This window comes from Chiloscyllium plagiosum, unplaced genomic scaffold, assembly GCF_037043375.1.
Source record: "Chiloscyllium plagiosum isolate Xiang-an unplaced genomic scaffold, Cpla_swu_hap1 HiC_scaffold_39, whole genome shotgun sequence".
Lineage (NCBI taxonomy): Eukaryota > Metazoa > Chordata > Chondrichthyes > Orectolobiformes > Hemiscylliidae > Chiloscyllium > Chiloscyllium plagiosum.
The window spans coordinates 21943344-22231701 of record NW_028270177.1 but is presented as its reverse complement, the minus strand read 5'-3'; the positions used below and the strand labels follow the sequence as shown (position 1 = coordinate 22231701).

The 288358-nt window shown below is 39.7% G+C and overlaps 4 protein-coding genes across 13 annotated transcripts in view; 2 read left to right on the top strand and 2 right to left on the bottom strand.

Moving 5' to 3' along the window:
- The window catches only part of adam10a (ADAM metallopeptidase domain 10a), a 165309-nt gene extending 138966 nt beyond the window's left edge, over positions 1-26343 (bottom strand). Inside the window, exon 1 of one of the 2 annotated variants that reach the window (XM_087981441.1) lies at positions 26053-26343. Coding sequence is in view for 1 of the 2 variants with exons in the window: in XM_043677449.2 (XP_043533384.1) it covers positions 26053-26119 (67 nt within the window). In the remaining variant the exon portion in view is untranslated. The remainder of the gene's footprint in view (positions 1-26052) is intronic. The other variant, XM_043677449.2, reaches the window with a different exon arrangement.
- A 16795-nt stretch (positions 26344-43138) lies between these two features.
- Positions 43139-101793, top strand: mindy2 (MINDY lysine 48 deubiquitinase 2). Of its 4 annotated transcripts, none has more exons than XR_006309490.2 (10): positions 43139-43995; positions 44524-44581; positions 48142-48206; positions 52666-52824; positions 56951-57053; positions 62084-62226; positions 67744-67784; positions 87499-87542; positions 88472-88645; positions 95618-95753. XR_006309490.2 is itself a non-coding variant. In XM_043677448.2 (9 exons), exons 1-9 carry the CDS (start codon positions 43261-43263, stop codon positions 97972-97974), a joined length of 1698 nt encoding a protein of 565 aa, XP_043533383.1. In that variant the 5' UTR covers positions 43144-43260; the 3' UTR covers positions 97975-101793. The 4 variants fall into 4 exon arrangements, 2 of the variants coding, with proteins under 2 accessions (XP_043533383.1, XP_043533381.1); XR_006309489.2 differs by having other exon boundaries at positions 43140-43995; positions 95591-95725; XM_043677448.2 differs by lacking the exons at positions 67744-67784; positions 87499-87542 and adding an exon at positions 97864-101793 and having other exon boundaries at positions 43144-43995; positions 95618-95767.
- A 5588-nt stretch (positions 101794-107381) lies between these two features.
- On the bottom strand, positions 107382-168770 carry sltm (SAFB-like, transcription modulator). Of its 4 annotated transcripts, none has more exons than XM_043677439.2 (21): positions 168614-168770; positions 167690-167771; positions 160543-160607; positions 158578-158769; positions 155645-155704; positions 150080-150116; positions 148144-148615; positions 147422-147468; positions 146720-146847; positions 146457-146606; positions 143845-143960; positions 140083-140258; positions 139798-139892; positions 138525-138679; positions 128019-128199; positions 125554-125678; positions 123678-123815; positions 122955-123338; positions 122122-122260; positions 115260-115426; positions 107382-108510 (listed from the first exon to the last, which is right to left on the bottom strand). In XM_043677439.2, the coding sequence occupies exons 1-21, from the start codon at positions 168746-168748 to the stop codon at positions 108372-108374; spliced, it is 3183 nt and encodes a 1060-aa protein (XP_043533374.2). In that variant the 5' UTR covers positions 168749-168770; the 3' UTR covers positions 107382-108371. The 4 variants fall into 4 exon arrangements, with proteins under 4 accessions (XP_043533374.2, XP_087837526.1, XP_043533376.2 ...); XM_087981400.1 differs by having other exon boundaries at positions 148144-148561; XM_043677441.2 differs by having other exon boundaries at positions 108368-108922.
- Positions 168771-168983: 213 nt separating this feature from the next.
- On the top strand, positions 168984-288131 carry rnf111 (ring finger protein 111). 3 transcript variants are annotated; one of them, XM_043677444.2, is made up of 15 exons: positions 168984-169986; positions 195417-195497; positions 208564-209465; positions 246768-246894; positions 252751-252914; positions 258811-258984; positions 261539-261849; positions 263643-263889; positions 268827-269151; positions 271960-272085; positions 273625-273757; positions 285653-285745; positions 285872-285967; positions 286154-286275; positions 286973-288131. In XM_043677444.2, the coding sequence occupies exons 3-15, from the start codon at positions 208646-208648 to the stop codon at positions 287088-287090; spliced, it is 2856 nt and encodes a 951-aa protein (XP_043533379.1). In that variant the 5' UTR covers positions 168984-169986; positions 195417-195497; positions 208564-208645; the 3' UTR covers positions 287091-288131. The 3 variants fall into 3 exon arrangements, with proteins under 3 accessions (XP_043533379.1, XP_043533378.1, XP_043533380.1); XM_043677443.2 differs by lacking the exon at positions 195417-195497 and having other exon boundaries at positions 168985-169986; XM_043677445.2 differs by lacking the exon at positions 195417-195497 and having other exon boundaries at positions 168986-169986; positions 286172-286275.
- Positions 288132-288358: the final 227 nt, after the last annotated feature.

Genomic DNA, 288358 nt, shown 5'->3' with positions numbered 1-288358 from the left:
ACCACAATTCGGTGACTTTTACTTTAGTGATGGAGAGGGATAAGTGTGCACTGCAGGGCAAGAGTTATAGCTGGGGGCAGGGAAATTATGATGCGGTGAGGCACGACTTAGGATGCGTGGCTTGGAAAAGTAGGCTTCAAGGGAAGGGCGCAATTGATATGTGGAGCTTGTTCAAAGAGCAACTATTGAGTGTCCTTAATAAGTATGTACCTGTCAGGCAGGGAGGAAAGGGTCATGTGAGGGAACCGTGGTTTAATAAGGAATTGGAATCCCTTGTTAAATGGAAGAGGGCGGCCTATGTAAAGATGAGGCGCGAAGGTTCAATTGGGGTGATTGAGTGTTATAAGATAGCCAGGAAGGATCTGAAGAGAGAGCTAAGAGCAGCAAGGAGGGGACATGAAAAGTCCTTAATTGGTAGGATTAGGGAAAACCCAAAGGCTTTCTATAGGTATGTCAGGAATAAAAGAATGATTAGGGTAGGAATAGGTCCAGTCAAGGATAGTAGTGGGAAGTTGCGTGTGGAGGCTGAAGAGATTGGGGAGACACTGAATGAATACTTTTCGTCAGTATTCACTCAGGAACAGGACATTGTTGCCGATGTGAATACTGAGTCACAATTAATTAGAATAGACGGCTTTGAGGTATGTAGGGAAGAGGTGTTGGAAATTCTGGAAAGGGTGAAAATAAATAAGTCCCCTGGGCCTGATGGCATTTATCCTAGAATTCTCTGGGAAGCAAGGGAGGAGATTGCAGAGCCATTGGCCTTGATTTTTATGTCCTCTTTGTCTACAGGAATAGTGCCAGAAGACTGGAGGATAGCAAATGTGGTTCCCTTGTTCAAGAAGGGGAATAGGGATAATCCTAGTAACTATAGGTCGGTGAGTCTCACTTCTGTTGTGGGCAAAGTCTTAGAGAGAATTGTAAGGGATAGGATTTATGAACGTCTGGATAGGAATAATGTGATCAAGGATAGTCAGCATGGTTTTGTGAAGGGCAGGTCGTGCCTCACAAACCTTATTGAATTCTTTGAGAAGGTGACTAAGGAGGTAGACGAGGATAAAGCAGTAGATGTGGTGCATATGGATTTTAGTAAGGCGTTTGATAAGGTTCCCCATGGTAGGCTACTGCAAAAAATACGGAGGAATGGCATTGAGGGCGAGCTGGAGGTTTGGATTAGGAATTGGCTGGCTGGAAGACAACAGAGGGTAGTAGTTGATGGTAAAGGTTCATCTTGGAGTGCAGTTACTAGCGGTGTTCCCCAAGGATCCGTTTTGGGACCATTGCTGTTTGTCATTTTTATAAATGACCTGGAGGAGGGGCTAGAAGGTTGGGTGAGCAAGTTTGCGGATGATACGAAAGTCGGTGGAGTTGTTGACAGTGAGGAAGGATGTGGCAGGTTACAGCAGGATATAGATAAGCTGCAGAGCTGGGCAGAAAGGTGGCAAATGGAGTTCAATGTAGGTAAGTGTGAGGTGATTCACTTTGGTAGGAGTAACAAGAAGATGGGGTACTGGGCTAATGGTCAGATACTTGGTAGTGTGGATGAGCAGAGGGATCTTGGTGTCCATGTACACAGATCTCTGAAAGTTGCCACCCAGGTAAATAGTGCGGTGAAGAAGGCATACGGCGTACTGGCTTTTATTGGTAGAGGAATTGAGTTCCGGAGTCCTGAGGTCATGTTGCAGTTGTATAAGACTCTGGTGCGGCCGCATCTGGAGTATTGTGTGCAGTTTTGGTCGCCATACTATAGGAAGGATATGGAGGCACTGGAACGGGTGCAGAGGAGGTTTACCAGGATGTTGCCTGGTATGGTAGGAAGATCGTATGGTGAAAGGCTGAGGCACTTGGGGCTGTTTTCATTGGAGAAAAGAAGGTTTAGGGGTGACTTGATAGAGGTGTACAAGATGATTAGGGGTTTAGATAGGGTTGACCGTGAGAACCTTTTTCCATGTATGGAGTCAGCTATTACGAGGGGGCATAGCTTTAAATTAAGGAGTGGTAGGTATAGGACAGATGTTAGGGGTAGATTCTTTACTCAGCGAGTCGTGAGTTCATGGAATGCCCTGCCAGTAGCAGTGGTGGCCTCTCCCTCTTTATGGGCATTTAAACAGGCATTGGATAGACATATGGAGGATAGTGGGCTAGTGTAGGTTAGGTGGGCTTGGATCGGCGCAACATCGAGGGCCAAAGGGCCTGTACTGCGCTGTATTTTTCTATGTTATATGTTCTAGATGACACAAAAAATAGATCAGAAAAGTATGCAGTGAAGAAAACAAGAGAACACTGACTGATCATAGCTAAGTTGATTAAGGACACAAACAGGTCAGATGGGATAACATGGGAAAAAGTGAAGCTATTTACCTTGGCAGAAAGTACAAGTAAAGCAGACTATTACTTAAATTGAAAATGATTACATGATGTTGATTTGTAAATCATTGTGAATGCTCTTGTATATGAGTAAAAAATGTTAATGTGTAGGTATGGCAACAGATCAAGACAGCTCATGGAATGCTATCATTATGAGAGTGTGTTGTGCTTAAGTTGTACAAGGCACTGCTAAGACCACATTTCAAGTACTTGGTGCATGTTTAGGTTCTTTATTTTGTAATGTAAATGCTCTGGAACTGGTTGATAGATGGTTTACCAGATTAATACCAGCAATAAAGGGGGATGTCCTGCAAGGAAAAGATGGATAGACTGGTCTGTTTCCACTGATGTTTAGAAGAGCGAGAGACAGCTTGCTGTCTGTATACAAGTTCCAGGTAGGAACATGCTGTTTTACAAGGAGTAATTTTGCAACTCTACCTCAAGGCAGGATCATAGAATATACGTAAGGAGGAAGGAGACTGATTCCACTGCTTAACAAAAATCTAAAGATTATTAGGGAGAGATATCAATGTGAATTGCAAAACAAAAAAAAATGAGCCAGCCAACATCTTATTGAATAGTAGAGCAGGTCGGAGGGGCCTACTCCTAATTGCTACATACATAATTAATTTTAAAAATCAACATGCTTCCATTGAACATCTAACTGAAAATACAAGCCAAGGCACATGCACATGTACATGTACAAGGGAGGAAGAGAGAACAGGGTCAAGAACAAGACGGTTTTTATTTCCAGGAAACTTTGCAACACAAGCAGCACAAACCCAGGTTTTGGAAAGGAGTGTCAAGGACAAAAGGTATGGTTTATGCAAGTGAAGTGGCATAACAGATTCTGCAGATTCGTAATATCTCTTTCACTTTGTTACTAAAGATGTACAAAAGTTGTCAAATGTTTGAGCAGATCGTCATAATTAGAAGGATTTAACTAAATTTAAAAAAAGATATTCCCTATGTGACAAAGAAGCCAGGCAAATAGTATTTACAGCACCAGTGATTTATTTTGCATGTTAACAGAGAAAGTTCTCAGATACACATTTTCGCTATTCCATCAATTAAATTTCAGAAACGTACTGGTGAGTGTCAAGCCGATGCGATTAACTTATTAGGATGTCATATTTACTGATCCTAACAATTCATAATACAGCAGGAAATTTTTAATAGAGTTGCATTGAAAATACAAATACTGAACATATGAAATTAAAGACCACAAGGTATAGATTATGTACACACACTGACCAACACAGGGGGAGAGTGAGACACATAGAAACAAAAGTCAACTGTTGAACGCTGAAAGACACATATAGCAAGCAATTTGCCATGACAGCCAAACCTAGATAGAGTGGGGCTGCAAATTTTCTTAGTGCCAGTACACTGCACTAATGTAGCAAGCAAACAATAGTTTACATATATAACCCCAGCGGAGGAGACAATTAGCAATAAAGCAGGATAAGCACACTGCTGACTAGGCTAACCACATAACATCTATTCAAGTCTGCAGGAAATCATATTGTGCGTGTGTGTACATGAATGATAATTCAGTTCCTACTTTTTATTTTAAAGAGTTCAAATATAATGTTTTGCAAATAATTATTTGGGCCCAGATCAATTCTGTTGCTCAGAGCACTGGTGAAAAGGTTGTGGAGATGAAAATTGACTTGATAAAGAATTGAGCGATGAAGATTATCACCCTCATGCTTATATTCAAGAAGGTCTACATCACCAAATAGTTTTTGAAATATTCTAAATAATGAATCAATAATAGGTTTGAACATAGTATCAGCAAAGTCCATTAAAGATTAGACCTATGAATTGCAACTTATCACAATATTGTCCAATTAATTAGCCATATTTAGCAAATCATTACTGATTTAAAAATGAATAATGAACACCATTAGAAACCACGTGTTCTTATTACTCAGTTGCATAGATACGTGAACTGCTCAAGTAGTCCATGTAAACTCATTGCATGAAAATTGGAACGCGAGAGCACCTCCTCAGTTTTACTTCCATGGTTAAATGGTAGATATGCATTTTTTTCATTTTTGTGTACACAACAACCCCGAAGGACTTGGGCAAGGATTATTTTCTTGGGTTAACCAAATTCCGGAAGATCAAATGTCACATAACATAGTTTAGCTCAGCATCAGGATCTTGCAATCTTGCCGGATAATCAAATGCCAGATAATAGAGTTTCCTCTGTACGTACACGTAAAATATTTTCCACTAATTTAGTTCATACGATAAACATGGTACTTCAGTATCTCAGATTTCTGAGAAATAAAATAATTTCTGTTTAGCTTACAGGGACAATGAAGCTGCATTTAAGGGGCATTAAGAGCTCTTGGTCACCACATTACAAGAAGGATGTGACTAAACTGAACGTTGTCAGGAATATTAAACAAGAATGTGGCCAAGAAGGAATATTTTTAGTTACAAGGGAAAGATACGCCGAGAGCTCTCACGAACAGTCAAAGATATAAAACATTCTTGTATTTTGCACTTGATAAATGCTCCATGTTCCCAAAATTCTGTTTTTTTTTTTAATTTTCGATAAGCTGGTGTTTTCTTTGGATGAGGCAAGTTGAAGGAAGATTTAATTGAAGTGTATAAAAATAAGGGATCTAGCGACAATGGATAGGAAGGACCTATCTTCCACAACTGAGGTCAGCAAATATTGAATAGAGATTTAAGCAAATAGCAGAAAAAGATTGGAGATGGGTGGAGTTGAGACTATTTTCTGCTTGAAAACTCTGCTTGAAAAGGCAGTGGTGGGAAAAGCCTTCTTTGCATTTATGAAGTGCTTGGGTGTGCAACGAGGTACTATGAACTAAGAACAGAAAAGCTCTTTTGCCCTGAGATGTACAACAGGCTGATAAGTCTTGCAGTGCCATTAATTTTCAATTTTTCTTTGTATATTAGTTAGGGCATTTCCCCACTAGAGTTTTCTAACGAAGATGAAATCCGATCTGTACCTTTCTTGACATGTGTTGTTGCCCATTTTGTAACCAATGTTGCTGTTCAGACAGAGGACAGCAATTAGTTGAGTGTATATTTGCATAGGCGAAAGTGAGGACTGCAGATGCTGGACATCAGAGTCTAGATTAGAGTAGTGCTGGAAAGGCACAGCAGGTGCATTATCTAACAGGAAGGAAATTTATTGCCTTTGTCACAGACTATACACAGGTATTTGAGAGGGACTATTTCAAAAAGGTAATAGCTGTACTATGATTGAAATTCAAATTTGCTGGTCTTTTAAAAAAGATAAGTGATACGTTTGGGTTAGTTTGTTGATGATTCAACAGAAATATAGCTCACCTGCTTATTTGTACAGAATCCTAAACATTTAAAATTCAGACTTAATCGTGTGTGCACGGTCATAAACTTAAAAACAGCACAAAAGTATTACGGAAAGCTCGAACCTTGCAATGACACTGAAAAGGTTTTTCAAAGTTTTGTGCTCATCTTCAAACCTTCTGAAGACCAATTTCGTATTCATAAAGGTTTATGACTCTACCCAATGGTATGAAGTATGCATTAATACAAAGAGACTAACATCTGCCATGAAAGGTTTTTATTCAAAAGGTTGTCATACATCACTGACTGAAAATCTTAAACACTATTACAGGGGTCAACATTTGCTTTGTTCATACTGCATCAAGTCAAACAGTCAGGGCAGGTAGGAACAAAGCAGAGCACAAGATAGGATTAATAAATTAAACTGCATTTATTTCCAAAGAAAAAGCCTAACAGAAAAGTCAAATAAATTCAGTGCATGGTTGGGAAAATCAGACTGGGATATATATCATAGCAATTAGAGACGTGGCTCAGGGATGGACAGGATTGGCAGCTTAATGTTCAAGGGCATAGATACTTTCGGAAGGGTATAAATGTGTTTGATTGGGAAGGATATTCCTGACAATACACCTGAAAATTTATTTGAATGGAACTGAGAAATAGGAAAGGGATGATCACTGTATTTGGATAGTATTTGGATCCCCCCAGTAGTCATTGGGAAATTGAGAAACAAATTTGTAAGGACATGTCAGTCACCTGTAAGAATAATAGGGTGGTTATAGTAGGGGATTGAGTTTTCAAACAGAGCGGGATTGCCACAGTGTTAGGATGGAGAGGAATTTGTTAGGTGCATACAAGAAAATTTTCTGATTCAGTCTGTGGATGTAACTTCTAGAGAAGGTGCAAGACCAGACCTACTCTTGGGAAATAAGGCAGGGCAAGTGACTGAGGTGTCAGCGGGGGAGGAATTTGGGGCCAGTCACCATAATTCTACTGGCTTCCAAGTTAAAAATCACAACATCAGGTTATAGTCCAACAGGTTTATTGCCAAGTACCAGCTTTCAGAGCGCTGCTCCTTCATCAGCTAACTAGTGGGGCAGGATTATACGACTCAGCATTTACAGCAAAAGATCACAGTATCATGCAATTGAAATGACATATTTATCAAATCTGGTTTGTTAAGCCTTGGACCTTTTAGAATGGGTTGCAGGTTTCAGTTCAAGAAAAGGAAAATCCCAAAAAAGAAGTTCTGGGATTTACGTATTAATGAACTGAAACCTGCAACCCATTCTAAAAGATGAAAGACTTAACAAGCCAGGTTTGTTCAATATATGTCATTTCTATTGCATGATACTGTGATCTTTTGCTATAAAGTCTGTATCTTATGATCCTGCCCCACTAGTTACCTGATGAAGGAACAGCACTCTGAAAGGAAGTACAGAGGAACCTCGAGTACCCAAATGACATGGGCAGAGGGTACTTTGTTTGAACAACTGAATGCTGGATAACAGTTTAGCCAAGCATCGGGACCTTGCAATCTTGTTTGGATAATCCAAAATTCAGATAATCAAATGCCAGATAATCGAGGTTCCTCTGTACTATAATCTGGTATTGTGTAATTGTTAACTTTTGCCCACCCAAGTCCAACATTGGCACCTCCACATATTAGAATCAAAACAGCAATGGAAAAAGTACAGACAAACTTTAGAAGTTGAAGTTCTATACTAAGGAAGGCCAATTTTGATAGTATAAGACAAGAACTTTGTTAAATTGAATGGGGACAGATGCTGGCAAAAGGGGCAGGTCAAAGGGAAAGCCTTCAAACATGAGATAATGAGAATCCAGAGACAGTATATTCCTGTTAGGGTGAAGGGCAAGGCTGGTCAGTGTAGAGAGTGCTAGATGGCTAGAGGCTTTGGTCAAGAAAAAGGAAGAATGTGTCAGGTATAGATAGGACAGATCGAGTGAATCCTTAGAGTTTAAAGGCAGTAGGAGTAGACTTAAGACGGAAATCAGGAGGGGGAAAAAAAGGGGACATGAGATAGCTTTAGCAAGTGGTGTTAAGGAGAATCCAAAAGGGATTCTATAAATACGTTTAGGACAAAAGGCTAACTAGGGAGAGAATAGGGCCCCTCAAAGACCAGAAAGATCACATTTGTGTGGAAACTGCAAGAGATGGGGGGGGGGGGGGGGGGGGGCGGGGGGAGTACAGAGATACTAAACGACTATTTTGCATCAGTGTTTAACGTGGAGAAGGATATAGAAGGAAGGATGTGGGGAAATAAACAGCAGAATCTAGAAAAGTGTCCGTATTACAGTGGTGGTGGAACTGGAGATGGTTAAGTCCCAAGAACTCTGTGGAAGGCTCGGGAAGTGACTGCTGAGAGATTTGTATCATTGATAGCCACAGTTGAGATGCCAGAAGACTGGAAGTTGGTTAACATGGTGCCACTACTTAAGAATGGAAGTATGGAAAAGCCAGGGAACTCTGGGTTGGTGAGCCTGACATCAGTGATGAGCAAGTTGTTCGAAAGAATCCTGAGGGACAGGATTTACATGTATTTGGAAAGGCAAGGACTGATTCAGGATGGTCAACATGGCTTTGTGCATGAGAAATTGTGTCTTACTAACTTGATTCAGTTTTTTTTGGAAGTAGTAACAAAGAGCATTGATCAGGGTAGAGCGGTGGATGTGATCGATTTGGACTTCAGTTCAGCAATCAAAGAACATTTACAGCCCAGAAACAGGCCCTTCGGCCTCCAAGCCTGAGCAGATCCAAATGTACTGTCTAAGTCTGCCCGTCTATTCCTGAGCATCTGTATCCTCCTGTTCCCCACCCACTCATGCATTTGTCCAGCCGGATCGTAAATGAATCTACCATGCCTGCCTCTACCACCTCCGCTGGCAACGCATTCCAAACGCCCACCACCTTCTGTGTGAAGTACTTGCCGCGTGTATCCCCCTTAAAAACTTTCCACTTCTCACCTTGAAAGCATGACCTCTCGTTATTGAATCCTTCACCCTGGGGAAAAAAAGCTTGTCTCTATCCAACCTGTCTATACCCTTCATGATTTTGTAAACCTCAATCAGGTCTCCCCTCAATCTCCTTTTTTCTAATCAAAATAAACCTAACCTACTCAACCTTTCTTCATAGCTAGCACTTTCCATACCAAGCAACATCCTTGTAAACCTTGTCTGCACCCTCTCCAAAGCGCCCACATCCTTTTGGTAATGCGGCAACCAGAACTGCACACAGTATTCTAAATGTGACCAAACCAGTGTCTCGTACAATTTTAACATGACTTGCCAACTCTTATACTCAATACCCCGTCCAATGAAGGAAAGCAGACCATATGCCTTCTTGACCACTCTATCCAACTGTGCAGCAACCTTCAGGGTACAATGGACCTGCACTCCCAGATCTCTGCCCATCAACTTATCCCAACGTTCTTCCGTTCATTGTATAATTCGCTCTAGAATTAGTCTTGCTGAAATGCATCACCTCACATTTGTCTAGATTGAAAACCATCTGCCACTTTTCCGCCCAACTCTCCAGTCTATCTATATCCTCCTGTATTCTCTGACAGTCCCTTCTGCTTTCTGCTACTCCACCAATTTTGGTGTCAACTTCAAACTTCTGATCGTACCAACAGTGCCCTGTTCCAGATCATTTATTTATATTACAAATAACAGTGGCCCCAATACTGACCCCTGCGGAACACCACTTGTCACCTTTCTCCATTTCGAGAAACTCCGTTCAACTACTGCTCTCTGTCTCCTGTTGCTCAACCAGTTCTTTATCTACCTAGCTAAAACACCCTGCACACTATATGACTTCACTTTCCATTCGTTTACCATGAGGAACCTTACCAAACACCTTACTGAAGTCCATGTATATGACATCTACAGCCCTTCCTTCATCTATCAACTTGGTCACTTCCTCAAAGAACTCTATTAAGTTGGTACGGCTCGATCTCCCCCGTACAAAACTATGTTGCCTCTCACTGATAAGCCCATTCTTTTCTAAATATAAATAGATCCTATCCCTAGTACCTTCGCCAGCAACTTTCCCACCAATGACGTCAGGCTCACTGGTCTGTACTTACCCAGAATATCCCTACTACCTTTCTTGTACAGGGGGACAACATTAGCAACCTTCCAGTCCTCCGGCACCTCACCTGTATTTAAGGATGCCACAAAGATATCTGTCAGGACCCCAGCTATTTGCTCTCTCGCCTCCCTCAGCAACCAGGGATAGATCCCATCCGGTCCTGGGGATCTGTCCACCTTAATAACCTCTAGCCTTTCCAACACATCTTCCCTCCTTATGTCAACGTGATCCAGAGTAAACAAATTTCTACCTCTAATCTCAACATTGATCATTTCCCTCTCCTCAGTGAGCACTGATGCAAAGTAATCAGAATCTCACCCATTCTCTCAGGTTCGACACACAGCCTTTCTTCCTTATCCTTTAGTGGACCAATCCTTTCTCTAGTTACCTGCTTGCTTCTTATAGAAGAATAAAATGCTTTGGCATTCTCCTGGATTCTGCTCACTAAAGCTATTTCATGACCCTTTTTAGCCCGCTTGATTCCTCGTTTAAAAACTTGTCCTACTCTTCCAATATTCTTCCAGGGCCAGTTCTGTTCTTAGCTGCCGAGACCTTATGTATGCTTCCCTTTTCCTCTTGGTTCGTCGTACAATTTCTCCTGTCATCCACGGTTCACGAAACTTGCCTTTCCTATCCTTTGCCTTCAATGGGATATGCCTATCCTGCACTATCCTTGAAAGTCTCCCACATCTCAAATGTGGACTTCCCTTCAAATAGCTGTGTCCAATCCACATTTCCACAAGGTTCCGATTGGTAGACTGGTTAGCAACGTTTTATCACATGGAATACAGGGAGAACTAGCCATTTGGATACAGAATTGGCTTGAAAGCAGAAGACAGAGGGTGGCTTTTCAGATTAGAGGCCTGTGACCAGCAGTGTACCACAAGGGTCAGTGCTGGATCTGCTGCTTTTGGTCATTTATACAAATGATTTGGATGTGAGCATAAGAAGTACAGTTAGTAAGTTTGCAGATGACACCAAAATTGGTCATGCAGTGGACAGCAAAGATTACCTCCGAGCAGAACACAACGTTGATCAAATAGGCCAATGGGCTGAAGAGTGGCAGATGGAGTTTAATTTAGCTAAATGTGAGGTACTGCATTTTGGAAAGGCAAGTCAGGGCAGGAATCATACACTGAATGGTAAGGTCATGGTGAGTGTTGAAGAGATCTTGGAGTGCAGGTTCATAGCTCCTTAAAAGGGGAGTCACCAGTAGATAGGACAGCCAAGATGATATTTGTATCCTTGTCTTTATTGGTCAATGCATCAAGTATAGGAGTCATGTTGCAGTTGTACGGAACATTGGTTAGGCCATGATTGGAATGTGCAAGTCTGGTCTCCATGCTTATACAAAAAAAAGTTCAGAAAAGGCTGACAAGGATGTTATCAGGGTTGAAAGGTTGGAGCTATTGGGAGAGGCTGAATAGGCGGAGGCTGTTTCTCCTGGAGCGGAGACTGAGGGGTGACCTTATGGAGGTTTATAAAATCATGAGGGGGACGGATAGGGTGAATGGACAAGGTTTATCCCCCCAGGGTGAGGGAGTTCAAACGAGAGGACACAGGTTTATGATGAATGGGGAAAAGATTTAAAAAGAAACCAAAGGGCAACTTTTTCACACAGCAAACGATACACGTATGCAATGAGCTGCCAGAGGAAGTGGTGGAGGCTGGTACAATTGCAGAATTTAAAAAGGCATCTGGATGGGTATATGAATATGAAGGATTTAGAGGGATATTAGCTAAGTGTAGGCAAATGGAACTAGATTTATTTCAGATATCTGGTCAGCGTGGACAAGTTGGACCCTAGGGTCTGTTTCTGAGCTATATGGCTGAATGCTAGCAGTAGCAACAATCCTAAAATTTAACAAAGAATTGTAGATGCTAGAAATCTGAAAAAAAAACTGAAATTGTTGGAGAAACTCAGGTCTGACAGCATCTGTGGAGACAAACCTTTCAATCTTGAAACTCAGATCACTGAATTCTCTCTGCCAAAGATGCAACAATACTTCGCAAGGGAAAAAAGCGGCACATGAAAGAAAAGCTAAAATTATAAAAGTTACCCAAGTTAAATGAAAAATACGCAAATCACAAAAAGAAACATTCAACTTGAGAGACCAATATGGACTAGAATGCAGCTCCAAAAGGTATCAAAGTCACTGCAAAACCATACCCATTTGACACTGTGAGAAAGCTGTTTGACAACAAGGATGATTCGAACCAAAATCAAATGCTATCCTCATGCCAAGGTCAGTGTATGGATATGAACACATGCTCAAATCCTAATCTGGTCTCTCCAACAACCCAAGGATATTACACATACAATCAAACCTGTCGTCAAGTGAATGAATCATAATCCTCTGGAATCTGTTTAAAGTTATATTTTCAAGCAATTCTGATTTAGCTTTTAAAAAAAAAGGTACTAACCAATATCTGTGTTGACTATCTGTAATGAAACGTGCCACGCTTTCAAATGAAGGTTTAAAGCTAAAATGAGTACAGGTGAATGAAAATAGGTTGTGTCAGACTCCTCTGATGTGGCATTATGAAATTCTCCTTTCATAACATGAACAAAAATGATAGACCCTGACAAAACTCTCCAATCAACATGCCCTGACCTGATAGTATAACTGATGACATCAAGTTGTAAAGAAATTGGTTAAATTTAAGTATCACACCACAATCCCGAAGCAATGTCATAAAATGGAAAACACAAGTTTTCTAGATTTTGAGATTTCCATTTCATGCAACAATGCATCTCATGCAAGCTTAAGGGTGCACTTTACCAGCTCAGTGTGATACCTTCCTTTTTAAACGTGTATATGAAAATGGAGGAATAGGCCATTCAGCACCCAATAACCTGTTTTGCCACTGATTATTACAGCTGATCTGATTTTCACCTCAAATCCACATACAAAGAAATGTCGATTATCCAAATTACTTGGGTGGGGACTTTGTGTCGATAACTGCATGCTCAGATAACAGTTTAGCCAAGCATTGGGACCTTGCAATCTTGCCGGGATCATCCAAAATTTGGATAATCGAATGCCAAACCAATTGAGATTCCTCTGTACTTGCGATTACGAATAAACTTTCATCCTCACCCTTATCAAGAAGCCATCTCCTGTCCCTGAAAAATATCCTAAGTGCTCTGCTTCTGACCTCAGTTCAGGAAGAAAATCAGGAGACGCCCATTTCAACAGCAACCCCTATTTCTAGGTCTCCCCCAAGAGAGAACATTCCTTCTACAACTATCTTATCAAAGCCCATCAGAATTTTGTGCATTTCAATCAAGTCACCATTCATTCACTCTTCTAAACTCCAGCAAATGCAAGTACAACTGATCGTATGAAAATCTAACCACTCTCTGTATTCATCTGTATTCTCTGAACTGGTTACAATGCATCTACTTCCATCCATAAAAGGTGACATTAACTGCGCATGTAGTCTTAGCAGTGCTTTGTGTTACTGAAGCATACCCTGGTTATTTAGGTAATTAATTCCCCTTTCCCCATTCACTTTCCTATTTGTTTCCTTGCACATGTACACTAACCATTTAAAATTTATCCACTGGAAGACAGATCCTTTTGTATCTCAAAGCTCTGAAATTTCTCACCATTTAGATATTTTTTTTGTTATTCCAGACAAGATTAACAATTTAACATTTTCCCCACATAGTATTCTATTTGCTAGATCTTTGCCTCTGGTATTCCATGTTGGAATTGTAATCAGAGACAGCTTCATATTTAACTCAAAATGAAAGTTATAAAAGCTACAAACATAAGCTTGCAACATCACACACTTCATCCAAATGAACAGAGGCACAAAGTGTACCAAAATAACTAGATGGAGAAGATAGTTAGATGTAGGAACACTGACTTCTAAAACCAAGAGTGTGCTGGACAAACCTAGTTTCTTGAATACAGTACATGGAAAATGGGAGAACTGCAGTGGTTGCACTGTCAATGGTCTTTAGGAATGCTTCTAACAAGGTGCTTCTCCAGATATGATTGGAGAACATCAAGGGATATGGAATTATGGCAAAAAAGGATAATAAACATAGACTGAAAGTTAAAAAGGGAGAATGCAGAATAGGATTGAAAGACAGTTTTCGCAGAACGGATCCAAGAGAATAGCCTTCATGTCTCAGTACTTTGGTCACTTGATAGTGTATTTATTTTGTTGAAAATGTGTTGCTGGAAAAGCACAGCAGGTCAGGCAGCATCCAGGGAACAGGAGAATCAACGTTTCGGGCATAAGCCCTTCTTCAGGAATGAGGAAAGTTTGTCCAGCAGGCTAAGATAAAAGGTAGGGAGGAGGGGCTTCGGAAATGCGATAGGTGGAAAGAGGTCAAGGGGAGGGTGATAGGTCAGACTGGGATGGGGGCGGAGAGGTCAGGAAGAAGATTGCAGGTTAGGAAGGCGGTGCTGAATTCGATGGATTTGACTGAGACAAGGTGGGGGGAGGGGAAATGAGGAAACTGGAGAAATCTGAGTTCATCCCTTGTGGTTGGAGGGTTCCTAGGCGGAAGATGAGGCGCTCTTCCTCCAACCGTCGTGTTGTTGTGGTCTGGCGATGGAGGAGTCCAAAGACCTGCATATCCTTGGTGGAGTGAGAGGGGGAGTTGAAGTGTGGAGCCACAGGGTGGTTGGGTTGGTTGGTCCGGGTGTCCCAGAGGTGTTCTCTGAAACGCTCCGCAAGTAGCCGGCCTGTCTCCCCAATATAGAGGAGGCCACATCGGGTGCAGAGGATGCAATAGATGATGTGTGTGGAGGTGCAGGTGAATCTGTGGCGGATATGGAAGTTTCCTTTGGGGCCTTGGAGGGAGGTGAGGGGGGAGGTGTGGGCACAAGTCTTGCACCTCCTGCGGTTGCAGGGGAAGGTGCCATGAGTGGAGGTTGGGTTGGTGGGGGGTGTGGATCTGACGAGGGAGTCATGGAGGGAGTGGTCTTTACGGAATGCTGATAGGGGAGGGGAGGGAAATATATCCTTGGTGGTGGGGTCCGTTTGGAGGTGGCGGAAATGACGGCGGATGATGCGCTGTACATGGAGATTGGTGGGGTGGTAGGTGAGGACCAGTGGGGTTCTGTCCTGGTGGTGGTTGGAGGGGCTGGGCTCAAGGGCGGAGGAGCGGGAAGTGGAAGAGATGCGGTGGAGGGCATCGTCGACCACGTCGGGGGGGGGGGAAATTGCGGTCCTTGAAGAAGGAGGCCATCTGGGTTGTACATTTTTGGAACTGGTCCTCCTGGGAGCAGATGCGGCGGAGTCGAAGGAATTGGGAGAATGGGATGGCGTTTTTACAGGCGGCAGGGTGGGAGGAGGTGTAGTCCAGGTAGCTGTGGGAGTCGGTCGGTTTGTAGTAGATGTCCGTGTTGATTTGGTCGCCTGAGATAGAAATAGAAAGGTCGAGGAAGGGGAGGGAGGAATCTGAGACTGTCCAGGTGAATTTGAGGTCGGGGTGGAAGGTGTTGGTGAAGTGGATGAACTGTTCAACCTCCTCGTGGGAGCACGAGGCGGCGCCGATACAGTCATCGATGTAGCGGAGGAAAAGGTGGGGGGTGGGGCCAGTGTAGTTGCGGAAGATGGACTGTTCCACATATCCTACGAAGAGGCAGGCATAGCTGGGGCCCATGCGGGTGACGATGGCTACTCCTTTCATTTGGAGGAAGTGGGAGGATTGGAAAGAGAAGTTGTTCAGGGTGAGGACCAGTTCAGTCAGTCGAAGGAGGGTGTCAGTGGAAGGGTACCGGTCGGTACGGCGGGAAAGGAAGAAGCGGAGGGCTTTGAGTCCTTCGTGATGGGGGATGGAGGTGTACAGGGACTGGATGTCCATGGTGAAAATAAGGCGTTGGGGACCGGGGAAGCGAAAATCATGGAGCAGGTGGAGGGCATGGGTGGTGTCCCGAACGTAGGTAGGGAGTTCTTGGACTAAGGGGGACAGGACGGTGTCAAGGTATGCGGAGATGAGTTCGGTGGGGCAGGAGCAGACGGAGACAATGGGTCAGCTGGGGCAGTCAGGTTTGTGGATTTTATTTATTTTGTTTACAATCTTAAAAGGTGTGGTGTCCATATTTAAATAGAACATGAAAAGAGAATGTAGTTAACTTTTCAGAAAATGAAAAGGAAACAGTAAAAAGTGAATGAAGTATAAAATGGGGAAATGAAGTATAAAATGCAGATGGAATTCAAAGCTCTTGTACAGTGATGCAATTTTGTGAGAAACACAGTAAATTTATTTTGATTACAGAAATGTGTGGTGAAAAGACTAATGGATTACAGAGTCAAAAATTAAAATTAATTGGACAGGTTGCTGCTGCCGTTAGATTAATAAATAAAATTACCAGCCTTTATTTCAAGAGAAACAAAGTTTGAAGGTAAAACTTGAATAACAGTACACGCACTATCAGATTGTGTAGCATCAAAAATAAAGGGATAGAGTGAATGAAAACAGTATCTAGGACGAAAAAGTATGAAAAATAGTAAGCCATGGATCAAAGTTGAGAGATTTTGACAGATGAGAAAGACAGCTCTCTACGTGGAGAAATGCAAGTCTGTGAGATTAACTCGAAGGATAAATCAATTAGGGACAAAAAAAGCTTAGTCAACATCCAACATTGCATTGGATATGTAGGTAGAACGAATGCAGGAAATGATCAGGAAACTTCATAGATTTGACTACCTAAAAGAATAAATGTGAATATCAATTAGCTAGGCCAAACAGCCTGTGCCTCTTCTTTCATTTTTTGGTACAGTTTGTGCTTAAGTTTAATACAGTCTTCGTACTTCCATATTCTCCTAGCACATTTAATTAAGTCTAATTGAAGAAAGGAGTGTAGATATTCAATCAGTTTTGTCATTCATATACTGTGGATTCAGAGACCATTTTTCACCTTCACCAAGTATTCTATCCAATAAACTGTATGCCCTATGGTTCAGGCTGCAGCATTCTTGCCTCACTCGACTTCTAGTCGAAGAGATGAAAATACCATCAACTGATCCAGGAGTCAAGCTTCAAGAGACAAATAGAAACAATTCCAACTTCTGAGAAACACCTGATAGTTCCCACCTGCGCAATCTCCACATCTTCCATTCACCTCTCTTCCCTTCCAAACACTCAAAATGTTACTGAGGAACACATGGATGGTCTTAGACCACAGCGTTGGGAGAACAAATGCAAAGCAACCAGATTTGAAATTAACAGCAGCATGCACACCACGAACCCAACACAACCCTATTGGCACAGAAACGAACAACTGCTGTGGCAGCATCCTACAGATGGATACGCTTACGTGCACACATTGCAACCCTTCTGATACGTTACATCTGGATCCAAACACCAAAGCAGGTATGAATATCCATGCACCAAATTCTATATAAGCTGTGAGTGAACGAGATGAAGAATAAAAATGAGAACAAAAGTATTTCAGAATTAACAGGTCACTGTTTCGGCATCCATGAGACATGTACTCTTTCACAGAAATTACAATCTAGTTGTCTGTGAATACCGAAGAGATAAGAAAAACAAACTATTTCTTGTCAAACCAGTTCAATAGTAGTATATTTCAAGATGGGAATTTTATTTAAATTAATCCATAGTATTCAGCCATAATGCTCCAATGTCATTCATCTCACACTCCCGTAATTGTCACGTCAGTGCTGTTTCCAATATCTAGGATTTCGACCAGCTAGTCAAATTTGTACAATACACAAGGTTGTATATTCATTTTTTTTTTGTTTTTCTTACACTGCTCATACCAATACTAGAGCTTACTTTAGGGACCAAACAGAACCAAAATGACTATTTGGGCAAATCCAATGTGAGAGACAATCCACCGACATACAAATGAACATTTCCTGAATTTAACTTGAGGCTTTTAGCATTTATTGTGCTTTGCAAACAGAATCTTGAAATATATTTTATAGTGCTGTAATTCACTTAAGATTCGTGATGCAATAAGCTATCTTTAGAACAAGAAGGTTATTTTTTTGATTAAAGAAAAAGGAGAAAAAGCTGCTCTAAGAATTACAGAATCAAGGACAAATTTCAAAAGTAAACAATTGCCAAACTCCATTTCTTGTTTCCTTTTGTACTAATTTGATCTGGTTTCTCTCAAGACTCAGGTTTCGTGGTTCTGCCCTAAAAATCAACAATTTTATTCATGGATCAACTAAATGGCATTTCAAATAGGCACTTCTATGCAACTGGATTTCACAATACTAAGACTCAGCCACAATGCCACACTCTTACGATTAGTTTGGCTGCAATATCCGCTGAAGGTCAAGTGGGAGATTAGGCATTTCCCACCTAGAAAGGAAATAAGACTAAACCAAGCAAGCACATGTACCTTGGTTCTCTTAAGTCTGTCTGAAGCTTTTGAACAAAGAGCATATCAAAGACCCATCACAGAAAATGGCACACTGAATAGACAACCATAAAATGAAAACAAAATCACATGGCAAGTTAGCCAAAAATACAAAATGCAGTCAGATCTCTCTCAATTAGCCTAGTAATGAAAATTTATTCTACGAGGTAGATTCTGTAACATTTCAAATTGATAACTTTAGTGAGCAAAATTGTGACCTCAATTATGGGAGAACAATCTCCAAAATTCAGGACAGGAAGAGAAAACAAGTTTTTTTAAAATATACAGAAAAAAAGTAGTTTCGTGAAAAGCCATATTATTGGCATATCCATAGACACAAAAGAATCAGCATGGCTTTGCTAATACTAGCAACTGGAGACAGAGCAAGCAAAACTATTTTCTAACAAAGCTCAGTGTTTAACTATTGCCACATAACTTCTGGGATTTCTGTTGGTAGGACAGCAAACACTAGCCTGCCTTGAAGAAGTTTTCCTCCTCTCTCTACAAGAATCTCAGGGAGTCTCTCTCTCACTGCAACTCCCAGGTCATTTCCTCAGCCCTGAAGCTCTTCAACCATGTCCTGAAACAAACTCGCTGTACTCTATGCCACTCTCTCCTCACCCCCACCCTCCTCTAGCTTATCTCTCCACGCTTCAGGCTCTCTGCCTTTATTCTTGATGAAGGGCTTTTGCCCGAAACGTCGATTTTGCCTGTCTTCGGATGCTGCCTGAATTGCTGTGCTCTTCCAGCACCACTGATCCAGCAAACACTAGAACCATACCATACCACTGAACTTGAATAGGACTGCTATGGTGACTTCACCTAAAAGGATAGATCGATAAATGTGTGCTACTGCACCTCTTACAAAAAAAAAGGTCTATTTCAGAATGTACAGAATAGACATATACTAACAAGTAACAAAAATACTAAGGGGACAATCCACCATCCCCCACGATATTTCATCCTCATAGTATCAATTTTCAATAAAAAGTATATAATTGTGTTGAGGTAGCAGAGCAGAACACTGGACAGTAAAACATCAAAAAAGCAAAGAATGACCAAACATGTAATACGTGGAGAGTATAGAGCAATTTAGCCAGAGATTTAAAAATATTAAGAAGTCCTAAAATTTTAGAGTTTAAGTGAGGAAGGGTCACTCAACCCGAAACATGAACTGGATTTCTCTCCACAGATGCCACCAGAACTGTGAGCTTTACCAGCACTTTTTGTTTTTATTAACAAAGAGAGAATCAGTTCTATAGAACACAAGACTAATTAATAATGGCAGATAAACTCCATGGGTACTTTACATCAGCCTTCACCATAGAGGATACAATGTGTCAACACCCAGTCAGCTTGCATGGGACCGCAGTGGCTGGAAAGCCACACAATTTGGAGAAAGCCTTTCGTGTGTGTGTGTGTGTGTGTGTGTGTGTGTGTGTGTGTGTGTGTGTGTGTGTGTGTGTGTGTGTGGGGGGGGGGGGGGGGGGGGGGGGGGGGGGGGGCGGCACGACACAGCACAGCACAGGGGAAAAATCACAATCAATCATCAGACAAATGCTGCTGGGCATGGTTAGAGTTGCATCCCGAGAAAGTTCATCTGGGGATTTTGAAATGATCTACTTGATGCATGGTTTCCATTTTCAAAAAGTCCCTTGTTTCAGGGATAGCCCCATTAGATTGGAAAATAATGAATTCAATTCCTTCATTCAAAAAGGCAACAAAACAGAAAGGACAAAAGCTCTAGGCCGGTTCACTTAAAAACTCTGTCATATGGATAATTTCAGAAGCTATTATTAAACAAGTTACAGCAAGGCACTTATGTGAGTTCAAGATGATCAGACACAATCCACATGGTTTTGTGAAAGCAAAATCTTGTTTGACAAATCTATTGAAGTTCTTTGAGGAGGTAACATGCTGTGGATAAAGGGAAATCTGGTGGACGTGCTATACTTCAATTTATAACAGAAATTTGATGGGACACCATTGTGTGCCAAAATTCTTAAGTAAAATAAAAACTTGGGGGCAGGAGGTAGCATATTGGCATAGATTGAAGATTGTCTAGCTAACAAAGCAGAGAATGAGGTCCAAAATGTTGTTTTTCAGGTTGACAGGATGTAAGGTAGTGGTGTGCCACAGGGATTGGTGCTGGAATCTCTCAATTGTTCACAATTTGCATAAGTAATTTGAAGGGGCAGATACAAAGAGAAGCAAGAAAAGTTGTGAAGAGAATATGTGGCTACAAAAAGATTGTATATTAAAAAGTTGAAAAAGTGGCACTGGGAGGCACAGCCAGCCAGTCAGCATCCAAGGAGCAGAAGAATTGAAGTTTCAGGCATAAGCCCTTCATCAGCAACGTGGACACTCCTGATAACGGGCTTATGCCTAAAACGTCGATTCTCCTGCCCCTCAGATGCTGCCTTACCTGATGTGCTTTTCCAGTGCCACACTTTTTGACTCTGATCGACAGAATCTGCAATCCTCATTTTCTCCATTTTTTTTCAATGTTTGGGCAAAGATGTGGCAAATGGAGCATAATGTGGGAACACGTGAAAGTGTCCATTATGGTTGAACAAAGAAAATAGTAATTATCTAATGGTAAAAGATTGCAGTGCTCTGAGATACAAAGGAATCAGAGTGCCTTCCCATATGAATCGCAAAATATACAGGTTCAGCCAGTAATTATGAAATTTAGTAGAATCATTTATTGCAAAGAGAACTGAATACAAAATAGGAATGTTATGCTTCAGTTATACAAGGTACTACTGAGACCACATCAGTACTGTGCATAGTGGTCACTTTATTTAACAAAGGATGCAAATGCATTGAAAACAATTCAAAGAAGGTTTACTTGACTAATACTGGAATGAGCAGGTTGTGATATGACCAAAGGTTCGACAGGCGATACTGGGATCTGGAATGTAGCAGAATAAGAGACGACATGACTGAAGCATATAAAATCCTGAAGGGACTTAACAGTGGATGTGGAGACAATGTTTCCTCTTATGCAAAAGAAAATCTAGATCTAGAGGTCCTTTTAAAAGCCAAGGGTCACCCATTTCAAACAGATTAGACGAAATACTCATTTGAATTCTTCCTGAGAAAGGCTGTGAAAACAGAGTCCTTAAATACTTTTAAGCACAGGAGGTAGATAGATTATTGTTAATCAAGAGTGTGCAGGAATTTTGATGAGGTTACATTCAGATCAGCCATGAGCTTATTGAAGACAGAACTGGCTCAGGCATCAGAATGGCCTTTCCCTACTCCTGAAACAAAATGTCATTTGTTTGTATACTAGATGGCACAAACTTAAAGGAACTGGCAAAAGAATAAGTGGTGACATAAATAACCATTTTAAGCACAAGTAGTTAAGACTCAGAATGCATGCCCTCATAATGGAGTAGAAGCAGATCCAAACAAAGCATTCAAGATAGAATTGGATTATATACAAACAAAAGAACGTGTGTGACCAGCAGACCACGTCTGTAGACTGGCATGAGTTAAACAGCTCTTACCGACAGTCAAAATAGACCCAACAGGTCAAATAGCTTCCACTGTGCTCTAACTATTCTGTGACAGGGAAATCAGGGTTCGCTGCAAATGTTCCACTTCACCCGTATGTCCCCATTGCACCCTCCCCAAAAGACTTTCATTCATAACATGCTTCTCGTGACCAGCAGACTTGTCAAATGCTTTGTACCCACTAACTTCCTTTCTGAAGGCTTCTCATAGTTAAAACTTATAAACTTGGCAGTCAACTTGAGCTTTGTTAACACCTCAGACAAAGTATGATAAAAAAAATTTTGTTTGTCATGTTGATGGAGATAAATATTCTGGTCAGGACAGCAACGACTTCTCTGCTATTGTTCTTCAAAACAGAACCATGGGATCTTTGACATGGCATCCAGCAGCAGGTGGGGGCTTTAATGTCTGATCCAAAACTCTGCACCTCATAAATGGTACACTCACCAACTCTGTGCTCAAGGGTCAGGCTTGATTTTCAGGCACAAAGTCAGTGGAAAAGGCCGTTCTTACTCTCGTATTGCTTTTCCAGTTTTAAACAGAAAGAACAATTACTTGTTATATCCCATAGTCAGAAGCTTACTCTAAAAGTCTAAACTACAAAATCTTACCTATTAATGTAATGGCGCGAAAAACTTAAGCTCAGTTATTATCTTGGCCTGCATAATATGGGAAAGCATTGCAGTGTTTTTAACTAGATATAAAAAGGGAATAAGAGACTTCTTCTGCATTGTTAAGTTCACATTATTCTTGTGGAAAGAATAATGAAGCTCCTCAACAAAAAGTCTCAAATAAAATTAGAATAATTCACTACGCTTAGATACCAACTTATTCTAATTTTGCGGGTAGGACAGCAGCAAAATCAAAGACTGACTGAGAACAGAAACACGCGGATTTCTACCAAACACAGACTTCAACTGAGGGAAACTCCAACTATCTTTACATTAAGACAGTTACTTTCGATATTGAAGAGTAACGTTATGATTCATCTGAAGAATTATTTCCACTGAATGGCATTCATTTTTAACATAGACAGGAAATACATTGTGACAAAGACGCAAGCTGGAAGTCCATTTACCATACAATTGCACTCCACCAAACAGCCTGAAGTTGTCACAAAAAAATTGAAATCAATATCAAAAAGCTCCTGTGCCTCGATAATTTCACGTCAGATGTCAATTTGGTTGAGACTGGGGCACTTACTCTCCTACCATCTTCTCACAAAGGAAAACACAGTCAGTGGTACAAGTCAAAAAGTACAAAATAAAAACTTTCCTTCTTCACAAAAAATTCTACTCTTGAAAAGAATCAGCCCCAAAATAAGTGTTGAAAACTTGAAAATAATTTATAGTTGCAACAATTAATATCACACCATCAACACAAGAAATTTGTCATGTTCTCAAAAGCACACAAAACATCAAATTTTAAAACTAACAAACTTCGCACATCTTAACAGTTTCTGGGAGGATAAACATTCATTGTTAAACAAAGCATTTGGCATTTTTGTACTGGGAAAGGTTTTCCCATGTCGCTGAGCCCTTAAGGAATTAAACTTCCTCTTATTGTCGGAAAAGAGAAAAATGGGTGGAAACTCATAACAGGAAACTTCAGATACAAAAAAAAAGAGAATCTCACTTGGAGGTGGAGTGAGAGCCCCATACTGTATTCTTGCCCATGTTACAATATTAATTCATATGCTAAGCCAAAATAGAGAAATTTCAAACAATTCTAGCTTAACAGTATCCTACTGAAAGTGGATTAATATTTTCATTCAACACGCACTCTGCCTGAAAGCCCGCTAGCTGTTAAAGCTCCATCTTATGCTATTTTACTTGGCAGTTTTCATTGGGATGTTTTGCCATTCTCGGACGGGAGACAGGTCATCAGTCTACCTCTGCTGGAACAGGAATAAAGCCAGAGTTGCTGATATTACATTGAACCATATTAGCTATGTAGCCAACTTAGCTAACAGGACCTTGTACTGAGCACAACAACTAAAAATGTCAAAATTGTGCCACATAAATGCACTATCAGATTAGAAAGACTCAGTACAATACTTTCTTTCTCCACTATGGAGGAAAACAAAAGAGTCATATTATGAATGGCAACTGTTACCCACAGGTCTTCGGTCAGATAACCTACACAGAGCAAGACCTCACGATAACTTTAGCCTGTCAAACTGCTTCTTCATGTTTATTACAAAAAATACAGTGAAGGCGGCATTTGGTATACTTTCCTTTAATGGTCAGAGCATTAAGTAGAGGAATTGCGAGGTCATAATGCGGCTGTACAGGACATGAGTTAGGCTGTCTTTGGAATATTGTGTGCAATTCTAGTCTCCCTCCTATTGAAAGGATGCTGTGAAACTTGAAAGGGTTCATAAATGATTTACAAGGATGCTGCCAGAGTTGAAGGGTTTGAGCTTCAGGGAGAGACTGAATAGGATGGGCTTTTTTTCGTGCAACGACAGAGGCAGAGGGGTGATCTTAAAGGTCTATAATATCATGACGGGGATAGATAAGGTCTTTTCCTTGAAGTGGGGGGGTCTAGAAATAGAGGACATAGGTTCAGGTTAAGAGGGGAAAGACATATAAAGGGACAATTGCTTCACACGGAGGGAGGTGAGTGTCTGAAATGAGCTGCCAGAGGAAGTGGTGGAGGCTGGTACAATTACAGCATTTAAAAAGACATCTGGATGGGTATATGAACAGAAAGGGTTTAAGAGGGATATGGGCCAAGTGCTAGCAAATGGGACTACATTAGGTTGAGATATCTGGTTGGCATAGACGAGTTGAACTGAAGGGTCTGTTTCCATGCTGTACATCTCTATGTATCTATACGGCTTACTGTTTCAGAGCTCCTCATGTCTCCATAACCAAACAAGGCAACAGAAGGGATGCAAAACCGGGTACTGATGTTCAAAACATTTGAAAAGAATTTGCAACTGAAACATGCTACAATTTCGAACCACACATCCAAGACAATAGCTGCAAAATTTAGTTAATATTCCTTAAGTAACTTGATATCACATAGTTGGTACCTTTCATAAGGTATCACGTGAGCAAGACAAATTGATTGGATTAAAGACGACTAAAAAAAACATTTTCCTCAATCAAGTCTAAAAACTTCCCGATTGTTTAAAAAGTGGATATACTCTACATGTGCTGTTAACACATGTTATAGTTCCACGGGTGGCTGCAGCTGCCGCCAGAACCTCATTCAAGCAGTAATCCTTCTCGGGTTTTGACAAAAATTGAAGAAAAACAACAAGTCATTCCACCCTTTGTCCAACATAAACAAAAAGAGGTACGGCGATCCCTGCAGCAATCACTACGTGGAATAAGGAACCATGATTGATCTTTTCAAGAATACTAATACGGTATTCACGGTTACATGGACTGATGTGATTCAATTCACCACTGACTTCGAGAATTGCTGGGTAACTTTATGACTGTGCGTGACAAAGTGTCATGGAACATTGCCAGTCAGATTGATTGGTTTCTGACAGATGAGTAGGCTGCAGAAATTTAGGGCCACTTCAGAGGTTCCTTTGTAAGCCGTACATGTGGGCGACGCATTTTCTCCAGTCATTTGAAAAAACGATCAGTCTGAAAATTGTTGACCACGTTAAAAATCCGCATCAGAATTGCATGTCAGTGACCATCAAGATCTTCAGTGCCCGAGTCACATCCCCATTAAAAAAAAACACTGTTTACGATGCGAGGCGCTCACCTTACTTCCTGACGCGTTCGTGCCTTGCAAAATGCAAACAGCGCGACAAATGCGAGATCAAAAGCAACCACCACCCGCCACTTAACAAGAATGGAAAGCATAATGCACATGAAAATCGGGCTTTTCGGCATTCGCTGTTTCACTGAAACTAAGAGAAAGCAGTGAAGGTTTGATGATGTGATACTGGGTGTCGCCGACTTGCTGGAACATGCATAAACCAGAAGAAGGAGATTGCACAATGAACACAAGGAAATGATAATCGATAAGAGGGAGGGATTTAAAAAAGGAAAAGATAAAGTTAAAATAAAAAGTCTATAACAGACACCAAAACAAATGGAAGAACGACAGATTCTCAGTCTTCCGTGATAGCCGAGAGGACTAAGCCAACTGCAGCATAAGCTGGAAGGAAACTCTCATAAACCAGGGGTTTAAGTTAAATAAAACACGACCGGACGAGGTACAGCAACGGCAGTACGTGTGAAATAAAAATAAATCAAGGCCCATGCCGGAGAGGGATCGGCGGCGAGTGTCGGTTACTCTGGACAATGGGAGCCAGGCCTCACGGTCCGAGTGCACAGCCTCGGACTCTTCTCCAACCCTGGCAGCTCACTGACACCCCGCCCCGGCAAGAAAACGGAGGCCTCTTACCGCGCAAACTCGACGCCCAGGTCAGCAGCAGCCCGACTCCGAGCAGGAGCATCGTCGGCGCCCGCATCCCGGGCCGCAGCCCCAGGGAAAGCGAAGAAATTTAATCTGGAATATTCCGCGGGCGAACCGGTGCCTTCGGCTTCGTCCCCGATCCCACCCCCTTTATTGTCCTCCTCGTCGCCAATTCTTCTCGTTATCCGGACGTTTGTTGACTTAGCTCCTTCCTGAGGAACTGAGGCCGACAGTCCGAGTTGCGGCGGACACCAGCCGCGAGCTGACTAACTGATCGTTCCTGGAAACGCCGCTCCTTGGCCGCCCTCGCGCGCTGCCAAATAAGGAACCCGCCTCACTCTTAAAGGGGCCGCGTCCTCCGCTCCAACTGCACCAAAACACACCCGCCACAGGAAGGTAATTTGAACCAACATTCGTGGTCCAATAATTAAAAATCACACAACACCACTAGCTTTCGGAGCGCTGCTCCTTCATCAGGTGGCGGTGTGGTCTGTTTTAACTTTACTGTCATCCCAGGAATATCTCTTAAGTCTGATTAAATAAATTTTAGAGTCACAGAGCATAGAAACAGGCCCTTTGGTCAACCACCTGATGAAGGAGTGTCGCTCCGAAAGCTAGTGCTTCCAATTAAACCGATGGACTATAACCTGGTGTTGTGTGATTTTTAACTTTGTACACCCCAGTCCAACACCGGCATCTCCAAATCATGGTTCAATAATGACGGTGTGCAGAAGTAGATATTGATAATGGACCTGCTACAACACGCTTCTGGAGTGAGGTGGGACTTGAACCCAGGACTTTTCAGCTGGGGTGGGAATGGGAACCACCATTGAACCGCGAGAGTCCCTTCTTGAGTGCATGATGGTCTACCTCTAAGTCAGACAAGTTACTCATTTGGCTATATGAGCTTAGTGTGTGTAGAAGTACCCTCCTCAATCACAGGAGGATGTGCTGGTTAGCTGAATTGGCTGGACAACAGATTTGCAATGCACAGTGGCACCAACAGATTCAATTCCATTATCAGCTAAGGTCATCATGAAGGACTCTGCTTCTCAACCTCCTTCCCCTGCCTCCCCATTCAAAGTTCAGGAAGCATGGATGACAGCATGGTCTGGTTCTGTGCTGTATGATTCCATGACCTGAAGTATGGTGACCCTCAGGCTAAGATGACAGCAGTGTGGTCTATTTTAACTTTACTGTCATTCCAGGAATATCTCTTAAATCTGATTAAATACATTTTAGAGTCACAGAGCACAGAAACAGGCCCTTTGGTCAAACCAGTCCACACAACCAGGTTTTCCAAACTGAACAAGTACTACTTGCCTACACTTGGCCCTACACCTTTCCTATCCATGTACCTTTCTATATGTCTTATAAATGTTGTAAATGTACCCACCTCTACCACTTTGTTTGGCAGCTCATTCCATATACATACCACCTTCTGTATGAAAAAGTTGACCCTCGGGTTTCTTTTAAATCTTTCCCTCCTCACCTTAAACCTATGCCTTCTAGTTTTGGACTCCCATACCCCGGAGAAAAGACCTTGACTATTCATTTTATCTCTGCCCCTCATGATTTTATAAACAACTATCAGGTCATCTCTCAACCTTCTGCACTCCATGGAAAAAAGCCCCAGCCTATCCAGCTTCTTCTTATAATCAAACCTTTCAATCTCAGGGCATCTTCGTAAATCTTTTCTGTATCATTTCCAGTTGCAGGCCAACCAAAACTGTACACAGTACTCCAAATGTGCCTTTATCAATGCCTTGCACAGCTGTAAAATGATGTCCCAACTCCTGTACTCAATGGTCTGACCAATGAAGGCAAGCGTACCAAACACCACCTTCACCACCCTGTCTACCTGTGACATCAACCTGAATTTGATGAGAAAAGATAACTGTTTCCATTTGGCATCCTTGTGTCTCTTGTAATCTATGCAAAACTAAAAGCTTCAGCAATATTACCTTTCAAAGGTTCTTTTTTAACAACAACCATTGCTTCTGCAAGCTTCCTGGGTGAACTTAAGGCGTAGATCGGTACTTGGAACTACGATGTTGTGGCCATCACGGAAACGTGGATAGAAGAGGGACAGGAATGGTTGTTGGAGGTTCCTGGTTACAGATGTTTCAGTAAGATTGGAGGGGGTGGTAAAAAAGGAGGGGGGGGGTGGCGTTGCTAATTAGAAATGGTATAACGGCTGCAGAAAGGCAGTTCGAGGGGGATCTGCCTTTGGAGGTAGTAAGGGCTGAAGTCAGAAATAGGAAAGGAGCAGATACCTTGTTGGGTGTCTACTATAGGACCCCCAATAGCAGCAGAGATGTGGAGAAACAGATTGGGAAATAGATTTTGGAAAGGTGCAGAAGCCACAGGGTAGTAGTCATGGGCGATTTCAACTTCCCAAATATTGATTGGAAGCTCTTTAGATCAAATAGATTGGACGGGGCGGTGTTTGTGCAGTGTGTCCAGGAAGCTTTTCTAACTCAGTATGTAGATTGTCTGACCAGAGGGGGGGCCATATTGGATTTGGTAGTGGGTAACGAACCGGGACAAGTGATGGGCTGGTTAGTGGGTGAGCATTTTGGTGATGGTGATCACAATTCTGTGACTTTCACCTTGGTTATGGAGAGAGATAGGTGTGTGCAACAGGGCAGGTTTTACAATTGGGGGAAGGCTAAATACGATGCTGCAAGACAGGATCTGAGGAGCATAAATTGGGAGCACAGGCCGTCAGGGAAGGATGTAGTTGAAATGTGGAACTTTTTCAAGGAACAGATATGACGTGTCCTTGATATGTATGTACCTATCAGGCAGGAAAGAGATGGTCGTGTGAGGGAACCTTGGTTGACGAGGGAGGTTGAATGTCTTGTAAGCAGGAAGAAGGAGGCTTACATAAGGTTGAGGAAACAAGGTTCAGACAGAGCGTTGGAGGGATACAGGATAGCCAGGAGGGAGCTGAAAAAAGGGATTAGGAGAACTAAGAGAGGGCATGAAAAATCTTTGGCGGGTAGGATCAAGGATAACCCCAAGGCCTTTTATGCGTATATGAGAAACATGAGAATGACGAGAACGAGGGTAGGTCCGATCAAGAACAGTAGTGGGATACTGTGTATTGAGTTGGAAGAGATAGGAGAGGTTTTGAATGAGAACTTTTCTTCAGTATTTACAAATGAGAGGGACCGTATTGTTGAAGAGGAGAGTATGAAACGGACTGGTAAGCTAGAGGAGATACTTGTTAGGAAGGAAGATGTGTTGGGCATTTTGAAAAACTTGACGATAGACAAGTCCCCCAGGCCTGACGGGATATATCCTAGAATTATGTGGGAAGCAAGGGAGGAAATTGCAGAACCGTTGGCAATGATCTTTTCGTCTTCACTGTCAATGGGGTGGTGCCAGGGGACTGCAGAGTGGCGAATGTTGTGCCCCTGTTCAAAAAAGGGAATAGGGATAATCCCGGGAATTACAGGCCAGTTAGTCTTACTTCGGTGGTAGGCAAAGTAATGGAAAGGGTACTGAGGGATAGGATTTATGAGTATCTGGAAAGATGCTGCTTGATTAGGGACAGCCAGCACGGATTTGTGAGGGATAGGTCTTGCCTTACAAGTCTTATTGAATTCTTTGAGGAGGTGACCAAACATGTGGATGAGGGTAGAGCAGTGGATGTAGTATATTTGGATTTTAGTAAGGCATTTAATAAGGTTCCCCATGGTAGGCCTATGCGGAAAGTCAGGAGGCATGGGATAGTGGGAAGTTTGGCCAGTTGGATAAAGAACTGGCTAACCGGTCAAAGTCAGAGAGTGGCGGTAGATGGTAAATATTCAGCCTGGAGCCCAGTTACAAGTGGAGTTCCGCAGGAATCAGTTCTGGGTCCTCTGCTGTTTGTAATTTTTATTAATGACTTGGAAGAGGGAGTCGGAGGGTGGGTCAGTAAATTTGCAGACGATATGAAGATTTGTGGAGTTGTGGATAGTGAGGAGGGCTGTTGTCGGCTGCAAAGGGACTTAGATATGATGCAGAGCTGGGTTGAGGAGTGGCAGATGGAGTTCAACCCTGTCAAGCGTGAGGTTGTCCATTTTGGAAAGACAAATAAGAATGCGGAATACAGGGTTAACGGTGGGGTTCTTAGTAAGGTGGAGGAGCAGAGGGATCTTGGGATCTATATTCATAGATCTTTGAAAGTTGCCACTCAGGTAGATAGAGCTTGTAAGAAGGCCTATGGTGTATTAGCGTTCATTAGCAGAGGGATTGAATTCAAGAGTGTTGCAGCTGTATAGGACCTTGGTAAGGCCACATTTGGAGTACTGTGTGCAGTTATGGTCGCCTCATTTTAGGAAAGATGTGGAAGCTTTGGAGAGGGTGCAGAGGAGATTTACCAGGATGTTGCCTGGAATAGAGAATAGGTTGTACGAGGATAGGTTGAGAGTGCTAGAGGTTTATAAGATGATCGGGGAATAGACAGAGTATACAGTCAGAGACTTTTTCCCTGGGTACAACAGAGTGTTACAAGGGGACATAAATTTAAGGTGAAGGAATGCGCTGCCTGTGGGAGTGGCAGAGTCAGAATCACTGGTGACTTTTAAGTGGCAATTGGATAGGTACATGGATGGGTGCTTAAGCTAGGACAAATGTTTGGAACAACATCGTGGGCTGAAGGGCCTGTTCTGTGCTGTATTGTTCTATGTTCTATGTTTTATGAAACAAGAATTGTATTTAAAAGCATGCTGAAACTGCACTGGTGGCTTATGAGGTCTGTTTATAATGTGTATTTCTGCAAATAAGTGTTTAAAAAGTGTAAGAAAAACACTCACTTGCTCAATTGTATGCAGTATGATTGTGATACCCTCCAAAACAGTTAATTTATCATTATTTCTAAAGAAGGTGTTTGAAGAAATGCACAGTGACTTAATGAGAAAAGTCCAAAATAAAGCTATAGATTCATGAAAATACATAAAAGGTCTGGCAGTATTTCTGGTTCTCCAATGATAGATGATCCCAAATGTGCTGACTGTCTCTAGATTTGGAGATGCCAGTGTTGGACTGGGGTGGACAAGGTTGACAGGTTTACTTGATGAAGAAGTAGCACTTTGAAAGCTAGTGCTTCCAAATAAACCTGTTGGACTATAACTTGGTGTTGTGTGATTTTTAACTTTGACTATTTCTCAAATTTTCTGGTCTTTGGTAAAGACTCCAATAAAAACTCAGGATTCATTGTTGTTACTTTACTCACCTGTAACTAGGTTATATTAGTCATTTTCTCAAATGTTCTTGGTGCAAGTGACAATGATTATGTTCATAAGTATTTTATGTTGGGAAATTGGATTGAGGTGTTGTGAATGACAATTATGTTGTGTTGCAAAGCTGTTCCCTTTCTATCTATTTATGCATTCTTTTCCATCGAAGTTTTGTGACACAGAGCACCAATGTGGACCAGCATATAAAAGTTTATGTGATTAACACTTACTGAGTCCATAATAATGCAAGCTTGCTGCTATTGCAGTGAGCAAAACTCATTCAGAAATGTTAGTCAGTCCAACGCTTAGATACAAACTAGGCTTTAATGTTGCAGAAGAGCTTTTGTGAGTCTTGTAATGTCAAGCTACACACTGTATTGAAGATCTTAAGTAACTCAAGGTAGCCAGATTGCATGTTGAAATCGTAAATAGTCATTGTTGAAAAAAAGGGCTGTACTCACAAACTTTCCATTCATGACAGAAATTCATTGTTGTTTGTCAGCAGTCTAAACTGCCAGTGAATTGGTTTTATGCCTTACTGAAATCTTCAATTTTATTTGTAAGTTATTGATACATATTTATATACACTGCCTCCAATCTTGAAATTTCAGTATGCTGAGCAATTCCATTGTCAATTTCAATACAGTCATAGTGTTGTGTGATTTTTAACTTTGTGCACCCCAGTCCAACACCGACATCTCCAAGTCATAGAGTTATACAACATGGAAACAGACCCTTCAATCTACTCATCCATGCTGACCAGATATCCTAAACTGATCTCGTCCCATTTGCCAGAATTTGGCCCATAGCCATGTAGGTGATTCCTAATCATCTACCCATCCAAATGCCTTTTAAATGTTGTAATTGTACCCAACTCCACCACTTCCTCTGGCAGCTCATTCCATACATGCACCACCGCCTAAGAGAAAAATTGCCCCTCCAATCCCTTTTAAATTTTTCCTCTCTCACCTTAAATCTATCTCCTCTAGTTTTGGACTCCCCTACCCTGGGAACAAGACCATTGGCTATTCAGCCGATCCATGCCCTCATGATTTTATAAAGGGTCCTCTACAAGGTCAGCCTTTGGTCTCCAATGCTCCAGGTGAAAAAAGCCCCAGCCTATCCAGCCTCTCCTTATAGCTCAAATCCTCCAATCCTGGCAATATCCTTGGAAATCTTTGCCAAACTATTACAAGTTTAACAAAATCTTTCTAGCAGCAAACCAGAACTGAATGTAGTATTCTAAACGTCATGTATAGCCGCAACATGACATCCCAACTCCTATATTCAATGCACTGACCAAAGAAGGCAAACATGACAAATACTTCCATCATCACCCTGTCTACCTGCGATTCCACTTTGAAGGAACTATGCACCTGCACCTGTAGGTCTCTTTGTTAGGAAACTCTCCCCACAGTCCTACCATTATCTGTGCAAATCCTGCCTTTATTTCCTTCCCAGAATGCAACACCTTACATTTATCAAAATTAATATCCATCAGCCACTCCTCAGTCCATTGGCCCATCTGATCAAGGTCCTGCTGTACTATTAAGATAAACTTCTTCACTGTCCACTATACCACCAATTTTGGTGTCATCTGCAAACTTACTAGCTATACTGAAGTAACTCCACAGAGGCTGGTACCCCTGTCACCCATTCACCCTTTATTTATAAGTGCAAAGTCATTGACACTGATCCAATTTTCTCAGAGTCAGCTCTCAGAGTGAAGAGAATCTCTGACACTCCTGTTTATATCTGTCAGCCAGGGCTCCCTGATTGGACCAGATTAATATCCCCAATTAGGGAACTCATATTCTATGAGGTCCACCTGGCTGGCCTCCTTACAATCACTACCTCCCTCCCTCTCTGAGTCTGAGGATGTAGGCCATTTTCTTTCTCGCCCCTCCTGGGTCAGGTTCCTTTAACTCTGCCTCCGATATGGGTGGTGTGTAATGCACCGTAGTTCGCTTCTTGCGCCTGGAATGTCTCAGAAGTAATTAATTCTCTTCTATATGCAGCAAGGACATTGAGGGGGCAACATCCACCATGTCCATCTCAAATTCTGAGGTACCTTCAGCATTTGAAAGACAGGGAGAACCCATGTGTTCTGGAACATTCAAAAAGGTTGTTGAGGAGCCAGGCACATTTTTTTCCTACACAATTTGTGAGTTTGCAGCTTTCATATGGTTCACATATTTGTTCAGGAATGTTGCACCTACCCAAACTTTATACGTCACTGGACCATGCCTCTTAACCATGCAGGGCCATTCCCATGGCTAAACTTTATCCCCTTAAGTAAACTCTCTCTCTTGCTTAGTGGAGACTCATTTCCAGCATTGTGATTCCTGATGCCATTTGACCCTCTCCCACCCAGGTCTGAGAAGATCAGTTTTAACCTGGTGCAGAGTATTCTCCCTGTTAGTAACTCTGCTAGAACTATCCTTGTAGTTGCATGAAGTATGGTCCTATAATCAAACAGGAACTGGGACAGGTTGATAACTAGCAAAGCTATAAGCTGTATCTTTAAGCCTAGTTTCAAAGTTTCAACTGCTTTTTCTGCCAGACCATTGGATGATGGAAGGTATAGAGCTGTCCTGATATGACGAACAGTATTTGACTTTTGGAAATATTCAAATTCCCTGCGAGTAAACAATAATCCATTTTCTGGGATCAAACTTCCAGGAATGTGTGTATTGCATAGGATGAGTGTAGTTTTTCTGTCATTGTCCTTGTGTTTAACAAATGAATCTGTGCATGTCCAGCTACTGAGTTGGCATCTACAATGACTACAAACATTGAGCCCACAAAAGGACCTGCATAATCGATGTATAACCAAGTCCAGGGTTTACCAGATTATTCCCATGAATTTAAGGGAGCTGTCCTTGTTGGCACTCTGAGCACTGCATTACCAACGCAGCTGTGTCTATATCCAATCCTGATCACCAGACATAACTTCTCACCAACATCTTTATTTTGGAAACCCCTAGATGACCCTGGTGGAGTTCAGCCAGTAACTGGCAGCAACCTTTGCTTGGGACTACTCCCCATGATAATATGCCATCCTTTACTGTGATGTGCTCCATTGAGGTCTAAAAAGATTTCAATTCTGGTTGTGATGAGTCTTTGGTTTTCCCCATCACCACTAGCTATTTCAGTTTTGCCAGGATTGGATCTTTCTGCCTCCAAAGTCTAAGTATGTCCAGAAACTTTCAAACCATTATGGACTCTTCCAGTGGCGGTACCAATGGTGGTGTATCTGTCAGCGGGAGGCAGTTCAATACATCCACATTTGCTACCTGGCCCCACAGAAAGTGTTCCAAATTGTAATTATACATACTCAGTATTAAAGAGCATCGCTGAATTCTCCCCAAAGCTATGGGTGACACTGCCTTGTCCTCTTTAAGTAGACCTAGCAGGACTTTGTGGTCCGTTATTATTATAAACTTAGGTCCATAAAGGTGTTGGTGGAACTTGCTGACTCCCAATATGAACAGAGCTGAAAATGTGTTGCTGGAAAAGTGCAGCAGGTCAGGCAGCATCCAAGGAACAGGAGAATCGACGTTTCGGGCATCTGCAGTCCTCACTTTCTCCTCCCAATATGAACACCAAACTTTCCTTCTCTATCAGGATGTATTTATGCGTTACTGCATCAGCCAAAATCCTGGATGCGTACACTACTGGGTGTTCCTCTCCATTGGGCCACCTATGAGCCAATACTATTCCGATGCTGTCCTTGCAGGTATGTAGACAGGCAGGAGGTTGGAAGAACACAGCAAGCCAGGCAGCATCAGGAGGTGGAGAAGTCGACGCTTCGGGTGTTACCCTTTTTCTTGGAGGCATAGCATTTCAATACCAGATGTTGCTTGGGATCTTAGCAACACCTTACATCTTGATAACTGTTTCTTCACTTCCCTGAGGGTTATGGCTTGGCTATGCGACCATTTCCATGGCTGACCCTTTTTTAAGAGTTGATGCAAAGGTGCCAGGATGGAGACCAGGTTGTGAATGAACTTTCCATCATAGTTGACTAGCCCAAAGAAAGACCTAACTCTGGTACAAATGCGATGACCTACACTTTATCTTCCAATAGGTATTGTTGACTCTGTAGCCCAAGTAGTCACTTGAGTTGACTGAAACACACATTTCTCCTTTCTAAGACAGATGCCCATCTGGAAGAAATGTCTAAAGACTATGTTCAAGTTCTCAAAATACTCCTTAATGGTCTTCCCTTTTATCAGAACATTATCCAGACAAGTGGCGATCTGGGGTACATCTTGTAAATGTCCTCCCTTGTCTACTGAAAAATTGCACAGATTGACGATACTTCAGGTAGCAGTCTTGTACATTGGTACAAACACTAATGGGTATTAATTGTAGCATACTTCTGGGAATCCTCATCTAATCCTTCACACTAATCATAGCATACATCACTGAACTCTTATCTAATTTTTTAAAGCCTTCCACTTTACAAACATCCCTTTACCTGCAAGTAGCCTCTCCCAATGAACTTTTGAAAGTTCTTGCCTCAAATCATGAAAATTGCCCTTATTCCAATTCAGAACTTTAATTTTTAGATCAGGTCTATCCTATGTTAAAACTAATAGAACTATGATCACTGGCACCAAAGCGCTCCCCCGCTGAAATTTCAGTCACTTGCCCTGCCTTATTTCCCAAGAGAGGGTTAGGTTTTGCTCCTTCTCTAGAAGGTACATCCATATACTGAATCATGAAATTTTCTTGGACACACTTAACAAATTCCTCTCCATCCAAGCCCATAATACTATGGCAGCTCTGGTCTATGTTTGGAAAGTTAAAATCCTGTACCATCACAACACTATTATTCATAAAATATTTGAGATCTCCTTACTAATTTGCTTCTCAATTTCCCACTGACTATTTTGGAGCTTATAGTATAATCCCAATAAGATGATCATTCCTTTTCTACTTCTCAGTTCCATCCATTTAACTTGACTGGACATTCTCTCAGGAAAACCTCCCTAAGTACAACATTGTGCTATCCTTAACCAAAAATGCCACTTCCCCTCCTCTCTTGCCCTCCTTTCCATCATTCCTGTAGTATCTACACTATGGAACATTGAGCTGCCAGTCCTGCCCCTCCCTGAGCCACATTTCTGTAGTAGCTATGATATTCAAATCCCATGTTCCCAACCATGCCGAGTTCATCTGCGTTACCTGTCAGGACTCTTGCACTGAAATACTGTTTATTTTATCAGTCATACCTCATTCCTTGCTTTAGGCTTGCCTGCCTTGACTCCTCTCTCTACCTTACCAGCCTGAGACTGATCTCCTTTCCCACTATCTCCTGCCACCATCACCACCACCATCACCACTACCATCTGCCCCCACAACCGCGGCCTACTAGTTTAAACGCTCTTATGTAGCACTAGTGAATCTCCCCATCAGAATATTGGTCCACTTCCAATTCACGTGCAACTCATCCTTCTTATACAGGTTATTTCTACCTCAAAAGAGATCCCAATGATTCAAAAATGTGAATCCCTGCCCCTGCACCAGCTTCTCAGCCATGCATTCATCTGCGTTATCCTCCAATTTCTCCTCTCACTAGCACATGGCGCCAGGAATAATCCAGATATTATTACCATTCAAGACTTACTTTTTAACCTCCTGCTTAATTTCCTATATTCTCCCTGCAGAATCTCGTCCCTCTCTCTTCCTATGTCATTGGTACGAACATGTACAATGACCTTCCACTGGTCACTCTCCCCATTGAGTATGTTCTATACCCTCTCCAAGACATCCTTGAGCCTGGCACCTGGGAGGCAACACATTAATAACCCAGACAATTCTTAACTTACGATAATTGGCAGAAGTTATGGTGAAACATGTCATTTTTGAATATTGTTGCCAAAAGACATGTTGTTGAAGCTTTCAGGATATTCACAAGAATAACAAAATAAAGGGGAACAATATTTTGTACTGCATGAGAAGAAAGTGCTGATTGTTTGGCAAGTGAATTATGATTGGTAGCAGTGTTGCCATGAAGAGGAGTACAAAATGAAAAGCTTCAACATAATGTGTCTTCATTTCTGCCATACTCAAGTTTTGTACCACTGCTGAAAATGTGTTGCTGGAAAAGCGCAGCAGGTCAGGCAGCATCCAAGGAACAGGAGAATCAACGTTTCGGGCATAAGCCCTTCTTCAGGATTCCTGAAGAAGGGTTTATGCCCGAAACGTCGATTCTCCTGTTCCTTGGATGCTGCCTGACCTGCTGCGCTTTTCCAGCAACACATTTTCAGCTCTGATCTCCAGCATCTGCAGCCCTCACTTTCTCCTCAAGTTTTGTACCACCAAGTGTTCATAGCTGTAACAAAATTGATTGGTTAGATTTCAAAACCTGTTCAGAAACAGCAACAATAATAGTTCTTACACAAATAAAAATGTGCAACTCTTCAAAAAGATAAAATGGGTCACAGTGTCTGAAATATTATTTTTGTAGACATCAAAACTGCATTAGTAATGATTATTCTGCATTTGTAGAAAAGAATGCAAATCATTTGAGCTAATGCAGTATACTGGTTCAGGGAGTGAATACTCCAATTATATACCTACTCCAATAGATGAGAAATTTTTTTTCTGAAACATGACACAGATTTAGGAATTCTTAGCATTGCGATATTCATGAAGGAAATCATAACTTTCATTGTGTTAGATAACTTTGCAGTTGTATTCAGATATATCAATTTTGAAAGACTGAACTGGTACAGCTTTTGAGGTATTCTGATACAGTACATCTATTACAATATTCAAAGATGAATACTTTTTTAAAATAACATTGATTGCATGTTTATTCTTACATACTTTTAAAACTATATTTGACTCCAGATAAACAATGTTGTACACTCACAAAATCTACATATGTAATAAAACTTCAGTGAGATACTGGAGTTTTTTTAAAACAATATCAAAATTAAATTCTTCAGTACTGCTAACATGACATTTCAAAAATATATAGGCAACTCACTGGTTAAACATTTGCTTGTGACAAAACCTTAGGTCCACTGGAAAGTTGCAAAAACCTGCTATGTTCTGTACTATTATTGTTTCTGAAGCTTAGGAGACAATTTGTGTTTCTCATCATTCAGAAATCAGATACTGTAAGTCAGACTAATGTTTTTGATATGGTTTTATATTTGGAGTCATCGCAACATGGCACCAATGTTCCTCCGAACTTTGGATAAATTAGATTTGTATCTATTCTACTGTACAAAACCAACTGAATCAAAAAAAGAAAAGAAAATGTAGCACAGTGGCTCAGTGGTTCACCCTACCACACAGCACTAGACACCTAGGTTCAATTCCACCTCAGGCAACTGGCTGTGTGGAATTTGCACGTTCTCACTGTGTCTGAGAGAACGGTTTTTGCCAGGTGGTCTGGCTTCTTTCCACAATCCAAAGATGTGAAGGTTAGGTGGACTGGCCATGCTAAATTACTTTGTAGTATTTAGGGATGTGCGAACTAGGTGGATTAGCCATGACAAATGGGGGTTAAAGGGGTGAGGTGTGATGTGGTTTGGACGGTTGGTGCAGACTCGATGGGTCACTGCATCTACACTGCAGGGATTCTGTGAAAATCACACAGATGTTAGAAATCTAAAATAAAATCAGAAACGATGTATATATTGAACAGGTCTGAGAATATCTATGAAGTGTTACCTAGAAAAACAGATTACTTTTACCATTTCTTAATTTATCTAAAATGACTTATTCATCAAAATTACATCCGTAAGTTAAGGTTTATTATAGCCATGAAAGCATACAACCAATTCACTGCCTCAAATTTGTGTCAAATATTTATAATAGATGGTTTTACAATCCTGCTCCAATAATAAAGGAAGGAATTCCATAACAATTTATCGAATATACAGCTACTGTATGCATGGCATAATTCCACAGATTACTGAAATCAATAAATATTTTTACTATAACTTACCAATCTGTATTTCAACTTTTCCATCAACTATTGTGAATTAAATCTTCACTGGTTTCTACAGATGACTTCATGCGTAAATGCCCATTTGGTGTGTGGCTGAATCATCTTGATCAAAGCATCTCAGTTCCAAAGATCTTTTACTTATCTGTGTTGTTCGTTGATTGCAGACAAGTTAGGGTACCTGGATGGCCTCCATATTCCAAGGGAAGATGCCGGGGAATGAAACATAAAAAACAAAAAAAAAAGCGGAACAGGAATAAGCCTTTGGCCCTTCAAACCTGCCCCATCATTCAACAAAATCACAACTAATATACCCAGGCATCAACTCCTTTTTGTGCCAGCTCATAATTGCCTTTAAATACCTGGCAGTTTCAAATTCTAATCACTTCTTCTTTCAATACTTTGTGATCTGGCCTTCTCAAATCCCTGGGGTAGTGAATACCAGATATTGACTACTTTCTGGAAGACCGCCTTTGCATCTCAGTTTTAAAGTATTGTCCCCTAAATCTTTAACTCTGTCGCTGAGTTTGATATTCACCCATTAGTGAAAATGTCTTCTCAATGTCTACCCTGTTAAGACCACTCAGGATCTGTATGATTTAACAAGATCAGTAAGGAAAGACAATGAAGCTCATCATTGCCAAGCATACTTGAAACAATTTAATACTTATAAGATTTTTCTTCAATTTTTTAATAAAAATCTCCACTAAATGTTACAAGGTCAGCAATGAGCCCTTTGGAAAGCTAGTTAAAATGTGCCTTTCTCATAATCTTAAGATCTTTAGGTAGATGAAAATCAAAACAGAGAAATCATTACACAAAATGATAACAAACTTCTGACTCGAAAAGCAGTACTGATGGGAACAAGCAAGAGGTAAGAATACTTAGGCCAGATGAATTTCAACAATGTAGACAAAACAAATTACCAAGTATAACAATCTTTTTTCATTAATGTAATATTCCACCAACATTATTCAAAGTGTTTGCTGCAATGTTTTATTACTTTTTGTTACTTTTCTCAGTTAGTTTCAAAGTGTTTTTCACTAAGTTATTGTAAACATTGTTGAATTTAGTTATTCGGATTTTAAAATGTTAAACATTATACTATATAAAGAAACATTGCAAAATGTGTGATATAATTAGTTTCAAAATGAGTTTTCTGAAATTACTTTTCATGCCATGCACCATTCCCTAGGCAGGAAGCTGTAAAGTGATCTGTTATCAGGTCATTGTCAATGCCATTCTTGAATCAAACACTAGGAGATGCATGACTGCAGTTTGGGATAACGTTCTTGATGTTTGCATTTCCTTGTTGGGAAGCATCAATCCTTTTATCAGCTCTCCAGATGGCATTGCTGAAAATGGAAAATTCATCATTTGGGACAGTGTGTACAAATTCTCATCCAAGTGCTCCATCACATATCCAAGCAGGTAATATGAGTAAGTTTTTTGATGTGCAGTGAAGGCATAAATCAAATTGCATTGTTATTAACATCCATCGATTTTAGTTTTTAGATAAACAAGAACTGTTTATTGAAAAGGATGAAAAACGTTTTGAAGCTGCTTGTTTTTCACCTAAGCTGTACAGAAATTAAATTTCAACATTAATTGCTGTGATATTAGCAAAAAAGGAGAAATATTTCTATCCATGTTCAAAATTATTTTGAAGATGTTAAATACAATAATTTTTGTTCACAAAGATAGAAGACAATGTTAACAGTGAAATTGCTGTTTCACTCACTACAAGAAATATAATGATAAGAGTTTTTCACATAACAGTGAATGAATGGTGCAATTTTTCCACCCCATATCATTATAAAAAACAAAATGGTTAATAATCATTGGCCAATGAAACAGGAAAGCTCAATTTGCTTGACCAAAGAGCAGATTTTAACCATATTCTTAGAAAAACAGACCTGACTGCACTGGTTAAAGTTGCATTCACCATCCATCTTAGTCTGAATAAAAATGCAGTTTGGTGCTAACCCTTACAGGAATGGTTTATAATTGATTTTGTTGAAGGTTTATACAGACAACTGCAAGAAGATAATTTTAATCCCCTTGATCTGGGCTGAATTTAAATCTGTGACAGCAAGAGAGATGAAAGAAAAACTTCCACTTCCACTTACTTAGGGGACATTTAAGAGACTACTGGACATGCATATGGTCACAGAACTTTGAGAGTGCATACATGAGGATCAGTGGTTGGCACAACATCGTGGGCTGAAGGGCCTGTTCTGTGCTGTACTGTCCTATGTTCTCTATGTTCTCTATGTTCTACTTTAATGGCATTCCAAAGTGCTTTACAACCCCTTACAAACTTTTGAAGTGCAGTTACTTTTCTCAAAGAAAGATTTGCATTTTTGTAGCATTTTTCATGATCACTGCATGTTCTAAAGTGCTTCACAGCTAGTGAAGTAATTTTGATGTTTAGACTTTGGCAATCTAGGCACTTTTAGAGTGGTGCTGGAAAAGCACAGCAGGTCAGGCAACATCCAAGGAACAGGAAAATCGATAAAAGCAAAGCTTTGACAAAGGGTCAGTTAGACTCAAAACGTCAGCTCTTTTCTCTCATTACAGATGCTGCCAGACCTGCTGAGATTTTCCAGCATTTTCTCTTTTGGCAGGAAAATTGATGTTTTGAGCACATTTTGCCTGAAATGTCGATTTTCCTGCTCTCCGGATGCTGCCCGACCTGCTGCGCTTTTCCAACACCACTCTAATCTTGACTCTAATCTCCAGCATCTGTAGTCCTCACTTTCGCCTAGTCTCGGCACTTTGCCCACTGCAAGCTCCCAAAACAGCAAAGACCAGGTGACCTCTTTTCTCAACGTTCACTGAGGTTTAATTGTTGGCCAGGAGAGCAGACATAGTTCTCCAGCTCTTCTGTGCAATAGTGTTATTTGATCTCTTACATCCAGTTGAGAGAGTATATGGTGCGTCAGCTTAACTTCTCATCGAAAAGTCAGCATCCCTGACAGTATAGTGCTTACCCTGGACTGAACTCATGTACCAGTATTACGTTATTTATATAATTCCAGAGAAAGGCAAAAACAACACTTCCAAAATGTAGAAAATGTCATCATTAGTTTGAAGACGGCAAAGCTTTCACAAACACCAACGTGATTAAGCACCAGAATTTGGTTGAATGATTCATTTGGGCTAGGATTGCACAGAAAAATCAGCTCAGATCGTGGTCTCAGTTCTCTGGAGTGAATCTTGAACCCACAACCGTTAACCTCAAAGGAACCATTGTTTTAGCTGAACCGTGACTTCAACCTAAATCTTTTAAAAAATGATTGTTACAATAGTTTTAACACATGGATGTTATCAAAAGCAACGAAACTCATCCTCACATCTTTTTGAAGATGGACAAAGTAATTTATTGTCAATGTGCCTTTAAGAAAGCAACAGCGGTAGGAGGGCGCATGCCTACAATCACCAATCATAATTTCCTGCCAGATAATGGTCCTTTGTTTTCATTGATACATTAAGCAGGTACACTCTTGTCCGATGCAACACTGGGAAGAATAATTCAAAGCATTCTCAAGAAAAACATATAATTTTGTCCAAACCGAATTGATTGGAAGAAAACATAGTGTCTCTGCTGTTTATTCCTGTAGTTTGCAGCAACTTCTTCTGGAAGTTACTGAACCCCAGTTCGAATGGAACCTTTTCCGGCATGATATTCGTTTGAATGCACGTTTTTAAAAAATTTTCCAGCTAACACATTGTGTTTTGTTTTGGTTGCAGCAAATGGGTATTACGTTCTGGAGACCTGGGAGGGCGAGGCTGCGGATGCGCAGGCGCGGGTGCCGGCGCTAACGTCACGGGGAGGCTGGCGGTGTCATGGCGGCTGCCGGTCAGCGACTCGGAGCCTTTTCCATGTAAACAGCTCGACGGCTCGTCCTCTCCCTCCCTCCCCCCTTCCCCCTCCCCACCCCTCCCCCTCCCTATCCCCCTGCCCCCACCCCTCGGCCGCGCGCACCCCGCCTCATGGAATGTCATGACGGTGCCGAGCGGGGCGGCGCGGCCGTGGAGTTCGCCGGGGCCACGCCGAGCACCCAGGGCGATGGCCATGGCGGCGGGCGGCTGAAAGGCTCCTGCCGGCCTGGGGAGGCCGCCACCCTCGGCCCCACCCCCGCTCCGAGTTCCGGGACACACCTGGGTGGAGAGGAGGAGAGCGAGAGGGTGCAGGACGCCGCCGTTACTGAGAAAGTGAGGGAAGAGGGAGACCAGCGAAACTTGGTAAACAAGATGGGCGAGCTGTGCGCCGAGGTTGAGAGTGGCTTAGCGAAAGGAGCCCTGCCTGGCCTGCCACAGCAACCGCCCCCGCCGCAGACTGACGCTCAGATCCAGGACGAAGGCAGTCCGACTAAAACCCCTGAGGGTGACAAGAATCATAGTGCCAGTGACCAAAGCTTGCCCGGAGAATCGCAAAGCATCGACTCCCTGGAGTCATTTTCCAATCTGAACTCCTGCCCGAGCTCTGACTTGAACAGTGAAGGGGCTGAAGACCGGGCTCTGGCTCTTGCTTTGCAGACTGAAGAGTATAATGGCAAGGATGGTATTGCCAAACCATCTAGTTCGAAGGAGAGGTTCCCGGGACAGTCAGTCTATCACATTAAATGGATCAAGTGGAAAACCGAAAACACGCCCATTATTACACAGAATGAAAATGGCCCTTGTCCATTGCTCGCAATTATGAACGTTCTTCTTTTAGAATGGAAGGTATATTTAGAAATATTAATAGCACCTAGATGTAAAGATTGTATTTTAGTACACAGTGATACCTATTCACTTGTAGCTTGCAGCATACATTACTATGCTTAGTAGCATGCGTTGATTCTGGTCCACCTGCACTTGGATTTAAAGGAAAATAAATTTTACATTGACATCTCTGGACCTTGCCTTTTACTGTCTCTGTAAACACTATGCTACAATGCTTCCAGGGAAAGTATTCCTGAAGCTTGGAACCCAGACAAATGAAGGCAATGATGGGTGAACAATATGGGTGATGACAAGTAATCAGAGTTGGAGGAACTCTGTTCCTGAACCCAGCTAGCTCTCCTCCTGTAACATAATCCTTAACATTCATGTTTGTCACACTTCCTAACATTTTCTTTGGCTCAGAATCAAGGTTTGCCTGATTGTACCTCTGAATTAGTGAGATTTACATTGTTGAAAAGGTGATCAATCTGTTTTCATTGCATTATTCTTTCATAAAATCTGATGTTTAAATACACATTTTTATTATAGATTAAACTTCCACCTATGATGGAAATTATAACAGCAGAACAGTTAATGGAATACTTAGGTAAGATTGCTTTTTTTTTGTGGTAAGGGGATGTTTTCATTTGAAATGAAATCTTCATTTAAATTTTGTTTAGGTAATTAGTATGATACAACCTGTGACAGTCATTTGTATCCTTGTTGGTTTTCCTGTCTGTCATTTGAAAGATTGCAACCTGCTTGGCTTTATTGAATGCTAAATGGTACTTTTCTTTCTGACTTGCTTGCCAGCATTTTGTCATCTTGTGTGCCAAGAAATCCAGAACTGTTAACTGTAGGATCTTCGAGCAGAACAGAATACTGAACCAACTAAATAATGAAGTATGGTAGATTAATCCCCCCCGCACAAGGAAAATATAGAGATGTTGAACTGAATATTGAGGACAGGGTTGATATGGTTGTCAACAAGTATCATTTTTAAGTGTTCCTCTGTAACTGAATCATAGCTGTTGAGTTGATGGCTCTTTCAGATAAGCCTATTTACATTCTATCGATGGGATCAACTCCAGAGGATTTTGATCGAAAGTTTTAAGTTTCTAGAATATCTGTAGTATTTCTCTGTAGCAAGGGGCAGATTTCATTGGGTGTTCTGGAATGCTACAGATTCCTTGGTTCCAGCCATGAGTGCCATTTATTAGTTGATGAACTGTCATTTGATTTTGCTCTACCAGCTTTGGTAACATGATTAGATTACCTACAATGTGGAAACAGGCCCTTCGGCACAACAACTCCACACTGACCCTCTGAAGAGCAACTCACCCAGACCCATTCCCCTACATATACCCCTGACTAATGCACCTAACACCACGGGCAATTTAGCATGGCCAATTCACCTAATCTGCTCAACTTTGGACTTTGTGAGGAAACCGGAGGAAACCCACGCAGACACGGAGAATGTGCAAACTCCACACACAGTTGCCTGAGACGGGAATTGAACCCGGATCCCTGGCGTTGTGAGGCAGCAGTGCTAACCACTGAGCCACCGTGCTGTCCTGTAAAATCTACAATTCAGTTCCATCATGTGCTGTGGCAGGATTCGAACCCAGGTCTCTAGAACATTATCTGGGTTAACAATCCAGTGATAATACCACTAGGCCATGGCCTCCCTTATATTACATGATTGGACATTTCACATCTTTTGTTCCTCATTGTATTATTTCATCTTATGGCACTGATCTAGCAGTAGTTACGGAACCCCAAAATAGAAAATGTTTTGTTTCTTATCCCTAATATCATGTGCTTTGAACTTGAAAACCTCAGTTTTTAGTCAGTGGTGAAGCAATGTTGCATGTCTCTGACCTTCTGCGAAAGCTGTCCACAAAGCTCTACTTATCTTAGGAACACTACTCTGAAGTCCGAGGCAAACACCATTGCTTTCCCAGTTATCCAGTGGTCTTTGTGGTATGAATTTCTCCATTTAAAACATCGACTTGAAAATTTGGAACCAAGTCAACAGAACCTGGCAGAGCAAAATCAAACCAGCAGATTCTGTCAAAAATTCACTCAGATTGTAACTAATAAATCTGTAGCACTCCAAGGCACCAAATGTAATCTGTCTCTTGCCAATGAGAAATACTACAAACACAAATAGAAATACAGTTCTAATAATTAAAATCTTTTTGAAGTTGTCTGGTGTTTGTCCCATTGTTAGAGGTGTATAGACTAGTCTGAAAGAGGCAACTACTGTTGCGATTCAGTTATTGAAATTATCTTAGATGATTACCTGGAAAGTACAATGTGCTGATTATTGTTCACCTCTTAATACAGTTTTACAGGGTGAAATGAATAATTGGGAATGCACAGAGGATAAAGATAGAAACTGAAACATCATAAATGTGCCTTTTCAAAAACAAATGGCAACATTTTTTATCATTATGGAGAAATTTTACATTGCACAACTGAATGATTACCTTTTCTGGGCTAGAGAGGTGGTTTCAAATTATTCTGAATTTGAAATGCTGGTAAAAGCCCAGTTACACCACACTTGATGAAGTATAATTGTTTCAAGTCTTTTACAGTGAAACTGATAGCTCAGAAGAACAATTCTAATTGATTTCTAATTGCATTCTGTGGAATCTTCCATAGCATGTCCTTTGGAAAAGTGCCAAATTATTGGCTTCAATGGAATAATGGTGATAGTTCTGCCTCATTGCTATTGCAAAATCCTTGCATTAATTTAGTAAGCTTCATGTTCATTGTGCATTTTGAGACTGTGTTGTGATCTTTAATTGTGTTGATAGATATTAACAATCATTCACTATCAAAATAGTGGATAATGCAATATTCATTATTGCTTTTGAGAAATTTGTGATAAGATAAATCGCAAAAAATTATTAAAAAGCCAATATGATATAGCATGTAATATTCAATTGAATGAAACAATCAAGATCTATTAGTTTTGAAGAAGATATGGAAAACTAATGTATAAAATTTTAGCATTTCAAAGAAAACAACAAACTAAATTGGGTTGTTTTTACTTTGGTTCTGTGTGGTTAACATAACATGTTCTTTTCAAAGATCAGAGAAAAACCTATCAATAATGATCAGTCTGCTTAGATTGTGTAGAATCTTTGAAGGATTTTTCATTGTCCTCAGACACCATAATTTGTGATGGAGTTGAAAACCTTTCCATTGGTGGACTAGTAGTTTTTCATGTTTATAAATGTGCATAATTTAACAGATAAAATTTTGAAACAATCCGCATTAGTGAATAGCATTGTGAGCTTTGTGCTAAGTTTTTGAGAACTGTGTATTTTATGTTAATTAGTGCTGCTGTTTATTGAAAAGGTCAGAAGCATTATTGAAGCTATATAATGGATGGCTTGTCACTGTAGGTGTGGCAGAGGTGGTGTTTTCTAGATGATAAATTAAAACGTTCTTGATATAATGATGGAAAGCATTAGTCACTTGTAATTATTTGCAATCATTGTAGTACAGAATGCAGCCTGTTCTGGAACTTCAGTTTGCAATTCCAGGTATAGGGTTTTTTAAAGCATGTTAGAGTGCATGTACAGGTCTTAAGAAACTCAAATGTACAGTAATCTGAGTCAGATGAAAGCTGCAAGTGTAGTGGAGTCTGAAGCCTATTAACAGTAGAGAAAGTCGCTGAAAATCGCAAGGGTGAATTTATTATATTTTTAGAGTCTTTTTGTGCAGCTTTTCTTGCTTTGGACTGGGTGCAGAACAAAGTTGCTCAAAAAACTTAAAATAAATCTGAAGCGATCTGATTTGTCATTGTGCTGGTTGATATTTTGTGAATGGGAAGCACCTTTGGTAAACTGTTTATTTACAGCAGATCATTTTTTTGTGGACAGGATGTTTTATGCATCATGTGACATTGGGGGGTGATGTGTATCTTGTGTTAGCTTCTTGTCTGTCTCCTGCCTTTCATGTTTCACAATATTTGGGGGTCTACAACTAATTTGCTACAAATGTTGAAGAAAGTAACATATAAAGAGCAAAGGTGGAAGTGGTTAATTGAGCACCTATCTAATGCACATTGATAACTTTTTTAAATGGGAATTGAAGTTATTGTTGAAAAAGCAATATTTTAATACTGTTTGTAATTTTACTTTGCATTCATAGGTGACTATATTCTCGATGCAAAGCCAAAAGAAATCAATGATGTTCAGAGATTAAACTATGAGCAGGTACAATTTTACTAATTTGTTGGTTGTATATCTGAGGTCAATGAGGTCTTCGTGAAAGGAGAGACACAATCGGAAATCCACATAGAACTGATGCTGTGAATATTATTGATGTATGTTGGTAATAAACTGATGAAGCATTTGGAGTCGTGAAGCTTATGCTTAAAGAACTCTTGGATCAAGAGAAACTTTGGATTTTGCTCTTTTGCAGTGAAGTGCTGAACAAGTTTTGATAAGGACATTGCACTTGAATATTTTACCGAGAGGTACATTTGTGGAACACTCAAATTTAGGAAGGTTATGAGGTTATTTGAACACATTTTACTCTCAGGGCCCAAGAATTTGAAGTTCCTGATTTCTGAAATCCGCTTTTATTTCCTATTCTACCCTTAGATCAATATAGAAATATCCATCCTGTCACTTTGATGGGTATCTTTCATGTGTGGCTAGTCTATTTTCTAGTTTAAAATAGCAATGCTTAGTTAAACTGCAATGAAAGTAAGATGAACCTGCAGTATACTACTGAGCTGAATACTCTGGAAGATTGTCTTTTGGTGAGACTTAAATTTTAATGCAAAATGCTTTACTGTCAGAATAGATTGAATTGTGCATTTGGTCAGACAAAATATTTATTTGAGCACTTTGTGATTTATCTATAAATTACAAAGAAAACAGTTTTTCATGTTCTTTTTCTGACATACTCTATTCCAGTTGTTTCCAAAAAATTTCAACTAGATCATTAGGCGCATGGGACTGTTTGTTTCGCATGGAGCTGCTGCAGCTGTTCATGTGGGAACCAAACTGGATTGACTGTTGAAACTACACACAATTTGTGAAAGCCACAATGAAGTTTTGGAGAAATGTATGCATCATATTTTTAAGTTGAAAACATGATTAATTTCACATATTCAGTGTTACTGGCACAGAACAAAAGGTTGCAGGGCTCCAGAAGGCATAAACTGGAAAGAAAACTGACTCCATTCCAATGATTACTTCTCTAAAATGCATCTATATAGGTAGGTGACAGGCTAGCTTGGCTTTGGCTGCGATGATGTCCATAAAGATGAAGAATCAAAACTCTAGTTGATTGATATACTTCAGGGCCCAGGAAACTGGAACCAATTTATGCAAACGTTGCTACTACAGCCTTGTAAAACAGTCTTCAAGCTTTTAGGTCAAATAGCCTGCCGTTACACTCTGTCCAGTTACCTGTCATAGTTGTGAAGAAATGTTACTTAGATGCATTGAGCTGACACAGTTAAAATTGAAAAAAGTAACTTATTTCTAGATACAAAGGATTAGTAAGTTAGCAAAAATGTAATTCTGCTCATAATGAAACTCTGGTTCCCATTGAAATTTTCCAGAAAGTTCAGGGAATCATACAGTACAGAAAAGGCCCATCTGCCCAATGGAGTCTGGACTGCCGAAATATCCTACTACTACACTAGTCCTGCTTCCCCACCCTAGGCCCATAGCCTTGAATGTTAGGACAATTCAAAAGCTCATCCAAATAATTTTCAAAAGTTCGGATTTCCCGCCTCAACTACCCAGTCAGGCAATGTATTCCAGTATGCAAAAGTGAGGACTGCAGATGCTGGAAACCAGAGTTTAGATCAGAGTGGTGCTGGAAATGCACAGCAGGTCAGGCAGCATCCGAGCAGCAGGAAAATCGACTTTTCGGGCAAAAGCCGTTCATCAGGAACGACAGTCATTCCTGATGAAGGGCTTTTGCCTGAAACGTCGATTTTCCTGCTACTCGGATGCTGCCTGACCTGTGTGCTGTTCCAGCATCACTCTGATCTAAACAATGTATTCCAGTTCCCACCACCGTCTGGGTGAAACAAGGTTTTCCTCCGACCCCCTCTGAATCTCCTGCCTTTCACCTTAAAATTATGTCCCTGTGTAATTGACCATTCAACTAAGGGGAATAGCTGCTTTTTATCTCCCCTGTCCATGACCCTCGTCATCTTATCCACCTCAGTCAGGTCCCCCATCAACTTGCTGTGCTTCAAAGAAACCATCCCAAACTTAGCCACCCTCTTTTTACAGCTGAAGTGCTCCATTCCAGGCAACTTCCTGGTGAATCTCCTTTGCACTCCTTCCAGTGTTGGATTCTTACAATAAGACTAACAGAAAGGTATTGCACATTTCCTGTCTCCCACAGTCAAGTTCATTCATCTGGACAGTCTTCAACTCAATTCATCATGCTTTGTTTGGACTCAGTTGACCATTCAACTGCTGATCCTGGAATGCTTGCTCAGAAATATTGTTTGTAGACTTCAAATTCAGATAATGTTTCACTCTTAAAAACCACATCACCTGCCTACTCCACAAAAAGTCCATTTTTACTTAAACATAAGAAATTGAAGCAAGAGTGAGCCATTAGGCCCTTCAAACCTGCTCCCACAATTCAACAAGACTGATCTTCCCCAGCTTCAACTCCTTTTTTATGTCAGCTTATAATATCCCCGAAGTCCTCAATATTCCACAAATAAATAATCTACCACCTTTTTAAATGCTTGTCGTGATTTAGCCTCTTCAACTCTTTGGGATAAGAATTCCAGACATTGACTATACTTTCGAAGAAGAAATGTCTTCAAATCTCATACACGTTCCGTAATTTCCAGTTCAAGATGATGGCGTAGGCTTCCTGTGCTCAGGCCCATCCCCTCTGGCAGCTTTTTTTTTGTTTCTTTTTCTTCTTGTCTCTTTTCTGTTTCTCACTTACTTCATCTTGGGTTCAAATGGCATTGGCAGGGCGAGAGCCCGGCATGTGGATCTTGAGGGCCCTGTGCCTGCAGGCCTCGGGTGGGCCTACCGCAGGCATTGAACAGGTCCTGCCTGCATTAATTTCCATTCCTCTATTAATTTCATCCTTCTGACCTGCTACTGTTATTTGAAAGCATATATAATTAAAAGTAGGTTTCTTTATCAATTCATTTGGTATAGCTGGCCAGGCCAGTATTTGTCTATCCATAGTTACCCTGGAGGAGATGATGGTGAGCCACCTTTTTGACTCTCTGAAGTCTTTCTGAAGTGCACCTATAATGCTGTTAGGACTATAATTCCAGTATTTTGACCCACCAACAATGAAGGAATGCAACATAGTTCCAAGTCAGTAGTGTGTGACTTAGTGGTCCCATGGCAGCTGCAGCCTTTGTCCCTTTTTCAATTGTTGAGGTCATTTAGAAGGTGCAGTGGTGTAGTCTTTGCTATATTCTGTGGCTTCAATTGTTTCGTGATACACCTTGAGTGAATTGAATTGGCTGAAGCCTGGCATCTGTGATGGTTAACAACTGTTCAGCATCTCATTCCATCTCTACCCCTGCACTTTCCTCCAGTTTGTTACATTGCACACCCTTAAGTCGTTTGAAACTGACCTGTCATACATGCTCTCTTTATTTTGTTGTTGCTTTGAAGAAACCTCTAAACATTTACACCTTGAGTTCTTTTTCTAGTTGTTGCTCTATAAGACTTAACAGCCTGTGATTTTCATCCGGCTTTGAGTCACATCTCCTAGTCTTTCCCCATTGGCTTCACTCTACATCAAATTGAAATGAAATCTTTGGAGACTGGACAAGTTGCATTTCAAACACAAGATGAGTTAGTATGTAGAGTTTGGTTTACCATAAATTTCTGTTAGTGTTTTGAGTTGATAGATATTGATTTCATTTATTTTTCATTCACCTTCATAAATTTTGGTAACAAAATTGACAACAGTTTTACATCAATTAGAACTGATAATGTTTTAGATCACTGGGAGAAACAAATTGGTTTTTATTAATTAAAGGAAGAGAAGAAAGAACAGTAACTTTGTGAAAATCTGGTATGCTATCTTGTCATAGGTACTTCACACTTTGCCTTTTCAGGCAGGATATGACAGACTTTCACATCGGTCTCATGTAAAATCTCATTGTTTCAGGTCAACTTGTTACTGTAAATGTATGTAGTGTGCAGATTTGCATTTGTGAAGTAATCGTGTTAGTCTTGGGAGAAGGAGTGGCTTCAGTGAAATTTGATGTTTATGATATGATTAACGGAGAAAATATGCAGTGTTCCATATGGTATCTACCTCCTCGCATTTGGTGTTGCTGCAAGACAAGGGGCTGTAAAAGAGCAAGTAAAATGAAAGGAATTCCAAGGTGTGGATAATTGTTGGAGCAAGCTGTGGTACATGCTTCCATTTAAGTCTGGTGGCGGAATACCTAGAATTTTTGTCCTTCCTATTTGGAAATGAATACCTCAGTGTATCTATATTCACAATTTGTTGATGTTTGAGTGTCAGATTTGATTTGGTTGTAATATCTGAAACTGTGACACTGTCCAAAATTATATGTACTAATTTGCACATCACTGCATTGATCAAGGTTTCAATTGGCTTGTTTTATTCCTTTTTATTTCAGTCTTGAACTTTTTGATATGCTTTTCAATCTTGTATTTTCCTTTTTGGTTTCTGAAACAGAACATGAGTGACGCAATGGCCATTCTACACAAGCTGCAGACAGGACTCGATGTAAATGTGAAGTTTACTGGTGTAAGAGTGTTCGAATATACACCCGAGTGCATAGTGTTTGATCTTCTTGATATTGCACTTTACCATGGATGGTTGGTTGATCCACAGGTAAGTTGAAATGTGCGTTGACTGTAATCTTAAACTAGGTCTCTACTCATTTGTTGCACATATTGCCCACTTATGTCTTGTCAGACTCTACTTTGTTTACCCAGTTAAGTGACAATGCAAGGAGTGGTGCCGTTTTCCAGTCTATCTTCAGTACCTGGAGTTAGATACCAGAAAATGATGTGGCATGAGCTAAACATTTTACCTCATGCCCCTTTTGAATTCAGACCGACTAGCATCCTCACGAATAAAGGAGCCAACCTTTATGGTAGCTTGGGTAAAACATTGAGCTGGGACAGTGACATTTAAGTGTCAGGTTATGTTTGATTCTGACTCCCTGCAACTTCGTGATTGGCAGTCAATTTGGTTATTCTTAATCATTTCTACAGCCTTCCTGGCAATTGTTTTTCAATATTATTGCACGTTGGGAAATGTGTATTGTTGCATTTAATCAAGAGCTTTTTGTTTTTGGCATTGGCTTTTTGCTGAAGCCTTGTGGCGCCAGCTCAATAGTGTTTGAAGAAGTCAAATTACATTTCAAAGCTGTTGCTAGTTGAATCCCATTAAATAACAATTACATTATGTTTCTTTAAGAAAAATTGCTGATGTCTTGATGTGTTAAGTCTGTTGACTGGTCGGTTTAATTCCGACTGAAAGCAGAAAATTTAGCAGTAGCACTTCAAGATGAGCTGGATGGGAATTGAAGATGAAAAATTTTGCGTTCATACAAAATATGATTCTGTTGTTGATGGCATAGCAAAGTTGATAATAAGCATGAGCATCTTAATCATTGTATCACAGCAAAAGTATTCAGCCTATCTCACCTGCCCCATAGTTTTGTCAGACCTGATCATGGCCTCCACTTTCCTGCTTGAACCTCTGAACCATGACTCCCTTTTCAATCAGTGAAAGTGAAGTCGCAGGTAGATAGGATAGTGAAGAAGGTATTTGGTATGCTTTCCTTTATTGGTCAGAGTATTGAGTATTGGAGTTGGGCAGTCATGTTGTGCTGTACAGGACTTTGATCAGGCCAATTTTGAAATATTGTGTGCAATTCTGATCTCCTTCCTATCGGAAGAATGTTGTGAAACTTGAAGGGGTTCAGAAAAGATTTACAAGGATGTTGCCAGGGTTGGAGGATTTGAGCTATTAGGAGAGGCTGAATAGGCTGGGGCCATTTTCCTGGAGCATCGGAGGCTGAGGGGTGACCTTATAGAGGTTTGTAAAATCATGAGGGGTATGGATAGGATAAATAAACAAGGTCTTTTCCCTTGGGTGGGAGAGTCCAGAACCAGCGGGCATGGATTTAGGGTGAGAGGTGAAAGATGTAAAAGGGACCTAAGGGGCAACTTTCTCACGCAACGGGTGGTGCATGTATGCAGTGAGCTGTCAGAGGAACTGTTGGAGGCTGGCACAATTGCAGAATTTAAAAAGCATCTGGATGGGTATATGAATAGGAAGGGTTTAGAGGGATATGGGCCAAGTGCTGGCAAATGGGATTAGGTCAGGATATCTGGTCAGCATGGATCAGTTGTACCATAGGCGGTGTTTCTGTGCTGTACATCTGACTCTAAATCTGTTGATTCAGTTTTGAATATATTCAATGACTGAGCCACCAGTACTCTCAAAAGAGAATTTTGAAGACAAAACAACACTCTTAGAAAGCAAAATCCTCCTCATCTCTGACTGAAAGGTGCAACCCTTTTATATATTTGTCCTGATTCTAGATTTCCCCCAGAAATTGAAACTTATGCAATGTCAAGCCCCCACAAAATTTTAAGATAATCTATCATTCTTCTAAATTCCAGTGACTACAACTACAGCCTGGTCAGCCTTTGATCATAAGAAAATGCGTTATTCCCAGGAATCAGCTTAGTGAATCATTGGGTGCATTCAGTATCTTAAGAAATTTTGAAAGATTATAACCAATGCATCGACTATCCCTACGCAGCCATTTCTTTTAAGACCCGAGAATGCATGGGGTCAGTCAAAGGGGCATGTCAGTTTGTGGAACTCGATCCATTAGTTCTTCTCATACTTCAGTAATGATCGTGATCTTTCCAGCCTGCCTTTTGCCTCCGGGTTTTCTTGTTTCTCATGTATCTTTATTCACAACAACAAACAACATACTTGTTCAAAGTCTCTGCCACTTCGATATTTTCATTCTTAATTTGCACGTCTCACTAAACGCGAATGCTTACTTTAGCTACTCTGTACTTTTTTGATATATTTGTGGATATTTAATAACTTCTCATTCTTGTTAGTCTTGTCTTGCACTTCAATTTCTCCCTCATTTTTAGGTTTGTAAAACTTTCTGACCTCTCTGACATCATTAATCATTACATTGTGTTTTTTTAATTTTGATTCATCCTTAACATTCTTTGTGAACCATGACTGGTACACCCTTCTCAGAGTCTTTCTTTGTATACCACTTAAAGATATCTACCATGAACAATGTCTGGAATTGCTTCTCTATCATATTAGCCTATAACCTACTTTTTTGTTCTGCTTTAACCAGCTCTTCATACTTTTGTAATTGCCTTTATTTAAGTTCAAGACCCAAGTTTCAGCCTCACATTTCTCACCCTCAAATCAGGTGTCAAATTCAATTATAGTCTTTTCCATGCGGTCGGGGAGTCCAGAACTAGAGGGCATAGGTTTAGTGTGAGAGGGGAAAGATATAAAAGAGACCTAAGGGACAACTTGCTCACACAGAGGGTGGTACGTGTATGGAATGAGCTGCCAGAGGAAGTGGTGGAGGCTGGTACAATTGCAACATTTAAAAGGCATTTGGATGGGTATATGAATAGGAAGGGTTTGGAGGGATATGGGCCGGGTGCTATCAGATGGGACTAAATTGGGTTGGGATATCTGGTCGGCATGGACAAGTTGGACCGAAGGGCCTGTTTCCATGCTGTACGTCTCTATGACTCTGTGTAACTTCGGTATCCTTGATCAGAAGTGTCCAAAGCTTGGAATTCAACTTAACCACGTGGAGCTGAAGCTTCTTGAGCTGTAGACACTGTACATGTTGTTACTGTGGATGATGCGGGTTGTTCACAAATCCCCAACCTGTGTAGCTACAACACATCAGCCCTGCCATCTTAATTTTGTCTAATTAGTTAGGTCTCAAATTTTAAAAAATGCTCTGTGTTTATCTATAGTTACGTTATCAAGTGTAACATGTACCATAAAATTGATATATAATGAAAGGAAACCAAAGTGCAAAAGTTGCACTTTCCTCTGATGTTGCAGTTAGGTTTTTTTCTCTCTGCAAGTGTGAGCACACTCCTCTCCGTTGCTATTTTCGCCAATCAGGCTTATGTTTTCTCTTCTCCCGTACTCCGTATACTGTGAAGTTATAAATGCTTATGATGAAAGTGTCATTTAGGAGGTTTGCTAATCGATAGCGGCATGGCTCAGTGGGTTAGCATTGCTACCTCACTGCACCAGGTTCAATTCCAGACTTGAGTGACTGTGTGGAGTTTTCACATTCTCCCCATGTCTGTGTGGGTTTCTTCCCAAAGTCCAAAGATGTGTAGGTTAAGTGAGTTGGCCATGCTAAATTGTCCATTGTGTCCAGGGATATGCAGGTTAGGTGGGTTAACTGGGAAAAGTAGGGTTACACAGATGGGGGTAGAGGACTGAATGGGTTGCTCTCCAGAGGTTTGGTGTGGACTTGATGGGCAAAATGGTCTGCTTCCACATGATTCTAATCAATAAAGTTTGCCTTGTGCATACATGTTAAATTACAAAGAAAAGATCATATCAGTAGACTTCTTTTGTTGGTGGTTATGGGGAAGTTGTTTTTTTGTGATGAACTTCAGGAAGTGAAAGTACACTTCTGATATTAGATGGATATATGTAATTATGTCTCGGCATTAGAATAGCCCATCTTTCCGCCCATTTGTTTGTTCCCTGTAAATTGAATAGTTTGCCATTTGACATAAGCTTTTGTAAAAATGCAAGAAGTATATGTCTTTGCAGTATGTACAGTAGTCTCCGCATCCTCAACAGTTTATTCTTCATGATACTGCAGATCTTTGCCTGTAATATAAAATGGGGTGTGGAGGCTAGAAATCGTGTTGCAAGTCTTAAATTTAATTTTCTGCTAACCATCCTGTTCCAGACGGCTGATGTAGCGAAGGCAGTGGGAATGTGCAGCTATAACCAGCTGGTTGAGAAGATTATCTTCTGTAAACAATCAGAGAACAGTGAACTTGTCAGTGAAGGTAAGGAAGAATGACATGTTTTGTTTATCTGCAGTTGTAATAGATACTAAGAAATGGCAAATTTTGTAAATTAATGCTTGAGATGTGGGTATTGCTGTTGCAGGCCAGCATTTATCGATTTTTTATAATTGCCCAGACGGCAGTTAATAGTCAACCACACTGCTGTACACCTGGAGTCACATGTCGACCATATTTCCTTCTCTGAAGACCATGTCCTTTTCTGACTATTAGCAGTATTGGTTACAGTTAGTTGAGCTTTTCATTCCAGATTTATTCAGAATTCCAAATTTCTACCAATGGTGAGAATTGAACCAGCGCCCCAGAGCAGAAGCTGAGGTTATAAATTATTTGTCTCGAGACATTGCCATTTGGCCACCATCTCCCTTTAGCTTCTGGTACCACAGGAATCATTATTATGCAATTTTATTCATGGTCTTGAGTTCAAAATGTTCTAAATGCCATTGTTGACTTTTTGTTAGGGTGACTTAAAATATAGTATTGTTATGATCCCCAAATCTGTAAGACTGACAGTAACTACTCGTTGGCTTCGTGCTGTTGACTCATTCTGAAAGAATAGCAAATAGGTTGTATAGGATGTATTTTTAGGAACTCCCTCTCTGCCTCATTTGTAACTGAGAGTATGAATGAGAAGCTGGTTGTCAACACCATTAATTATGTTGAAGTTTATGATTCAAATTCCATACCAAGCAAGTAGTCCAGCATTTCAAAAATGATGAGGAAATGCATAATCATAAACCACTGGGTGAGTTGTATGCACTCTCTGACTGCAGTCCTTGTATCAGGCCACTTCAGGTCTGAATAAGCAGATTCAGGGCGAAGTGACCAGTCATTTTAAATGTTTCTTTCCATTAAAAGTGGACTTTGCTTTAAGCATTGAGGTTTAATCAACCCCAGTGAAGCCAAGTGTGCAAATTGGCAGTTTTAAAAAATGTACATTTACAAGGCGTTCCTTTTGTGTTGCCGATTCATGGGCTAACTGATTTAAAGCAGTATTATCTAATGTTGTTCATGTGATTTCTTTCAAGTTGATGATATGATTTGGGTCATATGGACTAAGTGCTGAGGTTAACTGCTTTCCAACTGGAATGGAGCATTTCTGTTGCAGGCAGTGTATTTTGTATTTGTTATGCAATTGTGTACTTTTAGAAATGGAAGTGCTCAAGCTCTGAGAAGGGTTGTACATAACAGAATATAAATTTCACGAGTCTTAGGCAGGAAAAGCAGAATGTTTTGGGTTGTGATTCGGCAGATTAATTTGTTAACTTATTAATTTCTTCCCCTAAATTTGGGATTTTGCTGTTGGTTATCTGAAATAAAAGTTACTTCATGCATTTTCAAAATCAATGTGATTTTGAGCTGCTTTGAAGTTATGCTTAATACTTTGGTAAAGAGCACCATACCAATAACAGAAATTTGATTTGTTTTTTGTCTGTTTTATGCTTCTGCTTGAGGCTTCCTTGATTGTAAGCATTTGTTGTGTTGGAGTGTAGAAACAAGTTTTTTTGTTATAAATTAAATGACTTGTGCTTGCCACAGACTGTTGCAGAAAAATGTGTTAACTTGTTACTCAATTGTGTAGCATAAATTTTGAGCTTTTAATGTGTTTGGTATGGGAAGATGATGGAGCCAGTATTTTATGTTAATGTCTGTGTAGGAATTTTTACTTCATCTACATGTATTTTGACAAGGCCCACTCAGTTATTTTAAGCTAAACCTTTTTCCTTGTTTTGGAACCTTCTGAGCTAAAAGAGTACTTTTTGACGAGAAGAATCCATTATATTGTTGTGGTTCTGTTCGCCGAGCTGGGAATTTGTGTTGCAGCTGTTTCGTCCCCTGTCTAGGTGACATCCTCAGTGCTTGGGAGCCTCCTGTGAAGCGCTTCTGTGATGTTTCCTCCTGCATTTATAGTGGTTTGTCTCTGCCGCTTCCGGTTGTCAGTTCCAGCTGTCCGCTGCAGTGGCCGGTATATTGGGTCCAGGTCGATGTGTTTGTTGATAGAATCTGTGGATGAGTGCCATGCCTCTAGGAATTCCCTGGCTGTTCTCTGTTTGGCTTGTCCTATAATAGTAGTGTTGTCCCAGTCGAATTCATGTTGCTTGTCATCTGCGTGTGTGGCTACTAAGGATAGCTGGTCGTGTCGTTTCGTGGCTAGTTGGTGTTCATGGATGTGGATCGTTAGCTGTCTTCCTGTTTGTCCTATGTAGTGTTTTGTGCAGAGGGAAAAAAGGACAACCAGCTCCCATTCCTAGATGTGATGGTACAGCGAACACCGAACAGAGAATTCACCACAAAGGCATACAGGAAAACCACAGACAGACCAAGTCCTGAACTACGAAAGCAACCACCCCAACACACAAAAGAAGTTGCATCAAGACACTGTTCAAAAGGGCCACAACACACTGCAGCACACTAGAACTGCAAAAAGAGGAAGAAGAACACCTGTACAATGTATTCGCCAAAAACGGATACCCCCACAATTTCGTCAACAGATGCCTAAGGGAAAGACGACGGAATGAGGACATGCCACAACCCAAAGGACTAGCCACATTACCATACATGAAGAACATTTCCGAACTGACGACCAGACTACTGCGACCACTAGGACTCATAACAGCACACAAACCAACAGCCACTCTCAGACAACAACTTACCAGGACAACGGACCCGATACCCAGCATGAGCAAAACCAACATAGTTTACAAAATCCCGTGCAAGGACTGCACAAAACACTACATAGCACAAACAGGAAGACGGCTAATGATCCGTATCCATGAACACCAACTAGCCACGAAACGACACGACCAGCTCTTAGTAGCCACACACGCGGATGACAAGCAACATGAGTTCGACCGGGACAATACTACTATTATAGGACAAGCCAAACAGAGAACAGCCAGGGAATTCCTAGAGGAATGGCACTCATCCACAGATTCTATCAACAAACACATGGACCTGTACCCAATATACCGGCCACTGCAGCGGACAGCTGGAACTGACAACGGAAGCGGCAGAGACAAACCACTATAAATACCGGAGGAAACATCACAGAAGCGCTTCACAGGATGCTCCCAAGCACTGAGGATGTCACCTAGACAGGGGATGAAACATCTGCAACACAAATTCCTAACTCAGCGAACAGAACCACAACAACGAGCACCCGAGCTACAAATCTTCTCACAAACTTTGAATCCATTATATAGATGATTCATTCAAAATTGTGCTAATTCTTGTGATACTGAGCATTGAGGGTTCAGCGTGCTGTATTTCCCAGTCTCTGCACTGAATTGGCTAGGAGGTCAGAAGCTGAATTGGCTAATTTTTTGAAATTTAATTTTGCATACAGTTGCAGAGTTGTGACAACATTTTTTATTGCTGAAGAAGCTTTTTGGTTTTGCCAATAATTATTTTTGTCATCAAGGTCTATAAGTATTGTAATCTCTATGTGAATGATTTAATCTAAACATTAATGATAGTATAGTTGCATGTTTTTTAGGGTTTTAATCTTGGAAATCTCAGAGTATCAACCAAAATTTGTTGTTTGCATCTGAGCATGTTAATTAAATACATACTTTACATCAATGTTTTGGCATGCAGTATTTCTACACAAGTAATGCTTCCAAATCCTGTAAAAGCACAAAAACCCCAAATTGTTTCTTTTTTAAAGAAAAAAACTTTTCACTTGAAATCTGATATTGATTGAGTGGTGTTGAAACGTGAATTAAGCCATAGTCCTGTCACTTTGGAAAAACTTGCATTGCTTCAGTGGAAATAATTTTGAGACTTCAAAATTTGTGTTTTGGGTTTTGAAACCCTTGTAAATAACTTACTTCAGGTTAATGTCTGGAGAGGGTTTAGTTGATTTGCCATTGTTATCCCAATCTGATATATTCTTAGTATGAGTTAGTAGAAAGTCAATTTGGACTTAAAATAATGAATAATGGTAATCCCAATTTCATATGTGCACTGCTGGATAATTTGATCTTTGACACCCCTCACTGAAAACATTCTCAGGAAAGTGATTAGGTTACAACATAGTTCATGAACTTTGGTTTTTGTTTGGAAGAGCCACAACGACTAGCACTTTATTTGCTGTTTAATTGAAATGGGATTATTTAATGGATAAGGCCAGAGATATTTTCCTTTATTCATCAGTGTGTGACTTTATTTTCCACAAGTGGTCTCCATTATTGTAGTCGAGGAAAGCCATTCTTCACATATGAGCCTTGATTATAGATGCAGGTAGATAATTTAATTGAGAAAGCATTGCAACTGCACCAGATCCTGTTCAAACCTCAGTTTCCAGAGCAAGTCATTGAATAAAGACCAGAAGTAGATTTGTTCTCCCTCTCAAAACATGAGGCCAATTTTGAATCTAGTACTGATTTGATATCAACAAACTGAGAATTGAACCCTGGATTTTGTGCTTTGTATGGGCTTCAGCAGATGAACCACTGAGGAACATGTGATTTTTTTTTTAAAATCAATCTGTTTCTTCTGTTGTTTGAAGAGAAGAAGTTAGAGAAATAAGAATTTGGTAGTTTGGATAGGTGTAAGAATTTTTCAAAGATGGAAATGTGTTGCTGGAAAAGCGCAGCAGGTCAGGCAGCATCTAGGGAACAGGAGAATCGACGTTTCGGGCATTAGCCCTTCTTCAATGCCCGAAACGTCGATTCTCCTGTTCCCTAGATGCTGCCTTACCTGCTGCGCTTTTCCAGCAACACATTTCCATCTCTGATCTCCAGCATCTGCAGACCTCACTTTCTCCTTAAGAATTTTTCAACCATTGTAAAGCTTTCAATAATCCAGTAGGAATTAAAATGTTTAATAAAAGGTGTGGATAGAGCAAAAATTGGGGATAAATCTGTTCATTGACTTGGAAAAAAAAGACAAGGAGAAGTGCGGACATTTGGTCTCACTGACGCGTCAATTTCTTGCTTGTATCGTCTTTGAGTTCACAATAATGGTTTTTATTCAGCCGGAATAATCTGAATTTTTTACTATGTCCTTAGGGTTTGTTGCAGAACAATTTTTAAACAGCAGTGCAACCCAACTGACATTCCATGGGTTATGTGAACTGATTTCTACCGTTGAAGAAGGAGAGATGTGTGTGTTCTTCAGAAATAACCATTTTAGTACAATGACAAAACACAAGGTATTTCTTCAGATTTTAAAGACTTATTTTAAGACTGTGTGCACTGTATTCCTAAATGTTGCATATTGAAAACTTGTACCCATGTAGCTTGCCTTACAATTACAGTAAGCTCAGGATAAAGTGAACTACTTGTTAACACCAGTTGGAAAATATGTTATTTATGAAACAAAATAAAGGATGTCATATTTCCTTGGCCAAAGTGCTAAATTCCTCAGTGAATTCAATTATATTTTGTTCAAATGGTCTTTGAAATTGAACCAGAACTTAATAAGACCATATTGAACAAAGTAAAATTTAATTAAGTATGCATTGTTGTTCATGTTAGTGAGCTAGCCTCCACTATCACTGTAAAATTACTCAAAAATCTTTGCAGATGGGTCATATTCTCAATTTATGACTAAGTTGATGTGTAGCCCACCACTAAGAACAATATGACATGCCATGATCAACAAAGGACAGCCATGATCGAATGGCCAGATTTCTGCTCCTCTGTCTTATGGTCTGAAGGGTAAAAAAGCACCATGAGCACGTTAACTTCAATCTCCAGTCTAAAACAGATTATTTTTCGTTTTGATAGTAATGCGTAAACATGTAACTGTCAGGAGCAACAAATTCCTGACAAGGCATCATGCTTGTTCTTGGAATTCTGACATACTTAATGGCACTGATTCTGTAGGGTTCACAGAAAGGATATGAGTTAAGGTCGAGCAATCTTTATTTTATCTCAGAACATCCACCAGATACAGATAATGGAGCAGGTAGCCAGCCATTCCTGCTCCCAGGTTTTGACTTATACAAGTGAAATCAGCATTTGGAAGCGCCCCGGAATTAGTTTTGGAGAATCGAAGCAAAATACTGGGGCTGCTGAAAGTCTGAAACTAAAAAAGGAAATGCTGGAGAAACGTGACAGAGATGGCAGCACCTATGGGGCGACAGTTAACTTTTGAGTCTACTGTGACTATGAAATCTGAAAAAGAATCACAGTGGAGTCAAAATGTTAACTGTGTTTCTGTCTGTACAGATGGTTGTCAGAGCTTCCAATTCTTCAGAATTTTCTTTTTATTACAGTTTCGGTGAGATTATTAATTCGACTGAGTGAAGCTGTCAACCTCACCTCCTTCTTCCCAACTTTAGGCATTCAGTTATTGTTTAAAATTGTTCCATTTAATACTGTTACCTTTCAGACTGGTAAGTCAATAACACCTGTAATCTCGGTGAGTTTTGAGTGATTGGTTTCAGCTTCATTTACCACATGATGTGCAGCATTTTGGAACAGCCTTTCTTGCTCTGTAACTCTGCAACTTGAGCCTGTTCAATGTCCAGCCTTCCACTGTGTGGTCTTTCCTTGTGCTTGACCCTTTGACTTGCAGTCCTGCTGCCAAGGGTACAAAGGAACCTTTAAACACCAGGCTCCAAATCACTTGCTATCGCCACCACTTGTACTGGGCCACAGCCATAGCTGCTGTCTGATGGCATCTTTTTGATAGGCAGCAGAAGAAATTGTCCTTGGCTGGCTACAGGACCTGTTGAAAATGATCATGTTGCTCATCTGACAGGTTGCAGAACCCTAGGCTGCCTTCCTTCCTCCTGGCAAATGGATGAGTACTGCTACTTGCTTGACAATGTATATTGCCAATAGAATGAAATTAGTTCAGTTTATCCCAGCTGTTAGTATCCAAAGGAAGTTTACATTTAACTAAAATAGATGGGTAAGGGGCAGTAGGTTAACAGCATTCACATTTAAACAGATTTACAGAAGTAGGAGTAGCACTTAAATGAACACAAAACTGATCGACCTTGACTCCATCTTTCCATACTATCCCTAATTCTCTTAGAATCCAAAAACTTCTGAACTCTCTTGAATATACTGAATGACTGTGTATTTAGAAATTCTAAGATTGGGAATCTTTTGGGAAGAATTCTTATCTTTGTTCTAATATTCCAAGGTTGTGATTCCCCATTTGAGACTCCTCAGCTTCTATCTGTTGAGACCAACTTTGTTCTTCTAAAGGCTAAGGACCAAATCGCTATTCCGAGACAATCCCCACAACCCAGGGATTAGTCTGGTGAACCTTAATTCCAGAGTAGTACAACAATCCTGTTTGAACTTGTGATTTGTGTGTATGGACATAAAAATCCCTTTAGATAGCAAGACTTGTCTGTCTTTCAACATTGTCAAAATAAAATCTATTTTTTGAAAATTTCCTTCAAAAGTGAATTGTTTCACATTTCCCGGTATTGTATTCTGTCTCCCACTCCTTTGTGTACTTGCGTAATGTACCTCTGACCCTTTGCAACCTTTATGGGTTCTCCTTAAAGTTTACTTTTTCGCCTGATTTTATGTTGTAAACAAAGTTGGCTAGATTGCGCTGAGTCCACTCATCCAAGTCAATGGATCAAATTTTGCAGCTATGTTAATGGCAAATCTCAGTGTTAGCCATTATTACCCTGGAAAACTGATGACATAGAGTCAGTTACATAGCGTGGAAATAGATCCTTCGGTCCAACATGTCTAAGCTGATCGGATGACCTGAACTGATCTCGTTCCATTTGCCAGCATTTATCAATATCCCCCTAAACCCTCCTTCATGCACCTATCCAGATGCCTTTTAAATGATTGTAATTAACCAACCTCTACCAATTCCTCTGGCAGCTCATGCCATACATGCATCATTCTCTGCCTGAAAAAGTTGCCCCTCCGTTCCCTTTTAAATGTTTCTCCTCTCACCAAGCATATGCTGTCTAGTTTTGGATTTGCCTACCCTGGGAAAAAGATACTGGCTATTCACCCTATCCCATGCCTCTCATGATTTTATAAACCTCTAAGGTCATCCCTCAGCTTTCCATGCTCCAGGAACAAAAGCCCCAGCCTTTCCCTATAGTTCAAGTCCTGTAATCCCGGCCATGTCCTGGGAAATTTTTCTCAACCCTTTTCAAGTTTCCCAATATTTTTCCAACAGCAGGGAGATCAGAAGTGAATGCAGTATTCCAAAAGTGGCCGAATCAATGTCCTATACAGCTACAACGTGACAACCCAAATCTTATTTTCTGTGTTGTGACCAATGAAGGCAAGTTTGCTGAATGCTTTCTTCACCACACTGTCTACCTATGACTCAGTTTTGAAGGAACTGTGCACCTGCACACCTAGGTCTTTGTTTGGCAACACTCCCCAGGGCCCTACCATTAACTGTATAAATCCTGCAACACCTCAGTTCTCTAAATTAAACACCATGTTCCACTCCTCAGCCCATTGGCCCATCTGATGGAGGTCCCATTGTTCTCTGAGAGAACCTCCTTCACTGTCTACTACACCACCAATTTTAGTGTGTCATCTGCAAATCTACTCACCATTCCTTCTCTATTCATGTCCAAGTCATTTATATAAATGACACAAAGCAGTGAATCCAGCACAGATTCTTGCGGCAATCCACTGGCCACAGGTCGCATGTCTGGAAAAACAACCCTCGAGCACCACCCTCTATCTCTGCCCTTCAACCAACTTCGTATCCAGTTGGCTCGCTCTCCCTGTATTCCATGTGACCTAACCTTGTTCACCAGTCGATCATGCAGAACCTTGTCTTAAGCTTTGCTGAAGTCCACATAGACAAAGTCGACCACTCTGCTTTCTTCAATCTTGTTTGGCACTGCAAAAATCTCCCAAGTTAGTGAGACATGATTTCCCACACGTCAAGTCATGTTGACTGTCTGTACTCAGTCCTTGCCTTTCCAAATGCAAGTAAATTCTGTCCCTCAGAATTACCTCCAACAACTTAGCCACCACTGACATCAAGCTCACCAGTCTATAGTTCCCTGGCTTTTCATTACCACCTTTCTTAAATAATGGCACCACATTAACCAACCTCCAATTTTCCAGCAGCTCACCTGTGGCTATTAATGATACAAGTGTCTCAGCAAGAGGCCCAGTAATCTCTTCCCCAGCTTCCCACAGAGTTCTGAAATACATCTGGTCAGGTCCTGGGGGTTTATCCATCTTCATGCTTTTTAAGACCTTCAGCACCACCTCTTCTGTAATATGGACACTTTTCAAGATATCACTATTTCCCCAAGTTCTCTGGCTTCCACATCCTTCTCCACAATATATGCTAATGTGAAGTATTTGTTTAGTTTCTCACCCATCTCCTGTTGTTCCACGTAGATGGCATTGTTGATCTTGAAGAGGCCCTATTCTCTCCTTAGTTATCCTTTGTCCTTAATGTATTTATAAAATCCCTTTGGATTCTCCTTTAACCCTATTTGCCAAAGTTATCTCATGTCTTCTTTTTGCCCTCCTTACTTCCCACTTAAATATACTCCTACTGCCTTTATCCTTTTCTAAGCATTCACTCGATCTATCCTGTCTATACTTGATATGTTTCCATCTTTTTCTTTACCCAAACCTCAATTTCTTGAGCCATCCAGCATTCCCTGCATTTACCACCCTTGCTCTTTGCACTAACAGGAACATACTGCCTCTGAACTGTTGTTATCTCATATTTGAAGGCCTCCCATTTTGCAAATATCCCTTTACCTATGAATATGCTCTCCCAAATGACTTTTGTAAGTTCTTGCCTATACCTTCAAAATTAGCTTTACTCAAATTTAGAAATTTAACTTGTAGATCAGATCTATCCTTTTCCATACTTATTCTAAATCTAATAGAATTATGGTCACTGGTTCGAAAGTGCTTCCCCACTGACACTTTGGTCACCTGCCCTGCCTTATTTCCTAAGAGTAGGTCAAGTCTTGCACCTTCTCTAGTAGGTACTTCCACATACTGAATCAGAGAGTTTTCTTTTATACTCTTAACAAATTCCTCTCCATCCAAGTTCTTAACACTATGACAGTTGCAGTCTGTGTTTGGAAAGTTAAAATCCCCTACCATAACCACCCTATTATTCTTACAGATAACTGAGATCTCCTTACAAATTTGTTTTTCAATTTCTGGCTGATTATTGGGGGGCCTAAAGTACAATCCCAATAAGGTGATCATCTCTTTATTTCTCAGTTCCACCCATATAATTTCATTGGACCAGGAATATCCTCCCTAAATACAGGCATAATGTTATCATTAACCAAAAACACTTACTCCCTTCCTCTCTTCTTCCCGCCCCCCCGCTATCTGTCCTTTCCATAGCATCTATACCCAGAACAATAAGCTGCCAGTCCTGCCCTTTGCTGAGCCATGTTTCTGTAATACTTTGATATCCCATGCCCTGAGTTCATCTGCTTTACCTGCGTTGAAATAAATGAGGTTAAATTTATCAATCTTACCTTGTCTTCTGCCCTACTCGTGCCTACCTTGACTATTTACATTGCTTCTTTTCTCTACTGTACCAGCCTCAGACATATCTCTTCCCTTAGGACCGCTTGGCTCCCCAGCCCCTGTTTGCATCTGATTTTCCGCTCCTCCATAACAGACTGTTACTGTTAGAAAATGTTTTGATAGAGTGGTGAGATTGCTTCATATCAAAATATGGTATTGCATGCATGAACTTTGTTCTGTTGTAACATTTCCAGCACTGGGTCAGAACATGGTGTGTTCAAGACCCATTGAAAATGTAAGTAGAAAATTCCACTTGACTCCTTGGTGTGGTCTTGAAAGGGTGTTGCATTACTGAATATGCATTTATCAATATGGCATTATAGCTGTTTATATCCAGGTGAACTTAAAAGATCCCATGATACTATTTAAAGATAATTCAGTTGCTTGACATTGTCTCCTCAATTAAACTATCATGGGCAGGTGCTCTGAATTTAATTTAATTTCCAATTTGTGCAACCTGTGTTTTAACCACTTGAACAAACCTGCACTTAGCGATAGTTTCATCCAAATGCAAATATGATGTTTCAGTCCTTTGATCAGTACTCAGTTTAGTAGATCGAACAGTTTTAGGAATTTCACTGATGATATTTGCATGTGTTCTTTTGTTCTTAGCTATTTCTTGATCAGATTCCACAAGGTATTTTTTATCAGTGCTTGACAAATAGTTTGCATACAAAGAATCCTTTTCCACTTCAAATCATAAACCTATTCAACACAGGGTGTTGCCTCGTTTGGGGAAATCCAGAGCTTAAGTCTGCTGTCTTAGCCCTTCCTCTTTGTCCCTGTATCTTTCTGTGCTTCAAAAGATGATCAATTCTTGCCTTAAAAATGCAATGTTCTGTCACAAATGCTCAAGATGATGAAAAGAGGCCTCTTATTTCAGCAACTTTGTACTTGAAAAGTATTCTCTGAATCTCTCTCACTTGTTGATAATTTGAAATTGCTATAGTCTCAAAAGTGATTCCCCAACCAGAATCAATTGTGCTTTCTTTCATTCTATCAAAATCTTTCAGAACTATAAAAACAATGAAACATTAATTTAACTTTCTTTTCTTCATTGTGAATAGCTGAAATCTTTTGAGTTTCTCCTCATAATGCAGGTTGAACAGCATCCATGGAGAGTAAGACAGATTAACCTTTGCATCCTGCTTCAAAGCTGAGAGGTGAAGAAGCATCTTACTGAAACTAGAAAGACAGAAGAGAAGAAAGCTAAGATATGCACAAATACAGGGGAAAATTCCCTGTAGTTTTGCATTAACATTTAATCTTAGATTGTAGTATTTGCATTTGCTTCTGTTTTTAAATCCATTTTTGCCCTCACCTTTTTGAATTCCGTTAAAATGCTTCTTTCTCCCTTCTTCAGTTTGGAAGGAGATGTTGTTCAAAGCATTAATCTACATTTTTCTTTCTGACATTGACACTAATCAACCTTGCTTTTGCTTTGTTTGCATATTTTTTCCTTGTTTTTACAAATCAGTAGAAGCTAACAATAAACTTGAAATTAACCAGAATGCAGTACATCATAGGAAAGCCAAAATACAGCTCTTCTCATTTTATATTCTGTAAAATGTTTTGACTAGTTACTTTTACAGTTGGCTATGTACCTGAGCATTCAAAATTTTGAATTTGTTGAGACAATCAAATGATATTAATCTTGTCCAGACATGAAATGATAATGGCAGGATTCTTTTTCTTTTGGTTTATGTCGAATAAATTGAGAAATAATGTTCATGTCCTTGTTTTTAATTTCTTTAATTGGCTGCTATTTTATCAGTCTGATAATCATAAATAACATTCACTTCCATAATTTAATTGCTGCTGCTTATTTTGCTTAGACTGTGTCATAGAGCAATGCAATGCGCATTATAAAAGCAAATTTTAGTTGCCATTTTCTGCAGATTTGGCTCAAGTACAAAATTACCTCTATTGACTTGTATTAGCATTAAATAAACACAGCCTGTTCTACTTCTATTTTGTGGAAAGACACTCGGCAGAGCTGAGAGCAATAAATTACTCTCATCACTAACTTGAATATTAAGAAAGATGTGAGGGTATTGTCATCTGCATCATTGAGCAGGAGTTTCTCATTTAGCTGAAAATTCCAGGAAACAGATGGGCTTCATTCACTGGGGCTTGGAGGCCCAGCTGTGACCTATATTACAAGCTTCACCTGCATGGTAATCGGCGAAGAAGGTGAAAAATTGTGCATTTAATTTTGGATTTATTTTATGCTTTGTTTTCCAGTCGAAATTTCATATAGAAACATTGATGAAAGAAACAGCTTTTCAATCCAGAAGTTATTTTACAGAGTACCTAGAACATTACAGTGCAGTACAGACCTTTCGGCCCTCAATGTTGCACCGACCTGTGGAACCAGTCTGAAGCCTGTCTATCCTACACTATTCCATTTTCATCCGTATGTCTATCCAATGACCATTTCATGCCCTAAAAGTTGGCGAGTCTGTTAGTGTTGTAGACAGTCTGTTCCATGCCACTACTACTCAGAGTAAAGAAACTACCTCTGACATCTGTCTTATATCTATCACCCCTCAAATTAAAGCTCTGTCCTCTCATGCTAGCCATCACCATCTGAGGAAGAAGGCTCTCACTGTCAACTGTATCTCACCCTCTGATTATCAGGTTAGATTTTTTACAGTATGGAAACAGGCCATTTGGCCCAACAAGTCCCAATCCTCGAAACAGTAACCCACCCAGACCCATTAGCAATTTAGCATGACCAATTCAACAGGCCTGCACATCTTTGAATTTGGGAGGAAGCCAGAGCACCCGGACGAAACGCACACAGACACAGGGAGAATGTGTAAACTCCACACAGACAGTTGCCCGAGGTGGAAATTGAACCTGGGTTCCTGGCACTGAGAGGCAGCAGTGCTAACCACTGGGCCACCGTGCCGCCCAAGTTGGGAGACATCCTGTGTGTCTCATTTAAGTCACCTCAAAATTCTGTCTGACAAAAACAGCCTCAAGTCCCTCAGCCTTTCCTGATAAGACCTTCTCTCCATACCAGACAACGTTCTAGTAAATCTCCTCTGAACCCTTTCCAAAACTTCCACATCTTTCCTATAATGTGGTTCCGGAACTGTACACAATACTCCAAGTGTGGCTGCACCAGAGTTTTGTACAGCTGCGGCATGACTTCGTGACTCTGAAACGCAATCCCTCCATCAATAAAAACTAACACATTCTCCCTTCTTAACAACCCTATCTACCTGGCTGGCAACATTCAGGGATCTATGTACAGAGACATCAAGACCTCTCTGCTCATCTACACTCGCAAGAATCTTACCATTAGCCCAGTACTCTGCATTCCTGTTACTCCTTCCAAAGTGAATCACCTCACTTTTCCACATTAAACTCCATTTGCCACCTCTCAGCCCAGCTCTGCAACTTAACTATGTCCCTCTGTAACCAATATCCTTCAGCACTATCCACAACTCCATAGACCCCTCTGTTATCTACAAATTTACTAACCCATCCTTCTATGCCCTCATCCAGGTCATTTATAAAAATGGCAAACAACAGTGACCCCAAAACAATTCCTTGCAGTAAACCACTAGTGACAGAACTACAGGATGAGCATTTCCCATCAACCACCACCCTGTGTCTTTTTTCAGCTCGCCAACTGCTGATCCAGACTTCCAAATCACCCTCAGTCCCATGCCTTCATATTTTGTGCAATAGCCTCCTGTGGGGAACCTTATCAAACGCTTTACTGAAATCCATATACACCACATCAATGGTTTTACCCTCATCCAGCTGTTTGGTCACCATCCCAAAGAACCCAATAAGGTTTGTGAGGCATGAACTACCCTTCACAAAACCGTGTTGACTACCCCGAAAATGCTTATTCCTTTCGAGATGATTATAAATCCTATCTCTTATAACCTTTTCCACCATGTTACCCACAATTGAAGTAAGGCTCACTGGTCTATAATTACCAGGGTTGTCTCTACTCCCCTTTTTGAACAAGGGGACACCTTTTGCTATTCCCCAGTTTTCTGGCACTACTCCAGTCAACAATGATCACATAAAGATCAAAGCCAAAGGCTCTGCAATCTTCTTCCTGGCTTCCCAGTGGATCCAAGGGTAAATCCCATCTGACCCGGGGGACTTAGCTATTTTCACACTTCCCAGAACTGCTAACACCTCCTTGCTAACGTGCATCCCATCTGGTCTAGTAGCCTGTATCTCAGTATTCTCCTCAACAACATTGTCTTTTTCCAGTGTGAATATTGATGAACAATATTCATTTCGTGCTTCCCCTATCTCGTCAGGCTTCACGCTCAACTTCCCCCTACTATCCTTGATTGGCACAAATCCTACCTTAGTCATTCTTTTATTCATGATACACCTATAGAAAGCTTGAGGATTTTCCTTGATTCTACCTGCCAATGACTTCTTGTGTCCCCTCCTGGTTCTTAACGCTCTCTTCAGGTCTTTCCTAACTAACTTGTAACTCTTAAACACCCTAACTGAGCCTTCACTCTCATCCTAACGTTAAGCCTCTTTCTTCCTCTTGACCAGAGATTCAGCTTCTTTTGTAAACGACTGCTCCCTTGCTCGACCACTTTCTCCCTGTCTGACAGTTACTTTCTTATCAAGGACGCATAGTACAATTCTTTGTTGTTAGCACTTATTCCTGGCTTTCCAGGAGCAGTGTAGTTTTATCAGCACTTAAAATGAGAACTAAAGTGTATTTTGCTTTCAGGCAAGTTTGTCTTTAATTTCTGTGGTATATTCTTAATGCTTTGTTTATGAAATTGGCCTGAGTATCAATGGAATAGCTTATTGAGGAGGATTTTGTGAAAGCAACCTTTGAGGGATTGATGTGTAATCAAGCTTTGGCTGTTGATTACCTTGAGTATTGCTGTATTACACACATATAAACATCCAAAATAAATCGTGTAGTTTTTTGTTTGTTTAATATTTTTGGAAAAGTACTAACTGAAAGATTGAGAGTCAAAGAATCAGCATGGCAACAGACTCTTGGGTCAAACTCGTCTGTGCCAACTAGGTATCCTAAACTGAATCAGTCCCATTTGCCTGCGTTTGGTCCATATCCCCCTATTCATGTACCTGTCCAACGTATTTTAATGTTGTAATGGTACCTACCTCTACCACTTCCTTTGGTAGCTCATTCCATACATGCACCACCCTCTGAGTGAAAAATGTACCCTTCAGGTCCCTTTTTAATTTTTACTCGTTCTCAATTTAAACCTATTCTCATGAGATCTGCACTCCCCCACCCCAGGAAAAGACTTGTCAATTTACCCTATCTATGCCTCTCATGATTTTATAAACCTCTAAATTCACCCCTCAGCCTCCGATGTTCTAGGGATAATAGCCCCAGCCTATTCAGCCTCTCATTATAACTAAAACCCTTCTGTCCTGGCAAACATCTGGTTAATTTTTTAAGTACCCTTTCTAGTTTAACAACGTACTAATAGCAGGGTGACCTGAATTGTATGGTGTTCTAAAACTGGCCTCATCAATGTATTGTATAGCAGCAGCATCTCATTTCAACTCCTACATTGAATGCACTGACCAATGAAGACTAGTGTGCTAAATGTTTCCTTCACCACCCTGTCTATCTGCAATGCCACTTTGAATGAACTACGAAGCTGCACCCTCGGTCCCTCTGTCCGACAGCACTCCCCAGGGCCCGACCATTAACTGTGCAAGTCCAACGCTGGTTTGCCTTCCCAAAATGGAACACCTTGCACTTAACTAAATTAAATTCCATCTGCTATTCCTTGGCCCATAGGCCCATCTGATCAAGATCTTAAACTCTTAGATGACCTTCTTCCAGTCCATGATGATACCACTTTTGGTGTCATCCACAAGCTTACTAACCATACCTCCTATATTCTCATAGAAATCATTGTTCGAAGTGATGAATGACAGTGGATCCAGAGCAAGTCTTTGCAAGACACTGTTAGTCACAGGCCTCCAATCTGAATAACAACCCTCCAGCATCACACTCTGTCTTCGATCATTAAGCCAATTTTGAATCCAGTTGGCTATCTCTCCCTGGATCCTGTGTGATCTATGCTTACTAACCAGTCTACCATGCGGTACCTGGTCAAAGGCCTTGCTAAAATACATGTAGACAGTGTCAACCACTCTGGCTTTATTTAGCATCTTGGTAAGTTCTTCAAAAAAAAATTCCATCAAATCTGAAAGGTACGATTTCCCACGCTCCAATCCATGCTGACTATGCTGAATTAGTCCTTGCTTTTCCAAATGCATGTAAATCCTAATTCTCAGAATCCCCTGCAGCCCCTTAGCTACAGCTAAAGTCAGACTCACTGGTCTACAGTTGCCTCGCTTTTCTTTGCAGCCTTTCTTAAGCAATTAGCTAATAGGTTCAAACTGCTAATAGTTGGGGTTCATTTTTCTGGGTATTACAGAATAATGAAAGTACTGTGAAATATAATGTCATTTGGACAAGATGTGTAGGTACAGTTTTAATTGCAGTAAATAGAATTAGTGCTGGAAAATTTCAGTCAGTGTGTGGACAGTGAAACAGTGTTAGATGTTGAAGAGTTTATTGGCAATGGGCATTCGATGCTCAGCTTCTATTCATTTAGGTTCAGTTTGGATCTTGTAAAGTCATGGCCAGGCAACTATTAAAATGTATGCTTGAGTGTGCAGACTTGAAACTTTGAAAGGTCATGTGATTGAATCCTTGGTTCTACCAGTTCGTATATTGCAATTTGAGCATTTCAATAGGCAGGAATTTATAGATTACTGCAAGTTTACTGTGGGACCTATTATTTATTAATCAAACTATGTTCATGTGCTATGTTATGTGCTATTTGAATATATTTATGTAGAAAATACTGCTCTGAACCCAAAAGACACGAGGAATAAGTTTGTGAATTAACCAGTTATGCGATCAAAGAATCATTAGAGATTGTGTAGATTAGGCCTATGTTTCTTAAATTAGAATAAGTCATCCAGTTGAAACATAAAAAATTATTTAGTGCTTTCTTGACAAAGTAGATGCAGGCAGGATTTCTCCTTTGTCTTGAAGTTGCGATTTCTGCTAAAGGTTCTACCATTTACGAATGAGACGAAAAATTTCTTCATTCAAATTGTTGTTAATCTTTTGAATTCTATATTCCAGACGACTAGAGGTGCTCTGTTTTTGCATATATTCAAGAACTCAGATTTTGGGTATGAACCTAATCAAGTAAATGGAGATAGTTCAGGAGAGCAGTTTGAAGTAAACCATGAGTCATGATGTGTCAAGATTGAATGGTTCCATTTTTTTTTTTGATCTTGTACATATTGCTAAAATACTAAACTGTAACCAGGAGCATCATAAATCTTGTAAAACTGAGTAAAATCACATGAATTAAAAATAAGTGTGCAATAGTGGTTCAGTCATTTGGATTTTAGTGTCATACATTGAAGTGTTAAATTGTTTGAATTCTAAGTGTTGTTAACAAGTATAGTTTGCTTCTTAACCTGATGATTAAAAGCATCTTGCTTTAAAAGATTACATGTGCAAAGTTTGACTCTTGAGTCGGTAATTTTGCAGTATCTTTGGAGAGAGAGATTGTAGCTAATACTGGATGCAGTCAGTTCTAGAACATGGAACAATACAGCGAAGAACAGGCCCTTCAGCCCTCGATGTTGCGCCGACCTGTGGACTTTTCTCAGTTCGTCCCCCTACACTATCCCAAAATCATCCATGACCTTATCTAAGGATTGTTTAAATCTCCCTAATGTGGCTGAGTTGACTACCTTAGCAGGTAGGGCATTCCACGCCCTTACCAATGTCTGTGTAACGAACTTGTCTCTGACATCTGTCTTAAATCTATCACCCCTCAATTTGTAGTTATGCCCTCTCGTACAAGCTGATGTCATCATCCTAGGCAAAAGTCTTTCTCTGTCTACCCTACCTAATCCTCTGATCATCTTGTATGTCTCTATCAAATCCCCTCTTAGCCGCCTTCTTTCCAATGAGAACAGACCTAAATCTCTCAGCCTTTCCTCGGAAGACCTTCCCTCCAGACCAGGCAATATCCTGGTAAATCTCCTGCACCTTTTCCAATGCTTCCACATGCTTTTTGTAATGGGGCGACCAGAACTGTACACAATATTCCAAGTGTGGCCGCACCAGCGTTTTGTATAGTTGCAGCATGATATTGTGGTTCCAGAACTCAATCCTTCTACGAATGAAACCTAACGCACTGTATGCCTTCTTAACAGCACTATCCACCTGGGTGGCAACTTTCAGGGATCTGTGCACATGGACTCCAAGATCCCTCTGAACATCCACACTACCAACAATCTTTCCATTCACTAAGTACTCTGTCATCCTGTTATTCTTCCCAAAGTGCATCACCTCACATTTAGCTGCATTGAACTCCATTTGCCACCTCTCAGCCCAATTCTGCAGTTTATCCAAATCCCCCTGCAACCTGTAACATTCTTCCAAACTGTCCACTACTCCACTGACTTTAGTGTCTTCTGCAAATTTACTAATCCATCCGCCTATGCCTGCCTCTAAGTCATTTATAAAAATGACAAACAGCAGTGGTCACAAAACAAATCCTTGTGGAACACCACGAGTAACTGCACTCCAGACTGAATATTTTCCATCAACCACCACTCATGGGTCATGGTGCATTAAATCTGCTTTCCCTTCAGCTCTGTGTTGAAGGCGTTCTCTTCGGAGATGCTACCAGACCTGAGTTTTTCCAGCAATTTGGTTTTCAGCATCTGCTGTTCTTTTGAGTTTTGGAGATTATGCAATTTTTTTTAATTTTGAAAAATTGATGCAAACAAGTTTTGCTGTCAGCTTAGTTTCATTGAAATTCTCCTATGTACTGTAGTTGCCTGATTTTATTATCTTACTGGGTCTAATTTTCTTTTCTGGAAATGAAATCCTTTGAAGCAGTTTTTTTGACCTTCTGCATGCTTTGGTTTAGAAGGCTGCAGAAATGCACTATTTTTGAATCTGAGGAAATGAAAGCACATTTGAAACATGAGTAAGATTAAGAAGTGTTGTGTGTCAAAACAGCTATCAGGATTGGAAAAAATTCAGACAAATTTAGGATAGTCAGAGAAGGGGCTTCTCTAACCTAGTAGAAATCTGATGATCCGCTGCTTTCAATTTGCATTGATAACTATCTAAATAAGCACTTTGGGTCTGTAACTCTTGTTTGCAATGTTAATTATATTCCATTTTTTGAAAACTTGAAAATAACTGGTGTTGAGCTTCCAATAATATCTGTTGTAGTAGTGACGGTAAAGCAGGGTTCCCAAAGTGGGGCTGCAAGCTGAAATTTGTCATCACCTCATAGTGGTTGCTTTGCGGCTGTCTACCGCCTGATCTGTGTTTCTTTTCCTTGCTCTGTCCGCCTCTCATAGTTATCCATGAGGAGTTGTGGCAGTATTAAGGCCTCAGCGAAAGTCTAGTATGAAAAATGTTGGGAAGCACTGTTATGTAATGAAAGTCAACTAATTTAAGGTAAAATACTGTGGAAATCTGAAACAAGCAGAGAGAACGCTGGAGAAGAAGAGTCATGACAGACAAGAAATATGAACTGTGTTTTTACATCCACAATGCTGACAAACTGACTGAGTTTCTCTAGCATTCTTTGTTCTGTTGAGTTTAAGGTTGTCCTTCTAAGCATAGCTTCAGTTAAGTAAGAAAGCATGAAATGTTTTGTTTTCACATTTGGTTTTTCTTCATATTTCATTGCTCTATTCATGAGATGATTCCTGAGCTGTGCAGCAGTGAACTCATTTTTACTGTATCTGGATATTATTTTTTAGCCAGTTGAAAATGTGAGAAGAATTCCACAAATTAATTCTCCCTGTTCCTCCTCATTTCTCCCTGTTCCTCTTTCTTTCTCATCCCTTCTCATATATTTAGCGTCAGGCTCCAAATTCAGGGTGTGGAGTTGGGATGGTTAAGGGTATTAAAGAAACAGTTAAGAAACACAAGAAGATTGTGAAATCCATTCCAATCAGGATAGCCTGACCAAATAAGTAGGAAGTTCCCATTCTCCGAGACCTATAACTACTACCTTCTCTAGTTTTAATTGTTGCTCTTGATGACCGAATGTGCTACTTGAGTATGTATGGAAGTCTATCTGTTCTTCCCAAGTTCTGTATTAACGTGACAACTCATTCAAAGCTGACTTTAGCAGAAGAACATAAGAGATAGCAGCAGGAACAGGCAATTCCTGAGTCTGCTTTGCCATTGATACAGTCATGGCTGATCTCATCTCAACCTCAACATCACTTTCCTGCCCACACTCCATAACTCTTCCACCCGTTACTAATTAAAAACCTGTCTCCTCCTTAAAGTTACTGCAGCCCAGCATGCACCACATTCCAGGGTTGTGAATTTTAACAGATTCAAGACCCTTTAGGAGAAGTAATTTCTTCTCATCTGTGCTTAAATCTGCAACTCCTTAATCACAATCTATTATATTTTATTCCAGATTGCCCAACATGAGGAAACCTGCTTGGTCAATCCCCTTCAGCATCATGTGCCCTTCAATTAGATCTCCTCTCATTTTCCAAACTCCAGAGAGTATATGCCAAAACCGCTCAATCTCTCTTAATAAGACAAACCCCTCATTTCTGGAAGAATGCGTGAACATAGTGAGTTTTAGTAAACTTCCTTTGAAGTGCCTCCGATACAGCTACATCCCTCCTTAAGGGACCAAAACTCTGTACACAACTTCAGGTGTGGTCTGCTTAATGCCTTGTTTAGCTGCAGCAGCACTTTCCTATTTTCATTTTGGTCTTCCTTCAGCAATAAATGCCAAAATTCTATTTGCTTTCCTTATTACCTGCATGTACTTGTTTACATGGTGTCACTATAAAATTGTCACCTTCTTCTTTTTGCTCCAATTAATGGACCTTTATGACAATACTTATCATCAGGTGGAAGTTGAAAACAGCTTGCATTCTGTATAGCACTTAGAACTTTGTAAAATTACCCCGGTGAGATCTGTAGATCAATTCAGGCAATGTTGCTCCTTACAATGTAGCAGACGTCCTTTGAATCTGGCAGCAAGTCAATTTAGCAGTTATACGTGAGGTCAGTATTTCACGAATCTTCTCACACCAGTGCAAGTACGTTTTCCTGCTATTTGAGTTGTGATTATTAGAGTTGCAATTTTCATGGAAGACTGGCAACATCGTTCTGCTCTGGTTTACAGTGATGAAAGCCAGGAGTTCAGACACTTATCGGTGAATAAATTCTTTTCAGAAAATTCAGTGCTGTTACACTGCTGTGTGTTAAATTTTAAGCAGTGCATTGAATGTTGGATCCACTTGTGTGCTGAACTAGTGTATCGATGGTGCAATATTCTAGGATGGAGAAAATAAGACAGTTTGAAACAAGGATAAACATACAGCTGAAATGCTTGATGTTTAAAATAGCACACATGCATTATGTGACTACATGTCAATTCAAGACATGGATTACTTAAAGAGGGGTAACAAGTTAGGTGAGTCGTGTGCCAATTTTCTTCCTTCCCCTCTTCAAGGCATTCCTTGTGAAACAGATCCATGGCCAGCCATCATTCTCTGGTTTTGTTTTCGAAGCAGTCTGTTCAGATATTGTATTACATGCCAGTGAAATGGATGGAACTTCAATCTTGGCCTGCTGGCACAGAAATAGGGATACTACCACTGAACCACAAGAGCCCATAGACTCTCTGGTTTGATTTCCAAAGAGCCAGTATTTGAACAGTTATTGAGTCATTCCATGTAAATGGGCTGGCTGTAAAGGTCAGAGCTACAACTAATAATGGTTGGATTTGACATCCAGGTATACATACTTAGAGTCATAGAGATGTACAGCACAGAAACAGACCCTTCGGTTCAACTCGTCCATGCCAATCAGGTATCCCAACCCTAACTAGTCGCACCTACCAGCACCCAGCCTCTATCCCTCCACACCCTTCCTATTCATATACCCGTCCAAATGCATTTTAAATGTTGCACTTATACTGGCCAGCACCACTTCCTCTGGCATCTCATTCCATACACATACCACCCTCTGCATGAAAAAGTTGCCCCTTAGGTCTCTTTTATATCTTGCCCCTCCCACCCTAAACCTATGCCGTCTAGTTCTGGACTCCACCAACCCAGGGAAAAGACTTGCCTATTTATCCTGTCCTTGCACCTCATGATTTTATAAACCTCTAAAAGGTCACTGCTCAGCCTCTGACGCTCCAGGGAAAACAGCCCCAGCCTATTCAGCTTTTCCCTATAGCTCCCTGGCAACATCCTTGTAAAACTTTTCTGAACCCTTACAAGTTTCACAACATCCTTCCGATAGGAAGGAGACCAGAATTGTGCGCAATATTCCAAAAGTGGCCTAACCAATCTCCTGTACTCAACACTCTGACCAATAAAAGAAAGCACACGAAGCACTGCCTTCACTATCCTATCTACGTGTCACTCCACTTTCAAGGAGCTATGAACCTGCACTCCAAGGTCTCTTTGTTAAGCAACACTCCTGAGGAGCTTACCATTAAGTGTACAAGTCCTGCTAAGATTTGCTTTCCCAAAATGCACCACCTCGCATTTATGTGAACTAAACTCCATCTACTCCTCAGCCCATTGGCCCATCTGATCAAGATCCTGTTGTAATCTGAGGTTACCTTCTTCGCTGTCCACTACACCTCCAATTTTGGTGTCATTCTGCAAACTTACTTACTATACTTCTTATGCTCGCATCCAAATCATTTATGTAAATGACAAAAAGTAGAGGACCCAGCACTGATCCTTGTGGCACTCCACTGGTCATAGGCCTCCAGTCTGAAAAACAATCCTCCACCACCACCCTCTGTCTTCTACCTTTGAGCTAGTACTGAATCCAATTGGCTAATTCTCCCTGAGATCTAACCTTCCTCACCAGTCTCCCATGGGGAACCTTGTCGATCGCCTTACTGAAGTCCATATAGATCACATCTACCGCTCTGTCCTCATCAATCCTCTTTGTTACCTCTTCAAAAAACTCAATCAAGTTTGTGAGACATGATTTCCCACGCATAAAGCCATGTTGACTATCCCTAATCAGTCCTTGCCTTTCTAAATACATGTACATCCTGTCCCTCAGGATTCCCTCCAACAACTTGCCCCACCGATACCAGGCTCACTGGTCTATAGTTCCCTGGCTTGTCTTAACCTCCTTAAACAGTGGCACCACATTAGCCAACCTCCAGTCTTCCGGCACCTCACCTGTGACTATTGATGATACAAATATCTCAGCAAGAGGCCCAGCAATCACTTCCTTAGCTTCCCACAGAGTTCTAGGGTACACCTGATCAGGTCTTGGCATTTATCCACATTCCCATATTTCAAGACATCCAGCACTTCCTCCTGTGTAATGTGGACATTTTTCAAGGTGTCACCACCTATTTCCCTACATTCTATATCTTTGAATCCTTTTCCACAGTAAACACTGATACAAAATACCCATTTAGTATCTCCCCATCTACTGCGACTCCACACAAAGGCTGCCTTGTTGATCTTTGAGCGACCATATTCTCTCCCTAGTTACCCTTTTGTCCTTAATGTATTTGTAAAAACCTTTGGATTCTCCTTCAAACTATTTACCAAAGCTATCTCATGTCCCCTTTTTGCGCTCCTGATTTCCCTCTTAAGTATTCTCCTACTGCCTTTATACTCTTCTAAGGATTTATTTGAACTATCTTGTCTATATGCTTGCTTCTTTTTCTTAACCAAACCCTCAATTTCTTTAGTCATCCAGCATTCCCTATACCTACCAGCCTTTCCTTTCACCCTGACAGAAATATACTTTCTCTGGATTCTCGTTATTTCATTTTTGAAGGCTTCCCATTTTCCAGCTGTCCCTTTACCTGCAAACAATCAGCTTTTGAAATTCTTGCCTAATACCTTCTAAGTTGGCCTTCTTCCAATTTAGAACTTCAACTTTTAGATCTGGTCTATCCTTTTCCATCACTATTTTAAATCTAATAGAATTATGGTCGCTGGCCCCAAAGTGCCCCCCCACTGACATTTCACTCACCTGCCCTGCCTTATTTCCCCATCTGCCTTCCCTTTTGGGTCTCTTGCATTGAAGTAAATGCAGTATAATTTATCAGTCCTACCTTGTCCTCTGCATTGTCCCTGCCTGCCCTGACTGACTCGTTTCTGTTATCAACTGTGCCAGTCTCCGATTGATGTCTTTCCTCCCTATCTCCCTGGGACCCACCAAACCATCTCTCCCTTCCCCCACCTTACTAGTTTACACCCTCCTGAGCAGCTCCAGCAAATCTCCCTGTCAGTATATTAGCCCCCTTCCAATTTAGGTGCAATCTGTCCTTGTACAGGTCATTTCTATCCCCTGAAGAGATTCCAATGATGCAAAAATGTAAATCCTTCTCCCATTCATCAGCTCCTCAACCATGCATTCATTTGCTCTATCCTCCTATTCCTACCCTCGCTCGCTTGCAGCACCAGGAGTAATCCAGATATTACTACTCTTAAGGATCTCCTTTTTAAATTCCTACCTAACTTTCTGTATTCTCCCTTCAGAATATCATCCTTTTCCCTTCCGATGTCGCCAGTTCCAATGTGGACAATGACCTCTTGCTGGTCCCTCTTCCCCCATGAGAGCATTCTGCACCCTCTCTGAAACATCCTTGATCTTGGCATCAGGGAGGCATCATATCATTCTGATTTTTCACTGTTGGTAACAGAAGCATCTGTCTGTGCTTCGAACTAGCGAGTCCCCTTACACAATTGATCTCTCGGACCCTGATGTACCTCTCATTACATTAGAGCCAGTCTCGATACAAGAAACTTGGCTGTTTGTGCTACATTCCCCTGAGAATCCATCACGCCATACATTTTCCAAAACAGCATACTTGTTTGAAATGGGGATAGCCATAGAAGACTCCTGCACTACCTGCTTACCTCTCTTACCTTTCCTGGCATTAACCCATCTATGTGACACGCCTGCTTTCCATTGGCCAGTGCATTGAGTATAGGCGTTGGGACATTACCTTGTGGCTGTACAGGACATTGGTGAGGTCACTTTTGGAATGTTGCATTCAATTCTGGTCTCCTTGTTCTCGGAAAGATGTGAAACTTGAAAGAGTTCAGAAAAGACCTAAAAGGATTTGTTGGTGTTGGAGGGTTTGAGCTGTAGGGAGAGGCTGAATAGGCTGGGGTTATTTTCCCTGGAGTGTTGGATGTGGAACATGGCCTTAGATGTTGAGGGACATAAATAGGTTGAATAGCCAAGGTCTTTTTCCCAGGGTAAGGGAGTCCAAAACTAGAGGGCATTGGTTGAAGGTGAGGGGGAAAGATTTGAAAGGACTCTGGGAGCAACCTTTTCACGTTGAGGGTGATGCATGTATGAAACAAGCTTCCAGAGGTGGTGGTGGAGGTAACCACAATTGCAACATTAAAAAGGCATCTGGATGGTACCTGAATAGGAACGGTTTAGAGTGATATAGGCCAAATGCTGGCAAATGGGACTAGATCAGTTTCAGATATCTGGTCGGCATGGACGAGTTGGACTAAAGGGTCTGTTTCTTTGTTGTATGACTCTATGGCTAAAATCTTTGGATTTCCAGTTACTAACTTAAATTTTTATGATGTCAACTTTGTATATAGCAAATGGTCATCTTCAGAAATGTACAAATCTATCTTGTCATAATTGGGCAGAACATCTATTATCTGTAGGTCTGGCAACTTGCAGATCTACTATGTGACAGGGTGCCCTTTCCTCCACGGGTGACCTCTTTGAATGAGCTAGCTGTAAGCCCTGATCAGAAAAAGCAACTTAATGTGTAAACAAACATTTCCTGAAGAAGTATCAGACATACTTAATGTTGCCGTTTCTGTAACTACAAAATACTATGTGGCATTGTGAAAACAGGAAGAGGCAAGAAAGCAATAAAATGCACAGAATATTGGGGATATAGGAAGGTCAGTTTATGACTAGAGCTACCAGAATGTTAGATATACATTCTGCTAAAAGTTACATGAGACCGATGAAGAATGTCAGAGCAGTGAGAGGCTTTACAGAAGGAAACTGGGAGAGCACAGGGTCAACATGTTCCAGTACAGACAAAGGGTGACCCAAAAATCCAGTGATCCCTGGACATCAAGGGATATACAGGCTTGGATGAAGACAAAAAGGGAGGCTACGGTAGATAGCAAGAACTCAAACAACAGAAGTGCTATTGTACAGTGTGCAAGGAGAAATTCAAAAAGGATATGTTAAAGGCTCAAAGAGGACATGAAAAATAATGGCCGGTTGGACCATTTAAGGACCACAGTGGTAAATTGTGTATGGAGCCAGAGGATGTAGGTAGGGTTCTTAAAAAATTATTATTAGTTTTCACTAGCGCGAGGCATGATATGGTTACAGAAATCAGGATCAAAAAATTGATGCACTTGAAATTAGCATAGACAGAGAGGAGGTACTGAGTGGCCTGGAAGGCTTACAAGTAGACAAACATGCAGGGCCAGATGAGATGGATCCCAGGCTTTTGAGTGAGACAAGGGAGAAAATAGCAAGGCCACTGGCAATAATTTTCAATTCCTATCTGGCCACGGGAGAGGTGCCAGAGTACTGGAGGTCATGTAGTGTTATACTGTTGTTAATGGGAGCAAGGGATAAACCAGGAAACTGCAGGCTGGACAGTCTAACCTCGGTGGTGGGGAAACTATTGGAAGCAATTCTGGGGATGAAGAGGTACAGGGATTAAATCAAGAATATTCATGTCTGACCAACTTGATTTAACCAGGTGTGTGGATGAGTGCAATGCACTCAACGGAGTTTCTTTGGACTTGACGAAGTGTTTTGAGAAAGTCCCACGTGGGAAGCTGATAGTGAAGGCAGTAGCCCTTGTGATCAAAGGAAATTTACCTAATTGGATCCAAAATTGGCTGAGTCGCATGAAGCAGAGGGTGATGGTCAAGGAGTGTTGTTGCAAAAGGCTTGTATTCATTGGGGCTCCACAGTGGTCAGTGTTGGCAATCCTGCCTATTTGTGGTGTACATCTAAATTCAAGCCGAAATCATTTTTGAGTGATGATCAGAAAATCTGAATGATATGAAAATTGGTGAGATGGTAAATATTGAGAAGGATAGCCTTTTAGCATAGGAGGATATAGACAGCTGATCAGTGGCAAATGGGATTCAATTGGATAAGTTTGAGGTGATGTGCTCACGTGGGATAAACAAAGAGAATACATGGAGGTTGGATTGTGGGAAACAGAAGATCAAAGGACCCTGATGTACATGTCCATCAGTCTCTTTGGTCCAACTTGTTCTGCTGACCAGATATCCTAAATAAATCTAGTCCCATTATGCCAACATTTGGCCCGTATCCCTCTAAGCTTTTTCTATTTGTGGACTCATCCAGATGCCTCTTAAATGTTGCAATTGTACCAGCCTCCACCACTTCCTCGGGCAGCTCCTTCTCTGCACACACTACCCTCTGCATGTAAAAGTTGCCCCATGGTCCCTTTTAAATCTTTCCCCTCACCTTACACCTATGCCTCCCCCGCCCCCCCCAAAAATACCTTTGCCTCCACCGCACTGGACTCCCCGACCCCAAGGAAAAGTCCTTGGCTATTCATCCTATCCATGTTCCTCATGATTTTAGAAACCTCAAGAAGATCACTCCTCAGCCTCCGTCCCTGGGAAAACAGCCCCAGCCTTTTCAGCCTCTTGCTATAGCTCAACCCCTACAACCCTGGCAACATTGCTGTAAATCTTTTGTGAACCCTTTCAAGTTTCACAACATTCTTCCAATAGGAAGGAGACTAGAATTGCATGCAGTATTCCAATGGTGGTCTAACCAATGTCCTGTACAGCTGCAACGTGACCTCTCAACTCCTATATTCAATGCACTGACTAATAAAGGCCAGCATGCCAAACGCCTTCACTATCCTATCTACCTGCGACTCCACTTTCAATGAACTATGAATCTGCACTCCAAGGTCTCTTTGTTCAGCACTGTTTCTCTTTAGGAATTGTGCACATTTATCAATATTGTACATGAAGCAATTTTGTTTTAATATCCAAATGCAATCTTAGATATAACAAAAAATGAAATTTCACTTTGAGCATAAAGCTCTAATACTTCTGCATCACCATCTAGAGGAATTTAATTGTATTGCAGCAGCTTCCTGTTTCAAGAAGCATACAATATGCATTGCTCAATCCAGCTGTCAACTACTGACCTTATTCCGAGAACGGTTTTTTAACTGGCATCTTGGCCAATATTCCTTCATCATACAAAAGAATGAAAACATATCACTGCGAGTAGCGTCACTTAAGACATGTCAGTCTCTGACGTTTTTAAATCCCACCAAAAACAGTGTTGATTTTTATGACTAATACAATAGTTATAATATCTGGTAGGTTAATTTGCCGTTTATGGTATGCTGTGTGCAAGTTGACTACTGTATTTAACCGATGTATCGGTGACTGCTCTAATGTAACTAATTGGCTGGAAATCATTTTGGGACATTTTGAAATGCTTTCCGTTTGTTTATTCGTGGGACGAGAGTGTTACGGACTAGGCCAGTGTTTATTGCCCATCCTTAATTGCCCAGAGGGCTATTAAGAGTCAACTGTGTTGCTGTGGGTTTGGAGTTACATGTAGGCCAGAATGGTCAGGATGGCAGTTTCCTTCCCTAAAGAAAAGTAATGAACCAGGATTGTTGTTCTGACAATTGTCAATGGATTTGTGGTCATCATTGGATGCTTATTTCCAGATTTTTATTAAATTCAAATTCCGTCATCTGCTGCGCTAGGATTCGAACACAGATCCCCAGAATATTATCTGGATATTTGGATTAATAGTTGAGAGATAATGCCACTAACTCTTACTACATGCAATTTTAACAAACAGCTTTTTCTCTTGTCATTGCTGCTTTTTTGTTTTCTTTTAGAAAGAGAATTGTACTCGTATATCGTTTCAGCGTTGTCTTCACCTTCTGTCCCTGGCTGGGAAAAAAAATGGAAGTCTCTTGCATGGATTTTCTTAGAACTTTATTTTTGTCCAAAACGTGGATTTGATTCCATGTATGTAATGCCATAAACATTGCATGAAAATGAAAATCTATGTTTATTCTGGTATATACTCAACCAGTAGAATACCGAACCAAACTAGGAACAATATTCTTACAGAACAAAGCTATGTTAATTATACACTCATTATTTCAGGCTTTGCAATGGCTGTGAAGCATCTTGTTAAGATTAATCTATCTTTCCCATAAATGAAATGTTAGTTCCCAAAATGAATTATTATTAAGCTGGAGAGGGTTCCGAACAGATTTACTGGGATGTTGCTGGATATGGAAGGTTTGAGTTTGAGTTAGAAAGAGAGGCTGGGAGTTCTTTGGAGTAAAGGAGGTTGAAAACTGACCTGGTAGGAGTTGATAAAAGAATGAGAGTTATGGGTAGAGTTAATGGTTGTTGCCTTTTCCCTGGAATGTGGGATTTCAAGACTGGGGTTTTTAAGGTGAGAGGAGAGAAGTTTAAACAAGACATCAGACAAATTTGTTACACAGTGGTTCGTCTGTGGAATTGATGTCCTGAGGAAGTGGTGGATGTAAGTAGAATTAGTGTTTAAAAGGCATTTTGATAAGTACATAAATAGAAAAGATTTGCAAGGATATGGGACAGAGCACGAAGGTGACACTGGTTTAATTTGGGATTATGTTCAGCATGGTCTGTTTGGACTGAAGGGTCTATTTTGATGCTGTATGACTTTGACCTGGTACATCTCCACTCCTACTAAGAAATGTTGCTCTTGTTTCTCTTCAAACTCAAATCTTCAGACTACTACACAAAAGGAGCAAACGGTGTTGAGGAGATTAGTGTGTGTGTGTGTGTGTATAAATACTCTCTCATTGACAAGATTATTAACATTACCTGTTCCCTTCATGCAGAATATTTTTTAAAGGAATGGAAATGAAAAGTCTACTGAAAACAGGTGAAAAGTTAACTCATTTGAAAACTGCAAATAATATGGATTTATTTTTAAATACTCCTCCTCTATGCCTGAGAGCTGACCTGAGAACTAGCTTTTAGTTGTCCAAACATATGGCCACAGAACTTCAGCAATGAGTCACTTTGTTTTATTTTGAGTTCGAGAATAATCATTGACTACTTAGCACACATGATTTATTTTTATTCATTCATGGGATGTGGGTGTCATTGGCTAGGCTAACATTTATTGCCGAACCCTATGTCCCCTGGAAAAACTGCTGATAAGTTGTTATCTTGAAATGAAGTCCATGTGGTGTAGGTACACCCATAATGCTGTTAAGGAGATTCATGATTTGACCTAATGGCACTGAAGGAATGGCAGTATAATTCCGAGTAAGGATGGTACTGTCTTTGGGGAGATCTTGCATTGGAACGCCAACTGCATCTGCTGCCCTTGTTCTTCTGGCTGGTCGAGATTGAGAGTTTGGAAAATAGGGTCAAATGCCTGTACTGTACTGTGTTCTGCTCCAACCTTGAAAGAATGCTTGGTGCACCAGTGCATTCTCTTGTAACCCAGCCTCATTGTAAACTTTAGAATTCTCTGAATTTTGTGGATCTCATCTACAAAATGCCTGGGGTTGTTAGGATTCTACTGATCCAATTGACTATAGTGAAGAGAGGTACTATATGGGCTGGATTAATTTTCCCGGATGAAACGATGGTGTTGACGAACTGCGTTGTACAATTTCACATACTCAAACTTTATAAAGAAGGTGAAATTAATCTTATTAATTAATCTTATTAATTAACGGCTATTATTAATCAATGCCGTTAATTTGCTCAACAAAAATTTCACCTTTTTTATCAATTTGTTCAGAAAGAAATCTGACTGAAATGAAGTTGAATTCATGTTTCATCTTTTTAATGTATTAGGGCCAGCTGTATCTACTGGTGACAGACCAGGGCTTTCTGACAGAAGAGAAGGTGGTCTGGGAGAGTTTACACAATGTGGACGGAGATGGCAATTTCTGTGACTCTGAATTTCACCTGAGACCTCCATCTGACCCAGAAACTGTGTACAAAGGACAGCAGGATCAAATAGATCAGGTAAACTAAAGAACAGCAATGTCTATTACTAGCTAATTTGACTACGCATGGTTAATGATGCAGCATTTTGACCTTCGTACTTAACATTGAGGAAAAGCAAAGGAAATGGTCACGAAGTCGAAGGAAAATCTCTCTCACTGGGGAGCCGAAGATGTGTTTGATAAAAATTGTCTTGAAATGAAACAAAGGTAGCAGGATAACAGGGATGAGGCAAAGGTTCCAAACTACCAGAGTATTCTAGCTGACTGGCCAGTGGTGCAGTTGAAGTAAAGGTGAAACTTATTGGAAAAGGCATGTACAAGATTTGAAGCTGAAGGAGATAACTGAACATAGTGTTTTACTGGTATTACTGAAACTTTAGCTTCTATCGTAGAGGTGTACAGCACAAAAACAGACCCTTCAGTCCAAATCGTTCATATCGACCAGATATCCTAAAGTAATTTGGTCCCATTTGCCAACACTTGGCCCAAACCCCTCTAAACCCTTCCTATTCATATACGCATCCAGATATCTTTTAAATGTTGTAATTGTACCAACCTCCACAACTTCCTTTGGCAGCTCATTCCATACACGCACCACCCTCTGTGTGTTCCTTTTTAAATATTTCCCTTCTCACCTTTAACTTATGCCCTCTAGTTTTGGGCTTGCCCACCCCAGGGTACCGTATCCATGCTGCTCGTAATTTCATAAACCTCTATAAGGTCACCCCGCAGCCTCCAACGCTCCAGGGCAAACAACTCCAGCCTACTTGGCCTCTCCCTATAGCTCAAACCTTCCAACTCTGGCAACATCCTTGTAAATCTTTTTTGAACTCTTTAATGTTTCACAACATCCTTCCAATAAGAGGGAGACCAGAATTGCACACAACATTTCAAGAGTGGTCTCACCACTACCCTGTACAGCCTCAGCATGACCTTCCAACTCCTATACTCAATGCTCTGACCAATAAAGAAAAGCATACCAAATGCCACCTTCACTATTCTACCCACCTTCAACTCCACTTTCAATGAACTATGAATCTGCACTCCAAGATCTTTTTGTTCAGCAACACTCCCCAAGACCTTACCATTAAATGTATTAGTGATTTGCATTAGTCACTGGGGACTCCATAGTTAGGAAGACAGATCGGAGGTTCTGTGGGAACAAGAGAGTCTCACAGTTGGTGTGCTGCCTCCTAGGTGCCAGGGTTCGTGATGTCTCTGATAGTGTTTTCGGGATCCTTTCGGGGGAGGGGGGAATAGCCTCAAGTCGTGGTCCACGTAGGCACCAATAACATAGGTAGGAAAAGGGGTTTGGATTTAAGGCAGAAATTCAGGGAGCTAGGGCAGGAGCTTACTGCTAGAACAAACAGAGATGTTATCTCTGGATTGTTGCCCGTTACACTTGCTAGTGAGGAGAAGAATAGGGAGACAGGGAAGTTGAACGCGTGGCTATAGGGGTGGTGCAGGAGGGAGGGTTTTGGATTCCTGTATAATTGGGGCCCTTTCTGAAGTAGGTGGGACCTCTACAAACAGGATGGTCATCTCCTGAACCAGAGAGGTACCAATATCCTGGAGGTGAAATTTGATCATGCTCTTCGGGTGGGTTTAAACTAATTTAGCGGGGGGTGGGAACCTAAATTATTGTCCGAGTATAGAGGAGGTTGAGAGTAGGGAGATCTGAAATAAGGTTTCAGGGTCGCAAGAGGGCACAGCAAGCAAAAGTATTAGTGATTTGCATTAGTCACTGGTTTGAGGTATGTTTATTTCAACGCCAGAACATCCGGAATAAGGTGGGTGAACTTGTAGCATGGGTTGGTACCTGGAATTTTGATGCTGTGGCCATTTCAGAGACATGGGTAGAGCAGGGACAGGAATGGTTGTTGCAGGGTCTGGGATTTAGATGTTTCACTAAGAATAAGATTGTAAAAGCGTTAGGGGTGTGGCATTTGGCAGTCAAGGACAGTGTTATGGCTGCAAAAAGGACATTTGAGGACTCGTTTACTGAGGTAGTATGGGCTGAGATTGGAAACTGGAAAGGAGAGGTCACCCTGTTGGGAATTTTCTATAGGCCTCCAAATAGTTCCAGAGATGTAGAGGAAAGCATAACAAAGATGATTCTCGATAGGAGCGGAAGTGACAGGGTAATTGTTATGGGGGATTTCAACTTTCCAAATATTGACTGGGAATACTATAGCTCAAGTACTTTAGACGGGTCAGTTTTTGTCCAATGTGTGCAGGAGGGTTTCCTGACATAGTATGTAGACAGGCCAACAAGGGACGAGGCCACATTAGATTTAATGCTGGGTAATGGACCTGGCCAGATGTTAGATTTGGAGGTCGGTGAGCAATTGGTGATAGTGACCACAATTCAGTTATGTTTACTTTAGCGATGGAAGGGGATAGGCATACACTGGAGGGCAAGAGCTACAGCTGGGGGAAAGGTAATTATGATATGATTAGACAAGATTTAGGATGTATAGGATGGGCAGGGAAACTGCGGGGATGGGCACAATAGAAATGTGGAGCTTATTCAAGGAACAGCTATTATGTGTCCTTGATAAGTATGTAACTGTCAGCCAAGGAGGAAGTTGTCGAGCGCAGGAGCTGTGGTTTACTAAGGAAGTTGAATCTCTTGTCAAGAGGAAGAAGAAGGCTCACGTTAGAATGAGATGTGAAGACTCAGTTCGGGTGCTTGAGAGTTAGAGTTACCAGGAAAGACTTAAAGAGAGAGCTAAGCTGAGCGAGGAGGAGACATGAGAAGTCGTTGAGGGAAACCCTCAAGCTTTCTATAAGGGATAAAAGAATGACAAGTAAGATTAAAGCCAATCAAGGACAGTAGTGAGAAGTTGTGCATGGATTCAGAGAAGATAGGAGAGGTGCTAAATGAATATTTTTCATCAGTATTCACATTGGAAAAAGACAATGTTGTCGAGGAAAATAGTGAGATGGGATTGAGGTTCACAAGGAGGTGGTGTTAACAATTCTGGAAAGTGTGAAAATAGACAAATACCCTGGGCCAAGTGAGATTTGTCCTAGGATTCTCTGGGAGGAGGAGATTGCAGAGCCTTTGGCTTTGATCTTTATGTTGTCATTATCTACAGGAATTGTACCAGAAGATTGGAGGATAGCAAATGTTCCCCTCTTGTTCAAGAAGGGGAGTAGAGACAACCCTGGTAATTATAGACCAGTGAGCCTTCCTTCGGTTGTGCGAAAAGTGTTGGAAAAGTTAAAAGAGATCGGATTTGTAATCATCTCAAAAGGAATAAGTTGATTCGGGATGGTCAATACGGATTTTTGAAGAGTAGGTCATGCCTCCCAAACCTTAATTAATTATTTGAGAAGGTGACCAAACAGGTAGATGAGGGTAAAGCCATTAATGTATATGGATTTCAGTAATATTCAGTAATTTGATAAGGTTCCCCCTGGTAGGCTACTGCACAAAATACGAAGGCATGGGATTGAGGGTGATTTAGCAGTTTGGATCAGAAATTGGCGAGCTGAAAGAAGACAGAGGGTGGTGGTTGATGGGAAATGTTCATCCTGGAGTTCAGTTGTTAGTGGTGTACCGCAATGACCTCTTTTGGGTCCACTGCTGTTTGTCATTTTTGTAAACAACTTGGATGAGGGCATAGAATGATGGGTTAGTAAATTTGTGGATGACACTAAGGTCAGTGGAGTTGTGGATAGTGCCAAAGGATGTTATAGGTTACAGAGGGACATAGATAAGCTGCAGAGCTGGGCTGACAGGTGGCAAATGGAGTTTAATGCAGAAAAGTGTGAGGTGATTCACTTTGGAAGGAGAAGCAGGAATGCAGAGCACTGGGAGAATAGTCAGATTCCTGGCAGTGTAGATGAGCAGAGAGATCTCTGTGTCCATGTACATAGATCCCTCAAAGTTGCTGCCCAGGTTGATAGGGTTGTTAAGAAGGCATACGTTGTGTTAGCTTTCTTTATTAGAGGGATTGAGTTTTGGAACCACGAGGTCATGCAGATATACAAAACTCCTGGTGCAGCCGTACTTGGAGTATTGCGTGCAGTTCTGGTCACCACATTATAGGAAGGATTGGAAGCTTTGGAAACGGTCCACAGGACATTTACTAGGATGTTGCCTGGTATGGATGGAAGATGATGTGCGGGTTAGGTGAATTGGCCATGCTAAATTGTCCATAGTGTTAGGGGAATTAGTCAGAGGGAAATTGGTCTGGGTGGGTTACTCTTTGGAGGGTCGGTGTGGACTGGTTGGGCCGAGGGGCCGGTTTCCACACTCGGGAATCTAATCTAATCTTGTGAGGCAAGGCTGACTGACTTGAGGCTGTTTTTGTTAGAGAGAGAAGAAGGTTGAGAGGTGACTTAACGGAGACATATAAGATAATCAGAGGGTTAGTTTGGGTGGACAGTGAGAGCCTTTTTCCTAGGATGGTGATGGCTAGCACGAGGGGGCATAGCTTTAAATTGAGGGGTGCTGGATATAGGTCAGATGTCAGAGGTAATTTTTAACTTAGAGTGTAGTAGGAGCATGGAATGCACTGCCTGCAACAATAGTGACCCACCAACTTTACGGATAGGCATATTGACGAGAATGGAATTGGTTAGGTAAGTTAGATGGGCTTCAGATTGGTTCCACAGGTCAGTGCAACACCAAGGGCCGAAGTGCCTGTACTGCCCTATAATGTTCTCGTCCTCCCCTGACTTGCCTTTCCAAAATGCAGGACCTCACATTATCTAAATTAAATTCTGTCAATTGGCTCATCTGATCAAGATCCTGTTATACTAACCTTGTGAACAAGTCTACCACGAGGAACCTTGTCAAACATGTTACTGAGGTCCATATAGATCATGTCCACCGCTTTGCCCTCATCAATCCTCTTCATTACTTCAGAAAACTAAATCAAGTTTGTGCACATGGAAAATCACATCTCACTATCAGTTGACTATCCCTAATCAATCTTTGCCTTTCCAAATGCATGTAAATTCTGTCCTTCAGGATTTCCTCCAACAACTTGCCCAACACCGACATCAGGCTCCCCAGTCTATAGTTTCTGCACCATTACATTTCTGACATCACTTATCCTGCAGCTTAGTGATGAGCGCACTGAGATTTGTGTTTGTTGCGAAATTATTTTTGACTTGTTAATGTACAAATAGTTGGGATTGTGTTTCCTGTCCTTGGAAATATTCCAGTCTTATTTTATACAGAGCCTTTCATGAATTTAGTATCCTACAATCCTATCAGTAAAATGTGTACATGTGCCGTTTTTATAATAGAATTGAGAATGCTATTTGGCAATATCCAGAAAATAAAACTTGCTTTAAAAGCAGCTGGAGTGAAAGATGCCAAATTGAGTACCATGTGTAGAATTTTCCACCACATAGAGTAATTGAGATGGTGAGTAATGGAGGCAAGTTGTGTGCATGGGAGAAAGAGATAAAAGGATTTATTGGTAAATTTCAGCAAGAAAAATCTAAGGAAGCTGGTGAGGAATCTAAACATCAATCACTTTGGTGAAATTGTGTTCCTGTGCTCTTGAGTTAAAAGGTTTTCGTTGAACTGCTTGTAGACCTGAAACCTAGCGTGGTAATAGCATTGCTCTGATCAATTGTGCAGCATTGAGGTGGTACACCGCCACCATAAGAGTTGATCATAAAGAGGTCTTGATATAATAAAAACAGAAATCAGTACAGCTCTAACGCAACTTGAGTACATTTAACTAAATGTCCTCAGGCACATTATTCATGTGCCGTTGGATACTCTACATTGTGGTGCTATTTTGATGGACTACCATTCAACTTTGTGGCTTAGAGCTGTCACCACAAATGCACAAACAACTTCTGTCATAATTCTACAGCTTGAATCCTGATTTTTAGTTGTACCACAGAGATAGCTGATAAACTGAGAGAGAAAAAAATGTTAGGTAGGGTGAGGAGGAACATATTTGGAAATGATTTGGTTGTGCTCAGATGTACCACAGGAACAGAGAGTGTAGGAGGAGGAAGCTCATGCTTTGAAATTGTTAAGCTTGAATCCTGAAGTTTGCTAAGTGCTGAGGCAGAAGTTCCATTTTCAACTATTCACATTTCTTGTTAGCATTTCTCTCTCTTGGCTTATCAGCTATCTCTGTTTGCCTATCCTTTCTCTCTCTCTCTCTGGGCTCTGTCTGTATGCACTCTATTCACTCTTCTCTCCACCAACCCCATCACCAGTATAAATGTCACCCTTTGCCAGCTATCTTTGTTTCTGAAGAAAGGTCACTGGACTTGAAACATTAACACCGTTTAAAGATGCTGCAAGACCAGTTGTTCCTCTGGTGTTCTGTCTTTATTTTGATATTTATTATGTTGTACTCAAATTGATTAAATAATAAAGTTAACAGCTTTAATGTAAGATTCCCAGTCAAATTTTCAATTTAAAAACTGCATTAATGCAAGGAGGTCCAAGGAAATGTTCTAGAAGAGTACTTGCAGCAACCCACTGTACCCATCGTAGGGATACTGATGTGATTTGATTTTGTGCATGTGTGTGGTGCTCCATCTTAGTGAAATTGCCCACCATGCCTTGGAGGAATTAATTTGACAACTGGTACCTTCAGTTTTTGCATTTAATGATTACTGAAATTCCAGCCTGATCATGCTGTGGTTTTATAAGTAGTAACCATCTGAATATTTCAGCACATCCAGAACCATTGTGCCCATTCAGCTAACTGATCAAAGCTTAAACAAGTATAAGATCTGTGTTAATGAGAAAACTGTACAAATGAAAGCATTCTCAAATTCTTGTGCTATTGTATTTTAACATTAACAGGTGACTTTGAAATCATGTAAAATATCCAATGTACAAAAATTCTTCCAAGTTTTGAAAATTTTATGTCAAGTTTTATCTTCTCACTCGAACTGTACATGCATTTCAAGGGTAATGACTGATCCCTCATCTAGGGATTTCCTGATTGGACGTTATTTCTTCTCTCAGGACTATCTGATGGCCTTGTCCTTACAGCAGGAGCAGCAAAGCCAGGACTTATCCTGGGAGCAGATTCCTGAAGGAATTAGTGATCTGGAACTAGCAAAAAAACTGCAGGAAGAAGAAGACAGACGAGCATCCCAGTTCTATCATGAACAGGAACAGGCAGCTGCAGCTCAAAGCCAGGTAATGAAATGTTACCAAATGGAAAGCAGTTTGACATTGAACGCTTTGAACAACTTTGAGCAATTCTGGTCACTTAAGGAAGGATATTGTTGCTCTTGTATGATTGCATAGGTAAGCAGCAAACTTGACTCCATAAAATGTCCCAACATTTTGCGAAGGATTAAGGAAATCAGGTTTATTTCTTCAAAAAGACGTTTTGTTTGAATTTTGAAGATTCTGAAGTTAGTTAGATATTGGTGCGGACAATTATTCATGGAGGTGAAGAGTTTTAAAAAAAAAAACAGACCAAAATTTAAAATATGTGAATGTATAAGGAGGAACGTTGATGAAATTGTCAGCTCAAAATTGTGTGTCTCTGAACAAATTATTGGAAAAAAATCTTGATTCACATTCTCAGGATCAAAAGACTTGAGGATAAAAACAGGGCAGGTCAGCAAGCTTGCAGCATGAATTAGTAATAACTTTTTTGCCTCTTCTATCAAGTCCTTAAGTAATCCATCATGATTCTGCATTGGCTGAGTGGAGGATTACACAAGGTATTTCAAGGTTGTTTACTTTAGCTATTTGTAAACAAACCACTTGGTGATATACAACAAAACTTGACTTTTGATTTTGCATCTGTTCAAAATCTGTGTTTGTATAACCATTAGTGTTGAGAGTAGGGGTTGTGCTGAATTCTTCAGTGTACTAATGTGTACCACGGTGAATATCATCAACTTCTGAGAAAATTGCTTTTTAATTTTTAAACTTTTTCAGTGTTGCAGACTGATGACTTGTTTTGATATTTCACAGGATTATAACTTAATTAAAATGCGTATTTCTTCTCAGAAATGTCAGACTCTGTGTAATTTCATTAAAACAGATTGAAAAAGATCTCTGAATCATACCAATGCCACTTCTACAGGGGGTAACCTGCTTACCTACTCTGAATTCAACTCTCTCACAACCTTCTGATGGAAGTTTCTGCATCACCTTTCCTCGTAAAGTTAACCAAATGACTTCAAACTATCTAACCATCTCCACATCTCTCCATTTGATCCTGCCCAGTCAATACTATGGATCATTGTGCTTAACAGAACAATTAGATGATTTATTTTATGCTTCACTCTAGTTTAATAACCTTTGGTCCTATTTCCAACTAGCTTTTAATCTAACTTGTTTTTTGACGGAATTAATCAAACGATTAATGGGAGGGCTAAATATTCTTCTAATCTTTTGTCTTAATGCAAAGGAAAAGGTAAATTAAGTGAAAGATAATCTTGCAGCCTTTTACACATGCAGAGCTTTGACCAAAATATAGAAGTTACGGAGCACAGAGGAAGTGAACTACATCACCTGAAAGTATTGTGGAATACACAGCCAAGTGCTGAAGAGCCACATAATCAAGCATAATTTTGCAGAACATGTTTTACAATAAATAAATTGCAATTGATTCACAATGTGCATTATTCTAAGTAAGTATGGGAAATCCTCAAAATGAAAGTTCTAACTGACCTATTACACGAATATTAGCTTTCTTTCTTTTATCCCTCCCAATCTTCTGCGCGAACACTTATTGTGCTAGAGATGCCTTAGATACTTGTTCCAAGCACCTCTGTGCACACTCCCCAGACATATTCTGAAAGGTGTCTCACTGTGGGATCCCTGTGTAGCTCATCCATTTTAATTGGCTCATATCATGTAATGGCTCCCGTTGAAGGAATATCGTTATTTTAAGAATTATTTTTAACTTCTTTTCTCTTGGAAAGTCATTTTGATCACTGGGTTCTCCATAATTATCATGCACAACACCGTTATCTGTCAAATAGCAACATTCTTTCAATGAAACAAAATCAATGTTGGACAAACTCCGATCTGGTAGCATCTGTGGCGGTAGAAACAGTTAACATCTTCAGAATGCTTTCATGGGCTGGAAGATCTGTTTTCCAAGAAGTGCAAAACGTATGGTGTAGAAGTTTGAAAGCTCAGCTACAGTAGCAGTTAAACCCTGCTTTTGTAGATTCAGGTGCAGTGTTGTCCTAAAATTACTGTTCCTTTTCATCATTTATTTGTTGTGATTTCAAACTTATGCTGTACATGTTCCTCTAAAATTCCAGGAAGGTCAACAATCACAGGCAGCAACTGCTGGCAAACAACCTGCGGGCACTGAACGGAAACAGCGTAAGGAAACAAAGGAAAAAGAAAAGGACAAATGCATTCTCTTGTGATGGAGGTTGGAGTTTACCAGGAACTAAGTGCATAACCCTTTAAAGATGATATGCCGCCTGTGCCTGATCCCGAATTGTTCACACTTTGAGAAGCGAAGGGATGACTTCTTTACTACAGTCGGCCAAACTTTGTTCAATGTTGCACAATGCACTATATTCACAATGGAGTTTCTATGGCATTGATTGATGCAGTTACATTTCATTTGACATAAATCATTGTTCAAAACATACAAGAAGCACCTTTATGTGTTAACAGTGAAATCACAATGCTTGTTTTCAATATCACTAAATTAATTAATGCAATCAGCTAATAAGCTATCTTGGCTAATACTGCCTCAATTTTATTACAGGACAATGGCAGTTTCACGGTATGTTTAGTTTTAATGCTCACAATAAGTGACAATAGCTAGATTTTTATTTTAGCTTTCATTAAGTGCTACTAGAACTGATCAGCCCAGTGAATTACAGAAAACAAATAAAAATGGTCTTTCATGCAATGGCTTGTTTAAGAAATGCTGACACAAATTTTGATAGGATACACATGGAGAAGTTGAACAATATTTTGTCCAATTGACAGCTATTTTTCCATGAGCTGGTTTTATTTTGAGCCATATTAATCTGAAGGAATACAAAAAGACAGGTTAACATTTAATAGTGGTATCTCTTGCTTCAAGTTTTCTTTAACTGAATGAATGTGCTTTATGTTTTGAAGGAATTTAAATTTTTTTCAAAAAAATCACGTGTGGAAATGTGTGAAAGCAGTGATAAGGAATGTAAGGTATCAGCAAGTTAGCAAACAAAATAATGAGTGAATATACTCTGTATTTTCACTAAGATAGTGTTTTAACTTGACAATAAAATTGTAAGCTTATTAATGAGGTGTGGAATGCCCAAAACATGGTTGAAACCTTGTGTTCCGCGCAATGTTTTTCGACCAGCACAATACATGAACAGCAACATTCTTTCCAATAACAGATTAATGCCTTCAAAATTATTTGGTCAAATATTAGTCAAGCCCATAGGCAGTAGCTAAGTTAGGTTTCTAAATGGGACCAATATCCAAATGGTGAAATTATAACATGATGATAGAAACATAACTTTATTCCTTGCGGTCTGTATGATACATTTAATATGATGGTAAGACGTTGTGCATGTATTGTTCGTTGGGACATGGTTAATGGAACATGCAAACAAACACTAAATTGTTGATGGTGAAGTTTGAAGGAATACTGTCTGAAAGTTCATTTTTATACTGTTGAGGTTGGCTTAGATTATGATCATCCTTCTAATAATGTAGCTGTTTTTGTGGATTTTAATACATGGACCAGTTTATTTATTTGAATACCTCTAAAAGGGCACCCTCAGTTAAGAGTGCTTGAAGCAGTTTTACATAAAGAGGAGACATGTTGCAACCCTTTGGCAACTGAGGGGGGGAAAACATAAAAACATTAGACCTGTTTACTTAGACGTAAATATTTATTCATTATGAAATCATTTTAAATTATTTCGAGGTGGGCAACCCAAGCATTTTTTAAAATGGTTTTTGAAGGAATCGTGTTGCACTTAGAAATTTCCTTGCATTAGGAAGTTCTTTACCTAGAATAGGTATAGTGAACAAGATTGTTTGAGGGAATTGCTTTGATTGAGGGAATTGCTTTGAATTGCCTGGCTGTGTTGTGGATTAGCTGACATCTGTAATGCATGATAATTTTATAGGTCCTGCAGTAACTGTTCACCCATTCTATTGTAAACTTGTATTTGCCTCATTAAAATATATTGATATTAAAAGTACCAGAAAATCAAATATGTATAGATCTAATTATTTGCAGTCCTAGACTAGCATTTCCACGCTAGGTATTGATGTAAATTTTTCAAGAACAGATATTAAATACCTAAACCAGACTGGTACTGAAAGTGCTGTACAACTGCCCACCAATAATAACCTCTTCAGAGTCCATTGAAAAATTGGGTAACTGTTCAAAATTTAGCATCTGTAACAGAATTGCAGTGGAGACTGAGGTGAGAGTCTTGTGTAGCAAGTGCAACTCTGCTTACGGGTATATGCAGTACCTTAAATAATAATCCAATATGTGCAATTGATTTTTTAATATTTTTAATTCTCTGCATAAAGACAGCTAAGAACTATGCTAAATGTCACCTCCTGGACCAAATGTACTTTAAATATCATTTTGTTCTGTGTTTGCTCATTTATAGGGAATGGTTACAATTAAGCAATTCTGCAAAGCAAACTTTGTGAATCTTATTCAGAATACTGGGTCTGAATGCTCTGCTGAAATTTGGTACAAGAAAGCTCAAAATTGACCAAACCTTTTCATTTCTGAGGAAGCTAGATGTTGCCATTTCAAGTAATACATAAAAACAAGACATTTTAACCATGTCAATCTCTCACAGCACCTATGGGTCGAGGGTTATGTCATTTTTCTATCACAATAATGCACATTAAAGTTAGCAACATCGTGTGTGTATTTGACTATCAATAGTAATGGAAAAGCCAAGTATAGAACAGTGTTAGTTTCAGTAGCTTTTGTACTTTTCAGTTCATTTCAGGGTCTTTGAGACTTATCTTTTATCAAAATACTTGTAAATTTTTTTTAAATACACATTGTGAAAGATATGTTTCAAGTCTGCTCTATGTAATTTCTTGTAAGTTTCTTCTGGATTACAGCTACCATAATAACTTGTTTTTTGTATGCTTGTATTCTTGCAAGTCCTGCACTTTTAGGAGTGATTTTCCTTTTGGTAGTTTTTGATTACTAAACATTAAATTCCATTTGTTTTGTGACCAAACATCTATGTAGCATACTGCCATAAGGTGTTATATACTTGTTGGTGTGGATTATGTGAGTTTTGACAATCTCCTGTCTTTCTTTGAGTGGCACAAAAAAACCTTAATTGGCACTTGGCACATTAAGAAGTAATTGCAAAGAGAAACTTTCTATGGAACGGAGACTTTCTTGTTCATATTTTTGGTGTTAACTGAAGGTTGAGAATATAGCTAATTCTTATTGTCTGCATCTTGTTACCCCATCCAGTTTGGAAAAATTCGAAGACAGCAGTACATGGTGCCATCATAATTCTCAAGTTCCACTTTAGTGGGTAAATCTACAATGTTACATTTTATGCTTTGTATGTACTTTGTTTATTTGCAATATACTAAGTTATCTTCTGAACATCCTGGAGGAGCAATTGAGGAGTATTTTGGTAATGGAATTTCTAGGTTTTTGAAATCTTAAAATAGGAAGCACATCATGTTTGCAAACAGGAAAAATAACAATGAAAGTGTTTAACACATTAATACTGACATGGAACAAATGAGATAACATAGTAATTTGGGTGTCAAAGTTCAAAATCACTGCCCACATTATAATTGTAGAGTTATTTATGTTTACACCTTAAAACTGACAAATAAATCTATTAGCCCATATCTCATTACAGAGCTTTTTACTGTGTTTGGCATAGATTGAGCACGAAATGCTAAGCAGTGAGTGGTATCCGAATAGTCTCTTGTAAATTTGTGCAAGAAATTTTAGGAAATGGTATACTGTGACCAAATCAGCTTTTCCAGCTGAACTGTACACCCATTAGTGCCTAGAAAACCATCAAAAAAAGTAAAATGTGGCTTTATTTGCAGTTTTACAAGTGAAACATTACTGGAATCATGTTACATTGGAGCATTCAACTTTGGTCAAATGTCTTTAATTTATTTCGTACCAGTTAGTGCAAAGACTTCTGTTGTTGCAGAAGGCTGTTAAAATTGGTAAAACATTAAACTAAAATAAAACACATTTCTTGCAATGATATTTGTGTTTGGAATTATTTTAATATAACTACCTTTTTTTTGAACAAGTGCAGCTATTTATGACTTTAATGTATTAAGTATTTTGAAGTGTTTCAAATAAGCATGAGATAGAATTAATATGGAGCCAGAGTTGTGTATTTAATGGCTTAATACTTTGAGGCTCATGAGTATGAGGCTGTTACTAAGGAGTTTTTAAAAAAGCTGAAATCAGTTTTCTGGTTTCATGTCCTATGGTGGTTTTTAAAAAATATATATGCACTTTGGCCTAAAGAATTCTTTATCTTCCAATTCTGTCCTTTACATTGAATTGGCAGCACATCATTCTGAAGCTGGGACAATAAACATGCTTGTCAATTTTCCGATCATTATTTTCCTCAATTCCAGATTATATAATGTTCTGCTACTCTGACTGTCTCCTCCAAAATTTCCTTAAAACACTTCTAGGAATTAATCCTCATGTTAAAGACAGGAAACAGTCACAGGTTTCAGCCATAAAACACTTTTCCTCCTTGCTACACCTTTCATAGAAAGTCAGCAAAATTGGAAGTTATAAAAATGCCAATCTTTAAGAATCTGTGTTCAAAATATTTGTTCTGCTTTTTAAGAGGAATGGAGCAAATGGAATGGTTAGTTTCTATGTACATTTTTCTGCCTAGGGAATGGGATCAATGAGCACTGCTGGAGAGTTCTGCACTTTGCATCTCTCTTGCAACATTGCTGGCAAGACCTGAATTTGGCCATTGCTCCGTAACAATGAATGGACTGGTTTGCTCGGCCAAGTCAGTGTGCAGTTTAGAGTCAACCACGATATTGTGGATCGAGAGTGGCATGTAGAGACACCCCAAAAAGGATAGCAGATTTACTTCTCTCAAGGTCATCAGTAAACCAATTGTTTCGGAATGCCAGTTTGCTCGCTGAGCTGGAAGGTTCATTTTCAGACATTTCATCACCATATCAGATAACGTCATCAGTGAGCCTTCGGTGAAGCACTGGTGGTATGGCCTGCTTTTTATGTGTTTAGGGTTCCTTGGGTGGGTGATGTCATTTCCTGTTCATTTACTCAGGGTGTTAAATGGGATCTAAGTCAGTGTTTTCCTGTGGACGCAGGTTTGAAGTTCCCCATTGGCTATTCATTCTGCTGTGACATCTAGGAATGGCAGCTTATTGTTGTTTTCCTCCTCTTTAGTGAATTTTATGCCAGAAAGGGTATTATTGATGGTCTTCTCTAATTAGTTTTGTTTCGTGATGACAAAGGTGTCATCCACGTAGGTGGTTGGTAGTGCTGTTTGTTTGAGTTTCTGCATTACTGCCTCTGATAAGAACCCTGATATGGGCGATCCCATGGGTGTTCCGTTAGTTTTGTTGTTGAAGGTGAAGTGGATGGTAAGGCATAGATCCACTAGCTTGACAATATTGTCCTTGCTGATGAAGTTGGTGGTGTTTGGTGTATGTGTCTTTGGTTCTTCTAATAGTGTAGTCAGTGTTTCCTTGGCCAGGTTGATGTTGATGGATGTGAATAGGAATGCTATGGCAGGGGAGATCATTATTTCATCCGCTTCTACCTTGGTGTCTTTGGTCTTCAAGAGTTCTTGGGTGGAGTGTTCGAGTGGTGTGAGTATTTTAAGTGTTTTATTCTTTGGTGTAGCAGCTTGGTTAATCTGTAAGTTGGTGTTCCAGGTAGCAAGACTGTATGGTCTGAGGAGAGCTCCTGGTTTGTGAATATTGGGTAACCTAGAGAAGCGTGGTGTTGGATCAGTTAAGTTTCACTTTTGGGAAGTCGCTCTTATTTGATTCTCAAGATTTCTGAAGTTTTTTGATGAGGCTTGTGATTTGATTCTCTAGTTATGGGGTTGGGTTTGTCGCCACTTTTGCTACCTGCAAGCAATGTTCACTTTCTGATTGTTGTCTCTTATTTAAAATGACTTTCGAGCATCTTTTGTCCGCAGGTAGGATGACGTTTTTAGTCCTAGTACTTTCCTTTCTTGTATATTTCCTTCCTTTTTCCTGCTTAATGTTGGTGCGACTGTCTGATGGTTTGCTGGGTTTCTTCTGTGAGATTAGTGTCGTTTCTAATGCTAAGAAATCTTTCTTGTCCGCATCCTGGAAGTTGTAACTTAATGCTCTTACTAAGACGGTTGGCACTCCAACCAGAACTCTATCAACAAACACATTGACTTGGATCCCATTTACCACCCACTGAGAAAAAGAACAGGAAATGACATCATCAACCTAAACAAAAAAAGTGGGCCATACCACCAATGCTTCACTGGAGGCTCACAGATAATGTTACCTAGTAGTGACAAAACGTCTAAAAATAAACCTTCCAGCTCAGTGAACAAACTTACAACCAGAACCTCAACCTGAGCTACAACTCTTAAAACTCAGTAAAACCAAATGGTATTTTTTCTGATGTCTTTATGCCCTATTAGCAACAAACCTTTAGTTCCCAGGGTGGGATTGGAATCTAGGTCCCAAAACACAAGTCTGGACTGGTAATATGTACATCCAGTGACATGACCATTACATGACTTATCTTTCCCCATCAGCCATATGTGGAGCAATACTACAATTTAATTTGTGAGATACTGGTATACTGGCCGTCTTCAATCATTTCCCCTTAAATCCTGAAAGGTCTGCTTACAAAATAAAATTCTGAAAAATGGAGCAAAATATCTCTACAGCAGGTTATTGAGCTCAGGTTTGTCTATTCTGAACCACTCTCCTTTGGCTCAGCCTTTGGCCTTGGTTCTTTTGTTTGCAGATGAGTTCCTTTTAAGTCTAGTTGAACTGATGTTGAATGAGTGTGGTGCTGGAAAAGCACAGCCAGAAGATAATTAAATCCAAGGGAGGTAGGATGTGATTACGTGATGAATTTTCCTAATATCACTGTGTTTAGTATCAATGTAAAAAATGACTGTGTTGCTGTTTGACTATACAAAGAGAGAGTCTGGAACACATTTCAGTCTGAATACTTGGGAGCTATTGCCAGCCACTTGTACTTTGTAGGGAAAATCCATTTTGAACTAAATTGGTTTGTTAGTGAGAATAGAATATTTTAATTTTGAATGTTGTTGGCGCAGTAATACAGTTTTAAAATTAGAATACACTCAGTTGGATTGAGATAACTATCTCAAACATATTTGGAAGAATTTTTAAAGCTTGCACTTCGTTACTTGAGTGATCTGCAGATATTTTAAACTGTTGAAATATTTTGACCAATTTTTCACTTTAAGTTGATATCATGTTAATTTACTTTGAGCTGTGCATTGAAAGCAAACATATCATTCAATAAATTTACTTTCTTTCCATCTAATCTTAAAACATATCCTCCCTTTGATCCCAATTTTCATGCCAAGATTGACAAGTTTGGTTTGAACCAGTTAAATAAAGTCCTTCCTACAGCTCACAAAAATACTTCTAATTGAATATGATCTAATTGTTAACAGTGCTTCATGTATGTATTGCAATTCATGTACATAAACAATCTTAAAAGAATGCTGTATGCTTAGACCAAGAATGCATTACCAACAGTAAAAGTTAAGTCTTTTAAAAGTTGACGTTTGATAACTAGCTGGGGAGGAAATCACCATTGTGGAGAAATAAGCCTCCTCACCCTTGTCCTCAGAGATCCATCTGTTCGTTGTCAACCACCAAGTCATTGTAATTATAAAGTTCCTTGTGGATGATATTCTCTATTGTGAGATAATAGCACTGTGGGTAATTGGGACTTCAAACAGATTTAGCAATTTGAAATTGTGCTGCCATGAGACACTGGGACTCAGCAGCAGACCTATATTCCTTTTAATCTACCCCCATCTTTCCATCTAAGGTCCTGGCAGTCGTACTGAAGACATCATCATCAGTGCTAGTGGTCAAGTTGTTCCCATATTATGCACAAAACAAAAGTATTTTTGCCTTTATGCCTTGGCTAATAGAGTTTAGGAACAGGGAAATTATGCTCTAACTGTATTAAATGTTAATTAGACCACAGTTGTAGTGGTGTGTGTTCTGGCTTCCACATTCCAGTAATCATATCCCTCAGATTTAGCAATACATAGACTAGAATAATTTGTCACTTTTTTGTAAAAAATGTTACTCCCGCATTGGTTGGAGAGTTTATCATTAATACCATCCATCCAATCCATCTTATTTTTCTGGGAACAGAGACGGCAGGGGAGATGAAATTAAGAGTAGACAGGAAGACAGACTTCCCCTTGGGAGCATCAATGACAGAGTATAGATTTAACATTATTTGGTTTGCAGACATTTTGTCCACTTTCTAGGGGATATCCTCAGTGCTGTGGAGACTCCTGTGAACTGACAGTACAGCAGCGCTTCACAGGGGGCTCTATAGCACTGAGGATGTCCCCTAGAAAGGGACCAAATGTCCAGCTGGTAAACAGTGAGAACGACAGAAGGAAAGTCCCTATTGGAGTCAGACCGAGCAAACGATGGCTACGAGATGAATCAACTTAGAGGACATCAAGGTCATGTTTAAAGGCCCAACTATTCAACTTTAGCAATTACCTACTAGTGATTGTGCCATATTCTGTATTCACAATTCCTCAGCCACTGAAGCAAGCCATGTCATATGCATCAGACATGGAAACATTCGAGCTGAGGTTGATAAGTTGGCAGTAACAGTGTTACCATCTATATCAGACAATATCCATCTACCCTTGATCGCCAGAAACATTATCTTGGTTGAATGCCCTAACATTCTTGATTAGCCCATGTATCGTCACTCATCTAACCCCTCAAAGCCTGTCCTCTATTGGTGAGGCAGAAGTCAGGAATTTTGACAGAATACATTCCACTTGTTTGGCACTCATCCATACCTTCGACACTCAATACAATGCACAGTAGCAGCAGAGAGTGAAATGCATATCATGTAAATGTTGGCTGCAACTTACACACGTTCCTTTGATAGCACCTCAAACCTGTGAACATCAAACATAGGAACACTATCACTTTCAAGTTCTCCAAGTCCATACCATTCTGCCTTGGATGTACATTGAAGCATTGTATGAGGATTGGAGCTCATCAGGGTGGCTCATCACTGCCTACACTACTATGATCAATAATCAAAGTAAAATGCATTATTTCAACCAATTCCTTGCTCACCATGTTTGATTCATTAATTCTATTCTATCAACCAATGCAACAAGGCTTATTGTTTTTAAAGATGTTTATATAACCACTTCCACATATTCAAATGCTAGATCATAATGATCTAGAATAATTTTTTGGATAATCACTGAAATTATGATGGAACTTAAGTTCCATTAGCATAGACAAATGCCAACTGTTTTAACAAATATTTCAAATTAAAAAACATAACTGGAAAAGTTCTGGAACTCCTTATATCTGTTTGTGTACCTACAGCAGATGGATTACAAGAGTTCAAGGTAGCCACTCATCACTATCTCCTAGAGCAATTAGTGATGAGCAACAACTGTTGGCCTTGCTGGCAATGCTCAATTCCTCAGCAATTAAAGGGCTTGTAACTCAAATTAGCGAGACAACAAGTCAGTGACATCAAAATAAGAATGTGAATCAAGAAAAGTAACATCCGACTCCAAAAAACTCAACTTCATTAAGATTTATTCCAAAAATGCAAGAATACATTTCCCAGCATCAGTACCACATTTATACATGTGAACTTTTAAAGAACAATCTTCCTTTGGATAAGAAAAATCAAATTGTTGCTGGTAAATGTAGAAAAGAATTGTCAATAAATACAAGCACTATTTTGCAAAAAAGGTGAACCCCCCCCCCCCACCCTGTGCGCTGTTCAACATTTGAATGATCACTGTAGAAAAGCGTAACTACAGGAAAATGACATTTGTGCAATTCACTGTTATAAAACATTGTGAATAATCTAGTTGAGAATATACAGTGGAGCCTCAGTTATGTGCTTCCATTACTTGCATTCTCAATTATTCATGAGATTGCAAATTTAGCTTATGAATGATTTTCAGACAGTTCCTGATTCAGCTGGTTAAGCAGATAATTAGATATCCAGTGCTTGGCTGAATTTACTAACTGTGCAGCTGATGTTCAGGGGATAGGACATTAACAGCTACGGCCGTCAAGCATTCATTAAAAATATTTAATTTTTAAAATACAAAAGCTTGGATGTTATGTACATGCACTAGGAGTTTGATTAGGCCATCCAAAAAGATACAACTGAGCCAAAAATAACCACTGCCCGACTAAGGGACTTCTGACCATCGAATTTTCATTATTCATAGAGAGGGTTCCCTCACCACTCCAGCAGCAGATAACTGGGGTTCCACTGCCATTTCTCTCCAATATAAGACATTTACACAAAATCAGATTGCAAAGTATTAACGGTCTAGTCTTCTCCATTTTCGACAGTAGTGGTGGTAAACAAAAAATACATTAGTAAGTTAGTCACAAAACCATTCTCTTAAAAAGAAACAAGGCCTAATAATGTGTCTGTCGAACAGGAAAAACATTTGTGAAAAGATAGTTGGTTGTACACATTGAATAAGACTACCAAGTACAGACAAATCTCAAAACAAAAACACTAACTGCTACAAATATTGGTACATCAGAATCTTCGTGGAGCACCCCCTTTGAATGGCTTAAACCGACCATCTCCTGATCCATGTATTCCTTTGGAGCCTGAGACATTGCCTCCTTGCATTGTGTTGTTGGTGATCTGCACAATTCTGTTTGCTACAGAAGGACTACAGTGGGCAATGAGAAAACATAAGATACTTGTGAAGAATTCTGATCAGTGGCCACAAATGATTTGCACCTAAATCTTAGTAGAGAAAATATTAAAACTGTAACAAAACATGCTAAATGAAGCAAAACAAAATGATTGAGCAACATAACACTTGTTGCAACTTTTTTCAAAGATATATTAATGCAAAAATTCATGTCAACGTACAAGAGGAGATTAAAAAACAAGTCACTCTGGACATCTGTGGAACACTTTCCTCATGAATTACGGTATCTATTAGTTTGTAGTACCAAAAACTTTCAATAGAATGCAAAAGGAAGCATTAGAGAGCCACTAATCAGCATCTTCTGAGTTCTCAAATGTGTTCTGTGCGGCAGGAACATTTCAGATGTACTAACAGGAGCCAGTTCTACCTTTTGAAAAGAAATGGTCAGAATTAAAGAGCACCCATGTTAACAAATAAGTGCAATGTTACGGCTTGAACATTCAAATGTAGTTATGTATGATCAGTATAAAGTGGAATGTACGTATTTAGTGGATGGGCCATTTCTTTGTTTGATCAAAATACTTTATATGCAAGCTTAACTGTTCTTTTACCTAGGCTGCAACGATTCCCACACAGATTGAGGCAAAGTCCTCCTTCTCCAGGTTGTAACGGTGTTGAATATGGATAGTTAATCAAATAGAGATACCAAATACCAACCCAAATCTGTCACCATCCAAATGCCAAGTTACAGGCAGAGGCAACATCAAATTTATTAAATAAAACTAAAGAAAACATTTTGATGTTGCAGCTTACTAGAGTGAACCAAATATAAAACTGATATGTTGCCTCAGTTTTGCAAACAAACCAAAGTTTGTATGGCAATATGCTAGTTTCATGATTATTGTAGACTTATTTAAAGAATTTAAATTCCATGTTGATAGATGTCTTGACCATGCTCAAACTTATCACAGCCTATGACTACTGGTAGAGATGTTAAATTGCACACAAGGACAAGTTTTAATCTGGTTACAAATTGAGCAAAGTCAATATTTAAATAAGCAAAAAGCAAAGTTGAAGCAAGAACCAAATGTTTTTCAGGTAAGATTTCAACGTTATAGAAAGAAAAAAAAAGCTTTTCTGATTTATAAGCAGCACAGTGCAGGACAAAAGATTAAGAGGGAGAAAATCACAAATTAAAAATCATTCTCACTGAGCATTGCTGAATAAGTTTGGAACTGCGAAGAGAGGCAATCATTAGTCTATTTCTGCCATTCTCAAAAAAAGGCTTTACATAGTTTTCCAAACTGTCTAAAAAGCACCATTTTGCTCAGTTGGCTGGATGGCTAGTCTGCAATGGTTTCAGTTTCTGCATTAGCTCTGGTTACCATGAAGGACTCTCCTCCTCAATCTCTTCCCTTACCTCAGGTTAAATCACATCTTTCTATAGGGGCAAGACTGGCAACTTGACCATTAATCTTCATCTTGCCTAAGTTACTCGTTGCTGCAAAACATCTATTTGGAGTGAAACAAGACTTCTTTAGCAAAGAACACGAAGACCCTATCAGAACATACCATTGTAAAACTGGCTGAACTTCTACATTCTTTTCTGAAGAATGTCTAAATTTGTAGTATTATCTCCCAAAAATACCAACTCAGCAGAGCCCATTAGGCTGAGAGTTCCTCAAAATTTAAATCCTACATAAAAATATCCCAGGTAGTTCAGCATCTGCAATTACAGGCTAAGAAGTAGATCACATCATCTCAAGTTACATAACATCTCAGTTCTTTAACACGACATGGAATTTTTCTTTTGCACTGCCTTAAATTTTGAAAATTTAATTTACAGTGAGCCAACTAGCTGAAACATTAACCAATGATGTAATGAACTGTAATATTAACTTTGTTCAGAAATGCCCAAAAGAATCATAGATGGACCACATGAATCTGTAGGAACTTATAATCTCCAAGTTGTGAAGTTGAAAATAAAAATTAAGTATAAAAGTTAGAGCAATAAAATGCAGAAAAATATACAGGTACTGTATATTTTTGTATAATTATCTTCAAATGCAGAAAGATAAATATTTCCAGTACATTGGGAACCAAAGGCCCAAGTAGTTGTGCAAGTTGACAGGTCAATGATTGGTTCAATCATGGGCACACAAGATTGATAATTGAGGTGACGTCCTGAATAAAGGATCATTTTCTTACAGATGTCATTCTTGTAATTAATGAATTGAGGAATTAAAACAGCACTTGAATAAGGCAAAGCCCAACTTTTTAAAAAAAGTTTAACCATTTTCAAAGCCTGACTTTTTTTTTGTTTTCAAGGTGGTATTTGACATATGACACTGAGGCATCAGAGGTATAAGGCCCAAAGTTTGACTTCCTACAAGTGTTAAGCCATTCTCAACTAGATCAGCAAAAGGAACACTAGGTTTGGCACATGTAAGGGAAAGAATTGTGGACAATTGCTCACTTATCACAATGGCTTGTTTCTGACAATTTTAAGATCTTGGCAGGAAATGCTGATAGATGTACAGCTGTGGGCAAGAATTAGCTTGTACGCACGTTAGAAAAATTACTATACTTTGCAGGAAATATTTCTAAAAATCAAGAAAAATTGCAGTCCACTGAATAAACCAAAGCACCACGCAGTGTTCAAATTTCAGCAAGCAAGCCATGCTTCTTAAGATAGTATATTAGCATGGATAGAGGTTTGGTTCACTAAAAGAATATTTGGGATAAGTGTTGCATTTTCAGGAATGGCAACTAATTAGTAGTGTGCACAAGGATCAGTGGGCCACAACTGTTTATAACAAATGATTTTGGATGAAGAAACTGAATGTACTATTGCCAAATTTACAGGAGGGATAAAAACAGATAGGAATGCAAGTAGTGAGAATGTCACAAAGAATTTGCAGAGGGATATAGCTTTCTATGGTTATGTCAGGAATAGAAGAATGTCTTGAGAAACATTACGGCAAATCAAGAACAGTAGTGGGAAGTTGCGTGTCGAGTCAGAGGAGACAGGAGAAGCGCTAAATGAATATTTTTTGTCACCACTCAAGGGAAAAAGACATTTTTATCGTGGAGAATACGGAGATACAGGCTACTACACTAGATGGGGTTGATGTTCACAAAGAGGTGTTAGCAATTCTGGAAAGTGTGAAAATAGTTAAGTCCCCTGTGCTGGATGGGATTTATCCTCCGATTCTCTGGGGAGCCGGGGAGGAGATTGCTGAGCCTTTGGCTTTGATCTTTATGTCGTCATTGTTTACAAGAATAGTGCCGGAGGACTGAAGGAGAGCAAATGTTCCTCCCTTGTTCAAGAAGGGGAGTAGAGACAACCCTGGTAATTACAGACCAGGAAGCCTTACTTCAGTTGTGGGTAAAGTGCTGGGAAAAGTTGTAAGAGATAAGATTTAGAAGCATTAATAAAGGAATAAATTGATTAGAGATAGTCAATATGGTTTTGTGAAGGGTAGGTCGTGCCTCACAAACCTTATTGAGTTCTTTGAGAAGGTGACAAAACAGGTGGATGAGGGTAAAGTGATTGATGTGGTATATATGGATTTCCCCATATTAGGCTATTTCACAGAATACGGAGGCATGGGATTGAGGGTGATTTGGTGTTTTGGATCAGAAATTGGCAAGCTATAAAACGACAGAGGGTGTTGTCGATAGGAAATGTTCATCCTGGAGTTCAGTTACTAGTGGTGTACCGTAATGATCTCTTTGGGGCCACTGCTGTTTGTCATTTCTATTAATGACCGAGATGAGAGCATAGAAGAATGGGTTAGTAAATTTGCAGAAGACGCCAAGGTCAATAAAGTAGTGGATAGTGCCAAAGGATGTTGCAGGTTACAGAGATAAGCTGCAGAACTGGACTGAGAGGTAGCAAATGGAGTTTAATGCAGAAAAGTGGGAGGTGATTCACTTTGGATGGAGCAACAAGATTACACAGTACAGGGCTAATGGCAACATTCTTGGTAATGTAGATGAGTAGGCAGATCTTGAGTACATGTGCATAGATCCCTGAAAGTTGCCACCAAGGTTGATAGGGTTGTTAAGGTGGCATATAGTGGTATTGGCTTTTATTGGTAGAGGGATTGAGTTTCAGAGCCACGAGGTCATGTTGCAGCTGAGCAAAAAAAACTTCACACTAAAGAGTGTGAAGTTCTGGTCACTGCCTTATAGGAAGGATATGGAAGCTTTGGAAAGGGTTCAGAGATTTACTAGGATGTTGCCTGGTATGGAGGGAAGGTGTTATGATGAAAGACTAAGGGACTGGAGGCTGTTTTCATTCGAGAGAAGGTTGAGAGGTGACTTAATTAAGACATAATCAGGGGGTTAGATTGGTTGGACAGTGAGAGCTTGTTTCCTCGGATGGTGATGGACAGCACGAGGGGACATAGCTTTAAATTGAGGGGTGATAGATATAGGACAGTAGTCAGAGGTAGTTTCTTTACTCAGAGTAGTAGGGGCATGGATTGCCTTGCCTGCAACAGTAGTAGATTGCCAACTTTAAGGGCATTTAAATGGTCATTGGATAAACATATGGATGAAAATGGAATAGTTTAGATTGGATGGGCTTCAGATTGGTTTCACAGGTCAGTGCAGCATCGAGGGCCAAAGGGCCTAAAATGTTCTATACAGACAGACTATGTGAATGAGTAAAAATGTAGCAGATGGAATATGTGGGGAAGTGACGGCTTATGCACTTTGTCAAGAATTGAGGCCCTGAATATTAGTTAAATGGAGAAAGACTGCAGAAATATACAGAAGAGGGATTTGTGACTCATTAGTGAATCGCAAAATGTCAAAAGATCAGCAAGCAATAGGGAAATCAAACAAAATGCTGGCCTTTTATTTCAAAATGAGTGGAGTATAATTAGAGAGATTTTACTAAATCAATACAAAGCACTTGTCAGACAACAGCTGGAATGCTGTGAACAGTTTGAGTCCCTTCAATATGGTAAGATATGCTGGCATTAGAGGCATTCCAAAGAACGGTGCTGCGCTACCAGGTATCAGTCTTATGAAGAGAGGTTGAGCAGATTGGGCATATATAGTTGAAATACAGTAGAAAGAAAAGTGATTTCATTGAAAATACAAGATTCTTAGATGACTTGACAGATGAGGTACAGAAAGGTTGTTTTCCATCGTGGCTAAGTGTAAGACCAGAGAACATAATTTCAAAACATTGTGATTCTGTGGAATTCTTTACCATCAAAAGCTATCGAGGCTGGGTCATTATCTCAGGGCTGAGATGGAAAGATTTTTTAATCAGTAAGGGAATCAGGATTTGTGGGGAACGGGCAGAAGAGTGAAATTGAAGATCGTCAAATCAGTCAAGACATCTCAATGAATGGCACAGCAGACTCAATGGGCTGAATTGTCTACTTCTACTCCAAGGTCTTCGGAGTCAAACCCCCAAATCAATGCCCATGAGGTCAACTATGCTTCTGTTCAAAAACTCCAGGGTATACACTATATTTAACCATCTCCTTTATAAATAAGCCTTCCAAGCTCAACATCAAGACTGATGTTAGTATTTTCAAAAACACTTCAGGTCATTTATAGCACATATTGCTCTGGAAGCTGAAATCTCAAACAAACAATACAAATGGAATCATTTAGGAGTTAATGCTTCTAAAAACACCACTAATATACCAGCCTTCTGCGCAAATTCACCAAATAATTTCAAGACATAAAATTATATCTTCCAGCCCACATTAGATGCTTGGCATTAAAACTTCAAATAATAATCTGTAATAAGATTATTACAGATTATTATAAGATTTGAAAGAGCAAAAAGTAAAAGCCTTTTCCTCATCCCGCTCTTCAGAGATGTGTTGCATCAAGCAATGCTCACTGGTGATTAAATGCAGAGAAGACCAAATTTGGAGTACTAGGACAGCACAGTGGCTAACACTGCTGCCTCTCACCGCCAGGGACCTGCATTCCATTCGGGATTCGGGTGACTGTCGTGTGGGGTTTGCACATTCTCCCTGTGTATGCATGGGTTTCTGCTGGGTGCTCCAGTTTCCTCCCACAATCCAAAGGTGTGCAGGTTAGGTGATGGGTCATGGCAAACTGCCATAGTATCCACAGATTTGTAAACTAGGAGGATTAGCTATGGTAAATGCAGAGTTATAGGGATATGGTAAGGGACGGAGTCTGGTTGGGATGCTCTTTGGAGGGTTGGTGGAGATTCAATGGGTAAATGACCTCTTTTTGCACTGTAGGGATTCCATGTTAATTTCACAAGCATCCAAAGTAGTGCAAATTATTCATTTAAGTTTAGGTAATATAAGCATGTTACTTTCATATAACTAAAAAAAAATGGAAACACTCAAAACACATCATGTTTATGAGTTGAGAATGCTTTTAATGCATTGGGAACATGTTTTTAAAACACATGTAAAACAAAATTTGCTTTTTCCAACATAGATAACATCGATATACCTTTAAAATTTGACACACAAGTGAGCAAACTATTTTGATGGGTTGGAATTCCTCAATGTTTTATTTATATTACTTGTGAATAAACCTTTCACAGTGAATATCTAAGAGGCTTCACCAAACTACCCATTTGAAAATATCTAGAAGCAACTAATACACAATGCAAACAGATTTTCAGAAAGATGAAGCCCGTTTAATATAAAAACCAGTCAAAAATGTAATACCATACAGAAAGAGTTTACAATACATATTTTAAGATACAAGCAATCAAAACAGCTAACTGAATGCAACTTCAATACCTGGATAGTGGAATCATGCCAGGACCACGACTGTCACTCATTCGTCGCATGTCTTGATAGCCAGTGCCTTGAGAACTAGGTCCAGGATGCCAACTATTCCGTGGTCCTCCTGAATCACGACCATGACGTTCTACCACTACATGTCTGTTATCGTGGTAGTGAGATTGCTGGGAACAGACATCACAAAAATTACCTATAGGCACAATATTCACACTTCTATTTTGCAAATAAATTGTATGCTACATTTCTGAATGAAATCTTTAAAATGACCTACTTGTGGAAACAACTGATTTCATGCTTTTTCCAAATATTAAAGCAAATACAAGATCTGTAAGAATAACAGGGTGGTTATGGTAGGAGATTTTAACTTTCCAAACATAGACTGGGACTGCCATAGTGTTAAGGGTTTAGATGGAGAGGAATTTGTTAAGTGTGTACAAAAACATTTTCTGATTCTATATGTGGATATACCTACTAGAGAAGGTGCAAAACTTGACCTACTCTTGGGAAATAAGACAGGGCAGGTGATTGAGATGTCAATGGGGAAGTGCTTTGGGGCCAGCGACCATAATTCTATGAGATTTAAAATAGTGATGGAAAAGGATAGACCAGATCTAAAAGTTGAAGTTCAAATGGGAGGAAGGCCAATTTTCACAGTATTAGGCAAGAACTTCCAAAATCTGACGGGTGTGGCAGATGTTCGCAGGTAAAGGGATGGCTGAAAAATGGGAAGCCTTCAGAAATGAGATAACGAGAATCCAGAGACAGTATATTCCTGTTAGCTTGAAAGGAAAGGCTGGTAGGTATAGGGAATGCTGGATGATTAGAAAAAGTGAGAGTTTGGTTAAGAAAGCATATGTCAGGTATAGACAGGATAAATCGAGTGAATCCTTAGAAGAGTATAAAGGCAGTAGAAGTATACTTAAAAGGGAAATCAGAAGGTCAAAAAGGGGACACGATATAGCTTTGGCAAATAGAATTAAGGAGAATCCAAAGGGTAATTAGGGAGAGAATAGGGCCCCTCAAAGATCAGCAAGGCAGCCTTTGTGTGGAGCCGCAGAAAATGGGGGAGATAATAAACGAGTATTTTACATCAGCGTTTACTGTGGAAAAGGATATGGAAGATACAGAACGTAGGGAAATAGATGGTGAGATAGATGGAAATAGACGTAGAAAATGTCCATATTACAAAAGAGGAAGTCTTGAAACGCATAAAGGTGGATAAATCCCCAGGACCTGATTCAAGTGTACCCTAGAACTTTGTGGGAAGCTAGAGAAGTGATTGCTGGGCCTCTTACTGAGATATTTGTATCATCGATAGTCACTCGTGAGGTGCCGAAAGACTGGAGGTTGGCAAACGTGCCACTGTTTAAGAAGGGTGATAAGGACAAGCCAGGGAACTGTAGACCGGTGAGCCTGACCTTGGTGGTGGGCAAGTTGTTGGAGGGAATTTTGAGGGGCAGGACGTCCATGTATTTGGAAAGGCAAGGACTGATTCGGGATAGTCAACATGGCTTTGTGCGTGGGAAATCATGTGTCACAAACTTAATTGAGTTTTTTGAAGAAGTAACAAAGAAGATTGATGAGGACAGAGCGATAGATGTGGTTTATATGGACCTCAGTAAGGCGTTCGACAAGGTTCCCCATGGGAGACTGATTAGCAAGGTTAGATCTCATGGAATACAGGGAGAACTAGCCATTTGGATACAGAACTGGCTCAAAGGTAGAAGACAGAGGGTGGTGGTGGAGGGTTGTTTTTCAGACTGGAGGTCTGTGACCAGTGGAGTGCCACAAGGATCGGTGCTGGGTCCTCTAATTTTTGTAATTTACATTAATTATTTGGATACGAGCATAAGAGGTACAGTTAGTAAGTTTGCAGATGACACCAAAATTGGAGGTGTAGTGGATAGCGAAGAGGGTTACACCTCAGATTACAACAGTATCTTGACCAGATGGGCCAATGAGCTGAGAAGTGGCAGATGGAGTTTAACTCAAGATAAATGGGAGGTGCTGCACTTTGGGAAAGCAAATCTTAGCAGGACTGATACACTTAACAGTAAGGTCCTAAGAGTGTTGCTGAACAAAGAGACCTGGGAGTGCAGGTTCATAGCTCCTCCCAAGTAGAGTTGCAGGGAGATAGGATAGTGAAGGCCGCGTTTGGTATGCTTTCTTTTATTGGTCAGAATATGGAGTACAGGAGTTGGGAGGTCATGTTGCAGCTGTACAGGACATTGGTTAGACCACTGTTGGAATATTGCATGCAATTCTGGCCTCCTTCCTATCAGAAAGATGTTGTGAAATTTGAAAGGGTTCAGAAAAGATTAACGAGGATGTTGCCAGGGTTGGAGGATTTGAGCTATAAGGAGAGGCTGAACAGGCTGGGGCTGTTTTGCACGGAGCGTCGGAGGCTGAGGGGTGACCTTATAGAGGTTTACAAAATTATGAGGGTCATGGATAGAGCAAATGGGCAAAGTTTTTTCGCTGGGATCGGGGAGTCCAGAACTAGAGGGCATAGGTTTATGGTGAGAGGGCAAGTTATAAAAAAGACCGAAGGGGCAACTTTTTCCACTCAGAGGGTGGTACATGTATGGAATGAGCTGCCAGAGGACGTGCTGGAGGCTGGTACAATTGCAACCCATCAGGAGCTTCGGAGGCTGAGGGATGACCTTTTGGAGATTTACAAAATTATGAGGGACATTGAATCATAGAGATGGAAAGCGTGGAAACAGACCCTTTGGTCCAACTCGTTCATGCCGAACAGATATCCCAACCAAATCTAGTCCCACCTGCCAGCACCCGGCCCATATGCCTCCAAACCCTTCCTATTCACATACCCATCCAGATGCCCCTTAAATGTTCCAACTGTACGAGCCTCCATCACTTTCTCTGGCAGCTCATTCCATACACATATCACTGTGTGAAAACGTTGCCCTGTAGATCTCTTTTATATCTTTCCCCTCTCACCCTAAACCTATGCCCTCTAGTTCTGGATTCCCCAACCCCAGGGAAAATACTTTGGCTATTTACCCTATCCATGCCCCTCATAATTTTGTAAACCTTTGTAAACAATGTCACTGCTTAGCCTCCAACGCTCCAGGGAAAACAGCCCCAGCCTGTTCAGCCTCTCCCTCTAGCTCAAATCCTCCAACCCTGGCAACATCCTTGTAAGTCTTTGCTGAACGCTTTCAAGTTTCACTACATCTTTCTGATAGGAAGGAGTCCAGAACTGCACGCAATATTCCAACAGTGGCCTAACCAATGTCCTGTACAGCTGCAACATGACCTCCCAACTCCTGTACTCAATACCCTGACTGATGTAATGAACCAGACTTTATAAAAAATCTTAACGTAAGGGAACACTTAGGAAGCAGCGATCATAATATGGTACAGTTCAGTCTGCAGTTTGAAAGAGAGAAGGCAAAATCGGATGTAATGGTGTTACAGTTAAATAAAGGTAATTATGAGGGCATGAGAGGGGAACTGACGAAAATAGACTGGAAGCAGAGCCGAGCAGGGAAGATAGTAGAGCAAAAATGGCAGGAGTTTGTGGGTAAAATTGAGGACACTGTACAGAGGTTCATCCCCAAGAAGAGAAAGATTATCCGGGGAGGGATTAGACAGCCATGGCTGACAAAGGAAGTCAGGAAATCTATCAAAGAAAAAGAGAGAGCCTATAAAGTGGCCAAGAGCACTGGGAAATCAAAAAGATTGGGAAGGCTACAAAAACAAACAAACAGAGGATAACAAAGAGAGAAATAAGGAAGGAGAGGATCAAATATGAAGGTAGGCGAGCCAGTAATATTAGAAATGATAGTAAAAGTTTCTTTCAATACATAAGAAACAAACGACAGACAAGAGTAGGCGGCACGGTGGCACAGTGGTTAGCACTGTTGCCTCAGCGCCAGAGACCCGGGTTCAATTCCCGCCTCAGGCAACTGTCTGTGTGGAGTTTGCACATTCTCCCAGTGTCTGCGTGGGTTTCCTCCGGGTGCTCCGGTTTCCTCCCACAGTCCAAAGATGTCCAGGTCAGGTGAATTGGCCATGCTAAATTGCCCGTAGTGTTAGTTTTAGGGGTAAATGTAGGGGTATGGGTGGGTTGCGCTTCGGCGGGTCGGTGTGGACTTGTTGGGCCGAAGGGCCTGTTTCCATACTGTAATGTAATGTAACATTGGGCCACTTCAAACTGATGCTGGAAGCCTAGTGATAGGAGATAAGGAAATAGCAGGAGAACTTAATAAGTACTTTGCGTCAGTCTTCACAGTGGAAGACATGAGTAATATCCCAACAATTAAAGGGAGTCAGGGGGCTGAGTTGAGTATGGTTGCCATTACAAAAGAGAAAGTGCTAGAAAAGCTAAGAGGTCTTAAAATTGATAAATCTCCTGGCCCTGATGGGTTACATCCTAGAGTTCTGAGGGAGGTGGCTGAGGAAATAGCGGAGGCGTTGGTTGAGATCTTTCAAAAGTCACTGGAGTCAGGGAAAGTCCCGGATGATTGGAAGATCGCTGTTGTAACCCCCTTGTTCAAGAAAGGATCAAGGCAAAAGATGGAAAATTATAGGCCAATTAGCCTAACCTCGGTTGTTGGTAAAATTCTAGAATCCATCATTAAGGATGGGGTTTCTAAATTCTTGGAAGAGCAAGGTCAGATTAGAACAAGTCAACATGGATTTAGTAAGGGGAGGTTGTGCCTGACAAACCTGTTAGAATTCTTTGAAGAGGTGACAAGTAGATTAGACCGGGGAAACCCAGTGGATGTGGTCTACCGAGACTTCCAAAAGGCCTTTGATAAGGTGCCACACGGGAGGCTGCTGAGCAAAGTGAGGGCCCATGGTGTTCGAGGTGAGCTACTGGTATGGATTGAGGATTGGCTGTCTGACAGAAGGCAGAGAGTTGGGATAAAAGGTTCTTTTTCAGAATGGCAGCCGGTGACAGGCGGTGTCCCGCATGGTTCAGTGTTGGGGCCACAGCTGTTCACATTATATATTAATGATCTGGATGAAGGGACTGGGGGCATTCTAGCGAAGTTTGCCAATTATACGAAGTTAGGTGGACAGGCAGGTAGTACTGAGGAAGTGGGGAGGCTGCAGAAGGATCTAGACAGTTTGGAGGAGTGGTCCAGGAAATGGCTGATGGAATTCAATGCGAGCAAATGCGAGGTCTTGCATTTTGGAAAAAAGAAAGAATAGAAGCATGGATTACTTTCTAAACGGTGAGAAAATTCATAAAGCCAAAGTACAGAGGGATCTGGGAGTGCTAGTTGAGGATTCTCTAAAGGTAAACATGCAGGTTGAGTCCATGATTAAGAAAGCGAATGCAATGTTGTCAATTATCTCAAGAGGGTTGGAATATAAAAGCACTGTTGTACTCCTGAGACTTTATAAAGCTCTGGTTAGGCCCCATTTGGAGTACTGTGGCCTGTTTTGGGCCCCACACCTCAGGAAGGACATACTGGCACTGGAGCATGTCCAGCGGAGATTCACACGGATGATCCCTGGAATGGTAGGTCTAACATATGAGGAACGGCTGAGGATCCTGGGATTGTATTCATTGGAGTTTAGAAGATTAAGGGGAGATCTAATAGAAACTTACAAGATAATACATGGCTTGGAGAGGGTGGACGCTAGGAAATTGTTTCCGTTCGGCGAGGAGACTAGGACCCGTGGACACAGCCTTAGAATTAGAGGGAGTAAATTCAGAACAGAAATGCAGAGACATTTCTTCAGCCAGAGAGTGGTGGGCCTGTGGAATTCATTGCCACAGAGTGCAGTGGAGGCTGGGACGCGAAATGTCTTCAAGGCAGAAATTGATAAATTCTTGATGTCACAAGGAATTAAGGGCTACGGGGAGAATGCGGGTAAGTGGAGTTGAAATGCCCATCAGCCATGATTGAATGGCGGAGTGGACTCGATGGGCCGAATGGCCTTACTTCCGCTCCTATGTCTTATGGTCTTATGATAAAGGAAAGCATGCCAAACGCCTTCTTCACTATCCTATCTACCTGCGACTCCACTTTCAAGGAGCTATGAACCTGCACCCCAAGGTCTCTTTGTTCAGCAACATTCCCTAGGACCTTACCATTAAGTCCTGCTAAAATTTGCTTTCCCAAAATGCAGCACCTCACATTTATCTGAATTAAACTCCATCTGCCACTTCTCGGCCTATTGACCCATCTGGTAAGATCCCGTTGTAATCTGAGGTAACCCTCTTCACTGTCCACTACACCTCAAATTTTGGTGTCATCTGCAAAATTACTAAGTGTACCTCTTATGCTCATAGGATAAATAGACAAAGCCTTTTCCCTGGGGTCAGGGAGTTCAGAACTAGAGGGCATAGGTTTCGGGTGAGAAGGGAAAGATATAAAAGAGACCTAAGGGGCAACTTTCTCACACAGAGGGTGGTACATGTATGGAATGAGCTGCCAGAGAAGTGGTGGAGGCTGGTACAAATGCAACATTTAAAAAGGCATTTGGATAGGTATATGAATAGGAAGGGTTTGGAGGGATATGGGCCGGGTGCTGGCAGGTGGGACTAGATTGGGTTGGGATATCTGGTCGGCATGGATGGGTTGGACCGAAGGGCCTGTTTCCGTGCTGTACAGCTCTATGACTTTATGAAACGCAATCAATAAAGCTATGGTAAGCAGGACTGCATTAACCAATACTTACACATGCTAGATCAGGTACATAAACTGTTTGGTCACCCCAAGTTGAAAGCAAGCAACTGTGTTTGCAAGTTCATGTTGATAAAGCAAATTAAAACATAGTTCTTTATAAAACTAAGAAAGCATTAATTCTTAAACAGAACAAAGCTGATAGCATTTGCCATCCCATAGCTCTAATTAATTGTTCATCTTTTCTGTACCTGAGAACTACTACCTCTGTCTCCTATTGCAGGTCGTCCACCATCTCTGCTGTTATATCCAGCCATACCACTTGGTGCTCCACTTCGCATATTTTGACCAGATCTCTCTGGGCGTATCCGATCTCTCTCTCTTGAAGTTCTAAATGGCCACAAATTAATTCAAGGTCACTCACTACTAACTATTTACAAGTTAAATTGCTGGTTCACCCATGGAACAATAATAATAGCAGTTCACAGCTCAGCAATGAAGAGTCAGAATAAACAATCCAGCCATCTGGTTTGCATTAACACATGATAAGGTTCAGACTTGTAAATCTCCCACCACAAATCTCTCCCACCCCCCAGAGAGCCTTCCAAGCAATGGCATTTCAATCATTCACCATCGCAACTAGGAAAGAATGCTGTATTCTGGAACTTCAACTTAACTCTTCTTCAAAAAAAATGCAAATACATACCCTTAACAGCAGAAGATTGAAAAATGATCTATTACATAATGCGAGGGCATCTTTTAGTTTTTCTGACTTCAATGCTGGTGATACCACACAGCAAGGCATTATATTAACGAGTCCCAGTGAATGTAGAAATGTGAAGATTAAAAATTAAATCCCCTTCCCAGAAACACCACTGAACCATCAGAATTCACCTAAAACACAGTTGTAATATCTTATATCTACATATTATAGCGTCTAATGCCACGCAAGTGTATCAAATCTGGCTGATGTCGTACATAAATGTAATGAGAATTTTCAGTACTTTCTGAAAAGACTAGCCTGGACAAAGTTAAAGAAACATCTGCAATACTTATGCAAAATGGGAGAAAATTTCAACGTTACCTCAATTCATGTTTTGTTGAGCCCATGCCACCACTCGACTTCCAATCATCAGGTCGAGAAGAATTATGACTTGGTCGGCTGTGATGGACTCCATGTTCTTCCATCCTACTGCGGTCAGAAAAGTTTCTTGATGGGGACATCTTTTGCAGATGCTCATGTCCTCTGCTAGCAGCCGAGCGGTCCTGAATTGTTACAGTTCGCCGGTCGTCCCGCTCCCTTATTTCTCTCCGCTCAGCATTTGCATGAAGTTCACTTCTTTGTTGGGAAGTTGGTCTTCTGGAATCATTATATGGCTTTGGATATCTGTTATAACCAGTGTCCTCTCTGCGACTTCCAGAACGATTCTTTTTTCCCTCTCCTTGATGGTTGTAACGATCCCCTCGCCTGCAAATTTACAGAATAGCTTCATGTATCAGCCTTCATGGTTCAGCCAAACTCAGACTGTGGCATAAAACATTTTCATGGTCATTCAAGGATTCATTGCACCATTATAAGGAACAGTTGAACTGATTTTATTTCAGATGCCATGTCCAGTCCTACAGGGTGCACACCCATTACCAAAGAGAGATCAGGAATATGCAAATAGCAGTTATTGACTCATATCCTCTTCTTTGGTGCAATGTACAATCTCAGTACACTACCTTTGATATTATTTTCCAATAGCTGCAGTTAAAAAAAACAATCAGATCTCACTTGAGGCAATCACAATCCAGATGCACTCACCTATCAAATGATGGTACCCTGTGGTCAAAGTCATTGTAACGGTTTGGCTCTTGGCGACTGTAATCAGAACCATGACCAAATCGGGCATCATTGTCCAGAGCTCTCCGTTTGTGTTCATTCCAATAGGGTTCATCACGTCTAGGTATTAATGACATTTACATATTTTAAAAAGTTCATCTAAAATTTTAAGTTCAGTTTTAACAAATAAATATGGTAGTCAATGGCAGGTTAAGAAAACTTTCTATGGCTCTGTAATTTTAAGTTTTAAAAACCGATTTTATTTTTGCCTAAAAATGACTCATTGATACATTCCTATTTTTGGATGCAAGGGGAAATAAAAGGAAACAAGAAAATCTAGACTTAGAAGAATGGAGAAAAGGGTTGTGATGTGGGGCTGTTTTAAATGTAAAACACCTTCATTCATAAAATAATGTCAATCACTCTCTACTGCTGTGTGGGAACACTGAAGTGGCTAACCGTACGTGCAACCACGCAGCTGACACTTAGTGTTACTTTTCTGTTGCCATTTCTGGGATAAGCTGTCCACCAATATCCATTACAAGCCTACAAACTCCCATAGCTACCTCAACTACACCTTTTCACATCCAACTTGCTTCAAGCATTCCACCTCATATCCCAGTTGCTGTTGCATTGGTGCCACCTTCCACCAGGAATACTCAACCTGTGTTCCCACTTTTCTTTGCCTTCTGCACAGATCTCCAAGGTCCGTGTGCAGCAGTGGCTTCTGTAACTTGAAATCAAGTTACACGGAACACCAGATGCGAATGCTCGGACTGGCTACGCACGTGCACAGCCTAGTGAGAGTATTGGACAGACCATTCTTTTTCCTCAACTGAGAATTCCCTCCATCACTGTGGTTAACACAGTCCTCAGCCACATCTAATCCATTTCCAACACTTTGCTCTCACCCCATCTACCCTTTTGCAGAACAATGGAAGCGTCATTCATGTCCTCATTTTCTACCTCACTCACCTCTGTAAAGGATGCCACAGAACAGTAACCCCAACCCCCTGCAATTGCAACATTCTGCAAGGACCCTAAATTCCGTGGCACCCTAGCTCACTCTTCCACAACTCCTCACAGGCACAATCTCATGCATTTGCTAAAGGTGCCCATTTATCTCCTCTTTCCTCACTGTCCAAGGTCACAAACACATCTTCTAGGCAAAGCAGCCTTTTACTAGTACTTGATTCAGTCTGGTCAGCTGTATTTGCTTCTCACATTGCAGTTACTTTTACATCGTCGAGACAAAACTCAAGACTTGGTCACCACTTTGTGGAATACCTTCGTCTTCCAGTTATATGCCATTTCAATAAACCACCTCAAACATGCTAATAGTCCTCAGGGGCTGCTACAATGTTCCAACAAAGCACAATTCAAGCTCAGGGAACACCACCTTATTTTCCACTTCGGCGTTTTTGAGCCCACAAGATCGAGTATTGAATTCCACAACTTCAGTCTGACTTAATGATGTTTGATGGACTCGTTTGTGCTTTTTGCTCCACCTTTGCCAGTGAAAACACACGAACAACATTTTCCAACCCTTTTCAGTTCTGAAGAATCAAACTGCGACTGAAAACATGAACTCCTTATCTCTGCATAGATGCCGAAAGAGCTGCGTTTAGCTAGCATTTTCTGTGTTTGGTACAGAAAAAGGCCTGATACTTAACCCACACAGCTTTATAAACAATACACTAAGGATAAACTGGAAAAAATGATAAACCATAATAAGCAAAAGCTGAACTTCCACTTAGAAATGGGGGATTAAGCTTAATTGGGAGTAGTCATTATGTGCATTAATCCAAAGAGCATACTGAAGTTCATCCATTCAAAAAATTACTCTTCACTACCATACCTATTATCTACATCAGGTGGGCGTTTTAAAGAATTTCTTCTTTCTTGTTCATAGCGGAGCTGTTCTTGTTGCCGACGAAGCTCTTCACGTTCACGGGCAATGCGCTCTATTTCTTTACGGCGTTCCTGAAGTATTAAATCAATACAAGTGTCAGGTTTTTTTGAACTGTGGCTTGTTTTATAGCACTCTACCCTTCTCTACACCTCCTTCCACTGATCAGCAGAAGTAGGAATGGTCACTCACAGGAGAGACACCGCAAGACACATAACCTTGCCCTCTCTCCACCAAGGAGTACTTACTCTGGATGGAATTACACCTCTCAAATATATTTAGGACTAAGTAAACATAATTTTGAAACCTCAAGTGTTTCTCTTTCAAGAGATGATTGAGCTTAAGAGTTATCTCAGCATTTTCTCATTTTAAATTTTCTGCATGTCATATTTTATAATGACTTAATTGCTGCCAAAGTAATCATCCTCCAGTTTAGTTACCACTTCAAAATTATAACCATCAGTTTCAATGCACTAAATCATGCTCCTACAAAAAGTCTCAGGAATCAATGGAAAATGAGACGTTACCTGGAGAACCATGAAAACGAAGAATCAGTTTCCGCTACAAAAACCACAATTTGCAAATTGACTATTTCACCAAATGATGAGATCTCTGAAATGTATCAGATCTCCCTCTCCACTTGAGATAAATACAATTAAGATCCTTCCAGTACGGATCCCATAAAGAACATAGAATCCCGACAGTGTGGAAGTAGGCCATTTGGCCAATTAAGTCCACACCAACCCTCCAAAGAGCATCCCATCCTGTCCTTGTGACCTGCATTCCTATGGCGAGTCTACCTAGCCTCAAGATCCCTGGACATTATGAGCAATTTGGCATGGCCAACCCACCTAACTTGCACATCTTTGGACTGTGGGAGGAAACTGGAGCACCCAATGGATACCCAAATAGACATGGAGAGAATGTACAAACTCCAAACAGTTGTCCCAGAGTGGAATCCAACCTGGCACTATGAGACATCAATGCTAACTACTGAGCTATCAGGACTTTATTTTAAATCAACATGTCTGCTGGAGATATGTGGATCATGACCTTAGAAAGTTTTAGATTTTAGTTATGTCCTTATAAGGAAGTGCTGCCTCAAAGCCAAGCATTATTGGTCATGATAGTAAGCAAACAATTTTTTTTAAAACAGAAGTGCACAAAGCTGTACGAAGCAGTAGGTGTTATGATTCCAGGCCAGATAGCCAAACTTATGATACTATCTAGCTAGGGAGCATTAAATTTTTCTCCTTTAAGGAGACAAAGTGAGAGATCCAGGAGACTTGCAAAAGAGAATAAGAGCATAAAATTCCACCATTTTGAACGTACAATCTCCAACTTTACATTAGAATAGTAATCCTTAAGAGTATCAGGCTGTAACCAACCATGCCACAGCATTAAAAAAAATGCTCAGAACTCATTTCTCAAGAACTCCTTTCCAAAATTCTATGGACATGGTGGGTCATCAAATCTCTTTAAACTTCACAAGGGATCACCACTTCTGCCAATCAGACCTTGAAACTCCCAAGACGATCCATCATTGACTGCCTTAACGTTTGTTCCGGTTCTGGTTGATCCCTCCCTTCCTGGATCGATGTCCAATAAACCCCATCTGGCCTGCCTCCAGTTGTTATTTGCTGCACAACTCCAGCTTTTCACTAAGAGCTAGATTCACCAAGTCAACACTGTTTCTGGATTTTCACTGAACTCAAATCTTGCTCAGTTGCAGCAAATATTACTTATGGTCTTTACATCACTCTCTCTTGGCTGTATTAAACGCTTGTGGTACATGGTTTCCTGAGCCCCAACAAATCCCAAAGCTTCCATGAAGCTTCACTATAGAGAACTTTTAAATTGCTCGAGGACTTCAGAGTTAACACTACACAAAGTCCACGTAGTTCAGCTGTCTTGGCAGCAGCACCTAACACAGAATGCCCTTTTCTTCCTCTCCTCCTTCTCCAACAACCTGCAGCCTTTGAATTCCTCTTCCACAGTTCCCGAACTGTCTTTAAATGACCCATCGCAAAACTTGTAATAAGCCCCTCCCCATTTGCTGAGCAGATTTAAAAATGGTGTCATCTACTAATTCTTGATTCCATAAAACGTCTGTTCCATACATATTACCAGTCAAACTGCTGGCTTGCTCAGCACATAGAGGATTTCTTCATAGGAAGTTTAGTTTTCTCAGCTTCTCACTGGAAGAATTAATAATTTTGGTCATGAGAGAGTCTATTCCACGATGCTGGAGCACCATCTCTTCATAACCTACTCAAGAACCAACACCACTCACATCCACTGGCCACGGTACTTTGTCTTGACAAAAATACACACTTGGCTGCGATTAAGAGGTAATTGTAAAGAACAAATGTTTTTGAGATGTTGAATCCATACTGAAAAGCGAAATAGAGAACCTGTTCTATACGTATGCGTTCCCTTTCCAGTCGCTCCCGTTCCATTCTCTCTCGCTCAAGTTTTTGCTTTTCAATCTCCAACCGTTCCCTTTCTCGTTGTAAGCGATCACGTTCTTCACGTTCACGTATCATGCGAATGCGCTCCCGCTCACGACGCTGTCTTTCAGCTATTTCACGCCGCCTAATTAAAAAGAGTTTTAAAAAATGCGTATTGCATGCACCTAATATAGCAATGTTAAGCTGAGTCAAATGGCAAGTTTTGAAGAGTACACTGCATTCAAAGTAATCTGCTAACATCCAGTAGCCTAGTAGCTGTTGGTTTGTGTGCCATTGGTGGGAATTTCTCATTTTAATTTTGAGTTCTATATTACAAAGAAAAGCCTTGTATGAAAAAATTGTATTGCAAAAATTAGAAAAGGAAGAGCAAACACAAATCTGTGTGGCCAGCTCTCAGACTCAACTACAGAGTCCAGAAGTAGGTAGCACTGTTTAAATGTAGTGCTTTTAGGGTAGAGATTAAGGCAAATAATCTCTGATTTTGAGAGACATTGGAACTCTGCCACAAAAGGCAGGTGGTGGCAGGGTGATTGAATATTTTTAACATGAAAGTAGATAAGATCCTGGTCAAGGAAGGGAATCAAAATGGTAATTGGAGATGGGAAAGTAGAATTCTAGACAAACAGTTCAAACATGATATGTTAAATGGTGAAGCAGACTTAAAAAGCCAAACAGCCCAACTCTGGTCCTAATACACATCCTCACAACCAAAATTAGGGGACAGAAATGCCCTATAATCTTTCATCAGATTAGACACTTGAGAATTGTATTTATATTACACATTGCATGACCGGCAGATACAATACATTTTTGGAAAAAATAGCCCAAATTCCTTTTGCTGTGTAGTCACCATTAAACGTCAATAAGCATGGCAGTTGATGTGCATACAGTGAGCTTCCACCAACAGCAGTATGATAGTTAACAGATAAACTGAGTGTTCTTCACTAAGGAATCACATCTTGGGTAGACTCCCCATGCTGCTGTGCAACAGCTTTATAGGGTTACTTATGACAAGATGACATATGGAACCCAGATTAAGACCTTAGACAATGGAGCACACTCTCAGTATGACACTAGAATTCTGATAAAATTCATGTACAGGATGTTAGCAAAGGTGAGTGGCTCAAAATAAAAAGGATCTGAAAAAAAGGGATCATATAATATACAAATATTTCCTGGCTACTTCAAAAAGTAGAATTATTAGACTTAAAGTGAAAACTGATAATTTCTACTCACTTGATGTACCTTCTATTACTATCAAAACTATGGACAAACTTGTTCATATCAAATCACCAAAGTGATGTCAGCATTTCAGTGTTCAAATGCATTTTGTATATGTATAACAAGATAATTAGTACCAGAAAATCACCTATTTCTATCCATCCACCTTGTGCATGATTTGAAACCAAGTTTCTTAAGGAAGGAGAAATGGTATGGGGTTTGTGCTTTCCATGGACTCCATTTGATTTATTTATTTCAAACTTCATTACAGTACAGTGCAATGAAATTAGTAAAATGTTAAGTAATAAATAACCTACATCCGCAAAATGAAGATTTTTGGATCTAACTTCCCAACTACATCCACGGAAGAAGTTCCAATGCCATGATCCAACATGCTAAACTTGACACAGTCACGTTGTCATTTAAATTAGGCTCCGTTCATGAAAATCACAACCAGGTAAGACTTTGAATCACATTTTCCCAGTAAAATCAATGTAAATACTATAGTTAGTTCTGTAGAACTTACTTTTCAGAAATTTAAATGTTTAATTCAGCTTTGCTAAATTCCTGTTTATTTACTATTCATTCATGGGATAAGGTTTCCACTGGCTAGGCCAGCATTTATTGCCCAACCCTAGTTGCCCAGAGGACAGTCATAAGTCAAGCACATTGCTGTGGGTCTGGAGTCAAATGTAGACCACACCAGTTAAGGCTGGCAGACTTCCTTCTCTGAAAGACATTAGTGAACCAGATGAGTTTTCCTGACAATTGGCAATGGATTCATGGACATCGTTACACTGTTAATTCCAGATTTTTTATTGAATTAAAATCCCACCATCTGCTGTGGTGGAATTTAAGCCTGGGTCTCTAGATTAATAGGCCATCAATAATACTACTAGGCCATCATGAGCCCTTATTAAAATAAATTTAGATAGACAACGTTTGCCAACTTTCTTAATTCATGTTTGCTACTAAGCCTGTTTTCCAAACCTCATTTGTCACACATCCTGCTCCCACTCATCATCCTAGTTGTGATGGTCCATTCCTTTTACGAACCCTTGAACTTGCAACCTTTCCCTCTTTCTCAGAGAATTGTAGCCTTTCCCAGTCCCTAATCCACTGAGACTTTCAGCTTCACTTAGTTTCTCATTCACTAACTTGCTGCATACCCTCTGACTTGCAGCCTCTTTCCAAGCCATCCCTTCACTGATTATTTCTCCAGCACCTATTTTTTTGGGAGCAATGGTACAAGGTGAGCCATGAAATGAGGGATGCAGCTTTGGAAATAATGTGAAAATAAAATATCAATTATAATTATCCCAGTTCCACATCTCTGCCCTACATTATAACAAACACACAACTTAAGTTTTGGGTCTGGATCTTGAACAGAAACACAGATCTAGTTGAGCAAAGCAGCAAAACACAAGTTACACAGAGTGGGAGGCTTGCCAAGACTTAGTTGGAGGAAAGGTGAGTCAGAGAGCAGCCGCTCCAAAATACAGCCCACTCCAAATTCGTGCCCATCAGATCACATGGTTCAAGTCCCACCGGTAGGAAAACTATTTTGAAATGAAGCTCTCAGTGCTAAATGAGCATGCAGGCCCCATTCAAGTAAAGACAAAATGGGGCAACACCAAAAAGGACTTTGAAGTTCAGCTTAGACAGCTGAACATACTCTAGCGCCAAACGCAGATGGTGCAACTCAGCAAGTTTGTGTGTCTTTCAACAAAGTCAGATAAAAGGCAAAGTTGCCAAAGTACCAGAGGACCATAAGGGTGCTATCTCATTAGAGAGTGAGGTTAACTTGAAGATCACTGCTCAAGCAAGGAGCAAGACTGAGAAGGGGGGATCTTCACCAGGGACCTCAGTCAATACGAGAAATAAATCAATGGTTTTAGCATAATTCTATTGAAAACCAGCTATCCAGCCAACTGAGTTCACCAACTCTCCACGACATTAACAATAATGCGTTGTAAATGCATCAATTTCCACATGTTTACAAATAAAACCCCCTTCACATCTCTCAAACTCACTGTCCCTCAACTCTCAAACTGCTAACTTGATATTAAGTATTGGATATGCAGATATTTCCTTCAAAACAAATACTGGGAAAACTGAAGACAGTCTATTTTCAAATCCCTTCATACCATGCCAGTTCCACAAACTGAACTCTGCTATCTTCAGCATCTTTGATCTTAATTGTTCAAGGATTGATGGCCATGCTTTCAGATATTAAGGCCAAAACTCTGCAGTTCCTGCCTCCTCTCTACCTTGCTTTTGTTCTTCATTGCACGTCTTAACATGTACCTCTTTGTCCAAGGTTTGGTCATTCGATCCAGTATCTCCTCCTTTGGTATTGTTGCAAAGCTGGGTAGAGTAATTGATGATTGGGAAGCAAGAAGTTAGAATTTGGTGGTGTGCAAAACTGTAAAATGGGGAAATAGTTGCCTGGTGCCTTTAAAAGATTTCTGTTGTGTGCTTCGAGCTAAAATGGATGTCTGACAGTAGCTCAAGTTTGCTAGTACACAGAGCACCCAAATTGAAACACCTTTACCAATAGGCCAAGCAGCAGTTTTTAATCAAGACAACAGGTTTTAAATTTAGCCAATTAATTTAACACAGGCCCTTAGCTACCAAAAACCTGTTAAGTTTAAATCTGATAGGATTGGTCCTATATTGCCAAAACTATTATAAGAAATTGATATGTCATCATGGGTATAAAAGGTGGCACAGTTGGACAGTTCACCAGAGCTAACTGTTATCTGCCAAGAGATAACAGCTCATTATCTACATTGCAACAATACTGCAGTACACCATCCAAACTCCTGACAGAACAATCTACAAAGAAAACATTTCTGACACAAGTATCAGCAGAGAGACACAAGTCCAGAAGTCACGTAACCTGGCTGCAGTTTCGATGACTAAATTTTCTTTTGCACAAGTGGGGCTTGTATTTATTGGAACAGCACACCATTAGAATCTTGCATTGTTCAGGAATAGATATTAGTTAGAGGAGAATTGTTCAGTCTGTTAATAATTTAGTTAATTTGTTCACTGTTGATTGTTACTTGTGGATTGCAAAGCGAGTGTCAGGGATTTCTTTCATTAGCCACTAGAAGTTGTTATAGAGTCAGAGATGTACGGCATGGAAACAGACCCTTCGGTCCAACTCGTCCATGCCAACCAGATATCCCAACCCAATCTAGGCCCACCTGCCAGCACCTGGCCCATATCCTCCAAACCTTCCTATTCATATACCCATCCAGATGCTTTTTAAATGTTACAACTGTACCAGCCTCCACCAGTTCCTCTGGCAGGTCGTTCCATACACGTACCACTCTCTGTGAAAAGGTTGCCCCTTAGGCCACTTTTATATCTTTCCTCTCTCACTCTAAATGTATGCCCTCTAGTTCTGGACTCTCCCACCCCAGGGAAAAGACTGTCTATTTATCCTATCCATGCCCCTCATGATTTTATAAACCTCTTTAGGGTCACCCCTCAGCCTCTGACGCTCCAGGAAAAACAGCCCCAGCCTATTCAGTCTCTCCCTGTAGCTCAAATACTCCAACCCTGGCAACATCCTTGTAAATCTTTTCTGAACCCTTTCAAGTTTCACAACATCTTTCTGATAGGAAGGAGACCAGAAATGCATGCAATATTCCAATAGTAGACAAACCAATGTCCTGTGCAGCTGCAACATGACCTCCCAACTCCTGTACTCAATACTCTGACAATAAAAAGAAAGCATACCAAATGCCTTCTTCACTATCCTATCTACCTGCGACTCCACTTTCAAGGAGCTATGAACCTGCAACACTCGCTAGGACCTCACCATTAAGTGCACAAGTCCTGCTAAGATTTGCTTTCCCAAAATGCGGCACCTCACATTTATCTAAATTAAACTCCACCTATCATTTCTCAGCTCATTGGCCCATCTGATCAAGATCCCATTGTAATCTGAGGTAACCTTCACTATCTACTACACCTCCAATTCTGGTGTCATCAGCAAACTAACTTTACCTCTTATGCTCACATCCAAATCATTTATATAAATGATGAAAAGTAGTGGACCCAGCACCAATCCTTGTGGCACTCCACTGGTCATAGGCCTCCAGTCTGAAAAATAACCCTCCACCACCACCCTCTGTCTTCTATCTTTGAGCCAGTTCTGTATCCAAATGGCTAGTTCTCCCTGTATTCGGAGAGATCTAACCTTGCTCAGCAGTCCACCATGGGGAACCTTAACGAACACCTTACTGAAGTCCATCTAGAACACATCTACCGCTCTGTCCTCATTGATCCTCTTTGTTGCTTCTTTAAAAAACTCAATCAAGTTTGTGAGACATGATTTCCCACGCATAAAGACATGCTGACTATCCCTGATCAGTCCTTGCCTTTCTAAATACATGTACACCCTGTCCCTCAGGATTCCCTCCAACAACTTGCCCACCACCGACGTCAGGCTCACCCGTCTATAGTTCCCCACCTTGTCCTTGCCACCTTTCTTAAACAGTGGGACCATGTTAGCCAACCTCCAGTCTTCCGGTACCTCACCTGTGACTATTGATGATGCAAATATCTCAGTAAGAGGCCCAGCAATCACTTCTCTAGCTTCCCACAAAGTTCTAGGGTACACTTAATCAGGTTCTGGGGATTTATTCACCTTTATGCGTTTCAAGACATCCAGCACTTCCTTCTGTGTAATATGGACATTTTGCAAGATGTCACAATCGACTTCTCTACATTCTATACCTTCCATGTCCTTTTCCACAGTAAACACTGATGCAAAATACTCACTTAGTATCTGCCCCATCTCCTGCGGTTCCACACAAAGGCTGCCTTGCTGATCTTTGAGGGGCCCTATTCTCTCCCTTGTTACCTTTTTGTCCTTAATGCATTTGTAAAAACCCTTTGGATTCTCCTTAACACTATTTGCCAAAGCTATGTCATGTCCCCTTTTTGCCCTCCTGATTTTTCTTAAGTATAATCCTACTGCCTTTATACTCTTGTAAAGATTTACTGAATCTATCTTGCCTATACCTGACATATGCTTCCTTCTTTTCCTTAACCAAACCCTCAATTTCTTTACTCATCCAGCATTCCAGACACCTACCTGCCTTTCCTTTCACCCTAACAGGTATATACTTTCTCTGGACTCTCAATCTCATTTCTGAAGGCTTCCCATTTTCCAGCCATCCCTTTACCTGTGAACATCTGCGCCCAATCAGCTTTTGAAAGTTCTTGCCTAATACTGTCAAAATTGGCCTTTCTCCAATTTAGAACTTCAACTTTTGGATCTGATTTATCCTTTTCCATCACGATTTTAAATCTAATGGCATTATGGTCGCTGGCTCCAAAGCGCTCCCCCACTGACACCTCAGTCACCTGCCCTGCCTTATTTCCCAAGATTTGTATCTTTTCTAGTAGGTATATCCACATACGGAATCAGAAAACTTTTTTGTACACACTCAAACTCCTCTCCATCTAAGCCCTTAACACTATGGCAGTCCCAGTCTTTGTTTGGAAAGTTAAAATCCCCTACTATAACCATCCTATTATTCTTACAGATAACTGAGATCTCCTTGTTTCTCAATTTCCCTCTTGAATATTAGGGGGGCTATAATACAATCCCAATAAGGTGATCATCCCTTTCTTATTTCTCAGTTCCACCCAAATAACTTCCCTGGATGTATTTCCAGGAATATCCTCCCTCAGTACAGCTGTAATGCTATCCCTTATCAAAAATGCCACTCCCCCTCCTCTCTTCCCTCCCTTTCTGTCCTTCCGGTAGCATTTGTATCCTGGAACATTAAGCTGCCAGTCCTGCCCATCCCTGAGCCACGTTTCTGTAATTGCTATGATATCCCAGTCCCATGTTCCTCACCATGCCCTGAGGTCATCTGCCTTCCCTGTCAGGCCTCTTAAATTAAATTGCATTTATTTCAATACATCAGTCCTACCTTGGTCTCGGCTTTGTTCCTGCCTGCCCTGACTGTTTGACTCACCTTTGTTCTCAACTGTACCAGTCTCAGATTGAAATCTTTCCTCACTATCTCCCCGGGTCCCACCTCACCACCTTACTAGTTTAAATCCTCCCAAGCAGCTCTAGCAAATCTCCCTGCCAGTATATTAGCCCCCTTCCAATTCAGGTGCAATCCATCCTTCTTGTATAGGTCACTTCTCACCCAAAACAGCTTCCAATGATCCAAAACTGTGAATCCTTCTCCTATACATCAGTTCATCAGCCATGCACTCATCTGCGCCATCCTCCTACTCCTGCTACCACGAGCTTGTAGCACCAGGAGTAATCCAGGTATTACTACTCTTGAGGACCTACTTTTTAAATTCCCGCCTAACTCTCTGTAATCTCCCTTCAGAATCTCAACCTTTTCCCTTCCTATGTCTTTGGTTCCCCTGTGTACAATGATCTCTCTTTGCTGGTCCCTCTCCCCCTTGAGAATATTCAGCACCCTCTCCGAGACATCCTTGAACCTGGCACCTGGGAAGTAACACACTGAATTTTCGGTGCTGGCCATAGAAACGTCTGTCTGTACCTTGGACTAGAGAGTCCCCTAATACAATCGTTTGCTTGGAACCAGACGTACCTCTCATTATATTAGAACTAGTCTCAATACCAGAAACTTGGCTGTTCATGCTACGTACCCCCAAATGTCCATCACATTTTCCAAAACAGCATACTTATTTGAAATGGGGATAGCCACACAAGATTCCTGCACTACCTGCCTACCTCTCTTACCTTTCCTGGAGTTAACCCATCTGTGTGACTGTATCTGAGACTTCCCCTTCCTTCCTATAACTGCCATTCATCACATCCTCTTGCTCTTGTAAATTCTTCATTGCCTCTAACGGTCTCTCCAACCGATCTGATAGGATTCCCAACCAATGGCATTTATTGCAGATATAATCCTCAGTAACCCATAAAATCCCCCTAAACTCCGACACCCAACAAGGAGAGCATATCACTCTACTAAGGGCCATTTTTGCTTCTTTCAATCTACAGACCCAAACAATAGCGGTCTTATTCTTCTACAAAACACTACTCCAGGTTAAATAAATACTTATGGCTTATATTTTAAGTTTAATCAAGAGACATAGCTCAATAAAACATATCAAGAAAGAATCCACTCTACTCACTACTGCAGACTTATTTTAAGGCCGCACTTAAAGTCCACTTATCTGCTTCTGTGTTGTGACCTTTCCCAAACAGGTTCCTCCAAGATCAGTTGACAGATTACACCCTCTCTCACACTCCTTTTAACAGATTATATGGTGAGGCACTCTCTTTTGTGTGATTTGGTTTTAGTTCTCCAGTTGGGGGGGTGGGGTGTATCTCTGCTTTGTAACAGTATCAATATTGTTTCATAATGCAGTGAAGCACCTTGATATATTATTATATTAAATGATACTTCAGAAAACAAATCTTAAATTGATTTCTCCAAAAACAATGATATCTTCAAACTAATTTATGTTAAGTTCCTGAAAGTTTTTATTTTTGCTTCCTTTTGGAAGGTTTGTTAAAGAACATTACAAATTAAACAGTCTCTTCTGTCAACACAATTATTTCTGCTCAGCAGTTTCAGAGAATACAGAAATGAGGCAACATGTAAAACATGTACCATCTCCGATGCCAGGAAAGGTCACAGCACAAAATCTCAGCAAAACCTGGCCCTCACTTCCATACTCATATACTGATCAAGGAAAGGCTTTCAGATAAAGTATGAAAGGGACATTTTGGCCAGTTATTGTTACTTAGAGTGAAGTTATCGGAGAAACTGAAAAAGTTTGCTCAGACCAGACCTGACATGAAATTTAACAGCAATAATAATAAAGAATAGGAACTCTGCTCATTAAAGTTTGGGGACGCAGAATACCAAATGACATCTATAATTCAGTACAGTTCATAGTTTGGAACTGGAGTCCCTCTGACTATCACAATTTGGTCAAAGAAATACTGAGCCAGTAAAGATTTTATTTGAGCTTTGCTTTAAAGATTCTTGGTTATCTTGTGAAACCTAACAAATACAGACCTTGTATCTTCCAATTAATTTCAATTAAAACCACTGAAAAACAGATACTCTTGTTGGAGATACAGCACAACTTTTGAATGCTCTAGTGATCTTCAAGCAGCTGGCAACAGCAAGGGAAATAAAAGCTGCACAGTTGTACTTCTACAAGGTCCTTGCAAACGGCATTCCATGGAAGTTGGCTATCAGCTGTCTGATTTCTTTTCAGTCAACAGTCAATTTCAGGGATACCTACCTCATCACAAAGGATCTTGGTACAATCCCAACATCTCAATTCCACAAACGGCTGAAATTTCTCACCCTGGCAAGGTTTGCATTTATAGCCACCTCTAGATGAGTGCAATGGTAAGCCACTCTCATCAGCGGATGTCCATATGGCCTATGTCAACATTTAAAATACAGGAGGGACAATGCGTAAATCCAACCTCAAAATCCACAAGGAAAATGAACTCTCAGGGCAACTGTTTCTGTAGACAGAATGAAAATGAAAGGCTAGGATGGTGTTGCTCCAAACGCAATCTTGTTTCTTTCCTGTGCTTATTATTAATAGTTTTGCCTATCAGCAATAAACACTGGAGAGAAACAACTTGTGATCAAAGGGGCCACAAGCAGAGCAAAACTGTGCCGGTAGTCAGGGAAGTCTGCCACCTAAGAGCTGGGAGCCTTCTTTTAGCCAAGGCACATGGGGTTAGGGGCTCTGTGACGGGAAAAAAGATTCACCCTGGTACAAGACGACTCAGTACTGTTAGGCAAGAATTTCCAGAATGCTATCCTCTAGAAAATTGAACTATTTCCATGTCAGGGAGGTCTATGACTTACTGTCCCTATTATCTACTATCAAGGTTTACGTTTTGGATGGTGCTGACAAAAGAACTTGGACAGATTGCTTCAGTACATCCTTTAGATGGTAGACACTGGTGCCACTATGCACTGGTGGAGAAGCAAGTTAATACTTAGGATGATGGATGGATTGATGGATCAAGCAGACATTCTTGGTCCTAGATATTACTTAACTGGACAGAATTTCAATTTAGATTTAGCCCTGCATTTTCTTGAGAAAGCTCAAACCCCACCCTTCAATTCACCAAAGTATCACATAACTCAAGAGGATTGGATTGAGATTGCTCAGATTAGCTGGTATTATTAATTACCTTCTCTTTCATGAGTTGGAAGTTCCACATACCTTCTTAATTCTATTGCACGTCGTATGCGTTCCAATCTGATCAAACGCTCACGAATTTTTTGCCGTTTTATTTTTTCAAATGGCAAAATATCCTTTCTGTCTCTGGAGCTTGGTTTTCCTGGAATGTGTTTCTCTTTGCTTCTTGAAACTGAAGTCTATATTTTGTTTAAAAGAACAAAATCTAAATCAGTATCAGTTTAAAATATTTTGTCACATTTTTCTTTGTTAGGTCTTTCCATTTCCACTGACATCAAGTCTATATAGATACATGCATCACTTTGATAATGTTGCTGTTTTGGTAGCATATCCCAGGTAAATAAGTATATCTCAATTCCACATCCTGACACATCTGACAAGTTAGTCAAGGAACCAAAAATTGCTAAGCAGCAGATTGAAAAGTCTTCCAGCCTGATCAAGACTAAATGCGGAATTGGACAGTTCTTGAAAAAAAATCACATTTTCACTCTTATAGAAAGGAAAAAAAAAAATCAGAAGAACCTTGCTCAGAAAGCCAAGTAAAAGTGGATCAGTAGCTAAACAACATATCTGCTAAGAGCTGCATGGGAGAAATATTTTGCTATTATAATTTTCCTCCAGCTGCTTTTCCTCATATCTTTGATCGGAGTGCAGTCCAAGTGCCTGCTAAGACAGTGATGAGCATGAAGCTCCTTTGCCAAAGAAAGGCAGCCTCATTTCCATTCAACTTTTCCTCCTTCATTTGAGATAGTCTGGCAAAGATTCAGAATTAAACATAACCAAAATTACAAGCTTTCAACTCTGCCATCATAATCAACTTCAATAGAAAAACTACAACTGTAACAGAGCTGACTTCTGAAACTGATTTAGGTCCACACAAAAACTGAAGCCAGACCAATACCTATACTTTCATTCCAAGAACTCAATCTGATAGTTCAACATGATCAGAAGCAATTTTTGAAGTCATAAATGCACAAAATTCTCACTTGATTGTACTTTTATGTTTCAGCATTTCCGTAGTTAACTTCGAACCAGAATTCATAGCTGATTTACATCTTAGGTATTAGGATTTTTTCCATTAATCTTGAATTATAGCATTCCTTTCAAGTTAACATGTTAACACCTGACAATGAAAGGCTGGCTACCATTTATAATTAAAGTTTGTGTGCATCACTTAAAAATACAGGAATATATGCAAGAATATATGTAGACAACAAACCCAGCTGAAGAGCAGACAGCAAGTAACAAACATGATAAGCATTATATACTGGTAATCCTTCTCCCCATAATTGTTCACCTGTTCACTCTTGCCTTTCTTTGCAGTTTTCACACTAACAACAGGTTCACCTTTAGTCTTGTCAATAACCACCATCCGATGAGAACTCTTCACACCTATCAAGTCAATGATAGAAGGTCAATGAAGTGAAGAATTTAATTATGTTCCCAAAAATAACTCCTTTTTAAAGTACCTTGCAAATTAACAAGTTCATATTAAGATTTGCGCACAACCGGATTTGTACCAAAGTTTAACAACTCCATCTGAAATCCTTCTAAAAAAGACACGTCACAGAGAAATACATACTTCTTCGCCTCTTTTCCTCTACTTTTTTGGAATGGTCATGACTACTGCTTGTTGCACTTTCCTTGTCGTCCTTTTTATTTTCTGGTTTCTTTGAAGAGCTTGACCCATCTTTGTTTTCTTTTCTCTCTCCAAGTTTTTCTGTTTTCTTATCCTCTTTTTTAGAAGATACTTGTGTCCTTTATATTCAGAATGAGAAAAATGAAATACATGATATTAACGAGCGGCTTAATATTAGTGTTCCCAGCAGTGGGGTGTCCCTTGCAGTGGTAGTATCCTTACAGAGGTTTATAAAATCACGAGGAGCATGGATAGGATGAATTGTGAAGGTCTTTTCCCCAGGTTAGGGGAGTCCAAAACTAGAGGGCATAGGTTTAAGGTGAGTGGGGCAAGATTTAAAAGGAACCTAAAGGGCAATATTTTCATGGTATGGAATGAGCTGCCAAAGGAAGTGGAGGAGGCTGGTACAATCACAACATTTAAAAAGGCATCTGGATGGGTACATAGGTTTAGAGGGATATGGGCCAAATGCTGATAAGTGGGACTAGATTAATTTAGGATACCTGGTCAGCATGGACATGTTGGACTGATTCCATTCTACATTTCTTTGACTGTATCCCTACCTCCAGACCAGGAGACCCTGGTTGAAGTTCCACCTGCTCCAGAAGTGACTAATAACACCTCTGAACAGGTTCACTGGAAATTATACTTAGATCTTTCTCAAGTTGTGTCAATGTATTGTCTGTGAATATAATTATGCCTGTGAAGTTCCCAAGACACTGCATATGGCAAGTTAAAACAGTGTCAAAACAATCTGAGTTCATTATTTTACCAAATCATCTAACAGATGAAATGCTTCAAGTGGTTTTGCAAGCAAAGGCAGTGGTTCGCACAGTGAATTGATCAGTCTGTTATAAGGCACCAATGGAGTTAGGGGACACTGCAGAGGAGAATACCCACCAAGTACTGTCTATTGGCTGTAATTTGATGATTGCCAACAAAATTTGACCAGAATAGTCATTTAGAAAGATATAGCTTGATTTAGACACTGACTAAGGTTTGTCAGCTGGAAGACAAAACTTTTAAAGCATCTTTTTAAGGCATTTGAAAACTTTGATCAGTACAATTCCAAACTGAACTCAAACTGCCATGCGATTATTGATGATCAGATTCCAGTAAAATTATAGACAGTTTCTAAATAATTTCTTCGAACAGCACATTCTGGAGCTAATTGGAGAGTTAAGATATATTGGACCTATTATTGTGCAATGATTGGGAGGTGTTGGTAATGGGCTGGGGTGGACAAAGTTAAAAATGACAGCACCAGGTTATAGTCCAACAGGTCTGTTGAAGAAGCAGCACTTCGAAAGCTAGTACTTCCAAATAAACCTGTTGGACTATAACCTGGTGTTGTGTGATTTTTAACATTATGCAACAAGACAGGGTTTTTTTAATCTCAGTGAAGGTGCACCTAGGTAGCAGCCATATGCTGATTGAAGTTTATATTGCTTGATGGAGATAGGAGTAGGCCATCTATGAAGAAGGGTCACTGGACAAGAAATGTTGACTCTTTCACTCCACAAATGCTGCTAGACTGCTGAGATTTTCCAACAACCTCTGTTTCTAGGTCAGAGACTTATTTAAAATTACAAGGATATAAAAGCAAAGCTAAAGTGAATTGGCAAACTAGGTGAAATGATAGATTAATAGAGACCAAGTTGCAGATATTTGAAGGACATTTCAGTATACAAAGAATAGAAGCATTCCAAAGAGATTACGAAAAAAAATTCAAGAGAAAGATCTGCCATTCAATTTAATTAGAAATGTTAAATTTGATATCAAACTTAAAAGAAGCAGCATATAATTCCACAAAGACAGATGACAGGTTAGAAGATGGGATTGAAACAATAATTATCAAAGCAAAAGGAAAGAAAATCAGAGCACAAAAGAAAGCTATCCAGAAATGAGAGCATTCAGTCATTCAGCACGGACAAAGACCCTTTAGTCCAACTTGTCCATGCTGACCAAGTTTCTCAAACTAAATTAGTCCAACTTAGTACATTTGGCCCATATCTCTTTAAATCTTTGCTACTCATGCACCTATCTAATTGAGTTTTAAATGTTTAACTGTACCAGCGATTACCACTTCATCTGGTAGCTCATTCCACCACCTGCCAGTGCCTTTTAAATTTTTCTCACTTTAAAAATATGCCCTCGTGTTTTGGACTTCCATGCCCTCGGGAAGAGACCTTTGTTATTCACCTTATCTTTGTCCCTCATGACTTTATACACCTCTCTAAGGTCACCCTTCAACCTCCTAGGCTCCAGTGACTATGTCCCAACCTCCTATAATCTCAAACACTCTGGACTCGGTAACATCTTCGTAAATCTTTTCTGCACCCTCTCCCATTTTATAATACCCTTCCAAAAGCAGGGCAATCAGAACTGTACACTGTACTCCAAATGTGGCATCACTAATATCCTGTACAAAACACACATGACATCTCAATTCCTGCACTCAATGCTCAAAGTAATGAAGTGTAAATGGGGAGGAGCCCATCACATGCCATGCCTTATGCCACGCTGGTGGATAGGGGACAAGTTACTTGTCACAGAATTCACACTATTTATGTGACTGATTCAGTTTGGTTTCTGGTTAGTGGTCAACCCCAGAATTGAGGATTCTTGCAATGACAATGTCGCTGAATTTTATGGGGCAATGGTTGGAATCTATTTTGAGAAAGTGCTGTTGTTGACACCCTCCATATTTTGCTTATAAATGTAGTTGGGTGAGGCAGTGACTGGTCAGGTTGGATTTGTCCTGCCTTTTGTGCACAGGACTGAATCTTGGCAATTTTTTCAATGCCAGCTTTGTAGCAATGCTGAAACAGTTTGACTAAGGGCGCAACCACTTTCCATTTTAAAGCATTGCCATAAGCTAAATATATTTAGTTTCCAAATTGTTAATCTTTTCCGGATAGGTTTACTATGTGTGTTGGCCCTATAGAAAGTCAAACTGAAAATTACTAAGGAAAATAAAAGAATAGCAGATGAAATGAATAGTTAGCTTATGCCAGTCTTCACTATAGATGATACAAATAACATCCTACAAGCAAATAAAAATCCAAAAATGGAAGGCAGAGAATAACTCAAGAAAATCAACTGGTTGAGAAGTGGCACAAAGCAAGCTCTCTTGGCGAGTTGCTCTTGTAGATCCAGCATAGAAACAATTACCTGAACTGTAATATATAGGTAATTCACAAAATAAAAGAACTGCTTCCATAATTCATAGCAAAACCAAAGACAAAAGTACCACAATCTTCTGACTGAACAAAACAAACTGTAAACTTTGAAAACAATCAAGTAGTATTAATCAGTAATGTTTTTATGAATGTCACATACAAGTTTTACTGATCCTCATTGCTTCAAGTATCAAGTTAAACTTATCTCAGCTGACAAAGCAAAAGCTATGTCAGTAGGCAATAAATGCTGGTTCAGCCAGCAATGCCCACATTCCATAAAAAGAAAATGGCCTTAGAACCAGTCAAAAAAGGAGAGAAAAGCAATCTGGAATAGAGCTCATGACCGCTAATCATAAACTTTTAATGAAGCATGCATGCTTTAGCAAGATCAGACTCAATTTTGATACCCTTTTTTTGGTGGCAGTGCCCACTGAAGGGCATTGCATTGAAGTTTCAATGCTAAGAGCAGAAACGGGAAAGAAACACAGGGAAGTAGAAGGAAAAACACTGGAAATATACTTACTTGCTGGCTGTTTTTCCACCCGTCGAACTCTTTTTATCACTACTACTTCTGCTTGAACCAATTTTCCCTGTTCCGTCTTTTGTTATGGATTCTTTTTTAAAAGGATCATTTTTAACCTAGACAGATAAAGAGTTGGATTTTTTCAAAAATAAAAGACAGAAAAATCAATTTTTAGAAATAATAGATGTTGCCTATTTCCCCATTTTAAAATCAAGACCCAATCCTCAAATATGACATTTTCCTTCTCAGGAAATTAAATATCACAGAATCACATGATTAATACACTTTTGGATTAATCTACTGGTATTCTCAGTTTGAGCTTCAGCATCTCTCAAATTGGTTTAAGCCATCTATGACACATGATAAAAATGTTTTTGCATGAATTTCCTATACATTTTCTTACAAGTTTCTACCACCTTATCTATAGCAGAAACTGGCCATCTAATTTGGAAATATTACACAAAAACACACATTATGCCATAGTTGTGCACAGTGACCGCCTCAGAGTACAAGTTTACATATATAGTTTCCATTCAAACAGGAACTGTAAAGAAAAGGATCAGTTGTACAATTTCAACTCAGTACTCAAGTTTATCCTGATTCCCAAACCCTGAACCTGTTCCATCTGAATGTTAAACATGGACCTTACTGGAGACTACAATCCATGGTGCAGGAATTGTGCAAAGCACATTTCAATATATAGTGTTTTGAGATTAGACTAGATTACCTACAGTGTGGAAACAGGCCTTTTGGCCCAACAAGTCCACACCGACCCTCCGAAGAGTAACCCACCCAAAGCCAGTCCCCTACTTACATCTGACTAATGCACCTAACACTAAGGGCAATTTATCATGGCCAATTCATCTGACCTGCACATCTTTGGATTATGGGAGGAAACCCACGCAGACACAGGGAAAATGTGCAAACTCCACACAGACAATCGCCTGAGGCAGGAATTGAACCCAGGTCCCTAGTGCTGTGAGGCAGCAGTGCTAACCACTGAGCCACCGTGCTGCCCCATTATTTTCAATTTACTTAAGTCAGAAAAATGTCAATGTCTTGACGAAGCATGCATTGCAATAATAATTAAAGTATCTTGTTATGCAGAACAATCAGTGCTCGACAACCCTACTAGGTAGTCATGTGATCAGATCTGAAGCATGTTCGTAAAATCTTCAAGAATTAACTATAACAGAAATTGCAGGAGAAACTCTGTAGAACTGGCAGTATCTAGAAAGCAGAGATAATGTTTTGAGTCCAGTGAACAGAGTTTAGAGTTCTGAGTTTCTCTGGCAATTTTTGTTTCAGTTTCATATCTCCAGCATTCACACTTCTGTTTTATTTTCATTATATTATTCAAACATTATTATGCAAAAATGCTCTTGTTCATTGCCCAAACAGGACCATCATCCTTATGGAGTAGGTGCACCAATTTGTTACATGCTGGGAAAACTTCCTAAAGGGTGCAAATGTTTACATTAACAGGTCATTTCCCCAATTCCAGTCTTCCTCAAGTGACTTTTGACAATGGCTAAGCAAATCAATCCAATGTGGGTTATATCATAGAAGAGCTTCATTTGGTTTTCACTGAATGTGCTGTGTCCTGATCAGATGACTTTCCTCAGTGACATCAAGTCCAATTGATTGTATGTGACTGCTTTCACATGCATTAGGTTCAGCACCAGGAGGTACAGAACCGAAAAACTTTAAATTTCCAAACTTCTGTCATCAAGAACACCCTACTACAATAATAAACTGTTCTGATTTTTTTTAAACTAAAGGGAGCAGAGGTAGGACTATTTAACAACAGTCAACTGAATATCAATATTCTTCACACACATGAAGGCTCTGAAGCATAGCTCATTTAGTACGTCAGTAGTTCTGATAATCAAATGGATAAATATTTCCAACTTCAGCCATGTGTGCGCATCAACAGGCTTACCAGCATCACTTGAATCAGGAGAGAGATGAACTTGTTTGGAGATCAACATACACTTAAGTAAACAGAATAACCTGTGTTTTCTTATGATAATATATCGTGTAACAATAGTTGAACCCTGATGGTGTACAGATGCAGTTTAAAAAGATTAATACACCCTCAAAGAGTGTCAGACTGCTTGTAACTGATTAAAATATAATTCCTAATCAAGTAGAGACAAATTTACCATTCAAATGACTTTTTTTGACTTATCACAAAACGTCATTGACATCTATATTCCTCTATCGAGAACTGTACTAATGTTTAATACTACTTAACCATATTTTTGGTATTTCCTTTCTACTGGTATTTTATCTCGACACCATTCCATTGATTCCAATTTGATTGCGTACTCAAGTCAAATCTTTTCTAATATTTATTTTGCTTTTTGGAGCAATACAATGAGAAAGGGGGTGGCAAGTATTAGGAAGACAGTGATTAACTGTATATTATCATAGTGTTCTGGCAGCCACACTGGCAAACTTTTCACCTCAAGTCTATCCATTTTAATTTCCAAGTTTATTGACATTTCAGAAGGGGATGCCCAAGCCATCTCTTATTGTACTTATGAAAATGTTTTATCATCATCTGCACATTTAAATCAACAGGCAACATTGACACTAAAAATAATTACCCTTTCAACAAATATCTGCTGTCCATGTAGCTCAGTGCGATGAAGGTGGGAAATACACCTAGACATTTCTGCACTGGATGACATTGTCACAAATCCATAACATCGAGCACCGGGACTTCGTGCATTGGTTACTACTTTTGCACTCAGAACCTAAGCCAAATGCATACAATTTACATTAAGAATGATTTTAAATTGCCTTAATTAAGATTCATAATGTGTAGTAATTCACAATTCTTGGAAAATTATACACAAGTAATACGTACCTTGCCATATTTGCTAAACAGGTTCTTTAGATCAGCTGCTTTTGTGTTCGAAGACAATCCACTAATCCATAGGTTCTTGGTCGAACTACTAGCACCACCACTGCTAGTTCCAATACTACTATTCACACCTAGGGCACAAAATGGAAAATAAAACCACTTCCATCAATCATTGTATTAACTCATTTGAATATATTTAGAGTGTCAAACCTACGAGGCATTTTTCAAAACTGTCAACTACAGATCTCATTCCCCATTACCAATCCTCAATGATCTAACTATGCTCCCAGACCATCAAATCCATGATTTTACATTCTCCCTTTGTTTTCAAATCCATCATTCCCTCATGCACTCCCATTCTCTTACCTTCTACAGCCCCCTTTCAACTCTAAATCCTCTGATTCTGGCCTCAAATATCAATTTCCTTTACTCCAGCACAAGAGCCCAGAGCAACTCAGGCCCTCTGTTCTGGAAAGCCCCTCTGTATGTCTTTGAGCAACTTTATATTTTTGGTAACATGCCCTAATATCAACGGTGCAGTGTTAGTTGGGTTTGATAACTTTACCTTGCGATGTTATACTTTGTTAAAAGGTGCGACATAAATGCAAATTGTATACAAAGACCTGAACAATTTCCAACAGTAAAACAAATTGTAAAGATACATTTACAACTATGTTTCAGTGTCAAGACTAAATCTGGCCTTACCTTTCTCATCTTTAGTAGCGGTCTTATCTTTCGAATCCTTACTTGAACTATGAACACAAAACAATGTCAGAAAAAAGCGAACAAATATTCAGGAAAAGTAGAGCTGAGTGGTCAAAGTATTACTAGAAACAAGTCTATGAACACAAAACAACGCATTTTTTTTCCCTAAATTCACAAAAACTGAAAGGTTACAAATCACCAAGTTAGAATAGCTCTAATGGATTTCTGGCCATAAAAAAGTACCAAAGTCAACATGCCTCATATTTGAACAGAGTAGTTCAAAAACCAACTCTTGCATCAGCTCTCCAAAGTTGAATAAAGATCTAGATTTCTGCCAAATCTATTCAATGAGCAAATCACAACGTTCTCTATGAATCAGGAGCAGTAGTTTTGATTCCATACATTAGCATCCTCCTTATTTGACTGAATTTTTCACACAGGTATGTTGATTCAGAATACAGGGTTCTAAAAAAATCTTGCAAATATTCAATATTGTAGATAAAAAGTCAACTGAACAGATTTAAAAAAACTAGCAAAACTGCAAGTACTATCAGTCTTGCATGCATGTTTGTTTTAGAAAAAACACCATATTAACTCTTTTAAAAAGAACAGTAACATAATCTGAGACCTAACAAGCCAGTGGAAGAACCATGATTACTCACAAACGAAGACCAATCTTACTGTTGGTATTCAGTATCATAAATTTACATAGAAAAACAAACCTCTTTGCTTGATTGGATGCCCCAGAAGATGAGGGGCCTTTCTTCGAAGAATCTTTCTCTTTATCTCCAGCTTCAGCTTTTCTGGACCCTTCTCTGGTTTCCTTCTTTGCTGACTCTGCTTTTATCCCCTCCTCCTTTCTTCCTTCTTTATGGTTTTTCTCTTTCTTTCCCTCATTTTTGACTTCTCCCTTCACATCATCTTGGGACGGGGAGTCCTTTTCAGCTTTGGACTTAGTCTCACCTTCGGGAGTTTTCACAGTTTTACCTGTTTCCAAAAGATCATCTCCATCGAAGTCCAGTGTGATGGCATCTTCTGCTTGGATTGTGACTGAAATATTATCGTCATCCACTTCCTTCAAAGATGCACTGGGTTCAGTTTCAACTTGAACTGTTTGTTGAGCTTCAGCAAGGCCTTGCTCTGAAGGTAGAGATTTAGACACTTCACGAGAACCGTCATCTATATCATCTACATCTGAGGGATTTAACAGGAATAAACATGGCAAAATACAAGTTTAAATGTCAAAACTTTTACCTAAAAAGGTGACCTTATCATTGATATTAAACTGAAATACAATTTACCTAAGATAAGAAGGTTAGAAAACTATAAAAGGTGCATTTGAATCTGAATTCTTCAGTGACAAAGTTGTTATATGCAATACCTTTAGTATTAGGTCTTCTGTGGCAATACAAACATCCTCATGAAGCATTATTCTTTGGTGTACGAATCCCAATTGCAATCTGTCCACATAACGGAATCTTTTTTTCCGGTCAAGATTTATATTCATTTGCGTCCAACACTTCAACAAAGTTCAATTGTCCACCAAGGTCCTCTGTTTTGAGCATCTCTCATTTGTGGTAAAATTCAGATGAAATGGTCCATGCAAGCCATTTTCTGCTGTGTATTCATCCAGATTGTGAAAGACATTAACCATCTTCAAAAGAATTCCATACTCCATACTACATCTCAGAATTAATCCAGTCATCCATCTTCTTTGCATGCATCATGCCAACAGGTACCAAATTGCTCAGGATGAAAGTCTTCGGGGAAAAATCAACATCTTTTTTTCATGTATTGTCTCAATCTCACAGTAAGAGTCTTCAACAGTAACATTTTCTCTCTCAAGGTTATATGTACATTGTGCTGAGTGTTCCACAGTTCCAAAGCAGAGTAGAGCAATGTTCTGTCAGTTTTGCCTCTATTTATGTTGTTTGATTATACCAGCTATGTTCACTGCAAAAATCAGAATCTCCACCCTTCAGATTCTAGCCTGCCAATTCTAGTAGTGCAAGTAAAAGAAATGCATATCACAACCAGTATTAAGAGCCATGCATTTCTGCAAGTGTGAGAACAGATCAGAATGTATAGACTTGGAAGGTCAATTTGATGAAAGAAAAAAAAATTTGTGCTCCAGAAAAAAAAAAGTTCCAATACCAGACAAACAAAAAATTGCCTAAATAAATAATCCGGTGTTTCAAGAAGTTTGAATGGATGGACTTTTACTTCAATCAACCATGATCTTAGCGACGATCAAGGGACCAAATGGCCTGTTCCTAATCCTCATTAACCTTATGAAGATAGACAAGTAAATTTTGTGTTTCAGTGCATGAAATTATTTAGATAAACAAGAGACACTTGTGGCTTAGGAAAAGAAAAGTCAGTTTGTGTTGTGCATATTCATACGTGCACTATAGTAACTGGCAAGTTGACTCATTGCACCTTTTTACAAGTCACATTTGAAGTTGTAAAAAAAATTTTCCTAGTATATAAACTGCCTCCAAAAAGGAGGGTTTCTTAGTTCCATTTTATGTTATATCCAGTGCCTTGTAATGGCTTTCCAACCTTCATCTATTTCCGGTAAGATAAAAATATACTGCAAGTCATAAAAGTAAACTCATGGGAAGATACAAACTTCACAAAGTGGCAACCTTTACATACCTTTATCATTCTCATCCTCTTCTGGTTCCTGAAATATCTGCGAGACATTTTGAAAAAAATGCAACTCTTGAATCCATGATTTTACATTTAGACAACTACTCCACTTTTATGCTCTATATATCTGAATTCTAGAAGTTGGATTAGATTCAAAATGAAATGTAATTTGCAACTAGAAATGAAGACTTCTGATTCTTTCTCTCTGATAGCAACGAGTCAGTAATCTAATCTGAAGGTGGTACAACAGAAAGCTTAATTGTTACATAAATCTGGAACTTCAAAGTTAAAACTAGACTGCAGCACCACTCTTGTAACAAACGATTTGTGGGCAAACATTCAATTCTCAAACCTTACTGAATGGCTCAGAAGGTAAAACAAAGCTGGAAATGAGAGACTTTTTAAAGAGGCTAAAAAAGACTTTTATATTGAAGCAAAATTTTTGTTATGATCAATCCAGACATCAAAATCAAAATAGATAACATGATTAATAAGGCATTTGACTGCTGCTGCTTAGTTCAACTGGAAAATAACAAGTTTAAAATATGGATTTCAGTATCACAGGTTAGAAGTACCCCAGATTTAGACACACAGTTTGTGTTAAATTATGTGAACTTTTGTCACATAAGGGGTAGAAAAACCTTGCCAATATTGCCCGAATGGTGACTTTGGGACTAATGAGGCAATGGGTTATAAACACTTGTTCTTGTATGAGCATATTTCAAGTATGATAAGCATTGCTAATCGGGGCAAGGAGAAAATGATGAAAACATTACAGCTGTTTCATCAATAATTTTAAGTTTGCTGCCATGTAAAATATCTCTTATCAGCTAGATTTACATGATAAGGGTTTTAGATCAGTCTTCTCTAAATATAAATGATTGGAACATTTAAATGACACATTTATAATTCATACTCTATGAACATTTCAAATTGATCAGACTGGTTCACAGAAAACCATTTTTAGAACAAAGAAATTATATTTAACCATATGGATTGTTAGGCTTAATGAAGAATTGAAGTTACAGAACAAACTACATATAGTAATTGCCTGTAGTAAATACTTTTGTATATTTCCATCTTGAAAAAACAGCACACAAATGGTGCAATTTTATCAACAGGTAATTCTTTGGAAGCATTGTTCGCATTTAACTCATTCACAGTTGTTCAACAAGGCCGTCCAGTATACATGAAGGGATGTAACAGGTTTGTTGATCTCTGCCAGGAAAACAGAAGCGGAAGAAAAGGCAACGCTTCCTATTCTTGCTCACATCCAATAAACCTGGTTGGGATTAAGCCTGTCTGACTACTTGGACAGAACCTACATGCAGAAACCAGTCAACTGTTATGACACAAAGATAGACAGCCAAATCAAATCAAACTCTCCACCCCTGTATTCGCCACAGTAAAATTAAAGCTTTCAGTAAACACAGTTCAAAACCAGTTCAAACTTTGGTTTCTCTTTGAACAGGAGTAGACTGTTTAGTCATTCAAGCCTGCTCCACCATTCAATAGGATCAAGGCTGATCTGACATTCCACTATCCTGCCCTTTCCCGACAACCTCCGATTCTCTGACGGGAAACATCCTCACAACATTTACCCTATCAAGCCCCTTAAGAATCCTGTATGTTTCAAACAGATCACCTCTCAATGAATCACTACTCATTGGAATTGAGAACAATGTGTTTATTTAAACTTTGCTCTTAGGACAATCCCTTTTATATCAGTAATGATCCTAGTTAACCTTCTTTGTATTGTCTCTAGCAATACAACATCTTTTCTTGAAGAAACAGGACCAAATTGCTCAGTTATCCATATGTGATATCATAAACACCTTGTACAGTGGCAGTAAGAATTCCCTACTCATATTCCAACCCCCTTAAAATAAAGGCCATTAGCCTACCTGATTACATAGAACATAGAACAGTACAGCACAGAACAGGCCCTTCAGCCCACGATGTTGTGCCGACCACTGATCCTCATGTATGCATCCTCAAATTTCTGTGACCATATGCATGTTCAGCAGTCTCTCAAATGTCCCCAATGACCCTGCCTCCACAACTGCTGCTGGAAACGCATTCCATGCTCTCTCAACTCTCTGTGTAAAGAACCCGCCTCTGACATCCCCTCTATACTTTCCTCCAACCAGCTTAAAACTATGACCCCTAGTGTTAGTCATTTCTGCCCTGGGAAATAGAGTCGATAGCCAGAGACTATCTATGCCTCTCATCATCTTGTATACCTCAATTAGGTCCCCTCTTCTCCTCCTTTTCTCCAATGAAAATAGTCCGAGCTCAGTCAACCTCTCTTCATAAGATAGTCCAGGCAGCATCCTGGTAAACCTTCTCTGAACCCTCTCCAAAGCATCCACATCTTTTCTATAATAGGGCGACCAGAACTGGTCGCAGTATTCCAAGTGCGGTCTAACCAAAGTTTTATAGAGCTGCAACAAGATCTCACGACTCTTAAACTCAATCCCCCTGTTAATGAAAGCCAAAACACCATATGCTTTCTTAACAACCCTGTCCACTAGGGTGGCCATTTTAAGGGATCTATGTACCTGCACACCAAGATCCCTCTGTTCCTCCACACTGCCAAGAATCCTATCTTTAATCCTGTATTCAGCTTTCAAATTCGACCTTCCAAAATGCATCACCTCGCATTTATCCAGGTTGAACTCCATCTGCCACCTCTCAGCCCATCTCTGCATCCTGTCAATGTCCCGCTGCAGCCTACAACAGCCCTCTATACCGTCAACGACACCTCCAACCTTTGTGTCATCTGCAAACTTGCTGACCCATCCTTCAATCCCCTCATCCAAGTCATTAAGTAAAATTACAAACAATTGAGGCCCAAGGACAGAGCCCTGTGGAACACCACTCACCACAGACTTCCAGGCAGAATATTTTCCTTCTACTACCACTCGCTGTCTTCTGTTGGCCAGCCAATTCTGTATCCAGACAGCTATGTTCCCCTGAATCCCATTCCTCCTGACCTTCTGAATGAGCCTCCCATGGGGAACCTTATCAAATGCCTTGCTGAAGTCCTTATACACCACATCCATAGCTCAGCCCTCATCAACTTTTCTAGTCACATCCTCAAAGAACTCGATAAGGTTTGTGAGGCATGACCTGCCCCTCACAAAGCCGTGTTGACTGCATTTAATCAAGCCATGCTCTTCCAAATGGTCATAGATCCTATCCCTCAGAATCCTTTCTAACACCTTGCAGATGACAGATGTGAGACTTTCGGGCTGCACATGTATGTTAGCTTTCTGTGTTTTGTTCACAAGTATTCCCAAGTCCCTTTGTGTTGCAGATTTCTGCAGCTTCTCTCCATTTCAATAATACTGCTCTTTTGCTCTCCCTTCTAAAATTAATAAGTTCACATTTTTCATAGAGTCACAGAAGCAGCTCTTCAGCCCACTGAATCCTGTACCAACATTTGGGAAACACCTGACCTTCAACCCAACTCCATTTACCAGCACTTAGCACATCATAATGTTCAAAACTTCGGACTAAGTGCTCATCTAAGTGCTGTTTAAAAGATGTGAGGCAACTCACCTCTATCACGAGGCAGCACATTCCAGAAGTCACCACCCACTGAGTAAAAAAGTTTTTCCTCTCACCTCCAAACCTCCTGCCCCTCATCTTGAGCCAGAATCCTCTTGTGACTGACCCTTTAACTAAAAGGAACAGCAACTCTTGATCCATTGTGTCTATGCCTCTCAACCTTAATACATCTTAATCAGATCACCACTTAGGTTTGGCTTCTCATTGGAGCAGAGAAGTCTATCTGACATTTCTGCAAAACCTAAACTTTCCATCCCAGGAAGCATCATGGTAAATCTCCTGTGCTCGCTTCAGCGCAAACACATCCTTCCTGTAATGTGGCAACCAGAACTGCACAGCACTCTAGCTGTGATCTCAAAGTTACATCCAACATGACTTCCCGGCTTTTGTAACCTATGTCTTGACTGATAAAGGCAAGTGTTCCAAATGCCCTTCACACCATCTTAACATGTCCTTCTGCCTTCATGGTCTCTTTGTTCACAAAATTTCCTAGTGTTATACTGTTCATTGAATACTTTCTTTTCAAGTTACTTCTTCCAAAGTACATTACCTTTCACTTTTTAGGCTTGAATTCCGTCTACCACTTAACTGCCCATTTATATCTTCTTGTAGGCCAAGACACTTAACATCACTGATAACCACCCAACCAATCTTCACGTCAACTGCAATTGTAATAATCCAATGCCCCATGCAGCCATCATTTATATAAATTACAAATAATGGCTTCCAACACTGGCTTCCAGTCACAAGTAGGCTTCTGTCATCACCCTCTATCACCTACAATTTAGCTGATTTTTAATCCGCTTTATCAATTTACCCTGCGTCCCATGTGCATTTGTCTTCTTGATAGGTCTATGTGGGACGTTGTCAAAGGCTTTGTTGAAAATCTTCCCACATGATACTTCATTTGCCAATTTTTAGCCCACTTACTTAACCCCTCCCCCCTCTCTAAACTATTTGTATCCCTCTCACAACCTCTCTCTGCATTTATTTTTTAACCATCTTCAAGTCTGGCAATAGTACATTTGCTTTCTTTCTCTAAGCAATGAATAAATGTTATGAATAGGTTCAGTCTCAGCACTGATCCCTGTGGCATGCAACTAGTCACCAAACTGAAAAGAACCCCATATCCCGTTTTCTGCTCATTATCTAATTCTCTATCCACGCCATTATTCTACTTGGATCATGGACTCATATCTTATGACTGAACTTTTGATGGATTCTTGTCGAATGCCTTTTGCAAGTTCAAATACAACACACCTACACTCTGATTAAGAATTCCTCAAAAAACTGTCAGATGTGCTTCCCTTTTCATGAAGCCATGCTAATTCTACTTGGTTAGATTAAGGTTTCCAAGCATTATGCTATTACTGCCTTAATAACGGATTCCAATACTTTTCCAACAATAAACCTGTGCAAAATTCCCATGCCCCAACACATGGCATCATGGTATCTCAATGGTTGGCACTACTGCCTCACAGCACCAGGGACCCAGGTTCAATTCCCGCCTCGGTGACTGACTGTGTGGAGTTTACACATTCTCCCCATGTCTGCGTGGGTTTCCTCCGGGTGCTCCGGTTTCCTCCCACAATCCAAAGATGTGCAAGTTAGGTGAACTGGTCATGTTAAATTGCCCATAGTCAGGGTAAATGGGACTGGGTGGGTTACTCTTCGGAGGGTCAGTGTGGACTTGTTGGGCCGAAGGGCCTGCTGCCATACTGTATGGAATCTAATCTAATCTGAATATAATTGTTTATAAGTATGTCCAATGGTTTATTCAACCTTACTTCTGTCATGTTCCATTGGAAAAACTAATACACACCACACGGTCTTTAATCACTGGCACCCTCCAGAGGTCCCCTGCCCATGTTCAGCAATGCAATCCTCGTCAGTAAGATATAAAAAAAGTGATTATTATTACGAGGAACTGTGCAACTACCAGATGGAGAACAGTGGTGACATGAATATAAAAGATCAATACCAAACAGAATTGTTTACCTCTTCTGGCAAAATGACATCCACTTCTTCAAGAACAGGCTCTTCATTTTCTTCCTCTGCCTGAGTAGATAAGGAGAAGCATGATTTAATCATATTTTGAATCACTCAAAGAATTCCATACTCAAGCAAGGTTTGTTCTAAACCTTCAATCACTACAGTCAAGGAGCAATGAGCACTATTATTTTACAGAATGGCGCTACAGTCTGCCATGATCACCGCAAGTTCTGATCATTTTTGAAAACTGGTCAGCCATTTTTTTCAAAAAACTGCATTTAAAGGCAAGGAGGCAAGCCAAGTCACTTAAATTTAACCCATTTAAACCATAACCCATGAAGAACATTCCAACAATCCATCTCAAGTTACTTCACAGAACTTGGACTTAATTGACATTTTCCTTATGATCCTCAGCCATTTTGCTAAACTTGTTCAAACAATTAATATTCTAAATAAAATGTCATAGAATAGTTCAAATATCAAAACACAACTCATTTCCTAAAAAAAAGCATTACAAGTAGAAATAATTTTCATAATTAACACATAGTTCCCGTGATTATGAATCCAACTCGCCGTAGGTTTGTGTAATTATCATAAATTTAACTTTAAAAATCTGAGATTCTACCAACCTGGTCAAAATTAAAGCTTTTTAAATTGATATGTGAAGTTCAAGGTAACATAAATGACCATACTATATAAATTAGGTTCACTCATTGTGAAGTTCATGAAGCTTTAAATCTATGGAAGTATTGGAACAGAATTAGGCTGTTCAGATCCTGGCTAGCCTGTTTATAATCTCCAACTAACCTTGCTTCGCTAATTCTTATCGTTAACAAAAATCCACTTGTCTTGGCCTAAAACATTTCAATTTAACACAGTATACAGTATTTGCACTATCCATGAGGCAGACAACTGCTCCATGATTTCATTCCTCAATGGCTTATCTATAATTCAAAATGCTCTTTGACCTGAGCACAAGAGGAAAAATGCTTCAGTTTTTATTTTTTTAGATTAGATTAGATTGCTTACAGTGTGGAAACAGGCCCTTCAGACCAACAAGTCCACACAGACCCGCCGAACCATATACCACCAAGACCCATACTCCTACGTTTACCCCTTCACCTAACACTATGGGCAATTTAGCATGGCCAATTCACCTAACCTGCACACTTTTGGATTGTGGGAGGAAACCGGAGCACGCGGAGGAAACCCACGCAGACACGGGGAGAATGTGCAAACTCCACACAGAGAGTCACCTGAGGCGGGAATTGAACCCGGATCTCTGGCGCTGTGAGGCAGCAGTGCTAACCACTGTGCCACCGTGCCGCCCACTATTCTATTGAAACCTTTTATAGTTTTAAACACCTGAACTGAACAACGGCACACTCTATTATCAAGGAAACAAACTAAATTGATCCAAACTACCTTCATGGTTTAATCATTTAAGCCGTGGTGTGGCATAATTATATTGGCTCCACATTCTATTGCCTCCAAGAATTATACATCTTTGAGCGTCAGCATCAAAAACTGATACAGCAATTTAGATGTTGCCCAAGGCTCTGTGCTATTGGAGGTTTCACTTTATTTCAACTCCTTCAAAGATGATCTACAGAACATTAGCCTGATTACTAAAAACTGGCACATAGGTATGCAAAGCAACATATGCATAGATATCTAAATCCTTCTCCACAGCTCATCTCTCACCATTCTAACATGTCTTAGTTGAATATAAAGTGGATAACTTCACTTGTCTATATAAATTTATTACTTCTTTCTCCACCTATGTAACTTATTTTGCCTCTTATCTTAATGGCATCTTCAAATTACATTTTTAACTGCATTCCCATATTTGCAAAGATTTTCTTCATGGAAGTAGCCAACATTTATCGCCCAACATCAAATCATTTCAAGGCAATCAGAGACTTATCTTCTAAAACTGCAGTTTTTTGGGGGCAAGGTATAACCACAATCCTGAAAAGTATGGAGTTCAATCATTTTGATCCAAGGATGCTTAAGAAATGACAGTTTATTTCCAAATCTGGATGGCTTGTGACTGGTAGAGGAACTGAGAATAGTGTTAGCTTGAGTTTCTTACTTGTTTTTGTTAGGTGTCTACATTTGAACTGGAAGGTACTGTACATTGTGGGTTGCTACACTGCATCTTGCAGACACTGAAAACTACAACTATGGTGTACTAATGATCACTGAGAAATTGTTAAAATTGCTGCTTGCTAGTCTTTTTGTAACCATATGCTCCTATTAGGGTTCTTGCAAAGAACAATTTGACTGGGATCACTTTACCATCCTCAGACAAGCAAAACAGAGACAGGTATAGGAATTCTTAAGGCCTGGGTTTTCAACCCGCAATGTCATCAATAAGCACATTGACATAGATCCTACATACAAACCATTGCAAAGGAAAACCAGAAGTGATACCACTGACCTTTACAGACTGGTGTATATAAATATCAAGCAGAGTAGGACAACAATGCTTCACGGTAGTTGCTTTGATGACGTTATCTAGCATGGTGACAAACATTTGCATGACAACCCACCAGCTCAGCAAGCTAACGTACAACCATATGTTCCCATTTAATTCACAAAGATTAATCCTCTCAAGTTCATCCGAAGCGTCAAAATAGAGGCATCCTGCCGACATTGTTTCAAGATGTCAGCATTGACAAATTTAGAATGAAAAAGAAGAAACATTTTGTTTATTTAATACTCTAACAAAGAAACCCATGCATTGACTGAAGAGGAGCAACAATATCAGTGAGGAGTATTTACTAATGGGTCAATCAAATTCATACAGTGGAATTAAGCTCACAAGACAATATTTTTTCTCACAAGTTGTAATAAAAATTCTGTTCCTTTAAGTAGGAGTTATATAATTATGAATTGCAGAAATATTTTTTTTCCCCCAAATGCACTTTAGGTACCTGGTGTTCATCCTCTTCGTCGTCTAGTGTTTTAGCATCAGGTTCATCATCTCCACTTCCAGGCAACTCTCTAATGACTGAATCATCATTTTTATCCATTTCCTCAGCTTCACTGATCTTTTGGTCCTCTAATCCATCTTGATCACTTGTGTCCTGTGAATCACTCTGAGTTGCATCTACATCTGCTTCCATCTGTTGAGACATTTATACTTCTCAAAATCAGAAAATTTACAGTTATTCTGTGCACAAGTTCCATATAACATAGATTTATCAGTCACAGCCTGCACAAAGCTTTCGTCCCCAGCTGTTAATGTGTCAGTTAGCTGCTCAAGTCTATGCAATTTAATTAGACCACGATTGATTTGCACCTCAATTCCACCAAGCTAATTTGGCTTCACATTCCTTGATAGCCCTACCTAACAAACATCTGCTGATCATGCCTCAAGAGAAAAAAATTGTCCAAATATTCACAGCTTTTTGGGAGAACATTTTGATTTCCTATGTTTGAAAACATAATTCTGTTTTCTGCCTCCAAGTAGCTTACCAATTCTTTATCAGAATTCGAAGAAAACAGATTTGTCATATCCACCCTATCAAATTGTTATTGCATTTCAAATCCTTTAGATAAATCAGCATTTAAGTATTCTGTATTCAAGAAAACTAATGCCCTCTGTGTATTCCAATCTCTTTGAGCTGAAGTCCATTAAGCTATTTTGATGTTGTGTACAAGCTCGAAATGATTTGTGCACTTGGGACTCCCAAATCATTCTGCTTCGTTCCAATTTCTCATTATTTGGAATACACTTGATTTAGGTTTCCTACTTTCAACAACAGAATGATCTCACACTTACCAAATTAAACTGCATTTGCAATATTTTTGCACAAGTCAGTTTCTGTCCTTCTGCAATCTCCTACATTAGTTACTCATCTGACTAACTTGCATCATCTATAAATATCTACTATAGAAATATTTATTCATCCAAGTAATTTCTAAAGCTAACACTGAGACTCAGGAAAAAAAACAAGTGGAGCATCATATTCTGCCAATCAGTCCGTCAAACATTATTCCCATTATCAAGGTCCTAATGAATTTCTAACCCAGGTTACAAGGTCACCTTGATTTCCATACATTCAACTATTATCTAAAAAGCTTTTATGTAGAACTAATTGAATGCATTCAGCAACACCGCATGGATAAACCTACATTGGCTTTCTCTATTTAGCTCATTTATTACAAATGCTCAAATCACTAAACTGAATAAGAATAAGCTCCAATCATTTCTTCAGAAATCATGTTAAACTGACCAACTTGTGGTTATCCAAATTCTCTCTCCCCACCATTCTCAAAAATGCAACAAAGCAAATTTTTAACCTATTTTATATTAGGTGAGATTATGTTTCACCAATTTAGTTTTACTGAATTACTTCACTGAAAAACTGCAAAACGGTTTAGCAATATAATACAATCATAAATAAAATATTTGAAGTTTCTTTATTAAGCTGTAGAAAAAATGTCACTGCAGCTCGAAACAGCCAAGTATTTAAAATGTTTTAAATATAATTTTAGCAAGCACCAGAATGCATTACAAGAGGTTAAGAAACTATTGATGTTCATGTTGAATTGGGTGTCTTTTGAATAAGACACAAACTTAACAGGTAGTAACAGTAGCACACAGTTTTAGTGCCCTAACTTGAGGGGACTGTGCTTGCACTGGAGGCAAGTGAGACGAGATTCACAAAGCTGATTGCAGAGGTGAAGGGTTTAACTTTTGAAGAGATATTGAACAGTTTGGCCCAAGCTCTCTCTCCCATATAAAAGAATGAGAGGAGACCTAATTAACATATATAAGATGCGAAAGGGGATTTAGAAAGTAGATCTACAAAGGACATTTTCTCTTGTGGGGCAATCCAGAATGAGAGGCCATAGTTTTATATTAAGTAGCAACAGATTTAAATCACATTTACCTTGCTATTACCATCATCTTCTGTGCCAACATCCCCACCAGCTTCGTCATTATCTTGTTTTTTCCCTTAAAAAAAAGCACAATTTATCCCATGTAGTTCGTTGAACAGATTACTGTACGACATTTGAGTAATCCTTTAATAATTTGACTTGCTTGTGGAATGTTAATGAAGTATTTTCAGAGAAAATTTACTTTAGTACTGTTTTTGTCAAAATAAAAGGACAATGAGAGTCAAGTAATGATTCATTTACACAAATTAGAAAATTTCCAAAATAAATCGTAATTCTGCAGCATCACAAGATTAAGTAGTTGGTAATTCAGAAAGCCACCCAGAATCTACTTGTACTGCATTTCATTTTGTTACCGAAAGCTTCAAAGTATCTTGAGACGTGTTTTTAATACTAACAGTTGTCAACCAAAACTGCTCAAATAGCTGAAAATGTTTTGAATACTCACTCCTTCACTTCCAAACAGTAAAGAAAAACTACGTGTCAATAGTTTAACCTCCAATAATCACACAGAAATGAAATTACTTTGAGCAATTTACCAAGCAATAAATATTCAGGTCAGTCATACTGTTGAATACCAAGCCAGCTGAGCAGTTCCAAACAAATGTGTATTCCGTATCAAAGAGCTATGCTGCTAAACATTTTCTTAGCTTTCGTGGCTAAGGAGAGAGCAAAAAGGAGAGTAACATTGATAACAGAGGCCACCGAATAAGATACTACTTCCTAGAACAGAAGACAAAAACATGTCAAATTCACCAAGCATAACCAATCTGTGAACAAGTAGTTGTTTGTTCACTTATTCCAATATCTTAAACTTAAATGTATCAAGTTACATTCAATTAGTGTCTCCACTGCTCCATGTGGACATGGCCTCTGTTTAAAAAAGAAAATACTGATGCTTTAAAAGATTCCGTTGTATTTGCGATGAGGTGAAAACACTACTTTTAATCCCCCCAAATGTGATCCAAGTATGTAAGCATCACTAGCGAAGTCAACATTCATTGTCCACCCCCAATTGCCCTTGAGATGGTGATGCTGAACCATATTCAATCCAAATGGTGAAAGAACGCCCACAAGTATTTCTAGTGATAATTCCAGACTTATACCCAATGCGTTAAGGAACAGAAATATAGTTCCAAGTCAGAAAGCTGCTAAACTTGGAGCCAATTCACAGTTGGTTGTCTTTCCATGTGTCTGTTGTTAGTGCCCTTCCATGTGGTAGAGGGTACATGTTTTTGAAACAGATGACCAAAGGAAGCTTGGTCAGTTGTTGCAGTGCAAACTGTAGATGGTACACATAGCTACCATATGTGCCAATGAAGGAGAGAATGAATGTTTAGGATATTAAGATACCAACTGAGTGGTCTCTTTTGTCCTTGATAGTGCGAGCTTCTTAAATGTTGTTCAAACTGGATTCATATAGCATGTGGGGCATATCCTATCACACTCCTGACTGTTCCCTGCAAATGGCAGACAGACTTTGAGGGATCTGGAGAAGAGTCATTTGGTGCAGAAACCTCAAGATTCCTGAAGGGCTTATACCCGAAACGTCGATTCTCCTGCTCCTTGGATGCTGCCTGACCTGCTGCGCTTTTCGAGCAACACATTTTTCAGCAGAAACCTCAGTCTCTGGCCTGCTCTTGTAATTACACTATTTAGACTTTTCCGTCAAGCTTTTGGTAAATGGCAACCTTTAAGATGTTAATGGTGGAGCTTTATCAATGACAATGCCAAGGTAGTTAAGATGCTCCCTTGTAACTTGACAAGTATCAGCCCAGGTCTGAACATGCCCTGATTTTGCTCCATCCTGAATGCAACCCTGTCCACATTTGGACCAAGAATCTAACAAGGTCCAGAACACAGCATCTGTGATTTAAGCCAAAATGTGGAACAGTTAGCGGGTGTTGCTATGCAAGTTCTTCTCGATAACCATATCTATGACATGTTGCTAGTGATTCACTTTGATAATGAATGAGAGTATAGTGATGGGCACCAATTGGTAATGTTAGATTTATCCTGCTTTTCAGGAGAATTTTTCATGTTACCAGTCTGTGTTATAGCAGTAGAGTTATTGAGTCGTTCAGCATGGATTGAAGGGTCTGTTTCCAACTCGTCACGCCGACCAGCTGTCCTAACCTAATGTGGTCGCATTTACCAGCACTTGCCCTTATCCCTCTAAACCCCTCCAATTCATAAAGCCATCCAGATGCCTTTTAAATTTTGTAGTTGTACTAACCTCCATCACTTCCTCTGGCAGCTCATTCCATTCCCGCACCACCCTTTTTGTGTGGAAAACGTTGCCCCTTAGGTCTATTTTAAATCTTACCACTCTCACCCTAAACTGATGACTTTAGTTCTGGACTCCCCCACCCCAGGGAAATGACCATGTCTATTATGTTTGGTTGGAACTGCAGAATAAGAAAAGGATGATCACCTTATTGGGATTGTATTGTAGACCCCCCAACAGTGAGTAGGAAATGGAGAAACAAATTTGTATGGAGATCTCAGTTATCTGTAAGAATAATAGGGTGATTACAGTCAGAGATTTTAACTTTCCAAACATAGACTGGGACTGCCATTGTCTTAAGGGCTTAGATGGAGGGGAGTTTGCTAAGTGTGTACAAGACAATTTTCTGATTCAGTATGTGAATATATCTACTAGAGAAGGTGCAAAACTTGACCTACTCTTGGGAAATAAGGCAGGGCAGGTGACTGAGATGTCAGTGGGGGAGCACATTGTGGCCAGCAACTGTAATTCTATTAGTTTTAAAATAGTAATGGAAAAGTTGAAGTTCTAAACTGGCGGAAGGCAGATTACAACAGGATCTGGACCAGTTGGGCTGAGAAGTGCAGATGGAGTTTAATTCAGATAAATGCGAGGTGCTGCATTTTGGGAAAGCAAATCTTAGCAGGACTTATACACTTAATGGTAAGGTCCGAGGGAGCGTTGCTGAACAAAGAGACCTTGGAGTGCAGGTTCATAGCTCCTTGAAAGTGGATAGATAGGATAGTGAAGAAGGCGTTTGGTATGCTTTCCTTTATTGGTCAGAGTATTGAGTACAGGAGTTGGGAGGTCATGTTGCTGCTGTACAGGACATTGGCGAGGCCACTGTTGGAATATTGCATGCAATTCTGGTCTCCTTCCTATCGGAAAGATGCTGTGAAACTTGAAAGGGTTCAGAAAAGATTTACAAGGATGTTGCCAGGATTGGAGGATTTGAGATATAGGGAGAGGCTTAACAGGCTGGGGCTGTTTTCCCTGGATATTGGAGGCTGAGGGGTGACCTTATAGTGGTTTACAAAATTATGAGGGGCATGGATAGGATAAATAGACAAAACGTTTTCCCTGGGGTCGGGGAGTCCAGAACGGGAGGGCATAGGTTTAGGGTGTGAGGGAAAGTTATAAAAAAGACTTAAGGGGCAACTTTTTCACGCAGAGGCTGGTACGTGTATGGAATGAGCTGCCAGAGGATATGGTGGAGGCTGGTACAATTGCAACATTTAAGAGGCATTTGGATGGATATGTGAATAGGAAGGGTTTGGAGGGATATGGGCCGGGTGCTGGCAGGTGGGACTAGATTAGGTTGGGATATCTGGTCGGCATGGACAGGTTGGACAGAATGGTCTGTTTCCATGCTGTACATCTCTATGACTCTATGACTATGATAACTTTCACAAGTTGATTGGGGGCAGATGTCTGCAGGCAAAGGGACAGTTGGAAAATGAGAAGCCTTCAAAAATGAGAATAACAAGAGTCCAGAGTGTGAGTATGCTCCTGTTTGGGTGAAAGGCATGCCTGGTACGTGTCGGGAATGCTGGATGACTAAAGAAATTGAGGGTTTGGTTAAGAAAAAGAAGGAAGCATATGTCAGATATAGACAAGAGAGACTGAGTGAATCCTTAAGAGTATAAAGGCAGTAGGAGTGTACTTTTGAGAGAAATCAGGAGGGCAAAAAGGGGACATGAGGTAGCTTTGACAAATAGGGTGAAAGAGAATCCAAAGGGATTTTGTAAATACATTAGGACAAAGGGCAACTAAGGAGAGAATAAGGCTCCTCAAAGATCAGCAAGGCAGTCTTTGTGTAGAACCGCAATAGATGGGGAAAGATACTAAGTGAGCATTTGCAGTGTTGACTGTGGAAAAGGTCATGGAAGATATACAATGCGGGGGAAAAAGATGGTGATATCTTGAAAAAATATCCCTACTACAGGAGGTGGTTGTGCTGGGTGTCTTAAAACGCAGAAAGGTGGTTAAATCCCCAGGACCTGATCAGGTGTACCCTAGAACTCTGTGGGAAGCAAGGGAATTGAATGCTAGGCCCCTTGCTGAGATATCGATATCATCAACAGTCACAGGTGAGGTGTCAGAAACCTGGAAGTTGGATAACGTGGTACCATTATTTAAGAAAGGTGATAAGGACAAGGCAGGGCACTACAGACCGCTGAGCCTGACGTCAATGATGGGCAAGTTGTTGGAGGGAATCTGGAGGGACAGGACGTACATGCACTTGGACTGATTAGGGATAGTCAACATGGCTTTGTGCATGGGGAATCATGTTTTAAACTGAATTAAGTTTTTTGAAAAAGTAACAGAGGATTTATGAGGGCAGAGCGATGGACATAATCTCTATGGACTTCAATAAGGTTCCTCATGGTAGACTCAAGTTAGGTCACATGGAATACATGGAGAACTAGCCATTGGCTACTAAGATTTTCCTGTGATTTGATTGAGTACAATTGATGCATTAGAACTGGCTTTGTCATAACACAGAACTGGCTCGAAGGTAGAAGACACAGGATAGTGGTGAAGGGTTGCTTTTTAGACTGGAGGTTTGAAACCAGTTGTGTGGCACAAGGATCAGTGCTGGGTCCACTGCATTTCAACATTTGTATAAATGATTTGGACATGAACACAGAAGGTATAGTTAGTAAGTTTGCAGATGACACCAAAATTGGAAATGTAGTTGGTAGCAAAGAAGGTTACCTAAAAGTACAATAGGATCTTGATCGATGGGCCAAGGAGTAGCAGATTGAGTTTAATTTGGATAAGTGTGAGGTGCTGCATTTTGGGAAAGCAAATCTTAGCAGGACTTATACAATTAATGGCAAGGTCCTGGGGAGTGTTGCCGACCAAAAAGACATTAGAGTGCAGGTTCCTAGCTCCTTGAAAGTGGAATTGCAGGTGGATAGGAGCGGGAAAGTGGCGTTTGATTTGCTTTCCTTTATTGGTCAGATCATTGAGTATCGGAGTTGGGGGATTATGTTGCGGCTGTACAGGACATTGGTGAGGCCACTTTTGGAATATCGTATGCAATTATGGACTCCCTCCTATCGAAAGGATGTTGTCAAAATTGAAAGGGTTCAGAAAAGATTTACAAGGATGTTGCCAGGGTTGGAGGGTTTGAGCTATGGGGATAGACTGAATAGGCTGGTGCTGTTTTCCAGTTTATGTTATGGCAAAGCTAGTTCTAGAGCATCAATTTTATTCAATCAAATCACAAGAAAATCTCATAATGCATTTACATTTCATTGCAATATCTTTGGCCTCATGATCGCGAGTGAACGGTGGCTGAACTTGCTCTATACTCATACTTGACAGATTTTATTCACATTGTGATCCCTGAATTCTGCCAAGCATAAATGAATTTGGCAGGAAGCAAATACCTTGTTTATTTTTAAAAGGATTGAGCAAAAGTACAAGACAAGATTAAATTATTTACTATCATCTTCAGTAGAAAATGTAGTACATTGTCCTTTCTGGAAGCCAACCTGTCTAGTCAATTATCATTCAACTTCTGAAAAAAGACACTTAATTACCATCTCGCAAATGCTCTGTTTGCCAGCAACACAGTCGACACCTCAGTGTAAGGTCACTGTGAACATGGGGCACCAGTTGAATTGCAGAGGTGAGCTGATAATGACAGTCCTTGACATTAACACGGCATTCAAGACTGGCTCCTGGCATTAAGGGAAAAGGTTGAACAGGCTGTGCCTGCACTCAATGGAATTGAGAATAATGAAAGACAGTCTTACTGAAACATAGCTGTTCCTGTCCAGTGTTGCACTGTATAATAGGGTAGATGAGAGGATATTTCCCTGTGCATAGGAATCTAGAACTCAGGAACATGCTTTTAAAAATAACAGAACACCCACTGAAATAGAAACAAAAGGTTTTTTCTAAGTCTTGGAATTCTCTTCCTCGAAGAGCAGTCAGACTAGGTCAACATATATTGAAGATAGAAAACAGTTAAGACTGAGTTAGGTAAGACTTTAGGTCCACAAGAGTCAATAATTATGATGACAGTGGGTTGGGCAGGCAGAAACAGAATGGGTCTTGCTGAATAGCAGGGCAAACTGGAGGAGTGAAAGTGCCGACAGTTGCCTAATTGAGCATAACATCAAGGAGTCTGAATTAAACTAAAATTCCATCGGGATCAGTTGAGAAACGTTTCAACAACTCGAGTCACATCAAGCATAAGTGTAGGTGAGGTTGTCAGAAGGGGACATCGTATCAGCTCAAGGACTTCACTCAAATATCAGTAGCCCAGCCTCTCAGCCCCTAGTATTTTCAACTGCTTTAATGTTTATTTGTTGGTGTTCAGTTCCATTCAATGCCTCAAATAATTAAGCAGTGCACTGACACAAACTTCAGGGCATGCAGCCTTAAGCTAAGTATAAAATACATAAACCACACATGCCAACAAGCGTGTGCAGTTAATGGTCATATCAATAAGACTCTGACCATTAACATCTCTAAAAAGACAATCACCACTAACAGCTATATCAGGGTTGTTAATGCAGGTCAGAAGTTCAATTGTCCAGGCAGAGTAGCCTGAAACAGCACAAATGCCATTCAAGACACTCAACACCATCCAAGATAAAATAGCCCACGAATTTGCATTTCATCCAACCTAAATATTTAATCATTCCAACATGAGAAGTCATCTTTAATAGCACTTCCCAAATCCCTGTCACCCACTAAAAGAGCAGGTGTACAGAACCCTGAGTTGCCTTTGGTACATTTCATCATTTCTCCATCAATTTCAGTATTAACATTTTTGGTTTAAAAAAAATAAACATTATAGTGAGAAATTACCCTTTGTTACAAAGTTGTGCACTACAAATCGTTAAAGGTGATACCTTTGTTTTTAGGAGTTTTCTTTGAAGGCGTATCCGAAAAGAGCTGTACGTTATCAGGATCACCTCCCTCTTCTTCTATTACCTGTTTTGGTAGCAACAAATACAAATTTTTTTCTCCCAAAAATGCATCAACTCAGTAGAAAATATCACTAAGAATTGAATTGAGAAAAAGTTGCATATTTTTAAAGATGGACACAAATGTGACGTTACAAAAGTTCATCCTTTACAATCCAACTGTCAATTTAAATAATTTCACTGCAACTGATTAGTCTGAAAGGCAAATATTGTGCTTCAACACCTTGCACACGAAGGCCACAAAATAACATTTTCTGCATTAACTAGGTAATAAATTCAATGGAAATGTCTGACTTGGACATTTACCAATAAAAATTTCATTTGGCTTTGGTTATCCATTAAGAAAACACCCCAATGAATCAACAAAATACTTGTTGGTGATCAATAAACAGGATTAATTTGTTTAAGAACTCTAGATAATAAATCTTAAACAAAAATTGTAAAATATAGTATACCACAAACGGTATTTATCCATTCAGCCTCACAGAATTAGAAAATCCGCAATTTGATTACGTTTTATAAAAAGTAAAAGCTTTAAACGATGAACGTCAGTTGATGGTTCATCCAATTAAAAAGCAGCTTTTTCGCAAATTTAATGGCTCTAAAAGCTGACTGGTAAAAGGCCAACGATCCTTCTTGATCAGGATCGCAAGCATTTTTACCATGAAGAGAAAATTTAATTCGCAAAGATTTATTTATGCCCGTTCAGTAAAACACTAAACCCGGCGAGACCCGGAGCAGCCATTAAAATTTGTGCAAGGGAAAGTGGGTTAGGCTTCATCCAAGGCCTAAAGGTGACAGCGGAAAACCCGAAAGCCAACTTCCTTCCCTCTCCGTGACTTCTCGCACCTGTTTCAACCTGGCGATCAGAACAGTTTTAACACCGCTAATGTCGAGATTCCGCCGTTTGAGTTCGGATTTGAGATCTACCACACGCAAATCTGTGATGCGCCGAGCTTCATTTGGACTCGGAACGGCAGCCATTTTAGGCGTCTTCACCGAGCAAACAGCAGCTCCAGCTGCCTTGCTCCACCCCCGACAGGAGCCCGGATGGGTAAGCCCCACCCCCATCTCAACGGGAGCCCGGCCGAACAAGGTCCGCCCCCAATAGGAGCCCGGATGTCTAAGCCCTGCCCTCACCCATCAAAAAGTCGGCGGCTAAACCCCACCCCCACTCTCTAAACCCGGATGGCCAAGCTCCGCGCCCGGGAACAGAACCCGGATGGCTAGTGGAGGTCTGATTTGCAGCGGGAATGGTGTGTTGTTGTTGAGTTAGAGCGGGAACACAATTATCACCAAATGCAAGCAGAAAGGGCACTCTGAGAACCAGACTTATTAATTATAAATGTTTCACAATCCACCTTCAATTAAACGATTCTAAAGAAACACGACGCGCGTTGCTCTCCTTCTTGCTCGTTCTCTTACAAATGTTATCGAGAGTATTTCAAACATTAATGGTATTTCGTGGATATCACGAATGAGGGAGAAACGTCACTTCACTGAACTGTACCGAAACCTCGAAACTATTTAAAAGAAACGACTGGCTTCTCAACCTTTCTTTGATTGTAAGCAACGCACAACAACTAAGAACAGAAATTGTTCGAAAAGGCTCAACCCGTCTGGCAGCATGCGTGCAGGGAAAGGAAAGGTTACTTTTCAGATTTAGTGACCCTTTTTCAGAACCAACAAATCTTTGGCATTTATAATTGGAGGGACTACGCATGCGCTGGAATTTCCCTTTTTTTAAGAGCGTTTTGTCAAAAGTAGGAAAATCCCTGATGATAAATGAGCGGTGCTGGCTGGTCGGGTTTCACTATTCTACAAGCACAGAACAAGAGGCTGCAAATTTAGAAGCAAATGTGCTTCTATTTAGTGCTATTGACGCATTTGGAACAACAAACAAAGCCGGTGCCGTAAACCGTCCGGGATAGTGCCGTCAAGGACGTGAAAGCCGGAAAGTAAAGGGCGGTCTGTGTCGTGGAAAGGAAAGGAAGCCGCAAAGCAGGTGCTGGTTATGTCGTGGAAAGGAAGACGAGCCGTAAAGTAGACGCTGGCTGTGTCGTGAAGGCGGAGCTGCCCCGTCCGATGCATTGAGCAACCTCGTACTGAGCAGCGAAGCTTCGTCGTTTTGGGGCTTCTGTAAACAACAAGCTTAAATTCCTCAAAGAAATGTTTGAATAAGACCCAGTGGAAATAATGCGCGGCGGCCAGCACCTTAAAGAGTAAGCTCTTTTTCGAAATTATTCGCCAATATTTTTAAGTGTAAAATTTTCCATCGTCTTTAATTTTAATTCGCTGCCCCCTCCCCGCAGTCTCATCCATTCACGACTTTTTTAAAAAAAAAGTCATTATGAAGTCCTGGCCTGGTCAGCGCCTTTCGATCTGCTGACGTTTGGATATTTGAGATTGATCCCCCCCGCCTCCCCAACAACATCAACAACTCCTCCACAGAATTTACTGAATAGGAAGGAGGGAGGGAGGGGGTTGCAGCAGTTTGAATCGTAACTAACCATTCAATAATTTTACAGTATTTTTGCATTTTTTAGTGAGTAATAACATTTAGGTATCTGGATGGTGGTTGCTCAGGAGTGATGTAGGATTTTCAACAGCAAATGAATGTCTGTTGATTGATTGAGAACACTGCATTGTACAGTATCGAGGAGAAAAAAAGGGGCTTGTGGAAAGTGATTTCTGTCCGCATTTGCCATCTGTACGAAGTTTAGCACCCTAGCCAACGTATTCATTTTGATTTGGTGCTGCTAGTGTTTATTCTAGTTACATGCTTTAAGTTAGTTTGTCAATGTTTGACATTCAACATGTTCTAATGATCCTAATGCTTTGAGCATTTTTCTCATTTATACTTTAAAGTGTCAGTTTTATGAAAAACCTTTTTAATATAATTTTTAATGAGCAGTTTAGTTTTTAGAGTCAGAGCTGAATCTGAAATAAACTACAAAAGTGCTTCTCAAGTCAGATTTAAATTTTTGTCATACTGTATGTAACATTGTTTCCAAGTTTGATTTGTCATCACTAATATTTAATGTGACTATAAAAATAGGGTTGTATGCTCATACTTAGATGAAAAACAAAATGTTTGTCATTAGAAATTAGTTTACATTATGTATGATTTAGTTCTGTGTATGAACAACAATATTTATACTATTTTGAGAAGGGGAAGCAGATCACAGTCTGGGGGAATTGTGACATGGTATTTGAAGTAATGTGTGCGCACTTTCTAGCGGGGTACAGTGGGTGACAGAAAATTGAGTTTTTGAGTTCAAATCTGAAACTTGTTTGGCCACTGTGACACATAGCACCATGTGATATATTTGTGGCCTTTGAGTAAACATTCTCTTGTAAAAGTTGCTGTAGCAAATGCTGCATACAGATGCTTTTTTGTGTGTTTCTTTCACTGATTTTTTTTTTCTATGAGGTAGAACTTAATTCTGGTGTGAATGCTGCAACTGTGGGGTATTTTTCAAAGTTTGTGGTTGCTTGAAGAGACTTCACAAAAAGGTTAAAATCCTAGAAAGTGAGGACTGCAGATGCTAGAGATCAGAGTCGAGACTGATGAAGGGCTTATGCCCGAAATGTCGATTCTCCTCCTTGGATGCTGCCTGACCTGCTGTGCTTTTCTAGCACTACACTCTCGTTACTTGAAGAGATCCGGTTTTTATTTTCAGTTGTCGAACATTGTTTGAATATGGAGTTTTATTTATACACAGTTTGAGTTTTTAAATAAATTTCACAACTTTTTACAGAAGTGGAATAAAATAAAGCTTTCAACATTGCAATAAAGTTCTGATGTAAGTCTGTGTTCAAGCTTTTTAATTTTTGTTATTGACTTTTTGTAGTGTCCTTGATCAGAAGATATTAGAATGGTGTTTTATTGCCTTCAGTGTCTTACAGAAAAATAGTTAGGTTAGTATTTTTGGTGAGATAGTTTATCAGAACTGCATTCTACCTTCTGTCCAAGTTTTGGGAAATGTATATTTTTCAACTTGTTAACTGACATAGTGTTTGCAGCATTTCCTGCTTTAATTTGATATCCAGTAGTTTTGTTTAACATTTGTTTAATCAAATGCTCTGTTTTGCTTTGTTACTTCTAGTCCTTCATCAATTAATTTGATTCAAGTTGACCAATCCCTGTCTTCATACGAATAATTGGAAAGGATTTTTTGTTAATGGTTAGCTGTCTTTAACTGAGTGTAGGAAGGACAAAGGAATAGTAGGGCAGGCGGATGAGGCTAATATGAAGCATAAACACCCAGATGGAAATGTTGACAGAATGATCTGTTTCAGTGCTGTAACCTATTGGTAAATCATAGGATCTTGCTTGACTGGCTTAATCGTAGATTCCAGTTATAACAAGCAGTTGGCCTATCGTTGACTTGGCAGACTGGACTGGTTGAAAACAAAGGTTGGAGTACTTCTCTATTTTCACACTGGATTATTTGCATATGTATGAATATGTATTTTTGTTAGGATCGTTGCTTATGAGGGATTCTGAATGTATATTTAATGATGCAGTAAAAATTGCTCCCAAAGCATGGGGTGCAGTGAGTCAGAGCATCAACCACTGCAAGCTCAAGCTCTCCATTTGTGCAATTACATCAACTTCCTTTATCAGTTTGCATACCATCACTGGTTTGAACGATCAATTATTCTACCTGAGGAGAGATTGAATAATCAACTTTGCTAAATTAAAATTTGTGTCAGAATAGTGACTGAAATAATTCAGACATTGAAATAATATCTTGTTCTTCATTTAGAGCAGGCCTATTAGAATTTTCTACAAAAACGTAATGGAATTGGGATCCATGAGGCTTTAAAAGTCACTGCCTTTAATATGGAGGTCAATGAGTGAATGTCTGCCAAGTTATTGCATACAGTGTGGAACTGCCCTGTTTATGCTTCAGCTCTGAATGCATCCTGCTGTCAGTTGGAGGATAAGAGATACTAGGGCAAACAAACCCTCATTTTAATGAGCACGAAATTATTTTATTTTATTGAACAATAATTAGAAGTAATACTTCGATGATCCTCTGTGCCCTTCAGTTCTTGCAATGCTCACTGATTGTGGAAGACCTCAAGTATGCTCTGTTTCTGAAGTTAAAAAAGAGATCTGCAATTTCATTTTTCTCTCGTGCAGTATTGGGACAAGAGTAAAAACATACAACATGGATCTCGATCATCCTCGATGTAATGAAGATTATGCTTAGCTATTTTTTTCAGCTTTTTTATTTCTGAATCTTTTGAGAATTTCCATACCAGCTAATCAATTAATTTTCTTTTGTCTGTCATTTGTTGTATTTTTCTTTATGCTTTCCTCTAATGCGTGTGTCTCAGTGTGAAAATCATTTCTTCCAAGTCTCGTCCTCCTAAAATCTCAGCAAAAGAGTTTTGGTAGTGATGACAACCCTATTATATGTGATCACCAGTTGCATTGCAATAGTACTTTTGTCAAATGGAAAAGTACACCAAGAGATATTATAGGCAGATGTCAAAGCCTAGCTGAGAATGAATACTCTGAGTCAAACAATGCAATTCACTCAAGCTACAGTGCACCTTTCCTGCCATGCTAAATGGCACCTGTACAACGGGGCTTGGCCTGATCCATTTTCATTCTTCCATACAAGGTGGACTCTTCACAATCCCGTGTTTTATTCTTGACCTTATGCTCTCCTTGTCTCTCTCAGTTTTAGGTTTCATGAAGCTTTAAGTTTCTGTGAACAGTGCCTCCAAAATGTTCCCTTCTAAACATCACCTTTCATTGAAATTAACATAGCCAGTCAAAAAAATTCAGCAATTTTCTCCACATCAATGCTGAAAATCACACAACTGTTAGACTCCAGTAGGTTTATTTGAACCACAAGCATTTGGAGCCGTGCTCCTTTTTCTGGTAGCTAGTAAGAGTCGTAGAGATGTACAGCACAGAAACAGACCCTTCGGTCCAACCCATCCATGCCGACCAGATATCCCAACCCAATTTAGTCCCACCTGCCAGCACCCGGCCCATATCCCTCCAAACCCTTCCTATTCATATACCCATCCAAATGCCTCTTAAATGTTGCAATTGTACCAGCCTCCACCATATCCTCTGGCAGCTCATTCCATACATGTACCATCCTCTGCGTGAAAAAGTTACCCCTTAGGTCTCTTTTATATCTTTCCCCTCTTATCCTAAACCTATGCCCTCTAGTTCTGGACTCCCTGATCCCCAGGGAAAAGACTTTGCCTATTTATCCTATCCATGCCCCTCATAATTTTGTAAACCTCTATAAGGTCACCCTCCAGCCTGCGACGCTCCAGGGAAAACAGCCCCAGCCTGTTCAGCCTCTCCCTGTAGCTCAGATCCTCCAACCCTGGCAACATCCTTGTAAATCTTTTCTGAACCCTTTCAAGTTTCACAACATCTTTCCGATGGGAAAGAGAGAATATATTAGACACTATAACCTGGTGTCGTGTGATTTTTTGATTTTGTCCACCCCAGTCCAACACCGGTGCCTCCACGTCAGATTAATGCTGTGAAAGATCAAATGCATAATTTTAAAACTTGCTCACTAAATAAGGTAAATGTAATTTGTACAAGTAGAGCTATTTTATAGCACTGAAAGCAATTGAAATTTTGAGTTGATATGCAATATGAAAGTAAACAGTCTATTCAACTCAAACTTGTTCATAAAATTCAACTTGATCTGCAACTAATTAGAGTTATAGAGATGTACTGCACAGGAACAGACCCTTCAATCTAACTCGTCCATGCCGACCAGATATCCTAACCTAATCTAGCCCCATTTGCCAGCACTTGGCCCATATCCCTCTCATCCCTTCCTACTCATATAACCATCCAGATGCCTTTTAAATGCTGTAATTGTACCAATCTCCACCATTTCCTCTTGCAGTTCATTCCATACACTCATCACCCTCTGTGTGGAAAAAGTTGCCCGTTGAATTCCTTTTAAATATTTCCCTTCTCACCTTAAGCTTATGCCCTGTAGTTCTGGACTCCACACCCCAGGGAAAAGACCTTGTCAATTTATCCTACCCATGCCTCTCATTATCTTATAAACCTCTAAGTCATCCCTCAGCCTCCGACACTCCAGGGAAAACAGCCCCAGCCTATTCAGCCTCTCCCTGTAGCTCAAATCCTCCAATCCTGGCAACATCCTTGTAAATCCTTTCTGAACACTTCCATGTTTTGCAAATTCTTCCGGTAGGAGGGAGACCAGAATTGCACGCAATATTCCAACGGTGGTCTAACCAATGACCTGTACAGCCGCAACATGACCTCCCAACTCCTATTCTCAGTGCTGTGACCAATAAAGGAAAGCATACCAAATGTTGTCTTCACTATCCTATCTATCTGCGACACTACTTTCAAGGAGCTATGAACCTGCACTCCAAGGTCTCTTTGTTCAGCGACACTCCCTAGAACATTACCATTAAGTGTATAAGTCCTGCTTTGATTTGCTTTTCCAAAATGCAGCACCTCACGTTTATCTAAATTGAACTCCATCTGCCACTCCTTGACCCATTGCCCATTTGTTCACATCCAAGTAATTTATATAAATGACTAAAAGTAGTGGAGCCAGCACCGATCCTTGTGACACACCACAACTCAAACCTGTTCAACATTTTTGCTCATTCAGTATCATTTTTTTTTTTAAAAGTGCTGCTAAAATATTTTGTATTGAAGGTATTTACTTTTTAATAATTAATATTTACCTTGGAACCTGTTGCATGTCTTTCCTCATTTTTCATAGGAGGTGAACGTGGCTGGCAAGGCCATTACTTGTTGCCATCTCTCTTTGCCCTTGCAAACATGGTAGTGAGCTGTAGTCTTATAGTGCTGCAGTCCATCTCGTGTAGGTACATCGACACTGGTCTTTTGGAATGGTTCAAGTCACATGCAAATGAAATATAAATGTGTATATAAAATATAGTTCAATATAATTGTCTATGTTGTCCAGACCAACAGCAAAATCCAGTGAAACATCGAAATTGAGTCCAGTTAAGTAACCATTTTTATGTTCAAATAATTTTCCCTGAATAAAATTTGGATTGATCAGGTATATGTTCACAAACTGATGTAATTGTGAGACAAAAGCTGAGTTTTCTTTGGAATGATATTAAATTCTGATAGATATAATGATGATCCTTTTCAGTGTTTTAATATGTACTAGAAAATTATACCTTCTCTCCTGATGTGGAATAGTAGGAGACTTGAAGAATGGGAATGACCAGTGTAGACCAAACTCCTTTGATTAAAATACTGAAAGTCATTTAGTTCTACTTCATGTTTGACACATTCTCTGGTTTAATGTTCATACTTGCAAGTAGTATGAAAGTTTAGATTTTGTGTGTTTTGGTAAGGCAGCAAATGTCAGGCAGAGTGGCAGTGTACCTGGATAATCTGTGTAAATTTGAAAATTAATGAGTGAGAATTATCTTGGATGAAACCTGCTGAATCATGATGGTATCAGGAAACTTGGTGCTCCTATACATGATACTGCAGATAATTGTACTTATTAGATGGCAACCACCCATCTTAAACACGTCTTTGCTATTTTACAAGAGCAGTTGGAGGCTTATCTTTCAATTCTGTACTGATATGCAAAGGAAGTTTATAGTCGCACAAACAGGAAGACCTCAATGTTTTCATTATTTGAGCAATGTGACCCAAGGTGTTAGAAGCATACAATAGTGCCCTTTGTTCCAAACTGGATGAATTTCTGAAAAGAAAATATAATGATTTAAGGCCGAAAAGCCTAAACAATTGCTGATTGACATTGTCTAAACAAGATCTACAGGCTTTATGTTGTCCAGGAGCCTGAACAATCTAGCTCAGTCAGTACAGAGTATTTATTTGAGTTTGTGTTTCTACTGGCTCGTCCTATTATGTTTTTTTAACCAGGTTTTTCATTCTGGGTAACTTTTAAATATGCACAAAGACTTGCTAGTTGTTGTGCACTGTATCGGCAGGTTATGTAATCTTTAATTTCATTATGCTCCAAGGACTGCAATAATTGGCTCACAAATACAAAAGACCTAGGCATACACTGGTATACAGTTAGTGTATTACATAATAGACAAATAATTTCTATAAAACAGGGGAAAAATTAAACTTGTAGAGAATGAAAACTTTTCTGTTTTGCGTGAGTAATATGTGCACATTGTTAACATGTTTTATAACAACGAATGTTCACGCTGTTCTGCAAAGAACATAACTGCGTTCTAAGTTGAAAAATGTGGATTAAATTGTAAATGGCACAGTCAGCAAATTATAACTATCTTCACCGTAAAGCTCAAAATATGTCAGGAAACATTTTCTTTTCACTCACTAGTGTGGGTGGCTCAGCTGCCACTGCATTTTGAAAAGGAAGTTCCAGACTACTTCAGAGAGATGACTCATAACTGAGCTCAGATATTTCAAAGTAACATTTTATCAAGGCCAAATTTGTCCATGACTTAACCATTGTTCCCAAATTTAGGGATGCTACATTTTAATATCTCTTAGACACCTTTAGATAGTTTCTTTTGTATGCTGTACCATTTTGTGGCCAATCGTCTTCTCTCTGTATCTCTGTAGGGCTATCGACAATCCTCTGAACATTTCACATATTGCAGCTTTTTCACTATAAATGTGCTAACTTAAATTTCAAATCAGCAGTTTTGTATAATTTCATAGTGCCTCAGTGCAATGGAGTTCTCTTTCTCCGTGTAGACATTTGTAATGTGATAAGGTTGGAACCCATAAGATAGCTTACTAATAAGCTTATCTATGAATAGATAACGAATAGTTTAGAGCAAAGTACTTTAGATCTAAATGAGTTTGTATTGTATTGTTCTGCACTCTTCTTGCAGTCATGTTATGCATGTAGTTTTAAGTGCAGTTGAAAATATATAGCAATCTCACTGTAGAAGACCAAATAGAATGAGCAGCATATGAAACTCCAATGCTTCACATCATCTGCTTTGATGAAAGTATGACCATTTAGCTGAAATAGAAACATTTTTACTAGGACCCTCAGCATTTGTAGAGTGAAAAAGAAATAACGCTTCAAGTTATAATCCTTCATTAAACATAAGTTTCTCCCATGTCCTTTTACTTATGAAGTATTTTCAGCATTTTCTGTCTATTACTTCAAATTTCCAGTATCCAAATATTTTGCATAATATTTAACTATTGGTATCCCCAGTTATGAGCAGAGAATTAAAACTTTGATGGGCATACAAGTTTGCCTCGAACAAATCTATTTTGTAAATGAATTCATCACCAATTAGAAAATGGTACTGAGTGTTCAACCACTTCGTCTGTATCAATCTTTAGAGATAACAACCAGGCCGCCTTAAGTAATATCATTATTTCTTTATTCATTAGGTGTTGTTTGTTTCTTTGCAACAGATTAATTGCAACTCTTGAGAAATATTTTCCTTTGAAAATTAGAAATATTGGAAATGTCATCTAATCTTGGGTAATTTTTCTCATGTCCGTCTAATCTTCTCTCTCTGTTTAGTTGCTCAGTCCCTACAATCTTGCCCCATTTCTATTGACGGCTATGGAATGCTGATATCTTTCCCTTTATTCAGAAGGGTTTTTTTGCATTCAGATTAACTTGATGTTTCTTGGCCAGATAATTTAAAATTGTATTAAAATGTTGTCAAGAAATTGAGATTTAAAAATGTACTGTTGAAATGAGTTGGCTCGACTTTTTCATTTGGTTTTTATTTCATTGACATGTCCTTTTTGGGAGAGAACATATTGTAAGTAACTGTGACCTAAATCTAAGATATGGAAAGTCAGTTAAATTGCTCCAGGAGTGGAGTACATATTGATGTGAACCTATTTGTTGTCAATTTGGAAGTGACAGCATAATTAGAGTTAAAAATTATCTCACTACTGAAGATTGAAGCATTGTGATCTCTCAATGTTTCACACCACTTTTGCTTGACATTATGTAGCATGTAATTTGACCTATGATAAAGTTGTATTCGATCTTGTTTGTACTTTATGGCATTTTACAGTCTTGTCTAATGTTTGGATACCGTGGATACTCTAGCTTGTGTCTGAAAATGTCATCAGCTGTGAAGTAAAAGTCTGCTCTTGTGTGCACAGAACTCTCAAGATAATGAGTCACAAACCGTTTAACAGCTTGGCTGCTGCTACCTGCACTTTGTGCTGAGCGGTTTCTGTCACCTCGTCCTATGTAACCGCAGCCTGCATTTGAAATTCAAACGGTTTTTCAGAAGTGTATACCACATGAGTTAAAATGCTCAAATCAACAGCAGTAAATGAGGTGGATCAGAAGCTCATTGTTGTTTGACAGATTAAACTAGCAGTTGAACTAGATTTTGTAAATTGATAAAATTATTGTTCGAATAAGGTTTTGGATTTTCTCAGTTAATTTGATTAAAGACCTCGTTAAGGCTCTGAAGGATCGCACCGTGGAACTTATTGAATGTAATATTCCACCAAAAGAAAAGAAATTACTTCAGCTTCTTCATTATAAAATGAATGCCTTGTTCACTAACTTGTTTTCTTGTGATTCTTGTTTAATGTTTCCAGTCAAAACTCAGAATAGTGAAAAGTTGACCTGGTAGATTGTGCTTTTTCCTGCATAATGTATTACAAATAACATCCAAGTTTTTTTTAACATTGAAAATTATGATGGCATGTAGTCGTGAAAAAAGGAAGGAGCATTTAAGCCTTTGTGAGAATTTGATAGGTCCTGAGGTTGAGAGGTAGGTGGATGGAACATGTGGCTAGTTTGTGGAATTTGAAGATTGACTCAGAGTTCAATAGGACACTCTTATGCAATCAGGAAAGAGAAAAAAAAGGCAATAGAATAAAGATTTATGCAGGAGCCAAATAGGATGTCTTTGTTCTTGCAACAACTCGGGTCCTTCAACCACACCAGAACCTGTAACACTAAAAAGAACAAGGGCAGTAGATGCATGGCAACACAGCCACCTACTAAATGCCATCCAAGTCACGCACTATTCTAACTTGGAACTGTAGAGTCACTTCTGCTATAACGCGTGTTTCTTCAACGCGAATTGGTTTTAACGTGATTGAAGAATTTTAATAAGTTCTTTGTAGAATGAAAACTTTCCTGACCTGTATTGGCTACAGGGAAATGCCAGCCTCATTATCTTAAAATGCGCAGCTATTGCCCAATTTGCATATAACACAAGATCTCATGAGAACAGAACTATTGAATTATATCATAACTGACCGTATTGTTATTCGTTCACTATCGCTGGCCAAGTTCCCTTCCAAACAGTACTCTGAATCTACTTAGACCAGACAAGTGCAATTGTTCTGACTGTGGCATACCACCACCATCTCTAGGATAATTAAGGATGAAGAACAAATGCTGGCTAGCCAGTGACACACTCATTCCATGAAAGAAATAAAAATAAAACCATAGTAATCCCATAAATTTCAAGTTGTAACGTGCCTTGGTCTCATACTAAGTTCAGTTCTGGCAGAAGGGAATCTGTGAAATGTTGAAAATGACATAAAGAAGCACAATAATGCTCATCAAAAGGCCAGAATAAAGGATAAGGTTAGAAAAAAAAAGTCTTGAAAGGAGTAAATGAGTGGGGCATAAGTTGAGTGGAATGGAAAAGCTTGATTCTGTGCACTGTTTCAAATTCAAACCACAAGTACAATCCAAAAAAGATTTTGACACAAGCTGGTAAAAGCGTAGTTTAGGCCCTAATATTAAGGCATACTTTATGAATAAAGTGGTCTTTGGAGATGGTATTGGAAGCTAAAACAAAAGATTTTTGCATCTCCTGCATATATCTAGATAAATAACATTTTGAAATTTTATCTTTCCATTTTGAAACTTTGATCCATCCACAAGCTGTTTGATTGGAGAGTGAACAAACTTGTGTTACTGAGGCTGTCCAGTTATGCTGGAACCTGGATTCTGAATACAATAGCTTGTTAATTTCTTAGGAATTAAATTTAACGAGTATCGTGCTAAAACTAGATCAAATGCTCAATTTTGTTACCAGGTTTTTCTATTCTGACTCAGTTGCTTTCAGACGTCTGTATATGGGCCCTATTGCAAGTATTTGAATGTTCGTGAGGAAAGGGTGCTCCTTGTACTGAATATGGTTAGGCAATCAAAAGGAAACAGTGCTGTCATAACAGGAAACAGATTTTATTAATATACAGCAGCATAAATAATATGCTAATAAGCAATTTGTATAAGATAATCAGAGGATGACGACAAATCTAAGCCAAAATATAACTCATTGGCTGATGTTAAGTGAATTTTCAGTCCTCTGAAGTGACTACTTGGAGCAAATTTGAAAATCTATGCTGTGCCTCGACTTTGTTGTTTTATCATTCCAAAGAGGAGCTCCCTCCATTTTCATTTGTACATCTGTTTGAACCCAGTGAGTGAGATTGCCTTTGACACCAAATTGTTAGATTTGTTTTCTACATTTCGACCCATGCACAGATGATTTGAAACGAGCAAATTGATTTCATATAGAAACCTTGTAGATGGAGGAATTTGTATTCCATCAGTACTTGTTTGATTGAACCAGAATTCTATTTTTAACAATGTTTTGTTGACTGATCAAAGACCTAAATTCAAATAGCAGAAGAATACTTGATACATTTGATTTTAAAAGCTAGCATTTCCAAACTTAAGATGACAGTAGTGAAATAACTGTCACTGTTATTTGATACAGTCTATAACTCTGCTCTTTGTGGCTGAATGTTATTCTTCTATCTTATTCAGATCTATCGTTTTCTGATTTCTACCTAGTCATTAAAAATAAACAAATAGCAAAATAATTTTGTAAGAATGTTTTTAGCAAGTTGTCCAGTATGCAAAGAGAATGAAGATCTTTTTTGAAATACAGAACTTGCCATCTCTGTTGTTTTATAGGCCTTTGTGCATAGCATTGTTCCACCGAGAGCTTTTGGGAAAATGTGTTAATTTGTTCTGCTTGTAGGAATAACATACTGTTGGCCAGACCACTGAAAGAACACTTCACTTATTTTGGTATTTTCAATATACCAACATTAGAAAGCAGAAAACTGGAGTTGGATTCCCGTTTGAGCAGAAAGAGGGTCTCTCCGACAAAGGCATTCACTAATTGGAATTGAATTTTTTGACTTGAGTCAAAGACGAGAGCGTGGAGATTTATGGAATGTATTGTTCTCGTGGAAAATCGTATCGTGAGCAAATGTTTGTGGCTTGAGTATTTTTGCCTCTGAGTTGCTGACCTGCAATCTGCATAGCAAATGTTAAAGAGTATCAAGGAGGAAGAGTTACCTAGAAAGATGGTTTGAGGAACCAGTCACATTCTTCAGGCTCAGTAGATATTTAGAGTTGATGAATGCTCAGGGCCAGGATGATGTGACTGCAAGTCAGATTGACTTTTGGATCTAACAGTTAGTTCTGACCAGCAGTAATAAGGTGTTTAGTACATACGTGGGTGTGGACGAAGTCTGCTGGAGGTAAAACACAACTCTCTGCAGACATGAATAAGAGCTCTGAAGGTTTTGCTGCAGCCTGATGCCAGGATTAAGAATATATTCTGGGAGGACATGGTTTTTTGTGAGGGGAGAGTCAGTAGTTGTCCACATAGAATTTGCATAGAACTGGGAATTATAATCTGTGAAGAAAGTTCAAAAATTTAAGGTCCAGTTTAAAATGCAGAACATCGAAGGTAATCGGTTTTGGATTGTTACCTGAGCCACATGACAGTTGACGTAGGGTGAAACAATGGCTTAACAGTGGTGTAGGAACAATCGATGCGAAGGAAAGAGAGAACCTTCCATTGTGATGGACTCCATTTAAAATGGGTAGAGATCACTGTCCTGATAAATCTTCTAAATGGAGTTAGGGATAGAGGCTGGCAATTGAATAGTTTGAAACAGACTAATTCAATAACCTATGGCTGAGTCTGAGAGTCATTTAAGAAGACCCTTTCACTCTTCTACTGTTCAACTCCCAAAAAAATCTGACTGTAACAAATCCAAAATCTCTGACAGGATGGTGCAAGTGCACAAGAGTTCTGGTGGTAATAAACAACTTGGAAATAGTAGATACTGGTGGCACTGTCAAAACTGCAAGCCCAAAACAGCGATAAAAGAGAAGCTGCAATAACCAAGATGGAAAGAGTGCATTGTCTTTCTCTAGTTGATAATATTTTGCGAGTCATGGTATAAATGTAAGTGTTTTGCATTGTTCCCGATATGTCAGATTGCATACTTTTACAATATTAGATGGGAAAGTAAAGAGCTATCAACCAAGTTCCTTTGAATGAATACAAAATTCTTGATTTTCTTAGAAAACGAAACTTTTTCAATGAAGAAGCAAGCTGGTCAACGTACTTAATTTGCAATATAAAAATGTAAATGTTTTACTCCTGTAAATAACCCAAAGCATAAATACATTTTAAGAAATTAATCACGGGGAAAAACACTTTTGGCCAATAAATCCATATTATTGAAAATAAAACAGATAAGGATTGAGATGTTTGGGTGGCTGTCAGTCTGACATTCTGGCATGTGTAGGTGTGTGTCACCAGACTTATACAGTTGCTTGTGGAATCTTGGCAGATGCAGCTTGCTCAAGAAATACAGTATTGAGAAATCTTCTAATTGCTCTTCAAGAGGACAATCAGGTTTCATGCTGAATTCACTGTCATACTGTTTCAGAAATGGGAGGCACAACATTTAAAAGACACTTGGATAAGTACATGTACAGGAAGGGTTTGAAGGGATATGGGCCAAATGCAGGCAGGTGGGACTGGTTGGATCCAAGGATCGGTTTCTTGCTGTATGTCTCTGACTCTCAGTCAAATTTCAGCAGTCAACGGGACACAGGGCAGGTAAGAAAATAAAGTTTGAAAGAACTGAAGTATGTTGAGGAAAATTCAACCATTTAATGTCCAATGCTTCGTTCACTTTTTATGCAAAGAATCTTTCACTGCACAGTCTTGTTCCACAAGACATAAGGTCTTCAGGATTTTACATTTTGTTTAATTTTACATGTTGTTCAAATGAACCTTGCCTGATTTTTATCTTGAATGCAAAGCTGCAGTAGTCTGTTCTCTTTTCTCCCCCATCCACCCTCATCATTGGACATTGTTTTGAATTAAAACCTGCTCAAAAATCATGCTTTTTACATTGATTTTCCTTGGATAATGAAAAGACATTTACCAAAAGGTTTATATATATCTTTAATTTTTTACTGCTTCGGTTTCTAGCCCTTTGTGGTTTAATTGGGATTTGATTGTGCATGTGTTGTTTCTGGTCCTGTAGTCATTGTATGCACTATAAAGCCTAATTTTCAATGTACAGTATACTTAAAATTAATAAATTTCAGCCTTTTTTTTATGTTAATAGCTCACTTGAATTTTTGTTATTGACTCCTACAGTGGACTTCCATTATTGTCACATGATCCTTCCACATTAACACAAGAGAAGAAAGAACTTGCATTTGTATATGTGCTTTTTACACTCCCTTGCATTTGAATTGTTAAAATTATTTGATGGTTTTGCAAGCTATTAAGTAACTATACTGATTCTTATCTCATGATTGTCTTGCTGTGCTTCACCGTCATGTACCTTCCAAGTTTTCCCATAGTTGAGTCCAGCAAATTATGCATATGTGCCAACCATCCCTTCTGCCACCCACCTCCACAACGTTGTAACAAGTTCCATCAATTTCACTCCAATTTCTTCAAAATACAAACTCCGTTTGTCTAAAATTCAGAATTCTGTATAAGATGTTGACTTAAAAATATTAAAAATATAAGGTGCTGAAAGCTTTGGCTGTTGCATCAGTTAAAGAGTCTGTCATAATGCATGGAAACAGACCTTTCGGTCCAATGATCAATGAATATCAGATAAAACATTTTATTTTCAGACTTTTCCTTGTGATGTCTCTTTGCTCTTAAGAGCACTTGTGAGGTTATGCCATTCTACACACCCATTCTCCATTGTCTTTACCACTGTTCAAATGAACAATGTTTACTTGTAATCTGGACATTTTATTTCTATGCTGAACTGTTTGCTGAGTATTTGTGTCCTTATTTCGTTTCAGATTTCTTGCAGCTGCAATATTTTGCTTGTCATTGGTGTTATATCTTGTCATAGCTTGAAACATAAGTGCTCAGTGATTAGCACTGCTGCCGCACAGTGCCAGGGACCCGTATTCGATGCCAACCTTGGGTGACTGTCTGTGTGTAGTTTTCACATTCTCCCCGTGTCTGTGTGGGTTTCCTCCGGGTGTTTTGGTTTCCTCCCACAGTCCAGAGATGAATTGGCCAAGCTAAATCGCCCATACTGTTCAGAGATGTGTAAGTTAGTTGTATTAGTCGGGGGAATATAGAATAATAGGGGAGGATAATAGGTCTGGGTGAATACTCTTTGGAGGGTCAGTGTGGACTTGTTGGGCAGAAGGACCTATTTCTATACTGTAGGAATTCTAATTCTCAAAAAAAGGAGGCCATAGGAGCCCTCAAGTCTGTTCCGTCAATCAGTTAGATCATGACTGATCTTTGATCTTATTTCCACTTGCAATTCCCATATTGCAAATGTCTGTCCATCTCAACCTTGAATGTGAGATAGCCACTGAATAGTAGGATCAGGAGCCTTAATACTTATTATTTTCTGTCCCAAATTTGGAATCTCTTGGGCAAGTTTCAACATTGTGTGTGAGTTTTGCTGAGTCAATATTGGTGTGTATAGTTTGGTACAATGTTATGTAGAACAATTCATCATTGAGTTATGGGAAGATCCAATATTGAAGTCTCAAGATTATTTTAAAGAAATAATCTTTAAGAAAGATTATTTTAAGATTTATTTTGCAGAACCAGAATTTTATCTTTACACTAATTTTCAGTTCTGAGTGAGAACTCCTTCAATCACTAAGCTTTTGTTGCTTTATCTCAGCTACAATTCTGAAGTTTAGATTTCAAATCATGTCAGTATTGTTGGACTACAGTTTGAAAAAGCCAAAATATTCAAATTCCAAGTATATGAATGATCAATGCTGGATATTTAACAACATGTGGGTTGCTTAACTTGAGCACTGTTAACTTTCCCACTACTGTTCACATATGGGATCTCTGACTCATTTAAGGTATTGGTTTGTTTGGACAATCTGGAGTCATAATGAAGTAAGCTTTATTCTCTTGTGATCTGTCAGGCAGACTGGTAGATAGACAGTCGTCTATGATTTTACTACAGATTTCCAGAGTGTGAGGTAGAGCAGTGGAAACTGATGCACTCCCTGCAATCCAAAAGTGCCACCTGCAGATTAGGCATGCTGTACTATCTGAGGCAGAAGCCTGAAACTACTGTACCTCCTGGATACTCTATGGGATATGTTGGAAAGGTACTTGTGGTGTAGAGAAGATAATATAAGAAATAACGAAACCTAATTAAGACCTCAGCTTGCATTTATTTTCTTTCAAAAAGCACTGTGCATGTACCTTTTCTTTATTTCTTTCATTGTACATCACTTGCTTCTATTCCAAATGAACAATGTTTCGAAGATCTGTTGTACACATTACAATGTAGAACATTACAGCACAGTACAGGTTCTTTGGCCCTCAATGTTGCACCAACCTGTGGAACCAATCTGAAGCCCATCTAACCTACTCAAGTCCATTCTCGTCCATATGCCTATCCAAAGACCATTTCAATGCCCTTCAAGTTGGTGAGTCTACTAGTGTTGCAGGCATTGCGATCCATGTTCCTACTCCTCTCTGAGTAAAGAAACTACCTCTTACATCTGACCTATATCTATCACCCTTGAAATTAAAGCTACATCCCCTCATGCTATCCAAGGAAAAAGGCTTTCACTGTCCAACCTATCTAACCCTCTGATATCTTAAATGTCTCATTAAGTTGCCTATAGAACATTGAAGATGCAAATTTTGTAAATTTGCTAAGAGCTGTCCTTGCATAATTTTATGCATTTGTTCTTATTCATTGAGTGTAATCCAAAATGTACAATAGGTGTTGGAAGTTAACAACAAGCTCCAGATCACGTGTGCAGATATAACACTGTATCACTGACTTGATTTAGCTGCTTCACTTTTCTGTATGTCCATTGGATGAGAAATTGCAGAACAAGTAGCAAGTAAATCTGTAAACAAGTCATAATCAAGTATTATGGTTCTCTCTAGTTACAAGTTATAACTGTAATATCAAACAGTAGCTGGTTGAATTGGTCACGTGATTTGCACATTAATCCCTTTTTCCACTGAGCAGCCTGGCATAGCTTTGTGTTGGTCAGAACAGTTACTCTTACAAAAGTGCAAGAGGCCATTGGCTACCATTTGTACAAAGTGAAGCTCAACTCAGGTATAATTAGCTTGCTTGTGTTTGTGATTTAATATGTGTAAAACCCATGAAAGATCAGTGTAGCAAGGTTCTGAAGTCAGATGAGAAGTGGTAGAATGGCTCTTTTATCCACTACTTATTTGCCTGCACCAAGCGTTTTTATCAAAGTGTATACTTGTCAATTATGTGGGTGCTTAACAGTTTTAGTGCTGAAACTTATAGGTTTTCTAACTGCGTAAGTATTGTTTCTTAACACCTGATCTGATCAATAACACTTTGTCTCAGATGCATTAGAGTTTTCTTCTCTCTCTCTCTCTCTCACTCACTCACTCACTCTCTCTCTCACTCTCTCACTCTCACACACACACACACACCCTCAACACTGTACACTCGAACATGTTGTATTGCCAAGTGAATGGATAAATGAGGCTATTTTAAGCAACTCACTGGTTAGGGGGAGGAAGAAAAGTCAGTTCTATATGGATATAGGAGACTGATGCTATGGGTGGTTTCAGAGAGGCCAAGGGTCTTTCTGGATTTTGCATCAAGCCAATTTAAAAATGTTGGTGGATGATTTAAATCTTTTATTCCAGAGTCAAGCTTTATACTTAAAACACTGCCTGTAAGATGAATAGAAGGGTTCTTGTGGTGCAGTGATAGTGTCTCTACCTCTGAGCCAGGAGGTTCAGATTCAAGATCCACTTGCTCCAGAGGAGGTACAATATCACTTCTGAACTGGTTGATTGGAAGATATCCATTTTCCAGGGTGAATGGAGAGATGGGAAGTGGGCCTACTTAGGTTCCTGCTTGTGCATCTCATCTTTTGTTCTTTGGTCTAGGAGAAAGTTGTTTTTTAAAACACCAACTTGGTTGCTCATTTGCAATCCTCCTCAACAATGTACCAATTATTCAATCATGGTCAGTGCAAGTTGACTGAAGGCCCATGGCTCAGTCATGATTTGGGTTATGGCTGGACAAATTCCTTTCTCAGCTGAGGCCTATTGTCCAAACAAATTTGGTAAAATTACTTTTTTCAAGTTCAGTTGAATATACTGGTGATTGGGTCAGGGGAATGTACCATTTATAATCCTCTAAGGTGATTGTGTCTTGGATTTTCTAGGCAGTCTGGCTCCATATTAATGGCCATGAGCTTTGTAGGGAACAGTGATGTAAATGTTATGCCATCTTAGAAGCTGCTATTTTAAGTCACTGACTGATATTCAGTCTTAAAACTCATCAGCTTCAGCCCAATAAGTATACTGTTAATTTTGATATAAAGCCATGATCTCTGGTATTGTTTCTTCTCTCTTCTCGACAACATATTAGTTTATTGAAGAGAGTGCTTCCCAAACATCTGCACACAGATTTTATATGGAGACTCAAAATTTTTTTAAGGAGGACCGTGAGAGCAAGGGCCTGTTGGAAGTGGTCTGAACTCCACAAGCCCAATACTGCCTCCGATCTTATGACCCCACTTTAGGAAACCCTGATCTAGCAGATCCATTTTACTAGTGATACAGGTTTTCTGAGTCTATCATTTGTGCACAGACATGTCTCAACAATGGGTTGTTAGTTTTCCACCTTTTGGGCTCTTTCCACCTTTTTAATTACTGCAAATTTATTTTTATTACCTCACCTTTTGGCATGTGCTAGTTAGATGTTTGGCCTGCAGGCATCAATTCTGTCCTTGAATGTGCCCTAGAATTGTGAGTTGTGGCAGCCCTTTGATCGTACAGTTTATCCCGGGGAGGTTGGGATCGGGGACTGTGTATTCCAGTCCTGAGTCATGTTAGAATTATTTGATTGAGGTACAGATAATCTTTGTTTGCTACCTCCCACAACAATTGCAACATTTGGCCATTCGGCAGCTGACAAGCATAAACTTGCTAGTGTTTTTCTTCAACTGGATTCTTTATGAAAATGGGTGTGCTTCGATATAGTTTGTGTAAGTGAACTAATGTTGAGGTTTATAACTTCAAAGCGCACTTCTATACATTTCACCATATTCAGAGTAATTGTTCATATCAGGTTTTTAAATTCTGCCATTCAATGAGACATAGCTGATCTGACTCCTGACCTCTTCGTTCCTGCCATGTCCCCATCACCCATGATTCCTTTACTCATTAAAAGTCTGTCTATCTCAAACTTGAAAATATTTCATGACCCATTCTCAATAGCTCTCCAATTCACTAACCTCAGAAGAAATTCCTCCTCATCTTACTAATGCTGTATTTATGAAGTGGAAGTGATTCTTTGTAGAGTTGCAGTCTTTTAAAGTTGTTTTCATTTTAGATATACTTGATGAACTTCCATAAAATATCTACATAAAACGTAAATTTGAATGAACAAAGAATGTAAGACCTGCAATTTATGTTGTGTGTTTCAAAATATAGGGTACCAAATTGCCTTACATCCAATTACTGAAGTAGTATAGGCACTGATCTACTATTGGAAATCCAGCTGTTAATTGGTGTGCATAAGGTCCCAAAAATGGTTAATATGAGAATAACCAAGTCATCAGTTTTTTGTTTTGATAGTTGAGTGATAAGTAATATTCACCAGAAATCAAGGACCACTGCCCTGCTATTGGTCAGAATCAATCATATCTATGTAAGGAAACAGATATAGAAACTGTTCTGGTGTTCTGCTTTTCCTGAGCAGATTATAAACATGTTTTCCTGTTATATAGAAAGATTGCCCCTTTTGAAAGGAAGATCTTTCAAGGAAGAATACAACATGCAGCATTGTGGTGTCACTTTCTGCAATTTTCTTTGGCTTACAATTAATACAGTTGGTTTGAATTTCTTTCCAAATTAGCTGGGGTATGAGTTCTGAATCAGAGGTCCATAGTGTTTCAGTCATTGTACTTGTATATTGCCTAGCAAATGAAACCGGGTGCTTAATAACAAAAGCATGCATGGTTGCAAATCTGGAATACCCTGCCTGCATTTAAAATTGCACCTCTTCCATCTTAAAAAAAATTGTTTTTTTTTTCAATAACTGATGTTGAACCAGCTTTCAAATTAATCTCTCAATACCAATCCAGTTAAACTCTTAGGTGATGGTGGTACCATTTTATTATACTGTAAGGATAAAGGAATCTGCAGTTTTGTTTGGGTAGCTGCTCTAGAAAATAATCGTGTTCACTCTTTAGCAACAAGGTGAAAAGCAAATCATGACTGAGAGGATGCCTTGCACTCCTTTGAATCCTCCCTCCTAATTTATTGTACATCATTTATTTTTCCCTTTCATTTCACCTCGGTTCAGTCCAATTACTATTGGATGTGACAACATTTTTGATACTCCCATTATTTATGCAGTACTATTTCATTTACATTTTAGCCTCACAGAAAATGTTGGGCCTGCCCAAAATATATATTATTAATTGTACTAAGGTACGAGATTAATCTTTCACGCTGATACACAAAGGATTGCCAGTCTATGAGGGAACCGAGTAGCCATTGTTGACAGGTGCTCTCTGTAATTTTTCTTACTAAAATATGGGATGCGAATATTGATTACAAGGCCTGTCCCAAATTATAAATTATACTTGAAAGATGGTACTGAGCATATTCCAGTTGCTCTCAATCGAAAGGGAAATCATGAAGGCCACATTGAAAGTCATTCATGCCAAATCTAAGCGTTTCACATCTGAAGCATTTGAGCTTTCACTCATGACAGTAGAGTACAAGCATGGTTCAGGGTTGTTGAATCTGTCACTGGTTATGTTTTAACGTTAACTTCTTCCTACCAAGGATACCATCTGATGACCATGTCCAGGTTTCCAAGAAGCTTTGTCCAGAAGGGTTGCGTTGAGCTAAAATGGCAAGTGGATTAACCATAACTTTAACCGATCAATCATGTGTTTTGCACAACAGAGAGACAATTTTTCACCTTTCATCTGATTTCAAGAGTGGTGTTGTTAGATAGGGCCAGTTGCTAATCCAAGTTGAATGGTTTCTCAGTATTTGTTATTGAAATTAATGCACATTGTTTCATTGAGATCTGAGTCTGTTGGTGCTGTGTGGACAGAGCTGAGTCACATGAGCAATAATTTTATAATTTGTGCATCAGCACCTCAGGTTTTAGCACTATTTTACTGAGCAAGTTGTTTGATATCTTCCCATTTATTAGTGTGGCTGCACATCAGTAGATAAAATGTAATGCATTTAATCATGACAATCGTGCATTCTTAGCAACTATGCTAATAAACAATCACCTCTAACATATAGTGGTTCCCCAGACATCTGGTTGAAGTTCTTTTTCATCACATGCTGATGATTTTTAACCTGAAGCAACATTTTTTGGGTAGTGGAGTTTGCCACCCAGCCAACCAAACATTAAGCCGAGGATGCATCTCCACCTACCACAGGAACCTCGCAGCCATTTAATCATTTTAGTAGCATTAGCTTGACATGAGATCTCCTCCTGCTTCAGAGAGCTACTGGCCAGTCTAATCAATTTTTAAAGCTGTCTTGTTGTAAAGAGAACAAGGAAGCATGTAACAGACAGACCTTGAAGGGGTGTACGGGTACTACTGTGGCACTGAACTGTACAACCTCGTCTACTTCTGGCTCCTCTTCACTGAGTGGTTGTTGAGGAATTTGAAGCAAGTGATAGGTGACAGGCCCCAATACTGCCTAACTTGTTTTTGTAGCAGTAGGCTACTAGTTGCAGTGACACCATAATTTCAGCTCTGCTTCAAATGCATATGATATATTACACCAAATTTTGTTAGAATGCAAATGTGTTTTGACTTTAACAATGGAGTCATGTGGGAGTTTCTCATGTTTGTGAATGCAGCAAAGATGCTGAGACAAGCTTTATGTGACATTTTAAGCCATGAGTACAAACTCGTTTCCTTCGTCTTCATTATATCTCTTTGCCAAAAGGAACCCCATAGTGCTCATTTAAATTAAATGAAAAATATTTGTTAACCTCGCATCATTTACCATTATTTTTGGCTAGTCATCTTTCTTGGGTTGATGTTTCATATGGGTGTGGTGTAATGAAGTATCCTGTATTTGAACATCTATTTTATCTTGTAGTTTTGTAAACAATATAAAGAAAACTATTTGGCCTTTAATGACCTATTCTTCAGAAAATCTTGACTTGTTGTCCTGAACTAACTTTGTGGCATCAGATTTGCAGGTGATAGCTACCAAATAGTTGACTATTTTGTCTGATTATAAGGATCAGATGCATGTCAGAAACAATGACGGCTAGGAATTGATGCATTGATGTGAGCCCATATATGTGTAGTACTCGAATTTTTCCAAGTATGTTCCAGTGAAACCCTTATAAATCGGAAGGAAGGAATAAACATTTGGAAGAGAGAAAACCTGGATCGTTCCTGAGAACATCATGGGTGTCCTATGCTTGGAGTAATGATGAAGAGAAATTTGTGGCTGATCCTTGTGAGCTGCAAACTGAAAGATTCTGAATTGGCCACAAGAAATTGTACATTCTACCTGATAGTTGAGTGTTTGAGGGACTGTTGGAAGAGCTGCAACTGTTTGTCATTCCATGCGGTTTTCTTTTTCCATAGTTCAATGCCACCCACAGCAAATATTTGTCAAACATTTGTTCCATTAGACCAAGCAGTGCATGTCCCAGGTGTTGAACAGGAAATATGAACCTCCTTCCTGTCAACTTGTTGAGTCACTTCAAATCCATAAGACAGGCTGACTGTCAAATGGGCTCTCTCAACTTGCAGCCCCCAAATACCAACTTCTACAATTGCTTGAAGTTGTCTCCAACCAGTGAAAGCATTGGGTAACACTTAAAGCTGAGACAGTATTCATTTGAACTGGCTTTTGGATGATGGGTGGGGAGTGGGCAGTGTCATATCTGCAATTGGGTGTGAGTCTATCTTTTTAGTTGCTGCTGGGCTTGCTGAGTGTTTACATCCATGTCTGAAGACTCGTATTTTCTAGCACAATTTCTTATCCCACTCCCACTACATTTTAGTTCATTCTATCTTGTCTTATCACCACCTTTTATTTAGCCACTGTACTTTCATATCCTCCTTCCTCATTACCTTTTTACCTTTTCCATGTTTCAAAGATCTTTATCTCATAATTTATATCATCCACACTTTTTTTTCGTGAAAAAAACTAGAGTCACTGGGTATTTAATTCATTGGCTTCTCCGGCAATTACCAAGCAAAACTCTTGACTTCTAGCTTGTCACACTTTTTCTGTTAACCCTGTACCCTAATCACGCATACCTCTAACCGCCCCTCCCCCCAAAATGTTTTCTTCAGTTTAATTGCAAGCCTGAAATCTTCTCCTTAATGTGGTGAATACCTTGAAAAAAGTAATCACTTGTTGTTCAGGTGCTGTTGGATGTTTGGATTATTTACACTTTTTCTTCCCTTCATTTTTAGCTGTATTGTGCAATTTACTTCATGATCATTCTAGATGGTAGCTGTTTGTAAGATCCAGCTGTACTCTGCCACTTCCACAATTTTGGCAACAAAGGGCAGAGATAAAAGGTTCCCAGAGAGAAGGGACATTTTAAGTTTAAAGGCATATCCATTGGTTACTTCTGAACTAAATTATAAAATGTACAAGAATTTTTATCTTTTGACGATAATGCTTCAAATGTGGTGAGAACATGCCACTTCCCTCAAGTTAGAAACATCATCCAATTCCAATTCTGTTCAAATAATTTTAGTTGGCAGATCCCTTGAAATGTGACAGTCGATAATTGTGAATTTAATGTATTTTACTGCAGGTTTTGTTTTTATTCACTTACGGGGTGTGGACGTTGCTGCCTAGAATTTATTGCCCATTTCTAGTTGCCTTTGAGCAGGTTCTTGAACTGCTGCAGTTGTGCTGGATATGTCTTCAAACTTAAATGTCCCTTCTCTCTGGGGAGATACCTTTTAGCTCCTTGCCTTTTGTTGCCAAAATTATGAAAGTGGCAGAGTAGAGCTTGATCTTACTATCAGCTATTATCTAGACAAATTGCACAATGTAACCAAAAATTAAGAGGAGAAAAGGTGTAAATAATCTGAACACCCAGCAGCACCTGAAAAACAAGAGATTAATATTTTCAACATATTCGCCATTAGAACTAGATGATTTCAGGCTTACAATCTAACGAGAAAGCACTTATTTTGGGGATGGTGGGGGTGCAGCGAAGTACAGGTTAAGAGAACCAGTGTGGAGAGCTAGAAGTCAAGAGTTTAGCTTGATGATTCCCAGAGAAGCTCATGGCTATTGGTAAATTCATAATGTCATTAGGGAGGAAATTCCAGGATTTTGACGCAGCAACACTGAAGGAATGGCAATATGTTTCCAATTCAAGTTGATGAGTGCCTTGGTGAGGAAATTGCAGGTGGTGGTGTTCCTATGTATCTATTGCTTTTGTCCTTCTCGATGGAGTCGGGACAGTGTTGGGGTGACTGGCACCGCTTGCATAAACAAAAATTAAGTCAAACGCAATGTGCTGTCTCTGATGTGTCAAGCTTCTAGAGAGTTGTTTGAGCTGAACTCATCCATGCAAGTGGGGAGTATTCCATCACACTCCTGACTTGTGCCAGTGATGAATCAGCAGTGTTTTGCCATTGAATGTCAAGAGACGATGGTTAGATTGTTTTTTTTTTACTGGCCATGATCATTGCCTGGCATTTGTATGGCCCAAGTACTGCTTGCCACTTGTCAGCCCAAGCCTGGATATTGTGCAAATCTTGCCGCTTATGGAGCATGACTGCTTCAGTATTTGATGAGTCACAATCACAGCCATCTTCCTATGTGCGAGATATGACTCCATCTAAGGTACACTTAAGGTGATGTTTATATTTGAGGAGTTGCCCTACGTTTATCCACTGAACACACAGAAAAAATCTGCTGCTGATAATGCACGACTCAGTTGGAGAATCAGATTTCATGTGTTTGTGTGTTTTTTCTCACAATTAATTCTTTACCTTGATTAAAGTGCTGATAATAGCTTCAGCTGTTGTCATTTAACATTTCTATACTTGGGTATGAAACAGATAATTTAAAGTAATATACAATAAATTTAAAATGTAAATTTCCACTTTAAATGTAGACCCCCTAGTCAACACCCCTGATTGATAGATTTTATACTTCCTATTTGTGACATGACCTGCAAAGGCGAAGGCTTTGCTGCCTTTGTCACTGGGAAAGTAATTTAAAAATGGCTTCATTTCCATTTCTGTGGAATATCTGTCCTAAGCCAAAAAGATTGGCTAACTTTCTAGTTGTTTCCAGTATCTAAAAATGTGTCTCTCGTGGTGCACGTCTTGAGGAATGCTCATGTTGAAGTTGGATTTATTTTTGCCAACAGAAGCAAGGATTCACCAATGTCTCCATTGCCTGTGAAAATTACATTCCCATAAAAAGGTGAAATCAAAACAAAAAGCCACTGGTAAGTATGTGGGATTTACAACAACCTGACTGTGTTTTATGAATAGTCCATGGTTACTGGCTTTCTTATTTAAAACTGACAATCTTGAACTGCCAAAGTGGGTTTTGAATTTGCATTCTTTGGTTCAGACATCCAATATCATTACCAAATACCATCAAGTTCTGATGCCTGGTTTGAAAAAAAATTGCTCTTTTAAGTTTCAGACAAACTTTTTGTTTATGGTCGCTGTGCAAATTAGAAGGATGAAGTCGTAAAAGCAGTGCTTTCTTCCTAATCTTGCTGTTAAGTCTGTGCAGGAGAATTTGTATACAGTACCCAGGTGATGAAATGGCTGTAGTAAAGTTTGTTTGTTGTCAGTAGAATGAGGTGTATTTCAATCATCAAGGTAAAACATGAGTCATGTTCCACTTTTGCCATGACTCGGGCACAAAAAGGATATACCTACATATGTTCATAATTTTATGAATTGGTTTTTAACTTCATATTTCATTAAGTTCATAATCATGCTGTGTTATAATCACTTGTGGAATATCTAAGTGTGATTAGAGATACAAACATGGGCTTGAATACACAAATCTATAGTGAAAGCTCTTGTCTTTTTGCTGTACAATTTTAATTTTGTTTATTGAGAAGTGATACCTGTTGACTTGTAATAGTATAGATGTTATCAGCTTATCAATTTTCTGTGAAAGTTGGCTTTAGAACATAGAACAATACAGCGCAGAACAGGCCCTTTGGCCCTCGATGTTGCACCGACCTGTGAACTATTCTCAGCTCGTCCCCCAACACTATCCCAAAATTATCCATGTGCTTATCTAAGGATTGTTTAAATGTCCCTAATGTGGCTGAGTTGACTATCTTAGCAGATAGGGCATTCCACGCCCTTACCACTCTCTGCGTAAAGAACTTGCCTCTGACATTTGTCTTAAATCTATCACCCCTCAATTTGTAGTTATGCCCTCTCGTACAAAATGATGTCGTCATCCTAGGAAAAAGTCTTTCTCTGTCTACCCTATGTAATCCTCTGTTCATTTTTTAACGGTTAACATTAACTTGTGTTGCTTGATATTTTTATTCTTGGAATGCAGAAGGAGCACTTGGTTTAATTTTGTCCAGGACAATAGGTCTGTCAGTAATAAAGTAGATCTTTCTCACCACAGGCCTTGAGTTTTAAACCTAATCTGTCCATTTTCTGGTCTTAGTCATAATAATGATCAGAGAATGCGGCCTCCACATAGCATAGATATTAAACTTGGCAGAAACAGTAATCTATGGGTCCACTCATAAAATTTACTGTTATACTGCAATGGTAAAATGTACAGTCATACAGCAAAACAGAACACAAGAGGCACCTTGGCCCCTCAGACCCACATTGACCTAGTTATGCTGTTCCCATTTTCCACCACTTTTACCGTCACCTTAATTGTTCGGATGTTTCAAGTATTCATCCAAATTCTTCTAAAAGATTTTGAGGTTTCCCACTTTGACTATCCTCCCAGGCAGTACATTTCAGATTATTACCACCCTCTGCATGACAGAAAACCTTTCATAAAATTATGTACCCTTGTGTGAATTGGTAAGCATGACACATGAAGAGTCATAATATTCAAGGCCATGTTGGGCGAGTGTAGGTAGCAGTATCAAGGACAACTAGGGATGGGCAATAAATGCTGGCAAAAGTCTGATGGTGAGAGTTGAATACAGAGTTGATCTTGCATGAACTTTCAAGACTTTAGAGTTGTCATGGTAGGGGATCTTAGCTTTCCTAACAGAGACTGGGACTGCCATATCATTAAGGGCTTAGATTGGCTAGAATTTAAGTGTTTTCAGTAAAGTTTCCTCAAGCAGTATCTAGAGGGTCCTACTTGGGAAGGTGCAAAACGTGACCTCCTCTTGGGAAATAGGGCAGGACAGGTGACTGAGGTGATAGTTGGGGAGTACTTTGGGACCAGTGACCATAGTTCTATTAATTTTGAAATAGTTATGGAGAGGGACAAAACTGGTCCACAGGTTCAAGTTCCAAGCTGGGGAAAGGCAAATTTTGATGGAATTAGACAGGAGCTCGCAGAAGTTGATTGGAGTAGTTTGTTAGCAAGCAAATGGACCTCCAGCAAGTGGGAGCCTTTAAAAGGGAGATAGCCAGAGTTCAAGGTCTGTATGTTCCTGTGAGGGTGAAGGGCAAGTTGGCAGGAATAGAGAACCCTGGTTGTTGAGGTATTGAGGCTTTGACCAGGAAAAAAATATAGGTATGGCTCAGGTATAGGCAGCTGGGATTAAGGAAACTCCTGGAGGTATGTAGGGGAGATAGGAGTTTAGTGAAGAAGGAAATCAGGAGGGCGAAAAGGGGGCATGAGATAGTCTTGGCTGAGAAGGTGAAAATGAATCTAAAGAGATTCTTTAAAGGAAAAAGAATAACGAGAGAGAAGATAGGACCCTTGTAAGACCCAAGTAGATGCGTATGTGTGGAACTGCAGGAGATGGGCGAGGCACTCAATGAATATTTTTCCTCTGTTTACCATGGAGAAAGACATGAAAACTTGGGAACTTCAGAGAGTTTCCAAGTGATGATATTTTGGGGACAGTCCACATTACAATAGAGGAGGTGTTGGATGTATTAGAATACCAAAAAGTTGATAAATGTCCTTGTCCTGATCAGATTTATCCAAGGACACTTCAAGATGCTAGAGAAGAAATTGCGGAGACCTGGACTGATATCTTCGCACAATCAACTAGGAGAAAGTGAGGACAGCAAATGCTGGAGATCAGAGTCACAAAGTGTGGCACTGGAAGAGCACAGCTGGTCAGGCAGCATCTGAGGAGCAGGAGAGTCAACATTTCGAGCATCAGCTCATCATCATTCTCGATGAAGAGCTTGTCCTCAACCTCAACTCTCTTGCCGCTCAGATGCTGCCTGACCGGCTATGCTTTTCCAGTGTCACACTTTTTGATTTTTGCATAATGGTTAGCATTGGGTGAGGTCTTGGAAGACTGGAGGTTTACAACTGTTGTAAACCTCCAGTAAGCTTCACATCTGAGGTAGATAAGTTACTTGAGAAGATTCTGTGCGATAAGATATACATGCATTTGGAAAGTGTTTGGTTAGGAACAGTCAGCATAGCTTCGTGCATGGGAGATTCTGCCTTTAAAATTTGTTAGTGTTCTTTGACCAAGTGACCAGGAAGGTTGATAAGGGCAGGGTGGTAGACATAGTCTTTATGGATTTCAGTAAGGCCTGTGATAAGGTTCCACATGATAGGCTGCTCTGGAAGGTTAGATCGCGTGAAATCCAGGGTGAGCTGGCAAATTGGATAAACAGTTGACTTGGTGGTAGAAAGCAAAGGGTAATAGTGGGGGGTGCTTGTCAGACTGGAGGCCTGTGACTAGTGGAGTGTCTCTGATCAGTACGTGCCATTGCTGTTTTGTTATCCATATCAATGATTTGGATGAGAACGTGCAAGGCATGATTAGTATGTTTGCATATGATATAAAAATAGGCGGTATCGAGGACAGTGAGGAAGGTTATCAAAAATTGCAGCAGGCGAGAACTCTGTGGGAAGCCAGAGAAGTGATTGTTGGGCCTCTTGCTGAGATACTAGTATCATCGATAGTCACAGGTGAAGTGCCGGAAGACTGGAGGTTGGCAAACGTGTTGCCACTGTTTAAGAAGGGTGGTAAGGACAAGCCAGGGAACTACAGACCAGTGAGCCTGACCTCAGTGGTGGGCAAGTTGTTGGAGGGAATCCTGAGGGACAGGATGTACATGTATTTGGAAAGGCAAGGACAATAGACATGTGGGAATACAACCACCTGCAAGTTCGCCTCCCAGTCATTCACTATTCTGACTTGGATGTATCCTCGTTCCTTCAGTGGTACTAGATTGACAAAACGGAACTCCATCCTGAATGGCCTTCTGGGTGTACCTACACCAAATGGACTGCAGCGTTTTAAGAATGTAGCTTAGCACCATTGTTTCGAGGGCATCTGGGGAGCGGCAATAAATGCTGGCCCAGGCAGTGAAGGAATTCCTTGAAGGAATTTTATGTTTGTGAAAAGCTTATCTGAACTTCTCTTTGTGAAGATAGTGGCCCCAGTTTTTCCAAGCTAAGCATGTAACTGAAATTACACTTCGCTGAATGTATTCTTAAAACCTTACTGCACCCTCTGGAATGCCTTCACATTTCCTAACAAGTAATGTTCAGAATTGGACACAAAACTGCAGTTGAGGCAGAATTTCTCAAAGTTGGCTATAATTGCCTTGCCTCTACTCCATTTTTTTTTATAAAGCTCATGCTCCCACATACTTTATTCACCACCTTTTGAACATGCTGTAGCCTTCAATGATTCATGCACATACCCCTATTCTTGATTTAATTTTTTGCCATTCCTCATTCTTTCTAACATGTCATACTTGGTAATTGAAATTTAATGCAGACAAGTATCTCCCCAGTCTGGCAGCCTGTCTGTATTCTCTTGAAGTCTTACACTATCCTCCATGCAGTTAACAAATTTAATGACTATGTGTATCTGCAGCTCGCTGGGGTAGAAAATTCCAAAAATCCACAACCCTTAGAGTCAAATAATTTTGCTCACATCTGATTCCTACTGGCCAGCCCTTTTTATCCTCAGGTTATGACCTGTGTTCCAGATTCCTCAGGTAAGGGAAACATTTTCTCAGCATCTACTCATGTTAAAACCCTGAAAGAACATTTGTTTTAATTAGGCCACCGCTTGTTCGGCTAAACGCATGAAATTTAGACACCAGGGAGAATTCTTTACTCTTCAACATAGTTTATTATGATCTCTTGCATGTATGGTTGTAAGAACTTTCAAAAGTTGATTGAGGGAGGCTGTTCACAGGTAAAGGGACCGCAGGACAGTTGGAGGCCTTCAACAAAGAGATAATGAGAGCCTGGAGAGTGTGTTCCTGTTAGTGTGAAGGGCAAGGTTGTTAGGTGAGGGGAATACTGGATGACTTGTGAAATTGAGGCTCTGGTCAAGGAAAACGAGACATACATCAGGTATATATCAGCTGAGACCAAGTGAATCCCTCGGAGTATCAGGGCAGTAAGAGTACACTCGAGAGAAATCAGGAGAGCAAAAGAGGGACTTGAGATAGTTTTGGCAAATAGGGTTAAGGACAATCTAAAGAGTTTGTACAAATACATTAAGGACAAAAAAGTAACTCAGGAGAGAATAGGGCCCTTAAAGATCAGCAAGACTAGCTGTGTATGCAACAGTAGGGGATGGATGAGATACTAAACAAGAATGTTGCATCAGTGTTTACTGTGGAGAAGTATATGGAAGCTAGAGAACTGCTTTATCTTGAAAGGTGACTATATTAGAGAGAAGGAGGGGCTGGATATGCTAAAAAGCATAAAGGTGGATAAATCTCTGGGACTTACCCCAGAACTTTGTGGAAAGCTAGGGAAGTGATTGCTGGGCCCATTGCCGAGATATTGTATTATCAATAGCCATGGGTAAGGTGCCGGAATACTGTTGGTTGGTTTATGTGCCATTATTTTGGAAAGGTAATAATGTTAAGTTCTTTTTCCTGAGATTCTTAAACACTTGATGAAACTGTAATATGCCAACTTCTGTGAACAACAACTAAATTTTATTAAGCAAATACACTACAAGCTGTGGAGAAACTCTTAACACTCTTCGCCATGAAATATAGACACTAGGGAGAATTCTTTACTCTTCAAAATAGTTCACTATGATCTCTTGCGAAGCATGTCGAGAGGTCTCCCTGGACAAAGGAACAGTCCTTCCTTTGTACAAAATCTTCACATCACAGTCAGTAATGCCCACAAGACAGCCCCTGGCCACTCCCCCACAGTCACATGCCCCTCAAGACACAATGCAGTGACTACATCATTTCCAGAAACAATATAATAAAAAGCATCCCTTAATGTTCAAATCTGTTGTGAATCATTTTTTAAGCTACAGGGACTAGTTAAAATTCCAACTGTCGTGTTCTTATTGATTTTCAGTAGGATGATGATGATGCAAATGTAAATTATCTCTAAATAATAAGAGGTGGCTGTGTAAATGGCTCTAAATGACAAGGGATGAATGTAAATTCAGTTCCATTCTACCTGTAGAACAGAGGCACCCCACCCTGCCCCCAGGGCACTTAATTTCCTGGAAGTCAACAGAGCAAATTAACTCTTTAATATCACAGTAAGGAAAAGCAAGGGAACTTTTCGACCAGTGAGCCTGATGTCAGTGGTGGGTAAGTTGTTGGAGGGGATTCCGAGGGGCAAGGTTTACTTATATTTGGCAAAGTAAGGACTGATAGCTTTGTGCATAAAATCGTGCTTCACGAACCTGGATTGAGCTTTTTGCAGAAGTGACAAAGTGGATTAATGAATAAAAGTTTCCTTAAAATCTGTTGCTCGGGAGCTGGTTGGATTCATTCTTTGTTTGATTGCTGAGCTGGTAGGTTTTTATTGGCAGGCATTTTGTCCCCTTTCTATCTGATACCACCAGAGCTGTTTTGCCTCTTGTGAAGTGCTGCTGTACTTAGAATGTATGTGTTTGAGCTGTTTCCAGTTGGTGCCAGTTCCAGTTTTCTGTTTGTATACTGGGTCCAAGTCAACAGAATGATACTGGGACTGGCCAAACAAAGAACAGCAAGGGAATGCCTGGAATCGTGGTACTCTTCCTCTGACTGCATTATAAACACATTGACCTGGACCGTATATACAAACCGCTGCAATGACCTTCTAGAGGTTTATAAAACTATCAGGGGCATGGATAAGGTAAATGGACAACATTTTTTCCCTGGGGTGGGGGGGTCCAGAATGAGAGGGCATAGATTTAGGCTGAGGGCGAAAGATGTAAAAGGGGCCTGAAGGGCAACATTTTCATGCAGAGGGTGATGCATGTATGGAATGAGCTGCCAAAGAAGTGGTGGAGACTGGTACAATTACAACATTTAAAAGACATCTGGATGGATTGATGAATAGGAAGGGTTTAGAGGGATATGGGCCAAGTACTGGCAAATGGGACGAGATTAGTTTGGGATATTTGGTCAGCATGGACGAGTTGGTCAGAAGGATCTGTTTCTGTGCTGTACATCTCTATGACTCTATGCAATGGAAAACCAGAACCGGGACCAATTGGAAACAGCTCGAAGTGAACCACATAACTTCAAAGTGAAGCAGTACAGCAGCTCTTCACAGGAGGCAAAACAGCACTGATGATGTCACCTAGAAAGGGGATGAAATATCTGCCAACAAACCTAGCGGCTTGGCGAACAAACCAACAACGAATCCAGAATTGATGAAAGCAGAATAGTGGATGTTGTCTATAGGGACTTCAGCAAGGCAATCATCAAGGTTCTGCATGATAGACTGATTAGAAAAATTAGATCACATGGAATACTGTAAGAGCTAGCCATTTGGATTCAAAATTGATATGAAGATAAGAGACACGGTGTGGTAAGGGGTTCCTTTTCAGACTGGAGGCCCATGACAAGGGGTGTACTGCAAGGATTGGTGCTCGATCCAATATTTGATATGTTTGATATTTGATATTTATATAAATAATTTGGATGTGAATATAGGAGATATGGTTTGTAAGTTTGTAGATGACACCAAATTGGTGGTCTAGTGGGCACCAAAGAAGGTTACTTCACAGTACAAAAGGATCTTGACCAGATAGGCCAACGGGCCAAGGAGTGGCAGATGGAGTTTAATTTAGATACACGTGAAATGTTGCATTTTGGCAAGGCAACTCGGGGCATGCCTTGTACACTTAATGGTAAGGTCCTAGGGAACATTGCCAAACAAAGAGACTTTGGAGTCCAGATTCCAATTTCCTTGAAAGTTGAGTCTCAGGGAGAGAGGGTAGTGAAAAAGGATTTGGTATGCTTGCTTTTATTGGTCTGTGCATTGAGTATAAGAGTTGGGATGTGGCTTTACAGAACATTTTGTTAGCTACTTTAGGAATACTGCTTTCAGTTCTGGTCTCCCTGCTATAGGAAAGAAGTTTTACAACTTGAAAGGGTTCAGAAAATATTTACAAGGGTGCAGCGAGGGTTGGAGGATTTGAGCTATAGGGAGAGACCTAATAGGCTGAGGTGATTTTCCGTGGAGTATTGGAGGCTGAGGAATGATGTTATTGAGGTTTATACAATCATGAAGGGCATGGATAGGGAAAATAGATCTTTTCCTTAAGGCAGGGAGTTCCAAAACTATCCAGACAGCATAGGTTTCAGGTAAGGGGGGGAAGGATTTTAAAGGCAACTGAGGGTGGTGCATACATGGAACGAGCTTCCAGAGGATGTGGTTGAGGTGGGTACAATCAACATTTAAAAGCATCTGGATGGGTACATGAATAGGAAGGGTTTAGAGAGACATGGCTCAAATGCTGGCAAATGTAGCAAGATTAATTTAGGATATCAGGTCATCGTGGACGAGTAGTACCGAAAGGTCTGTTTCTGTGCTGTGTATCTTTAAATCTGAGTGAATGCATGTAGCTTCAGTTTAATATTCCATTTTGAAAAGCACTGTCTTCATCACTACAGCACTTTCTCAGCACAGCATTGAATGTTTGATTTAAATTTTATGCTCACAACCTTTTGGTTTAAAATGAGTCCAACTACTTGTACCTTTTTGAATTTGACAGCATAGCACAAAATTGCGTTAAGTTCCTCTGCTCTTTGAGGCAAATTTGAAAGCAAAAATGTTAAGACCAGTAAAGTCACTTAATTAACCAAATCTGTTTAATGATAGTTGCAGAAGAGTAGATATTTATTGTATCTACATGTACATCTTTTTGATAGCTGAGCAGAAGTTGAGGTTTTATGAAAGAAAATGTAAAAAAGAGTCTGAGGAAGTGCAATAAAATTTCTGTGCTTCAACACATTGAAAGGGTTGTCTTGACCAGTTTTTATTTTGTAAAAAGGAATATTTTTGTATCAAATACAACTTATGAGATAATGTTAACATGTGAGCAATGATACACCGCAGTAAAAGTGTACTGAACCAATGGCAAACCTGAGGAACTCATTATTGACTTTCAGAGGGATGTTACTCATGACTCCCTATATATTAACGGCACAGAGGTGGCATGAGTAGAGAGTGTCAAGCTCCTGGGAGTGGTCATCAACAACAAGCTTTTTTGGACTCTTCATGTGGATGCACTGGTTACAAAGGCCCAACAATGTCTCTTTCTCAGGCAGCTGTTGGAAATCTGGCATGATGGCGAATATCCTCAACAGCTTTTATAGGTGTGCCATCGAGAGCATTCTGTCTGGGTGTATCACGACCTGGTATGGCAACTGTACCATTCAAGATCAGAGACTGTTCCAGAGAGTGGTGAACTCGGCTGGGCCTATCACAAAGACCAACCTCCCATTGATAGAATCCATCTACCAGGCCCGCTGTCAAGCAAAGATTGCCAGCATTCTCAAAGATCCATCCCACCCCGGCAATGCTTTTCTACAATCTCTACCATCAGGGAGAAGGTAAAAGAAAAACAGCTGGTTTTTATCCGATTGTTGTTAGAATACTGAATGGACTCTCAAACTCTTAACATTTGCCTGTACCTGTGTTTTTATTTTTTGCCGATGTTTACCTATTATTTACTTAGCTATGCTACTTAACTCTGTGATCTGCCTGTATTGCTCAGAAGACAAAGCTTTTCACTGTGCCTCAGTACGCGTGACAATAAATTCAATTCAATTCAATGTTTGTACCAGCTTTGGAATTAATATCAACATGCTCCCATCATTGCCATTGGTACAACTATCTGAGACAAATCCTTGGTGAATAACAAATAACGGTTGCTTTTCATTTTATGCCGCATGTTCATTTCATGATTGTCGTAAAACTTTTTTTTACTTTGGCGTCATTTGTTTATATTTTGATATCACAGAAACAGATGAGGCATAAATTAGGATTTCTGTCTGGAGTATTTACAGCACATTACAGTCTGTCCCTCCAGCAACATGTTTCCTCTTAGCTGCTGAGAACCAAGCTGACACAAATGGATAAAAAGCAGATAATTTTGAAAAAATATTGAGACAAACTGTCATGCCAGATAAAAGTTTTAAGTGTTTCAGATTAGAGAGAATGTTATGAGTTGATCGATATCCGAGATCGAGCTTGGAAGCTGCAAGGTTGAAAATATATTGAGGTTAATTCAAAAGTTAATCTGTCGGATATTTATGTTGGTACAATGAAAATACTGTTTGTTTCCTGTACTTGAAGAGTAGGACTTTAATGCAAGTTTTTACAATCAAAGTTTTTATTTTGGAATTTTAGCGATAGATGATGAATCCAAAGAAGTAACAAAGTCTAGATTAAATCATTATATAATTTAGAAAGAGCCAGCCAATCATCAATCCCTTTTGGTTATCTAATTGGAGTCGAAAAGACTGTGCACAAGCTTCACTTCCAAAATCAGAAGTGAGACAACCAGCAATATAATTGTTTAGTGCTGTTGGTTGAGTTATAAATGTTGACCAGAGGTATTCCTCTCTCGCTCTTAATAATGCTGTAAAATGTTTATGTTCGCCTTCCTCATCTCAAGCACGACACAGCAGCCCCGACCAAATATTAGTTCAGTACTATTCTGTCCTGTTGTGGGGCTTGAACCTTTGACCTTTCGGCTCAAATACATTGTTACCTATTTAAACCATCTTGTTGAATTGACATTTTCCACTGCTATTAATAGAGTACAAAGATTTGATTTTAAAACAACCTCCAGACTATTTGGTTTATGCTCATGTTTCAAAAGAACATCTACCCACTTTGACTCGTCTAACCTTATTAGCATGTTCTTCTATTCCTTCCTCTCTCTAATTTCTCTCACTTCTTCTGAAATGCATTTATGCTATTCTGCAAAATTATTAGAATGGAACTTGCAATCAATTCAAACCATTCTCCAAGTTAAGGTGTTTCTCCTATATTCCTTGTTGGGTTTCATGATAACTGCTTTATATTTGGGACTGTCTCATTTTGGATTTTTTACAAATAGAGGTATTAGGTTAGCCCCTTAGCCATTTTGATTGTTTGATTCTTTTGGTTCTTGTGTTGCCCTTGTTCTTCTGTATCCTCCTTGTGATGTGAAGATCATCACCTCAACAAAAATAGCAACCTGTTTTAACATAGTCAATAACATAAAATATCTCAACGATTCATAGAAACATTGAAACAAAATGTGTTAGTGAATCACTCCTTGAAAGTGGAGTCGCAGGTAGATAGGATAGTGAAGAAGGCGTTTGGTATGCTTTCTTTTATTGGTCAGAGTATGGAGTACAGGAGTTGGGAGGTCCTGTTGCTGCTGTACAGGACATTGGTTAGGCCATGTTGGAATATTGCGTGCAATTCTGGTCTCCTTCCTATCGGAAAGATGTTGTGAAACTTGAAAGGGTTCAGCAAAGATTTACAAGGGTGTTGCCAGGGTTGGAGGATTTTAACTATAGGGAGAGGGTGAACAGGCTGGGGCTGTTTTCCATGGAGCTTCGGAGGCTGAAGGGTGACCTTATAGAGGTTTACAAAATTGAGGGGCATGGATAGGGTAATTAGAGAAAGTCTTTTCCCTGGTGTCAGGAAGTCCAGAACTAGAGGGCGTAGGTTTAGGATGAGAGGGGAAAGATATAAAAGAGACCTAATGGGCAACTTTTTCACGCAGAGGGTGGTACGTGTATGGAATGAGCTGCCAGAGGAAGTGGTGGAGGCTGGTACAATTGCAACATTTAAGAGGCATTTGGATGGGTATATGCATAGGAAGGGTTTGGAGGGATATGGGCCGGGTGCTGGCAGGTGGGACTAAATTGGGTTGGGATATCTGGTCGGCGTGGATGGGTTGGACCGTAGGGTCTGTTTCTGTGCTGTACATCTTTATGCCTCTATGACTGTATAAGGGGGATCTTCAGTTAGATGGCTAACATCTTGCCCAAAGAGCTTTAGTTTTAAGGGTTGTCTCAAAAAAAAGAATGTGGAGTTGAGAGACTGAGAGAGATGGGAGGGATTGCCAGAGATTATGGCCTTCGCATCTCGAGGCATTGTGATCAGAGGTGAAGTATTAGAACTGTATAGTTCAATAGGCCAAATTAGAGGACCACAGATCTTTTGTCGAGTTGGAGATGATTACAAAAACTGGGAGAAGCTGAACCATGGAAGGATTTGCAAATGTTGTGAGAATTTTCAGATTGAGGTATTGTTGAACTGGATACCTATGTTAATCAGGGATCACAGAGGTGATGAGCAAATAACATTTGATGTGAACTAAGGTATGCAAAATTGGGTTTTGGGTGACCTCCAGTTTATGGAAGATAGCATGTGGGAGTCCAGCGTGAAGTGCATTTGAATAGTTCAGTCTGGTGGTAGCAAAGACAAACATGAAGCCATCAGCAGCAAAAAAACTGAAGCAGGGTTGGAGAAAGCAAAGTTACTGAGTTAGAAGTAGACATTCTTGATGGCTGCACGTTTATGTCCTTGGATGCTTATCTGGGGCTATATATGACCCTAAAGTTGCAAACAATTTGGTTCAGCCTTTGCCATGGAGAGAGAAGGAACACTGATGAGGAAATGGGATTTATGGTGTGGACCAATATAACAGTGGCAATGAAGTAGAATTGAGTGTTGTCATAGTATGTGTGCAAAGCACTGTTGCATTTTTAGATGTCGCTAAAGTGCGGAGTATCAAGTGGGATCCAAATATTGGTGTTTTGAAGGCACCTTAACTGTACTTAACTGTCATCTGAAATGACCTCACAAACCACTCTATTCAAAAGCAATTGAAGTTGAACACAATAAATGTTGGGCTTACGAGCAACGTGCATATTCAATGAAGGAATTAGGAACATTCATTTGGCACGTGATAACATGTTGAAGGATCTGGGAGAAAAACAGGCAGGTTTTAGGGGGTGAGGGTTTACTTTTAAGAAGGATGATGGACTTGAGAGAGTGCCAGAACCTGAGATCATACTATCTGCCATTGGTAATAATTCCATGCAACTTGTATGACAAATAAGTCATTTAATTATAATGCCATATGCATATTGATGTAAGATGTGGCTAACTTTTGCTTTATGTCCCATGTTTTTCAGACCTTAATACAAGTTCAATTTCACCCAGTCCCTTAACGGACCTCTGGATGTAATTCTTCTCAAGAAGACATTCAACCTGGGTATGAAGACTGAGATAACACCTGATGCACCCAAAAGACAGGAGAGTTCAAAGGGGGCATTATTGAACCCTGAGCCAATTTTGGCAACAAAACGTTTTAGTACAGACGTTGAAATGATTGCAAGGAAAGTTGAAAATGAATACTCTCATATTTGTGATTCTGGAAAGCGGATAAAGGACATGAATGGAAACAGACTAGAACAGGAGAAAATGATTGTTGTCAGAAAAAAGCGTAAGAGCCAGCAGGCTGGTCCCTCAGAAACTCAAAACTCTGATTTCAAAGATCGCCAGGGCAATGTTAGTCTGAGGCCGAGTGTTCAGCCGCCTGACCATGCAGATGACTCTTCGTTTAGTGACTGTATTTCATCACCTTCTTCAAGTCTACATTTTGGTGACTCTGACACAGTGACTTCAGAAGAAGAGGCGATTCCAGGCAGACATTCCCAGGCAGTATTGAGTAGCACAAGTAGAACAGTTCATTCAAAAATGCACAAGTGGCCTCGGTCTGAGCAGGAATCTATATCAGGGATCTTAATCAAGCGACCTTGTCTCCCGAACAGCAGCCTACGAAGGTCTCAACAGAGAAAGAAATTCACAAAACCCAATCCTTCTCAACGGACTCAAAAGCAGAAGGAACGGATTTTATTACAGAGAAAGAAAAGGGAAGTGATTGCTCGCAGGAAATACGCCTTGTTGCAAAGTTCTAGCAGTTCAGGTGATAATGATCTTAGTAGTGAATCCTCCTCCAGCTCTTCAACTGAAGATGAGGATTTGTATGTGTCGAGGAATGAAAGCCACCAAAACAGTACAACAGTTGCCTCAGGTAATACTTTTCCTGTCAAGTTTTTTTTGCACACTTGAAGCGTAATGGGCATGTGGTTGCGCACTATTTAAAAACTGAAGAACTTTTGTACATAACAGGTTGCAAACTGCTCTGATTACTTAAAATCAGCTATACAACCACATGCCCAAAATAGGTAATCAGCTCTCTACTTCAAAGGTAGCTATGTTTTGTTTATTTACAATGTTTTCTTCAATTAGCTGCTCGTAATCTCCCCAGCATTGTATTTTTCAATGTTTCAGCCGTCTGTGTTGTCACACCACTGTTAAGATTGGTCAGCCTGTTTGAAGTTGAACAATAATTGTGTTAAGACACTGACAGGGGGAGCATATTGGTACTCCAGCCTCACCACTTCACAAGCCAACTAAAAGCTGTAAACGACCATTTGAATTACCAAGATTGCCATCTTTTGATTGCTATCTCAGACACAGTGACTGCCACCAGGTTTCATCAGTGCTTACAGACCTACCTTGATTGTTAAGCAAGCCACACCTGGATTTCACATCGTTCTTTTCAAATGCCTTTGTGACGTCTGCAAATTTATGTCCTTCAGCTAAATCACTAATATATACATAGTGAATAGCTGGTGTCCAAGCACTGATCCCTGCAGTCCCCACGAGTCACTTTCTGCCACTCTTAAAAAGACTCAGTCGTTCCTACTATTTGTTTCATGTCCACTAGCCAATTCTTTTATCCATGTCAGTACACTACTCCCAATCTCTATGCACTTTAACTTTACATACTTATCTCTTATGTGGGACCTTATCAAAACCCTTCTGAACGTCCAAGTAAACCACATCCACTGGCTTGCATTAATCAACCTGAGAGTTGGATCCTCTCAAAATTCCAGTAGATTCAGCAAGCATAATTTCCATATCGTAAATCCATCTTGAATCCATCTGATACTGTAACTGTTTTCCAAGTGCTATGCCATTAAATGTTTTATTATGGATACTAGCATTTTCACCAGTACCAATGTCAGGCTAATTGATTGAACCCTGTTTTCTCTGTACCTCCTTTTTTAAAATAGTGGGGTTACATCAGGAACCTTCTCATCATTAAGAACTGTTCCATAAAGAAACCTGAAGGATGACTACCAATGCTTCCACTATTTCTAGGACCACTTCATTAAATATCAAGAGTGTGGTTCTGGAAAAGCACAGCAGGTCAGGCAGCATCCGACTTTGATCTCCAGCATCTGCAGTCCTCATTTTTGACCACTTCATTAAATACTCTGGGATGCAGATTATTATACCCTGGTGATTTGGCAATTAGTTAATCCCATCAATTTCCTCAACACCATTTCACTGTGACAACTAATTTTCTTCAGTTCCCCCTGGCCACTCTACCCTGTGATCACCAACATTTTTGTGATGTTATTTGTATCCTCTTTTATAAGGACAGAACAAAAATATCTGTTTAATTGATCTGCTATCTTTTCATTCCCCACTTTAACTTTCCTTATTTCTGACTGTGAAGGACCTACATTTGTCTTCACTGATCCTTTTCATTTGTAATCAGTTTGTACATTGCCTGAAGGCTTACTCGCCCTCTATTTTCCCCTCTTAATCAATTCCCTTCTCCTTTGCTGAAATGTAGACCACTCCCAATCCTCAAATGTGCTTTTTTTTTGCTGCTTTGTATATTTCTTCCTTGGACCTGATACTATCCCTAATCTCACTTGATATCCATGGTCAGGCCACTTTTCCCAATTTATTTTTGTGCTGCACAGGAATGAACAATTGTTGCAGTTCTTCCATGTACATTTTAAATATTTTCCATTTGGTTATCTATTGTCACCCCTTTCATGTTCTCCAATTTGTCTCAGCCAGCTCATGCCTCATGGAATTATAGTTTCCTTTATTTCGATTCAAATATAGATTCTCCTCTGACTAGCACGTGGTACAGGTAACAATGCTGAGATCAATACCTTTTGAGGTCCTACTTTTTAAACTTCCTTTCTAAATGCCATATAGAGTCATACAGGATGCAAACAGACCCTTCGGCCCAACCCGTCCATGCTGGCCAGGTTACCAAACTGAACTAGTCCCATTTGCCTCTATTTGGCCCATAAGCCTCAAAACCCTTCCTCATAATATACCAGATGCATTTTAAATGTTGTAATTGTGCTCACCTCTACCACTTCATCTGGGAGCTCATTCTATGCACAACACCCTCAGTGTGAAAAAGTTGCCCCCCAGGTCAGTTTTAAATCTTTCTCCTCTCACATTAAACCTATGTCCTCTGGTTTTGGACTCCTCTACCCTGGTAACAGATTTAGATTTTATTGTCACATATACTTGAGTACAGGAATATCGGAGTACAGTGAATCGTATATAAAGTCGATATTCTCCAGTGCCATCTTAGTACGCAAAAGACATGATTAAAAACAGGAGCAGAAATAAAAGAAACCACCAAAAGACAAAGAAAATGCCCAGATCTCTTCTCCACCTCTGCCATGAGACTTTGCTGCCAGAAAAACAAAACCACAAAGTCCATCCTCAGTCTGCGAACACTCAGGTGCCCTGAGTCCTCGCAATAGCATGATGCCCCAACTCCTGTACTCACTGCTATGACTCATGAAAGCAAGCATGCCAAATGCCGCCTTCACCACCCTGTCAATCTGTGACGTCACTTCCAAGGAACTATGCACCTCCACCCCTTGATCTCTCTGTTCGACAACATGGGCCAGAGCCCTACCATTAACTGTATAAGTCCTGCCCTAGTTTGTCTTCCCAAAGTGCTGCCCCATAATTTTATCCAAATTAAAATTCACCTGTAATTCTTTTGTCCACTGGCCCAGTTGATTGAGATCCCATCGTACTCTTGAATAATCTTCTTCACCTGCACATCCACATGTACGTTTGTGGGGTGAATTTGTACTTGCAGAGTTACATTGTACTTTGCTCAAAAACTGCACGAAACCGTGTAAGATTCTGCTAATTCATTTTTTAGATTAGAATCAGTCTAAACATTATGGCACAGACAGCAGCACACAGGGGGCTAACACCTTCAACACATTATCTGGGCTGACATCAATTGTTAAAGTTAACCTGAGAGTGTAAATTTTTAAAAATGTTTTGTGATTTACATATGAAAGAAGTGAAACTAACATGGTCATTCGAACAGATGAGAGACTTAACAAACAATCAAGGTATTTTTCAATGCATAATTTCAGTTACATCATATTGTACATTTTGCTATAAAATTTGTGTCTTACAATTGTGTCCTCCACAACCACCTGATAAAGGAGCACCTAGTGCTTGCAATTAAACCTGTTGGACTATAACCTGGTGTTGTATCAATTTTGGTGTCACTCACAAAGTTACTAATCATGCCTCCTATATTCTAATTCAAATTGTTTGTATAAATGACAAACAACAGTGGACCCAATCCTGGTGGCATGCCATTGGTCACAGTCCTGCAGTCTGAATAGCAACCTTCTACCACCACTCTTTGTCTCCTCCCATCAAGCCAATTTTGTATCCAATTGATTAGTTCTCCTTGGATCCCTTGTGGCCGAACCTTGACCCATTTCATGTGAACATTAGTTTTTGCATCTGGAGCACACATCCAGCATGACTACCTCTGTGACATCACCTCCCTTTCCACTTCACTCCAAAAGTGGTAATATCCATATTATCCACCTTTCCAGATTATACTCTCTTCTACCCTCTTCCATCAGGGTAAGGTATAGCTTCTTCCCTGCTGTCATCAGACTTATGAGTGGACCTATTGTATATTAGTCTTGATCTTTTTCTGCACCTTCTCTGTATATATTCTGCTCTTCGGTTAAAAAAAGCGAGAAGGTCCTATGTTGGTGGCACGGATATGTATCACTGTTGCTCGCCTTCTCACTCCAAAAGCCCTGTGGCTGCTGTGAGACATCCTTGGCCCAAGCACGTGGGAGGGAACATACCAACTTCGACCAAAAATAGAAATTGCTGGAGAAACTCGAAGGTCTGGCAATGTCTGTGGAGTCAGTAGAATTAATGTTTCAAGTCCAGTTACCTCCTACCATCTAAGAGTCTCATTCACAGCCATAGAAATGTCATTCTGTTCCCTTTACAATTGAATCCCCTACTACTATATCATCCTACACTTATTCCTCCTCTCTTGTCAATCAGAGCCAACCATAAGACAACGAATTTGGATTTTGCTGCCTTGCTCTGACAGGCTTTCTCCTTCTTAACACACACATGCACTCTCTCTCGTGCTTGCACTCTCTCACGCGCGCGCTCTCTATCATACTCTCTCGTGCTCTTTCTCTCTCTGTTGCGCGCTCTTTCTCTCTCTGTTGCGCGCTCTTTCTCTCTCTGTTGCGCGCTCTTTCTCTCTCTGTTGCGCGCTCTTTCTCTCTCTGTTGCGCGCTCTTTCTCTCTCTGTTGCGCGCTCTTTCTCTCTCTGTTGCGCGCTCTTTCTCTCTCTGTTGCGCGCTCTTTCTCTCTCTGTTGCGCGCTCTTTCTCTCTCTGTTGCGCGCTCTTTCTCTCTCTGTTGCGCGCTCTTTCTCTCTCTGTTGCGCGCTCTTTCTCTCTCTGTTGCGCGCTCTTTCTCTCTCTGTTGCGCGCTCTTTCTCTCTCTGTTGCGCGCTCTTTCTCTCTCTGTTGCGCGCTCTTTCTCTCTCTGTTGCGCGCTCTTTCTCTCTCTGTTGCGCGCTCTTTCTCTCTCTGCTGCGCGCTCTTTCTCTCTCTGTTGCGCGCTCTTTCTCTGTTGCGCTCTCTCTCTGTTGCGCGCTCTCTCTCTGTTGCGCGCTCTCTCTCTGTTGCGCGCTCTCTCTCTGTTGCGCGCTCTCTCTCTGTTGCGCGCTCTCTCTCTGTTGCGCGCTCTCTCTCTGTTGCGCGCTCTCTCTCTGTTGCGCGCTCTCTCTCTGTTGCGCGCTCTCTCTCTGTTGCGCGCTCTCTCTCTGTTGCGCGCTCTCTCTCTGTTGCGCGCTCTCTCTCTGTTGCGCGCTCTCTCTCTGTTGCGCGCTCTCTCTCTGTTGCGCGCTCTCTCTCTGTTGCGCGCTCTCTCTCTGTTGCGCGCTCTCTCTGTTGCGCGCTCTCTCTCTGTTGCGCGCTCTCTCTCTGTTGCGCGCTCTCTCTCTGTTGCGCGCTCTCTCTCTGTTGCGCGCTCTCTCTCTGTTGCGCGCTCTCTCTGTTGCGCGCTCTCTCTCTGTTGCGCGCTCTCTCTCTGTTGCGCGCTCTCTCTCTGTTGCGCGCTCTCTCTCTGTTGCGCGCTCTCTCTCTGTTGCGCGCTCTCTCTCTCTGTTGCGCGCTCTCTCTCTCTGTTGCGCGCTCTCTCTCTCTGTTGCGCGCTCTCTCTCTCTGTTGCGCGCTCTCTCTCTCTGTTGCGCGCTCTCTCTCTCTGTTGCGCGCTCTCTCTCTGTTGCGTGCTCTCTCTCTGTTGCGTGCTCTCTCTCTGTTGCGTGCTCTCTCTCTGTTGCGTGCTCTCTCTCTGTTGCGTGCTCTCTCTCTGTTGCGTGCTCTCTCTCTGTTGCGTGCTCTCTCTCTGTTGCGCGCTCTCTCTCTGTTGCGCGCTCTCTCTCTGTTGCGCGCTCTCTCTCTGTTGCGCGCTCTCTCTCTGTTGCGCGCTCTCTCTCTGTTGCGCGCTCTCTCTCTGTTGCGCGCTCTCTCTCTGTTGCGCGCTCTCTCTCTGTTGCGCGCTCTCTCTCTGTTGCGCGCTCTCTCTCTGTTGCGCGCTCTCTCTCTGTTGCGCGCTCTCTCTCTGTTGCGCGCTCTCTCTCTGTTGCGCGCTCTCTCTCTGTTGCGCGCTCTCTCTCTGTTGCGCGCTCTCTCTCTCTGTTGCGCGCTCTCTCTCTCTGTTGCGCGCTCTCTCTCTCTGTTGCGCGCTCTCTCTCTCTGTTGCGCGCTCTCTCTCTCTGTTGCGCGCTCTCTCTCTCTGTTGCGCGCTCTCTCTCTCTGTTGCGCGCTCTCTCTCTCTGTTGCGCGCTCTCTCTCTCTGTTGCGCGCTCTCTCTGCGCGCTCTCTCTGCGCGCTCTCTCTGTTGCGCGCTCTCTCTGTTGCGCGCTCTCTCTCTCTGTTGCGCGCTCTCTCTCTCTGTTGCGCGCTCTCTCTCTCTGTTGCGCGCTCTCTCTCTCTGTTGCGCGCTCTCTCTCTCTGTTGCGCGCTCTCTCTCTCTGTTGCGCGCTCTCTCTCTCTGTTGCGCGCTCTCTCTCTCTGTTGCGCGCTCTCTCTCTCTGTTGCGCGCTCTCTCTCTCTGTTGCGCGCTCTCTCTCTCTGTTGCGCTCTCTCTCTCTGTTGCGCTCTCTCTCTCTGCGCGCTCTCTCTCTGTTGCGCGCTCTCTCTCTGTTGCGCGCTCTCTCTCTCTGTTGCGCGCGCTCTCTCTCTGCGCGCTCTCTCTCTCTGTTGCGCGCTCTCTCTCTGTTGCGCACTCTCTGTTGCGCGCTCTCTCTCTGTTGCGCGCTCTCTCACACACGCTCTCTCTTGCGCTCTCTCACGCGCGGTCTCACACACATTCACACGCTCGCTTGCGCGCTCTCTCTCTCTCACACTCTCACTTTCTCTCACGCACACTCTCACACTCAAAATGGTGAATCTGTTTTGCAGGGTAATGGCCAAATAGGACTCCTACACCACCTGCCTAGTCCCTTGACTCTAAAGTATGGCCATCCATTCCCTCCCCGCTTGTGCAGTCTTAGCCTGTGTAGTGATCACCTTTTGTATGTGCTATCCACAATGTTCTCACCTCTTGGATGCTCCACAATGTCCTCAGCTGCCACTCCAGCTCTGAAGCTCTGACTTCCAGGAGCTGCAGTTGGAAACACATGTGGTCCTGAGCACTGGAACTGTGCCTGACTTCCCACAGAGAGGAGGAGGAGGAACACACCATGTCCATGTGTGCGTCTTTTATGACTTAGTCCTTTAAATTAAATGATTGGATTGCCCTTAAAATCAAGTTACATTAATTACTCAAGGGTTCTTTTTCTCTGGGCTTCTGCCCTATTGCGTTTGCAAACCCAAAATTAAGAGCCTTGTATACTAAAGTCATAAAAATAGAAGACATGCTTGCACAACCTTACTCACTCATTCATCATCTTTTAGGCCCACGTCACTTTCTGAATCGGCATGTCACCTCAGGAGCTTTGCCTCTGAATTTAGTGAAGGTTCGCTCTGCTCCAGCTGCTGCTTCCAATGAGCTCAGCCAAAACCTCGCCATCGTGATTTTATGGGGAAGCTGTGCTACTCAAGTTCACTGCCAGGTTCTCTCAACTTTGCTCCCATTGTTGCTCTGACTGGCTTCATCGTGATGCTGAATGCAGGGAACACTTGAGAGACATCTGCACTCCTCAAATTATGGCTTCATAAAACATCCCTAATTTCTTCACCTTTTTTCTTCGTCTTCATTTGCTTAAGCCCTGATCTCTGGCATTTTCTCCCTTTGTCTCTCTACCGTGCTTGTCTCAAGATATTTATGAAAGTCTACCTCTGTGACCAAGCTTTTGGTCACCTGATCTAATATCTCCTCAGTCAGACAGTGTGGTTCTGGAAAAGCACAGCTGGTCAGGCAGCATCCAAGGAACAGGAGAGCTTATGCTTGAAACGTTGAATCTCCTGCTTCTCGGATGCTGCCTAATCGGCTGTGCTTTTCCCGCACCACACTTTTTGACTCTGATTAGATTAGATTAGATTACATTACAGTGTGGAAACAGGCCCTTCGGCCCAACAAGTCCACACCGACCCGCCGAAGCGAACCCACCCATACCCCTACCCCTACATTTACCCCTTACCTAACACTACGGGCAATTTAGCATGGCCAATTCACCTGGCCCTGCACATCTTTGGACTGTGGGAGGAAACCGGAGCACCCGGAGGAAACCCACGCAGACACGGGGAGAACGTGCAAACTCCACACAGTCAGTCGCCTGAGGCGGGAATTGAACCCGGGTCTCTGGCGCTGCGAGACAACAGTGCTAACCACTGTGCCACCGTGCCGCCCAAAATCTCCAGCATCTGCAGTCCTCTCTTCCTTCTAATATTTCCTTATACGATATAGTGTCATATTTTATTTAATAATGCCATTGTGAAGTACCATGGACATTTTATTCATTAAAGGTACTGTCCAGCACAAGGCATTATTAAACCTAAATAGCCCTTGAGGACGTGGTGATCAGCTGCCATCTTGAAGCTGTAACCTATACTCGAAGTACTCCCTAGTGCTCTTGGGGAGACTATTTGAGGATAATGATAATAATGAAAAGAGCTTGCAGTTGATGGTATTTCCATTTGCCTGCTGCTCCATGTTCTTCTCAGTGGTAATGGATGTGCAAGATGCTGTCCGAGAAAGATTTTGTCCTCCACTACAAACATGGTTGTGAATTATTGTAACTCAAGTGTAAATCTAATCCTGACTTGACTCTGAAGCAGAATACTAAAATTTCTATCATTTTATTGTAAATTGTGTCATTGAACCCAGAGACAAATTTTGGAACTGTTTCATTTGTCTATTATATAAACAGTGCAGTGCAAGACCAATGTCCGTTAGTTACACAAACAGATGAGAATGTTGAAAGTGCATGAATTGTGTTTTGCAATCAACAATCCTGGTAGGTTTAATCTGAGAGGAGTGGGGTCATATGTGAACGTATGTTCCTCCTTTTGTTTATGGAATTGCACAGGCAAAGACAACCACCTTTGTGGTGGTAGGAGTATACAGAGATTAAATGATATGAGTAAAGCATGAACCAAAAATTTAGAATTTGTGTATCACCATATGTACATGAATAGTAACTATAAAAACAACGATGTGCACTTGCTTTGTTGAAAGTGCTCCAATCTACATTACAAAAGGGGAGAGCACAGCTTGAATGAATTGTAGAATAAACCGTGCATGAGTTTTGCAGGGGTAAACTTGAAAGATGTGTTTAAAGCTATGGAAAGAAATTCAAAGGTTAGGAGGCCGTTCATTTGGTCAAATGGGTGAAGACTCTGCCACCTATTGTGAGTAAAGTGGAATGAGGCTATGTAAAATGAGTAATATGCAGCTGAAAAAACTGAGTGAGTTTGAGACCTTGATAATTTGAGGAATAGAGATTTCAATTTCAGTGGTTTACTGGGCATTTATAGGCTTGTCAGTGCTGGGATGGTTGGCCAAGAGGGCATGCTGTTGGACAGGATGCTGACAGATGAGATTTGGACAGGTTGGAATTTTCAAGAGGTATTGAGGTCAGAGTCCAAGAAGAATGATGTTTTAAACTCTGATCAAAAAGTCTCAAGTGTGAATGAGTGTTGCAGCAGCAGAGAGGTTGAGGTAGATGTGAGGACTGGTATTTTCATGGGAATAATCAGTCTCGGTAATGGAAAAATGTGGTGTTAGTCATGTAGCAGTGTCTTTCTGATGGTACTGTGCTAGTTTGTTTTGCGTGGTATCAAGTGCAGTTAAGTTGCTATTCACTGAGTGACAAAGTTCCCTTTTAATTACCTTTTTGATATGAAAGGTAATAGTATCTTTAATTGCGTATGTTCGAAACCAATCAGGTAGTTGCACATGATCATATAGTCATCAGTTCCTGACAGAAACAGGTTGACATTGATTTTCATGTAATTAATTTTAATACCACAATAATTTTTACTCACTTCAGCAGTCACTTCAATGTAAATACAGAAATGCCATAAATCTAGGTCTTTTACTGCACAATTAAAAAGTATACCCAATAAAAACCTGAATGTGTTGATAGTTTACAGACCTTGATCAGAATCCATACTGTTGGGGTTTTATTCCTGTTGGGGCAGAATTCATGTATAACTGCCTTCCCCTTGAGATACCCTCACCTCTTGGTCTCTCTGTTCAGTCACCTGAATGGCATGATCTGAACTGCAACTGACTTTGTTGCTTGCTGTCAGTGCTGCTTAAATCCTACAGGTACAAGGTTAGGAAATAGTCAAACAGAATCTGTTCTTGAAACTAAAGATTTGAAACTGACATTCCAAGTTTTTTCTCTCCTAAACACAACAAATCATGCTAAGTCACGTTATCTGCTTTTTGGTGCCTGACCTGAGTGACCTTGCTTCTGTGAGCCTGAAATGTATCTGTCAGCATCATAACTAAGCTTGCCCTCACCGAACACAAATGTGAACATTTCCACAGTGTCTTATGGTAACTAGCAGACTTTGGCAAATTTGGTTTTCTTTTTCCTAAGCCCACGATCACTGAACCAATTACACATGTCAATGACTAATATTAGCTAACCGATCTGAGTCAGGATCAGACGTGTTTCTGATGTCTGTTTCTCAATACCATTCCAAGCTGTGCATTTAATCAGCTGCACATTTATCTCCTCAAAGTTCTGTAACAATTCTGTCACAAAAGATTGGTTTATAAATATTTTTCTGTTCTCTGTGTAAAACAACATATCTGAGTGTTTTCTGTCAAAAGTCAGGTGCATTTTTTGATTATTTATGAACAGGAAAATTGACCTTGAGCATTTTAAAAATGCACATGCCACTAGTGGAGTAGTTTACAAGTATATTTATAGTTAAGAAATCTAGCATTTTAAAGTAGTCCATTTAATTTTAGAGAAGCACCTGTGCACTTATTGACTTTTCAGCTATTCACTTTTAATGATTTATCTTGAAACTGGAATGGCTTTGTGTAAGTTTCAAATTTTGTATTAATCAATAACCTGCATTCATATAGTGCCAGAAATAAAGTAAAACATCAGTTTTTTTTACAGGGGATAATTAAAGATAAATTGCCAACAAGACATGTACGAGATGTTATGTTAAGTAACCTTGTTCGGCAAGTAATTCACCTGATTCCTCAAAGTCTGTATGCCATCTACAAGGCATAAGTCCGGAGTATGATGGAATACTTCCTACTTGTCTGGACGAGTGCCGCTCCAACAACACCCGAGAAGCTTTACACCATCCAGGAAAAAGCAACCTGTTTGATTGGCACCACATGCATAAACATCCACTCACTGTAGCACTGACAATCAGCAACAGTATGCATTATTTGCAAGATGCACTGCAGAAATTCATGAACCTTCCAAACCCACAACCACTTTGATCTAGAAGGACAAGGGCAGCAAATACATGGGAACATCACAACATGCAAAATTCACCCTTCCCCAGCCACTCACCATCCTGACTTGGAAATATGTCACTGTTATTTCACTATCACTGGATCAAAAACCTGGAATTTTTCCTTCCTAAGGACATTATGGTCCACCTACTGCACTTGGATTGCAGTGATTTAAGAAGGCAGCTCACCACCACCTTCTCAAGGGCAACAAGAGACCGACAATAAAATGCTAGCCAGCCAGCGATGTCACATCCCATGAATGAATAAAATAAAAACCAAAAACTTATCTAAGAGGGAGACTTTAAGTAGAATTTTAAAGGAGGGTTTAAAAAAAGGACAGGCTTAGAAAAGGGCTCTTAAGGCTTGGATACCAAAAGGTGCATGACCAGTGTTAGTGTGTTAAAGCAATTGAGATGCACAAGACACCATAACTGAAGGAATACAACGTTTCTGGGGATTTTAGGACTAACAGAAATGAGGCTGTTATAGGAAGAAGTGAGTGACAATGGCAACACGTATATGAAATTGCCAAAGAAACAGAAAGCAAGGGAATGGGCCTCATGGTGATGGTTTGTTTTTCAGATTCATATTAAGGCAATTGATCTTTTGTTTAAAAGTTCATGACTTGAACTTTGCTATGCTGGACAGAACTGAAATTTGCAGATGATACAATGCTTGGTAATATAGCAAACAATGCAGATACTAGTGGTGGACTAAAGGAAGGCATGTTGCTGATAAAATGGTTAGACACATGGCAGGTGACATTTAAAGCAGAGGTGTAAGTGATGCATTTTAAAGGGAACATGAGAAGAAGAAAATAAACTAATTGTACAATTTTAACAAGTGTTTCTGGAGCGTGGGGGCACAAATCATTGAGGGTGCCAAGGAGAAGGTACAGCTATTTTAAAAAACACATTGGAACATTTGCTTTATGAATAAATGCATAGATTACAAGGAGTTATGCTTAGCATTTATAAACACAGGCCTCAGCTGGAGTGTTATGATCAAATCTGGACAACACAAAGGCTATCAAAATCTGAGGGTGCAAAAGAGACTTGCGGGTACCAGAGATGAGGTATTGCATGGAGTGGCAACAATGGAGAATTTAAGATTGTTCTCTTGAATGCAGAGAAGTTTTAAGATGAGTTTTCTGGAGTTGTTCAAAATTTTGCCGAGTCTTTATAGAATTAATAGAGGAACTGTTTCTCGTGACTGCAAGTTTGGTAACCAAGGGAATGATGATTTAAAGTAATGATCAAAATACCTACAGGAAACCTTTTTTAGCACATGGAGCAAATTGTTATCTGGAAATTACTGTCTGTAAGATATTGAAGGGCATCCACAAGCATACATTTTGCAAGGGAGATGGATAAATATCTGAAAAAAAAGATTGTAGGGAAAGAACAAGGGAGAGGAACAACTGAAAACTTGTTAAAATGGGACAAATCTTTGTGCATCAAGCAATTTTATTACTACATAGTGCAGTCTGTAATGACATAATCAAGGAAAAATGTAATCGAGCTAAGTATTTTCTCATTTTTAATATATATTCTTGTAAAGTCTGAATTGGTAACCAATTCATCAATGAAAATTATGCACTGAGTTCCATGTTGGTCCTACATTTATCCACCAGGTCAGCCAAGCACAACACACCTTCTTAAAAGAAAGCTAGACAGAACAGGAAGATGCATATTCAGAGTTGGCCTATTCTGAGTTTAGTAATCTCAAGTAAGAAGAATCACCTGGGTACTGTCTGCTAATTCCTAAAATGAAGATTAGGACGACAAAATAGGATTTGGCCTTAATGCCCAGGGCGATCAAACTGCCAGATTCCAATGATGTCTGTTCTATAATTTTGAAAAATGGACAATAGGTGAAGTACTAGAAGACAGCTGCTTCCCATGGGTTTATTCCCAAACAGTTTGACACTTTTGATGTGTATTGAAGTACAACAAAGAATTGTGTCTTTTGATTTGTAGTATGGAACTAATTCATTTGTCAATTGTATCACATGCCTGACAAACCATTTGGCCAATGGACAGTTATTAGTTTTGTTTACTTGCAATCAGTCACACCTAAAAGTGTGTTTTGCCTAAAACATGAGGGAGGTCCCTGTAGACCATGTTGAAATCATTAGAAACCGAGTATTTGATCCTTCAGTTTATCTGACTCTTAAGGAGAAAGTGAGGTCTGCAGATGCTGGAGATCAAAGTTGAAACTTTATTGCTGGAACAGCACAGCAGGTCAGGCAGCATCCAGGGAACAGGAGATTCGACGTTTCGGGCACAGGCCCTTCCTCAGGAATGAGCAGAGAGTGTTCAGCAGGAGAAGATAAAAGGTAGGGAGGAGGGACTTGGAGGAGGGGCGTTGGAAATGTGATAGGTGGAAAGAGGTCAAGGTGAGGGTGATAGGTCGGAGTAGGATGGAGGCGGAGAGGTCAAGAAGAAGACTGCAGGTCAGGAAGGCGGTGCCGGGCTGGAGGGATTCGGCTGAGACAAGGTGGGGGGAGGGGGGATGAAGAAACTGGTGAAGTCCAAGTTCATCCCCTGTGGTTGGAGGGTTCCCAGTCGGAAGATAAGACGCTCCTCCTCCGACCGTCGCGTTGTTGTGGTTTGGCGGTGGATGAGTCCAATGACCTGCATATCCTCGGTGGAGTGGGAGGGGGAGTTGAAATGCAATAAAGTTTCAACCACTATCTGACTCTTAAACCAATCTTGATTGATGCTTATTTTTAACCTAGAAGAAATGCAGTAAATGTAAAGTAATTGCTAATTGTTTTTGAAGAACATTGCATTTTATATTATCACCTTAATGCTAATTGTCAGTGGTGAATAATTAATCTGTGAAATCACTAACTGATGGGTTGTGATAACTTTAGCATAAATGAATGAGTTAGTAAGCATATAGTGGAATCATTTATCATCTCTTTACGTTTACATGAATTGATTTCCAGACAATTTAATGTGCCATGAAAATGAAAAAATTTGTTTCACCTCTGAACCGCACCCCTTTCTCTCTCCCCCCCCCCCCCCCCAAAAAACTTACTCCACTGTTCAACCCATGTTGTAGTGTCATGGTTTAGATTCCCTACAGTGTGGAAACAGGCCCTTCAGCCCAACAAGTCCACACTGACCCTCTGAAGAGCATCCCATCCAAACCCATTCCCCTACGTTTATCCCTGACTAATGCACCTAACACTACAGGCAATTTAACATGGCCAATTCACCTGGCCTGCACATCTTTGTGACTATGGGAGGAAACCGGAGCACCCGGAGGAAACCCACGCAGACACTGGGAGAATGTGCAAACACCACGCAGACAGTTGTTCGAGGTGGGAATTGAACCCGGGTCCCTAGCGCTGTGAGGCAGCAGTGCTAACCACCGAGCCACCATGCCACCTCATGCTGTGCTATATTATTTCTGTGCAGGTTAGAGTAGTGCTGGAAAAGCACAGCAGGTCAGGCAGCATCCGAGGAGCAGGAAAATTGACGTTTCGGGCAAAAGCCCTTCATCAGGAACCTGCTGTGCTTTTCCAGCACCACTCGAATCTAAACTCTGGTTTCCAGCATCTGCAGTCCTCACTTCTCTCTAGTTATTTCTGTACAGGTGAGTCTAATTTGTAAATTTGACATTTATCGAATTCCAATTACTTAACGGTCAATTTAAAAGTGTGTATTTTAGAAATTTCATTGCTCTAGTTTTGATTTCTTCCTCTCATCATGCTGAAAAATAGAGTACAGTTAAAATGATACTCCAGCTTTTAAATTGCTGCATTGGATACAATGGTAATTTCTTTGACACCTTGAAATGTACTCAGTATTGACTTTTTTAACTTTAATTTTATCCTATTACCAAATTCTCTTTTCTGTTGTATCTGTAGGATGAATATTTTAATGTTTTTGCCATAATCTACAAAGTATACTATTTCAAATCAGAGAAAAGGTTATGTTTTGGATAAGGTTTAAGGTACATTATGAAGTCTACAATTGTCTGAAAGAGCCAAAGGCATATAAACAATTTCGGTACAAATTACAGAAGATCAGTTATTTGTACACATGCTGCAGCTGTTACAAGCTTCAAAGAAAATTCTCTTGATGCTTCTGGATCTGTTGTTGCTATGGTCTGTTCACATTTTAACAGATGGGTTATGTGACTCATTACTGAGTAAAATGGGTACCATACTGATTATGTGAATAACAGCTGGGAGCCCCAAAGAATTACTGGCTTCCACATAATGTTTCACAGTTGTTGGCTGTTGACATAGCTTATCATACTTTTTTTTGTTGTTAAGCCTAAATTATTAAACTAATTGCTAGTTCGGCATCTGAATTGAAGTAGATTGCTTCATAGCAAATCGTAGCCACTCAATAATTTTCCTTGAGGAATTAATGGCTTTTCTTTCTCAAACATTATAACTTCATTTTGTGAACGCACACACCTCTTCCACTAGCGATTGCATTAGTTCAGCTATTTGAAACCAGTTTTACCATACAAGTAGAATTGATGCTGCAAGTCAAGTCTGGAACTCTCTCGACTTTACTCACATTGCCTCAGGCTCATTTCAGCTCCTGTTTGAGTGCTTAGTCCACTCAGTCTCCCATAACTTTGTCACTCCAGATTCCAACATTCATCAAGTGTTTTGTCTGTGGAACAGAAAAATAGTTGTTTCCAATCTTGGACTTTTTTTAAACTTTTAAAGGAAGTTGTTGAGTGGTGGATGGGAGCCAAAATTGGTTCTTGGGGTTTAATGTAGGAGTGTGTAAAATCATCTGTATTGAAACAAAGAAAGATCAGTGTGTTTTCTTAATGCTCAAAGCTTGGACCTATTTAAAATCAAGCAGATTTTAGGGTTTGTGTACAGAAATCACTAAAAGTTAATCGTGAGGTAAAAAATACTTGAAATAACTAATGAAATGTTGGCCTTCATTTTAAGGCACAGGAGTAAAAAGTGTCGTAAAAATTGCAGTACTCTTAAATAAACTTAGTCACTTCAAATGTCATGTTGGTACACAGTTCTTCACGTAAAAGGAAGTGAAATTCTGGAACTTATACGTTGTGATGGTTCAGTAACATTTTTAAGTAAAGTAACTTTTCAGAAGACTCTGCTAAAATGTTACTAATTCTGTCATATAAAGGGCATTCATTAACTAAGAGGTCTATTTCATTATTTGTAATGTTTAAACCATAAAGTACTGCATTTGATTTTCAAACACTGTAGTATATTAAATTTAACCAATAGGGTCATAGAGATGTGCAACATGGAAACAGACCTTCGGTCCAACTCGCCCATGCTGACCAGATATCCTGGATAAATCTAATCCCTTTTGCTAGCATTTGGCCCGTATCCTCCTCCACCATTTCTTCTGACAGCTCATTCCACACGCACCACCCTCTGTGTGAAAAGGTTGCCCCTTAGATCTCTTTTAAATTTTTTCCCCCTCACCTTAAACCTATGCCTTCAAATTTTGGACTCCCCCACCCCAGGGAAAAGACCTTGTCTATTTATCTTATCCATGCCCCCTATGATTTTATAAACTTCTATTCGGTCACTCTCAGCCTCTGTTGCTCAAGCCTATTCAACCGCTGCCTATAGCTCAAAGCCTCCAACCCTGGCAATATCCTTGTAAATCTTTTCTGAACCCTTTCAAGGTTCACAACATTCCTTCCTGTAGCAGGGAGACCAGAACTGCGCATATATTCCAAAAGTGGCCTAACCAATGTCCTGTTGGTTAACCAATGTCCTGTCTTTTCTGAACCCTTTCAACTGCAACATGACCTCCCAACTCCTATACTCAATGCACTGACTAAAGGAACGCATCCCACACACCACCTTCACTATCCTATCTACCTGCAATCCCACTTTCAAGGAACTACACTCCAAGGTCTCTTTGTTCAGCAGTACTCCCCAGAAACTTACCATTAAGTGTACAAGAGCTGCTAAGATTTGCTTTCCCAAAATGCAGCACCTCGCATTTATCTAAATTAAGCTCTATCTGCCTCTCCTCAGCCCATCTGATAAAGAACCCATTGTATCCGGGGGTAGCCTTCTTCGCTGTCCACTACACCACCAATTTTGGTGTCACCTGCAAACTTAGTAACCATACCTCCTATGTTCACATCCAAATCATTTCTATAAATAATGATAATTGGTAAATTATTCACCAATAATTTACTTAGGCAATACCAATCAAACAGCTCTCCCTGTCTCTCCACAGCTGAACTCTTGAGATGCTCCTCTAACACTCTGTTACAAGTCACACTCAAATATGGAGTCAAACTATTTGGCTATTTAAATGTGTGACCAGTCAGGCATAGTTAAGAAGGATCCAGTTTCAGCTATTTCTTCATTAGGCTGTTATTCCAATGCACCCTCTGCAAACAAATTTGCTCAAAGGGCTCACAACTAAAAAATTTTAAACCGGATATTTTACTTGAGAGCCACTGACAAATTAGTTTCCCTAAATTCATGATTTTGATATTTTCTAACACAGCATATTCATACACACAGTCCAAAGCTGAACTGAATTTTTCAGAGCAGAGAAAACTGGGTCAGTCAATATAACAGAGACTGAGATGAACAGATTTTTGACTGTGAAGGGAGTCAAAAGTTATGGTGGGGAGGGGGGGTGTTAGGAAAGTCGAGTGAAGACCATAATTAGATCAGTTATGATCTCAACTAATGGGATAAGAGACTAGATCTGTTTCTCAAAATCTTATGAACCCTTTCAGCCTCATGATGAACAAGATTGCCAGAAAGGTGATCTCTCTGCTGGTTCAATTTTGGAAGGAAGTAATAGTGCTGTCAGAAAAATTCACATTTGTGGGTACATTTTGAAGTGAGATTGACAGAGAATTAATGACCAACATGCAAAAGATCTCATGCCCTATACAATGGCAGATAACAGAACCTCAAGATATTAGACATTCAGACATACTGTGGAACTTGGGATAATACAGTGCTACAAGTAAATTTTACATTCAATAAATTAGCAAGTAAAATGCTAAATTCAAATAAATACTTTTGGAATATTAATTAGATCAGAAATTTATATATATGCCAAGTCACACTCATGTACAACTACATTTGTATCCTATACATGTTCATCATATTTTGCACAATACTGGATTACAAGATGCTCTGTTATCTCAATCTGCACAAGTTATCTTCATAAAAATGCAAAAACTAGCAGCAGGCTGCTCTGCCATTTCAGATGATCACAGCTCACCCCCATTTTGGTCTCAACTCCACTTTCCCACCCACTGTCCATAACTCTACAACCCATTACTAATTAAAAATTTATCTACCCCCTCCTTTGTAGAAGCATCAACTGTTGCTGCTGATGGCTATTTTTTTCCCTTCCCCTCTGGGCCAAACGGTAGAATTTGACAGACTACAAAGAGTCGATGTACCTCCGTCATGAGAACTTAATAGCTGGAACTATAAAACATTCTGGTGGCAATACTGATGAAGGTATAACTATGAAGATTCAATAGATACCAATAAAATTGCCTAGCAAATTTGTCAAATCTTAGTTAGCTCCACTGCTGAAATGCTGAATGCAGAAATGTTGCTGGGATGCACTGTATCCTGCTAATAATGCAAAGAGATGGTGCACTGTTGCTAAGGGAACAATTTGAAACTCAAAGTAGCCAGGCACCAAAATAAAATTCATGAAAAGTCTTCATAGAAAATAAAGATGATGTTTAAAATGGACATGAACTAAATTTTATAGTTCTACTGGAGCAAAGCAAAAACACAGATTTTGCTGAAGAAGCAGTTTCAACAACCAGAGTAGCTCAAGGGATGAAGTGGAAGGGTGTGGAGGACACGGGAAAGAAACACCCTTAAATGGTTAGAATCCTACTGAATTAAGAAACTACAGCTGGTACAATTGTTTGCATTAGAATGGCAAATAGACAATTTTGTTTAACAGCCTTTAATAAGCAAAAGGATTTTAATGGAACAAATGTATTTTCTGAATATTCTCACTATAATTTTTAACTTTTGGGAATACAGGTTCAAGGACAACACAAGGCTTTCAGTCTTCATTCAATTGGTCATGAACTTTCTAAACTTACATATTAGTAATATCTTTGTAATTGATTATGGAGGGCATAACATAACAGCCAAGCTTAAACCAATCTTAAATGCTAACCACAGTGCTCATCGAGAATAACTGCTAGCTTCAGTTCTCCACATTTACCCATTTACTCCCTAACCCGACCGAATATTATTCAACAACCAACAAGATCAGCAAGCTGAATATTAATTTAGTCAGGGCCTTTGGTTCCAAATGGCTTTGTACCAATATACGTGGCATGTTTAAATCACTATGAAACTGAGAATTTACAGTGGACAGATTGAAAAACATTGTGAACCAAACCATACATCACAAAAGGCTGAAGCCACTACAATGTCTAAGCTCCTGAACATTTGTGATAGAGATGAAGAAAACTACTGACATAATACAACAGAGATCCATATCACACTGGAGATGCACACAGGATTAAGAATTCACAGATTAAGGGAAACACAAGTCGGTCTCAAAATTCATCTCATGCACTGAGAAGAAAATAGAAGGACAAATAAATTTTTATTTGGGAAGGGGAAGCTCTAGACATTTTTCAAATAATCAATGAAGCACAAAGTTATTATCTGTTTGGAACAGACTGAAGTGGTGAACATCAGCACACACTGAAGAAATGACAAAGCTTCAAATAAGAATGTACAATACAGCCAAGAATGACATAAAAGTGAATAAGGAGGGAAAAATGAAAATACGAGGGAAAGTTAGTCAGCATTATAAGATCTGATGCAAAATATTTAGATATTAAAGGAGTTACGTGTATTTGCAAAGGCAACTTGTCAAAATCCAACCACAAGAAAAACCTCAGTGTCCTAGAAGAAAATGTTCTGGATTCAATTAGGGATCAGGCTATTTTGGGCTGAGTTATTTATAATTGGGTGGGCTTAATAAATAAAACATTCTTCAAGAGGAAGAAAGCAAAGTTTGAGGGTAAGCTTGCAAGTAATATGAAAGCTGAGAGTAAGAGGTTCTGTAAATAGGAAAGGAAGAGAGAGGCCAAAGTCAACAGAGGCCCCTGAGACAACAAGGCCAAAGAAATAATGGGGAACCAGGAATTGGCAGAAAAGTTGAATAAATATCTTGTATCAGTCTTCATAACAGAAGACACTAATAACATTGCAAAGATACTAAATTGGCTAAAGAGGGGTGGAAATAAATCCAATGACGATCACTAGAGGAAAAAATGCAAGGGAAACTAATAGAGCTGTAGACCAAGATGTCTCCAAGATCTATTTGGTTGCATTCTAGGATTTTGAAGGAAGTAGCCACAGAAGTAATGAATGCACATAGTAACCTCTTATGAATCCTTGGATTTGAGAAGAGTCCCAGAGGATTGGTAAACTGCTATTATGGCACTTAAGCAAAAATGGAGGAAAACAAAAAATAGCTAAGTTGGCTTAACCATAATTGGGGAAAAAATGTTTTATTTCAAAGGAATTAATAGAGCATTTAGAAATACTTAAATCTAATCAAACAGAATCAGCATGGCTACTTGAATGGGAAAACATGCCTAACTGTTTTTTTGGAATTCTTTTGAGGAGGTAAAAAGCGCAATATTTAGATTTCCAGAAAGCATTTGATAAGGTCCACTGCGTAAGACAATTTAGTAAGATAAGAGCTGATGGTGTTGGAAGTAGTACGTTTACTGGATGGAGGATTGGCTTACCTAATAGAAGAGAAAATTGGGATGAAGGGGAGAGCATTTTCAGGATAGCAACCCATAATGTTGGTGGTGCCACAGGAATTGATGTTGGGGCAACAATTATTTGCATGATGTATTAATACTTAGACTTCCCTTATCCCAACTTACTATCACCATGCTTTTATGACATAAAAAATTAGAAAAGCAAGTGGTGAGGATGATGCACAATCTTGAGATATGGGCAACTTAAAACTTGGCAGGTGGAGTATAATGTGGGAAAATATGAGGTTATGCCCTTCAGAAGATGAGAAAAGCTGAATAATATTTAAATAGGAAAAGACCACAAAGGCATTTGGGAATCCTGATGCATGATTCAGAAAATGCTAGCATTCGAGTGTGTGCTAAAAGAAAGCAAATGGAATGTAGACCTTTGTTTCAGCAGGAATGGAGTATAACAATAAGACAGCTTTGCTGAAACTATTGTTAGAACAATGAGGTGAACCCCTCTGTTAATTAAACCAAACATGCAGAAAAGCTTGCCTCGCCTTGTAATCTGTTAAAATATGAGTGACAGAGAACTCCCAAATTCTATTGTTCAAAGAAAATAACATCAATTTTTTTAACTCTAGAAGTGAAGATTAAATAACAACTATTCACAACTCAAAGCCCCCCCCCCCCCCCCTAACTACTCACTATCTGCCTCCAACTCTATAACAATATGCTGTTTAGATACGACACTTATTAAAATTACATTAACTCAATTTCAAAGCCATAGAGTTACTGTCATCTTCTGTGTCTTCACTCTTCTGGCTGAGGATCTCCCTTTGTTGGCTTCTTTCTTCTTAGTGCAAGTATGTTTCACGTGAAAAGGTACTTTTGATAGAGAGTGTTTTCTAATTTCTTGGAGAGCAAGATATTAGATTAGCAATTAGCTTTCTGGCTCTATAGAGATTGCTCTCTGACCAATTTTCAAAATGTCTGCATTTTATACCCCCCAACATCGGATTGTCTCATTGGTTTGACGTTGGCAAAACAGTGAATTCAAGCTTGATTAGGTTTTCGTATCCTGGAGCATAATTTAAACTGATTAAATTTGAATTGTTGTCAAATCAGCAACCAAAGCTCAGGCATCCATTGCACAGCCAAATGTTACATTTTTCCAGTACGCTCTGGGACTGCCATCTAGTCATATACACAAGTGCTTGTAATCTCTCGGTTCAGAACAGCATTTTCTCTCTCTCTCTTAAAGGTACAGTACGTGGGGTGTCACGGTGGCTCAGTGGTTAGCACTGCTGCCTCACAGCACCAGGGTCCCAGCTTTGATTCCAGCCTTGGGTGACTGTCTGCGTGGAGTTTGCACATTCTCCCCGTGTCTGCGTGGGTTTGCTCCGGTTTCCTCCCACAGTCCAAAGATGTGCTAAATTGCCCATAGTGTTAGGTGCGTTAGTCAGAGGGAAATGGGACTGGGTGGGTTAGTCTTCGGAGGGTCGGTGTAGGCTTGTTGCGCCGAAAGGCCTGTTTCCACACTGTAGGGAATCTAATCTAATCTAATCAAATCTAAAAATGCCTTCAAATTCATAATGCACAAGTCGGATCACATTTGAAATACTATGAACAGTTTTGATCCCCTTATCTAAGTAAAGATATACAGGTAATGGTAGGTTAGAGCTGGATTAACGGAGTTTAGAGGAATGATTTGAGATCTTATTGAAGCATGTAATTTCCTTTTAGGTCTTGACAAGGTGGATGCTGAGAGGTTGCTTCCCATTGTGTAAGAATCTGGTATCAGTCTGAGTAAGTGGTTGTCCAATCAGGACAGATAGAGGCATTTTTTCTGAGGGTGATGAATCTAGAATTCCTGACTGCAGAGAGCTGCTGATGCGGGGTCATTAGTTCTCTCTCTCAGCCTTGAAAATACATAATCAATAAGGCAATCAAGGGTTATGGGAATAAGGCAGGAGCCATGATCTCATAAAGTGGTGGAGTGAATATGATGGGCCAGGTGGCTGCTTCCTGCTCCTGTGTCTTGAGATCAAAAGGAATTCCAAAGACTTATCAACTGTGTGAGAGGAGTAGTTCCACTGTGCCTGGAGGACATCAACTCGGTGAAAGATGCTCTTTGGTCTGTCCGAAACCTGTTGATCTTCCAGCTGAAGGAGCTGACCCCAACTGACTGTTGCGGACTGGCACGTTCCAAGGTCCAGGACTATGTGTTGAGGGACGCACTGAAGCTTGGGGCAGCTGCCGCTAAGGCGCAGTGGGGAAAGACCACTGTGTAACGTCTGCCTGCCAAAGAACAGGGGACGCACGCAGTAAGTGGACTCCGCTGACGCCTCAGCTAAATATATGGATATATGATTGGTAAACGTACAGACCTGTATATACAAATGATAAATTCTGATCTCTGTATGCAAAGAAATGGAATGTTTACATATGTATGGCATGACCAATTGTATAGATCATCAAAATATTTTATGAATAAAGTATATTTTTCAAATTTAAAAAAAGTGTGAGAGGAGTAGTTCCTCCTCATTTCATTCTTTAAATGAGAAGCCTCTTGTTTAGAAAAAAAAGCTTCCTCATTCTTAGTTTCTTCTATTAGAAGGAACTTCCTCTCAGAAGATTTTTAGGGAGTTTGACAGTGTCAAAGCTGTATATCCATTTAATCACCACTCATTTTACAGTTTACTGAGTATAACTACAGCCTGTTCAACCTTCCTTTGTAAGACAACCCATTCATTCTAGGAATCCACCTAGTGACCCTTTGCTGAACTGCTTCCATTATATCTCTCCTTAAGTAAGGAGACAGAAATTGAACACAATATTCCACTATTGTTTCACCAAAACCCTGTACATGTGTGGCAAACGTTTATGTTCCATTTTCATTGTGATAAAGGATAACATTTCATTTGCATTTATAATTTCTTACATGTTAACATTTGGATTCATGATGAAGGATATGTGTATCCTTATCATGCAGCATTCTGCTGTCCCCTCCACTTAAATATTATTCTGCGTTTCTATTCTTCCTGCCAAAGTGGACAATCTGTCATTTTCCAACATTATACACCATGTGCAATATTTTTGCCCACTTACTTAACCTATCCAATATCCCTTTGCAATTGCTTTTCAACCTGCCTTAGTATAATCAGCAAATTTGCTACAATACAGTCAGACCCATCAATAAAATCATTGGTACAGATCTTAAATCTTCAGGATCCCTGCACTGATCCCTGTGGTATTCCAATATTTAGTTTTGTCACCCTTAGTGACCCATTTACTTTTACTGTGTTTTCTGTTGATTAGCCAATCCTCTATCCATGCTTATTCTTATGAAGGTGTAGACATGTACTGTACCATTAGGAGCGACTGGAAGCTGGCACAGACTTAGAGAGGCACAGAGCAAATTGACAGAAGTTAAAATGTAACATTTGACTGTGAAACCAATCGTGCAGATGAGTTGCCATGATACAAAAACAAATTCAAATTTGGCCAATCAGTCTAAATTATGCCCCACATACCAGTATCTAATCAAATTTGAATTTAGTATTTTGACAACATCAAAACCAATGAAATTATCCCATATTTTTGGGTATAAAACCAGACATTTTGAACAGTTGAGGGAAAACTGCCAAGGACACCATAAAATATAGACTGCTAGCTGAAGAGTTCTCTGAAAGGTACCTGTCTATAAGAAGTTTGTGCAGCAGAATATTGAAACCGACCTAGACGAAAATCTACAAAGAAGAATTAACAAAGCTGACTGGTTTTGAAACATGATTTCATTTTTTGTAAATCTTAATTAGGAATTTTTTTATTGAATTAGTATTGTAGAATGAGAGGTAAAAGATAGGTTGAAGAGAAAGGAGTTAGAAATAGCTGTTGTTTTAATATTCTCTGTTGGACTGAAAGAATAAAATTGTGGATTTTTACTTGAAATAGTGACCTCTGGGATAGTCCTTTGCCTCTCGAAATTTAAGTGCTACGGCACAAGGTGAGCTTCTCTGTGTGTCGGGTTTAAATTAGCAAAGGGGTTTACCCGGGGCGTAACATTATTTCATTCCATTCCCCACCTGCAAGCACCATGAGGATATTCTGCAATAACCTTTTATGCGACATCTTATCAAATGCCCTTTGTAAATCCAAATACACAACACATACCGTTTTCCTGTTCATCCACCCTGCTCATTACATCTTCTGGAATACAATAATATGCCAAACACTACTTTGCTTTCATAATATCATATAAGCTTTTCCTGACTTGCACTTCTCTGAATGTCCTCATGTTACCTCTTTAATAACAGTTTCTAGCATTTTCCCAATGACAGATGTTAGACTAACTGGTTTATAGTTCTTGCTTCCTCTCTCCTTTTCTTGAACCTAAAACAATTGCAATACATCACCTGCTCTTCTACCCATAACTTGGACTGTCCAGAGTGACATTATGCATTTTAACAAGCTTTGCTTAAACTTCAATGTAATACTTTTATTTTGCTAGTACTGGTTTATATGATTGTCTTCTGTTAGAATGCAAGAAGGCTTAAAACCCAATTAACTACCTTAATACTGCATGTTGGAAACACTCCACAGGTCTGTCAGCTGTAGAGAAAAATTCTCCAGAAGAGTTGTATTGAACTCAAAACATAACTCTGTTTTCCTGTCTATAGATACTGCCAGACCAGCATTTCTGTTTTTATTTCAGATTTCCAACATACACAGTATTTTGATTGGACCTAATTAATGTTTCCAGACTTTAGCTTTCAGATCTTCCCATCTTTGCCTCTCCTGCTGGCTTCACTCCTTGTTCTAAAGGGCGAGAACAGCAATACCCCCCGCACTACACTGAATGACTTGGATATCTTGTATGCAGGCTGAAGCTGCCACCTTCATGTGACTGACTTGGTGCACGTGCTAGACTTTCTGTATTTCTTCTAGCTGAAATTCTGGTGAGATGGATCAGGGAACTAGTTCTAATTAGTTATCCAATTAATTACCCTGCAGGCACCTTTAGGCAGGAACTTCGTTTATCATGGACTATCTTGACTTAGGTTTTAGCAGAGCACTTGGAATTGCAGGGAATTGGCATTTGGCAAAAATAAACACCTGCACATGTGAAATGTGCATTACCTGTTCAAGTAGTCTGGAAACAGCTCAAGAATGGTTAATCCCCCAAAAAATAGACACATGTTTCTGACAGAACTAAACATAAACAATTGTGGGACTGTGGGAGGAAACCGGAGTATCCAAAGGATACCCACGCAGACACTGAGAATGTGCAAACTTCACATAGTCAGTCACCCAAGACTGGGCTCGAACACAGGGTCCCTGGTGCTGAGGCAGCTGTGCTAACTACTGATCCACCATGTTGTCCCTTATACTTGAAAGATGCCCTTGAACAGGATTTTGAACCCTGGGCACTCAAATTAAAAGACCTATGCTTTACCAACTGAGCTATCTGGGCTCTAAATCCAGGGAGTTTAGCTGGTGTCAAACAACCTGAACCTTACATGATTTGAACAAGCAATCTGCTGATCTGGAGTCAGACGCTCTACCACTGCACCACAGTCCCATCCATCTTTGATTACCCATCCCTACTCTTATACCAACAGTCAGCCAGACTGACACAGTTAACGGATACATTAATTAAAAAGAATTGTACGCTGCCTGTTCAATAACTAGTTTCAATGATGAATACCAGCCTTCAGGAAATCCAATGGGCTGTATTACAGGTGCATCAAGTTGTATCTTGCTTGAATTCTGAAGTCACCAGTCAAAGCAAACTGCATCTGCAGAACTCCAGAGACTTTTCCTTATTACTTATGGTGTGGGTTTTCTTTCACACAACTTTCAACAAGTGATAACTGGAGAATAACTGGAAAATAACTAGAGAGCAAAGCCAAAAAAATCAAGTTTTCAAGGCAACACTGCTTCCTGCCTAAAAACCCAGTCATATGCCATTAGGTTTTTCTTTTTCAGCATTGCCTGTGGTTGGTTGGCCATCACCAATCTTCCCTTGGTTTACCAATTCAACATCCAACCAGTTTCCAGTCCTTGAGCATCTCAGTGCTGGTTCATCTTGGAGCAGTAATTTACCTGCTTTATTGCTCCCAACAGCAAACACCAGTTTTTTGGTCTCCATTTTCTTAAAAAAAATGAGCTGGTGTTCAATTCTCAAATGTGATTCTCAGTTACAAACTAAACATGAGATAAATAAAAGAAAAATAATAATCGTCTTAACATTGTGAAGAACAGAGCCTTGCTTTGAAAGCAGTCAAGGATTAATTAATGTTAATTAAGGCAATTGGTTATTTGTGAGTATTAATTACACTAAAATATACCTGATCTCTCTCAAGAAGTTTAAGATAGTTAGAACCCAGAATAATCATTAATCATTAGGGTATTAAAACCAGCATTGGGACAACTCCATGTGGTCTGGAAAAAGCTGAAAGGGAAATAAGAAATAGTTATTTAGCTATATACCATTCATATCTGCTTCAAAGTACTTTTTGATATAATTGCTTTGCTGATCAGCAAGCCTGATTGGATTTCTCAAAGTATTTTGGTGGAAGAACATCAGTTATGATCAAGACATTGACATGTCAAAATGTGTTGTCCCGTTTTAAAAAGTAGTAAACTGTACATCTGATGTCCAAATTGACATGTTGACCTGTAACAAGACTATTTTAAGCAGTCTTGAATTACTATTTAAAGTTAGGTGAAAAGAAACACACAACTGATAAGAATACCATTACCTGTTTCTGGATGTTTGAGCATTTTCCAGACATTTTAAATTTCTGATGTATTATTACCACGAGTGAAATTGAAATGGTAACAAGTTTGTTAATGAGCTAACTTTAACTTCTTCTTCAGCCATATGGGGAGACTTCTCTGGCTAATTCCACTGAAAAATCCTTTATCTCTAAAGGAAGAGAGAAGATACAGGAAATCTTTGAAACAATACAGCTGTCTTGTGCTTTTTCGAATCAAGTTTACAATCTTAACAACATGCACTACTTAGCAAATTCCATAACTTTGCTGCCTCATTAGTGGTGACAAAAGAGAGGAAATTAGGATTATATCTGTAAAATACACCAACAAGTGTGCGAAGCATGGCTGATGTACCAGCAGTTGTGATGGATACCAGTTTTTTCATTGGAATGGTTTTCTCAAGTACATACTTTAAAAAAATTTATTGTAGATATTCTCACCCATTGTGTTATCTCATTAATTAGCAAAAGAATAAGAAAATCCTCTTTAGTTGTTGCAACCTTAAAAACCATGCACATGAGTAATCAACTGGACTGTGACTGTCATGCCAATGGATTTATCAGACTGTAGTAAGAAGCATTCACAGTCCTTCAGGTCCGGATCTTGTGGCTGAAAAACATTTTCTGACAAAGATCCCACTCTGCTTGCTACCGTGGAAGAACCAGGTGACATGTTCTGGATTGACATTATTTTCTTTGTTCTTTAAGTCTTTGAGTAAAGAGTACTTTACTGAAGTGAGAGTGCTATTTAGTATGAGTCAGAAACAAAATGAGTTCTTTAGTTGCATATTTTAAGCTACTGTTAGCTGCAAAAGGAAAATGCTCTAGTTGGAAATTTGAAATACATGCTGAAAATATTCAGCAAGTCTGGCAGTATGTGGAACGGGAAACTTACCTTTTTAAGTCATAACCTTTCATCAGAAAAAATTTATTGTTTAACATGTACTGTTAATTGAAGGCTGCTTAATTCGAGTTGTTTAATCATTCATTTTTGTCCTAAATTCCCAGTTTAACGATGTGCGTAGCATAACACAAATTACTGGGTAATGGTTACAAATTACAGACTATTAACAGGTGGTGAATTACTTTGAGTAAAAAGTGGTTATAAATCATGGTTGCATTATTGTGTATGCTAAATTGTTTCAATCTGTATTGGTACATGGTAATTACATCAAATGTGTGTACTTGCACTGATCCATTGTTAGCACAGTTTTGATTTGAGAATATTCTGCCATAGCATAGCTTCAGCAATTATCATTTTTAAGTAGCAGTCTTTCTGTTTATTCCTTATTTTCTTCACATTCTGATAAACATTGCTAATTTATTTATTTTCTTTGCCATTTTGTTTTTCTCACCCAATTTTGAGTACATTTTTCTATTCATTTGTCCTTGTGCATTACTTAATGCGACTTGAGGAGATACTGTCTATTTACAGAGCTCAGCCAGCATTCTTGCTACTTAATCACATTTTGACTCTTGATTTGTTGCCTGTATCTGGGACTTCCATACTTGTGTTTAATGTGCCACAAAGGTAATAGTATGATAGCTTTTCACCAGTGTCAATGTGGATATTTCCAAGTATGAATGTTATTTGCATCATTTTTCCTATGACCATTCCTGTAGATTTTGGCACTTGTGCTAAAATTGTCCTCTGAAGTTTGCTCCAGTGTAATCAGGAATCATTGTCTAACTAGCCTGAGATTTATAGGGTTAGAGATTGGATTGATTGTTGAATTGTTATAAAGCTAAATATTACTCAATGTATTTTTCAACAATATTTTTGAGTCTATCAGCGCTACCTTGTGTTATAGGTGCAGTACGTTTTTCAGCCAATGTGATTGTCAATACGGGGCTTTTCTAAAATGCTTTGACATGTGAACCCATTGTAGAAACAATTTGTAAACAGATCTTTTGGCAAATTGCATGTATGTTTTGTAGCTTTTCTTTCCTTCAAAGTTCTGTTGCTTCGCAGGATGTTTCTGAAACAGTGTAATTTATTTAAATGCATCAGGATAGAGACTCAACTTTTCAGTATTGCACCTAGTTTTTACAAGCCAGCCTTCAAAAAGCAAAGCTTTTTTTTGCACTGTTATCTCCGATTGTGTGATGACAATGTAGGTATACTGTACCTTGAAAAAAGTTAAAAGCTAGCAGAACTACCTGACAGCACCAAGTGTTCTGAACAAGATACAGTGTATCATGTAGTCCAGCAGCAAACGTAGCTGGTTGCCTGGAGACAAAATCAAATTTGAAATAGGCCGATCAGTTTAAATTATACCCCCCAAAAGAACCAAACTCCAATCAGGTTTGAATTGAGTATATTGACAATATTAAAAGCCAATGACAAGTCCGATGCTTTGGGGTATAAGCCTGGGAAAAAATTGAACAATTAGGTGAGAACTGCCAAAAGACCAACAGATGTAGGTTGCTAATCAGAACTGTCTGAGAGGTACCTGTCTCGAGAAGGAGTTTGCCCAGAGGAAAACATCAACACCGAGCTGGAGAGCAAATCTGCAATGAGAAGATTCAACAGCTAGCTCGTTTTGAAATTCAAATTTTTCATTAAATCTTAATCGGGGGTTTTGTCAGACTAGTATTATAGAAGGCAAAGTAAAAGGTAGGTTAAAGGAAGGAATTATAAATAGTTGTAAATTATTCTCTGTTATACTTTAAGTAATAAAGTTGCTAATTCTTTCTTTAAATAGTCTTGGCCTCTTGGATTTCACGGATTACTGCATGGAATAAATCTTTTCTCTGTTGCTGGTTTAAATTAATCAGGAGGGTTTACCCATGTCATGACAATTGTTAATCAGTTACTACAATTTGCAGAGCTAAAATTCAGCCATTTCACCTAAGACATCCCCATTGGCTTGCATTTCAAGATGGAAACCAAGAGACTGTTTGACATATTTTTCTGCAGTTTCCTCAATTCATGTTAAAATTGCCTGGTTATCAAGCATGATTATTTTGATGAAGGGAATCTGTCCATTACTACCTGAAATTGCAACTTCAAATGGACAAATACATTGTATTTGCTTTGGAAAAGAATTGTATATCTTCAATGTGTAGTTTTCAAACATGTTGTAAACCTGAAAGACATGATAAACTTTTGTCTGCGACTCATCCTGTTATGCATTATTACTGAACTGGGTGCATTCAGTTGAAGCTTCACTAACTACTTTTACATTTAAAAAAATGCTGTTTCCCACCATAACTTGATGGGTAAATGTGTTGTATCATGTGACAAGGACTTAGTCTGGACTGTAAGGGCATCGTAACATTTGCCAATAGTAGGAAACAGTAGGTACCTCAAGCATTATTGTTGACTTCATGTGACGCAACCCGCATGATTAACTAAGTAAGGCAGGTGGAGAAGTAAGGTATTGCACCTTGGGAAAACAGTTGCTGAAGGGTAGTGGCATGTCTTTGAAAAGCATAAATAAACAGAGACACCATGGTGTGCATTTAATCAAATTCCGAAAGATGGCATGCAAGTTGATAAGATGGTTTAACAAAACAATGAGGTATTTAAATTTAAAGATAGAGGCATAAAATATCAAAACAAACAGACCATAATGGAACTTAATAAATTGTTAATTAGGCCTCATCTCGGATATTGCAGTCGATTCCAGGCAATATACTTCAGAAAAAATACAAGTCTTAGACAACAGAGGAGATTTTCTAGCATATTAGTAGCAATGAGATGTTAACAGTAATGAGAGGGACTTCAGCAATGAAGAAGATTGGAAATCTTTTTCTTTTAATAAGTAAGGATAGCAGATGACCCAACATAGATCTCAAGTTAAGATGAGGTTTTAATTGAATGAACAAGCCGTAGTCATGAGTGAATGGGGTCAACAACAAAGGTCAAAGATTTAAAATCATAAGCAAAAGATGGAGAGGGAGTGGAAGAGAAATGTTTTTATTATCAACCTGAAAAGATATTGCATACCAATACCAGCAATAGTTTTAAAAGGAAGTTGGATAGCTTCACACTGAGGGGTCTTCAGGGTTACAGACACAAAAAAAAGGGTGGAATGAGATATTGCCACATGCATCTACACTGTTACATATTACATGCAAAGCCGTTGACTTATCAATTGCAGAGCTGAACCACTTCCTGGAGGGAGTATTGTTTTCAGAAGATTATTTTTTTGAATTCACCAGCTGAGAATTTGGATTTGGACCAAATGCAATGCAACACAACATGTAAACAATTAAGCTTAACTGAAGCCCGTTGCTTCCATCTGTTACCAAACTGAACTATTTATCATTTTCTGCTCATGTTTGTGTGCATTTTTGCCAAGTCTCTGAGGTCATGGCATTTCCATGAAATATTCTTGTGACCAAATGCAGCATTGGCAACAAATGGCCCTGAATAAATCCATAAGGACCTTCAGGTGAAATGTGTTTACCGAGGGAGTGTTTAGAACATAGAACCCACCACCACAGGGTGTAGTTGAAGTGACTAACGTGCCTATGTAAAGGGCAGCTTGATTAACACAGAAGGACTGAGATTAAGAAAAGAGTGAACAAGGTTTTTGTGAAGTGCAAACCTTGCCAAAGGCCTTTTGGGCCTGTTTCTATGCCTTGAGCATGAAGCATACCTCTTGAATTTCAATGATTTGCTAACTCTTGCCCATAACCAGAAAATCTATACTTGCTGATATTCACTGACTAATTTTAAAACAGTTCATCACTATAATGTGTGAAAATAAAAGAAATTCTGCATATTTATGATCCCAAAGAACAAGAATCTTTATTTAACAACCCCATTATGATAACATTGATTTTTCATCGTCAGAATTAACTTGTTTACAAATAATTATTCATGGATTTTTTGTCAATTGCAGAAACCAAAAAGTCATCACTGAAGAAATGTCTTACCAGTGGTAGAAGTTGTTTACTTGGACTTTAGTAAAGTCTTTCTTAAGGGTTCTGCATGGTGGACTAATTATTAAAGTCAGTTCACGTGGGATTCAGGACGAGCTTGCCAGTTAGATACAAAATTGGTTTAACTCCAGGAGATAGCGTGGGGCTAGAGGATTAATTTTGGACTGTAAACTTGTGACCAGCGGTGTTCCACAGGGATTGGTACTGGGTCCACTTTTGTTTGTCATTTATATAAATGATTTAGATGAGAATATCAAAGGTATGGTTAATAAGTTTGCAGATTACACCAAAATTGATGGTAGAATGGACAGTGAAGAAGGTTACCTACGATTATAAAGAGATCTTGATCAGTTGGATCCGTGGGCTGAGGAGTGGCAGATGGAGTTTAATTTGGATAAATGTGAGGTATTGCATTTTGTTAATATAAAAGAAGTCAACAATCTAGATGGTGTTGTAGAACAGGGACACTTAAGGGCCCAGGTATATAATTCTTTGAAATTTGCATCTCTGGTAGACAGGGTTGTTCAGAAGGTGTTGAGCACACTTTCCTTCATTGCACGGAACTTTTGAGTGTCAGAGTAGGGACATCATGTTGAGATTGTACAGAAAATTGTTGATGCCTCTTTTGGAATAATCTGTGTAGTTCTGGTTGCCCTGTTATAGAAAGGATATTGTTAAACAGAAAATACTTAGAAGGGGTTTGCCAGGAATGGGGGGATTGAGAATTTTAAAAAGTTGGCAAGATTGGGACCTTTTTCCACTCAAGCCTAGGAGGTTGAGGGCTGACCTTAATGAGGTTTGTAAAATCATGAAAGGTATAGATAAGATGAATGACAAGGATCTTTTCTCTCGGATGGGGAGTTCAAAACTAGTCGGCATAATTTAAGATGAGAGGGGAACGATTTAAAAATGACATGTGGTGCAACTTTTTTTACCACAGAGTGGTTCATGTGTGGAATGAACTGCCAGAGAAAGTGGCGGATGCAGCTACAGTTACAGTGTTTAAAAGACACTTGAATAAATTCATGATTAGGAAAGATTTGGAGGGATATGGGCCGAGCACAGGCAGGTGGGACTAGTTTAGTTTGAGACTCTGTGATCAAGCATAAAGTTTGGCTTCATCAACATTTGATGCAATTATATCCTCTGCAGGCTAGTACACAGAATATTTATGTAATGGTAGTTTAAAATTCAGGTTGAAATAAAATATGAACAACTTATGATACAGGAATTTTATGAAAATCAATTGTACTTTATATTAGAACTGATGCAAAACTTTACAATGCACTATTAGCAAGACACCGTTTGCTAAAACACAGCTGAAATAAGTTAGAAATCACACACCACCAAGCTATAGTCCAACTTTTGGAATCATTAGCTTTCGGAGTGCTGCTTCTTCATCAGATGGTTGTGGTGTAGAAGATCAAAAGACACAGAATGTATAACAAAAGATTACAGTGATGTATTGAACAAACCCGGGTTGTTAAGTCTTTCATCTTCTTGAATGCAGGTTACGGTTCATTAATATGTAAATCCCAGAACTCCTTTTCCGTCACCTTCTCGAGATAACTTAAGGTTTTATAATAAAAGGTGACATCTCAGCTCAGACAATGCATTAAATGTGTGAGGTCAGAGTCTGTCTGTATCCCAATCTTGAGTCAGACTAATATAAAAGGGACCGAAGGGGCAATGTTTTCACGCAGTGGGTGGTATGTGTGTAGAATGAGCTGCCACAGGAAGTGGTGGAAGCTAGTAGAATTGCAACATTTAAAAGGTATCTGGATGGGCATATGAATAGGAAATGTTTGGAGGGATATGGGTCAGGTGCTGGCAGGTGGGACTAGATTGGGTTGGGGTCAGTATGGATGAGTTGGACCGAAGGGTCTGTATCCATGCTGTACATCTCTATGACTGCATGCATTGACTGTGTGCAGATTGTGCATTTTTTGAGCAAAATAGAATGTATCTGCAAATAGAATTCTGCACATACAAATTCACCCCATAGACTTACTCCCCCTTCAGGGTGTATCTCTGTTGAACAGAACATGTGATTGAGGTCAGGAAAGAATTTTTTATAGTCTGGTCACTGTTTTGGAATTCATATCAGTAACCACTGTCATTAATTTATGTTATATTGGTGGCAATGGATTATTTTTACTAAAATTTACATCATTTATTGGATGCCATCTAAACTGACCTCAGTCCATTACTGATGGAGTACTACACTCATAGTGGCTGTCATTTGGAGATGTTAAATCAAGACTTGACTGTTTATTCCATTTCACTGTTATGCAACCGATCATCCATCTGCAGTTCTTTTGGGGTCTTGCTGTGCATAAACTGCTGCATTTTCCTCTTATCACATTGATTACATTTAAGTGTTTATTGTTTGTGGTTTTGGAGCATTTGGAGGACATACAATTGCATTTATGTAACAATTGTTATTTGTTTCAAACAAGTAGTTAGCTATGTAGCAAAATCAACTGTCCTCAGACAAAAGCATTGAATTTTTATCATGGATAGTATAAACTGATGTTTGAAGATATTGTTTGTTTTTAGCACTGCAAAGAAAGCTCATAGAATGAAGGATGCAAGTGGTGTGGGTTTAGCTTGCCTGATCCATTTTTCTCAAAATGAACTTCAAATAACAGTAATTTAGAAATTGCTGCGCTCTTGAATAGAACCATAAGATTTAGTTGATACCATTAACCAGTGATTAAATGGGTAATGACTCTTAAAATACAATTAGTAATTCAACTGCATCGATGGGTGGTGGTGTTTTTGAGGAGGACAAGCCTTTAAATGGTAGTTTTTGGGCAGACTTATAATCATCACATTCTGCTTATGTTTGTTGTGGAAACTCTCATCAGTGCAACTGCATAGACCATTGCTTTTAATGTGGACTTAGTATTAAACCTCTTTTTGGATGCTTTGACCTTTTTTATTCCTGCTTGCTAACAGAAAATCAGAGAGGGTAGAAAAAGAGCAACTGTTGTAATTTTAATTTTTTGACATTTTTATTTGTAATTATTGATTTTAATTTCAAATAAAACTTGTAGTTATTGATCACTTTCAAGATTGCAGTAACCTTCTATCACCTATTTAAATGTGATCTAAGATCAAAATTTTCTACTCCAAACTCCCTTCATGACTCAGCTGATAAATAAGCATGTGTAGCTAAATTATGCAGACCAGTAGCTCTCCTGTTCAAATTCAGATTTCCAATCTCTGTTGAGGCAGTTAGTCCAATCCATGTTAATCACAGGAAGACGACTAATGATTTGAAAGTGTGTACATATTTTGTACTTTCAGCATGTGATGAAGAAAGGACGAAAGAGAAATCGGCAAAACTCCCAGATATTTAGGAGATTGGTAAAGCTATCTATTTGGAACTGTCACCTCCTTATGAATCTTTCTTTTCATTCATTTTTGGCATGTGTCACTGGCAAAGCCAGCACTTATATCCCATTCTTCATTGCTCTGACAGATGATAGCCATAACCTTCCTTAAAACACTGTTGACGACGTAGCGAAGTTGCTGCCTAGATGCTGTTTAGCCTTAAGATTCAACTAAGTAGCCTGCTTGGCACCTTGAAGGCAGTCTAGTCACACGCAGTTGATGTAGGGTGAAGTGAGTGGATTTCCTCCCTTAAAGAGTATTAATGAACCAGTTGGGCTTTTACAACACACATCACTTGTACCAAGTTTTCTTGATTTCTCACACTGCTTTTATGGTATTTGAACTTGCTTTGTGTCACTTGTAGCTGACCTAAGATTCATTGTAATATGCGTGACATTTTCACTAATGGTTAGGAAGAAAGAAATTGAGACAGCAATATATTTCAGAGTAATACATAAAATTAGGTTCACAATTCGGTGACTTCTTTATTTCCCTGTTTAGTTCATTGCCTCCAAATAATTAAACTGTTATTTAAGTTATAAACTAAACTCCCTCTTATACTTTTGGAGTATAATTTTTATGAAGAAGTTCATTCTTTAAATTGAACGCACATAGTCATGTGCCAGTTATAAATAGCTGTTGCACCTTACCCTCTAGACAGTACTCATATTTCCATAAACCAAAGCAGATAGAAATGGTTTTGAAACTACTTCAGTACTGCATGTGCCTTCTCACAGAATTTGAATTTTGTTGTTGTTACCAGCAAGGACCCTAAGAAATAGTAAATATTTTAACTACTCTATTTAAATGTTATGGAGGCTAATGTCTGCACTTAGGCACTTCAAAATAAAAAATTGCAAGTTTGACTACTTGTGCTTGCTCTTGCCTCTAGCAAAGAGCATCTAACTACCATTGACATGATGGAGAGAATGTTGAAATTTTACAGCAAGTCTGTTAAAATATCTCAGACAAATGGCTGACTAACTTATTTGAGTTAGGATTCTTGAAAAGTTGTTTTTTTTGTTGTTTGAGGTGCTTTAGATATTGTAGAATTGACTGCTTTCATTTCAGACTTGGCCTTATTCAAAGCCCATCATGAAGCAGCGGTGAAATTAGTAGCTATAGTTCAACTCCACACTATGCATTTTGAATCTGTGCAGGATTTGTTTATTCATAATGTGGTCAAAATGTAAATTGTGTTTATAGTTTCATAAATCAAAAGATTTGAATTTTATTCAGGAAAATGGATGAAGTTTCAAGAAAAAGGTTTGATGGCTTTCTGTTTTGATAATATGTTAGATTGGTGCAACATGTTTGAGCATTATTAACTATGCAATAACCAAATACCACTAGCAATATTTTTGTCTCTGATATGTTTGTGATATGTAGGTCACATTGGGTGTAACTGAAACTACAACACCACATATATTGTGCATGTTAAATTTTTGCTGATTTTAATTTTTCTGTTGTTTGCAGGAAATATTGATGAGGATGTTGTGGTGATTGAGGCCACCTCAGCTCCCCAGGTTACTGCCAATGAAGAAATCAATGTTACCTCAACGGACAGTGAAGTGGAGATTGTCACTGTTGGGGACAATTGCAGGTAGAAATTTCATGACTTTTAATCTGTTAAAGATGAAAACTCACTGAATTTTGAATGTTGATTTCCAAAAAAGATTATAAGGAATATTCCCAGACTCCTACAAGCTTCTGCCTATGGGTAATTGTATCCTGTTGTAGTTCTTTAAGTGAAGTTTTTAATGATCCAGATACAATGTGTACTAAGGTTTAACATTTCAGAAAGCGACAACTTCATGCATTAATAATATTGTCTAAATGTAAAAAGTGAAATTCAATCTTTTATTTGGTGTCTTTGCACAGATCTTAATGTGGTTGTTGTGGTAGCACTGTTGCCTTTTAGTCGGATTGATATGGGTTCAAATCCTGTTCATACTGATGTTTTGATATAGTACTGAGGGAAAGCTGCACAGATTAAATTCCTGCTTTTCAACTGACAGGTTGAAATAGGCTACCTAGAATGTACGTGAGGAACATTTTTTTGGTAGGAGATAAATAGGTTTTAGAAAGAACTAGATAAGATTCTGACAATAAATAAGATTCCTGTTATTAGATCATGAAGAGAACACTGTTGATGGGCCAGCCAGTTGGACTGAAGAGCAAGGTCAGCCTTAAGATTTTGCAGGAGATAACCTTAAATAAATGGCTGGTAGAGATGTACAGCACAGAAACAGACCCTTCAATCCAACTCATCCATGCCAACCAGTTATCCTAGTCTAATCTAGTCCCATTTGACAGCAGTTGGCCCATATCTCTCTAAACCCTTTTTTTTTAGATTAGATTACTTACAGTGTGGAAACAGGCCCTTCGGCCCAACAAGTGCACGCCGACCCGCCGAAGCGTAACCCACCCATACCCCTACATTTACCCCTTTAACCTAACACTACGGGCAATTTAGCATGGCCAATTCACCTGCCCCGCACATCTTTGGACTGTGGGAAGAAACCGGAGCACCCGGAGGAAACCCACGCAGACACGGGGAGAATGTGCAAACTCCACACAGTCAGTCGCCTGAGTCGGAAATTGAACCCGGGTCTCAGGCGCTGTGAGGCAGCAGTGCTAACTGCTGTGCCACCGTGCCGCCCACAAACCCTTCCTATTCATATATCCATCCAGATGCCTTTTAAATGCTGTAATTGTACCAGCCTCCACCTCTTCCTCTAGCAGCTCTTTCCATTCATGCACCACCCTCTGCATGAAAAAGTTGTCCCTTAGCTCCCTTTTATATCTTTCCTCTCTCACTTTAAACCTATGCCCTCTAGTTCTGGACTTCCACATCCCAGGCAAAAGACCTTGTCTATTTACATCGTGGGCCGAAGGGCCTGTTCTGTGCTGTGTTGTTCTATGTTCTATTTGGAGGTGATGGGCAAGCAGGACTTTTAGTGGCCTAATATGGGCAGTTGCAGTTGAATCTGTATAAGGAGCAGAAACTTGGAGGTCGGGGGGACATTGAAGAAATCTGGCTGAGTAGTAGTAGTATAAGAATAGGTGTCACCGTTCCATGTTGGCCCAACTGCAGTAGAAACCAGCCAAGTGATGAACATTGATGTGTTTTTTCCCTTTACCATGTTAAACAAGCATTGTTTTCCTCCTGGCCTACCACATTGATAACTGTCATTGACACAAACTGTTGAGAGTACTTTGATTTCGCAAATCTTTTGAGTAATAGAGTCAAGGAGCACAGAAATGGACCCTTCAACCCTACCGATCCATGCCGACCAGATTTCCTGAACTGAAGTAGTCCTGTTTGTTTGCATTTGGCCCATATCTCTCTAAACTTTGCCTAGCCATAAACCTGTCCAAACATCTTTCAAATGTTGTAATTGTACTCTCCTCTACCACTTCTTCTGGCAGCTCATTCCATAAGTGCACCACCCGCTGTGTGAAAATGTTGCCCCTCAGGTCCTTGTTTAAATCTTCTCCTCTCACCTTAAGCCTATACATTCTAGTTTTGAATTCCCTGCCCTAGGGAAAAAACCTTTGAAATTCACCTTATCTGTGTCCCTCATGATGTTATACTCCTCTAAAAGGTCACACCTCTGCATTATATGTTCGAGGGGAAAAACGTCCCAGCCTCTCCTTATAATTGAAACCCTCAAATCTCGATAGCATCCTTGTAAATTTTTTTTGCACCCTCTCTAGCTTATTAACATCCTTCCTATAGCAGGGCAACCAGAATTGTATGCAATATTCCAAAAGTAGCCTTACCAATGTCTTGTACAGCTGTAACAACTCCTGTACTTTGTTGAAGAGTAATTTGTTTCTTACAAGATTGAGACTATTCAATTTTTTGCAACATGATTGTGGTTCCAGAATTAACTAGTATGGGAACCTTGACAATTAACAGTTATCTCTGAACTTGTCATGGGCATCTGTTTCCACACAAAATTTAGTTTTGCTATGGATAAATATTTTCTACATTTAAGTCTTTGGAAGGAGCACAAACAATTTCCGAGGAAGGATCACTGGACCTGATACATTACTCAGATTTCTCTCCACAGATGCTGCCAGACCTGCTGAGCTTTTCCCTGCAATTTACAGCATCCACAGTTCTTGCGGATTTCTTTTACAAACAATTTCTCCATTCATTTACATGGTCATGTTTTATGAGCTTCATGCTGTATTTCAGGGTTAGGCTCTTAGAGGGATGACTGTATACTAATATAGGATATTATCTCTAAAAGTAAATCTGCTTGCTTCCTACAAATTGCCAAGCTCAATTGATATATCCTGCTGTCTATGTGCAGCATGCCGTTGAACTGGAGAAGCTTACAGGTCAGCCTGTCTTTCCCTGCCATCTGTTTGCAGTAATAATTTTTGTAGGGAAGAAAGGGGAAATTGTAAATGAAAATTACCAATGATGATGAGAATTTTTGAAGTATACTGATTCTTTTGTTTCCTGCCACAACATTTAATGGTATTTTGAGATTCTGAAACTGTGAAGCAAGAACCGACTTTGACAGATTTGTTTGTTTATATGCAGGCTATTTTCCTTTTCTGCGTTTGTCCAATTGGAAGGTGATATGACAGATGCAGTCATTGTTTTTACTGATATGACAGATGAGAATTGCTTAGACTTATATGTTTTAAAATTGGATTCCTGCTAACAATTGAAGACATCTTCTGAAATATTACTCTTGGGCAACACCTGTCCATCCTGCATCCCACCGATACACTTCACCCTCCCCTCCGACCTATCACAATTACCTCACAACTGCATTCACCTATTGCCTTCCCACCTACCTTCCCTCACAATTCCACCACCACCCCCCCTATTTATCTCAGCCCCCTCCCCCTTCCACATTCCTGATGAAGGGTTTATGCCTGAAGTGTTGGCTCTCTTGCTCCTCGGATGCAGCCTGGCCTGCTGTGCTTTTCCAGTGCCACACGTCTTGACTGTGCAATAACACTTCTGAACAAAATACATAGAAAGCAAGTTAGAATGGTTCACAGGGGTTACTTTTCCATCATAATATTGGTCAAGGCACGTTTGAAGACCAGTCTGTGTAGTTTAATTGAAAGCTTGTGTTTAAGCTTAAGAAACAAGGCTGAGAACAACAATAATCTGAACAGCAGAGAATCATAATAACAAACACTTGAAAGAATAATTCATCAACAACATGGTTGAGTTAGCAACAGGGGCGAGCTATGTTTGGTGGGGGAAGGGAAAGTGGACGAGTCAATGTGACAGTGAAGCTGTAGGTTCAGAAACTCAACTCAGTCTTAAATATGACGGCACATTCGCAGGTAGATAGGATAGTGAAAAAGGCGTTTGGTATGCTTTATTGGTCAGAGTATTGAGTACAGGAGTTGGGAGGCCATGTTGCAGCTGTACAGGACATTGGTTAGGCCACTTTTGGAAGATTGCGTGCAATTCTGGTCTCCTTCCTATCGGAAAGATGTTGTGAAATTTGAAAGGATTCAACAAAGATTTACAAGGATGTTGCAAGGTTGGAGGATTTAAGCTATAGGGAAGAGGCTGAATAGGCTGGGGCTGTTTTCCCTGGAGAGTCAGAGGCTGAGGGGTGACCTTATAGAGATTCATAAAATCATGAGGGGCATGGATAGGTAAATAGACGAAGTCTTTTCCCTCGTGTCGTGTAGTCCAGAACTAGAGGGCATAGGTTTAGGGTGAGAGGGGAAAAATATAAAAGAGACCTAAGGGGCAACCTTTTCACGCAGAGGGCGGTACATGTATGGAATGAGCTGCCAGTGGAAGTGGTGGAGGCTGGTACAATTGCAACATTTAAAAGGCATCTGGATGGGTATATGAATATGAAGGGTTTGGTGGGATATGAGACGGATGCTGGCAGATGGGACTAGATTGGGTTGGGATATTTGGTCGGCATGGGCGGGTAGGACCGAAGGGTCTGATTCTGTGCTGTACATCTCTGTGACTCTATAACTAAAGCCTTGTGTTCAATCCTGCCTATTCAGAAATTAACTAAGCATAGGTTTCTGCAGTAGAAAATTTTATTGTAGCTGTATTTTCTTATTAACATGAACAAGTGGAATCAATAAATGCATCGATCACGCCAGACACAACGTTTAAGGTGGTAAAGTGGGAAAGAAATGAAGGTTCAGAAGAGTCATGTTCTAATCTTGAAACTAAACAGTAGCACCATCAAAGAGCATGAACATACAATAATGAAAAGTACAAAGTTGTGGGATTAAGTAGTTTGCTATCTGCTTTCTGCAATATAAACCTTTTTATTGATACTCTGGAGTTCCAATCCAATGTACAGTGTTTTTTCTCTGTACCTTTTCTTGCTCCCTGGTTGTGTGGCTGTTTGTTTATATCCTGCTTGCATATTAAAACTGGCATGGTTGCCTTTTATATATTTTGTGCTCACTAACTGTCTTGCATTGAAAGTAGCCTGCTGTGCACTTTTACTTAAAAGTAGAAATAAACTCTTGTACAAAAAGCTAACTCTTGACAACATGAGATTGTGGGAATTAATCAGTTTGGTCCTACATCCAATCTTATTTGAACCAAAGTGTGGCATACATGACTTAATGGGCAGAAGTATGAGCAAGTTTAGATATTTGTTTTAGAGTGCCTTGCTCCATGAAAATGGAAAATCGTGTTCTAAACTTGGTATTAACTTTGAGATTTTGAAAACCGAAGTATTTGGCACTTAAAAAAACCTGAATATTTGACACTAATTTAATTCTTGTGATTATAGCATCAGGATTCCAATGACCAAAGTATATACTGAAGTATGTAAAATCAGTAGTAAGGATTATTTTGTGTAATATTAGCATGTCTTTAGGGCTGTGTTCAGAGTGTGTAATGGTGATTCTTGAGTTGTGAGATGATTAAAAACTTGAAGCATTTAAACTTCAGTGTGATTTTATTCAAATTAGTCTTTCGCTAGAGCATTTTTTCTTAATGACTTCTGCACTATCCTATCAAATTACAACATCATTCTTTTGTGAACCACTTAAGTAATGGAGAAGGTGTCTCCTGCTCCTTGGATGCTGCCTGACCTGCTGTGCTTTTCCAGTGCCCACTTTTTGACAATTAAGTAATGGCGCTGCATTAATTGGATCCATTTCTAAACACATCTGCCAGGATAAGTCCAAATTACAGAAGTTCTGAAGAAGGGTCACTGGACCCGAAATGTTAACCCTGTTTTCTCTCCACAGATATAGCCAGATCTGAAGGTGTCCAGCAATTTCTGATTTTTGTTCCTGATTTTCAGCATCAGCAGTTCTTTCTTTTTTTTTGTTTAACCAATTACAGAAAATGTTTACTTGATTGACAGTAGAAACAATTTGCTTTCTCAGTTAAAATTCATAGTTCCTAATGCGTTGTACAGTTTTCCTATTCAGAAACTAATACTAATTAGATTAATGTTACTCATTTGTTTGTTTCCAGGTCTTATACCACACTTCTCGGCCACTCAAGGGTACACTGGGGCCAAAGTACTAGCTCACAAAACAGACCTCAGGAGCAGCGGAGCCGAAATAGAATATCTACAGTTATCCAGCCGTTGAGACAAAGCACAGCAGAGGTGGTGGACCTTACTGTGGATGAAGATGGTAAGCGTGATTTATTGTTCAAGTTTGATGAAATATTTCTTGCAGTCTGGTTGGAAACTTGAGTAAAAGATTTTTAAGCATGCAGTATGTGTGGACTCTTAAATTTGTGATCCGTGGAATCTTTTGTTTTAGAGAATTCAAGTAGAATTAAAGAAAGTGGAACCCTCTGCAGTCAACCTCAAATTGTCCTTTCCCAGTCACATATTGCTTCATGTCATTGTCTGGAACTCTGCATTTGAACTTCACATTAAGTACATGTTTGGCCTCCTGTGATACAGTGGTAGTTGCCCTACTTCTGAGCCAGAACATTTATGTTCAAGTCCCATCTGCCCAGACATGTGTTGTAACATATTGGAATGGGCTAAAAGCCTGGATGGATGGTGCATGGAAAAGAAAAATGGCTTGCCTATTTACTGAGATTCTCTCCAAGTCTCCTTATTGTACTCAGTTTTACCAGCATGATTAAAGTTGTACAATAAAATGTACAACATGAGATTTAAACAACTTGTTGCTAAAGTAATACTGTAAACCACTAGGATTGACTGCGGTAACTAACGCAATAGCTAATCTGTGTTGCACGTTTGTGGAAATTGAATTCTCACTAAAATGCAGCTGTTTCTGAAAGCTTTCCTACATTGCAAGCTACAGGTAACCTTTTTTTCTCCAATGATTCTCTGTTCATTTTAGATCTACTGACATTAACATCCTCAGCCTTAATGAGATTTAAAAGATTCAAACCACTATTTAGATGTTCCTACACTCCGGGCATTACATAGTGAATTTAGAATCCTAGCTGAAACTTTGTAAGTTTATCTAGGATAATGAAAATCATTTGTAACTGCCTCTTTGTAGTCCTGGCTGAGAGAAACAAATGCGACACAGACCGGCAACTTCATTGACCCGTGTGTCTCAGTAACACGTTGAACACCTTGTTCTAAGATTAATTTTAGTTTCTTCTTCCTGATAGTAAAGCATGCTGACTTTTGATGTAAAATTAGTAAGCTGTCATCTTGAAACTAAATTAAGCTTTTATTAAGCAATGTTTTTACATTGTATGTTGATAGATAAATGCGTTGATTCATGAACATTGTCAGCTTGACTGAGTTGTTGGCAACATTTTGCTTGAATCCGAGGTCACTGATTCAAAAAAATGCCAGGATCTGGCCACAAATTTAGACTGATCCAGTATAGTATAGAAAAATTATTGTGTTGTTTGAGGGCACTATCTTTCAGAAAAGATCTTAATCCAGAGCCCAAAGTTGATTTTCAGTTCAGCATAGTTGAGAGTGTTTTTCTCTGTAAATTTGCTAATATTGCTCCTGTAATCAATGCCACATTTCTGTTTTTTGCGACTTCATTGTGCACAGATTGGCTGCTTGATTGCCATGTTTACTGCATCATAACATGACAATACTTAGAGTAGTTCATTGTATAGTGCACCAGATAATTAAGTTTCTTTTGTAAATACATATATTGCAGAGTACATTTGATGAGTTTTGAAAAAGATAGAAGGCATAATTTATTCTGTTAATAACTGAATGGGATAGCGCACATTTGTAAGTTGGTACTTTTTTATCGTCTAAGACCTGTACTTCAGATATTAATAGAAGTTCATAAATATCTTTATTTGCAAATGTGAAAACTTGGTACTGTTAGAAATGAGAAATCAATTATTATTAGTGGGTGTAAGTAATATCATTGGGATCATGCGTTCCTGCACGCAGGCAAATCTAGCATTGATCAGTGACATTGGGCTCCTACCTCCACTTGCTCAGTGAATTGCCCAGTGCTGGTAACAAAAGGTCCTCCAAGTGGAGAAGACAAATTCCCTTTGTTTCTATTCATTTTAAAAAAAGGAGTTGCTTTCTTAATTACTGAAGGCAACTTTTAAATGCTGTGTGTTGCACTACTTTAGCATTTACATTTGCTGTTTCTACTCATTTGTTATCATTACCCTTTGTCAAAATAAGCGAGATTACAAGCTCAGTTGTCTGCACAGTTAATTAGCTTGTTTTTATCCTTTCTGTATACAAGGTAACCTGTGGTAGGTTTATGGAAAATTAAAAATTAAACTTTTGACAGTTACTAATGTAGCTGAAAATGTGTTGCTGGAAAAGGGCAGCAGGAGAATCGACGTTTCGGGCATAAGCCCTTCAGGAATGTAGAGAGAGGAAGGGAGCTTCTTCAAGGAAGGTATCCTTGTAAGAGGATTCGCAGTAGGTTAAAATCTTCGAGGAGAAAGTGAGGACTGCAGATGCTAGAGATCAGAGCTGAAAATGTGTAGCTGGAAAAGCGCAGCAGGTCAGGTAGCATCCAAGGAATTCCCGAAGAAGGGCTTATGCCCGAAACGTCGATTCTCCTGTTCCTTGGATGCTGCCTGACCTGCTGCGCTTTTCCAGCAACACATTTTCAGCTCTGATCTCCAGCATTTGCAGTCCTCACTTTCTCCTCGAAGTTACTAATGTAGTCAGCTCTGAAGTCCATGGCACAAGAGAAACTGTTGATAATCCTATTCGTGTTTGTATGAAGAAGTTCAGGCAAAGTTAATAGACTTCCTGCCCATTCATACAATCTGCTGAAACATAAGAAGCTAAAACAGAAGGCCGTTTTGTTGAGCAGTGGTAGTGTCCCTACCCCAGACTAAGAGACCTGGGTTCAAGTCCCACTTGCTTCAGAAGTGTGTAATAACATTTCTCAACAGGTTGATGAGAAAAACAGAAAAGAAGCTAAAAAGAAGTAACTTCAAGATGCAAGAGCACAGTTTTGACCTTTGGAATTAATTTATTTTTGGAATCTTTTTCATATTGGATAGTTAACAGCTGAACTTCATTTGATGTGATGAGTTTTGAACTGAATCTTTCTGGAGTACCATTTTTTGACCTCCTAATTTAACACTTTATTACTGGTGAAGTTGTTCATACCATTACTGTATCATCCCATTACTTGAGAACCATTTGAGAAGGTAGTTTTTCTACTTCAGAGCTCATACTATTTCAGAACCTTTGAATTTGCACCATTGAGCCTGTTTGGATTTTAGAAAATTTCCACTTTGTGCTTGTAGCATGACTGTTTTGAAAATCACTAGTACAAAATCTGCTCTGAAAAATTCCGATGAAAAGTCCATGTCCATACAATTTGTTAACCTTAATTAAAACAAGATCATATTTATGTTTATTGTTAAAATTTTGATTGAGAGAGTCATTGATGCTTGTGTTTTATATTGAACAGGTCATATTGCTTTTTATTTCTTTGAATGGCTTTGTAATGCACATTGCATAATTGAGTGGAAATGAGTGGAAACTTGTTTTCATAGAGCTGCTCTGTAGCTGGCTGTTGGGAACACGTGATCTGTCAACAATGATTGGCAACTAATTTCTGAATCCATCCCATTTAAAAAAAGTTTAGTACCCTGCCGTGGCAGCTAAATTGATATTTGGAGATCTGTGTAAATGAATCCAAACACAAGCCAACGATATTGTGGCTTCCCATGACTGACATTCTTCAGATTTGCACTGTACACTTGGTGTTTCATGCCACATATCAGGTGAATTGAACAGCATCAGTTTTAAATGAAAGAACTCTTGTATGAAAAAATTTCTAATCCCTCTATTTTTTTAAAAAAGTTATGGTAAATTTTAGCTGCTGCTAAATTGCCCATAGTGTCCAAAGATATATAGATTAGGTGAATTAGCCCTGGTAAATACAGGGTTACAAGAATAGGGGATGGATCTAGATGGGAAGCTCTTTGGAGAGTCATTGTGGATTTGATAGGCGGATTGGCCTGCTTCCACATTGTAGGGATTCTGTGATTCTATTAACAACATGTAGCACAATTTCTAATAGAGCACCCTGCTGCTCTTCTATCTCACAACTGTAAATAGACCTGATTGGAAAAATCAGTTGTCATTTCAACCTGGAATGATGCAGAACTACTGAAATGAAAATTGTATCAAAGCAGTAACTGACACAAATGTATTTTCATGGAAGCGTTATAGAATCCCTACAGTGTGGAAATGGGCCCTTTGGCCCAACAAGTCCACACCAACCCTCCAAAGACCCACCCAGGCCCACTCCATATTTACCCCTGACTAATACCCCGAACCTACACATCTCTGAACACTATGGGCAATTTACTTTGGCCAATTCACTTAACCTATTGTGGGCTGTGGGAGGAAACCAGAACACCCAGAGGAAACCCATGCAGACACAGGGAGAGAATGTCTGTGTGGAGTTTACACAGTCGCCCGAGGCTGGATTCGAACCCGGATTCCTGGCGCTGAGAGGCAGCAGTGCTAACCACTGAACCACCATGCCACCTATTATGTTGTGCTTTGTGGTTTTTTTTGTTTTCTGTTCAGTCTCTCTGTTTTTAATTGGATGAAAAATATGAAGAAAGCCAATTTACTTGATTTTGTGATCTGATTTCTGGTAGGATCATATTTTGCTGGAGTATTTTTGAATATTTTGCCTTTCTTGAGAGAGCTTCTTAACATACATGCAATTACACAAATCTGGACAACTTTTACAGCTTTATGAAAAATAAACCAAAATCAAAACTTTCAAATTGAACATTTTTTTGACTAGACTGATCAGAGGTTAGTAATAAAGTGTTGATTAAATTAACTGTAATCTCATCTATCATTAACATAAGGAACTTAAAAAGTAGTTTTGCAAAGTCTTACAGAATGTATTACCAAATAGTAAGAACTGTGGTTCTGGTGGTATCAGGCAGTGGAAACCAAAGTCAGATCCATCTGTCATTGTTAGCTTGATACAGAAATGTGTTTATGCCTTGGAATGCATTTCTGCATGTGTCCTTTATAGTGCGTAAGTATAGAATAGTGTTTTGGCTTTTGTAATTCTAGTTTTCCTTTTTTTTTCCGAATGACAAATGATGATGTCTTGTTTGTGTATTGTGATGCAACTTGGATTGAATCGCAGAAGGACAGTTCAGGATAGGTTACAAATGCTGACATTGTCAGCAAAGCTCCCATCTTATGAGAGAGCAAAAAATTGAATCAAATGCAAAATAACATTATACCTTCTGTATGTCGATGCAATAAGCTTTGAATAGTTATTGGAAATCATAATTGTAGTGTGAAGCTTCAAATTTTCCATACCATCGACATTCAAGATAACTGTTGGCTTTAAGCTCCTATCCCAATCAGTCTCCAAGTCCTCAGACGTTTTGAGTTGGCATTAGCCCAGACTTAGTATTTCTGTTGGCGAAACTGTTGGCCTTCACCATCATTACTTTTCTGAAACTGACAGCAACTTCTGAAATCTACAAGTGTCATTTAAAATAGTAATTCAGAGATGCTGTCAAACAAAATTTAACACTTCTCCATATTTAAGACTCCACAGGTGACAATTGTTCTACTTAGGGGTGAGGAGATGGTGCCATTTGTTCCTGTAATATTGCTATGATAAACACCCAAAGCATGTTATTCCATTGATGAGAAGCAACTCAGTTTTTAACTGCTCACTGTGATACAACTGATAAATCTGTGAATTCTAAGAGAATTGTTCACTGTGATTGACAACTTATTGTCCTTGAATACGTCACTGTTGCTCGAAGAATGAAGGTCCCTTGACTTGGCTCAAGATTCAAATTAGTGCCAGGAAACATGAAATCCATGTCACAGAGATTCTCAGATTTTGTGCCCAGCTTCATTTGAGGACAATGGCGAGTGTCACTGCAGTAGTTTGCAGTGTGTCCACTCCAGTATCACTTATAAGATTGGAACTTAAAATGCATTACTGCCATGAGATGCTAGTTTTGAAAAATAGTAGTTCGTACTATATCTAAGTTTAATTATCAGTTGTCTACTGTCTTGACATTGTCTTCATGTTTACAATATAGGGTTCCTACTTTCTGTTTGTGCTTTGATTACAGAACCCACAGTGGTGCCAACTACCTCTGCTGCTAGATCGCAACCAGTCAATAATGTACCTACCTCAGGCCAGATCTCAAGTATGACTCCAGGTCCTTCTACCGCCCAGCCTTCCTCTGTGACAGAGTCAACAGGAGTCCCAGCAACCATTGATGAGGCAGGCCCTTCAGTCGTGGGTGTGTGAATAATTTGAATTCAAGTAACAAACTTATAAAATGGCATTATCAAAGATAGACTTTCCAGTTATGTTTTGTTTGGTGAACTGAACGTACAATTCCCCCTTAGACTTAAATTGTCATATTTTTCTGATACTTTTATTTGCAAAGACTGTTTAATCAATGGTGCAGGTTTTCGGCTATATGCTTTGTAGACCTGTGTGTCGCTGATTGTCACACCCAGCACCAAAACTGGGATTACATTACAGAAAATTCCACCTCGTGAAATGCACAAACATTCTTCCCATTCACTGATGTCCACTTGGTGAACACTCGCATTCACCCAAAACTTACTGAGACAACTAAGCGAATCCAAAATTATTTACGTCGAATATGAGACTTGTGTAATGTTGTGATGGGCTTGTATGCACCAAATTTACTTGTGTTTGTAAATATTGTATTAATGGCAATGCAGCAGATGCTCCTATGAAAGCTTCTGTTTTAGTTTGAGCATGCTGCCACCCCCCCATTCTGTTGTAACACAGTTTCATCAATGCAAATTTGCTGTAACCCACTTGACGAATTGAGGACGCTGTTTCAACAGCGCAAACATTTAAAATGTATTGGCTGTAACGCAACTACAGCACCAGCACTTTAAACGCTGTTCCTAAAATGTGATTTTTCTATAATGCCGGGCTGCACAAGAACACAATCATGGAGTTGTGGAAGAACTGACTGTATAGCCTGTTGCTGTGTTGTTTTATTGATAGATAAAGTGGCTAGAACTCCTACAAAGTTGCAATACAGCATGCAACTGGCCAAGAAAAAAAAGTATTGGCTGTTGAGATTCAAATCCTAAGATCTTGTCTGTTATTTCAATTACAGCTCTATTCTAACGTGTTTGAGTGATCTTCGACATATCTCATTTTGGTTCTTTCTGACTAGCCACAACACTTTGGGGTAGCTTGTTGCATTCTACAATCAAGTGGTAATTTTCTATTGATACTGGAATAAGAGAAAAGGATATTATAATGTTGCAATTAATTAGGAGAATCACTTGTACCTGTGAACTTTACATTAAAAAAAATCCACAAACACTTTGCAAGGGAATTTGTGGGCGAAGAGGAAAGTGTATAATGTACAATGGTTGAAAATGTAAGTTTTGAGGAAAATTTTGAAGGTATGTGGCAGATGAATTTAAGAAAAATGAGTGTGCGACACATTGGTGGCTTTAGGATTTGCTCCTTGTGGTGCAATGGAAGAGGAATGTATTTCGGATGAAAGTGGGTACAGTTAGTGTATAGCTGGATGAAATGTCTGACGGAGAGTGGACTGAGTCCATTGGGATATTTGGGGTTGATGTTAGAATCTGAAGTGTAGCATATTTTGATGTGAATCTAAAGTTATATCAATTAGGCAAACGGTTTTATTTTATTGTCATTAATTGACCATTTCCGTTGCATTTGCTTTTACAGTGATGGCATGCTAAGGTGATGGTTTTTAATGTAAATGATGCAGTGACGTGGTGACCCAAAATTTTAATGAGCCTCAGAAGCTGCTAATCAGTTAAGCAGATTTTCTAGAGTCTTTGACCTGACCATCTTCAGCTGTTTCACCAATGACTTACCCTCCATCATAAGGTCAGAAGTGGCAATGTGCTGTCATCACTAAACAATGTTCAGCGCCATACATGACTCCTCAGATACTGAAACAGTCCCTGCCCAATGCATCTAGACACAGATAATATCCAGACTTGGCCTGACAAGTGCCAAGTAAAAGGCATGCTGCACAAATGTCTGACAATGATCATCTCCAACAAGAGACAATCTAACCATCGCCCTTTGACATTAATTGGCATCAGTACAGTGAGTAACCTGCCTTCTGATGTCCACCATCTACAAGGCACAAGTCAGGAGTGTGATGGAATATTTCCCAGTTACCTGAAAGAGTCCAGCTCCAACAATACTCAGGAAGCTTGACACCAACAAGGAAAAAGCAGCCTGCTTGATTGGAACCACATCCAAAGCAAGTCACTCCCTCCACTATCAGTAGCAGCAGTGTGTACTATCTGCAAAGTACACTACAGAAATTCACCATGGCTTCTTAAGCAGGACCTTCCAACCCCATAATCACTACATTCTAGAAGAACTGAGAGAACAGCAATGTTTTCCTTTTTTTTAATGCGTTCAATGTATTTGAGCATCGTTGGTATCGCCAGCGACCATTTCTAATTGCCCAGACGGTAGTCAACAAGCAACCACAGGGTTTAGAGTCATTTGAAAGCCAGCCCAGGCAGATTTCCTTACCAAAAAGGGATTCATGAACCTACTGAATTTTTACAATCGGCAATGGTTTCATGGTCACCATTGGACCAGCAATTTATTCCAGAATTTTTAAAAATTAAATTGAACTTAAATCATCTATTACGGTCAGATTTGAACCTACGATCACAACATTAGCCTGGCGTTCTGGATTGCTGGTCCAGTGATGTTACCACTATGCAACCATGTCTGCTGTGATACAAATTTGCCAGAAATTTCCAATATATAAATTTGATCTTTACTTTTCCTCAAAGATGATGCTCGCAGAGTTGGTTCAAGTGCAGTGCCTGAAGCTGGTCCTGGGGCAATGCCAAGGCTCCCATCCTGCTGCCCTCAACATTCACCATGTGGAGGATCTTTACAAGGCCACAATTCATTAGGACATATTCATGCAAGCTGTCTTCAGCAACATAACCATCAGTTTCAACACCACCCTGGTGCCCACTCTGCAGTGCCACAATCAATGCCTTCATTTCCTGAATCAACCTGTCCTTTAGAGAGGCCTGCTGTCGTGCCAGCACCTTGCGGTGCTAATGGAAACACAGGTGGCCAGTATCATGATCAGGTTTGTATTCTTCGATCACTCTTTTTTTAAATTAAGAGAAAAACATAGTCAATATGTCAGCTTGCTCATGAGAAGAAACATTAGTCTGGTGCTTTATAAAATACAATAATCATTTAACTTGTATTGTATTATAAGTTGAATAAATATTGAGGCCTACAAATTGTGTTTGTTGCACATTTATTCTTTGTGACAAAAGCTCTGAACTGTTTGATTTTTAGACTGAGTATTAGGGTGACTAATATCTGAATTGCTTTAGTTCTTACATTTGTTACATCTTGGTTCTTTGCAAGCAGCATTTTCATGTCTAACTATAAACACTGTTCTAAATTTGACCAATTTAAAGTTACTTATGTGTAATTATTCAAATAATTATTATGATGGGCAGTACACAGTTTTAACAAATAACGGCTTTTAAGCATGCTTTACAGTTAAAACTTCACAGAATTAAACAACTAAACTAACAATTGTTTGATTTTTTTCACATTTCTGAGAGGTGCACGCAATAAATGTGAACTTTAAATCCAGCCCGTAGATTATATCAATATTAAGGGTGTGGTTGAATTTTATGGAATCAGAGTATGTAGAGGAAGGAGGTGGGCAGGTTTTATGTGCTAGCATCATTACACACTCCCACCCTGTCTGCAAAACACACCCCAAAAAGCAATCAGAAAACCCCAGTAGAATATTTTCACTGTACACGTACTGCTGCCCACACATACCAACAAGAAGTAACAAAAATGGAACTGCTGGAGAAACTGAGCAGGTCTGGCAACATCTGGAGAGAAGGGTTACTGAACATGAAACATTAACTCTGCTTTCTCTCCACAGATGCTGCCAGACCTGTTGAGTTATTCCAGAAATTTGTATTTTTGTTTCAGATTTCCTGCATCTGTAGTTGTGTGCTTTCTTCCAACAAGAAGGGAACTAGATGCAGTAAAACCCATAATTTCTTGAAAATTGAATACAATAACATGACTTTCACACGTGACAGAATTTACAAATAATGCAAGGAAAGTTCAGTAGAATATAGAAAATGTTTTTAAAAGATTATTTTTAAAAGATTAAGGCATTTTGAAAATGAATTGATAGCAAAAAAATAGCAAATAATGTTTTAGTTTGAAGTGAGAATAAAAAAAAGGCTTTGGCCATTAGAGACAAAAATATCAAAGAACTTGGTAATCAATCTGTTTAGGTTTGTGGCCTGTTTAAGTTTAATATTCAGTACAATGAGGATTGATGCGGATGACCATCCTGGAAGCAGAATGCTCAGCTGCATATATACAATTTAAAGAATCGTTTGAGAGAATAGCTAACTAAAAGCCAATATTTCTGCTTTTGTAGTATGAGTTCCTAAGCAGTAGTGTTTCTACAGTAACTAAAAGGATCTGACATGTCTTGTGCTTCAAGATATGCTTGCTTTTGGAAAAAAAACCCTTGCTGAATTAGTTTGCTGAAGTGGTACAATTTATGTTGATGTTTAAACAGTACTTTGTATTAATGCAATATTTAATGCACAAGAGTAGTTTTCCCAAATCAAATATGAAGTGTATGGTTAAATTTTAATTTAATGTCTGCTGATCAATTTTTAAAAATTTTAGTTTGACTGCGATCCATGCTCTAAATTCAATTATTGCTATTATTCCAGGTCTGAAAGCATAATTGAAAGAAATTATAAACCATTAGTAACTGAAAGTAAATATGCAAAACCAATAATGTTATGCACAAAATGTTCTGTCATTTGACCCATCTGTAGATGATTTACTCAACGGTCATTATGCCTTTTTTTAAAACAGACTCTGCCAGTTGATTTAAGCAGTGGTGGTGTTCGGAGCCATGCAAGTGGAAATTTCCATGGGACATCTGCATTTGATCCGTGCTGTCCTGGGTCTTCCTCACGCACTGCAGCTTATGGAGTGCAGGCTACTGCAGGAACAAGTCAGCAAGTAGCTGTTGAGGGGTATAGTTCTGGGCTGGTTGGACAGGCTCCAGGTCAACCACAACCACCACTCACCTCCTGCCGACATTATATGCACTCAACCTGTAAGTCTTCAATTTTAGTACTTTTGAATTACCATCTTGCTGTTTGTGCTAGTAGACATCACTTTAAGTTACCATCTGGCATAATGACCCTTTCAAAACTTACTTTTACGACATTGTCGGATACAAAGCTAAGATATGAATTTGATTTGACTTTTCTGAAACTGAAAGTTAAGGAAGTTGTAGATATGTTTAGTTATAGTATTTATATTGGAATGTACTCTACTGTTGTTTCCATCTTCAGCATTTTGTTGCTCTGAAGAAAAAGTAGATACCAATTCAATCTGCCACATAATTTCATACTTCCTTGCAGTTGCTTTGCACAACACACGAATGGTTGACTTCAAGGTTGGAAAACAGTTCTGCAAATGTTTGGTTGAACATGGACGGTTGGACCGAAGGGTCTGTCTCCGTGCTGTACATCTCTAATTCTTGTATTTACAGTGCCTGCATTATTGAGTCTGGTTCAGGCATTTTAAATATCTGCATTTGGATCAGTAAATTCCATTCATTTACTGTATCATGTTTTAACAATGTTATTTATGTTGTTTGTTTTTCCAATTGGTTCCTCATCAATATAATGAAGTTTACAAGGGCTAAGAGTGAATAATAGTTTTGATTTCTTTTTGGCTAATAATTCAAATCCTTCATTGTAAGTTCCCATATCACTTAACTGAAGAGTTACTAGGGCAAGATCCAATCACAGTGGTCTACTTTAGAGGCAGAAATATTTGTTGTTTACGAAGATCATGAGATGAAAAGATCCATGACAGACATACTATGATGTTTTGCTTGTAGTAATGCAATTACTGACATATGTCTTCCCTTTTGTAATTTATGGCAAAGTTGGAAATAGTTGATGTCCTAGATTTAAGCAGTGCTATGGACCAGACCAAACCCCCTTCAAATATAACAAGAAGACAGCCTAGACGCTAACTTTTACCTTATTTAAAGGCAAGTGTAAGGTGCTATGTTCCAAATGTGATTCCATTATTTTTAATCAAGATATATTTTATTCTTACCCTATAGTTAAAATACAAACCAAAGAAAGATGAATTGGAATCACTTGACTCTATTGGAAAACTTAACAAAGTAATAGATTATTTAACTACTAAACAGCAACTATTCCAATGTAGTAGATACGCAGATCTACTAAGCAGATTCAGTAAAATAGATTGCCTCACATGCACTTCTTGCAGCAGAGAGAACTTCCAGCTTTTAGCTGTAACAAAGAGGAATAACAACTTCCAGATTGAGTTTCAAGACTGCTGCAGCTGCTAAAGGCTAAAACTAAAATCTTGGTTTTGTGGGAACCTGATTTTGCCCATTCATGCTGCTTCTATTGTTCCAAAAGGCCTCACGAGCTGTTTACATTATTGACTTGGAACGGACCACTCAGCATCTCTGTCTCAACTTGGACAAAATCCACCTCTTAAAACCAGTACTATTGTTACAGCAACCAAGTGATAATCATGGTCTAGATTTTTTTATCTCTGCTTACATCTTGGAAGTCTCCATAGTACCTGCAAGTGATCACAATGGAGCTGTATTCAAACTTCAGCCACAGCCTTTAAAAAGGAGAGAAGATTATGGGGTGGAGTGCAGGGGGAAAATTGTATATTTGTTAATCACAAATTTTCTACAAGTTGCCCAAGAACTAGAAAGTTATACAAAGAAACTATCAACTGAGTGGAAAATGCCTCTATAATCCCATTCCCCATTCTTCATTTTCTGATTATATTGCTGCAAATGAAAATTTCTGAATGTTTGATTAAAAAACTAAGCCTTTTTAGTCAGCTTAGTGGATTTTTCTATTCTAACTTGAGTCAATTTTATCTTGTTTAACAATGTCTCTAAGTCATCATTCAATGTAAGCAGATGTTCGGGGAATGAACTTGTTTTGAGAAGCAAATCTCCATGTGTGTATGTTGTTTCTCTTGCAGTACTTCAGATATTTTTCCATGATCTATTTTAAGAGATGGTTAGTTACATAGCATGGCAATTGTGAATCTAGTTACAAACCTACCTTGATTTTTTTTTTGCTACTTCTACACTTAAAAATTGCACTTGATGTTCCAAAGACTTCAAAATCCCCTGCAAATTAGATTTTTTTTGTGAGTTTTCTTTTACTTTGCAAAGAGAAGCACTTTTTTTCTTCACTTTGCATCTCTCCACAAATACTCGGGGACAAGCTTAAATCCTTTTTCCACTACACAGTGTCCAATTACGATATTATCGCAACTGTGATGCAAGAGCAGAATCGACATGATTTTAAATTGCTTTTTGATAGAAAAGATCCTACTTTATGTGTTTGAACCAGGGACCTTAATTTTCTGAGTCTTGTGAGTGTCTCATCTTATACTATGTACAGAGAAATTAAAGGTTAAGGACAAGTTAACCGATTCAGTCAGATCTGTGGGACTCCATGGTCAGTTTTCATGTCCCTGTAACTTCTGCTTTTAGATTCTATCTCGCGATTTAGAATGTACGCATATGCAGTTCTGGTGAAGTTGGAGAGTGACTGAGTGATGTGGTGAATTAGACACTGCCCTTAGACTTGTGGCATTTAGATTCAAATACAGCTAGAAGGATCCTATGCAAAGGCATCTTTAGGCAGTTTCATCTGAGTTCCTAAGACCATAAGACATGGAAGTAAGGCCATTTGGCCCATCGAGTCCACTCTGCCATTCAATCATGGCTGATGGGCATTTCAACTCCACTTACCCGCAATCTCCCCGTAGCCTTAATTCCTTGTGACATCAAGAATTTATCAATTTCTGCCTTGAAGACATTTCGCGTCCCAGCCTCCACTGCACTCTGTGGCAATGAATTCCACAGGCCCACCACTCTCTGGCTGAAGAAATGTCTCCGCATATCTGTTCTGAATTTACCCCCTCTAATTCTAAGGCTGTGTCCACGGGTCCTAGTCTCCTCGCCTAACGGAAACAATTTCCTAGCGTCCACCCTCTCCAAGCCATGTATTATCTTGTAAATTTCTATTAGATCTCCCCTTAATCTTCTAAACTCCAATGAATACAATCCCAGGATCCTCAGTCGTTCCTTATATGTTAGACCTACCATTCCAGGGATCATCCGTGTGAATCTCCGCTGGACACACTCCAGTGCCAGTATGTCCTTCCTGAGGTGTGGGGCCCAAAACTGGACACAGTACTCCAAATGGGGCCTAAGCAGAGCTTTATAAAGTCTCAGGAGCACAACAGTGCTTTTATATTCCAACCCTCTTGAGATAATTGACAACATTGCATTCGCTTTCTTAATCACAGACTCAACCTGCATGTTTACCTTTAGAGAATCCTCAACTAGCACTCCCAGATCCCTCTGTACTTTGGCTTTATGAATTTTCTTACCGTTTAGAAAGTAATCCATGCTTGTATTCTTTTTTCCAAAGTGCAAGACCTCGCATTTGCTTACATTGAATTCCATAGGCCATTTCCTGGACCACTCCTCCAAACTGTCTAGATCCTTCTGCAGCCTCCCCACTTCCTCAGTACTACCTGCCTGTCCACCTAACTTTGTATCATCGGCAAACTTCGCTAGAATGCCCCCAGTCCCTTAATCCAGATCATTAATATATAATGTGAACAGCTGCGGCCCCAACACTGAACCCTGCGGGACACTGCTTGTCACCGGCTGCCATTCTGAAAAAGAACCTTTTATCCCAACTCTCTGCCTTCTGTCAGACAGCCAATCCTCAATCCATACCAGTAGCTCACCTCGAACACCATGGGCCCTCACCTTGCTCAGCAGCCTCCCGTGTGGCACCTTATCAAAGGCCTTTTGGAAGTCTCGGTAGACCACATCCACTGGGTTTCCCCGGCCTAATCTACTTGTCACCTCTTCAAAGAATTCTAACAGGTTTGTCAGGCACAACCTCCCCTTACTAAATCCATGTTGACTTGTTCTAATCCGACCCTGCTCTTCCAAGAATTTAGAAACCTCATCCTTAATGATGGATTCTAGAATTTTACCAACAACCGAGGTTAGGCTAATGGCCTATAATTTTCCATCTTTTGCCTTGATCCTTTCTTGAACAAGGGGGTTACAACAGCGATCTTCCAATCATCCGGGACTTTCCAGTGACTTTTGAAAGATCTCAACCAACGCCTCCGCTATTTCCTCAGCCACCTCCCTCAGAACCCTCGGATGTAACCCATCAGGGCCAGGAGATTTATCAATTTTAAGACTTTTTAGCTTTTCTAGCACTTTCTCTTTTATAATGGCAACCATACTCAACCAGCCCTCTGACTCCCTTTAATTGTTGGGATATTACTCATGTCTTCCACTAGTGGTTATGAACCTACATCACAACAGCATTGCCTCAATAACCTTTATATATAACCTTAATCTACCAGTCTTCCTCACAAGACCATTCTGTGCTTTCTCTAAGAAATGCAAACATTGTCACACTGATGCGTTAGGAGGTACCCTCTTGTATTAAGTTTTTGAGGAGTTTGCTTTCATTGTGACTCCCCCAAGACATAGGAGCAAAAGTAGACCATTTACCCCATCGGATCTGCTCTGCAATTCAACGAGATTATGGCTGATCGAATAATCTTCAACTTTACTTTCCTGCTTTTTCCCCATAACCCTTGCGCTATACAAGACTAAGGTATGAGTGTCTAAAATAGGAGGTGTTTCATTTCCCAGCATGAACATCCTGCACTTTAACAAGCACAAATCTGATTAGAACAGATGCATTCCATGGTTGAATAGTCTGCGAACATATAATTCTAAGGGCAACTGAATGTTTGGTAACCAGAGATTTGCAAGCATCGAGGGAATTGTTTTCATTAAATTTTGGTTTGCATGCTTTAAAGATTAATATCCATTCCCTCTGAAGATTTTGCAACTCCACGTTTTTTTAAGAGTATGCATCAGATTAATTTCTATTTTTGATGGGATTTACTGTTTCCTTCTAGATGCCCCATTACCAAGACCACTGCATCATCAGGCCACTACATGCCCACACGCGCATGGAAATCCTCCCCCTCCACCACAACCTCCTCCCCAACCAGAATATGCTATTCCACATGCAGTGCACCCTTTCCATCCTCAGATTCCTTCGCATCCTTCAACTCACGCTGTACCACCAGCACCCCCACCTCCGCCACATCACCTTCCTGCAGCGGCAGCAGCAATGCCACACCACATCCCTGCTCCACCACCTTCATCTCAACGACTGCATCACCATGAAATGCTTCAGAGAATGGAGGCACAGCGAAGACGAATGATGCAACACCCAACGTAAGTAAGCTGTTTGTCATAGATCTATCATAGTACCAGACTTTTTTGTAACTACCAGCATTGTAGATTGGTTACTTGGAGTACCACGATTTATAAATGCTCATGTCACTTGAATAATGAAAAGTTAGATTATCTTCATTTCGTATTTATGACCTTTCTAGAAGTAACCCTATACACTAACATTGCCACACTTTCCTTTCACTTTGTATCTTCCAGTGATTTTTTTTATTTTGCCTGTTATTTTTGGTCTGCGCAATTTTGAGTGAAACTATTTCACAATGTTACTTTGAAACTTCCTTAAAATGTCGACATTTGACAAATATTTCGCAGTTGGGCATCTTCTATTATTCCACTGAAGACTTTGACTAAATGTCCAAGAGGAGCTTTTCCCAATTGAAAAGTCTGAACCATCACAGTTTAAAAAATCCCAGATGTGTCATCGATCGGATATGTCCATTATTACTAGCACAATGTTACTGACTTTGGCATTACCTGTATACAATTAGAATGTAGCACTGGAAAATGATGCATATCACACAAAATAATTTAAAATCCACAAGTCATTTGCACTGATGTATGGATGGTCATTGAAGACTTTGATTAATTTCAGCAATAGACTGGTCAGCACTAGCATGTCTTTTTATCAGGCTCCTTCTACCTTAATGTATGATGTGGAGGTGCCAGTGTTGGACTGGGGTGCACAAAGTTTAAAAAAATCACACAACACCAGGTTATAGACCTACAGGTTAATTTGGAAGTACGAGTTTTCGGAGCACTGCTTCATCTAGCTACATGACGAAGGAGCAGTGCTTTGAAAACCCGTACTTCTAAATAAACCTATTGGACTATAACCTGGTGTTGTGTGATTTTTAACTTTGTCCACCTTAGTGCTGTTATTGACATCTGACTCTTGCAGATGCAGTAGCCACTTTCTGACATCCCCAATCCAAACAGCAAGCTTGAAGTGTGGCCACCAATACCCCCTGATGCCTACTAAAATTGTCAATTAACCTGATAGTCAAAAATTCAACAAGTTCAGTAATGACTGCCCATGGGACAAACTGAAAAGCTCATCACTCTAAGTTTGTGCCAACGAAGATGAAGGCAACGTTTTACCCTGACCTTCAGGACTGTGATGTCAGGATGAAATGTGACAACCAGTTGCGCAACTTTTGGGCTCACTGTACAGTTGGTCTCTTGAAACTGTCAGCCAGTCGCAGCTGAAGTGGATGCCTCTGAGGCAGGTCAAGTGTTGAGAGGATACAGAAACACACAGACATCCTCTGCTTGGGTTAAAAAAAACTAAAGGAGACGAGCAGCTGGCACCCTTAAGTGACCCATTAGGACATAGGGCATTTAGCTATGTGAAGCTGGCAGCCTCCGAAATAAAAGCACAATGCTGGAGAAATTCATGTGTCGCAAATCCATGGCAAGAGAAACAGAGTTCCTGTTTCAGGTCCAATTTAACTCTTCTCCAGAATCAAAGGGGCCTGGAAAATGGTGGGCTTTAGGCTGCTGACAGTGGGTTTGGAAGAGCAAGTGGAACAAATATCTGGAGTCTTCAGAGCAAAGGATAAAGAGAGTGCTAATAGTGATAAAGGAGAGGTAGAGTTTAAAAAAAAAGGTGAAAAGGAGAAAATGGGTCTGCTGTGCTGAAAGCAAAGCCAACAAATACAGGCAGGATGTTATAATGAAAATGGAGGACAGGTTCAGTACTGAAATTGTTGTATTGAATGTTGAATCCTGAAGCCTGTGAAATGCCTAAGCAAAAATCAGGTTATTGCTCCTCCTGCTTGCATGCAGCTTCATTGGAATACTGCAGCAAGCGCAGGACAGAATTGTTAATATGGGAATAAGATGATTTATTGAAATGGCAAATAACTCGAAGGTTGGAGCCATTCTTATGGACGCAGCAGAGATGTTTCACAAAGCATTTGTCTGCATTTGGTGTTGTCAATGTAAAGGAAACGGCATTGTGAGCATTAAACATTGCAAACTTAATTGAAGGAAGTACAAGTGAAACGTGGCTTCAGTTGGAAGGTATGTTTGGGAACCTGGACAGTGAGAAGGTGAGGATGCATGTTTTACACCATCTGCATTTACACGGGAAGGTGAGGAAGTGTTACAAGATATAGAGGGGGGTGGATGTGGCATTTTGCCACTGTAAAGGTGTTCACAGGCTGGAAGAATCAATTCTAAAAATGTCCTTAAATATTAGGCCAACAATGGGAATTTACTGTATTCAGTATTCAAACCTATATCCAGAATCAGGATAATCCTGTTCCACATCTCAGCTATGGTGGTGGGATGTCTGGCGTAAGTCATTGTTTAAAATGATGTTTGAATATATAGCTATACCTCGCAGAAATCAAATAAAAAGGCTTATTTATTTTGTTATGGATAGAAACCAGTTGAATAAGTGTACATTTTTTCTTCAAAAAAAAGAATCTTGAATGCATGCTGTAAATATGCAGTAGTTCTGCTGAATGTGATCCAGTGCTGAGACTGAATGAATATTATCTTTGATTTCAAGTTCTTAACCTAAATGCAGCAAAGGACTGCAAATTAAATAAACATCATGTGTTCTTAACAAAATTATAAAGATTTAAAGATCAAATTTACCAAAATGTTGATTTTTGATAAATACCATAATGTTTAAATCTCTTTTAATCATGCAGAAAACAATATGTTGCACTGTTCTAAATTTTCAAGTTATCATTCATAGCCTTTGCTTATTATTTGCTACTGTTAATGAGACATATATTTGAAATTATCACGATATACATGTGCATGTATTTCCTTTTCCAGTCGAGCACACGAGCGACCTCCACCACATCCACATCGCATGCATCCTAATTATGGCCACGGACATCATATTCATGTTCCCCAGACGATGTCATCACATCCTCGACAACCACCAGAGAGGCCAGCCTGGTTAGTAGAGAATCTTTCTTTTTAATATGTGCAATGTAGCCATGGTATGCTTTGGTTTAGATCCCACATTGGCAGCAGAGCATAAGATTTTACTCCCATGGAATAATGTGATTTCATTTTTTAGCCTGTTGACAAACCTCTCCTGTAATATTGAGCGAATTTGAAAATTAGTAAATAATATCATGATTGAATTTGCTGAACATCTTCTACAGCAGTGTAGAAAGGAGCTGCAAACCGATGTGTTCATTTTGGCTTTTCAGATACTGTGACCATATTGTGTATTGCAAATCTTTTCTGTGTGTATTACAAATACCTACACCACCACCCCCCTCCCCAAAAATCACCTTGAACCTGTGTTCCATCTTCACTACCTCTTCAATTAAGGGTGTACAGCTACTCTTCATCCACACCCATATGCCCTTCTTAACCTTGCACAGCTCAACACTTTCAATCAAATCACGCTTAGTCTTCTGTGCTCCAATGAAAGCAGCCAAAGCCTATCTAACCTTCCTTCAAACTTAAATTTTCCATTCCTGGCAGCGTCATGGTGAATCTCTTCTATGCTCCCTCAGTGCAATCTCATCCTTTCTGTAATGTGGCAATGAGACCTGCACACTGTACTCTAGCTGTGCTCTCACCAACATTCTATACAATATGACTCCCCTGCTTTTGTAACCTATACCTCAGTTGATACAGGCAAGTGTCCCCTTTGCCTTTTTCACCACCATATTGACATGCCCTTCTGCCTTCAACGTTCAATAGACAAACACTCCAAGGTCCCTTTGTTCCACAGAACATCCTAATGCCATGCCATTCATTGAATAGTTGCGTGTCAAATTCCTCCTTCCAAAGTATATTGCCGCATGCTTTTTAGGGTTCCATTTGCTACTTATCTGCCCATTTAACCATCCCATTTATATCTTCTTGTACCCCAAGGCACTCAACCTCACTGTTAATATGATCAATCTTTGTGTCAACCACAAAGTTATTAATCCAACCTACCACACAATTACCTATGTCACTTGTATAAATTATGAATAATAGGGGACCCAGCACAGATCCCTGTCGCATGCCACTGGGCACTGCCTTCAGTCGCTAAACTTCTGTCATCACAATGTCTCCTACAATTAAGTCAATTTTGAATCCACTTTATCAACTTGCCCTGTGTATCCCATGTGCATTTGCCTTCTTGCTAAGTCTCCTATATGGGTCTTTGTCAAAAGCTTTACTGAAATCCATTCAAATTTCTCTCAAATACACACCTGGACAAAACCTCAAAAAATTCAAATTGAAAATACTTTTGAAACTTATTATCTAGCTGAAATTAAGTTTCGGACTTTATTGAATATGGAAATATTTCTTGGTCACAGAAATTTTGAAAATTACATATTTGTCATTTTAACAAAATAATTAGATCTGCGTGTCATTTTGATTTATTAATTTAGTTAGCTATGAATTGCTATTTCTAAATAAGATGCCGTAGTACAGATCTAACATTGTTAAGTAAAGAGTTAATAAACTTTTCCTTAACTATTACAGGGAACTGGGTATCGACCCAGGGGTGACAACAGCACCATATCCAGCAAGTCACCTTCCCCCTCACTTGGCTCATTATCATCCACCTCCACCTCCTCGACTTCACCATTTCCCAATTGGAGCACTACCGTTTATGGTGAGCAAACAATAAATAATATTTCACAATTAGTTATCCTTAACTGTGATGAGGATTATGTCTATGATATTGTCTTTACAAATGGTTACTTTATCAACATCGGAATATTTAGAAGATCATTGGCATAAATTTAAATCCACCTGACTGATTAAAATATGACTGACTGATTTTATTTTAATAAATGAATGTACACAAAACGGTATGTAGTCTTTTCATGGTGAAGGACATTTAAACCATTCCAACAGTAATAGATAATGCAGCGAATATAGAAAAGGAAGAACTTAAAACAGTCAGCACCTCTAGGGAAAATGTACAGATTATTAGACAGACAAGTCCTGATGGCCTGCATCCTAAGGTCATAAAAGAAGTGACAGTGGAGAGTATGGAAGCATTGATTGTAATATTTTATTATTCCCTGGATTCTGGAACAGTTCCAGGAGATTGGAAAATGCTAATTTCATTACCTTACTCAAAAGGAGATGGAGACAGAAAGTTGGAATGTAGACCAGTTAGTTTAACATTTGTCCTTGGCGAATTGTTGTAATCCATTATTAAGGAAATAGTGATGGGATGTTTAGAAAGTCGAAACACAATCTTTCAGAATCAGTATGGTTTTTGAAGTGTAAATCATATTTCACTGATTTGTTAGTGTTCTTCAGAGATGTAACAAGCAAAGTTGTTAATGGTGTCCTGTGGATGTTGTATATCCGGACTTCCAGAAGGCATTTGGTAAGATGCAGCTCCACAGGTTAATACACAAGATCTCACAGTCATAGAGCAAGGAAACAGAACTTCCAGTCCAACCATAATTATAAGTAAACAAGTCCCACCTGCCTGTGCTTGACCCATATCCCTCCAAACATTTCTTATTCATGTACTTCTCTAAATGTCTTTTAACTGTTGTAACTGTGTCCACATCCACCACTTCCTCTGGAAGTCCATTCCACACACAAGCCACTCTCCAGGGAGGAAAAGAATTTGCTCCCCATGTCTTTATTAAATCTTTCTCCTCTCACCTTAAAAATATGCCTTCTAGTATATGCCTTCCTCACCCTAGAGAAAAGACTCCTACCACTCACCTTATCTATAACCCTCATGATTTTATTAACCTCTATAAGGTAGCCTGTCAACTTCATATGATAGCGAAGAGTCAGAATAAATGGGTCTTTTTCAGTTTGGAAGGTTGTAACAGTAGGGTGCCATGGGTTTTGGTCCTCAAGCCCTAACTATCTATCCGCCTGTCCGTACATCCACCTATATACATCGTACATACGAACCATGTTAATGGCTTGAATAGAAGGATAGAATAATATCGCCAAAATTGCAGATGACACTAAAATAGGTTCAGAACATAATTTGCAATGAAGAGACAGGAAATTTGCAAATAGATATGGCTAAATTTGTTGAATGGGCCAAAATTTGGCAGATGGTGTTTAACATGCTTAAGTGTGAGGTTATCTATTTTGGTCAGATGAACAGCAAAGGAACTTATTATCTAAATGGAGAGAAACTTCAAAATGCTGCAGTGCAGAGGGATCTCAGTGTCCTTGTACAGAAGGTCACAAAAAATTAGTATGCGGGTACAGCAGATAATGAGGAGGGCAAACAGACCATAAAAGCAGGGAAGTGTTTCTGCAACTGTACAGGCGTTAGTGAGACTGCATCTACAGTGTTGCTTATAATTTTGGTCCCTTTACCTGACGAAGGATGTAATTGCATTGGAGGCAACTTAGAGAAGGTTCACTAGATAAATTCCAGAGATGAAAGGCTTGTCGTGTGAGGAGAGGTTGAGAAGTTCAGACCTGTACTCATTCGAATTTAGATGAAGTGAGACGAGATTTAATTGAGGTATATAAATTGCTAAAAGGGTTTGACAATGTGGGCATAAAATGGATGTTTCCCCTTCTAAGGCAATCTAGAATGAGAGGTCATTGTTTTAGGCTAATGGGCGACAGATTTAAAACCAAGATGAGGAATTGCTTCTCTCGAAGGGTCGTGAATATCAAGAGTTCACTATCTCAGAGTATTGTTGGTGCTGGAACACTGAACAGACTAGAGGAAGAGATAGGTGGATTTTTAATTAGTAATGGATTAAGAGGAGTGGACGGGAAAGTGCAGTTCAGGCTGAGATGAGGTCAGCTATGATCATATTAAATAGCACAACAGACTCAATGGTTGAATTGCTTACTGCTTCTTATGTGCTTTCAAATTCAAACTCTCTTCAATTTATACCACAATGTTTTGAGGAATTCACATTATTGGGAAAAATCATCCATTCAACAAGAGATTTCCTTTACACAGACAACCTTCATTTCAGGTTTGCTCTTTCCCAGGCAAATGTGTTTAGTCAGAGAAACCTTTCCAAAACATGACATATAGGCATACAAGTATATGTATAAAACACACATATAGATCATTGCTTCTTTGAGCCTTTTCTGCCATTCAACAGGATCTTGACTGATCTGTTTGTGTTTTGAATTCCACGTTCTCATTTGCCCCCAATAACCTTTGATTCTCTTGCCAAGCAAGTTTCTGTTTATCTTCTTCTTAAGAATATTCAATAATTCTTCCTCCACAACCACCTGAGGCCAATAGTTCCAAAGCCAGACAACTCTCAGAGAAGAAATTTCTCATCTTTGTCTTAAAAGAACGACTTCTGATGTTAAAATAGTGGTCTCTAGGTCTGGACTCATCTACAAAAGGAAACACTTTTTCCATGTCCACCATGTCAAGACCATTCAGGATCTTCTACACTTCAATCAAGTCTCTTCTAAACTCCAGTATGAATCAGCTCAGTTTGTCTACCTTTCCCCATAAGGCAACTGCTCATTCCAGATATCATTCCAGTAAACCTCCTTTGAACTGCAACCAATACTTATGCATACTTCCTTAAATAAGAAATTCAAAACTACATACAGTATTCAAGATGTGGTCTCACCAATGCTCTATATAACTGAAGAATAACCAACCATTTTTTGTACTAAGTCTTCTTGTACTAGAGGATAGTATTCCAATAGCTTTTATTAATTCTTTGCTCAACCTATATACTGACATGTTCTGACTTGTACTCTAGAACACCTAGATGCCTCTGCACTGTGGATTCTGCAATTGTTTTTCATTGAAGTTACGATCTGCATTCTTCTTCCTGAAAGTGAACTACTTTACATTTGCCCATCCTAGACCCCATTTGCCAGATGTTTGCCCATTCATCCCTTCAACCTATGTCAATCTGTAACCTCCTTAAGTCCTGTTCAGAACATATTTATCTATGATCTTTGTGTCATCTGAAAATTTAGCTACATTCTCTTCACTTCCCTTCTTCTAAGTCATGGACATGAATTGTGTGAAGTTGGGGTTCGTTCGGGACTCTAATCTGTCACTTGCTGCCAAGTTAGGAAAAGATCCATTTATGTAGATTGTCTGTTTTCTGTCAACCCTATCAAATAGCTTCTGAAAATCCTTGCACAATACGTCAACAGGCTCCCCATGATCCCTCATTTTTAAAAAATTTAACCTATTTTTCTAATCAACCTATTCAGAAATGTTATTGTGCCCTTCTGGAGCAGGTGGGACTTGAACTAGGGCCTCTTGGTCCAGGGGATAGGGAGACTCCCACTGCACCACAAGAGGGCCCAATGTTTCTCCTTCAAACATTGATTAAACATGATTCCCCTTTCACAAAGTGATCCTCTCTCTTCCTGATTACCTTGAACTTTTCCGAAGTATACTACTTTAATGATTCTCCTAATGATCAATTGTAACATCTTCCCCATGAGGGCTGTGAAGCTGACTGGACTACAATTTCCTGTTTTCTGTTGTGTTCCCTCCTTGAATAGGGGAGTTATAGTTGCTACTTTGCATTTTGTTGGAACTTTTCCTGATCCTAGCAAATTTTGGAAAATTAACATCATTTTTTTCTTGATAGTAGAAAAATGATTATTCTGAATAAATTGAAACATCCCCTAAAGTCTGCCACTGGTTCTGTATTGACTATCTCCTAACTTAGTATCCCAATTCACTTGAGCTTTTATGTCTACATAGTTAGACTCAAGTTTCAATTATATTTCTTGGACGTACTCTCCTTCCTTTTATGGCTTTTGTCAAGTTCAGTCATATTATAGTCACTGCTGCCTTTTACTCGGGTTGTTAATTAATCTTATCTCATTACTTAATACCAGGTCTATTATAATCTGTTTTCTGGTCATGTTCCAGAAAGTGCCCCTGTGAGAAGCTAATCAAAAGCATTCTATAAGTTCCTCATCCAGGCTCCTTAAGTAGAACCTCGTTTCCAGTTCCGTTTGTCATTGGTACCAATTTAGACCACGACTACTGAATGATCCCTTCTCACTGACAAGTTCTTCTCCAGGCCAGAGCGGGTCACCTGAACTGTGGCAGCCAACAGACAACACAGCTCCCAATGCTGAGTTAAAAATCACACTACACCAGGTTATAGTCCAACAGGTCTAATTGGAAGCACACTAGCTTTCGGAGCGACACTCCTTCATCAGGTGATAGTGGAGGGCTCGATCGTAACACAGAATTTATAGCAAAAATTTGCAGTGTGATGTAACTGAAATTATACATTGAAAAATTGATTGTCTGTTAAGCCTTTCATCTGTTAGAATACAGTGATAGTTTCACTTTTTTAATGTGTAAATCACGAAACCTTTTTTTAAAGTTGCATTCTCGGGTTAGCTGTTAACAATGATGATAGCTAGACAATATGTTGAAGGTGTTAGCCCCCTGTGTTCTCTATTTATGACCTGATGTTTAGATTGATTCTAATCTAAAAAGTGAGATAACAGAGTTTTACATAAATTCATGCAGTTTTAGAGCTCAGAGTTCTACATGAATGTATGCAGTTTTTGAGCAAAGTGCAATGTAACTCTACAAGTATAAATTCACCCCACATGCATGTGGGTCTTTGTGTGTGTGTGTCTGTCTGTCTGGGGTGGGGGTTGTGAGTGTGAGAAAGTATGTATGTGTGTGTGTATGTGTGTGTGTATAGTGAGTACAGAGTGTTTTAAGTCTGTGAGGGAGTGCATGTGGGAGTGTGTGTGTCTATAAGGGTGTGTGTATGTGAGTGTGTGTGTGTGTGTGTGTGTGTGTGTGTGTAGGAATATCTGTGTGTTACGATCGAGCCCTCCACTATCACCTGATGAAGGAGCGTCACTCTGAAAGCTAGTGTGCTTCCAATTAAACCTGTTGGACTATAACCTGGTGTTGTGATTTTTAATTTTGTACACCCCAGTCCAACACCGGCATCTCCAAATCATGCCCAATGCTGAGGGATTTGTCAATGTGTGAAAAACTAGAAGTGGCAAAGTGTAGAAATTGTGAAGAGTTGTGAAAAAGTTTGCATAGAGGAGGAAAGGCAAGACTTGATTTGGCCATAACTTGACTTGAAAACAGAGATGAGAGATTGCAATTCACAACATTGTCGAAAACAAGCCAATATTAATCAATGAGGACAGTGGTGACCAGTAAACGAAATTGTGTGCCAACTCAGATGCAGATACCAGAGTTTCATAGGAACTGAATTTTATGAACAGTGGAATTTTGCAGGCTAACCTGGTGAGCTTGGAGTCATTTTGAGGTAACAGATACATGAATGAAGTTGCATTAGGTGATGCGCAGAGACCGAAGAAGACACTGGCAGTATGACTCAGATGTAAATAACCATTCTTGCCCACAGATTGCTGGATCAGCTTGGGGTCAAGTCGAATGCTCAGGTTGAAAGTAATCTTGTTATGTTTTGATAGTCGGAGGAATGGCTGGAAACAAATCTAATCAATTGCCAAGATTCTGACTGATGATCTATTTGTACTTGATTTCACAATTAGCTTGAAATGCATAAAAGATCCAGAACTAAATTTCAATCATTTTAATCAAATGGTTCTTTTTGCTGACATTTTTAATGACAGGCATAGAAAGGGAAAAATTGTCGTAATTGAATCAGTGTTAAGATGAATAGAAACCTTGAGGTTAACTGCAACTACTAGTTTTTTCCCCTTGTGGGCTGTTTAACACCCAAAATGAGGAAATTAAATATTACTTGAAAGTTCTTTTGTTGCTGCTAAAACCTTCTTAATCTTTCAGAAAAAGAAGCTGGTGAAATTTAAGATGACTAGGTAGGAATTAGTTCAACCACTGAATTGAAGTTAATTCAGAATAGAAGCAACTTTACATTTTGGTATATCATTTCTTCAAAGAAGGCCAGATCCAAGTTTAAAAAAAAATAATTTTCAAATAGATTATACACAAACCTTGAAGTGTAATTTAATCTTTGTTTCTGATTTTAAAACTCAATGGTAGCCAAGTTCGGAACCCATGAGGATGGCCTCAACTGGGACCTTGGATTCATGTCACACTACAGGTGCCCCGCTACACTATACATTCTCTCACACACACGAGCACGCATACACACACACACTCTTGTATGCTCACACACATGCAGACCCTCTCTCACACACGTGCTTTCTCTCATATGCACATACATACACCCCTAACACTCATACTCATGCACACATCCTCTCAGAGGCTTATACTCCATCACATTCACATGCACTCACTCACATACACGCACTCACACTAACTCTCTCATGCACGCACACATGCATGTAAGTCTATGGCGTGAATTTACATTTGTAGAATTATATTTGCAGGTACATTTTATTTTGCTCAAACAGCACATATCTGCAGGTAGTCAATCCATGTAATATTTTATAAATTCCTACTTTGGAAATAGAACCAGTCTGACTCAGGATTGGGATACAGACAGTCTCTAATCTCACATCTTTAATGAATTGTCTGAGCTGAGATGTCACTACTTTTTAGAAAACCTTGTTATCTCGAGAATGTGATTCAAAAGTAGTTCTGGGATTTACATATTAATGAACCGAAGCCTGCAATTAATCAAAAAATGGAAGACTTAACAGCAATATAGGTTTGTTCAACATATAATTTCAGATGCATGACACTATCATCATTTGCGATATATTTTGCGTCTTATGATCCTGTTTCACGGCTACCTGACGAAGGAGCAGCACTCCGAAATCTAGTGCTTCCAAATTAACCTGTTGGACTATAACCTGGTGATGTGTGATTTATAACTTTGTCCACCCCAGTCCAACACTGGCTCCTGCACATCTTTAAATCAGACACTTGAAATGTGATCACATCAGTGAAATGAGCTGTACTTTTGCAGGATTGTGCTTCATTTCCTTTGGTTCCTGTTTCCATAGCTGAATTAAAATCCTGGCTCTTATTTATTAAGTATTATTAAATAGCTTGGAAACTATAAAATAAGCTTTGAAGTATTGATGTCAAAGATATATTTTGTACAGAGCTTTACGTGTTGTATTGATTAGGATCATTTGCAAAAAAAAACTAATATAAAGGGAAAACAAGATTTAGACTGTGTGAGAGGCAAGTGCTAATTTGTTGGCTAGTATCCTCTGGTAGAACAGTTGCTAGGGAGAATGCACTAATTAATGATGAATGATAATGTGCTGCCAAGCTTTAACCAGGCTGATTGATCAACGAATTCCTGAGAAATGAACCCGAGAACGTCTATCAATGATTTTCTTGAGTTGTAACGAGTGCAATATGTTTACATGCTCTTTGATCTGCAGAGGAACCACTCATACATATAATATACCATCTGCCATATTCTTCCCAACTTACATTCACAACAAACTTTGTGACGTCAGCAAACTTGGAAATATTCTCATTGGTTCCTAAATCCCTGATATAGAAAGTGTGAAACAAGAGCTTGAGTACTTTAGTCCTTTTTGCATGCCCGCACACACTTCGTTCTTCCCTGCACACCCCCAAATCACAGCCTGAAGTTGACTAACTTAATCCTCCTTTCTTACCTGGTCCTAAACCCAACTGGTCTATTATCCCCCAATTCCTTGTGCTTTAATTTTATTTAGTCACCCCCTTGCATGGGATTTTATTAAAATCCTTTTGAAACATGATATCCACTGTTTCTCCCCTATCAACTATGCTAATAACACCCAAAAATATCTTTGTACGTTTTTGTCAAACGTGATTTCCCTTTCAAAACTCCATGTTGTCACTACCCAATGGAGAGTTGTTTTTTAAATGTCCAGCAATCAGATCTTTTGTAATAGATTCCACTATTTTCCTTATTACTAATGTGGGCTAAGAGTCTGTAGATCCCTGTTTTCTATCTGCTTCTTCTTAAACAGTGATGTTACATTTACAACTTTCCAATCTGGAGGCACTATTGTAGAATTAATAGAATTTTAAACAATGATCACCAAACATGATCTCGATAGTCATCTCTTTAACCACCCCAGGGTAAAGATCATCAGGTTATGGGGATGTGTCAGTGTTCAGTTTACAGTATTAGTTTCTTCAGTACTAATTGTTTAGCAATCTTGATTTCTTTCAGTTTCTCTCACTCTCTATCTTCTTGAATCTCTATTAATTAGTGAAGATTTCTTGTGTCTTACTCTGCCACTTTTCAAACTCCCATTACAAGCCCTCCTGATACTGCCTGCAATGAATTATCAAATTCTTAGTCCTCTTCTGAAATCTTAACATTCTTCCAGTCATCAGTCTTGCAATTTTTTGATATTTTATGTGCTTTTCTTTTGATCTAATGCTATCTTCAACTTCCCTTGTTGGCCAAGCACTCTTGCTTTTCTTATAGAGTCATACAGTACAAAACAGACCCTTTAGTTCGACCAGTCCATGCCGACCATAATCCCAAATTAATCTCGTTCCCCTCCCCACCTACCTGCACCTGGCCCATGTCCTTCCAAACTTTTCCTGTTCACGTACTTATCTAAATGTCTTTTAAACGTTTTAAGTGTTGCCGCATCTACCACTTTCTATGAAATCTTGTTCTGATTTGGAGATGCCGGTGTTGGACTAGGGTGTACAAAGTTAAAAATCACACAACACCAGGTTATAGTCCAACAGGTTTAATTGGAAGCACACTAGCTTTCGGAGCGTCGCTCCTTCATCAGCTGGTAGTGCCTGATGAAGGAGCGACGCTCCGAAAGCTAGTGTGCTTCCAATTAAACCTGTTACACTATAACCTGGTGTTGTGTGATTTTTAACTTTGAAATCTTGTTGGGTGTTTTGCCCTGAAAGAATATGTGCATTTTGAAACAAAGAATTAATCCTTTAAATACCAGCCTATACTGTCTATCTATCATCAAACCTTTTTGTATTTATCATTCCCCACAGCCAATTTTTTCTTCATACCTAATGGAAAGTTCAATCACATTATGGTCACTATTCCTGAAAGATTCTTGAACCGCAAGATTATTAATTAGGACTTTCTCATTTTACAACACTGAATCTAAAATAGTCTCTGTCAAAATTGGTTCCTTAACATTTTTCTCCAGTAAATCATCTCAATCACATTCCAAGAATTCTTTCTCTATAGTATTGACCTTCATTAGATTTGGTCTGTGTATAGAATAGGATCACCCATCATTACTATATGCATCTCTAATTTCCTGATTTTAACACATATTCTATGTTACCATCACTATTTTGCCTATAAATCATTCCAACTAATAATTATTGCCTCTTGCTGTTTTTCTTTTAGCTCTGGCCAAACAGATTCTACATCCTGTTCTTCCAATCTCACTCGGACACTGATCGTGTCCCTTACTATCAGCGCTACCCATAATTTTTTGTTTTTGCTTGTGTTCCAAAATGTCAGTTATTGCAAGGTTTGTGAAGGTTGATAGCTCAGGTTGAGGTTTAGGGTGTAGGTTTGCTCGCTGAGCTGGAGGTTTGATATCCAGATGTTTCATTACCTGGCTAGGTAACGTCATCAGTGGCGACCTCCAAGTGATATGAGAAAACGAACAGGAAATGACATCACCACAAACCCCTGGAACCCCATCCAGGACAAACATATAAATAGAAAGCAGGAGACAACAGCTTCGCTTCACTTGGAGGTCGCCACTGATGTTACCTAGCCAGGTAATGAAACGTCTGGATATCAAACCTACAGCTCAGCGAGCAAACTTACACCCTAATGTCAGTTTTTTTTTTGTTCCCCGCCTTGGTCAAGGTTCAACCATGTCTCCATAACAGCATGTAACTAATACCCATTTAATTCTACCTGCACTTTCACCACACATACTTTTTTGCGAATACAGCATTCACTCAGATAGAGAGTCTTTAATTCTACCTTTTCGACACTATTCCGTAATCTTATCCTGATTGATTCTGGAATTTGTTTCTGTTGCTTTCCATTTTCATTTTGCAGGCGCTGTTTTGGAAGGTTAAAGCTAACTTGTCAGGGGATGAGAATGTGAGGCAGCTTTTAGATAGGAACAAAAATATTGGAAGAAAATAGAAATAGCTTTTCTATTCTCCCCCACAATCAGTTTTGTTTTTGTCCTTTCTAAATGCCACCCCACACTCCCATTTCTGTAACAGCACCAGTAAATCTCCCACCAGAATATTAATCCTGATCCTGTTGAGGTATAATACATCCCTCTGTACAGGTCCCAACTGGCCCAAAAATCTGAAGTCTTCCCTCTTGCACCATGTCTCCAGCTACCTGTTCATTTGCTAAATCATCCTGTTTCTATACTCAGTAACACATCATACCAGGAGTAATCCTGACATTCCTATCTTGGATGTCCGGTGTTTCAAACTCGTGCATAAATCTCTTGCTTAAATCCCTCTCTTACTCATGCTTTTGATGCCAATGTGGTCCATGAGTTCTAGCAATTTGCCCTTACTCAAAAGTGTGTCCTGCAGTCACTCTGAGACCAGAAAGCAACGTACCATGATGAAGTTACATGTACAGACACAGAATAGACTGTTCCCTTAACTATTGAATCATCTCTCTCTGTTGCCCTTCCACTCTTTACTCACCCTGCTACCTGTGCAGCTGAGCCACTTGTTGAGTTGTATACTTGGTCTTATGATCCTTTGATGAACTATTGTCCTCGCCAATATCGAAATGGAAAACTGGTTAGTGAGCCACATAGATTTAGAATTCCTGCACAACCTACTTGGCCGTTTTGGACTGTTCCTTTTCTGCCTGCATGCTCTTTGGTATAGCCACATTTTAAGCGTGCTATCCACAGAGTTATTAGCTTTGTGGATGGACAACAGTGACCCTCAACCTCTCTCCAACTGGAGACACTTCCTTTTACGTGGCAATGTGAAGTATCTTAAGATTTCCACTTGGCACAGAATGAGTGCAGTATAGCTGAGCTGCCCTGCTGTAAGCCTGCTTTAACTGTATTTACTTGAGACTTGAATGTAAAATTTCTTACCTACAAGCTTCAATGAATCCAGCTGTTAACAAACAAACACTTACACTGTATACTCACCAACCAATCAATTTACCACTTTTCTGTGATTTCGCTTTCGTAAAACCTTTTTACACTTATTCCTAGCTGCCGACTGTGTGTAAGAGTGAGAAAGTGGCCGCTCTAATTCGCTTTAAGTGATGGTCTCAAGCCTTGGTCCTAAAGTATATCCTGCTTCTTTGCATTGTTTCTGGACAGGTTCACTGCCTCTGTAACCAATAGGGTGTCCTTCTCTATTTCATCATATATTGCAACACTAAAAGTGCCTTCAACCATCTTTCTTATACTGATGTCCAGTAAATTTTGCTAACTGGTGGGAGGCAGTAAATGTATTTGTTGCACATTTATCGCAAAGCTACAAATATATTTTACACATCTTAATGTATAATGTTAAGATAGACTATTTCAATGTCAAAAGTTGCAAAATGTGACCTCAGGAATTGCATGATGTTTTAACAGTATATAAATGGCAGGGACAGTACCTCTACAGACTTGACCTTGATAGGGAGTTTCAGAACTGATGTAATATATTTTGACTCAGTTGTCTAAATTATCTTTTTTTCTTGCACAGGCTGTACCACCAGACATGGCAGGCTACCCTCACATCCGCTACATCTCCTCAAGGTTGGAAGGAAGGTTTCCAGGCCTCCGAGCCACCTATGAGGTTAGCACAAACAGGACCATGAAACATAACTATTTTCAGTTAAAGTGGTGCTAAATCTTGCATTTTTTATATAAAAAAGGATATAAAATTTAAATGTGTATGTCAAGTATTCTTTCTCATTTACAGGATTTACTGCATTTAGAAGAACGTCTGGGTAATGTTAATCGTGGTGCCTCACAGGGTACAATTGAGAGATGCACATACCCACACAAATATAAAAAGGTGAGTACATTGCCTTATTATTTCAGTATTAATTTTCAATTTGTTTTAGAAATTATTTATCTTTTAAAAAATTCTAAACCTTAAAAACAACTATTAATATTAAGCAAATAATTTGAAATTATTGCAAATGATTTGTGTGCAATCTCTGACTGAACCACCTGACAAACTTGAATTTGTGGTAACAAGGCGATAACTGACTTACAGAGGAAACTGCAGTACAAACAGGAGGAAGAGAATGGAATAGAGGATGATACTGAGGAGAAATGTACCATTTGTCTGTCTATTCTAGAAGAAGGTGAAGATGTTAGGTAAGATGGTTTTGTAGAAAAATATTCATGTATTTGTATCAATGGATGCAAACATTTCAAAGTCTTTTTTTGTTGACAGTTATTTGATCCCTTATGTACAAGATTAAGTCCCAAACTAAGTCAAAACAATAGATTTTTTTTTTAAATTTCCATTTTATAAATGCCCATGTTGTGTAAATTGGATCTTGAACACAGTTTTTGATCTTGTAATAAATGGTTTTGAACCATAGAGCCTATTTTATTTAGAATTACTAATTACCCGATAAACTAGTATGCTAGATCTGTTGACTTATGATCATAATACACTTGTCTTGCTTTAAAGAAATTTGTCTTATGTTTGCTGAAACCCATTATGTAGGGCTTGAGCAGTTTGTTTTTGAAATTTCAAATTAATGTGAGAAAAGTAACGCTTGTCTTATTGAAATAACTTGCTCTATTTTTCATTCATATCAAAGAGTTTATTTCTTCACAATTTCTGAATTGTGACTTGGATTGTTTGTGTAATAGTTTTTATTAATCAATTGGGCATTGATTTAGATGCCATTTTAAATTAAACTATTTTTGTTACAGATTTGTCACTGAAAAGTAATACTAATACTGAGACGCCTTTTGGGCTGTGAATGCAAAATAAATCTTAGAATATTTTATTAACAATAATACAAAAAACTTGATGCATTTCTTTCCCTTGACATTGCAGACGTCTTCCCTGCATGCACCTCTTCCATCAAGTGTGTGTGGACCAGTGGCTGACTACCAACAAGAAATGCCCCATCTGCAGAGTGGACATTGAAGCTCAGCTTTCTGCAGATAGTTGACATCTTATTCAGTAACTGTCCTCAGTACTGCAGTCAACCAAAGATGGCATGAATAACCTGCGCAGATTCAAAAGCATTGAACCTAGAGTGCGGCTACGCCACATAGTACAATTTATGCTAGGCCTACAATGATATTTCAGTATAGAGTTTAAATTTTAATGTATTTATGAAGCTTTTTTATGTGGCTTTTTATGTTTTTCCAAGTCATTTTATTTTGCATGGTTCCTTGGATTGCATTTCTTTGCACATAACGGGCTTTATGTCCTCAGACTTGCAGGCAAGATTAGCTGCTCTAGATAGAAATAAGTCATTTTCATGATGCCTTGCTTTACTGGAATAGAATATGTCATCAGTCACTAACCCTGGACTTTAATTTAAACATTTATATTAGATTGTGTATATAGATTGTGATCTGTTCATTAAGGAGGAATATCAAGACATTCCGTGATTAGGAAAACAGCTGCTGTATTGTAGAAACTCACCATCAGACAGCACACAACGAATCAATGGGATCCCATCCTAAACAATTGCCATTACAAGCATATATCCAACCATTTACTATTTAGGTTTTTAATAAAAAATCCATTCTTATTTGGCACAATGATAGATGTAATTTTTAAGAATGTCAATATTCTACAAGACTAATGAATTTGCAAAATTTTATTTCATAGTTTTCTTTCACTTTGATTTTTGATTTACTTTGGTTTTCCCTTTTCTTTACAAATTTAGCTGTTTGGCTGCCATTAAACAGCTCTAACACTAATGTTATCTAAATTAGCTGTATTGCGTATACTTGCACATCTGATTTGTAATGGTGAGCTAGTCAGATTGTAGAACAAGGTTCTGTATGAAGTCATCAGTAAGCACGTCTAGGTAATGTATTTGAAGGCAGATTGCAGAATTATGGCTGTTAAAGATTCAGGTGAAGTGTTGGAATGCAGTACCAATAGCAGGTATACATGCATTCATAGAATTGTAAAGGTCCCTGGATGCATTTTTAGGGGGTCTTAGTTTTAAAGTTAATAAAGATAGTTAACTCCATGTTGGCTGTTTTATCTCTTATATTCACTGTTTCTCTGATTGTACTTACATAAAATTCACAAGATGTGTTGCTATTCCCACTATGGATGGCTACTTTATTTTTGATCTATAATTTAATGGCTAAGAGAGAAAACAGATACTGTGGATTTCTTTTGTACAGGATCAAGTGATCTATGATCATCAAAAACCTCACCACCAGACCTATAATTAGTGTGATCAGACCCACC

Bases quoted from the DNA above. Each gene is read 5' to 3' on its own strand.
- mindy2 (XM_043677446.2), top strand. From the start codon at position 43,261: ATGGAATGTCATGACGGTGCCGAGCGGGGCGGCGCGGCCGTGGAGTTC. The intron at 44,582-48,141 runs GTAAGATTGCTT...TTGCATTCATAG, and splicing joins ACAGTTAATGGAATACTTAG to GTGACTATATTCTCGATGCA. The intron at 57,054-62,083 runs GTAAGGAAGAAT...CTATGTCCTTAG, and splicing joins CAGTGAACTTGTCAGTGAAG to GGTTTGTTGCAGAACAATTT.
- sltm (XM_043677439.2), bottom strand. From the start codon at position 168,748: ATGGCTGCCGTTCCGAGTCCAAATGAAGCTCGGCGCATCACAGATTTG. The intron at 123,816-125,553 runs GTATGGTAGTGA...ATTAATACCTAG, and splicing joins CCACCTGATGTAGATAATAG to ACGTGATGAACCCTATTGGA. The intron at 108,511-115,259 runs GTATTGAAGTTG...TGCCCACTGTAG, and splicing joins GGCATGATTCCACTATCCAG to TCCTTCTGTAGCAAACAGAA.
- rnf111 (XM_043677444.2), top strand. From the start codon at position 208,646: ATGAAGACTGAGATAACACCTGATGCACCCAAAAGACAGGAGAGTTCA. The intron at 209,466-246,767 runs GTAATACTTTTC...TGTTGTTTGCAG, and splicing joins CAGTACAACAGTTGCCTCAG to GAAATATTGATGAGGATGTT. The intron at 285,746-285,871 runs GTTAGCACAAAC...TCTCATTTACAG, and splicing joins GCCTCCGAGCCACCTATGAG to GATTTACTGCATTTAGAAGA.